General features: G+C 45.5%; 4 protein-coding genes and 1 long non-coding RNA gene across 9 annotated transcripts in view; 4 read left to right on the top strand and 1 right to left on the bottom strand.

The window, feature by feature from the left end:
- Nucleotides 1-16,480: 16,480 nt before the first annotated feature.
- On the top strand, nucleotides 16,481-18,598 carry ttc36 (tetratricopeptide repeat domain 36). Its single transcript, XM_056611895.1, has 3 exons — nucleotides 16,481-16,717; nucleotides 16,957-17,145; nucleotides 17,814-18,598. Exons 1-3 carry the CDS (start codon nucleotides 16,609-16,611, stop codon nucleotides 18,077-18,079), a joined length of 564 nt encoding a protein of 187 aa, XP_056467870.1. The 5' UTR covers nucleotides 16,481-16,608; the 3' UTR covers nucleotides 18,080-18,598.
- Nucleotides 18,599-18,901: 303 nt separating this feature from the next.
- Nucleotides 18,902-24,492, bottom strand: LOC130406364 (F-box only protein 40). The gene is made up of 3 exons (XM_056611894.1): nucleotides 24,127-24,492; nucleotides 21,983-23,893; nucleotides 18,902-20,008 (listed from the first exon to the last, which is right to left on the bottom strand). The coding sequence occupies exons 1-3, from the start codon at nucleotides 24,160-24,162 to the stop codon at nucleotides 19,817-19,819; spliced, it is 2,139 nt and encodes a 712-aa protein (XP_056467869.1). The 5' UTR covers nucleotides 24,163-24,492; the 3' UTR covers nucleotides 18,902-19,816.
- Nucleotides 24,493-63,431: 38,939 nt separating this feature from the next.
- Nucleotides 63,432-116,197, top strand: LOC130406297 (uncharacterized). Its single transcript, XR_008904436.1, has 3 exons — nucleotides 63,432-63,805; nucleotides 102,231-102,351; nucleotides 116,115-116,197. It is a non-coding gene; the product is annotated as an uncharacterized LOC130406297 (long non-coding RNA).
- A 56-nt stretch (nucleotides 116,198-116,253) lies between these two features.
- On the top strand, nucleotides 116,254-206,018 carry cntn5 (contactin 5). Its single transcript, XM_056610358.1, has 22 exons — nucleotides 116,254-116,336; nucleotides 121,811-121,934; nucleotides 122,442-122,617; nucleotides 132,000-132,095; nucleotides 139,403-139,606; nucleotides 145,159-145,261; nucleotides 152,050-152,231; nucleotides 158,397-158,533; nucleotides 160,255-160,384; nucleotides 164,936-165,083; nucleotides 170,791-170,918; nucleotides 172,459-172,646; nucleotides 175,012-175,141; nucleotides 176,824-176,982; nucleotides 179,857-180,006; nucleotides 181,832-181,902; nucleotides 199,802-200,036; nucleotides 201,203-201,312; nucleotides 202,116-202,305; nucleotides 203,270-203,382; nucleotides 203,794-203,962; nucleotides 205,906-206,018. The coding sequence occupies exons 2-22, from the start codon at nucleotides 121,894-121,896 to the stop codon at nucleotides 206,016-206,018; spliced, it is 2,973 nt and encodes a 990-aa protein (XP_056466333.1). The 5' UTR covers nucleotides 116,254-116,336; nucleotides 121,811-121,893.
- A 21,120-nt stretch (nucleotides 206,019-227,138) lies between these two features.
- The window catches only part of LOC130406671 (rho GTPase-activating protein 42), a 76,277-nt gene continuing 15,057 nt past the window's right edge, over nucleotides 227,139-288,358 (top strand). For 3 of the 5 annotated variants that reach the window (XM_056612350.1, XM_056612352.1, XM_056612351.1), the window contains exons 1-13: nucleotides 227,139-227,246; nucleotides 227,815-227,925; nucleotides 228,951-231,806; nucleotides 248,091-248,186; nucleotides 253,948-254,009; nucleotides 270,163-270,234; nucleotides 279,314-279,415; nucleotides 280,388-280,498; nucleotides 282,458-282,562; nucleotides 285,606-285,735; nucleotides 286,203-286,303; nucleotides 286,433-286,542; nucleotides 287,512-287,568. In XM_056612350.1, the coding sequence (XP_056468325.1) occupies nucleotides 231,653-231,806; nucleotides 248,091-248,186; nucleotides 253,948-254,009; nucleotides 270,163-270,234; nucleotides 279,314-279,415; nucleotides 280,388-280,498; nucleotides 282,458-282,562; nucleotides 285,606-285,735; nucleotides 286,203-286,303; nucleotides 286,433-286,542; nucleotides 287,512-287,568 (1,100 nt within the window). In that variant the 5' untranslated portion in view covers nucleotides 227,139-227,246; nucleotides 227,815-227,925; nucleotides 228,951-231,652. The remainder of the gene's footprint in view (nucleotides 227,247-227,814; nucleotides 227,926-228,950; nucleotides 231,807-248,090; nucleotides 248,187-253,947; nucleotides 254,010-270,162; nucleotides 270,235-279,313; nucleotides 279,416-280,387; nucleotides 280,499-282,457; nucleotides 282,563-285,605; nucleotides 285,736-286,202; nucleotides 286,304-286,432; nucleotides 286,543-287,511; nucleotides 287,569-288,358) is intronic. The other 2 variants (XM_056612355.1, XM_056612354.1) reach the window with 1 other exon arrangement.

Raw genomic sequence — 288,358 nt, 5'->3', positions numbered from 1 at the left:
CGCATCCCCATTGGTTACCACCGCCAACCCCTCCATTCCCTATTGGTTACCAACATCGAACCTGCATCCCCATTGGTTACCACCACCAAGCCCCCAATTCCCTATTGGCTACCAACACCAACTGTGGTGGTAAATCTAACTTTTGTGAGCTGTGCTTGTCTTAACTTGTAAATGGCCGATGCTGACCAAGACATGTTGTCTTGTTCAGCATCCCTATGAGATTCCATTTCTAAGTCACAGTGTATGTTATCGCATTGAACTTGAATTGATAGGCTTTCATGTTGATGGCATGCCGACACCATGTTCACAGGTTGACCCAATGTGATCGTTAAAAGACCAACCTCTGAGGAGTAGCCTGAGGAGTAGTTGATTACATCAACCACAATTGCCTGGCGAGAACAATAATTGTCAAATGTTATCCTCCCGCGAGATAATTTTTACAAACATTTGGCGACCAGGATGGGATGGCTGACCTTATCAACTGATGTTCTGAGGGCAACGAGGTCACCTGAGCATGAACAGAGTGTAGCACTCTAGAGGTACTCCTTCTATAGTCCGGGTTTTAGAGAATGAGACCACCTGGAAGCTGACAGAAGCCTCAGTGGATACAGACGCCATCTTGAATCAAATGTATTTTGTGGATGGCAAAGTAAAGAATATATCCTGGGCCTTAACTTTGTTATCGTAGACTTCTAAATCCAAGTCTGGGACTTGGTCTAAGTCCGGGACTTAGTAGGCCTAGCTAGTTAACATGGACGGGTATAGTGTATATTCCATATGCATCTCTGGAAAGCACCGGTTCTCTTCTCCTTATTTCCGTTGTTGAATTAATCAGCTGCCCTGAATAAGTAGGATATGAATAAAGTAAAACAGCATAGAAAAAGCTGATTTTGTGTAAAGGAAAAGGGATGTGATGTTGGGGAACTGAAAAGGGGCTAGAATGGTTCCTAATTTTAGAAAATCTGTGGTGAGTGATCAATTTTTCTAGCAGCTGGATTTGATCAGCTATAAGGCTTTGCTATAACAAGAAATATCAAATATTTCACTCCCACACGATCATTTCCTCTACACAACCCTCCAGCTTCATCGACTACACACCCCTCCCCACGTATTCAGTACTAGTTCATCATTCAGGGTGTGATGGACACCAGCGTAGCTGATTTGCTGTTGAGTGTACACAACACTGTGAAATGTTTATGGGCAGCTGAAAGGTGCTGGTTTCAACCTACCCTGGGGCGTCCAGTGAGCAAGCTGCCCTTACCTCTACCTGGTCCTCAATGTCCTGTCTTAATTCAAGCCTAACCCTCTTAAGATAAATAACACCTGCAAAATGACTGAATAGTTGATCGTTTACAATATATAAGTCAATGAAGCAAGCAAGGGTTGGGTCACTGTTTTTCTCGCTAGTCCTGAGGCCAACAAATAATAATTATTTGATGTGCAAGCATTTTTAACTATTCCTTTTTTATCGACACATGAAAGTATTTGCCTGGCTTTGAAGCATTTTGCTTGTATGCCTCTGCACCATCCAACACTAAAAGATGCAATAAAGTGTCTATCTATCTATCTATCTATCTATGCAGGTAGCTGGCAAAGGGGTTTAAGATATCAACACATGTACCCCCCCGCCCCCACACCCACTGCCATGGAGTATGCATGTGGGAGTCATGGAAAAAATGTATTCAAGCCTTTGCGGCGTACATGGGAGCCACAGTAATGGCTGTCACTGCCCGGGATGCTTCAGCAAACCGAGGACAACATTTTCTGTCTCACTTGCTGCGGTTATATAACGCTGCAGGAGTCCACACATGAGAGGGGATCACGTGGGACCGCTAATGTCGTGCTTTATTCAGAGGCCCGAACTGAGGAGCACAGACTCAGTGAGTTAGAAACCCTCATGTTGACGCTAATCCGACCTGGCTCCTCAGGAGATATTATAGTATATTATATTATAGATAGTCTTATATTTCTTGTGGCACCCTTTGGGAATGGCGAAAATAGGGTAGGGGTAAAACAAAAGAAGACACCTAACCAAAAACACCAAAGCACAGGAGGATAAACAAAATGAAAAAATGGAGGTTACCACGGCGATGTGGCGATGATGTCTCCTGCTCGGGGGCGTGGTCTGACCTTGATTTACTGTCCCTGAGATGCCGCTCAGGGGGTCTCATCTGTTGTCCCCACTGTGGCGTTGCATAATAACCGCCACTTTCAGTTCTGCGTTACTACATTGGTAAGCTCATCCCCCTCTCTCTTAAATGTCTTTCAATGATTGTCCTTTAAACGTCTTTAAAATGTGATTCATGCCTATGTAAAGCACACTGAATGGTCTTTCCATTTGAAGTGTGCTATATAAATAAATGTGCCGTCTTGCCTTAAAGAGATGCAGATGCTGTCGAAATTACATGGAAGGATTTATTTATAACCTTTCTGGTTGCATTAATCAGAGATAGAGAAAGTCAAGCAATGTCAATGGAAACTCTGGGAGACCCAAGAAAGATGTTAGCTGGAGCGTTTTCATTGGACCATTACTATAGCTTCTGCAGAAGGGGCACGTTGGCAGTGGGGCCAGAGGAAGCTCATGGCCCCAGAGATGTTTTTATTGGCCCTCCCTGTGCAACCTTACTAAATCTTCCATATAAATAAAATAGGCGGACAATCCCTAGTAGTGCAATTTATTTTAACGCTTTGTAAAGTCTGGGTGTCTGGTCTTTGGTCATTCTAGTGTCTCTTCTGTTCTGGGGGGGCGTCCTCGTGGAAATGTATCAATGGTTAACCAGGCCGAGGTACTAAACTGAAGTGTACTGCTGCTGCATGTAGACACGTTCTGGTTGGATGGTCACCTCCTGCCAGGAGTTAGTTTTCCAATTTACATCAAATCATTATTTAGACACTTATTTTCTAACTTGATTTACAGGTGAGGCTGAGAAAAAAAATCAAAGCTTCCAATCAATATTGGAGCAACAACTACGAAACATCCAATTTTATGTGCTGCATGAGCAAGTTTCTAAAGAAGAGAACGACTGGACAATAGGCCTTAGGTCATGAAAACTTAAACTGTAACTTATTATCAAGAAGCGCTCGGTAAGCCTATTAAAAAATGTCAATTCTAGTCACATACCATAAGAGGGGAAGAGGGGAATTTTTGTTCTCTTCAACCTAAAAGCAAAGGACTGGGTCGGATAAACAGGGCTAAATGTAAGAAAATTGAATGCAGAACATTGTTAGTGGAACCAATAATGCACAATATATTCCCTAAAATATTCATGAATGGATGATTAAATGTGTGCTGCTCCATGCAATACTGTCAACCACTTCTCTTGGTTATGCCTAAGTACACTACACACGCTATAGCAGAGATCAATTAGATTGTCTGATCAAAGCTTCACTTCCTCTACTGGAATCTGCTCATTATCCGACTTCCCCTCGTTATTCTGTTATAAAATATGAAAGTCTATGAACAAAACATTCAATAGAAAAGGGTTGGTCGCTGTGCATTTCCCAACATTTTGATTTGTTATAGGGGAATGTGAAAACACAAAATATTGAATCAGTGCAGCAATTCAAAACAAACAAATCTACAACAATAAACTATGTTCTGCTTGGCTGCCATTTTAAAAAAAACTACAAAACATACACAGCATTTCTACTTTGTTCGACAGCTCACAGCTCAGCATTTGGAAGCACTGTAGTGCTGAAATGTGCAAAGAATCACAGCAATACCATTCGGAAATGGTTGGGGCATATGTTTGGTGAAGTTACAGAAGGGATATGTCCAGGGGCCCTAACAATATTACGGAATATATTAACTGTTATTCTTGTGATTTTTACCTATCACCAACTCAAATATGCTTTGACAGCCCATTGTATCTCAGATGGCATCGCTATACAAGATAAAACCCGGGATAACGTTCTCTGATCCAAGCCTCAGTACCGGCTCACATTATACTCTTTTGGGACAGCGAGATGCTTCACTGTAGAGCACTAGATAGGTTTGTTCCGACATTCTTCCGTCCATTCGTCCTTAAATTGACGGATAACGTTTCTTATTGTCATGGTAGTCAGACAGCGACATTTTGCACAGCTAGAAACTGTCTCCTTTGGCCAGTGTAGGAGCATCAGGTCACGTGTCAAACTTGTGAACTCATAGCCACAACACTATCCTGCCTCCACCTGTCTCTGTTGTCACTGTTTTCTTCATAAAAGTCATTATGTTACCTCAATGTTAGCCTGGAGCAAAGACAAGGAGATTAAACAGTGATGTGGTCAGTGTGTGTGTGTGTTTTTGTGTGTGTGTGTGGGCGCCCGGGGCTGGATCTAATGATCACCAGAGAAGGCCATTAGAAGAGATGGTTGAGGGGCTGTAGAGGCTGTCTTCTTCTAAAGGTTAGCCTCAATCCTACGCCTGACAGCAACAGAAAAACCTTCTCGGGGAAAGGGAGTGTGAGCACTCCGAACTTACGGAACGCTACACCACACACAACTTTCAGTGGTTGAATACGGAGTAGTATCAAAAGGTGACGGAGGGTCAGAGCAAATCTCTTGGTCTTCCGCCTCATTAAGCCTTATCTGTTGGAAAAACATGTGTGCAGATTTGCAAAATAGATTGATTTGGGTTCTATTCAAAGTTCTGCTGTAGAAATCTGTCGGTTTGGGGTTTAAGGAAAGTTCCACTACCCGGTTGGTTTCTGGTTCCATGGACAGTTCTTCTGTAGATTCAGAGGGCTCTGGGATCTTCAGCTCATCTTCCTAACTTGTCTCAATGTTTAATTAGGCAAGGTGGTCGTGCGGACATATTGCGGCTGACTTGTGCAACCTGTTACCGTGACTACCAGTGTTTAACGGCGGCTTACAGTGGAAGATACATCCTCCATGGGGGATGGGGAGAATGCGATTACTAATCACTCACAATTTGCGTGTCAGGTGTACACACATGTACATATGCATACGTGTGTGTGTGTGCGTGCGTGCGTGCGTGCGTGCGTGCGTGCGTGCGTGCGTGCGTGCGTGCGTGCGTGCGTGCGTGCGTGCGTGCGTGCGTGCGTGGTGCATCACATGCCAACCCTGGGCGACTGCAGTATGAAAGCCTAAGAGAGTATAATACAGCCATAATGACCAGTCCCTGGTATCCATCCCTCACACCTGCCGACACCCTGTTGTTGTTTAGCATGCGCCGAGGCTGAGCCACATTATTGTCTGTTGTGCTGCCCCCCCCCCAGCGCCCTCCCCACCCTGGCCACGGTCTGACAACGCTCTCTCTGGATGGTAACTGTGTCACATTATACGGGGTTGGGTGGTTTGATGGGAGTTTACCAAACTGAGTGTTGATTTGACACAAAGAACATCTCCGCCCGATAAATGCACACAACCCCCCCCACCAACCCAGCACCACCACCTTCGGCTGAAATCCCCTCTGAGGCTTAATAAATGTCCCTGCCAACTTTCATAACTGCCGGATCAATTATAATTGATTTCATACTCGAGAGCATTTATTAAAGTGACATCCATTTATGCACGTGCTTACTTGTTTTGCCAACAGACAGTGGTCCCAGTGGTTGAGAGACAGAAGGAGAGAGAGAGACTAGGATGTATGTGTGTTATGTGTGTGTGTGTGGGCGTGTTTGGGCGTGTGTGTGCGTACGTGTCTTCGTGAATTAGAGAGAGAGAGAAAGACTGAGAAAGAGATAGAGCGAAGGAGAATGGGTTGACTCTAGGACACTTTGTTAAGAGGTATCACTTTCAGAATTTCATTCAATTTAAATTAAATTGCCAGACTGTCAAAGCAAATTTGACACAAGCAAAGAGCCAGCGCTGCCTTTTAGCATTCTCATTGGTCAGCCAAGAGATGCTACTCCATAATTTCCAAACAGCAGATGTGGGACACTTTGTTTTTGACAGGAAATGGATTTCCCTGAAGAGGAAAATTAATTATTTCCAGGGTGCCTTCTTAGCCCCTATTGGTTAACACCTGGCAAGCCGGCCTAAAATCAGCCAATCACGGCAGGAAAGGACGAGCATCGGCCAGCACATTCCCGAGGACGCCAACGTGCCGCAAGGCATGATGGGAGCTGATAGTTCCTATTGCATGCATGGGCATGTGTGTGTTGGTGTTTTTTATATGAGGTATTATGAGATTAATTTGGGATTATGTATGAACTGGTGCCACAACAGTGAAGTTTATTGTCATACATCATGCAGGTGGAGAACAATAATACTAATTGTCACAACCACTTTGGCATTAACGCTTGCATACTGATAGAGACACAACATCCAGGTTATTTGTGCCGTGTGGGGGAACTGCCATCTGGTGTCACAATGACGTGTGGTACTTGTTCAAACATTGCTATGATTGATTCCAAAGAACAGAATTGTGTTATGCAGAAGCAATTTAGCAGATACTCCCAAATCACATTAGAATAATCCTAGACCAAACTGCCACAGATATGGCAGAGTTTCAGTGACAAATACTGAGGCTTCAGTATTTGTACATACATCACCCAGAGGCGAACAAAGGACCGAATGACCTTCGCCTGATACTGGAATCAGAATCCGTCCTGAATATAAACAGGATTCATTCTTGCTGTTTTTGGAATGAAACTGGACCTATTCTCACACATAGTAACTATGAGCCTGGCTCATCTAAATAAATGATACACAGAAAGACAGAGACCGAGATACAGAAATAATCACCAGATGTGTATGCTATGTAAAGTATTAATAGAAAAGGTTCTGCTTATGTATTCATTAAATCATCATTTTGTTAATATTGCCTCCGAGTGAATATGAATTTCTGGGAGCTAAAGAATATGTGCCTGGCCCATTAAGGGCTCTCCTGGCGTGCTAAAGGCTCCTGTCGTTGGCTGATTCATTAGAGAAGTCCCGAGGTTGCTTCCTGTGACCTCCACTCAGAGTCCGGTGAAACAACAACGCATATTTATTTACATGTGGACCAGCGATCTGGAAAGCCACAGTTCCAGAGGGAGAAAGCGCCACACTGAAACCATCTGCCACAGAAGACAGAATGTGTAGCCTTTCAAATAAAATATACGTATATATATGCTTTTGTGTGATATATACATCACTATTAATACCATATACCTTGGCTCAGTACCCAACAGGACAAAGCGTGCATTTGGAAGCCTTGCTGCAAATTATTTAGCATGGAAAGAGAAAGAAAAATTGGAATCAACATCCAAGCAACGGCAGAGGTATAAATTGTTGATGTTTGTTGAGGTGCTCAGGGCTTGAGAAGAGTCATGTTTTATTTAGTCCTCACGAGGAAGACTAGCCCGTGGCGCCCCGCTTGCCACCAAAGCTCGGCTGTCTCTGAGCTCCATCCCTCGGTCGGCACGGCAACTGCATCAACAAACGAGACAGTTTTGATGTTTGTACTGCCAATGTGTTTTGGGCGGGGGAGGGAAACCGCGTTTAGGCGCTAAACTGTCATTCAGTCCTCGATTTGACGTTTATTTGTCACCATTTTCCCCCCTGTATGCCGTGCATGCCAGGGCCTGTTCCCCACCCTGTCATACGTGTGAGCAATTTGGAACGTTTGTCGCCCGTCAAAATACGTTTCTCTATGCAAAAAGGACACATCATAGATTGTGTGCGAAAACATTTAAAGGTGAGTATCACCGCGGCGGGCAGCACAGCCGGTGCGAGCGGCGGTGGTAATCTGCGAGCCTATTGGGTGATTAGATCCCGGCAACACACCGAGGGACTTTTCATTTTCCAAATGAGTTATCCCGCCTGCACAAACGATGTAGCCGCATGACGCCAAGTGTTAAATAAGCTCGGGAGCGGGGCCATCCATTCTACTTTGCAGGCTGCATTGTAATGCCCACTCTACCGTAGAGAGAGAGAGAGAAAATATATTGTATTTTACATCCGATGCAGGTAACCGTTCTCCGGGGGATATTCTTGTGTGCTCATTTAACTTTCTAATATAGGGGGTTTTAAAGACATGCAGATAGCTTCTCTCAAAGGCCAGATAGCACGCCCTCGAGGGTATCCTTGCGTGTGAACAGTGCACTCTGAAACATTCATGAGAGAGGCCACGCGCGGAGAGAGAGGCGGCGCGCGGAGAGCGACGCTCGGCTTCTGGGTATGAATGCGAGCGCAGCCGTCCTTTATATATTGTTGTTTTCTTATCGCAGCCAGTCAGGTAATGGCCATCTCATGTTTAAAATGCAGGTGTGCCTATACACACACACCGTCTCACACACGTGCATCCTTTATATAGAAATATCCTATTTATCTGACCCTCTACAGTAGGCCATATACATATACGTGTCTATCCATCTATATACACTGCACATTTATCTATCTAAATGAGTCTATCTGCCTGTCGCTCTACGTTTTATATATATATATTCTAAGCATGTGCATGCCATGTTCTATCTAAATCACTGTGGATTTATGATGAGGGTTATCAAGAAGAGCGCTTCATTTATAACCCCGTTCCCAAGTTACCGCGGCAACCTCTTTCAGGAAACTAGACAAAGGCCGTTTCTCAATTTGCGTTATTTTCTGTACTTGTGTACTTGCGTTCTTGTGAAACGTCATCAGTCGTAGCCCAAGTACTGTTCCAATTCAAAGTACGCATCAAGTCAAGTACTGTCGTAAAACCCGGAAGTGTTCTAGATGCGTTCTTAAATTGGCCGTTTCATCGAGGATGCATCGGAGGTGACTTGTGTGGACTTGCTGATGCAACATTACTGATTATTCTGATGGGTTCCCTGTAGGAGAAATGTATTTTTTAGAATAGATGTGTTTCAAATCTGCTCACCTGAACTGCTGAGTTTAACTAGTCTAACTTCATAATTAGCTAGCTGTCTGACTATCTCAACAATTAAACTGTTTAACTAATACTTACTCCGTTAAAAAATATCACACATAACACACATGTATTATCTGTCTGACTAACTCGCATTGTAGGCAAAATAACTATCTAGCAAATGAGCTAGAAAGCACTGAATCTGTCCAACTCACTTACCGGTACTTGCTGTCTTTGATTAACACCTTAGCTATCCTTTTCCTCTTGGAATCCGAATTATATAGCTACTGCTATCAATAATCCAGTAAAATTACTAGCTGCTGCAAGTAGTAATACAACCAACTATCAGTAATGCATGGGCCCAACTTCAGATGGTAAACTCAAAATTAAACACTGGCCTCTTCTAGTGCAGGCCCATAGTTTCATTAAAATACATAAACACATAAAGTTGTTGTTCTACGTTGTTACTTTGTTTTGTGCTAAAAATCCAAAATTGTCGAGACATTAACATAAACCTTCACTATTAAAAACTGGAAAATGAGTGCAAGCCTTTTGTAACTTGGTCAGGCGCCATACTATCTCAGCAATACGTTTTTCAAATGAGAATATAACTGAATAAATATTGAGAACAGTCAACGTTTATGTTTGCCTTGAGACATTTACAAGACTCGAGGCATAATCCATTTAAGGAATCTGAATTTTGCATAACATAAAATACTACTAACACATTTTAGGATTTGGCTGTATCATTTAACAGCAATGTAGGCTACATTCCAATATTGCATTATCTAAGCAAGCAGAGTGAACATTTGAATACAAAAGTCTAACAACTATCCATTCCTCCAAACAACTATCGTCATTCAATCAACCATCTCTTCATTCAAGGCCTAATCAATTAGCGGATTACACAAAGCTGCATGCCTTTGGTGGGAACTCTTTCAAATTACAATCTAACTGGAATATTCATTCATTGATTGTAAGGTGCTGCTACGAAGGTTGTTAGATCCTGTTTTCAACAAATTACTCAAGATATTGAGCCTCAAACAACGGCCACTTGCATTTGTTGATCATTTTGCGGTTGCCTGGGCAGTTTCTTCTTTTAAAGATGTGGTGTTGTGGTTGTTGAAGAACAAACCATTTTAATTCATCTTCCTTTGCTCAGGTGAGCCATAAATCATCCACGGTTCATTATGACAGTTCTGGCTACGCTCCGCTACATTACTTTAGGAAAACATTACGGCTTCTTAATGGACACTGCACACCGCTCCTCATGAAAACTTTCATTCTGACTGTCTTGTTTCTTCTCCGTGCATCGTTTGACACAATCATAGTGTATTTTCCGCAGCTTGAAAAGAAAGTTGTTACATTTCTTTGGGTGAATGCATTTTGGGGCTGGTGAGTGTGTGACTGATTGATGAGTGTGTGAGTGTGTGTGTGTGTTTGTGTTGTACAGGCAGCAGGTATGCCAACGCACACGCTACAAGGTTTTTAATAGGATTTCTATGCTCTGCGGGCTCTGTGCCGTGGCAGGATGAAGCTCCAGTCATTTAGCGCTTCTTCACAGAGCGTATTGTTTATCTGCTCCTTTGTTTGTTTAACCTCTGGCTGCCTCGGCCGACCGCCCCCCCGAAACCCTGCTACTGTCTCTCTCTCTCTGTCATCAGCCCGGAGCGGATTACCTCGTCCACTAATCCGGCTCCGAGTGAACCCACACGCAGCATGCGATAGTCCCACGCCATGGTAACGGCCCATGTATTGACACACGTACTATGTGTTTACCTCTGCGGGATTTGAAGGGGAGTTTAGGCTTTGATTGCGGCGGAACCAGCGACTGTAGAGGAGTACGTAAAAAAACCACGGATAGGACCTCGCCGACAAGTCCCCTTCCCTCCAACGGATGGGTTGGTGTTACAGAAAAAACGAAATGTTGTACGATTTTCACCCTATTTTTATGTTTGCTTTCTGATGTTGTATCATCTAGCCCAACTCTATGTTTTCCCATATGTCCTGGAGTAAACTGAATAAAAGTGGGGTAGGCTTAACCTCCGGTCCTAACTGCCAAACACTCAAGTTTGTGAGTTTTGGCAAGGATGCAGGGGCCTCTGGCCTTTAGGTAAACACCTCTCTCCTTTTATGCAAGGACAATTGCTTTGCATGATAAAAGGCTCTATTAAACTGTATAGAGGGCTCACACTGCTATAGGCTGGTGTATACGTACATTAAATAAGTTATTTTCTACAACTTTTGTATGCAAGTCCAAGATGCAATACCTCATAAAGGGATCCCCTCCAGAATCGTGGGTGCTTGTTCGGGAAATTCTACAATATCGTACTTCAAGACAGGTAAACCGTGCACAGCTGGAGACTGGGGCCTAGAGCTCTACCTCACCAGCAGGTTACTGTAACCAGCTTACTGGCTGAGAACAGTGTGCCTGCGGGCAGTAGATTTAGTTTTTTTCAGTACGCTTTCCTGAGGGTAAACTACTCGGAATAGATTGAGATCACCATTCTTTTTAGAATATAACAACTTTTCGGTATTAGTATAAGTTTGGTACTTGTTAAAGGCCTATGAAAAGTATTCGCTTAGGGCCAACAAAGTTGATAAATTGTACTTGTTATATTAATCTCATAAGCTAAATCCAAGTTAAGAACTTAGTCAATGTTTTGAAGTTAGTTAGATAAATTAATGTGGTGCTAAATTTAAAACAAAAAGTAATTAGGCAGTGATGAATTAAGAACACAAATTAGTGAGAGAAAATACATTCTGTGATTAATAGTGTGTACGGATCTAAAATAAGAAATAATTCCAGAAAAATAGAAGTGAGGGGGCCTGCAGTGGTAATGTTGGAGAAACGTGTGGGAAAGGCACTGGAGGGTTTTTACAACATTGGAATAAAATGGGTTTTACTAAAATGGGAAGTTTTGGTTTGAAAAAGTTGAATGTGTTAGGAGGAAAGATTGTAGAGTGCGGGGCTCTTTAATCTCAACGTAAACCAAGATATAGACGCGGACCTAGACTTTACCGGCGGGCCGCGTGCGCACGCTCCATCACCTCCACCGCATGACGACCGCTCCATCGATCAACCCAATAAACAGACTCGGAAAGCCAATAGGAAGACAAACCAAACCCAGGGCTGCAACGGGGGCCTCGCAATCTCAGTCAGGAATAGCTACACCAAGACGTTACCTCGCTGAACGGTCTGGATTAGGGTTTGTCAGGATTGGTAAAGAGACATTGCATCGGTTGGCGTACCGCCGGCAGCTGGCATACCGCTGGATTGTGAGTCGCGCCAGCCGTGCAGATCGATGACACTTTAACTCGCTCAATTAGAGGCCCAATCTCTCCTGTAGGGGACCAAGAGGAGGGGGTCCGTCAAGAGTGGAAGGCATGCGCCGTGGAGCTGACCCAAAGGGCAGGAACAACCAAAGAGCAGAGGTCGCGCACGCAGACAGGCTCGCATCCGTTGAGGTGCCGTGGATGATTGGCTCAAAGGTTGTCGCCGAATAGAGGCGAAAGACAATGTAACAATCGGCTGGCAGTTCACACGAACCCGCGGTGCGTCTTCCAAGAGCCAGAGGTGGATAGGGGCATCCGTAGGGACGATGGAGCTGGTCCAAGGAGAGGAGCGACAAAACACACACACACACGAAAAACGCTTCAAACACTTGAAAATGTAGGCTTTGCATCAAAATGTACATAAGTACCACACCAATGAGTGTTGCCTTACGCAACCGGCTCAGCTCCCAGAAACAAACCACATTGTGTGATGTCTTGGAATGTAAATGTATGTAAATGTAAATTGTAAACTGTGAGGAGACAACATTCCTAGTCGATTCAGGGGCAACACATTCAGTGTTGTCCTCCAAGGATTGGTAAAATGTGACGTAATTGAGGGGTTGTTATGCACATTGGTGGTTGGAGTGTGCAGACAACCCTGAATGGAAGATGCACTGTCCCGCTCCCCGTCCAATACGACGATAAACAACGTTAAACACTGTTAACTGACCCCGACTGACCATGTGACAGGATCAGGCCATGGCTGTGTGTGATGCCTTGGAGTGGCCGTGCTACATTTGAATGGCGGTTGGTTATTCAAAGAACCCTTGTGGAATCCCAATTTAACATATCGATTTTGCTTAACACTCCCCCCTTTGATGTAAGGAGAATTGCATCGTTGGGAGCGGGGCTGAAACTGTGCTAAAGGGCTAATAACCTGGGTTATTTTGGTTATTTTCTACAACTATTGTGTACATTTCTGCCTCTTGTCTCATCTATCTTAGACGCAATATCTCATAAAGGAATTTTCCCGACAAAGATGCTACAGAACAATAGCAAGGATGGAAAAGAGAGAGGAAGAGAACCAGAAAGAGAGAGACAGAGATCGATAGGGGTGAGAGAGAGAGAGGTAGGCGTGACAAAAAAAGATCCAGGGAGCAAGGGAGGAGAGGGAGAGAGATCAGGGGCGGCAAAGAGAGGGGGGAGGAAGGGAGATGGGGGAGAATAGAAAGAGAGAGAATCCCAGGAGACAGAGCCAGTGTGAGGGAAAAGAAAGCGAGCTCGCCGAACGGAAACCTACTCAGGAAATGATCATGCAAAAAAAGTCTTCCACACTAGGCAATATTTTATATTTATTACAATAATTATATTTCCTATCTTGGATTATTAAACTCATTCATGCATTCCAGAAAGTCTATGCCTGACTATTTATTCATCCTGTGGGTTATAAATGTATGGAAAGGGAAATATCATAAATCGTGGAATTCTCTTTGTGCTGGTATTGTATTGTATTTGTTTTAAGAATATTCCTAGGGAGGCCACGCAAGGAAGGACTTTCAAACTTCTTTACCCTCCGAAGGGACCATATCTATTGTGTGTCACCCCCATTCATTAACCCATTAAGGGGTCAGTAAATCTCTGTCAGGTTTAATGTAGAGCTATAGAAAACCCTGTGTACACTGTAACCGCTTAGCTGAAACACATTAAGGGTCTGCTCGGTATGTTTCAGCATCCAGTACATCAGTGCCACCAACACCAAGGTCGACCTGCTTGATTATCTGCTAATTTCCCTGTTGGTCAGCAGCGCCGCAAACTGCACACCCCCACCGCCCGCCATCCATTCTTCCCGATGATTTCCAGGCCTGCGCGCGCTGCCAATGTGTTTCCCCCATTGACATAATCAGGTCGAGTGCTGCAGCAGATTCACTGACATTTGCGGCAATAGGAGGCTGCTAATCCTCACACAATTGCTTATCCACTTTTCACTCCATAGGGGAGTCCGCCATGGCACCACCGGGGACACAGTGGGCTGCTGTCCGTCGACATGATGGACTGGACTGGACCCCACTCTTTACCTCTTCTTACCCTGTGGGACGTGAATAAGAGCCGCTGCCGCCGGGCGAGTGGGAGACGAGCCCAGGCTGACGGATGTTCCGGTGACGCGAGTGGAAGTGGTGTGAGCTCCCTCAAGTGGCCAACAGTAGAACTTTGCCCTATCTGGATTAAAGCTCTGTCTAGGATTGCTATGAGGGGACGGTATATGGACAAGATAAGGGAGGAATATGGACGGCTGAATATAAGAAATATTTTGGTTAACAAGGTAAAGGTTAATTAGTTTTACATTATTCATCCTGCGGCTTGAATTGGAGACGAAACTTAAACTGCATTTCTATCTAACCATTATCGCCCCCCATCTTCATTCCAAGACCTTTGACATTTCATTCCTTACACCATTACACCATTATGACAGTGCTGATTCACTTTACAGTCATAGATCCGATTGTTGGTGCATGATTGCTCAATGGTCCAATAAACAATTCTTGCATTTGGATTATGTCTGTGTGAGCTCCTCTCGCATTTTCTGTGCGAGAACCTCTTCTCACAGCCCAATGATGGGAACAATGTGATTTAAACATCAAGAGGAGGCTCATTGTGTTCATTGGTCATCGTGAAGCCTCTGAGACCCCTTCTGTTTGAGTGCGGGGTTTGAATCCCCAAAACACCTATAGTCCAATTTGATGAACTATGGATCTTCCCAGCAGCAGCCTGCCTCTCGCTTTAATCTGTTGTTGTATGAAAGGCCCATAGCGATTTCAGGACTTCCAGTGGAATGAACCGAAGACGAAGTATAGGGTTTTTCAAAAAAGCAAGGAAAAACGTTTTCATCTCCCTGACTGTCGCTGCACATTTATTTCCCAGCGTTGGACGTCTGTTGCCTGAGACAAGTGATAGACTCAACCGCCGCTGCGTACCCTTGTGAAACCTTTCCGAAGTGTTTCTTTTCTGTTTTTTTTCAATTCGTCACGCGTTGTCGGGCTTGCCGTCTTCCGAATGTCTGTTTCCCTCACTGCTTTCATAAAAACCCACCTCACCCTTTTACCTGTGCTCATGGAAGCGATACAAAGCGTTGAACACTGCCTTTGTCTGTATCGCACAACAGTAAACTAACCCATGATTTCCCATAGCACCACGGAATATACCACGATCACATCATTAACTTACTGCGATACTGTATTTCAAAAAAACGCTGCTATCATCATTCAACCTCTGTGCCCTTTACCTGACGTAAAACTGCTATCATTCCCCCCGTGTGATATGGATTTCCTGGCTATACATCAGCACATTGAGGGTTATTTATAGGATTACAGAGCCTAGTATGTAAAATACTCCAGGAAGACGACAACGCAGCAGCCTTCTCGCAGGTGCCATTGAGAGGCGACCTTGAATTGCAAATGCAAGTGAACAGTGCGGAATGACAGAGGTGTATGGTAATACCCCGCTGCAGATGCAGAACAGAGGACACCTCCAAAGGATAGAGCGAGAGATTACCATGAGACAGAGATTAACATGGCCTCTGCTCTCCTAATTCCCCACATTCAGCAAATTGTTGGAGAGAATGGGAATAGAAAATAATGAGGGGACGAAGCGGGACAAGCCTCTCTCTCTCTCTCTCTCTCTCTCTCTCTCTCTCTCTCTCTCTCTCTCTCTCTCTCTCTCTCTCTCTCTCTCTCTCTCTCTCTCTTTCTCTCTGTCTCTGTATGTCTCGCTCTGTATCTCTCTCTCTCTCTCTCTCTCTCTCTCTCTCTCTCTCTCTCTCTCCCTCTCCCTCTCTCTCTCTCTCTCTCTCTCTCTCTCTCTCTCTCTCTCTCTCTCTCTCTACCCCCTTGCCAGGTGCAACATGTTTCTCTTTCGTTGTTTAATTCTCCCTGGCTCCCCCTCTCTTTCCACTGTGACAGCTCTCCTCTAACTTTGCATCTCTCCCTTCTTTTTTCTCTTACCTCCTCCCCCTCTCCCTTGCTCCCAGGTCTCTTTTTCACTGTCACCCCGCCCCCATTCATCTCGTTATCTCTCGCCTTCTCTCCTTCTACACCCCCCTCTCCCTTCATCCACCTCTCCCTTGCTTCCTCTCTTTTTTATCATTACGGCATTCCTCTCTCTCTCTCTCTCTCTCTCTCTCTCTCTCTCTCTCTCTCTCTCTCTCTCTCTCTCTCTCTCTCTCTCTCTCTCTCTCTTTCTCTCTCTCTCTCTCTCTCTCTCTCTCATCTTTAGCTTGGGAAGATCTTTAGCCTAGCCTAGCCTTGTGCTGTGCTGTGCTGTGCTGTGTTGCTGAGTTAACCAAACACAGATGTCCTACTGCAGAAAGATCTCAAAGTTCACTGCAGTTTCCACCCCCAGCTCCCATTGGCCGGCTGGCAGGCTGGCTATATAGCAAAAAAAAGGAAAAACAGGAGAAAAAGGGAACCAGCCCGAGTAGTGAGAAGGAGCCTCCACATAGTTGTAAGAATCCCTTCCCTTTTATCCGCCTCTCCTCTCTGCTCCCCAGACGTTAGCGAGAGATGGCTTCAGAACATGACAGGGCGGTCCTCCAGGCTATCTTCCACCCGGGCAGCCCGCTCGGAGACACCGGCCCGGCTCTGAACTCCGAGGAGGAACTAACAGACGACGGTGAGACAGCGCTTCCCATTGGAAGGGCGCATTGGGCTATTAAACGTTACCCGGGCCGCCGTTAAAACCTTGTTATCATCCCGGCCCAGATTGGAACCGGGCCCAACTCTAAATTTCATCCCTGATTCGATTTTGATATAGAAAAAGGAATCCTAAAGTGTTAATGTTGCTGCCTGGCTTTACTTTGTGTGCGTTTTCTCATGCGTCTTACCGTCTGCCTGTTTATCTTGCTCCGGCAGACCGGGGCTTTGACGCGACGCGGCTCACTGAGGTGAAGGCGCTAGAGGCGCAGGGAGTCAAGTCGGCCGAGGAGGGGGACCTGCAGGCCGCTCTTCATCACTTCAGCGGGGCCATCCTCATCCTCCCGGAGCGACCCTCTGCCTACAACAACCGAGCCCAGGCCCTGCGTCTCCAGGGCGACACAGCAGGTAAAACAACCTCCCCCGTTATACGTGGATAGACAGACGGATAAACGGTCTGACAGGTAGACAGATAACCAGACGATCACAGAGGAACGGAGAGACATACCGTCACAGATAACCAGATGGCCGGCCAGACAAACGTTCAGACACAGACGCACCGGTACAGGAATTGGGAAATGCGTTCCTTTTCTCTACCCCCCTTTACCACATCTTGAGGACGTTCATCAATTGTAAACCATCTGGTTAACCGATAGTTGTATTGGGTGGCAGAGCTGTCCTCAGCATCCTGACAACACTGTATAAGTGGTCCTTGCTTTTGCAAATGCATTGGAACGCTCCTTGCGGAGCTCTTGGAGGGACACACAGGGCGAACTCCCATCTCGGATGATTGTATTGTTGTATGTTTGTTGTGTGATTGTTGTATGTTATTGTACTTTTATTAATACTCAGTTTAATACAGAAACGATTGACGTGGGCCAAATTCCCACCACAGTATCTAGATGCCTTGTTCTATCTCTCACACACACACACACACACACACGCACTCGCACACGCACACACACACACACACACACACACACACACACACACACACACACACACACACACACACTCAGACACACACACACCTGTTCCCGTGTGAACTTACCGTGCGTCTACTCTCTTTCCTACAGGTGCGTTGGCGGACCTGGACCGCGCCATCTCCCTGAGCGGAGGCGTGGGACGCACGGCGTGCCAGGCACTCGTTCAGCGGGGACTGCTGCTCAGATTAGCGCAGCGCGACGAGGACGCCAGGGGAGATTTTGAGAAGGCGGCCGCTCTCGGCAGCGAGTTCGCCAGACAGCAAGCCGTGGCGCTCAATCCGTACGCCGCCCTTTGCAACCGCATGCTAACAGAGGTGATCAACAAGCTCCGCCACCCAGAAGTGTCCCAGACATAATTTGTTTTCCTTAATGTGATGTGAATGAAAGTGTAAACGGTTGCGGCTGGTTACTTCAACGTTATTTTACCTGATGCCTGAATACGTTAACAATGGGCCAAAGATCAAATTGAGATAATAAGCAAACGTTACGTCTGTGAATGTTTACGTTGCAGCGTGGCACTCTGTCTCGCTTTGTTTCATTAAAAACCTGATTGTCTTTTCACTAATTCTTTATTTGCGTGTGGCTATAGTTGTTTTTTTTTCAATACTAGAATTTATTTTAATTATGGTAAATTAGGAGAGATAAAAAATTCCTGTCGCGAATTATTTTATTAATTAATATTATTAAATGTTACCTGATGGCTTCCCGTAGTGCATCTGTCAATCATGAGATGCTATGGATATTTAATGATGCATAGCAATCTTTAGCTCTAATGTTTAAAAGTGACATGCAGCCTGTCAACACAAATGTTGTGAGTGAGTTCTATTAAAAATAACAAATCACGAGCCTTCGTTTTAAGTTGAACACACTAAAAACACCTATAGAGACATGACTCATATTATCATCCGGATACAACACACGTGTGTGTGTGTGTGTGTGCGTGTGTGCGTGTGTGTGTGTGTGGGGGGGGGGGGGGGGTATAGGGGTTCAACGCTACTATGACACTTTGCTAAAGAAGACATTTTACATGATCTGTTTGAAATGTAAATGCAAACTCCAAACAGGAAATGCAAAAGTGTACAATAAGATCACCTTCAATCTTAAGCCTTTTCCTAAATTAAACATTGAAATACATTACTGAATAATGTGGTTAGACTAACACAGACTAAAAACACATTAAAGAGAGAGGAGGTGTCTGCGTATATCTTTCGTCACACTACGTTTTAAAGAGGAGGTTTGTGCGTATAACAATTCACGTCACACTACGTTTTAAATGTAGTAATAGTCTACCTTTTATCCACTAGATGTCGCTGCTGGTGTTTGATATCGGTACCACATGTAAACAATATGTTGGTCAAAAGTGTCTCTCTCATCCTTCATCCTTTTTGCTTGACCAAAAATATGAAAGTAGGTTAAAGTAAAAAAATAGAATAACAATTCTGTAGCAACCTATTCAACTACTCTGATAGAATGAAGATTGTTAGCAAAATATATTACATAAAGAAGTAATTCATATTGTGGGATTGTTGTTTTCTAATCAGCTTAGAAAAAGCCAACATAAAGGTCAAAATAATTTTATTCTGCACATTCCTTGCTAAAGACTTATACATCAAAATATATGTAATGCAGGGTTTCATATGATAAAACATAACCCTCTACCTAACCCCCCTCTTGGAAAACAAACTCTACAGCCAAAACGTAAAAAATAACTCGGGACTAAAAACACTACAATCACAAGAACACTCGTTTGTGGAACGATTCTGGCCTGTGATATTTGTCATACGACGGATATGATATTTGTTAATTCTGAATCAATTTCTTTGAGAATAAGTTTTTGTGATTCATACATTGTCTGCACCGCTCAGTAAGTGAAGGCCTTCCGTGTTGTGATGTGATTCTCTCCGTGTGAAACTCTGTGCCGCTCCCGGCCCAACACTACTAAGTTATTCAGGAGGACACACCGCTGATGATAGCGGTCAACAATCTTATTTTTAGCAGGCCGTGCATTTCAGTGTCAGTGTTTGTGTTCGCCTTCGACCTCCAGGTGAGACATCGCCAGCCCCGTGGGGCTTATCAGGCTGATCCGCCAAGCTTTAAGGTTTCGCCTGGTATTTTTTTCCCGCCGTATCTCTGTGCGTCGCCTCCTGCAGACAGGCTAGAGCCACCGGGTCCGACCGCTTCTCTGTCTCGTAGAAGCGGCAGGATCTCAGGTGTTCTGACATGTGCGGCCCGCCGTGGAAACGCCATCTGTCCACGGAGGAAAACCCGCTGCTGAACTCCCACGCCTGAGGAAAGAATTGAATCACGTTCAGAAATTGTTTTATTGCCAGGTACGTTTTCACCTACTAGGATATTCATGCAATGAAAGAAAACGCAAGTGAAATAAAAAATGTTAATTAAAGATATAAAATATGCACAATATTAGATCTAAAATATAAAGGCTGCAGGTATACAAATGGTTTATGAGTCTTCTCTTGTATTGATCCTCAAATCTTATCATACGCTATATTCAGACAACCAAACTGGGTATCAAATCCGTCAATATCTTTAGCTGCGGACAACAATACCACTTAAAGACAGGACAAGCCTGTTGAATTTTGACTCTGGTCCTAACCTTTCTAAATATACACCCTGGTATACACAGTATTTAGTACACAGGAGGGGGGGTGCTGATAAAGCCAGTGGAACTACAAGCATCTTGAGTGGACGTGGATGACCTCATATCTGGCTGGTGCCGGCTTTGTTCCACCTCGCTGCTATTACTCCTCTCTGGTTTAATGGGCTTGAGGGTTGTCTCGTGACAACACATGACAGTGGGTCATTCAACCAACAGTCGCTTCTATTCTCCATTACTCTTATTGTTCTTCTGTTGTTGTATCACCTAACCTTGTTTTGCTTTGATATTTACTGCAGCGGCATTTGTCTTGGGTCGTTGTTTCTTTGTTGTTGTATATCGCTTTATTTATATCAAGGTTTGTCGCGTTGAAGTCAAAGGTGTCTTTTCAAAAGGGGAAAATCATACTATTTTACAGACAACAAAGACTTAATAGTAGTTTTCAGATTTGTAAACAATGTATTTAAAACATCCTGCTAACATAAAAATAAGTCGCCCTTGGGGGTCATCAGATCGATTCAGTGTCAAGGGAACGCTAAGCAGTGGCACACTCCCGGCACCCATCTGGTGATGGCAGGGTGTCTGTCACCCTTTCTGCTGTGAGTGGGAGAGGCGTGGTGCTGCAGAGAGAGATTGTTTACACTTCACAGCTGTCATCTGGGATGCACTGCGATGCAGGCATCCATGCAGCGCTACTCGTGTTGTTGCCAGATACACTAAGTCGTTTTAATGTATCTGGCTGTAAGTCTTCTAGACGCCTGGCACTGTGTAAACTCTGTCCGACAAACACCTTTGATAATGTTGCTGTTCTAAAATAAACATCTACTGGTGTTACTGGGGTCATGTTTGTAAGGTAACATTGTGCTACAAATGGCCACTTTGGTGTAACTAAAGCAAAAGGTCGATTAATATTAAGGTTGTTGATATTAACGTGTAGTGAAGAATGAGGTAAGGTTTAGATTTTGTTAAGTGGAAAGGATTATAGGTTATGCTTTGGGCTTATATCCGGAGAAGATAAGGCCCCGTCCACACAAAGCCAATTTTTTGGTGAAACCACATAAGTCTTGTGCGTTTCGGTCGGACGTCCAGACGGAGCCGGCGAATCCGGTGCCCGAAGCCGCAAATTTCCGAAACCAACCTCGGAGTTGGTTTCAAATCTATCCGGACCTATGCGGTTTCGTGTTAGGATTCGTGTGGACGCCTGAAACTCCAACGATGACGTCATTAGCCCCCCACCAGTTGGGGGACGTCAGAGTTGCGTTGAATTTTTTATTTATTGTTTTATTTGTATTATTTTTGTAGCTTTAAATAAAGCCCCTTGATAAATGTAATAACTAACCGTACATTAAAAAGTATTTCTGCTCAATTTAAAAGGTTGAATCTCCTCGCGAATGAATGTTTGTATACAGCGCGCAGGCTGCGCGCATGCTTGATGGGCTCCACTTTTTTCTGTGGAGAACCAATGCCTTGAATATTTACTACAGCGTTTCTACAGCTCGATGCGGATTCGCAATGAGATATTCCTGAACCGCATAAAACGAAACCGGGTCGTTTTCGCCCCGTTTCGGCTGCGTGTGGACGGGGCCTAAGAGTGGACCCCTTAACTACTTAATTGATGAACCCCCACCCCCTGGCGAATACTTGCTTTCTTGTGGCACTTCCAGGAGGATCCCCCATGGGAGTAGGTCTTCTTCTCCCACTTGAGGACCACCATCCCCCGCTGGACGAGCATCGTCTCGCATACCCCCCTCATCAGCCGCGACACCCTTGACAGCTGGGCCAACGAGAAGCCGTCCAGGGAGCCCACCACCCGGACCAGGACCTCAAAGGGGAGCCTGCTCAGGGGGTCCAGGTTCCGCGCTCGCTTCCTCAAGGGACTTTCGCTCTTCCCTCCTTCCAGGTCAGAGGGCTGGCACATCGGCTGGAGGGAGAGCGAGCCCAGGTCCGGGTGATACCTGATCCTGGCGGGGCAGCGGCCAGAAGGCCGGAACCTTTCCTGGGTGAAAGTGCAGCCGAGGTAGGCGAGGGGGCAACGCTGTTCGAACCATCCGTTGATACAGGACTGCACGTCGGCGTGAACGTTCCTGAAGTGGGAGCGGTATTCATCGCGTCGGAAAAAGTGTCCACACATGAAATTGAACGTGGAGTTGGACTTGTTGTGTCTCCTGGTGACTGCTTCTGTTTGGAGGTGCATGTGGACTGCGGCGTTGGGCTGGTCGCAGACTACGTCTGCAAGCAATGCGTCCGTCTTAAATGGCGCAGATTCGAATTTGTACGTCTGCGTTCCGATATCCACATACAGGCCGTCTGCCCCAGCACTTTCAGAGATGAGGTGGCCCCGGAGTTCGCGTTCCAATGAGCACAACAACGTCGACGTCACCTCATCACTCCTGGGGAGGTCTTCCACCGGGACTCCTAAATCTGAGGTGTCCACTTGTTGGAAGCTCTTTGCCCTGCAGGACGAGTCCGTCAGATGGTGGCGCTTGGCCCTGTAGCTAGTCGGCACATTGAAGGAGCGAACTGTTTGAACTTCGATGGGCTCTAGCTTTCCGTAAACAAAATCCTTCTCCCTAGGGGTACAGGCGGCCATCTGTCCAAACTTGATGAGCATGGCGCCGTTGTGAACCATGTACATGTTGTACTCCGCGATGTTGTACTCCTGACTCAACTTCTCAAGGACACCATTTTGCCAAGGTGCAAGGCCAGTGGTGCCGTTGGCGTTCAGAGCGACCGCCTCCCTTTCACACGCCCGGGTCGACTCCGCTCCTCCTGATTGGCTGTTTCGGGAATCCTTGACTACCTTGCTGACATCAGAACTGCTTTGTTCTTCAAGGTTTTTGACGGTTTGACCACAGGCCTTCATCTCCTTGCTAAACATACTTTCCCAAGCGTCGTAGTTCTGAATCCCATCCAATTTCCTGTTCCTGGCGAAGGCCTCCCTTTCCTCCTGGCTGGGTTCTTCATCGCCCTCCGTCCTGCCGTCATTCACTCTCATTCCACCCAATTCCCCCACTTCCCCTGATCCAGCCGCGAGGCTGCTCGCCGCGACTGCAATATCTTCACGTCCTGCTTCTATCACCTCCATTAACTCAGGGAAAATGTTCTTCATCTTGATGGACCTGAAGAGCAAATCCTGGTCCCTGAGGGCCATAGCAACGTCCAGGGGTAGCTCTTTGTCATCCACACTGCCTTCGGGGCCCTGTGATAGCTGGCTGTAGAGGGGTGCATCGCTGTCCGTGATTGGCCAGCGGTTCCATTCCTGAGAACAAGCGACGACGCTAGCCGGGCAGACCTCGAGGTGAGGGGCCAGTCTGTGGCGAAACATGGTGACAGGGCAGCCGTAATGGGCATTGAGGCAGGGAACCTCCTGGTTTGGACAGAGGACGGTGTGCTCTTCTGCCTTGCACCCGTGCATGCGGGCCCCACACCCCCTGTTGCAGCTGAGCAGGCCGCAGCAGACGAAGGGCTCCAGGGGGACCCGGCAGTGGAGGTCGAAGCATTTGTCACAGTGTGGGTGCCCGGAGACGGGTGGCCCTGAGAACATTCTGTCCTTTACCTTCACAGAGAATAATAACGTCTCAACTGATTGTAGCCGCACAAGTGAATGATAACGTCTCCACTTAATGTACCGTCACAGTGAATATGTCTCAACAGAATAACAAGTATAAAAATAAACATCCCTTTCTTATCATATTCTAAAAATTATAAACAAATAAAAAATAACACTTCTGCTTAAACACGTCATTGTATTTCGCTAATGTTTAAATTAATACAAATAAAAAGGCTTACCTGCGTGACTTGAGATGAGCCGGAAGATGTGAACATCTGCAAAGAACTTAAATTAAAACGACAGTGTTACTTTGCCTTTTAACACTTTAATAACCTGTGGACTGTGACCTATATGTCACACTGAGTAAAGAAGCCAAATAAAAGGTTTTTTAAATAGAACTTCAATCGCCTACATTAATTACCAAACCACCAGTGTCACGCTGCAAAAAAAAGACATCACAAAAATCTAAGCAAACAATAACCCACAACAAACATCAACCGAAAAAATATAACAAGTTATGCTTTCGCCGCATGAGATCAGATATCTACAAATTCTCCCCCTTGGCTCTTTGTGCGGGCTTTGTCAGTTAGGTCCTGTTATCGCCTCCTACTCGACCCTCTAAGTAACCCCTGCCCTGCGTCTAGGGCTTATTAATAGGCGACAGAGAGAGAGAGAGAGAGAGAGAGAGAGAGAGAGAGAGAGAGAGAGAGAGAGAGAGAGAGAGAGAGAGAGAGAGAGAGAGAGAGAGAGAGAGAGAGAGAGAGAGAGAGAGTGTGGTTGGAGAGGAAGATAAGGACAGATAAAGGACAGTAACTGGAGAGAGAAAGAGCGACAGAGAGGCAGGCCGCCGGGGCCATGAGGGTCAGCCTCTTTTGTCACCAAGTCATTAGAGGACAGCTTCGAGTTACACCCCTCCAGACCACTGTACACACGCCAGGACTCATAACAATAGGACTACACCACAAGGGCTATTAATATATACCTGACTGTTTTTTTCCAACTATTGTGTGTGTGTGATTGTTTGTGTTTGGTGTTTGTGTTTTGTGTGTGTGTGTGTGTGTGTGTGTGTGTGTGTGTGTGTGTGTGTGTGTGTGTGTGTGTGTGTGTGTGTGTGTGTGTGTGTGTGTGTGTGTGTGTGTGTGTGTGTGTATCCATGGTATATTGGCCTATGTCTTAAACCCCTTATCGTTTTTGATAGGCATTTTTATACATTTTGCATCTTTCTGTTCACACCAGCCCGAAAATAAATATTCCACCACTTGATGTCAGCAGATGCATTTTAGTTTTTATACGATAAATGCGTTGTTAACCAACAGGGGGCAGTAAGTGACTTACTTAGGGGAGAATACCAGTTGTCGTTTTTGAGTGACTTTGCGGTTAGCTGTATTTACCTTATTATGGATGTATTATTTTTGCAGGATTGAATGTAAGTCAGTGTTGGTCGTTTGATCAATTAGTTGGTTTGGTAGTCGTTCGGTGAGCTAGGTAGTTAATAGCTAATTAGGCAGTTAGTTGGGTAGTTAGAAGTTCAATTAGTCAGATACTTGGTTGGTTAGTTAGTTAGTAAGGAAGTAAGTTAGTTGGTGTAACCTTGTTTTCATCTGCACAGTGTTTCTAGTGATTGGGTCTTTCATTGTGATCCGGACGATTTCATTTACGACCACTGCTGTGGTCTCTCTGTTTCCTTGTCTTGTTTTGGTGTGTTTCCCTGTGTTTCCTGTTTTACTTTGGTATCTCTGTGTTTCTTCCCATGTCCTGTCAAGTTTCCCTCCTGTGTGTGTGTGATTACTGCTCCCTCCCCTAATGTGTTTCAGCTGTTCCTCGTTGCGTGCCCTGTGTTTGGTATTTAAACCTGTGTCTTTCCTTTGTTCCTCATCGGATCATTGTGGTTTGTGGTGAGTTATGTCCTGCGTGTTACCGATGTCACCTGCGTTCTCGGTGTTCCTTGCCTGTCTGCTATTGAGTCCTACCTGCCTGCCTGCCACCCGTTAACCGTGACAACTGCACTACAGCCCATGCTACACTCCAGACGATACTCTTTTATTTAAATGAGCAGAGGAATAAATGCCAGTTCTCTTAATGTGGTGTTACCTTGCAAAGCTAACAGCTAGGTTTGAAACACAATCACACTCACAAGCAGGTGTAGTTATTGAAAGAGCACTTGGAGATAATATTATCCTATATCCCTCCTGCAAAATGTGCTGATGTATTTCCCGTGCACCGTAACGTAATGTCAATGGTCTTGTTGTTTTCCAATTGCGATGATGCACTTTATCATAGTACCCCTATAAAGGCATAGACTGCATCTTACATTGTGTATATATATATATATATATATATATATATATATATATTCAGAGTGAATAGCAGCAATAAATATACCTGCTATAGGCTTATACATCTTGTTTTATGTCGGGTGCCATTAGGACCGCCTTTATTTATCCAAGAAGCCAACTTGCTCTCTGAAGATAGAAGAGATCAGAAAAAAGAGACATTTATGAAGAAACTTTTGACAAAACAACCGAAGGCCTTAAACTCATGGTGTTATATCTTTCATCTCCCTGAAAACCTTGATCCTGCTCCCGCTATGCCAAAGTATCGTTGAGAAAGGTGACTAACCCATACCTTCTCCCTGTTACTCTGGAAAAGTGTCTTTCTGAAGTTCTATTGTTGAGATGTTCTGGCAGGAATTCCGATGACATCTATATTTATATATTTATTTTATGTTTGTGCGGGCAGCAGGCTTGATATCTCAGTCTATCATTAGTTCAAAGAGTTCAAAGTTTTCTTTCAAGATTTGTGTTTCAAAGTCTGATTGTAACGAATAACGTGTTGTTTTTGTGGTTTACCAAGAATGGCGGCATATATCAGACCGAGGCCTATAGCTCAAAATCAATCCAATTGTTTCTATGAATCACATTTTATGCACCCAAATGCAACCCAATGTGCTGTACATTAAAATAATGCCAAATAAAACCAAATGTATAAGACCAAAAGGGGTCGAAAGGGAAGTATGACATTAAGCTAAGAAAAGGCAATAAGGAAGACATAAGGCGATGACAGCTCTGTAGAGCTAATGTAGATCAAATGTATTGATCGACTATTGATCAGATGTATCGATTTACAGGAGTGATCTGTCTATTTGGGTGAGTCTATGTTTCGGGGCGGCAGTAGCTCAGGAGGTAGAGCGGGTTGGCTGGTAACCTGAAGGTTGTTGGTTCGATCCCCGGCTCCTCCTAGCTGAGTGTCGAGGTGTCCTTGAGCAAGGCACCTAACCCTGACTGTTAGCTCACGTCCTGTGAGGACTAGAGGCAGGTGGGATCACCCTCTCCTCGAAATCTACTACTGAAGATTAATGAATTTCATCGCTGGATCGACAATTGGGCCGGTCCAGCAACTCGCAACGGCTAACCGCATATAACTGTACTGTACTGTGTATGTTTGCGAAACACATGACTTTGCGTAAGGCATCTGAGCGTAACGTGTTCTTACTCCCTACCGATCCGGCCACTGGCCCACCCTCATTGGACGGTCGGGCCTGAGGAAAGACAGATTGAGAAAGTTTGCTTGAACCTTAAACTTAAAGGAAGCAACAAGCAGAAAACACAAGAAATGCAGGCGGGGAGGAAAGTTGACAGCCTTAAAAGCCAGTCGCTTGCGGCCCAGAGCTGTCACCGTAAACGATGGATTATTTAAAATTCATGAAAGTAATAAAAGAGCTTGTTGTAAAGCTGAAAGGAAAAAGGGTGCAGTTGACGGCCATTATGAGTTATGTGGCATGTGTTCCTGTGGTAGAAAATGTTAATGTGTATTTTTTGAGGGCTGTCTTTTTTTTGTGTGTTATGTGTTCGTCTAGGTGTGTGTGTTAGGTGTCTCGTGTTTGGATGGGTCCAGGTGTCTGTCTGTCTTTCTAACAAACACTTAGTTATCCTCTGGAAGACTTCACTGGCAAAGACATTTTTCTCAAGGATTAATGCTAGCTGACACTGGCTGATATTCTGGGCCTGATCCGACTAGTCATAACATGACTTGACCTGGCCCCAATCAGCCGCTCTCTGATTCGTCTAGGTCCATCCGTGTTTACCGGCAGACGTACCTGCAGCTGCTCGTGTTTGAACACGGACGCGGATGTTGGCTGACCGTCGTGGCGTGGGCCCCGCAGACTTCATCAGGCGTGGGCGAGTGTCGTGACATCGGGGGGCCTCTCGGTATCAGTTAGGTCTCGGCGTGGCAGGGCACAGATTGGCGCCGAGACGGACACACCGGGGAGGAAGTGGTTCTCGTATACGAAGCCCGTCGCCATCTCCCTGTGCTAATTACGCCCCCGCGCCACTGGGGATGTCTGATAGCGAGCCGGCACAATAGGGTGTATGCAGATGGGTTTATTTTCCCCACCAGGGACTGTAATAATATTACCTTTCAGAGTCCCAGTGGCTTCATTGTGTGGTGTTGGAGGAAGAAAGGAAGGCTGGCAGAACGCCACCACCACGCGGGAATGATGGAGATGATTTGGTCCGCAGCAGTAAGTCCTTGTATTTTTGTTTGTCACTGTGTGTGTGTGTGTGTGTGTGTGTGTGTGTGTGTGTGTGTGTGTGTGTGTGTGTGTGTGTGTGTGTGTGTGTGTGTGTGTGTGTGTGTGTGTGTGTGTCTTTGTATCGTTGAGTGCCATTGTGTTTTTGTGTCACTGCCATTGTCTCCTTTTGGGTATGTGTTTCTCCGAGTCTGTATACATTTGTTTATGCGTAAATTGTTTGTGTTTGTGTGTGTGTGTGTGAATGTTTGTGTGCGTGTATGTTTACAGTGTGTGTGCAGGGGCGTAGCCAAGATTTTACTACTGTGGTGGCCAGCCCAGGCCAGTCTTATCTTTGGGGTGGGGGGTATTTTTAGTGCAATATTTATTCATAACATCGGTTTATAACACTTTAAATAAGAATGATGAATCAAAGTTAGATCAAACTAATAGTGCATATATTTAAGCTTTCTTTAGACAGTTTCCGTTTTTGTTTTTTATACTCGAGGGGGCCAGCGGGGTGGCCAACCTCTGACCAGGGGGTACCATGGCCCCCCCTGGCCCCCACGTGGCTACGCCCCTGTGTGTGTGTATGTGTGTATCCGTATGTTTGTCGGTACATCTGTGTGTGCTTGGCTCCCCCAACCAGCATAGAAGTGCTGGAAATGCGTTCTTATGTATATGTGTGTCATTATGTATGCATATGTATGTTTCTGGGTCTTTATGGGTCGGTCTGTACGTTTGTCCATGCGCTCGTACACTTTTATAGTGCGACTAATATTAGCAGAATTGTCAGGTAGACAATGTTTATACAGTTTTAATACATTCCCATCACATGCTAAAGACAATAGCTTAATTAGAAATCCCCTGACAACCAGATCTGATTGTTGTGTGTGTTCGATGGGTGACTCGCTATGAGCCAGACAGGTAAATAATGTGACATTTAATAATTAAATCTAGACATTTAGTGCAACTTATAAAATGTAAACCGATGTGTGCCCTTATTACGGACTAATGATATTGATATTCTTCATTACCATGAGGCACGGATAGCACTCGAAAAGGAAAGAAATCTAGTTCAAACAGTGGATGGGTCCATGCCACCCCGATCTGTTTACATATTCCCTTCACAGAAATCAATCTTGATCTTTAAGGGCCCCTCGATCTCTCCCCCTTCCCTCGCCCCTATATTTTTCATGCGCGTGAAAGATCGCTCGCGGGATCAGATTATGAGCATAACCGAATGTATGACTCTGACCTATGACATCACAGGCATCACTCCTCTCCGCCTTCGCTCAAACACCCGAGCTCTGCAGAGTCACGATATTCAATGGCGCCGCTCTGGGGATCCAACATGGACGCCTAGCACGGCTCTCCAATTACGGGGCCGGCGCCGATGTTTACCCCTGAAGAGTCCCCAAGTTCACGCGGCATTACCCCGTGCTGATTTTCAGTCTGCTCTCGCGGAGCCGATTCTCCCAGCTACCCGGGCGTTTGCTTTTCGCTCTGCACTACCTCGGGACTCCTCGCCACGCACTGGTGGGGAGCAGTAAAGAGGGTGGGGGGGGGGGGGGGGGGGGGTTAGGATGGGCGTGGTTTTTGCTCTCCGTCTCCAGGGGGAACCGCCACTCTCACGCTCCATTACCTTTCTGCGTCCCCAAACGGAGGGAGAATAATGTATTCCGGGGGCCCCCGCCGCCACGCGTCTAAACAGAAGCGCTTCGTCCTCTGCGTCGGGCCCCGCCGCGCCGCCGATGACCTCACAGCTCACGGAGCGCGTGGCGGTTAAATGGACAGGAAGGGAAGAGCAGTTTATAAACACAGCACGCTATCATAGGGTGACATCCCCCCCCCCCCACAACGCTGTACTCTTTAAACATGAAATATGAACATGGCTGAGTCGCCACTAAAGAAGCTGAGGAAAATTGTGTTTACCTTTGCATGTCAAAATTGACAGGGGAGTTGTTTGCGTTCGGGTGTGTCTACCAGTCTACCGGTTCCTTAATGAGGTCTTCAAATCTGAAAAAGTGATTCACTGCAAGCCGTTTTTTTATATTTATGCATCTAGGTAAAAACAACACCAAGTACTTTATATTTATTGTGGAGGACGGTTGAATTTGTCGTTTGCGGTAACGAAGAAGGTGCGCTTGTGGCAGGACGGGATGCAAGGCGGGCGGCCGGGGCCATGTGGAGAGGCTGTGCCACTGCGTATCATTGAGCATGTAGATGTCACCGAGCACCAAGAGACCCGGGGGAAATCAGGGAGCTGTCTCCTTGGGACGGCCAGCCATGTCCTCCTAAATGGGACGAATCACGGAGCAAATGATCAGGTCAGTGCTGCACTATTGATTACCAATACGAGATGTCGGATTCCCCCTTCTGGAGGCGCAATCCGTCACTGCACGCACATATACTTTAACACGGATTGATATACACATACGCACACGCACAAACACACAGATATGAAAAATAACACAGACGCTAACATACAGATATGCACGCTAACGCACACACAAAAACACATAGATATGCACGCTGACACACACACACACATAAACACACAGATATGCACGCTGACACACATAACACAAACAAATATGCAAGCTAACACACACACAAAAACGTAGTTACACACAGATATGGGTGCACACGGAGACACACACACACACACATACACGTAGAAACAGGTGCACAGTCTGTCTAACAAACACTAAGTTATCCTCTGGAAGACTTCACTACCTCTGATGGAGGTAAAGTGAGCACGATTTGGTTAATATGCTGACATAACTGCATGTATCGAATATAATCTTTTATCATTAATGTTTTTGTATGCATACGTGCCTTAAACCCCAGATTGCCCAGATGATCAAATACTTTTTCCTCAGTCATCTATAGTTATTGAGACCCAATCCTTATCTGATCTCTCTCTTGGAGCTCCACAGGGAGATCTACGGTGGCCTGTGATTGACAGTTGGCAGTAATCTCAAATTTCCCTTGTATGGCATAATAGTGGAGATGAATGGTGTAGAAGTGGATATCAGGCTTGATTACCTACGGAGAGCTACTGAATTTGATCCCCAATCTCTGTAGCCTACCTGTAGGAAACCTTTAGCAAATTGCCCCAATCCCTACCTGCTCCCTACTGGTCTGTATCTGAACTCAGTCCCTTGGGCTAATCACATTTGCATTTAGGGCATTTAGCAGACGCTTTTATCCAAAGTGACTTACAATGGTTCATACCGTATTCACACACCAACGATGGAGGTAGCCATGCAAGGCTACCTCCAATGTGCTCTTCGGGAGCATTATCGACATCCAGCAATAAGGGATCGAACAAGCTTCTTTCTGGTTACAATTTAACCTGCTCTCCCTCCTGGGCTAAGCCAACCCACTCACATCTCCAAAGCTAATTTCCTCATGCAATTCAAACACGTTCACCCAAGACGGGTTTAAAGCGCGTAGCAGCGACACATGATGCATGTACTGCAGGGGCCTCATGGTCTTGGCAGTGTTTTATCCTCCAGCGCGCTTTACTGGCAGGCATTATGTCTGAAGGCCCGGTGGGGTGTTTATTGAAGTCCTGACCCCATCCTCTGCTCATTAAATTGATTCATGGGTACAATAAGTAGGGCACAGGCAGCAGGTGTGCGCGTGGGGGGGTGTGCGCGAGCGCGCACCGTGCACAGACATCCATCACCTTGATCAGGTGTCTTCTTCTTCCAACTTCATTTCCTACTCTCGCAAGACCCCTGCGGTGAATGCTGGCATGAGGCCCCCAGTACCGACACACACACACACACACACACACACACACACACACACACACACACACACACACACACACACACACACACACACACACACACACACACACACACACACACACACACACACACACACAGTTTCTCGTGAACTTTCACAGATGCGACACACACAAACACACACACTTTTCTCGGGAACACTCAGAGATTCAACACCCAAACGTACACTCACACCCACACACACTTAGGCAAGTTACAGATAACCCGCAAACACACACTTGAACATGCATTCATACACACACACAGGTGCACAAGCACACGCACCGCACATGCTCATGCATTTGCAAAAACAAGCACGCTCCCACGCACAGACAACATACAGTTAACATGCAATACACACACACACACACACACACACACTCTGTATCTAGCTTTATGATGATGAATTGAACAGAAGTCCAGGCCAAGTGCCAATTGGGGTTAAATTAAATTCCGTAATGCGATCATTCATGTTCAAGTAGACCGGCAGACGCCTCCTGCCTGGCAGCCCGCACGCAAACAGAACCAAGGTGTCGAGGAAATGTGGTCTGGTGCCTAACCCTTGCTTACCGAACAGGAGCTCAGACTGAGTGTAGGCTGAGCGGTACAGCTGTGAGGCGTGGGATTATTTAGGCGCAGGCTATGTCAGGATGGAGAACGCGTACAGGTGAGTCACAGTGCACCTCTATTAACAACCCCGGGGGAGAGAGTGCAAGACGAAACACTCGACAGTTAATTGAAAAGATGGAAAAGTGACCTTGACGGTAGTTTTATGAGTCGTAAGAGAAAGTGAACGAGAGGTCAGGTTGTAGACTCTCTAATGCCGACGGATTTCAAGAATTTGAAGAGTGCTGTAAGGAATTAAAAAGAGTTGAACTCAAGGTTAACGCATCACGCGCACCCACGCGTGCACACCACACTCACACACTCATACACATATTCTTTCATGATAATATGACATGAATGGGAGAGGACATCATTTTACAACTTTCGCACACATTCCAGGATAACGAAAAGTACGATTTTTTTTCTAAAACCTTGACATCTGTTCATGTGAAGTGTAATGTCTCATGTCAGTCCCTCTACGTTGCCATCCATTTGTCTGTCTATCTATTTATCTATCTATCTCTTTGTCTTGTTGTATGTATGACCTATCCATGCCTGACTGTATATGATATATATTGAAGAAAGATGCCTTTAAGGCTCTTGTATGATCTTGAAAAGAGAATGCCTATAGAAATAGTACTGATCAATTTCCTATTCAGCAGATAGGTGTCTTTCTAAAAGATGCCTCCAGCTAGACATTCTGGTGACTGACTCAAGGCCCACTGCAACATCTGAAGAGTTTGATGTATTTTATCTGAAGAAATACCACAAACATTGTTTTTATGAACCAAATGTAGAGATGGGGCCAGGTGCATTACCCTCGAACCACAGGTTAGCAATCAGGACCTAGATAGTTGCAAGGTCGACTGTGGTATCGTCAAAAGTAATCAAGTTGGACTCTAGTAATGTTAAAAGTAATTTAGTTTGACTCTGGTAAGGATAAAGTGATTGATGAAGTTTGACTGGTAATGTGAAAACGGATCAAATTTGAATGTGGTAACGTTTAAAGTGAAAGTTTGATTGGCCCGCCCACAGGGCCATTCAGAAGAGCCATTATTGACCAATGGGTGTGATGTGAGTTTGGCCCCTCAATCACATCACTGATTATAGGTTTTGGTTGAAGATCTGGCTTCCCCCACCCCTCCATGACACTGTCAAACTATACCAATAAAATGATGTGATCAGCTTGGTTGAGGAAATTTGCCTTTAATTAGTTTGACAAATGTTTTGCTTAACTTTTGATATTATTCTACTTTTCCACTTCAGACCTGCATTTTTTTTTTAATCAATAATCAATCATTTTATAAAGTCATTGAGAACCTTGCTCTCCTACCCACACCTTCGATATTGATTGTCTTTGTTGTAAGTGGGCGATGTTTCGGCAAACTTCAAAGACATTTAAAGATTTTTCAACAGAAAATGAAATGATTTCCTTTGACACGTCATAAGGACAAGCTGTGTGAGGGATGGTTTAAAGGACACAAAATCAATTCATCAGCTTATAAGGGGGATTTCTTCAAAAGAGAGCTTAAACTGCTGTAGAATAATGCTCATAGGCTCAAGGTGGCCTTTTATTTCACTGTTGGCCTTAAACTGAGGATGTTCGGTGGTTCCTACAATGTATGTTTCAGTAACAGGCAGGTAGCCAATGAGGGTCCAACTGTGAACATCTCACCACCTAGGCCGATTCATACCTCCGGATCCAGACGAAATTCGTCCGTCCGTACCGAACATTGTCTCCGGGACTACCCTTCATACCTCCGTCCGGTTTGAGCGTTGTTATGGATGTTACGCAATACATCCTAGAGGGCAGTGACAGTCGTGTCACAAATTAACGGCATCGACAATCGCAAACATAGCATCTGTAGAGGAGATGCCTTAGCTTTGTGTCATCCGAAATCGGCAAAAAAAAAAAAAAAAGGTGCAAAAGTGTAGGCCTAGGCGGCGGTTGAATGTGACATCCCTCACCGACCCGCAGATTATCTCCTCAAAATGTTGCGCCATTTTAAATTACCAGTTACCACTCATTTCCAAAGCAGGGGAACAGAAATAAAAAGGTCAGGTAGGCTACATAGTATAATATAAGTATAAAACGTTAAATACACTATATATACACATATCAGATATTATACTACTCTATCTATTTTTGAATGTTTTTGTATGTAACCACAATGTTTTGTAATGTATTTGACCACAGAGTTGTAGAACTGCTACCTTCATACATATAACGTTTCTCTTAGCTTTAAAGATATGTAAGAACAATTTGAGGATTCAAATGGATGATCACAGCCATTGTGAAGCTCTCACTGCCTTCTCAACTCATCCATTTCCCACAATTTCAATTCCTTTAAAACTTTCCGCTTTGTTGGGAGCCCAGATGAATTTTCACAGAGAAGGTTCTGGAATACACAATTTGATGTAAGGGGAGGAGTCATCTAAAGCCTATTTCTGTTTACGTGCTGCAATCGCTCGAAGCGTTGTGAAAAAAGAGCTGATGAAACTTCTATGTTATTTCCACTAAAGTACAAGGGGATTTACGATATATTTCCATTAAAGGCATAATCGTTAGATCATAACTACATAATACACAAAGAGTTGTGGTAATTGTGTTTCTTCCTACTATGTTTTACCGTGTTTAACAATGTCTTGTTCAAGGCCAAGGGGTGAGAATAAAGACTCGCATCCATAAATATGTGTGTACAATACAGATACAACGGAGGAGGAAACTGCAACTAATGACACGTTGTTACAGACAACATCTGTTGGAAATGTATATACAAACTCCAAACATGAAATGCAAAAAGCGAACCAAGTGCACAACCTTCAATCTTAAGCCTTGTCATAAATTAAACATTGAAATGCATTACTGAATCATGTGGTGAGAACTTCAACAGAGACGACACACACAAAAACACACTCACACAAAACTATAGATTTGGTGTTGAAAGAGTGTGTGTGTGGTCGTGTATGTCTGGAAAAAATAGGTGTGTGTGTGTGTGTGTGTGTGTGTGTGTGTGTGTGTGTGTGTGTGTGTGTGTGTGTGTGTGTGTGTGTGTGTGTGTGTGTGTGTGTGTGTGTGTGTGTGTGTGTGTGTGTGTGTGTGTGTGTGTGGGGTCGTCCACTTTTTCTGGCGGCTCGTTCCTCATGCCAGGAAGTGAGGCATAAACGTCAACGTGACTATTACAGTTATTGATAGCTATGATGGCGGCCATTATACACGCTGTTCGTGGCATATGCTCTAACATGCATGCTCCCACGTCTTTGACCCATTCAGAGGTCTCTGCCAAGGACAAACTTCCAAGACCTCAATCTTGTTCACACTGAGCCAATCAAATGGCTCAGTGTGAACAATTAAATATGCTGCCTTTAAAGTTGGTGTCAGAATTGGCCTTCATTGCGCCAGCTAGGATCATAAAAGAAAGATAGAATATCAATGTGGAGACGTCATCAGTTGGCTTATCAATATCTGTAGGAGAGAATGATAAAGCTATGTGGTACAAATGGGTTGAGAATACATAAATGCTCTGTAAAAGACTGATGGGAACATACACAAGCACAATGAATGAGCTCTCGGAGACCTCAGCAGCTGCTGGAGTTATCTTTTGAGGGGTTCACTTTAGCAGTGATGCTGGTGAAAGCTCCCACAAAGCTGTCATACTTATATTACACAATATTACAATATATTACTAATGTTACTGTACTTACAAACCCCTACCACAACTACTGCTTTTCCTGTTATATTATATAGTTATATAAACAACTGCAATGCTTGGTAAGGACTTTACCGGATTGCAATGAAGATAAATACGGAAAAAAAGATGGGTCCATTTACGGAAAACATTTTTCTATCCTATCCAGCCTTCCTAAATTAAGCAATGCAACCCTAATTTCAAGATGAACAACCAAGGAGCTGTGTTAAAACTGCAATGAATCTGGAACCAGGACTCTCCATATTGCCGACTTAAAAACAGAATGCTGCCACATTCTTGACAGACACTCTATGTTTGCCTCCATGAGAAGATGGCCATGTGCATGATGGAGCTTGATGATGATTTGCGACACCACAAATACATCAAGCCTATCATGATCCAGTATGTAAATGCATGCAAATGCATGCAAATGATCCAAACGTGTGCTGTTGGGGCAGGTTGGCTGATGTTTGTATAGTTTCAGTACAGCCTGGCGTTTTCAGCCAGAGTAAAGATGTACAGGTAGGACATGTATTTTAAACAGTTTGTCGAGGAAAACACCGTGTTTGGAGAGGAGCTTAAACGATACAGCTGCTACAGCACCCTGAGTATTCAATTTATTTTCTATTTGTTTGAACAAATTGAGTTCCTGTGACTGACGCTCTTGAGGTGAGGGAGGAATGAATACACGGTCCACCTGTGTTACCCGTCCCAGATGCATGCTCAACGGCTTCTCTACACAGTAAACAGTATTTTTACCAGCATTTGTTATTTAAAAAAAGCATGCATTTATAATACAAGTAACAAGTCCAAATGGCTTTGAAAGGGTTTCTGAAATAGGCCATCGACCCGCTTGGAACGTCCACTTGTGTTTGAAACCTGATCACAAAAAGACGGCTTATTTTTTTGGTAGCCACCTGGATGTATTTTCTCTTCCATGAAATGTATCTGTAAATAGCAGCTTTGAATCATTTCTTCCAGCAACAGCTAAGAAAGCATTCAACACACTCTGTGTGTATGCTGGATTGAATAGATAAGCAGAGAACTGGCTCAATGACATTGGCTTTAAAACATGTCTACAGCAAAAAGTTGTATATCACAGACAAAAGTAACACGCATACACGCACACACACGCACGCACGCACGCACGCGCGCGCGCATACAAACACGATACAGGATCTGATATGTGCACCTTCTGATAACAGCACATTCCTGTATATTCTCTGTATATTGTCTTCAAGTGGATTTTGTTTTGTCGATTGGTTCTAGCGGTCCGTGGCGATGATACAGTTTTGGTGCATTTTTTATCAGAGGCATAAACAGGGAGAGTTTTGTTTTTAACTGATCCTTGTTCTGTTGGTCCAGTTGCAGTGACACCAATTTGTATTAGCCTTGGTTTCCGCCTTTCCCCCGGATTCGTCCCTTTTTTACTTTTCTTGGTGTTTTTCAACCAGCCGGCCGCAATTAGCTCAGCCATGTATAGCCCTGTTCAGGGGCTTGTTTGAGGAGGCAAAGGAATACTTTGCAAGACTATGGAACCCTGGGAGGCGCTGTGGAAATAACAGACCCTCCCTTCATGGATCCCGAGACTTCTCTCGCTTGAGAACCCCCCCCCCTCCCCCACCAACAGGCAGCGGGGCGACGCCCAGTCAGCGGGAGGGGCGAGGAGGAAAAAGGGCATCAGCAGCCTGTCTGAGGGAGGGAGGGAGGGAGGGAGGGAGGTAGGGAGGGAGGGAGGGAGGGAGAGAGGGAGAGATGGTCGGAGATTGGCTGGGTATCGCGACAGGTTGTCCTCAGGATCCATGGGAGTTTAATTGGTATTTTAGCTGGCAGGGCCTGGGGTAAGGGGGACCAGGTGGAGTCATTATGAAGTCCATTCTTCTGCCGACACTCCTTCAGACAGACATTCAGCCCCCTTTTTCCCAGCGGCACGCCTGGGGAACAAAGGCTAGGCGAGGACGATGACAAAGCCATGCGTGGAAACCCTGTGCCACTCTGTTTTGGTGGGGAGGACGTTTTTCTAATGACTTCTCTCTGCACAGCCTCGGTGGCCTGATGGACCTGTCCATCGACGGGCCAAGTTTTAAGATGGGGCACCCTTTTGCCACCGAGTGTTTCCATGGTGATAGTGCAGCAGCATGGAGGAAGACTGAGCAGCAAACCTGCTCGGCCTTGGTCTAAGACCAAGGCCGAGCAGCAAACCTGCTCGGCCTTGGTCTAAGACCAACGGGTGACCCCCGTCTGGAGTAAAGTAAGGAATGTTTCCTCGGGTATCAGCTAGGCAACATTGCTCACTTTATTGATTATTTAGCGTTAATAAATCAATAAATGACCCAACCATATCATTCAGCCATTAAATCAATCAACCAATTAACCAATTAATTCATCATCGTTACGTCCTCATCCTCAAGAACAATGGCTGACATTAAGATATACCTATACACATTTGTGTTAACATCAATGCTTTTTAGACTGAGGTGGTTATCCTAACTGAAGGATTCATCCGATCAGAATGGAGTCAACCTTACCCGATTATATTGACACTTACATTTCACCACCACTTATTTGTAAAGCAAAACGTATCCGTACGGCACGTGGAATTACATTTAAATTTAAAACTTAAAACACAGTCACCCAATCGCACTACATTCAATTTGATGGAGATACGATTCTTGGCTCGCTGTAGGGAAGAGATATGGAGCGAAGGGGCTCAGTGCTAAGCTCTGGAGCACGGTGTAGAACGGATTAGCGGATCGGCTGTCGACGGCGGCGCCCGGGCCCTTTATACATCGCTTCTATTAATGGCTACAGTGTGATAGCTGAGGACAGTAAAGATTTATTCTTTTCAATAAGGGGGTCCTCACACAATAGAAGGTGTACGCAGAGACCTTACTACACCATGAATCAAACGCAACACAGACACAGGCACGTCCATTAAAGTCAAGCTGTAACATGGAATGATGCTGTGTTCGAGATCGCTCACCCCAGCAGGGCAGATCCCCAATCTGCTGTTTCTTCATTTAGGCTTTAATGACTGGTCACGTGTCATTGCTTATGGCTGCGCTTTCTGTTTGTAGAGGGGTTTACACCACATATGGGATCCTTTGATCTTTTCTTATTTAAACTTTAATATTATCATTATTTGGTTATGAGAGGAAACTCAAATAAATCATACCCCCCTTCATTAAAAGAAGTTTATTTTTATTATTTTTTATAAATTACTCGTTTAAGGCTTGAGTTTACAGTAATGAATCAATCTAGAGGTAGTATTTCATATGATATGCTTGTGGTACACATGATAAGTCGTATGATAAGTGGTTGTATTTTATCCAATATACTCGATATCTATTCGTACACTTTACCTTTTAGGATACTATATTCTAGTGGTGGTACTTGGTCTTATATGACTCACATACTTAGGATATGAGTTATATACTCAGTATAACGATAAGATCCTTGCGTGGTCACATTTGCAGTCCATTTGTGGTGTGATGCTCCTCATTTTATCTCTCCCTGCCAACAGAAGCTAACACTCTATTTTCTGGTTCAGTGGACTGAAAGCGAGTGCTTCAATGCTGTTTGCCAATGTAATACAGAGCCGATTCTTATGCAAACACAATTAAGAACTTATTTTTGGTTCAGTTCAGCATTCAATTTGAGTTTGGGTATCATGAATAAGAGCTTGGTGTAGTTCTGTTGGGTTTTAAACAAAGGTTTTGGTTTGGTTCTGTTGTGCGTTCAATAAGAGCTCTCTTCAGTTGTGGTGTCCATTAAATTAGAGCTGTTTATTTATTGTATAATTAAACACGCTCCTTTTTAGTTGTGTTGGTTTTGCTCTGTTGGTTTTGCTGTGTGTTATATTGACTCAGCCACACAGGGACGCCTCATTAATGTGTTCTGAAATTGTAGCGTCGTCACACTGCCCGATAGGATCCATCAGAGACGAGCCAAAGCTAAAAAACACATCATTTCAAACATGATTCATTAGCCTAGTGGCTAAAAGCGAGCAGGCCCGCTATCTCATTTATGCCAAACACCCACCACATTATCACACCTTACGAATCACAGTGAGGGAAGAAGACATAAATTGCACTAAAATACTAAAGAATTGAAACACATGGATTAACAGTGTTCTCTCTATCTCCCTCTGTTCATCTACCACGCACACATTCCCTCCCGACCACAGACACGCATCCCACTCATCTGCACACATGATACCATCTCTAGAATAATGGGAATTTGATTTGGCCCTGGTACTCATGCACTTCTCCTGCCCGGGCTCTCATGCGCGGTGAGATCTGCATGGCATGGCTCCTCCGGCCCCCCCGCGGGCCCCTGGCTTTGAAGCCCCCCGCAGTAGGAGGCAACATACAGATACATTTATCGATCGCTGTGCACCACAAGTATCCCTCCCGCTGGGTCGTCTTACCTTCCTCCCCTGCTCTCTCTTCCCCTCTGTGGCACTCTCTTCTTCGCTCTCTCGTCTACTTCCCCTTTTTCTCCTGCTCACTCTTTCGCCTCTATTGCACTCTTCTTCGCTCATCTACTTTCCTTTGTCTCCTACTCCTTTTCCTTCCCTGTCTTTCCGTCTTGCACTCCCCTTTATCTCACTAATTCTCTCTCCTCTTCCCTAACTCAGTTCGTAGCTCTCTTTTATATCTCTCCCATCCTCCTCTTAAAGTGTGATTTTGGCATAAATATTCAAGCTGAGCCGGGCTGAGAGCAACAAGTGAAAAATAAAGAGACATTTTCTGTCAGAGTAGAGAAATGATTGTCATGGCGATGAGCTGTGTGTCCCTTCCTTTGCCATCAACCATGTGATGTGTTTAGCTCCCTTGTCAGTGTGTTCATTGCTAGTTTGATATTGTAATGCATTATTTTTGTACACTATATATATATATACAATGCTATATCACATACTGAGAGAATTACACACACACAGGGGTTGTGCTCCTCATGATAAACCTCACGAGACCATCCAGATATTCATGTTTCTTGCTTCAATGGATATCAGTCAGGCCCTGGGCAGCAGTGTTACGTTGTTCAAAAAACTTAGGGCAATCATAGTGGTGCTCTTGCTCCCTTCACTCATGCCGAATCTGGTTTGAGGTAAAGCAAAATGATACTCTGCTCTGAGAAAAACCTTCTGTGCAGATTTATGTTAATAGTTTCAGTCTGATCCTTTCCTGACCCATTCCCTTCTGAACCAAGCAATTATTATGTCGAACAACTTCTACCCACTTGATAATTATCATTAGAAGCTGAAAATAAAGTTCCTCGATTACAGTTTTTCTCAGTCGCTTTGGTATACTTCTCAGATCAGAATATAATTCTCTAAACTACCTGTTCAATCTTCACATCATTGGGTCACTTGTTCACATCAAAAAAGCAGTTTCTCATTTCTTTGAGCAAGTTGCAAATGCATTGGTACATTCATGCAAATGATTATATACATTTCTCTGCTCCTTCCTTCATTATCAACTGCTTATGTCATGTTGATTAAAATGTATTGTAATGGGTCTCTATTGAATAGTCTCACCCCCAGGGCCGTAGGACTGCGGGGACAAAGGGGACAGTTGTGGGGGGGGCCAAGGCAGAGGGGGGGCCCATGACCAAAAAAAAAATATATATATATATACATTTGTGTAATGTGGATGACAATTTGTCGCCCAACCGACAGGAACGTCAGGAGGTGTAGGAAGACTGCACTGTAATTCCTACAGCACTGCATGTACAGTTTAGCCTAAGGAGATTGTCCTATGTTCATATTTTTTATTTTTCTTTGTGCTATGCAGTGCTGTCTGTTATTTTCTGTATCGCAATGACATGGTCTGTCAACAAATTACAGTACCAACAGTCAAAGCGTAAATGTGAATATTGTCCAGTCTCTTGCAATCAATCTCCCACATACACTAAGGTGTAACTTACAATTTACCATAATTGTCTTCCAAACTTTAGCCATAGTTTACATCAGAACATCCCTCCAGAATACACTGTTATATTGACAACATGACTAAGCAGTTTGACTGTCTTATCCGTGCACAATAACACAAGGACTTGTCATTCTGATGGCACTGACATGTTCATTGTCACAGATATTTGCTTTGAGAGATGAACTAAGGATTTTGAGCAAGAGACTGGCTGTTGCCGGTAATCCATGTTGTTTTGCTATTTGTAAGAATTGTTTTGAGAAATGCATTTACCGTTTTGCAAATGTTGAGGATGATTCGAGAAATGTCCCAAAGCGACTGAGAAAAACTGTAATACGTAAGTGGTTCAACGTAGTGCAGATCTATACATTTGTTGTTAAGTAATCCTTTTTTATTTCAATGTCATGTTTTGTTTCAATCACAAAAAATGTACTAAGGTAAACAGTGTATATACTACCTCTGAGATAGCCACCCCTAACCGTCGTATCCTAGGTGCTTGGGGTTGGCAAAACAACATAATCAGCCCCATTACCGTGAAGTCACACAACAGACCTTTTTAAGTGACAACCTAAACTCTGATGTAATGACTCAATATTCTGCTCCCAGTCGAGACGTGAGTTTGTTTGTCTTTGACATATGGCCAATCTCAAACCCAATGTTAGCATATAGATGCTTTCAAGGAGATGGGAAGTCACAGATGATTTGAGACAGGGGTAGGGTTCTCCGCCAGACCCCTCTGCTTCTGTTGGATCGAACCTGTAGAACTCGTCTTTTGGACTCACCTGGTAGTGGTGCTCACCTGTGGGTAGAACTCACCTGTCTGTTTAAATCACCTGTTGGTAGAACTCACCTGTTGGTAGAACTCACCAGTTGGTAGAACTGAACAGGTAATATAGCTTACCTGTAGAACTATGTTTTGCTTGTATGCATGTCAATTGTGGCATCCATCGGCCTCCTAACCATCCCTGGAAGAAGGGATCCCCCACTCTGCGTTCCTTCTCAATATTTCTTCCTGCTAATAAAGGGAGTTTTTTCTAGCAGCCAGGAAGGCGAGGGCCAGGGGGGTGTCATCAATATTTGGCCTGTAAGGCCCATTGAGACTGCACCTATGATTAAGGGCTATACAAATAAAATTGAACTCAACGTTATAACTCACCTGGTGGAGCTCACTGGTTGAACTCAGCTGACATTCCCCAACTCACACCAGTCACCATGTAAACCTCAAACCCCAGTTTGAACTCACCTGGTTAGAACTAACCTGGTATAACCCAGGTCTTGAGGACTCACCTGGTTGGCTGTCAATTGGTTCATTACAATTCTGGATGGTTACTACTGGCCATTATCGTTCCCACAATATGCTCAACCACATCCATGGATCTCAAACCACAACGTATAATAAGCAGAAATAAATGTGTCACTTCATAAAGAAAGTCAGGCCAGCTGCACCCGTGTGTGTGTGTGTGTGTGTGTGTGTGTGTGTGTGTGTGTGTGTGTGTGTGTGTGTGTGTGTGTGTGTGTGTGTGTGTGTGTGTGTGTGTGTGTGTGTGTGTGTGTGTGTGTGTGTGTGTGTGAGACAAACAATCAAGAGTACTCGAGATAGCGTTGTGCAGACGCTTTACTCATCCTTCTGTCACGTAATGGAGTACAGAGGAGGAGGGATTGGTCTGCTGCTTTCAAGTCCTGGCCACGAGAGACGGAGCAAGTGCTTGTGAAATGAACTCCCCGCCATTTGATAAATCATTCATGCAGACCGACCGATGCATTTAGCGGGAGAGCACTCTGTCTGTGGACCCCCTGCGGCTTCGCCCCGCTTGTTTAGTAGCCATTCTTGGAGAGCTTAATTATTTTTTTTTACAGTGGGTCCTACTTAGAGACGACGGAAAAGCAAACATCTGGCCCACAGGGTGAGGGTGTGTGTGGGTGTGCGGGGCCGGTCCTCGTTCATGTCTAAAGTAACGCTGGGGAACAGGGGAGGCGTGTGTGTACGAACACATCCGGCATTATAGAAGTAGGAAGGGAAGGAGGGAGATATTGATTCATGGCCTGCTGTCTCTTCTGTGCACTCATCTATCATCACTCCTTCCATGTGCGCCCAGCCGCCTCCCCCAGAGAGAGAGAGGTAGGTAGAGAGAGATGGGTTTACTCTGTGGGTAGCGATCCTCACACGCTCCGCACATCTGAGTAACAAGCTAGGATGCCCGGCTCGAGACAACAGCGCCGCTCCCCGAAACCAAGTCATGCGGCATGCGGGCTGTCGCAGCCCGAGACACGCCACGACAGGATATCAATAACCTCCGCAGTGCTCTCCAAAAGGTGTCCCAGGATGATAACTGCTGACGTGGCTTCACAACGGCGGCCACTTCGCATTAGCATGGTTACCATTGTCATAATGTGAAGGCTGGATTTTTTTGTGTTTTTCTGCTCGCACAGCAAAATGGTTGATTGACGTGATTGGATCGTGCGATCGCCTTGGCTTTTATTTTGAAAGCGTAGCCCGAAGCTGCGGGGAACAGAACAATGCCGCTTCCAAAGAACACGTTGACATTTTTCCCACACAGATTTCTTTATTAAAAGCCGATCGAGTCCTTGAAATAAGTACCAGCTACTCCATTATTCATAAAACCGAAGTGACAATTAGCTTATACCTGCGTGGTTTTGGCTCTTCCTACAATAGTTTGATGCTAATTAGCAACAGACACACTGTAGGTGGCCAATAATATAATTGCTCAACTTAATCACTACAGTGTGAGCTGATTTCTCTGAAAGGATTTGTTATTCTGTCAAATTCTAATAACCTCCTCCAAAGGCATACTGCTTTAACTGCTTGGTGCATTCATTAAAAAAAAACATATTGCGTTATTCTTTCACTCTGGTTACGAGAAATCAGAGAGATCTGAGATGACACGTTTACGAATATTCAAATCTTTGCTCTATGCCAATCAGTGTCCAAGAAGTTAGCAATGATTTTAGTGTCACTAAAACAATTTGACTTCCCTATTTAAGGGTAAGACTCTTTCCTTCGTTTCGAACTGAAAGTCGATTCCTCATTGTGACCACAAGGCTGTAAAAGTGGCGTAACATCTTATACATGCCTGTAGTCCCCTGGCGGTTACCGGGTACTTGAGGTGGAATTGCCCTAAAGCGAGTTATCGATCAGGGCTGGAATGGGAGCGCTCAACCAATGCCATCCTCCCCCTATTAAAGACCCCATCGGTGGGCCATGGGTCTCCTGACCTTCAGACTCTCAGGGTAACCCTCCAGAAAGTTCTGTCTCCTCTCCAACAGCTCTATCAGCGCTCATCGACCAGCAAGATAATCCTGGCTTCTTCCTCCCCTGCCAGCACCGCAGAAAGCCGGCACCAATTTATTCAAAGGGGGGGGGGGGGATAGGAGTGAGTGATTTTGGTTTAGAGGCGCCTCTCGTGTCTCTGCTGCTATACCAGAGTGATAGAGACGACGTGGACCCCCACTCTTCATCTGAATGTCCCTCTGGTGGAACAGCACGGGCCTCCATGCTCAGTCACAATCATCCGGTTGGAAATGAAGTCGAATATAAAACGAGGTGTATTCACACACAAGAATGCAATCACAGGCTGGCAGTGGAGTGAATAGAGGAGCTGCAATGCTTCCACCTCCTGGTTCCTTCAATGGGAGGGGAGGGGGGGGGGTTTAGATGCTATTAGGCAACAAAAAATTTAACAAGCAAACAAGCGTCGGGTTAAAACTAAAATTCATGTTCTCAAAATTGGCTGAACAACATTGCATCTGTCTGTAGCACGGTTGTGCATGGAGCAATATTAACACAGTAAGACTTTCAGAGACTGGAGCATTTTTTCACATTACAATGCTATCAAAGGAAATGCACTATGGCTAATCTTTCTGACTTCTCCTCCGAGAGACGAGTGTGGAATGTGAATGAATGCTATGGATGATGATTCTCTGACACTATTCTTTACACTATCCGTCCTTCCTTCCTTCCTTCCTTACCTACCAACCTACCTTGCTTAAATCCCACACCTAATTACCAGAATCTGTTTACCCATGTGAGCTACTCAGACCCCCCACTCTCCTATTTCCTAAAGCCTTGGAAGTGCTTGTGCCTTCAACACATATTTCACTCCCTAGTGAGTAGGAATAGGAATAGTAGTAGGAATTCCTCTTCTGCGTTTCTCCCTTAAGGTTTCTTACCTCTTGTTTTTGGTGAGTACTTTTCTGTGCCCTTCAGAGGGCTTCGGGTTAGCAGGTGTCACAAACACTTATTATTACTTGAATTGACTTGACCTTCCAAGCAAGTGAGCGGTTTCTGGTCCCATCTGCGTTCTGCTAGTCTTAGCCCTGGGCCCTAAGAAGTCTACTATGTGATGTATATACTGAATAACCCCTAATATTAGCCCAGTCGGTACACTTAACCTAGCCTAACCAAGGGCGACATATCTTGAGAACTAGCTTGAAATACACTAGATGGAAATACTTTAAAATATACTTTCAACTTCCAGACAGCTCTTTGTCTGTGAAGTAAGAGCTAGGAGGGTACGTGGCTCTTGGGACATGATTAGAAGGCAGCTGAGTTTGCAGCAGGTGTCAATTTACTAATCACTGATCACTTGTCACTGGTCTCCCATGAAGAATCAGTCAGAGTGAGTTAAAAATGGGTTGATTGTATTCGAACTGCAGCACCTCAGGCTGTCAACTCCGGCATCAGTCTCGTTCTTCACAATAAATAAAAGCCAGGGATTTAGATGACTACACATGATATACATTGAATATATGTCTGAGGTTTTATTCACTTGCATAGACTCACAATGCAAGTGTTATTTCACGGCGAGTGCGTCACTATGTCTGAAAAAGAAATACCTTGTTACGTTTGTTGGCTGGTTTTCCCCAACGAAACCCCAGGCAGCAACACCCCTATTGTCTAGCAGGACGCAGTGTGCAGCTCTATCAGCCGATATATTTGTATGTTGTGTGTGTGTGTGTGTTTGTGCTTGTGTGTCTGTCGGTGAGAGGTATTCCCATTGGATTACATCATGTAATATAAAGGGTAAGCTAACTCTATTTTTTTTATTTAACAGCCACACATAGAAATACACACACACACACACACACACACACACGTTGTTTCTCAGCATGCATACTCTCCTTTTGGTGTGTGTGTGTGTGTGTGTGTGTGTGTGTGTGTGTGTGTGTGTGTGTGTGTGTGTGTGTGTGTGTGTGTGTGTGTGTGTGTGTGTGTCTCATGTACAATTTTGGCCAGTCTCTGTAATGAAGCCGGTTTTCACACACGTTGAGCGCTGAACCATTTCCTCCCCTCCTACAGTACGGGAGCGCTGTGGAACGTTTGTTAAAGCGTGTGTTGAGGGTTCCTTTGTGAGTTAATCTGCTGTCTGCAGGCTGGCTCCCAATGGGAGCCCATGCAGAAACATGGGAACGTGTTAGTATGTTAGCGCTCCTATAGGAACGCCTCCACGGCGCTCGAATAATGTCATCCCTTTGTTAACTATTTGTCTACCAAGGGCCATGGCGATTAGAAAGATGTGGGTAAAAGAATGCAGTTTTTCCATGTTTGATTTAGAACTATTATTATTATTAATAACTTACGGTGCTGACAATTGCAATGATGTTTAATGTAATGTTGTTCATGTAAACAAATGTATTAACTTATACGTTATTTAATACCCAGATCCCTTTAAAAAACGCAAAATAATAATGGTTATTACTTCATTAACACATTTTAATTAATTGAAGTTTAATATTCCATATATTGGTGTGTGTGTGTGTGTGTGTGTGTGTGTGTGTGTGTGTGTGTGTGTGTGTGTGTGTGTGTGTGTGTGTGTGTGTGTGTGTGTGTGTGTGTGTGTGTGTGTGTGTGTGTGTGTGTGTAGGCGTTATTCGATAGCCTGGTAATGTGTATAGGCCTACGTACGGTAGGAATATTCATACTAATAAATGTTATAGTATTTCCCATCTTTGCTGAGCAAGAGTTTTGTTTGAAAGTTCAGTGATTGAAACAAATAAAAGCCTGGGCTATTGAAGTTTTAAGGTAGACCTACCACTGTTAGACCTACCCGATGTCAAGTGGACTGGGTTGAATTCACTGCGGGTCTCTTCTAATATCCATCTTACCAAATACATTTTATTACTGTCCTTCTCAACACTCTCTGATCTCACTAAAAGGCTAGCAGCACGAAATCAAGGGATATTTAGAATAGAAGAAAATGCGAGTTTACTATGACATTAATGCGATTAATCACAATTAAAGATTTTAATCGCTTGGCAGCACTAATATATATATATATATATATATGTATATATATATATATATATATATATAGATCAATGGTTGTTGACCTATCCTAGCACAAAGCCTCCTAAGTGCAGTGCATCCTGCCTCGTAGCTCACACTCATCTCCTCTAACCTTGCTCATCGTGTCTCCCAGGCGCTGTCTCCTACCTCCTCGCTCACGCCGCCTCCTGCCTCCTAGCTCATCCCGCGCACGGCGTCTCCTAGCTCCTAGGTGACGGAGGGCATGTGTCTGCAGCCCGCGCGCTCAAAATCTCCCGCCGCCGGCGCGACCTTCCCTCTCGTTTGCTGCTTAACCCAATCAATTACTGTTCAGGGCAGACGGCGAGGGGCCCGGGCGCCGGCCGCCGGCCGCCGTGACCTTGTCAGCGACCCCCGAGGAGGCGCTGAGTAATTCCCTCTGAGACCCTCGAACATGCCCGTCCGCGCGGTGGCGGAGGTGTTAACGCCGCGGATGGGCCGCAGAGCGCCGTCGTCTCTACAGCGGCGTGTGTGATGGGGGTTATAATTCTATTAGTTGTATTTTCACCGCGGCCGGAAGACGGCTTGCGCGTGGGGGAAGTGGGGGGGGGGGGGGGGGGGGGGGAGCCAACCTGGACAAAACGGCAATCAGCATTGTTTATAATCTTATTTGAATATGTTTTTTTGACTTCCATCAATGGAATGCCGTTTAAATTCATAAACATGTTAGGGATAGGAAAACCTTGATGATCAGAATGAAGCTGTCATTTATACCAGGGCGATGAGTACTGAGAGCTAACTACAGCCCCCCCCCCCCCCCCCCCCCCCCGGACTGCCTTGGGGTGCAAAAATGCACAACACAAAAATTGTCCATTTCCACCTCCTCAGCTGTCAAGTGCTTTAATCCCCAAGGAAAATGCGTAGAAAGGACCATCAATTTACTAACATTAAACCCAACTACCTCAAATCCCAGCAGTAAACCAAGACCTGCGTCTTGTGTGCTGAGATGGGCGTGGCCACTGTGCCAACTGGTCCACTCTCACCACCCCTTGATTTACCCCAGCTGCGGACACATTCAACAAACACACACACACACACACACACACACACACACACACACACACACACACACACACACACATCCGATAACAAATCTTCCAATTAATCCTCACAGAAAGAAACACAGGCGTCAGGCTAACCAGGAAAAGGACAGAACAGAGGGAATAACTCAAACTGGTACACAAAACACAAGCCCACAAACTGTCTTGGCTGGTGACCGCAAACTGTGAAAAAGAGATGGACGTAGCATCTGTGACATCAACCATTGGCTAACAAGTGACAGTGTTGAGGTTCTGGATTTGACTTCTATGGAGTGTGCCCATTTTTGGGGATCTTTGCCGCCAGCTGCGGGACTGATCCATATTTGTCACATTGAGGACAGGACTTGAATGCTCGCCCCCGCACCGCTCTATGGCCAAAAGTCATTAATATTCAACCCTTAATATCTTTTTAATTAAATGTAACTGCAACCATGGGGAGCTTGGAAAATGCATGATATGAGAAGATGGACTAGCGACGGAGATCCTAACTGAACGCTGAAAAAAATGTATTAGCTTTTTGTTACGAGAATGAATTACATTTGTCACCGCTGACTTAGAATGATGACTGTTCCTTCTGCATCTAACCACTGCAAGCCCCCTAAAGGCCGTTAGCGGTACTCCATGCTAGTCTCTTCCACATGAGCATCACAAACAGACTGTAATGTCTGCCGCTCGGTTGTGAAATATATAAAACCGTACCCACCTACAAAGAGCAGATTAGGAGTTTTAACTGCGATGTGTCTCAAACCTTACCAAAGAGAGGAGAAAGGCAGAGGGAAGCAGTACCTACTATTGTTGCAGAGAGACTCTTCTCTGTTACTCCGCAATTGGAGATCCAAACGTTTCAAAGCGCAGACAGCACGCTGTGCTGTCCCTACCTGTTCTTGTGAACACAAAAGCTGCCCCGTACAATCTGCAGTCACATGTCGCGGGCATGGACTTCTGAAAGCCTGACGCGAGCGTTTAACGCAACAGGAATCCGGCCCGACTGTTGTTTCATTCACACATAGCACAATATGTTTCCTCAAAGCCTTTGAAAGTGGAATATTTTTCAGCCCACTGAGTAAGAGAGAAATGCTGGCAAGTGGAGTTGATTTGATGTCTGCTTCTTTAGGAGAAGGGAGGGAAAATAAAAAAAACTTAAACCAGATGGTTGGAAGAGGGCTGGACTGGTACCACTTCATCACTGTCAGAACCAATTCTTGCGCTTGGAACTTTAAACACGATGTGAAGCAGCGTTAGGAGACGATCTGTATTCCGTTTGTGGATCCTCATTATGGCGGCAGAACGAAATAAGACGTGATTTGATCACGCAGGACTTTCAGTAGTAAAAAAGTACCCACCGCTGTATGCTTTCAAATGTATCCGTCCTGATCTGTGTTGTGATTGGTTTGATGTCGGGCCCCCGCCGCCACACTCAGAATCATTGATTCAAACTCCGGGAAGTGGGTTTGAGGAAATGCAACTTTGATTGGATTCTGATTGGATGTCAAACACTGATATGTGTTGACTGAACATTTCAAGTAGCCTTATTCATTTCTTTAAAAAGCGCAATTATGAGTTTAGCCAAAATAGAAATTTTCTCCTCAAAATGCCTGTCAACAAAAACTACAAGAATGGTTGACCCGGTGTAGGTTTATGAACATTTGTGTGCATCTTGGATAACTTTTCGCAGATTGTTCACATTACGAGCAAACACCATGTCCACGGGACATGCTGCTGCCCCAAAAACGACGTACATTTCATTACATCTGCCCTGGTTTATAATGTCAGCTCCTGGGGGAAAGGAGACATCCAGGATGTTGATGGTTTGATTGGGTTATACCTTAGAAAATCCATTGGCTTTACGTAGGAGAATCCACCGATCGGTCCTTCAACTCCTTACAGACAACGTTTTAATCCAAACCATTAGTGACAGTTTGGATGACGCCTAAATAAAAGCATAACCCAATTTCAGAAAAAAAAAGAATCAAAAATAAATAGGGCCTGAAATCCCCTCTGACCAAGTCCAATATAGCTGTCTCTTTCTCATTTGTGAATATTGGAGCTCTGCCATCGTATCTTCAGTATAGGCTACACATTTCATAAATCTACGACACAATTATATTACTGTACACTTGCTATCTCAGCAGTATACTCTTCCCACTGAGCACTGTGTTGACGTACAAATCACACTAGAGGTCACCTTTGGTTTCATTAATGCGTTGACAGATGAGTGAAAGTTTTGCCCGTTGAGTTTGAGCAGGTGTTGCCTGAGTGAGACTAATTGGTGATTAGAGTTTGCTATTTGAAGGCCACTGTTTTCCATGTGAACAAACAAGGCTTGATTATGAAAGTTGTGCTAAATCATGAGACAGCCTTTCTAGAGTTGTGCAAAAAGGGCATTTAGAAGGGCTGTTTCTGTGAATAGTTTTGCAGAGCAATTTTTTGTTGTTGACACATTAGCTGCAGGTTTCCACCGATGTGGGCACAGTGCCAGTATTAGCGTGTAAGCAATTGAGAAAAACTGTAATACCCCTGAAGTTTCTACAATGCTCAGACGGCTCAGGGAATGGAATCCCCTTGGATACCTGTAGCACATCATAGCCTAGCTTAACCTAGCTTAGCCTAGCTTAGCCGCGGCGCTATCCTAGCGCGATGCGGTCAGCTCGAGACCTGCCAGCATGCGACGATAATGCTGATGCAGCTATCAGACGCGAGTCGGGGGTCCCGAAGTTGATCTGGGGGGGGGCTGTGGCCTGAAAGTCACCCTGGATGAGTGTCGCCGGGGGAGGGAGGGGTGGGGGGGGGGGGGGGGGGAGAACCGTGGCGACAAGGCTGTAATTAAAGTGTCTGAGAGTTCAGCAGAGTATTAATGTGGAGGCATCGAGAAGACGAGAGAGAGAGAGAGAGAGAGGGAGAGAGAGAGAGAGAGAGAGAGAGAGAGAGAGAGAGAGAGAGAGAGGCAGAGAGAGAGAGAGAGAGAGAGAGAGATAGAGAGAGAGAGGCAGAGGCAGAGGGAGAGGGAGAGGGAGAGATGGAGAAACAAGAGAGGGATGGAGAAACAAGAGATAGATGGAGAAAGAGCCATAGTTAACGGAGGAGGGAGACAGACAGAGAGAGAGAGACAATAAAAAAACCCACTATATAATACCATGATATATTTTTCTACATTATACTCTACTATATACCAAAGTATTCCATATCATACTGGTAGTCTGCAAGTGTGCTGGTATTATTAATTGATATTGTATTATACAGGTAATAGTATTAGCAGAGGGAATGGTAGCATTTGTATTTCACATTATAGTTTACAACTGCTGACCAGTTGTAGACCAGTATAACCAGTAGTAGTAATAGTAGCGGTAGTATTAATGTGTTTTATGCAGCGTGCGGCTCGCTCTGTGCTGACCTGCTTTAGACTAGTAGTAGTAGTAGTAGTGGTAGTACTGATATTAGGACTGATGTAAGTTCCTCAGCTCGCTCTGTGATGACCTGCTTTAGACTAGTAGTAGTAGTAGTAGTAGTAGTACTGATATTAGGACTGATGTAAGTTCCTCAGCTCGCTCTGTGATGACCTGCTTTAGATTCATGCGGCTGTGCAGCCTGTCCTCTGGGGGCTGGCCTGTACACATCTAACATCTGGCTGCGCTGGGAGCCGGGGTGCTCAAGGGCACCTCTAAAGAGTATGTCTCAGGGTGGAGGGAATTTCAACTCGCAACTCTGCCAGTCTCCTAGTTGGGCTGTCGGTATTCCCTGTCAGACATAATGGTGTGAGGCAGCTTTTTAAACCCACTTTTTTTGGCACTCCTGGCATATAGGCTATAACTATTAGAGTATAATTACATTCACAAAAGACTCCATTTTAAACGGGGGCCCCGTGTGTGAATATGGTGTGTGTGTGTGTGTGTGTGTGTGTGTGTGTGTGTGTGTGTGTATGTCTGTGTGTGTGTGTGTGTGTGTGTGAGTGTGAGTGTGTGTGAGTGGGACTCAGACGGCTGCTTGTGTATGCATGAAATCCTGCCTCCAGAGCAGCCTATTACCTCTCTGTGTCCTGCTTAAGCGCTGCGAGGGTGAAGTGTTGGCGTCTATCAGATTATACGTTTCCAAAAGCCTCCGTACACTGCCCTGCCTGAGGGGAACTCTCATACGGAATTGACTGGATGTTTCAATTGAGTCACTTTCCGATGTAAAATTGGCAAATGGCAAATAGATTCTCAGCAAGAGAGAATGTTGAAAATCATGGTGTATGGCTACCGGGTGCAAGGATTTTTGTTTAACATGTTCCTGGTCAAATAAAGAGCTACCAATGTTGCTTGTTTGTGTATGACAATGCTACAATACATGTATATGACATGCAGTGTCTGAACTGCTGTGTCCTTATTAACTGCCGTCCGCTGACTGCAAACTGATCTTTAGTGGACGGTAGGCCATTAAACAGTTGAGCCACAAGACATCTGTATAGATTTGCAACTCTGTAAGAAATGTCCATGCTTTTCCCATCTCTTCAATGAATGTCTGCACACACACGCACACATACACACACAAATATGCACACACACACACACACACACACACACACACACACACACACACACACACACACACACACACACACACACACACACACACACACACACACACACACACAAAGATACTGAAACACGAAAGCACAAGCTACCGTGGATGTAGCCTCAAGCATATTGTGTCGCTGTGCCAGAACCTGGCATCCCCCCAACTCCTCCTCATTATTGCCAAATCAATGTTTATCTTAATAGCTTCAAGAGTACCTCGGTGTGACAATTAAACCAAACTTAATCAAGTCCTCCAAATTAAACATCGAATTGAATAAAGAAAATATTTGAGTGTTTCATTACCGTCACTGCTTGCCACAGTGAATGAAGTTTTCTTGTTGTTGTCTGAAGAATTACCAATTGTGAGCATATGTAGAGGTAAAATGTTGAGGCAAAATTATTATTTTACACAGAATAGTCGCTATAGGTACGCCATGACCCTCGAGGTCACTCGAGACTTCAGCCCTTTCTTACATCTCTCAAAACATGTATTTCCTGCTATGTGTTGGTTTATAACATACTAGTGGCATTTACGTTTAAGAAGGGTCCTTATTAGCAAAGCTTGAATCACAGACGGAGAACCATTGAAGGAAACGTAAACCCTAAACCAACCTATTGATGATCAAAAGTGACATAGTGGTCGGCCTTATAGTGAGATGGTCCAAATCTCAACCTAAATGCAGAACCTTTTGAAAACGTAAGATTGCATGTATACAGGTTACATGTTGTTTTTGGTTGCTAAACTTGCTATGTAACATGTACTAGAAGTTGGACATGCAGTTCTTAAACGTTGAAAGTAGGCACGGACATAGAGCTCAACAGTGTGCCTACGGGGAGACTTCAACGCAGAAGCATAACATGGCCTTCAGTCTAGAGAACATAACCTGACCAAAAATGGCTCTGGTCACCTTCTACTGTCTCCAGGTGCGAATGAGGACGAAACAACTACACAGTGCTGACCCACCCTGCACGAATAGTTCCTGGTCTTTACACACGCCCACGCACACACACACATGCACGCGCATGTGCACGTGCACGCAATACTAACGCTCTAACTTCCCTTCTTCCTGTGAAGTTTGGACGCGCACATGGTTTGTTTCATACACATCCGTCACTGTCACCTCCTAATGACTTCTTCATTAGCCTCCTCAAAACACACATCCCATAATAAGACTGGATGAAAGAGGTTTCGGACACACACGCACACACATACACGTACGATCTGCAGTTCTGCAGAAATTATAGACATTATTAATCAATTTAAATCAATTTTAGCCAGAGTGGAACGGATCCCAGATGCAAGATAAGTTAATGGATGTGGTGTGTGTGTGTGTCTCTGTTTGTGTGTGTCCGGGACTGTAAGTGTGTGTGTGCGTTTGCATGTGCGTGTGTGTTTGTGCGTGCATGTGTGTGTGTGTGTGTGTGTGTGGTGTGTGTTCATGCTAGCATAGTGTTTTTCTGCCTACCTGTTGTGTGTGGGCGAGGGGGGTTAGCGAGTTGCTAATTTAATGCTAATGATTACAGGCAGACAGATATGGGAGATGGATGGCTTCGCTAATAGAAAGCTAACTGGATATTGAATAGCTAGTTTGAAAGCTATTAGCACAGTAGCTATTTAGCTTGGCAGATAGCAAGATAGAAGAATAAGCAACATAAGGGAGGAGAGATACAGTAGATGTACAGGCAGATAGATTGATCAATCCATCATTGATATAGACAGATGATGTTAGATAGCATTAGCGATGTAGCCGGACAGATAGATAGTAAGACAGCTAGAGATACAAATAGACAGAGAGACATATAAATAGATATATAAAGATGGCTAGACAGAAAGATTCATTGTTCATAGGGATACAGACAGACAGATGGGTAGACGACTAGACGGATAAATAGATTGTTCCTAGACAGACAGACAGAAAGATAGGTGAATAAACAGATAAATAGATCATTCCTCGATAACAGACAGACAGATAGGTAGATGAATAGACAAATAGATTATTCCTACGTGGGCAGGCAGGTATATAGTTAGAATAGACAGGGAGACAGAGGCAGACTCATATTTCTGACGCTAAGTGGATCTTCACAGGAAGTTAAACATGTAGTGATGGACGCCACAGGAAGCCATCGCCAGGCGCTGTTTGATGTTGGGTGAGATCTAAGCAGCGATATTTCTGTGATCAAGGGGTCCGAACCCCCCCACGGCTCCCCGGGGCTAGCGAGTGAGAACATGTGTCCAGCTGTTGGCCCCCATGTCGTCAGTCTCTGAAGTCATGCCCAGAGTGGGCTTGGCCAAGATGCCCGCCGCCCCTCCTTTCCTGGGTTACTGGCTGTCGGGAGAAGGAGACGGAGCACCCTGCAGCACCCATGGGTGTTGGAAAATGACTCATCTCAGATCTCACACGCTTTCACATCCCTTTCTCATCCTTCCGTTTTCCCATTTCTAATTTATTTTATTCATTTTTTGCTGGTATTGACACCATGTATTGCTTTTATGCCATAATGTTCCTGTACTTTCTGCTGTGACACCCTTTCTGTCTGGGATTGGTAAAATAACATTTATTTCATTTTGTTAAACCAATTTGAGCAGATTATGATTAGATGATGGCCCATTCAGCATGAATTATACTCCATGTGGCAAGGACGGATGACTCCATCCTCTTAATAATGGCCCAAAGGTATACAAATACACATAATTAAACGGTTTCTGCAGTGACCCAGCAATGGTACCGGGCTGGCAACCAAACAATCTCATCCAACAACCCGGTGCATGAATAACCCGGCTACGAGATGAAACAAACAAAATGGGATTTCAGAAGCCTGTCGATTTCAGTGTACTTTATAAATGTCCAAGACTTGCCAGCCATCAAGGATAGAAATCAGGATGGAGTGAGAGTAATTGTTTTGCTCCAGCCTCTTCAGTGTGTGTGTGTGTGTAACACTGAAATATAGATATCTACTTTCCTCGTGGGGTTCAGGTCCCCGGCACGCCGACACTTAGAACAAAAGCAATCTTGCAAAAAGAAAGGGAACCGGGCCAGTCGGACTGATGCACTCCCGGCCTTGGGAAACAAGCAAACAAAAAAAGACAATAACAAGTGAAATGACTTTTGCATCTCACATTCACTACGGACTTGTGTCCTCGTCCGTTGCTCTCTTGTTAGTACATTTCAGTTGCTCTCGAGTGAGTAATGTATGTGTGTGGCTCTTGGTGTATTGTTGTCACTGTTGTGTAAGTATGGATGTAGCTGTTTAAGCAGAAAGCCGCGAGAGGCCGTGGTTCATGGTTATTTTAGAACAGCTAGGGGGCGTTGTAAGGCTCGACAAGAAGCACAGTGCCTAGAAAAAGTTTAATGTAGGCCTAACGGTGACTAAAATGGTTACTTTAGACTTGATTGATTTCGCGGAATAAATACACAAAAACACAAAATGCGATCATATCTTGAAAACAAATTCCAGCAATGTAGTTAATCAAGACTATGAAAGATGCTTGCAAAGTAACCCATTCTAGCATACTTTATGATTCTATGTTTTCTCATAATACATCTGCTACACAAAAATATCCCTACCAAAATACCCCAAAAATGAAAACAACAAAAGAACAAGGACTTCAGTCTGCTATACTTTTTCGCCGCCCTCACAACCCTGGTTCCAACCATGTGCCGTTCATCACTTCAGCGTAACCATACGGGTCGCGGTGGGAGCAGGAGAATACCCCCTCTTTAGCGACACAGTGATTACACCACATGTGGTTAATCCTGCGCTGAATCAATCACCGTGCGGGTGATCAAGGTGGAGGGTGGTCAGACGCATTGCACGCCCGTCCTTATTATGCTGAAGCAGAGAGCAGAGCCCCCTGGGGGAGCGGGGACCAGATGGAGATAAGGTGCCTGTCACCACCGACGGTACCGCTAATGAATTACTTCGGCAACAAATTGGGAGACCACATGTGGGGGGGGGGGGGGGGGGGGGGGAAGAGTCACCCCCACACACACAGACGGAAGGGTAGTGCAAGGAAGAGGGAGTGCTTTGCTAGCACCCCCCCCCCCCCCCCCCCCCCCCCACACACACACACACAGAATGGGAGGAATTTAATTTTTTAGCATCGTCACGACATGTGTTGGGAACACATGCGTACATTCAACTTGAATATCTCCATCAATCGCTATGTAATATGTGTAATATACTGTGATAAATATGTAATATACCTACAAACTTGATAGTATATAGGTGGACATGGTAACACGGTTCGGTGTACTTATTTAGAGTGAGATGAACAAAGAACATGAGTGAGTGAGTGAGTGAGTGAGTGAGTGAGTGAGAGAGTGAGAGAGAGAGAGAGAGAGAGAGAGAGAGAGAGAGAGAGAGAGAGAGAGAGAGAGAGAGAGAGAGAGAGAGAGAGAGAGAGAGAGAGAGAGAGAGAGAGAGAGAGAGAGAGAGAGACCATATCTGGCTGCACTCGTGGTGTCCACTAAGCGGGATGACGTTGTCGGGTGAATGTCCTGTTCCTGCCAATGACAGCCCGTCCCCGGGTCATTAGGGGAGGAAGGCCGGGAGGACTGCTCGGAAATACTTAATCCAAAACAGAAGGCCACACAAAATGACTACCAAAGGGTATCTGAATGAGACGCCCGACTCTGTATTAAATGGGATATAATAAAACACGAAACATAAAACACGGACCTTTCCAATTACAGAGCCATGCCCCTGTCCTCCCACCCCCACCCCTTTTGCTACGACCGCACCGGCTATTCCTGTATCCTACTGATTTGTTATGACATTACTCTAATGGTATTTCTCTGGTGACAGTCATTGCTGGGGGATGTGATTACGTGTGATAATTATGATTGTTACTTCCAATCGTCGTGTGGCGATGGTGGGCAGTAGCGTGTTGTTTGAGCTCGGCCGAGCAGCAGCCGCAGCAGCATTGCGGGGCCACGGTAGATTCCGGTCGGCGCAGCGGGCAGAGCTGTTGGTTGTTTTCTTCCACACCTGGAGCCCTGTGCCGGGTCTTTCAGCAGGAGCAGCAGGGACTCATGAGGTTGGTTCTCCCGGCAACAGAGGCAAACCACTTCCTGTGGTGGTCGCCAGGACAACACTGACATAAAGAGCAGCAAGGAGAAAAACAAACAAAACCGAATGGGTTTTTCGCACTTTGGGTTTGGTTGTGACGTTGTTCTGAGCAGTCGCTCAAGCGCAACACGCTTCCACTATCACACACATGGAGTTCCCACCAAAATGTGTTTTGCAGCTTGTGTGTTGTGACGTTGTAGGGCGGCGCGAGACGTCTACAGGCCGGGCTGACCTTTGCTTGTAGAAGTATGCCTAGATGTTGTTTTCCGATTTATTTGTTCTCTGAGATAATTTAAGATAAAATCTAGCGCAAAGTAGGGCAAAGATAATCTATTCAGTTGTCTATTCCCATCGAATCCCCAGAGTTTGACTTTAAAATCTTGAAAGGGATATTTTTTTCTACGTTGAGCTTTAACTTTACCTTGAACACATCCATAAAAGATGCTCAAATTAGAGATTTCTTTAGTATTTACCCAACACAATCCCAACTACGCTTTTATAAAAGGTTTTTGTGTTTGAGTTTTGTACCTGGAATACATTGAAATTAGAGTCAAAAGCTTTACCGAAATAGAAGTTGGAGCAGGACGTGTGTGAAGTCTTGTTAGTCGATTGGAAAGCAGCGTAGCAAAGAGTGACTCTTGAAGCATGTAATGAAGATAAATTAAGAGTTATTTTCCTATTGGACAGAACCTCGTTCCACTGCCATTTTCTTTGGCTATTCTGGGAAGACGGTATTCAGTCGAGTGGATCTGAGACACATGCCCTCAGATGTCAGAAAGATGGTGGTGACACTAGTTACACACGCCAACCCGACATAACACTCTCAAACACACACACACACACCCACACTCCCCCGCACACGCACGCACACATGCACGCACAAAAAAATACACACACCCACCCACGCATGCATGCACGCACACACACACACAAACACTCGCACACACTCTTACTCACACACACACACACACACACACACACACACACACACACACACACACACACACACACACACACACACACACACACACACACACACACACACACACACACTCTCCCACACATACACACACACACACACACACACTACACGACACAATCTCACGAACACAGCACCCACGAAACCCATCTCACATTGGAAGACTTCTGAATGGTGTGATTGTTCAGAGATGGTTGAATGCCATGCTGGTAATAATGATTTGGCCCGTACCTCAGCCTCAATGCCAACTGTTGTGTAAGAACTCCGAGCGGTAGCTGTCTTTCTTGGGTTTGCTGTTGATTAAGCATCACCCCTTTGGAAAAGTGACTCAATTTGCATCAATATCACCCCCTAGAAGAACGAGGCGAACAACCTGTTTACACTGTTCCGCATGGTTAAGGGCTTTGCTGTTTTCAAGAGGCTAAATGCAAATGTTCCTATAAACTCAGAAAAAATAAAAAGAGGCTGAAAAGGGTTGTAGAATGCTAGCGACAGGTGGTGGGCTGGTGACAACCTCATGGCTGTGCACCGTGCAGCTTACGAGACCTAGACTGCACCATCACCAAGTCTAGTGGAGGGCTTGTGTTCTGTCGTTTTAATTAGGTACATTAGAATGTAATGTGTCTGGCTGTAAGTGAGGCTTCAACTTGAATTACACTGTTGTGCGGCCGCCGTTGGTCTTGACACCGGGGACTCATTTAAAGTTCTGCTTCTGATTCCGGTCTGCAATATAAAGTGCCAAAAGTGACAATAAGTGATTTTTATAAGGTGAGGCTACGATTGCATAAAAAAATTAACATATATGCAAGTCTCCTTCGCAAGTCCATCATTCAGGGACCTGTGGATGCAGCAGGGGAGACGATACCAGCCGTGACATGTCGTTTCTTTACATTTCTGTAGAGGCGGATAGCGGCCTCTGTGGGCCGGGGGCGAAGACCCCTATAGGCCCATATAGGGTGTCTACCAAACAAGCATTCAGCCTCAGGGGCCTGAAGCCACGGGGAACAGAAGGTCAGAACGAGCCAATGTATCCTTGTAGCCCTGACCTAACCTTCATGTCATGTCTTCCCTAGGTGAATGCTTTGGCAGTGACCAGGCTCGGATCCTAATATAATAAACTTCATCAGGGTCTCTCTTAATGCTCCTCTGCGTAGCGCTGCTCTGAGTAGCACTGCTCTATGTAGCACTGCTTTGCTTAGCGCTGTGCGTGTAGCGTTCTGCGTGTAGCGCTCTGCCTTCTTCCACGTCACACTTACACCTCACACGAAAAGGTTCTCTAACAGCCTCCTGATGCGGATATTAGGATCAGCCCCCCCCCGTTAGATAGGCCACTGCACTGCCATCATTTAATAAATATACAGGGGCTGTGTCATGTGCGTGGGTGTGTGCGTGAACAGAACTGGAGTATCGCGGCCTGCCGCTGAGGCTTGAGTTCAAAACACACCCTTGAACTACAAAGATAATTGAAGCCGAAACTCATCTGAAACCAAAGCCATGACATGTGGAGGGGGGGGGACTCTCCTCCCCCCTCCACATCCCTTTCACTTTGGGAAGTTAACCACATCTCCCCACTCCACTCCACCCAAGGTGCGGCGGGGGGGGGGGGGGGGGGGCAGGAGTGCTGGGCCACACAGCAGCAGCAGCCAGCAGCACAGCGTTTGGGATGACATCAACCGTCCTTCCCTCGTCTCTCTACTCCATTATACCGTTTTTACAACGCAAATCACAACATGGTTCTCAAAATTCGATCGATTCCCACCGGGGCCGGATTAGAAAGGGGAGCTTTGAAGGCTGCTCCATGCAGGACGCTGGACGTCTGAGCGGAGATAAGGACCAGCAGTCTGCCTGCGGATCAATGGGAGTGGAGGAGCCCTCAGACATGGGCTACTGTTTAATTAATGATGGGGGGTTGGAGATAAGCTGTTAGCCCCCATATTGCTGTTCAAACACTCGAAGCAGAGGGTGGGAATATGAGCTATGTAATTGATATGTGGAACAAGGGGGCAACTAAGCGATATTCCCTAGACCAGTGCCATTACAGTCGAGTGAAATTGGACCGCTGTGCCACTGCATGACCCAGGCGGGGGTGCTTTCTCATTTCACCTTAAAGAGGCATGATGTAACTCTGCACAATAGCGGCCTCACATGGCCAGAGTTAGCAGCACATGAGAGAACTTGATCCACAATAGAAACGATATCTTCCGGACATTTTATAGTAGTTCCTTTTTGTTTGTCATGTTACTGATAAAACAAGAAGTTGTCCGCTTCACTCAATATTAGTTTTGAAGTGACCTCCTCAAATTGGATTTTCTTGCCATTGGTCGGCTCACACAACATTTAATAAGAGCATTTTCCCTGGGTCCATTGAGTCTTGGATTGAATGCTTATATCCTGGAGAGATTGATTAAGCTTTTTGAACAAAGACAAAAATGTTCAGTAAAAGGTAAGAGAGCGTTGCTTTAAAATGAAAAGAGATTTATTTTCTATTTTAAAGAGTTCCTACCAGAGTGTATCTGATCAACTGATCAGATAACTGGTGCAAGAGCGCCCTTATTGGTTTGGACAGGAAGATAGTTTCCCATATGTTCTACAACTAAAGCATAAACGCATGCAAACTCGTTGAAGCGTTGGTGACAGAAAAGCTATGTCTAAAGAAAACAACCAAGCATAAAAATGCTATTAAATACATTGTAAGTAGTCGACAATAAATGGAAATAGTTAAGTGTAATTCACCTATTTGAGATGGCCACTCATTTAATGTTATAGTAGAGAGTAGCTACATAACTAGACTTTTTTACGAAAGACAAAAGAAAAAGCCCGACCAAGTAAACTATGCGAGCCCCAACTATCTGTCCTACATTTTTTCGTTGCCGGGGACCGAGAGAACCTGTCCCGATTAGTTGACGCTTCGCCGTCACCCTGCACTAAAAGAACTTCGAACGTTCCTACTTGCGCCACGCCCCTCTTATCGTCGTAGTCCTCTCCTCTGCCACGCCCACCGCTGCCTCCCGCCACAGAGAGCGCATTGAGTCGCGTCGCCTATCCAGTCAGGGGAGAGAAACGTGGTGTGAATGCACCTTCACCGCCGATGCATTCGGCTTCCTCGACGGCGCACGGCACCGACACAAACAAGCCATTGAAGTGTGATTGATTCTTACGAGGAAAGAGCTGGAGACTTCCACCGGCAAGACATCTTGGTCGAAGCTTGACTTTTTCTTTTTTTTCTTTTCTTAGGATGTACTGTTGTCCACTCGCGTTTCCCATCTAGAGAGACTGGATCCTGGGTAGGATTAACATTAAATTCCGCTGTGGTAGCCGACTCCGAGAACATTTGGCCAATCGGTCACCGAAGGGCTGGAAAGAGAGCAGAGTGAACCAAAACTACTTCGCTTTTCATCTCACAGATTTTTCTTCTACCAGTAAGTACAATGATCTTTACTTTCCTGGAGTGAGTCGTAGTGTGTGTGTGTGTGTGTGTGTGTGTGTGTGTGTGTGTGTGTGTGTGTGTGTGTGTGTGTGTGTGTGTGTGTGTGTGTGTGTGTGTGTGTGTGTGTGTGTGTGTGTGTGTGTGTGTACTAGGGATGTGTCGGTCGCGACTGATTCGTTACAAAGAACGAATCCCGAACGTGAACGACAAGAACTGGTTCCCCAAAACAAGAAGAACTGGTTCTTTGATTCTTTTTTTTTAACATCAACCAAACATATGGTCACGTAAATAAAATATACAAACGAACAGAGCTCCGTCTCCCCGCGACTCATATTGATTGAGTCTACAACTTCCTCAAAGATTCAGCCAATGAGAGGTAACAATGGTGTTGGAATGGCACCTGGGTAAACCAATGACAAGGCGGTACCGTCGAATATGCGCGCTTTCTCTCTCTGACGTATCTTGGGTCATACCATTCGACTCATATATCCCCCTACATTTTTTCGAAAATAGACTTGACCTCCATCTGTTTATTGGATAAACACATTTCCCAATCCCAGGAGTCTTTGCTCCATTCTACGTCAATTTAAGAACAAACAAAGAAATTAAACTGCAGTTCGTATTTTTTATTTATGACCATGCAAGTTCTGTAATGCCTGAACAATGAAGAATTAAATGTAAAGTAAAATAAAATTATAAATGTAAAACCATGAATGAAATATAGAGAGTAAGCAAGTGGTATAAATATTGGTGGGACGATCGACATACTATATAGCAGGCATCTCCAAACGGCGGACTGCGGATTTGACGGTCCTATCCGGACCCACGACATATTAAAAAAAAAAAAATTATAAAAAAAAAGTTTTTTTATTTTTAATTTTTTTTAAGATGTAATCTGACGTAACGAACGAATCAAAACGAACGAATCAAATAAACGAATCGTTATAGTGAACTGAACTGAAAGAACTAGTTCCCGGAAAAGAATCATTTTGCCCATCCCTAGTGTGTACGCGTGCGTTTGTGTATTGTTTGAGGATAAGCGAGCAGCTCAATAAAGGGATGCTGTGGGATGCTCAGGGAATGAAATAATCAGAGAAATCCGAAGTTATTTCAGCTCAAAATAGACATCGAGATAACCTATTCGATACGGCAGGATTAGCTTTCATGGTTAGATATTGTCCAGAAGCACGTTGGACCGCGCGCGCGTGTGTGTGTGTGTGTGTGTGTGTGTGTGTGTGTGTGTGTGTGTGTGTGTGTGTGTGTGTGTGTGTGTGTGTGTGTGTGTGTGTGTGTGTGTGTGTGTGTGTGTGTGTGTGTGTGTGCTGGCGTGCGTTCGTATTTTGGGTTCGTTCTAGGCGTGTGAGGGAGCATGCTGTGCTGCGTTCCCACTGACAGCGTCTCCATGCGTCTGGATGCGCCGCGCGTCTGGCCGCCTCGTTGCTTCTCAACAGCGTTTCAGAGTAGCCTACTTGGCAGGTGCTTCTCAAAGAGGGACTCTTCCCGTCCCGTTGAGTCCACCCCCAATATCGAGGCAGACCGAAAAAATACAGTTTTCTGAAATATGTATTTGGGATGGGAAAAAATGGAACAAGGTTCAATGTGCCAAAGTATTTCCCGGGCAAATATTACAGGCCCATATATCATAGACAATAAAAATAAAAATAAACACAAGTCTACGCAACCTGTGGTTAAATTAACGCTTTGAATTAAGGGCTACCTTCAGGCATTCTGTCCGTTAAAGTAGCATCTTGTTGCGATGAGTTTTATCACCTTCACAGTATTTTAACTTCGGAGCTCAACAACTCAAACGGTTGCTCTGATCGAATAAACCTGAAGGAAAACAATCAGAAGTCATTATTTTGCTCCTTGTTTGGTCTGTTAGTGTTGAACTGATTGTGCTTACGTGGCAGGCATACTTCGTTTGTTTTCAGCAGTGTTTATTAAGGGCATGGGTTGGACAGCAGCACTGGGATGATATATTACATTTGATGAATAACTGCCTTAGGCAGTGTTTCTTCAAATTAATCTTTAACATGGTTAGAAGAGCTTCCCAAACCACTATATAGTAATTCTAATTGATACAATGTCTTTGTTGACACCAGCTGTCCATTTAAAAGGGCATTTGGATAGTTCACCACTTCTCTGATTAATCGTGTTGAATACAGATGGCTGAGTATTTCACCCACACAGTATACACTGCACGTGTGCGCTTTCTAAAGAAACAAAGACAACATCTGAGTACAGATGCCTAGATTTAAGACAATTTAGGCCATTATCTTTGTGTGTGTGTGTGTGTGTGTGTGTGTGTGTGTGTGTGTGTGTGTGTGTGTGTGTGTGTGTGTGTGTGTGTGTGTGTGTGTGTGTGTGTGTGTGTGTGTGTGTGTGTCGGCGTCGGCAGACCCTTTTCACCGGGGCACGTGCCCCATTGTGGATCTGCGGTGCCTGGGTATGCCTGGGGCACTGATTTTTTAATTTATTTATTTATTTATACCTTTAATTTTTTTTTATTTAAGTCTGACTCATCTGGCAATCTACAGAATGCATGCTTGCATTTTTTTTTTCTTAAAATAGGCCTATAGACTACCACTTTCGTTAGAATTTAAGTCCGACATACGGACAGAGTAATTAGAATCCACTTGCGTCCACTCGGAGCATGTTGCAGCCGGAGAGTTGCCTGTAACACAGAGCCAGGAGTTCGTCATATCTTAGGCTATCTTTAAGAAACACGGTACTAGTCCTCCTAGTAAAGACACACTAAAACATTGATTGTACAAAATTTGACACCCTGAAGAAATGTACTATTTGAATTAGCCTACGTCAATAGAATGCATGGTGCCCCCCTCATTGGCCGGCCGCTGCAATACGTGACGAATGCACACACAGAGAATCATTCTCCTTGATATCGACTTTTTGAACCTGTCCAGCACAGCGTCAGCGACCATTCACTCCGGCCGGCGTGAAGTGAAGTAAACAGTAAGCGTTACATTTTTATCCTCTGGAAGCATAGAATGTCTAACAAATGTGTATGCCTTTCATCAAATAAGGTGAAGGGGCGTCTCTGAAGTGGTGTTATTAGCTAATGTGGTCACGTCTGTCGTTATGCTATAGTAGCCAGACAGTTCGCTAATATATTAAACTGTAGCGATAACTGTTTAAGCTGGACCTGTTGATCGAAAAAAAAAAATGTGGCTCGCGCGCTCGCATTGATTTTAAGTGCCCTTTTGTGCCCCTGTATGGTATTGGGTGAGCTGACGCCCGTGTGTGTGTGTGTGTGTGTGTGTGTGTGTGTGTGTGTTTGTGTGTGTGTGTGTGTGTGTGTGTGTGCGCGCGTGCGCGTCCCCTCTGTATTGTTACCGAGGTCGTGCTGGTAGCCTACAGTCTGTACTCTCTGAATGCCCGCTTTTCCGTTGCGTGTATCACAAACGGTGGTTATTAAAGAGCTACAGCGGTAATCTCTAGTCCGCGACCAGCTTGGGATTCTGGTGTCTCATTAATATGTAGAAGCTGAATCAGCAGAAACCCAAACTGCTCATCCGTGCTCCGCGTGTTTTAGGGGACATGTCGTTTTTTTTTCCCATGCAGTCGCTCTAGCGACGGGCCTGCTGTAAAACATCAAGAACATAGTGGATGAAGCAGCATAGCGTGCCGCCAAGGAACATCCAAGTCTTCCAAACAGACGGATGGTTTGGTGCAGGGAGAGCGGTTCTTTCTCGGTTTTCTCAATCGTTGCTGGTCCAGCACTTTCCCTACACAGGCAGGTCTGCCTGGCCTCCCACCTAAAGACCTTGTCACTCACCGGATCTATAGGCGGTTTTATACACGTGTTCGATCGTGTGGCAGGATTGATGTGAAGGTCAGCGTGCCGCTCAGCAGTGGCGTAAGCACCATAGGGTGTTCCATACTCATTTAAACGCAGAATGAGACATGTTAACGTGGAGCAGTGTGTTCCATTCAAAATCAAACCCTATAACTAACATCGTCTTGATTGACTTCAGAAAAAAAAATAAATCTAAACACGAATTCTGCATTCTCTTTTCCATTGACCTAAAACGTGTTTTTAAGTGACTTCATTTGGTTGCGTTTTTTGCATCACGACGAACCCCCAGCACAAATTCCCTGGGCTGGGCCTAATTGAAACGAGCCACACCTGCACATCGAGGGACTAGAGGGAAACAGAATGACCAGCTGGGCGTGTTTCAGCTGGAATGGTGATTGTGGTGATGCTGGTGGTGAATTCTTATCCTTGCCCTGTGTGTGCTGTAAACCCATTATAAGCTCCCAGAACACCGCTCCTATTGTTTGGTTTGGTTGGGGCGCAGGTGTGGGATGAAATGCAAATAAGTGAATTAATCTGCAGCAGGAATGATGGAGCAATGAGATGTTTCTCGAAGCGACCGGCCACCATCCCTTTGCGGTTGGATATTTTTATTGACATGGTGTGAGAGAGAGAGAGAGAGAGAGAGAGAGAGAGAGAGAGAGAGAGAGAGAGAGAGAGAGAGAGAGAGAGAGAGAGAGAGAGAGAGAGAGAGAGAGAGAGAGAGAGAGAGAGAGAGAGAGAGAGAGAGAGAGAGAGAGAGAGAGAGAGAGAGAGAGAGAGAGAGAGAATCTTGCCAGGAATCAGACCTGGACCTCTATGTGTAGGCACACGTGCAGGTCAAGCCTGTCGGGGCCGTCAACGGTCTTTTAAGGTTTTCCAGATTAAACGCTGAGCTCTACGCTCGCCTCAGTCTGTATAAAACACCTCTCCGTGTCTCTCTCCAGCTCCATCTGCCTCCCCCGGCTCCCTGCCTGTAGTGGTGGTTGTAGCTGCTGCCGCCCAGGGCAGACACCCACGCATGTTAAATCTCCCAGCAGCCGTCAGTCGCCCTGCACCCTGGTCCTCTGCACTCCGAGGTCCGCTAATGACCGGCGTCTCCCGCTTTGGACTACCGCGCCAAGCTCTTGCGCTGACCCAGACCTGCGCTGTGCGTGTTAACTCGATGGGGGGAGGAGGTTGCGTGGTCTGCTAAGAGTCTCGGGACCTTCACAAATCGCCGAAGGCTTAACTCGTCCAGGAATTCCTCCGTGCTCGGCTCGCCTGTAGCTGGCTGTGTCTGTGATGTTTACACACGACTTGTTGACTTGCGCTGGCTGATGAGCATTTGATATGGAATAAAAATAAGTCTGAATATGTGCGTTCCCACAGCTTCTCGCCGGCACTGCCTTAAGAAAGAGAGTCGTGCCGCATTTGAATTTGTGGTTGGTCCGAATATCGATTGTGTTCTGTGATTATCTTCTTCCTTACTGAGTCAATTGGGATGCTGAATAAATGCCTAAATATAAATCAAGTCAGGGATTAAAAACTGTAACTGCCTTTTTTTCTTTTTGATTTTCACCCTTGAGACGCCCGTACCAACAGGCAGGGACCGGCCATCTGTGAGTTCTGGAGATATACAGAGCGACTGGTTGTTCCAGGGCGGCCTAGGTCTGGCTCAGTCCCCGGCAATTTGAATTTAGTTTTTAATTAATTTGAATTAATGAATTCATATTGAAAACTAATTTGGAGGCACGGACACTGAGTCCCCACACAGGGCCCGGTTCGTTTGGGTCCCAGTTTGTCCATCGCTGTCAATGTGTGGCCCGGTCGAGGCCAGCTGGCTTACTTTTACCTCATTCAGCGCATCAACTGACGAAAGCACTGGTTACACCCTTCCCCTTCCCACTGCCCCTTCTGCTGTGTGTCCGTTAGCCAGCAAGACGTAATTCCTTCGGAAGCCTTTCAGTTGTGTACGGTTTATTTCATTCATCAGTTATAGAAAAATTGGATTTCTTCCTTTTGTGAAGCACTGAATGGCCTTGTGTTTCAAGGGTGCTATATAAATAAACTTGCCTCGCCTTGCTTTACCCCTTTCCCCTAGCTGCCAGCCCTCTGCTGCCTCATTTGGGGGGGGGGGGGGGGGGGGGGGGGGGGGGGGGGGCAAACGCGGCTCTCGCTGTGTGGCGCGAGGAGAGGGTGTCCCTCAGGAGCCATCTGACAACTTCATTTATATAATTGCTCGGAAGCATCTGCCCAAGAAGGACGTACTTTTCATCGCATCCCCTCCTCCCCCATCCCTTCCTCCCCCCATCCCCTCCTCCCCCATCCCTTCCTCCCCCCATCCCCTCCTTCCCTATCCCCTCGCCTCACTTGTCACTGTAACCAACGGCCCGGGTTTCAAGTCCTGTGAGTCAGAAGACGCTTTCAGGCCAATTTGACGTTGTCATATTAGAGGATATGCAAACGCAAACAAGATGCACGCCATGGTTGTTTGCTTCTCTGCATACGTCCAGAGATGGATGACATCTATGTGTGGTAACCGCAGATTAAAATGTTTTTTCGTAGCCGGCGCAAAACCAATCGAGCACTCGCTCACTCTTGAGAATAGTTAATACCGTTGGCTTTACAAGTTGGCAGGAGTAGGTGGTACTTGTAGTTTATCCTTGCTTACGACTGGGCGACAGGCCCAAAACATGTCATGATATATTTTGCAGGGATGCCTGGATTACGACGGCTGATTTTTCGTTTTACAACACAATGGACTAGACAAGCACATAAAGTACACAGCTAGTGAAGGCTGAGAAATCCTATTAGACTTTGGATTTGGTCGTTCTGAAATGGACATTCTTTTCAATTGACAACAATGGGCTAGTTAATACACAATTTATGAATATGATTGCTTTTTGTGAAAATATTTCTGAAATGATACACATATTTACAACAATAGTTCAGCATTGCAAACTAATATATGTAGAGATAATACAACCATGAATACTAATACATTCACTGAAAACATTTTTGGAATGATCCACAACAAAAGACATTGCAAGCTATTATGCATGTGACTTTGAACAATCATTTAGCACAGTATGGTGGATTGATACATAGAAGCCTTAGCCTATGTAGTGTCTTTATCATCTGGGCTGCTGTCGTCATTGTGTTAGCTTGTGCTAGCGTGACGCTAATCATATAGATACACCCCTCGGCTGTTTTCACTGGACTGCACCAGTGTTTGCATGCCTGGCAGGCTCTGTTAGAGACTGTTAATAAGATCACTGAATTGAAATATGTGCGCGTGTATGTCGGTGTGCCTGGAATGAGGAAATAATTTGGATTGGCTTCAAAGCAGCACCCTGATAAGAGTTGCGTTAAATATGATTAATGAATTACCAGGAACGCCAACCTCTCGATCATATATTTTCCCAAGTTGTGCATTTTCTTTTCTTCCGATTTTGCCCATATTCAGCCTTCTCCATTAATTGATTATAAGCAAAAGATTATTCACCACAATTCATCAAATATATGTATGTATGCACTATACTTTGATACAGTAGTAGTGCTGTTACACAATAGTAATTGATTTGAATAGCTGTGTCTTTGAAAAAGGTCTAGGTCCGGATTGACCAGCAGAGGGGTTGTGTTAGCAGGGATGCTGGTGGTGTTGCGTTAGTAGCGATGATGTAAGTGCTGTGTGAATGGGAATGGTGATGCTGGGGGTGGTGGTGCAGCCGGGAGGTGGAGGGTGCACGTCAGCTGGTGGAGGTCTGCTAATGGTGGTCACACAATGTTGTGTGAGGGCAGGGGAGACGATGACGCTGCCCGGTGGTGCCAGTGGTGATGGTGCCTTATCTAGGGAGAGCCGTGACTGGGCACCACACTTTTTCTGATTTCCTTTGTGTGTGTATGTGTGTGTGTGTGTGTGTGTGTGTGTGTGTGTGTGTGTGTGTGTGTGTGTGTGTGTGTGTGTGTGTGTGTGTGTGTGTGTGTGTGTGTGTGTGTGTGTGTGTGTGTGTGTGTGTGTCGTAATCTTCTCACACGTGGAGCAAGCCGGTGCCCTAGAAAGATTAGAAAGATGAAGGTGTTCTAATGGGGCACCGTGGCAACAGCGGGAGCCACATGGAGCCAGCCTCCCAGTCTGCATCTGCATCACACTGATAAACCCATAGAGCAGAAGACAAAGGATTATCTTCCACCACAGAGCAGTGCTATGCAGGTCAAACAGGTCGTTGTCCTCTTTGATGAAGTTATACCAAATCATTTTGTCAAACCCTTCAGTTTTTCGGTCGATGTCACCGTTGTTCGGATCTTCCCAAGTTGGTAGATAACGACAGATAAACTGCACGTCCTTTTAATACGATTATGGTTTTTGGTTTCCTCTTTGTTTGCGATAACTAATAGCAGCGTCACAGAGTTATCAGGGAGATGAAAGCAGAAGGTGTATGACCTAAAAATGAATCTCTGCGCCATAATTCAGGGCACCATTTTGGGACATTTTTGGGAAGTTATTTGAGTAACAATTATTATTAACATAATTCATATTGACAATAATATTTACAAGAAGTTTAGTGAAACTAGGCGTTAGGTATAGTTTACTGTTTCGTAGCTATACCTACTAAAGAAAAACATGTTTGTGTGAATAGATTAAGCTTTCATAAGGAGATTTTAATAAGTGTATTCCTACAGTGGCCACTGGCCAGTCTACACTGTGTTAAATAATGCTGGCTGAGTTTATGTCAATTATACTCTCTGCCTCCTGCCACGCCATTGGTTGAAACAAATATGAGGCAAAATAAAGTGAAACTCTGTTAACACAAACACTGCCATCACAATTTAGAAAGATTGCAAGAAAGTAAAGTCAGTTTTCGTCAGTTTTAGCTCAGCTAGTATCACTTTATTGGTTAGAGTTCATCGCCCTAGAGTGTGAACTAGTGGTCAGTGTTGTTCTGGTGCAGTTGCTTTGTTCTGCATCTGAGATAACCAAATCCTTTCATTGGAACAATACAGATGGAAATAAAAAGAATAGTAGACTGAATAAAATAAATGTAGTCCTGTGAATTATTATTTTTAGATATTTATTGAACTGTATTGAGTCCTTTATATATTTTAATTATTCCTTTGTATATATCTAATTACCTAATTTATTGATTTCATAGGCATATTTATTTATGTATTTATTTTATTTATTTAATATCTTATGCATTTTTTATTAATTCTGCCTTCAATTTATGTTAATTTTGATGTTTTTGAGCTGCAGCATAATTTGTTACAGTTTTTCTTACAGGCCAGTTACAAAATTGGGTCTGTTAGACATACAATAACACTTTAATTAACAGTCTTATATTCTCATTAAAATTAACATCATAAATTAACTGTAGACAAGATGGTTACATCCTAATCATAGGATAAATGTAGGGAATAAGTTCTGTTTCATATAATGGACACTTCCAGCCATCGTATTTTTAGTCTTTGGTTGTCCCTTTTTTGCTCATGCAACTTCATCTTATTTAGTTGAATCCACTCACATAACATACTCATTATTCTCACACATTTTTCTATAATATTCTCTATAATATTCTTCTATAATAATCTGACTTTAATTAAAAAGCCGTTGTTGCCCTTTTCATCAGTGTTGTACTATCTACATATCTTTAAAATATACTTGACTACACCTAAGTGTGAGAAGGATGTGTGCATATTCTTGTCCAAACCACCTTTCAGTCATTTTCCGTCATTATCTTTTATCGTTCCTCATTACTCTTGCTCTCTCCTACTTGCAGTAGACTTGCAGTCCAATCATCTTATTTGCCTTCCTCTGACCTAAGGAGACTCTACTTTACCACTTAACAATGTGGCAAATGAAGCCTTGCAAAAGAGAGCTTTACAACTTCCCCGGATAATTTTGGATTCAGCTTGCTAGCCGCGGCAGTAAAGATGCACTCTCCCCCTGAAGTCCACGCTTCCGTTTAGATTAGTATTACTGCCGACGCCGTCAGGAAGACGGAAACAATGTTCAAACGGCCAATAAGGAACCCTGCTGATGTCCGAACGCGGTGGAAAAGCTCTGAGCTCTGTGGGGGGGGGGGTTGCTTTATGGTGTGCACCAGCATCCCACACAGGGGCGGGTATGGGCTGCTGCTAGCAAGGGAAAAAACAGGGGAACCGCTCTTAACTGAAAGCCCAAGGTGGGTGTTCTTAGTTTGGGGTCACCTCCTCCTCCTGCTGAGGGAGGGTCATACGTCGTCCATTACCCTGGCGATGATGTGTTTGTACGTTCCGCTCTGTGCGTCCGCCCTCCCCGGAGATGAAATGTGCGCGTGGAGGAGGTAACTGTCAAATGGTGGTTGTCGTTTTGCGGGGGGAGGGAGGGGGGTGGCTATGCGGCGGTGTACACAGCTGTAGCCTGGCCTTTGCACCATGTGACAAACACTGGATCCAGTCCAGGCAAACATGGTGCTGCGTTTGGTCTGTTGCTTTTATCCCCAACTTACTGAGTTGTAGCTGTTGTGCCGTGTGATGGGGTTGATGGCAGATAATAGCGGTTGTCCTAATGGGTATTGATTATTGAGGATCCAGTTGAGTGGGTTAATGGCACCAATCCTCGCAATCCGTGTCTGTGCCACCCCTGGGACTTGAACCTGGGACATTGAGATTTTCCATTCGGCCACGCTGTGCTCGTTTCAAGACGGTAGGACGTCACGCTAGGCCGACGTTCACAAACCTCCAGAGAAATCTTTTATGATAGAATGTTATAAATGTAACAAAGTAAAGAAACAGTCCTCCATTGTAGGATAATAATTCTGGGTCGTGTTAAGTTCAGTTGGCCTTGTCAGTGGATATCCTTGTCGTCAGTGTAGAAGATGCGATGATCGTCTCAGGCACATAGCAATCCAACTCACCTGCGGGCTTTCTTTATGCCTTTGATCGATCTACACCTTCACATTTATCCTTCAGTCATACAAGTCATTTTGAGAATGCAGTGTTTGACGATGACGTTGCCTATATCTTTTTGATCATCTGCAAACAACTATAAACTGACAGGAGGCTCCCGTCCCTTCTCTTTTCTCTGAAGCCTCTCGCTCTCTCTCTTCATCACCCTCTCTGTATCTCTGTCAGTCTCTCTCTCTGAGTCACTGTCTATCTCTGTCTCTTCTTTCTCGCTCTCTCTCCCCCTTTATCACTCTCTCTCCATCCCTATCTCTCGCTCTCTCTGTGTGTCTGTGGATGGTGGGGAGAATCATGCCAAACCTGGACAAGCCCAAATCCTAAACAACACCAATGGTATAATATGCCAGGAAGCTCCCCCCTTTTTTATCTAACCCCCTCACAATATGGTTACCATAGCAACACATGCCCTTTAGATATTTCGTTTTGTTGGAGTGAGACGGTAATGCCGTGTGGGATGAGAACGTCTCTCTGTGACAGAGCTAATAGTCGGCTTTATGGTGTCCAACTGTCACTCATCCTGTCAGTCAGCCTCCTCCTCACCTGTTGTTGTTGTGGTGGTGGTTTTGTTGTCCTTGTTGTTGCCTCGTTTCAACTCATTGATATTCCTTGAGACCACGCAGCAGTTCCACCTTGTTATCCTCCTCCACTCCTGCTCTAATGGCGAGGTCCCTGGTGTAAGGATCAGAGAGCACAATGTTTTTTTTATCCTGTGCTCTCTGAACTCTATCCTCTGGCCAGCAAATCAGAAAATGGACGGTCACCTTTTGTGCCGTAGACCGCCTTTATTGTTAAGAAAATGCGACATATTCTGCTGCTTTCACTGTAAGTCACTGTTTCGAATCCAGTGCATGAATTGCAATAGTTTAGATTCTTGAAATTGTATGAAATAAAATACATGTTAAATCGATATGATTTACACAAATGAGCATAGGATAATGCGCAGTCATCACAGTAGTGCCAACTGGTTGCTTGTCTTCCTCGCGGCGAAAGTCGCATGGCAGCCGATTGGATGTTACTCATGTCTGCCTTTTTGTTCTCGGAGTACGTTCAAAGGACTCTTCAATCACAAAGGCAATTATAGCTCAGATATTGTTGTGGTTTGTGTTAAGAGGCAAATTTCCACCATTGTTTGCGATCAGTTACAATGATGCACTCACAAACCATTCAGTGCTAGCAAACCGGCTGCCATCGTAGCCATGCAATCAAACGCTGTAATCATAAAAGGCTGATTCATCAAGAACTGAGATAATGAATGGATATTGAGTAGGCCACTTCGTCGCATCAGACAGACCAGTTCTTTACATTTTATTCTAAAGGACACAAATGGCGCAGCCTCACCACACATGTTCACCACCGCCTATTGTCTGCGGGAGAAAACCTCTTCCTGCTTGAGTGGATGCCTTAATTACGTTGAGCGTGGCTCCGGAGATCTATGAGAGAAGGTCTTGAGGCGGTCACTTCATACTGTGGAGTCGATCATTATATCTCGTGCAGCTCGAGCGCTTTCGTCCGCAGTACACCAGTACTGCATTGCATTGTTTTGCATGAATAGCGCACGGATTGAGTCCTGGCTAAAGCGCTGACCTGTGTGAATCACGTGTTGATGGAGTTGACAAGCTAACGGGTGTGAATGGTGCGCAGATTGAGTCCATGCTAAAACACTAACCTGTGGGATGGCTCGAGCTATTGCGCTAATCTGCCCCAGCTGGAGGATGTGGGGAGCATAAGAATGGACGATTTAGCATTCGCTTAAACTGGTGTCTCTCAGTTCATGCATGAAAAATACATGCGTCTGACACAAATCCGAATGAATGCATGTGCAGGGCTCACGCAGCAGCTGTGAATATATTTTGGAATAACAACCCGGACCCAAGCTCCTCACCTGTCCCTAACCCTGGCCTTTACAGGTCAAAGGTGAAAGAGGCTCTTTTTTATAAATAACTGAATCACTTCACGGCTTTGTGCTGCGCATAGTATTTTTAATTGAAATAATTAAAATCCATAAACCCTAAATGTATGTATGTATGTATGTATGTATGTATGTATGTATGTATGTATGTATGTATAAATAGATATAAGATGGATCCACAAACTAAACAAATAAGATAAAGAAACAATACGACTAAAGACATGTCATGTGGGTTGTGTATTTTTCCCAGGGCATGTGCCTCAATGCGTTGCGTAACTCTTATTAAGGGTTATACTAATTGAGTTGAGTTGATGTGCAGGGGGGTTACACGGCCCCGTGCCACAGCTAGCAGGTTACGGAGGGTGTTTCAGGGCTCTGCGTGTTCACATTGTTCACACATTATTCACATTTAGCCCAGAGAAAAACATTACTAATAGGGTACAGTTGCATCGCCCCCTGAGGGCACCTCGGCTCGGGAAACCAGCATATGCACTATTTCCGACGTATTTATTTAATACTGCTACTACTGTTATTAATAATCACATTTATTTCTTTATTCTAGTACCACGACTGTTATTATAAGAGTCGTGGTACCATCACCGTCTCAACCACCACCGTCACACCTCCAACTCCACAACACCACCACCGCCATCACTGGCTCAACCACCACCACCACAACACCACCCACACCATCACTGCCTCAACCACCACCACCACAACACCACCCACACCATCACTGTCTCAACCACCACCACCACCACACCACCCACACCATCACTGTCTCAACCACCACCACCACAACACCACCCACACCATCACTGCCTCAACCACCACCACCACAACACCACCCACACCATCACTGTCTCAACCACCACCACCACAACACCACCCACACCATCACTGTCTCAACCACCACCACCACAACACCACCCACACCATCACTGTCTCAACCACCACCACCACCACAACACCACCCACACCATCACTGTCTCAACCACCACCACCACCACAACACCACCCACACCATCACTGTCTCAACCACCACCACCACAACACCACCCGCACCCTTACTGCCTCAACCACCACCACCACAACACCACCCACACCATCACTGTCTCAACCACCACCACCACAACACCACCCACACCATATCTGCCTCAACCACCACCACCACCACAACACCACCCGCACCCTTACTGCCTCAACCACCACCACCACCACAACACCACCCACACCATATCTGCCTCAACCACCACCATCACAACACCACCCGCACCCTTACTGCCTCAACCACCACCACCACCACAACACCACCCACACCATTACTGCCTCAACCACCACCACCACAACAACACCACCCGCACCATTACTGCCTCAACCACCACCACCACCACACCACCCGCACCATTACTGCCTCAACCACCACCACCACCACAACACCACCCGCACCATTACTGCCTCAACCACCACCACCACCACAACACCACCCGCACCATTACTGCCTCAACCACCACCACCACCACAACACCACCCACACCATTACTGCCTCAACCACCACCACCACCACAACACCACCCACACCATTACTGTCTCAACCACCACCACCACAACACCACCCACACCATATCTGCCTCAACCACCACCACCACAACACCACCCACACCATTACTGCCTCAACCACCACCACCACAACACCACCCGCACCATTACTGCCTCAACCACCACCACCACAACACCACCCGCACCATTACTGCCTCAACCACCACCACAACAACAACACCACCCACACCATTACTGCCTGCACCACAACACCACCCACACCATTACTGCCTCAACCACCACCACCACAACACCACCCACACCATTACTGCCTGCACCACAACACCACCCACACCATTACTGCCTCAACCACCACCACCACACCTCCACCAGCACCATCCCCAACACCACCAACATCACTTCAGAAACCACCGCACCACAACCACCATCCCTTCCTCGACCACCACACCCCCACCGCCGACACCATGCCGCCACCATGCCGCCACCACCACCACCACCCGCACCATTACTGCCTCAACCACCACCACCACCACAACACCACCCGCACCATTACTGCCTCAACCACCACCACCACCACAACACCACCCACACCATTACTGCCTCAACCACCACCACCACCACAACACCACCCACACCATTACTGTCTCAACCACCACCACCACAACACCACCCACACCATATCTGCCTCAACCACCACCACCACAACACCACCCACACCATTACTGCCTCAACCACCACCACCACAACACCACCCGCACCATTACTGCCTCAACCACCACCACCACAACACCACCCGCACCATTACTGCCTCAACCACCACCACAACAACAACACCACCCACACCATTACTGCCTGCACCACAACACCACCCACACCATTACTGCCTCAACCACCACCACCACAACACCACCCACACCATTACTGCCTGCACCACAACACCACCCACACCATTACTGCCTCAACCACCACCACCACACCTCCACCAGCACCATCCCCAACACCACCAACATCACTTCAGAAACCACCGCACCACAACCACCATCCCTTCCTCGACCACCACACCCCCACCGCCGACACCATGCCGCCACCACCACCACCCATCTCCACAGCAACCACCACACCCCGAGCACCACCGACTACACCAGGCTACCACTGTGAGGCCCGAATGTCCTCCCTTCCTGGTAGAGAGGAGGACTGCAGCAGGCTCCAGCAGAACTCTGTCAGCATTGAGGGATTACTGTGGGATTTTTGTGGAGGTGACATTACCAAATGGGTATGCGCTCCACACTTTCACACTTTTTTTGGGGAAGGGATTTACAATGACCTTCGTCAGATAATGACGGCGGACGGCTGGAGGCCCAGGCCACCGGTTGGATTGATTTATTGGCGTCTCGGATTGAATAGCTCGGCGTTATGGAATGACAGCATTCTGGCCGAGAAACAGACACTCGAGCTGATCAATGTTTGAGGATATTACTGCGGTTTTTGAGATGAGAGCTGAGATATTGTTTGTGTTATTGTAGTACTGTGATCAATCTTAGGTTTGCTTTGAGGGAAAATGCCAGTGAAGTGGGTGCAAAGTATTCCTATGTGTGAATGGCCATCCGATGTGCTGTCGGTCGCACTGCTCATTGCCTTAACAAATGAACGTCCTCGGTCGTTGGATCACCCTCACTAATTAGGATTGTTTCGACGTGAATGGTTATTACTGCATATAATATATTGACATTTAAAGTTTGGAGGGAGCGATGAGGTGATAGTAAGCTAGTACTTAAGCTAACCTAAGAAAGACTATTTAGTCATTCATCCGAAACTTTTAGACAGGATGACAGGGCATTAAGGAGCAGGTAGAGGTTAGGAAACCTTGCCCCTAGGATTGTTTAGGAAACTGAAGGTTTCAGACACACTTAACCAACCACTCCTCTACGCTGCAACCCTACTTTTATCTAAAGCGAATTAAAGTGAGTTCAGATGCATTGGGAAAAGTGAGGCATCTTGCTGAAGGAAGCCTCCAGCTTTGCTGCAATCACAGTGGAATCTACTCTTAGTACCTTTACACATGAGCCTCTACATTATCATAGTGCACATCACATGTGCATATATAAGACAGTTATTCTGATACAACGCCAGCGCAAGGGACAGACCTATCTTTGACTGAGGGATCCAGCAGCAACACGCGTCCATTCGCCAGCGCTGCTCTCATCTCAGGTGTCGTTGATGACACAGGTTTGACGGCACAAGGTATCGGTTCTCCACTGTAGTCGCTGCGACTGCTTGCTACCCGACGTGGAGGAGGGAGGAAGTGAAACAGGACACTCCGAGGCATAGTGGTGCCTAAGAAATATGATAGAAGCAAGAAAAGCTCCCTTCAACCTGGGCTTCATGCCTCTCTTTTTCTCTCTCTCTCTCTCTCTCTCTCTCTCTCTCTCTCTCTCTCTCTCTCTCTCTCTCTCTCTCTCTCTCTCTCTCTCATATCGCTCTCCACCTTTCTCCCCAATCAAACAGTTGTGAATGACAGCTCAGACTGCAGTATTTGCTTGTTCACCTGTCCCAGAAATGTCTTCCCTCTTCAAATTCTCCCCCCCCCCCCCGCCTTAGCTCCCTGTTAGGATGACAGGGTGATTGAGCAGTTGTTCTCTGTCCTCTTTTTGTTGCCCTGGAAAAATATCGGATGCTAAAAGAGCGAGAAAAAGATAAGACTCCAGTTCTGGGTTCCACTTAATTCATGCATTATGTTAATAGGGGTTGCCGTTGCATTAATGCAGGGACTGTCTTTTTCCTCAGAAAACATATGTTCTTCAAACAGGATGTACAACAAAGCTGCACTGTTCATAAGAACATCAAGTAGCCCATTAACTATGGATGACCCATGTAAGCTCAGGCCTTTGTAGAAAGTCAAAGACATGAAGAATTGGACATGGTAATTCAACCTTTAATGTCTGCAACATGTAGGAATACGTGAGGAAAAAGCCTTAAACACCTTAATTCTCTTGGATAAGAGCAGCTCTGCAAAAAAGCAGCTCTGCAAAATATCTGTTGCTCTGCAACAGATATTTTGCAGAGCATGGATATTTTCACATCAGTCGACGTGACAGCGGTGACAGAAAAAATGACCCAGCTGCAAAAGACAAAAGGTTGCATTAACTACAGGTGCATCCTGAAGACAAACTGGAACCTGTAGACACCTGAAGACAAGTGAGGGTGATTTATTACATCCCCTGCAGTCCCCGCAGAAACACCCACACAGGTGAGACGTGGTCGATCCCCGTGCTATCACAAGAGAGGCACATAGACAGATGGAAAGTGGAGGAGGGACATGTTGCAGAGTCTCCTCAACAGGCAGATATACCTTGATCTCTGACCACTGCAAGGCAGAAAGCCACAATGTGCTGAGGGAGGGAAGAAATTACTCTGGTGATATCTATCAATGATGGATCAGCAGGTCCAGTGAAACCCTTGTAATGGCTCCATGGAGACCAGGACTGGGGGGATGAGCTGGTATAACTGGAGCTAAACTTGGATTAGGGGCCCTAAAACTGGATTAAAGGAGCCGAGACCAGGATTTGGAATTCTTACCCGGAATTAGTGGCTGCAACCAGATTTAGGGGCCGGAAACAGAATGAAGGGAAGCCTGAACAAGGATCACAGTAAAATGGGGGGACTAGGGGGCCTGGACCAGGACTAAGACTCGAGCAAGGTTTCCTTCCCTGGAGTAATAAGCAATGCCACTCATTTAGCAAGTGACACCTTGCTGCTAATCATGGCCCCCAGAGACAGCACTGTATTGGTATTAAATATAGATGTAAAGATCTGAACACTAGTATTTAATGATGTATATTCATAACTGTCAGTTGTTAATCCACTTGTCATGGTGCTGCATGACATGATTTAATCATCCAAAAATAATGAATGATTGATGAAATTGTTTATTTCAATTGGACAGACAGCAGTCTATTTTTACCCACAGTATGTTAATGAGAATGAGGACAAGAAAGAGGAGGTTAGAAGCTGGTTGTTGTTATGCAGTGAGCTTGCTTCTCACATACACATACCGTATAATTATCCGTTTGTCTTTCATGTCTCGCTGACATCTGGGACATTCTCTGAACAAGGCAGATGTACAGAGTTGTACACCTGTGAGTCGTAAACCTGCAGGGAATCAGCTCTGCCTCATTTCTCTTTTCGAAGCTGATGAGGGAGAATATGTTGCTGTTTGGGGCAGTATACTATAGCTTGTTTTAGTTTGACTCAACACTAAGTAATTTTTGGATGAAGGAAAACACTGTAAATCTCACTGTAACGCTCTGTTGTAAAAATGGTTTTCAGCACAATCAAAATGAAACACGTCTGTGTTCTCAGCAATCACAACAATGTTTTATTCTCAAAGCTCAAATAATCACTAAGATCGAGCTGGCCAGAAACCACAACACTCACCATGTATTTTTACCCACTTTTATGTCAGCTTGAACTAAAATCAATAACTCCATCCCTATAATAACACTGGTAGGTCCTGGGGTGTGGGACTGCAGTATCTCTATCTGTGGACTGTGTCTGGTTTGCAGGCATCAGCCGAATGTCCGGTGTGCATTCCCTGCCATAAAATCGTAACCCTGGTGAACGGCCCACTAAGCACTTTCCCTCTCCCCAGCAGCATGTCGTATCGGATAAATAATATATGAAAGAAAGAGATTGCACATAATGTGCTTGTGGATACATATACAATTTTCAATTTCTTTCAAATAGTAGAATTCTGTATTTCTTCCATGTTTCCTGCTATTACTACTACCACTACTATTACTACTTCTACTACTACTACTAATATTATTACTGCTTGCTTCTCCTATTCACAGCCCTGCCACTTCTGCTCCAAAATAACGATAATCATAATCACACACTAATAAAACCGTGTAGTCGTGAGCAACGACACACACCCTAGCCGGTAATGTGGCGGCGGATTACATTGGTTCCATTTATTCCAGGCGGCGCTTGGTTGGGATGACACAGTAGGGGGCCTCTGTACTGTCCGTGAACCCCCCCCGGCTGAGACGCCATGCACAGCGCCAGGAGCCAGTGGTTCGGTTTTGCCCCCAAGCCTTTTCGGTTTGATGTCCTAAGATTGCTGAATACATGGTAATGTTTCGGCGGCGGCCACATCAGCCCATGAGCGTAACGCCATCAAGTGATCACCATAAAAGAACGGGGAGAGGGAGAGAGACGGAGGAATTTGGGTCGCTACGCCGTCTGATTCGCCGTCACTTTCATCTCCCCATCTTTTTTTATTATTCTAATGTGTTTTGTATATTTTTTTCAACCCCAGTGATGGGCCATATTGTTCCTCCGTTTGAATTTTAAACGTTTCAACGAGAGGCGTCGTCGGGAATCGGCGGTGACAGGAGGCAATCGAATCAGGACCATGTGCATGATAGATTCCCCAGTCTACCTGGGAAGCAGGACGGCAGGTCAAAGGTGGACGGATGTTATGTAGCAGTTCATAACATTCATCCCTAGAACGGATCAGAGGATGAGTATGGCATGAACAGAGCAGGTAATGGTAAGAGAATGTGTGTAATATATATTACATATATATTTATTGTAGCGGGCCAGTGGGTGTGGGGCTACCAAGTCGAACAGATAAAACGACACAACACACAGAGAGCAGTTCAAATGCCGAATGGTTTATTCACCTTGTAAACAAAACCAGGGTGGGAAAAGGGTCATCCACCTCTTTCTTGCTCCAGTCCAATGTCCGTCCAACACTTTCCACCTATCTCTTCCCCTTAGGCCGTTCCGTGCTTCCAGGCGATCACACAGATCCTGCCTGTCCTTTGCTAGCCCTAGCGCCAGCTCTAGCTCCAGTTCCAACTTCCTCCCCACATGTCTGTTTGCTAGCCCTCTTAAAGGATAAATCCGGTGTAAAATGGTTCTGGGATATGTTCAATATGATAACGAGATGGGTTGTTCGTTTGGGAGCACAAAAGCGCATGTTGACGCATTCTTAAATTGGCTGTTTTTAGCCGAGTCTACCAAAATGCTATAAACTGGGAACCATGGGGGCATCTTGTCATGATAAAAACTAAATCGCTATTTTAAACCACTTAAAAGGCTAGGCTGTGCCCTGCGCAGCACACACCCCCAGTTCTCGTTCAGGTGTACAGCCATACACGTGACACATCGATCATCATACGGAAGCTCTTTGTTCGCCATTCTACCAATCGAGCCTTAAAGACAAGATGGCGTCCACGGGTGAACTGATGGTATTGTGTGTATAAAATGTAATTTTTAATAAACTGTACACTTTGTAAGTGTAAATCTGTACACGTACAAAGTTATCAATGCCTCGTTTTATATTTTAAGACATAAGATATTATACTACCAAAGAAGTGTCGGTCTACTTCTAGCCTTTTAAGTGGTTTAAAATAACGATTTCGTTTTTACCATGACAAGATGCCCCCATGGTTCCCAGTTTATAGCGTTTTGGTAGAATCGGCTAAAAACAGCCTATTTAAGAATGCGTCGTCATGCGCTTTTGTGCTCCCAAACAAACATCCCATCTCGTTATCATATTAAACATATCCCAGATCCATTTTACACCGGAGTTATCCTTTAAGCCCCAGCACCCCTACTTAACGATCCCCAGGCTTGCCTCGTTAAAAGGAGGAAGTCCATGTATGGCCTTGGGGTGGAGCCAGCAGGTTGCCAGACCTACCACTCCCCTCACTCCTCCCTGCGGTCTGCCACAATATACATATATGTGTTTATATATATGTGTATATATATATATGTATTATATGGAATGCAGTATGCAATAATCATTGCGCATTTCCAATGTAAATCGTCAATATCAAAACATTTGCGATATGAAATATTCCATGCACAATGCGATACCCTTGAGCCACTTTATATTCATGTAGATATAATTGTCTTCCTATATTTTTGTGCTTTATATTTTCACACATATTTTTACCGTAATCGTCCTTTCGTTCTTGAGCTGGGCAATATCCGACCGAAAAGCATTTCCCCTCCGGCATTCAGAGTATTCTGGGAACGCACTACTTGTACACATACTTCAGCAGGTGAGCATAATACAAACGGCCTCAGCAGGCGCTGGGCTTCCTCTGTCCCATTGTTTTCAATTTCCAATTAGCGCGTGTTGTCAACAAAAGCAAACAATTTAAACCTTTTACCAGGAGCCTTCGCCTGCTCGAACAAGGGGCCGTTTGAACTAAGGCGGTTGTTTTCCGCATGTACATGTCTTCTCGCTCGTACCACACAGAACAGGGCCGTGTCTGTAATTCCCCTTGTACATGTTGTGATGTATTTCTTCTGTCAGTTCACAAGGTCTCCTGCTGAGATGGGGAATGGAAGAGTTTACATCCGTGGCTTCCTTCGTCTATAGAAAGTCTGTGCTTAACAAAGACGCTATGTTAAAGTTAAAAGGTGTGTTTGAGGACAGTAATTTTTCTGGTTTTCAAGTTTCGTTCAATCAAAACATTACATAGAACCCAGTTCAGTGGATCGACGGCTGACATTACTTCTGCAGAATAGCTGAGCAGTACCAAATGCACTCCATTTTATCTGTTATCAATACCCCTGTCTGTACAGTAAATATTTTATAAAGGGACTTGCTGAAGGAGTTTGGAGGTTTGCTTTAGTAAGGATGCGATCCTGTGGTTCTCATTATCTTTCTCCCAGACAGTCATCAGCTTCAGCTCTTTGTCTCAATTCTCTTGCTGTCTCTCTGCAGTTCATCACACCCAGCTGCCGAGCAAAGCAGGTGACAGAGGACAACACAGAGTTGAGAAGAGACTGGGAATCGTTTCCAATTAAAGCTGATCTCTGATTCCCAGCTAGAGTCACAGCTCACACTCTTGCTGGTGTCCACCGTGACTGCGGCAGTGTTTTTACTCCCCCTTTAACAATTTCTCTCTCTCTCTCTCTCTCTCTCTCTCTCTCTCTCTCTCTCTCTCTCTCTCTCTCTCTCTCTCTCTGGGATATTCTGGAAATAGTGTGGAAGGGTACGATTGTGGAATTAAATCTTGATTGAAATGTCCTTCATCCTGCACAGCAATTCCCTTTTTAAAAAATGCACTGTCATCTACAGCTCGGCTCTTTGCAGTGTGATTTATTACGGTTCACTGTCTGAGTTGTGTCAGGGACTAAATGTGGGCCAATCTTGCCTGTTTGGATATTAAGTCCAACTTAACTCCCTTATTCAACAGGGAAACATCTGTAGTTTCCAAGTGGAGTTCGGTTATTAATGTGGCATAGAAATGTGGTGCATTGTACATTTAAAAAAGGACCTTCCTCAAAGTTCAGTCACTGCGGCAGGTTATGTGCTATGCAGGTCAAAAATACATTAATAAGTTACTTTTATTTCATCACTATTAGCAGATGCTTTGATCCATCTTGCTGAAAGATGCCTACACTAGAGGCAGCAGATTTTGTGGGTGAGAACCCAGTTCCTTTGGGCTGGGATTTACACACCAATCCACTATACTTACTATACTGGCGCAATTTCATTTTCATTGAACATATTCATCTCAAAATCATGTATTTAATTTTTTATGTTTGTGTCTAATTCATTTTACAATACCTTTTGTTTCGAGTCGAATAAGTCTATTCTATTTCTACCGCTCTTCCCTCCCATGTGTTCTTTCTCAAGGATTCCTCCTGTTACCACTTGGTTTTTTCTTGGGGATCGGATTAGACACCGTCAGCTAGGGGCCATGGGAAGCCCTTTGAAACAGTGAACGGAACAAAGGGGCTGTGCGAAAACACAACAGCAAGTAGAGCTTCCCCTATGGCCCACTGTCGAAGATCATAGCAAAAAAACGTGATCACCAAAACAAAAGTCCACTCATGTCACGCGTGGATATGTGTGTGAACGGTGTTGAACGCAGGGCAGCGGAAGAGGCTCTGAGGATTATCCCAGCTAGCGGTGATGAACCACTGTTATCCAATCATCTCCCTCCACAAGATGACTGTCATTCCCCCACCTCCATGACTCCAAACACACAGCGGTCGCATGCCTGGCCACTGGTACACACACACACTACTCTTATTCCTATGCAGTGTAATTATGATTATCACCATCCAACACAGTCTGATCATACGTCATGTGATGCAGCGGCCTATGAAAACTATGTTATAGTCGCGCTAAAAGAGCAGTGAATGTATTCCTTGTAAGCAGAAACCCACTGGTTCTTAATATGTCATATTCCCATTGATTATCGATTAACATTTTAATGAGAACAGTGTTTATGTTGAAATAACTGTGATGTAATGCTACGGGGATGGCTTTCTGGAGATTTCATTTTTTAGAACAATCATTCTAAATAAATAGGACGGTGAATTAGTTGTCAACGTTTGCACATATTGTCTCGCTCGAGCTCCTTATAATAACATAATAGGATTAGCATAGGGCCAGGCGTGCCAATGCCCTAACCTCCAGGCAGCTAGCTTATTTAGGAACTCCATTTTTTCTCCTCCTCACAGTGACAGTGTTCCTCTGTCTACACGGCTGCCTCGGCCTCACTCTGTCCGGCGCCCTAATGGGATGCTGCCCCCCTCGCCGTCGTAATTGTCTTCTGATTGAGGTCATCAGGAAAATTACAGCATTGAAGAGGGGAGTCGCCAGCTTATGGCCAGACACAACATAATCACCCTCACCATGAATGGATGAGGGGGGGGGGGGGGAAGAGAGAGAGAGAGAGAGAGAGAGAGAGAGAGAGAGAGAGAGAGAGAGAGAGAGAGAGAGAGAGAGAGAGAGAGAGAGAGAGAGAGAGAGAGAGAGAGAGAGAGAGAGAGAGAGAGAGAGAGAGAGAGAGAGAGAGAGAGAGAGCAACAACACAACAAAAATCAATCCCCATCACAGGAGGAAGAGAGGGAAGGAGAGTCCAACCACCCCTAAGGAAGAAATGGGGAGGGAGACCGAGCAAGAGAGACGGCTGGAATGGGAAAGAGGATCGAGAATAAGACAACTAGAGAGAGGACAGCCAGAGACATAACAATGACATGAACATTCAAGAGAGAGAGAGGGAGAGAGAGAGAGAGACAGAGACAGAGAGAGAGAGAGAGAGAGAGAGAGAGAGAGAGAGAGAGAGAGAGAGAGAGACAGAGACAGAGACAGAGACAGAGACAGAGAGCGAGAGAGCGAGAGAGAGAAAAACAGCAAGACGTATGGAGGGCAGCGGTTAACCACGCAGCAGCAGGAGTAGAATGAAGATGGATCTGTGATCTTCCTTGCTTCTCCAAGCGAGATGATGAGCCTGCAGGGGGGCCCCCCTCCAGTGTGCGGAGGGTGGCGTGACCCTTTGTTCCCCCCATCACAGCTGCAGTCTCGACGGGCTTCACAGGTCCGCGTTCCCAACACCTGAGCCCCAGCGGTACGGGGGCCCCAGCGGTAAGGGGGCCCCAGAGGCTCGCGGGGCCCCAGAGGGAGGAGATGAAGATCCGTAGAGACGGGGAGAGAGGTGTTGAGGAATCCCTAACCCCCCTTCCCTCCCTCTCTGGATGGGGGAACCGTCGTAGTGTGGGCACTGCCAAGAGCACGACGGGAGCCTGTGGTTCTGCAGAGAGGGAAGAGAGAGAGAGAGAGAGAGAGAGAGAGAGAGAGAGAGAGAGAGAGAGAGAGACAGAGACAGAGACAGAGAGGGAGAAACAGCAAGGCCAGCTCCTTTTTGGAAGCGCCTCATGAGAGATGTAAATGGGAGTCGTAAAATAGAGCTGCTTTCTTAGCAGCTCCTGTCTACAGTGTCCCTCGTGCGGGGGGGGACAGCGGTGCACGGCATTTTGGGCACAAACCCGTCAAAGCCTGCGTCAGTGATGGTAACTGCCGACTGCACGATTAACATCCCTTTCTGTTAGGGAACCTCCAACAACGGGCCTTATCACGGAGTCGCTTTTACAAAAAAAGGAAAGTGCGAGAGCCGCGTGATTTGCAATGTACCGAATAACATGCGTGTACCGTGTGGAACAAGAACGAATGAACATGACCAAGGAAACACCGAGATTTAAAAGGTCAAAAGTGGGTTTTGTGGAGGATGCTGGTAAGCGAACATGCGTTAACAGAGGCTTATCCATTCACATAACAGGGGCACACGGAGGCGATTTTCTTCTGATTAATAATAGATAAGTTGCCGGTGGATTCGGGCAACGGGGAAACATACACTGCACACACTGCAGTGTGTGTGCCACAGCCAATAGAATCACAGCATTGGGCTCGTTGGCTTCCATTGCGGTCCTCTGAAAGCTGGGGGTGGGGGTGGGGGTGGAGGGGTGGATCTGGATTCAGTAAGACGATCGCAGGCACGTTTTCGAAGTGGAACAGTGTGTCAGACAACAGCCGGAGTCAGCGAGAGGCTTAATGAACGCACCGCGTGAAAAACAGCAAACCGTGCTCACGCATAAATGCTGATGCTTGATGCCGAACATTTCTTAAAGACCAAATCATTAACAAAGTGTTTACCCGGGGGTTAATTATATAATCATTATCCACTAGAATAACCAGCCAATGAGCGCTTTTCTTTTACTTAGACCTTTATTTTTTTAACGGGCTGCATCGCCATGGTGGTGCTACTGGGGAGGGAGCCAGCAGCTGTATCAGGGAGTGGGGGATGCATGATCACAAGGAATCATTAACAACAATCACATTGAAGGGCTGATGAATAATATGTGTATTTAACAAAGGACAGACATGATCACACCTGAAGGCACTTCACCCCGTATGGAGAGTGCACTGATTAGCTGCCATACCTTCATGACCTTCCTTGACATTTGCGGCAAATTCATCAGAAATCCTCTTTCATTTGTTCTACTCGTGGTATTTTCCGAAAGCTGCATTGCTTTATTTTGACATTGCCGTCAAAACTTTGAAATGAGTTCCTAAAAAAAGACAACCTTTATATAGGGCGATACATGTTCTCACTGATACATTTGTCAGTGGCAGTATATGTTAACATCTAGTTATAAGTCGAGTTCGAACGGTTCATGGGTATTTCTACTTCACTGTAGGTACAGCTATGCTAACAGATAAAAATCGATATCATCGGCCAACCATGACTAATTACGTTTGATTTGTTTACTGCCCAGCAAGGAAATTGTAGTGGAAACAATTCCTTATTTTCCACCAGAAATATAATTGTATCATTCCACTGAGGACGAAGAACTGCCACTGACACTCAGATTTCCCCTCCAGTCTTATCTCCACTTCTTATATTTTATGTTTTTGGGTAAATAAGGTGCCAGAGTTTCTCAAAACTGCACTTACCATGACCTCCGTCGGCTTTGGTTGAAAAGAGCTGAGTCAACACTTGATAAATTTGCTCCCGAGCGATAAGCATGAGGTATGGTTGTCGGGGACAAAACCATCTGTTTGCTAAATGTATAGAGATAAAGTAATGCATTAGTGATCGCAGCTCTGTGGCAGAGCCTTTTTCCCCTTCCTTAATTGCACCATCAGAAATCGCAGGGAAAGAAAGAGAAGGGTTTAGGGTAATTATGATAATTACGTTGATAATTGCCTATTTTTTTCGTTGCTTGCGTTAAGATGCAACACAACTAAATAGACGCAGGGTTGCAGCCCTTACTCGGGATTCAAGGTGCGGATAAAGCACAAGCACGTGATGGAAATACATAGTGTGTGATTGTTTGTAGTGCTTGTAGTCATTCACATCCCTCCTCATATAGCTGTCGCAATGACATTTACAGCCGGCTCAGTGTTTCCTACTCTGCCAGTCTGTTTTGTAAAAATAACTTTTCTTAAGTTCTATTTCTATTCAGTCATTAAGAAGATGCTCATATCTGAAGCAACTTGCAGTGAATTTGTTCAAGAACAGATGGAGTAAGTGTGTGTGTTGGGGGGGGCAGGGGGGTTTAGTCATTTTACAAGCTCAAGGATGTCTACATTGGGGATCGAACCCACAACCTTACAGCTAGCGGTCAACATCCTAACCACTTAACGATCCTGCGCATTCAGAGCAGTCGGATAATAACAATTAGGCCTGCACGATTGGGGGAAAAATATGAATCACGACTTTTTAGCTTGGAATTGCCCGTTTCTCTGACACGATTTTTTCTCACGGAATGTAATGTTTATTGAACACAATTCTTCCATAACAAAAAAATAAAAATGGCAGTACCAAACATAGTTTTTGGCACCTCTAGCACGTTGCGTTTCTTATGGCCCTTTATAACTGATTAAAGTGCAGTATCAAAAACAGAATGATTTATTTTGTACATATAGCAGAACATTGTCTTTAATTGCTGGCCTTTTATAACTACTGAACCAATTCTACACACCTGTAAATTATGGCTTAAAAATGAAATAAAAAGATTTTTGAAATCCACTGAGGTGTGAATTGAGATCACGATTTTATAACGATTTATCGTGCAGGCCTAATAACAAATCAAACAGAACACAGTTGTTCAACACAACATTGAGTACCGTGACATACATACGCATTACCTCTGCCATACCATACCCAGTCAGTCTGATTGAGCAGACATAATTAGTATAGAATGACATTTGTCAAGTTCTTCTATAATCAAGCCGAGACTAAGTGGCGGACGACATATAAATGTCACCAGGGACAGTTTGACAACATTTCCTTAACCTTTGCTCTTCATTTGAGTACGGTTGTTCATCTTCCAAAGTTGTGCTAGACAAGCGCACACATACCCCCTCTTGCTCACAGCTCTTGTTGAACGGTGAAGATATGTTAAAGAATTAAATGAAAGGCTGTGGTTGGGTTTGTAGCCTGCTCCACTTGAGCAAATGGCAGTTTAGCATTGACGCTGGAGGCCAGGTCGACAATACGGTTCAAAATGACTCTTGTTATCACGGCTAGGTCAAGGGTTTTAATAAGTGGGGTGTCACAAAAGCTGAATTAAATAGACTTCAAAATACACACACAAAGGTGAAAATGCTAGAAATATAAACAGCATTCATAGTTCCAGTTGATCTAATTCGGTTCCCATCTGATTTTCCTTTGTTGTTTGTTTGTTTGTTTGTGACCTAAAAAGAAGCTCACTTCCTTTAAACAGCTCTTCTTTAGAAGGCTACCTCACCCCACCGTAAGAAGGTGTGTGAGTCATGATCTCTCCTCATGGCCCCTTGGCAGTTAGGATAATCTGAACAGACAGATCTCAATTTTGATAAACTAGGTAATCTCAGTGTGCTGGTGTTTCAGATGAAATCCTGGAGAACTGGGAATAGTTTCTATATGCTTGTTTGTCTGTGAGTTTGAATTACCCTACGGCTCGATAACAGGATAATCGGATCTGGCTTGAACTTATTCCTTTTTCGGATATACATTTTAGTCGGCACGTTGGTGATAATGCTCTGCTTTGAAATAGAAACAGGATTTATGGTAATGAAGAATCCACTAACCCCTATAGATGAAGATAGACTTTAAATGTTATGCTGGATCATGGGTTCTCTGCCTTTCTAGTTAAATTATCTCAGGAGTGAAATCTTCTTTACATTCATTCACCTTGAGAGAGAGAGAGAGAGAGAGAGAGGGAGAGGGAGAGGGAGAGAGGAGACAGATCAATTTAATTATTATTTGATTAATTTTCTTCTGATTATACAGACGAGATCTGTGTGCTGAAAGTAGGCCAGTGTCAACAAAACCTGCTGTTATTTTCCCAATCTGAGACTGGAGACAGGGGTGATGATTATCACTGGGACTGGTGGAGTGTCATTTCTTGCCTGTCTCTCATATGAAATCATCCCAGTTTCGCTGGATGACTGCTCTCATATGAACAGGTGGGAACCCACTATCTTGTCTGCTCCCTCTTGCCCTAACCATACCAATGGCCTTCATAGAGCAATATAGGGCATTAATAATAAAAAGTAATAGGCCAGTGGTTCCCAACCTCTTGCAGTCCCTTGATTTGCATACGGGGTCGCGGAAGGTGGCTGATTTATGAGAGACGTAGATATATGAAGATGGTTCCTTTATTTATTGTTTAACATTCGATTTTGATAGATTCTTCATTGACAAACAGACTACTCCTTCTATTGCTAATACTGATACTGCTATTGCTTCTGTCGCTGTTACAACAGCTAGTAGGGTTCAATCTATGTGTGGTGAACCAGATGCAGGTTGGGGTCGCAAGTTGGGGTTGGAAAGTTGGGGTGGAAAACAATGTCAGGCCTAAAGTGGGGCCAAAGAAAGGCTAAGAAACTGTATCTGTAGGAATGGGAGAAGCCTGACATTTACCACAACCAATTCCCAATTTTGAATTAGTCTAAGGCCACTCAGTTCCTTAAACATTTCCATGGGGTGTTATCAACAGGAATAGACCAAAATTACCCTGGAGACAATTGGATAGACCCCCAACCAATCAGAGCAACATGTTTACGGCATCCATCTTTGTTGTAAATGAAAATGTCTAAACAGCGCTCCCATAGGGCCCTCTGTGCAGTCGTCGTATTAATCCTGCCCTACATTAGTAAAACAGTTTGTGATTGGCCTTTCCCGGGCGTGGTCTGCTGGAAATCTGTCTGAACGTATGCCAGACTCTAAAACATGAGCTAACAGCTTCTTCCGGTAACCAGGCTACAATAGGACACTTGTAACCAAAGGTAACAGGCCTCACAATTCACTTTTAATGCCTTTCAAATAAAATATTATAGTTTCCAAAGGTTTCCTTCGCACAAAGGAAGTAAAAGCTAATTTATGTTTAAACAAAAGAAAAAGCCATCTGAATGTTTTTACTAGTTCAATGTATCAACAACACCAATACAGTTTACTACCATTGTAATGGGCTTTGTCCCAAAGGTTGTGCACACTGGGATGAGAGACATTGCCTCCATGCTAATTGTCCACAGCCTGTTTAATAATGGAACCCACAATGACGGGCCACACCTTCACCACCATAAAGAACCTTATCCCCGGTCGCTTGTGCCTGCAAACTTAACTTCTATATCCTATCTGTATTAGGTAAACTTGCTTGTGACTCCTTTGTGCTGTAACTAGGTCCTGCATAACTCATCTTGTCCTTATAGATATCTTTTCAGTATTTGTACTTTTGTAATACTTCTTATTGCATCTCTTTTAATTGCTTCTGTGACACTATTTGGGAGTCATAAAGTATCTCTCGTCTTACGTTATGGTATCTTCTAAAGTCTGCCAGACTTTACACTCCAGCTAGACCGATATAGTCAGACTCCCAACCCCTTCAAACTCTGGTTATTAAGGCCAAGACAGAGGCATACATCAGGCCTAAGACCTCCTTTTAGGCTTGTCTGCGAGGCTTGGCTTTTATGATCCAGCTGATTAAAAAGCCCTGCTCTCTTTCTTTTAGAGATGCATTTCTTCTTTCCTCCCTGGGTTGCAACCAGAGTAGCTAACTAATTGGACTGGGTGACAGGGCGAGATGAGAAGTAGTTTTTTTTTTCGGAGACTGTAATGCAATTAAGTTCTTGATTCCTCCCCCTGTCTGTTTTCTCATGTCCTCCTTTTATTTTGATCTACTTTGAGAGTGAAATGTGTTTTTGTAGGATTGTAATTATCACAGTGATGCATCAAAATGGCAGCATCTGTATCAGGAGACGGACCATATATTTGCTCAAGTTATGCTCTCAAACACGATACGCTAAGAATGAGAGACTCAACTTCATTCCTTGTGTACAATGTCTGTGCAGAAACACAATTCCTAGTTTTACATTTAATTAATGGGGCATTGCATTATGGAAGTAAATTTAAATGCTATGTTTTAATTCAATGTATTTTAACACAGAATCACAATTGTACAATTTATAGAAAAATGCAAATGCTAAATAATAAATAGATATAAAGAACATCTTTGATCACTAAAAGTAAAGAAAACAAATTGTGTGTATGTGTGCGTAAAACAACTTTTACATTAATGAGAAAGCTATTGGCTTTAAACAATTGTGTGTGTGTGTGTGTGTGTGTGTGTTTCGTGTTCACATATTGTTAATATAACCTCATTTATAAGCTGTCCCCTCTGAATCTTTAACTCCTCTGCTCTTTCTTATCCTTAGTTGGTTCCTTCACAAACTTTCTCTTGAAGCCCTTCCTTTCCTTTATGGTTAAGTGCCTCCAATACTGCTCGCAATCTGTGAATCTTCACACCCAAGTATACATCTCTATAAACGTGTGTATGCCAGTGTGAATGTGATAATGATGCTTCTTTATTTAAAGAAACATACATTTTAATAAATACCTATGCCTATTATCCGGTGTGGGTGTTGAAGTCATCCAACATTTTTTTTGCTGCACGCTTTGACTACCATTTTGTCTTTCATGTGTTTCTGAAATGAAACAAAGACATCTTAAGTGGCAGAATATCAATATAACAAACAAAACAACGCTTGAACAAACCCAATAAAGGAAGCAACATCATTCTGAGATCCTAATCTGAGGAGGAATGCTCCCATTGTGTGTTATTAAATTAATATTCAGGTGGACTTATGAAGTGTGCAGAAAGCCCAAAATATCTCCATTATGCGTTTCAATTCCCACAGTCCAGCACGTTCTATTTTCTGCATGCTATGGTTTTTTGTTTGTTACTCTCCTTGTTATTAATAAAGGTTGTCTTCCACAGGCTTTCTAGCCCAGTTTATTTTTGGAAATATTTCCTCATAGCTTCTTTCTAAGTGCGGAGTGGGACATTGTTTTTATGATTATGTTCATTTCAAGAAAAACAAAAGAACATTGTACAGGCTCTTTTGAAGCATCGTTTGCTTTGTTTGTGAGAAAATCTGACTAGTTTTCAGGGCCAGTAGTCTGGTTGTAATCGACCGATATTGTTGCTTCCGCAATCATGTTTTGATTTATTATTATATATCTAGAATAGCATGTTTGAGGGCCTGAAGACTATCGGTTTTTTAGGATGTTTTACTGGACGTACATAAAGAGACATTTCACTGTATAGGACAAAGTCAGTTCCTGCCAGCCAACGTTAAATTTAGGTCTGAATAAATACTCTAATCATCTCAGCTGTGTTGTGACAGAGAAAAACGGCATTGATTCGAATGACATACTTTCTTTAATATTTTGTCTTCTTAGCTGCCGATACGCCTAACTGTTCAATCGAGAGCTAATGATCCACGACAGCTATCAGTTCCAACAAAATTGTAAAATACCTGAGCACTAAGAGAAAAGAAGAGAGAGATGGACATGGTTGCACAATGCACATAGTGTTACACTGCGTGCCTTATTAGCAATGCCCACGGAAAGAAAGCCTAGTCATGTCTGACTGGGTTCCAACCCCATGTCCAAGGCCTTCCTGAAGGCACTGGTGAGCCGGATGCCCACTGTCTGTTCCTTAAGGACATGTTTCGAAAATAAATACAAAAGAAATGTCACTGTAAGTCTCTTTCGACCAACCTCAGGCCCATGCAGGGTGGCTTGTTATAGAGAGCCTGCTTCACCCCTTCCTCTGTCCCACAAGACACAATCATGGACTATGCACTTCATTTGTGTAATTAATGGCACAATGAAAACTGGATCCATTTATTATTACTCGTTGTTGACCAGTGTACATACTTTTGCGAAAAGAAGGTCCCATGGTGATATTGTCCAGCCTTTAGGAGGCCATGTCTAGGTGTGGGGCTTCTTATCTGCTGTAGAGAGCTTTTGGATATCTGGAAACGCTGGTGGAATGTGACGAAGGTATCACTCATCCTCCTTATGTTAGTAAATTGGGTTGTGATTTATTTATTTATTTTACCAATCTTTATCACCGGTAACCCCAAAATGATTGGCAGCCACTATGAAAACAAGCTGTGTCTGCCTCACTGTGACAGTGTTTCTTTTTCAGTTGACCGCACTCAGTTTTCAGTTGACATCCAGACACTGACAGTTTCATCGCTACGGAAACATGGAATTAACAGGACGCGCTCATAGAAGTAACACTCGCAACCGGGGGATAATAGAGTGCGACACAGGGAAGGGTGATGAGGGAAACACAAGCAAACACCAATCAGGTCATATTTCAGTAGCAGTAACAAGTTCCTCTGTATATCCAGCGGTAGGCTCGCTCGCTCAAACTGCCACTTAAGGTTCATCCAGGGCAGAGAACGCGTCCGTTTTTCTGTTTGATTGATGTCGGTGGCGGCTGCGGCACTAATCCGCGGACGAGCTTGCGAAACCGAGTCAAAGATACACCTCAAGAGTCGGGTGGTGGGCGGGTGGGTGGGTGGTTGGGGCGCAGCGGGTAGTTCACACGTACATGCAAATCATACGTACACCTTGTCTGGGTGAAGACGATTTCAACGTTTTCAAAGCGTTTCCCGTTCCTTGTTTTATTTTTTTCCGTCACCTTCTATATCCACGCCTTGCTTACTCCGGTGCCACGGTGTTTAATGACTTGTGATATGCACACATAAACACTTCCCTTGGTGAAGATCAACTCTATATACGGCTCTCGGAAATACAGGGACTAGTTCACCACACACGCTAACACTTTGATGCCATACTTTAAGTCTGTCACAACCCCAGCCCTGTGTGGATGTATGTATGTGTGTGTGTGTGTGTGTGTGTGTGTGTGTGTGTGTGTGTGTGTGTGTGTGTGTGTGTGTGTGTGTGTGTGTGTGTGTGTGTGTGTGTGTGTGTGTGTGTGTGTGTGTGTGTGTGTGTGTGTGTGTACGTGTGTGTGTGTGTGTGTATGGGGGGGGGGGGGGGGCGATCGTGCAACACACCCAGACACCCACATCAATGTACATCCACATATCAAGGCTATGTGTATGCACATTGTTTTGAATCAATGTTGTATATTGTGGCCATTGCCGTATATGACTTTCCTGAATACAAATTATTCCAGCGTCTGGTTGGGAGTCCAGCAACGCTGTGTTCTTTTAATAAGCAGGGACATAGAGAGTAAAGGTGGAAGAGAGACATACAGTTTAGAGGCACAATATATATGCAGAGAGAGAGAGAGAGAGAGAGAGAGAGAGAGAGAGAGAGAGAGAGAGAGAGAGAGAGAGAGAGAGAGAGAGAGAGAGAGAGAGAGAGAGAGAGAGAGAGAGAGAGAGAGAGAGAGAGAGAGAGAGAGAGAGAGAGAGAGAGAGAGAGTAGTAGTAGTATCCTATCTTCTATCGTTAAAACAGATGGATAGGAGAAATTGTTGGGGGTGGGGGGGGAGACTCTGGTAGCTGGTTTGGGGTGGGAATGAAATCTATACTGTAGAAGGTGTCAAAGGCCCAATCTGTACACGTCGTAACTGTAACATGTTCATCTTTGGAAAAAATAATAATGTTAAGGGGGGGGGGGGGGGGGGGGTGGGAGAGAAAGAGAGTAGGGAGAGTAGAGACTGAAGAGGGGAGGAGAGAGGGAGAGAGAGAGAAAAGGCAGAGAAAGATTGAGAGGAACAATACAGGTAAAAAGGAGAGAGAGAGAGAGGGAGAGAGAGAGGGGGAGAGAGAGAGAGAGGGAGTATGGGAGAGGGGGAGAGGGAGAGAGAGGGGGAGAGAGAGAGAGAGGGGGAGAGAGAGAGAGAGAGAGAGAGAGAGAGAGAGAGAGAGAGAGATGGCGAATCGTAGAGGCGTATAAAAAAGAGAGGGAACGAGGGAGCGAGCGGCTGAAGCGTGCGGTTGACTGGGGAGGATGGCAGTGTGAAGCCTACAGACAGAGCGGTGTTTGATGTGGGGCAGTCAGCTGGGAGGACCCCTGTCCGCCTCACTGCAAGCCCACTCTATTTGATCTCCACGGCGGACCGTAGACGCCTCGCAAAAATGATAAAACACTTACTGGAAGCACACAATAGATTTACCTCGACCCCCACCTGACAGACACGAAGCGAGACACACCTTCTGTATGATATCATGTTCAAGATTGAACGGCTTGTTTCATTTTCGTCTTTTCCTTTCTTTGAACCCTATTTTTTCCTGTTTCAAGGGGTTAAACGCAAAATGATTGTTTGGCACATTCGGTCAATCAGGCGACCATGCTTTCACCCACCGGTCTGTCCGTCAAATAACGGGGTTAACCAATCAAGCAGGCCTGGCGTCCACCTGCCAGCCAGCCAGTCAGTCAGACCAACCACCTACTTATCAGTCAAGACAGGCAGACTTTCCGCCTACACATCAGTCCGTCCCTCAACCCCTCAATCCACCATCCACCAACTTATCAGCCGGTCGCACATATCCACCTCCCTGTCAGTGTGTAAGTCCACCCGTCCACCCCCGCAGCCTGTCACTCATCTGGTCGGTCTAAACCCTGGGCCAACACAGGAGATGAAGGCAGAATAAGTGGAGGTGGCTCTAGGGTGAACTAATACTACAGCTGGATGATCGAAGTTCTGTGCATGTGTCAGCCCACCTCAGTGGGGCCGATGGCTCGGCCGCCGTGCACAAGTGTCCATGTAAGTGGCCGGAGAAAGACAATGCTAGAGCGCTTGAACGGCTAAAACCTAGTCCTGCGTGGGCCTCGTCGATATTGGCATGTGGGCAATAAGCGTGAGCAGAATAGAGCATGCATGTGCTCTCGCGGGCTATCTGTGCTATAAGTACGACAGCGGCGTACAGTAGCCCTTGAGCCTCCAACGCTGTTTTATGATACAAAGCCCCGCGGATGTATTTTAAGCTCTGAAGAGCAGAGTAAGCATGTTAGCTTTTAGCGGCGGCGGCGGCTCTTCAATACTGTAGGCGTTTACTGCAGCGAGGCTAATCAGATATCTGAAGCAAAAATAAACATTTACCCCTGAATGTGGAGACAAATCGTATTGCATGTCGGTGAACCTACGGGGAGCGGAGCCTCATTTAGCCTAATAGTCCAGTAAGCTGAGATTTTAGTGCATTTAAGAGGATAGAAAGGCAGCATTCGGAGCTGAATTTAGTGAGTCTAGTGTGGGGCAGCACCCTTTCAAAAGCAGCGTGATCCTGCCTGCTCCCTGCAAATCTTTTCTGCCACAGATCCACCTTGATGTTCAGCTGGGCCGTCAGTCTTCTGGCCTCGCAACGGGTCTAAATCAAGCTGCACATGGTTCAGCTTGGGGTTTATTTCTCGTTGCAAAAGGTCTGCTTTTGAGCAATTGAATGATCATGATCATTTGAACAGATACCCAAAAGCGGCTTGCAGTGAATTTTAGTTTTGTGGATAAATGTCAGTAAAGGTCCTTGTATTGCATGCTTTATATACTAAATAATATTCATAATATCTTGCTTAACATGAGTGCACAATATAAACCCTCTATACATTAATAATGTGGATATTTTCTCTCATCTGTTAATGTGAGGCAGGTTGTGCCAGTTTTACATTTAACCCCTCAGTAGCGGCTATTGTGTGTGTTGCTGGCTTGTGCCTGGGGATTAACATGGCTGAATGGACCATGTTATTCGCCAATGCCATGTATGCTAAAGGTTATTAATTGAGGTATCATCAATTGGATCTCAAGCCGATATCTAAGGCTAAAAAAAGAATCTCTCAATCTGGACAGCTTTCACTGCCAATTGTTTACTGGTTTAATATCCGTTCAAACAGCAGTGTTGGCCACAACTTGACAAAACCTCACTAATAACCCTCCTGTTTTAGAGGCTTGTAAGTCACACCTCTTTGCAATCTGGTAGACAGCAGGACGCACAATTGTCGCGTTTCCAATGTTTTTTGGATGGTACCAAACTTCTAAACGTATTAGTGTAGTAGAAAACCTGTATTTATATGGATGGCAGATTTAAAGAGCAGGTTGGCGTTAGGGTTATCCTTGAGCAATCATGCTCAAGGATGCCTAGCGCTGAACTACATACTGTATATAGGGTTTTGAACCCAGATCCTTTAAGTTGGGAGTCAACCACCCTTACTCTCTTGCCTACCTGATCATTCATAATCGTATTTCATACATAAGCAGGCGTGTCACCTAATCAAATATGTGTTGTGGTACTTAATGAATAAATACATAAGGAATGAATGAATACATGTATTGTCATTAGCATGATGAGGACAGCGGTAGACACGATGTTGATCTTTAAACCTCCAACCCCCAATGCACCACTGCATCATTGCAGCCATTTCGCACGTCAGAGGGATTAAATCCAGTAGACTACTTTAAAACAAGTTTAGCAAGTAAATAATACAGAGTGAGGGGGGAAGCCACACTCGTGGTGTGGTGGGGAGCAGTGTGGTTCGGGTCCCCCTTGTACCTCTGCTGAGTCACTCCATAGCCCCGGGGTTGTCTTCGGGGGGGAACCTGGGGTCAGAGTCTCTGAACTTCTAACCGAACGTAGAGGCTTAACCTGGGGTTCAGACGTGTCCTGCATGTTACCGGAGTGCAGAAGCAGTAGAGAGGGTGTAGAAAATACGGATGAATAAACACACCTCGAGCAGAGCACACTTGTAACAGTCTGACATTGATACTAGCAAGCTAGCTCATGTTCAGCCTAAATTGACCTGGGACTAATATGAGACCTGCATTTCGAATGGTTAATATTGTTGAGAATATTGGGATCAGGGGAATAGCTTAACAGAATACGGGGGAACAACATAACACGCTGGTAGCATAACTATGTTTTTTGGGGTCGACACACAAATCTTGTTCACCTGGGAAAAATGTGTCCCCTTCATGTGGGCTGCTTCAGAGTATATTGGTATTTGTGAGAATTTAGTATACTGATTGAATGTTGAAAATATTGATAACACATTTGTAGTGGAACAGTCTTCTGGGGACCAACATAACACACTGATAACATATCAGTCTCTTGGGGATTAACTTTGCTGATGCTGCCAATGTGACCAGCTTGTCGGATGGTTTAAATTGTCAGTGAGGTTTGGGGTGTGAAAATCTTGGTAACACACTTAAAAATAAAAAAATTGTTAGGACTGATATTTAAGTTTACATGGATACTTATCATTTCAAGATTTTAAAATATGGCATCTGTCTGTCATTGTTTTACACAGTGCAAAGCTGATTACGTTCTGAATGTTCAGAACAATTAAAAATGACATTGATTCATGACATTTTTAATGGTTCCAAACACCAGTGGTCAAATTCGATGGTAAAACTGATCATAGAACAATGAACATCATTATCATTTTACCCCTCATGTGGAATGAGGGTGGTTGAAGGTCCTTTATCCTCATGCAAGTGTGTGTGTGTGTGTGTGTGTGTGTGTGTGTGTGTGTGTGTGTGTGTGTGTGTGTGTGTGTGTGTGTGTGTGTGTGTGTGTGTGTGTGTGTGTGTGTGTGTGTGTGTGTGTGTGTGTCTGTGTGTGTGTGTCTTCCTCTTATCGTTAAATCCCAGGATCAGTTTTAATGAAGACCCAGATCCTCCACTGACCGTCTGGCTGAAGGGACTCCAAGAAGAAGCATGGGGTCGTCATGGAAACCTCTTCTCCTGCTTTCCTTAATCAGCTGCCTTTCAGGTAGGATGCTGCTTCAGATTTCAGGAGTGGTGGTGGTGGTGGTGGTTGTGGTGCAGGAGAAGTCACGGGGTAACCACAGTGTCTGCGATATGACACAGTGATATTGTACATTGTCACTAACGTAGCCTAACAAAGTTTAACCGCTGTGTCGGCTTTCCGACCGAACTTCAACAAAAACAGACGTGAAGAAAAGTTTAAAACAGTAACCTGACAGGTTGTCAGGTTACATTGTTAAAGCTACGGTAGCCAATTTAGAAACGCCGTCCAGTGTAACGCCAGCTAGCTTTAGAAATAGGTCTTCTTGTGGAAGACTCCTGTCATGCTCAATGAATGCACGGGCAGAGACACGCGCAGCTAGTAGAGACAGCCATCCAATCATATAATTCGGGCTGAATTAAAAGATTGGTTGGGTTTATTTCATGGCTGTATTCATATGCCTGTGACAGCCAAGAATACCAGATTTCTTATTTTTTCCAAGCACTTGAATTATTGGTTATATTGCCTACCCTAGGTTTAATTGGGTTACCATAGAGACACAATGGGTGCTTTTTTATTGCAGTTTGTGTTTTTTGGGCATTGAACCAGATAAAGGAGGACATATTTGTGTAGGACGTAATATATTGGGGATAATTCAGGTAGCTTTGGCATTTGCCTTCGGCTTTGACTGATTGCAGCGAAAAATTATAATGAACCGAACCACAAAGTATTTGTGTGAGTTCCGTGAGTAATATTTTTTTTTATGTTTTGTCAAAATGAACCAAAGCACAATGAACCAAGGTATCAACACTTTTAAGTGAACTGCAAACTTAGTGCTCAGTTTGAATGATCTAAGGACGAACACACAAGTAACAATCCTGTCTTTCAACCAGAAAGCCTTCAAGAGTACCAAGATCCCCTGTTCAGCTTAATGTTTGGTTCATAGTTCCCCGGTTTCCCCTTGAATCGGGATTAGGTTTGGTTTGTTAACAAGAACGTATCAAGTGGAAGGCTGCTCTTTCTGTTAGACTAGTCTGGGTTAAAATCAATCACTTAATCCTTAATTTCGTGTTATGGTGAATCAGGCTGGGTTGTCTAAACACTACATGCATGAAATTGCATGGGCACTAGCCCTGGCCACATGGTGTATGTTGCCTTTGAGCTTGGCCAATGCTCCATCCATGCACTTGTTACGGTTTAAACCAGCGTATGGAGCAATTTTGGCTGGTTTCTGTGGCCCGCAGCTATGGCTGAACCTCCAGTGAGTCAGAAACACACATTTGAATAAGAACACCTAAGGTTATTCCTTATTTTCTCCAAACCACTTTAATCTCTCTCCCGTCTTCTTAAAAGCACACAAAAATAGAAGCATAGACAAACAGACACATTAGTACATACATACCCTATTATGGGTGGTGTTAAGGTCCAGTCAGTGTTGAAAGGGATTGTGGATCCAACATATTGGTCAGCCTTTCGGCCTCTCTCCTGCAGCGTGGACGTCGTGTCCAATAGGGCTTTATTCATGCATTGTGACCACAAAACACAGTGATTATTCTGGGGCGCCTCTCAGATGCACGTCCCTCAAAAGTGAGGGAATAATATGGCGGAGAAGAGTCTGTTCAGGAGAGAGGGAGACAGCGTGGGCTGTGGAAAAGGGCTGTTCATTTCTGCATCTCACACAGTAATGGGAATGTATATATGGTGTATGTATGTGTCCAGATGAATAGAAAAGGCTGTGCTCAGCTGTGATGTTCTAGAGAAGGGGGCTGGCCAGATCTGAGGGTCATATGGGCGGTGCTCTGCCAGTGGATGAACACTCTCCATCTGTCACTTGGTCTGGATGACGGTTACGAGAACGAGAGAAAAAATACGCAAGATGTATGCGTCTTATGGTATTATTTCAGGGTATTATACAGCCTGTTCAAATCCCCCTACATATAAGTAATTCATGTAATGTGGTAGGACCAGATGTATGGACACCTTTATCCAAAGTTTCATGCAATACCACGTTCCAATACATTCAGTGGGAATCAAACCCTTCACCCTGTCGGCGCTGATGCCTCGCTCCTCCAGTCGAATGACAAACAAGTGCCTTTTTTTGAGTGTGAAACTGTTAAGATGCTTCAAAGTGTAATTATGAAAACGATCTACTCTGTCACATTTTAAATTAGATATCTTAATTACTGTTATCCTTGTTATTATTATAATCGCTTCCTGTTTGTCTTTCGTGACCTCCCTATTTTTTATATACTATGTTGGCAAGAAGAGCCTAGAGAACGTAGCTAAAGACACATTCTAAGGGCTTGTACTAGAAAGGGTGCTTAAGTGTTTGCGAGAGTGTTTTATGTCCCTTTAAGTCGTTGTGTGAGTTCCGTGAGTAAGTGGCTAATTTTAAAGCAGGGAATGCCTCATGTTGAAACTGGTTAGAATCTGAACAATGGGCAGATTGTGATTATCCTGAAGAAGAAAGCATTAGCACGAGCCTGTCTACCGTTTGCTATGCGGGCTCTAAATGTTATCTGATGTTTAAGTCAATTTAACTGGACTGAAAACAATTACCAAGCATTCTCTTTATTTATTTCATGACATCTTTCAAAACGTTAAACATTACTTCAATATGTCAGAATTCATGAAGCAATAGATAAGTTCCCACTTGGTTTGTCTGTTTTTATGAGATGGTTCATCTTAACATTAAATTACATCAGGGTTGTTTATGGCTGACATCATTTGTTTACCCTCTACAGTAATTTACCAACCCTCTACCGGATTTGAAACCCCCCTACTGCAATCCATCACAACTTGCATACAATATAAGGCTTTTCTGAGCAGCCATATAGAATTTTATGGGGATTGATTTTTCCTCTATTTATTATCTGCCCATTTTTCTATGAAGATGAATCCAGATAATTATCCTGTGACCTTGAATGTGTGGTCGTTCATTGGACTCGACTGAATTCACAGTGCAACCCCCCCCCCCCCCCCCCCCTCTCCCCGCCTAACAACACTTCGCCTTGAAATTATTTAATCTGAGTGCTTTTATTCAACTTTTTTTTATCACATCAAACATTACCATTATTTCTGTGTAAAATGACAAAAACAACACCAAATTAGGAATACTTAAAATAGTGACTCTTTATATACTGACACAGCGTCAGTTTATCCAGAGGTAATGCTATAGGAAATTGTGGGATAAGGTGTCGCACTCACTGTCACTGACACTATATCTCGGTATAAGCAATAATATTTGCGGTTTACTCAGATTTGATTGTAGGGGAATAGGCCAGGCAGTGTTTCAATGATGATGCAAACTTTGTTTTCTGACTTGTGTGTTGAAATTAAATAATGCATATTTAATGTCTTCAAAGATGATTTCCATCCAGTTCTTTTTTTTCCTAAAATGCTGTAAACTTTCACTCTTTTATTTTCTATACACATGAATATTGAGGGTAAAATGATAAAACCCATTGCCACATTATGCAGTCCACACACATGCATCCATGCAGTCATGTGTTTGAGTTCAAGGCATCAGTTACAAGCAATTCAACAGCTAACAAACGCATTTGCGCAGGATTCACATTCATCCATGAAATAAAATGCACCCTATATATCTGCTCTGCCCTGCAGGCAAACTAAAATCACGATATTATGCATGCGTCATCGCTTGGGATGCTCTTCACATATCTTGTTCTTCCTCAAAAAAGAGATCCCCCACTCTCCTCATTCATGGACGCTCTGCGAAGAACTGTTTTCCACATCAGCTTAATCTGAATGGAACCAGACGTGTCTCTGTGAATCTTCTGCCAAAACCCATTTTCTTGCTCTTTTGGTCAAACTAAGGCTGAAATTACTGCATCCTGTCAGCCTGCAGATGGAGCTTGCAATGGTGCTTCTGAGCAGAGAGCTCCTTTGGTCTGACCCTGTTAACAGAAGAAATAAAACATGTACAAGAAGAAGATTCTTACAAAGGTTTTTTTGTCTTTTGATTGGGTTTTTTGACACTGGTTGAAAAGGTTTCTGGGTTCAAACCTCAATGCAGGCTTGAAAAAGACATATCTGATTTCCCTGAAAGGTACTATGGACAAAGTGTAAAGTTAATAGAAAAATAACCTGAAGCAAGATAAGAGAATGGAGAATATCCCCCTATAGTGAAGCTTTGATGTGCAGATGATTACTGGCCTTTGTCACAGGTCACCTGGTTGATCCGTGTACTTCTGAGATTGGGTTCCCCCAGGTCAGACGTGGCTTGGCTCCACTCTATCCGTCCTGGTACTTAAACAAGGTCCAGGTAGTCGAGTGGTTCTTCTATTTGACTCCCTGCTGAAAGGTTCTGGGTTACAAACCGAAATGTCTGCATTGGATCGGAAATCAACTGGAAGTCCCTTTGGCTAAAGAAGAAGGGTGCAGTACTAGCATTCAAACACTTTGATTGGCGGTGCAGTATACCTTGTTCGAATATTTGTCTGGCCTCATGTCAAACATCTATGGGATGCTCTTCAGTCTCAGCTCTCATCATTATTCTCCGGTGCGATGATCTGATCAGAGGTCCCTCGTGGAGATTCAGTCGGTGAGATCATTAGACGACCCATTCAATTGATAGTACCTCTCTAAGAGGAGTAAGGAATAGGCATACTTCTTTTATTCTCACTTAACGCTTCCTAGAGGATTGGTAGACCCACAGAATGCAATTAAATTATCGTTATTTAAGTTAGTGTTCCCCCCCCCTTCCCGTAATATTAACATTATTACCTAGAAATTCAATCTTGAGTCCCGGTGATATAACGTAAGCCATCATGGAATGTTTCAGCGGGCCAATTGAAATTCAGTGGAATGGGTGAGTTTGTCAAGAGGTCTGAATGTCTGAATGCAAAAAACTGTCTTACATCAGTGATTCATGAAGTCGGTTTGGCCAAGGGCATAAGAGTCTTTACATACCGGGCACGGCCACTCACACACACACACACAGAAACACACACACACACACGCACACGCATGCGCACACGCATGCACAGGCCAAATAAATACTATAGAATAAATGTTTCCAACAAAAGATGCTTTGCACACCTTCTAGGAAATGTAAACAAAACGGAGTGGTCTTAGGGGCCCTTGTCAACAGCTGTAGGCTACTACTTGTGGATCTACTTCTACAGGTGGCAGATGTGAATAGCACACTTGCAACCTTCCTGTTAGTCACAGTACATGAGTTTCAACATAAGAGCTCAAACGTCGCTTTACATTTTGATACCTCTATTTCATTCTCATTGCTTATACGGTCCAGCACTTCTGCTGGGACCCATTTTTCTCACCCGCGATGAGTTATGATGAGTAAAATACATCGCACCTTATCTCAGATAAACTAACCAGAGCGGGAATTCTTTTTAATAAGCGCTGACACGCTTTAAACCGGGCTGTATCTCAAATTCCGACCCAGGTGTAATCGTCAGTCGAGACCCCCTCTCTCTGAGAAACCCCCCTCCGTCGTCGGAGCCCCTGACCTGGATCTGGCAGGCGCGGCCACGGAGAGATGATGAAACACTTTGTTACACCGCTGTGTTCACCCGAACAAAATACAACACAAAGTGGTGTGCGAGGCGCCTTCTGCAGCCGCCGCCGCCGCCGCAGCAGCAGCAGCCCGTTAAACGCATGTCTGCTCCTGTTGCAGTCTGGGTAAACAACGGCAACATCGAGGCCACTTCCCTCCTCTTCTTCCAAAGAAAACAAACCCCAGCCACCATCTGCTCTACTACCGACAGGCAGGCCTATATTTAGACAGGTTCACTTCTGTGATGATACAAACAAACAAACAAACAGACGTGTGTTGATGGGGTGCGGGCGTCAGTGCCGGGGCGATCCCGGCCCTCATCGCACGTGCCATCAGCGGGCTGCCATGGAGAGTGCGGGGCTCCACGGCGGGCCTAGGGCCAAGTTTATAATAGCACAGGGTTTCCCAACCCCTTTTTTTGCCTCGTTTCGAACGAGTGGTGCTGTGCGGTGCGTTACGGCGGAGCTCGGAGCGGGACCGATCGGTTGAGCTAAATCTGGCTCGCGTTTCCGCCTCCGACAGTTCCCTTGTGGTAGGGCGGGGTTTAGGCCGGATGGCGATTGTTTTTTTTATCCCCCTGTCGCACGGAAGTGACGATTCCAAACAGCGGACAGCCTGTGTAGCTCCAACTTTTCGGCACCCTTTCATACTGCTTGGTACCCGAAAGGAGGAGTAACGAAAAAAATATAGGATAGACTCAGCGCGCTTATTTTAGGACCCTGCCCGACTATTGGCAGTGGAAACGCCAATGTAAGCAGACTGAGCCGCACAGAACCGAACCAAACCGAACCAAACCGAACCAAACCGAACCATACTGCACATCTTGGTGAAATTAGGCAATAATCTCATGATGTAGCCCATTGCAGCCCGCTGAGCACAGCTGAGGAACCCCTTCATCACCGACAAAACGCGAATGTTTACTGTGAACTTTTATCTTGTATCTTTCTTATCTTTCATTATACTATTACTTCGGGAATCCTAATTATTTATAAACTGGCCTAGGTGTTTAATATGGAAGAAGCTGAGGCATATTACTTCATCTGGTTTCCAACTGTGTTGATCGCAAACAATCAACATAATTAATAATCAACCAAAAATATCCATTTAACGTCCACATTTTAGTTTAGTGATAAAAGCAAAATCCAGATCTGTACAGGTACCTCTGGAACCTGCTCACGTAAGCTTATCCTGCCCACCCTGGTAAACTGTAATCACTGTAATCAATGTAATCACTGGAGTCACTGTAGTAGAAGACTGGTTGGTTCCATTGTTGGTATGTTGTAGGTGACGCAGACGGTTTTCAGGCAATCCAACCAGGACCCCCTGTTACCTGTTGAGATGGTGCATGCATGCATATGTGCGTGTATCTATGTATATATATCTACGTATACATGTGTATCCTTGAGTACGTGTTCATGTGTTGGTGGGTGTCCATTAGGGATGGGTCGGTCGCGAACGATTCGTTCACAACGAATAAATCCCGAGAACGAGAACTGATTCCCAAAACGAAGAGAACTGATTTTTTTATTCTTTTTTTTTTTTAACATGAAACAAAAATATGGTCAAGTAAATTAAATATACAAACGAACAGAGCTCCGTCTCCCCGCAACCTTATATTGATTGAGTCTAAAACGTTATCAAAGATTCAGCCATCGAGAGTACTACATCAGGTAGCAATCACGTTGCCATGGCACATGTGTAAACAAATGACAAGGCACCTCACAAGTTAACTAACGATCGCTGTAGGCTTCAATATCATACAAGCACTTTATACGTTTTCCTTTTATTTTGTTCACAATTTTGAACACAATTGCATGCTTTAATAAAGTATTGTTTTAGCATCGTATAGGCCGATGCTACAGAAATTCACTTTTTTGTTTTCCGAGCGCACCGTGAGCGTTTTTTTTCGTTTCTGTTTTATTCCCCCTCGTTTCCACCTCGCAGTGTGGTTTGATTTGGTGTGGCTTGGCGCAGATCAATTACTGCTGGCGTTTCGACCACCGAGTGTACCCTCATGGTGGGACAGGCTGTGAAAAAAACTTAATTGGCGGGTTTACCCAATACTTATAAGCAAGGGGCGGGGGGGGGGGGACAGACACCTGTGAGATTCCCTGTCAATGACGTAATCTGACTTAACGGACAAATCAAACGTATGAATCAAACAAACGAATCGTGATAGTGAAAGGAACTGAAAGAACTGATTCCCGGAAAATAATCGTTTTGCCCATCCCTACTGTCCATGCAATAATGTGTGTCTAAATCATAATTTCAGTGTGTGTGTCTGTGTGCGTGCATGCATGCATGCGTGTGTGAGTCCCTCAGCAGGTTATTTGTACTTACTTAGCATAACAGCGATGGATCCCGGCACTGAATGGGCCAGATGCCCTCCAGCTGAGGCAGAGCTCCTCCCTGGGCTTGGCCAGTCGATCGGGGCAAGGTCGCCACACCCTCACTGCCCACGCTGCACCAATGCAACCTCGCAACCCATAGGACATAGAAAGACTCTGGTCTTTCACACCTGAAGCCCGGGCTGATAGGACAGGTGGCTGGAGGGGGGGGGGGGGGGGGGGGGGTTCTCATGATATATGAATGGGCTGGTCGGTAATGATATTCTGCTGAGTAAATGGTATGGGGCATAATCAGCCTCAGTCAATATCATCTGGCTGTGAAGGTCTTCATTAATCTCGCAGGCTAATGCTAATCAGGCCCATCTACCTAAGCCCCCCCTTCCCTCGTTCACCTACTTGTGTTATTCTAATTAATTTCTCCCTGCCGCGTCCGTTGAGGCTGGGGTCCTAGGCTGCTCACACACATGTGGTCATCTCAAGTCTCCACCAGCCCAGCCATGGATTACTGGGAGATGACATTTGCAGCACATTCAGTCTCTCTCTCTCTCTCTCTCTCTCTCTCTCTCTCTCTCTCTCTCTCTCTCTCTCTCTCTCTCTCTCTCTTTCTCTTTCTCTTTCTCTTTCTCTCTCTCTCTCTTTCTCTATCTTTCTTTCTCTCTCTCTCTCACTGTCTCTCTCTCTCTCTCTCTCTCTCTCTCTCTCTCTCTCTCTCTCTCTCTCTCTCTCTCTCTCTCTCTCTCTCTCTCTCTCGTTTTTTTTCTGTTCCCCCCCATCTCTCTCCCTCTATATATACATAAATATATCTATCTATCAATCTCTGGCGCACTTTATCCCTCTTATCTCGCCCACCAGACACACCTTGTTGTCCCCGGTGTTTACCGACACCCCCTTCTACCTCCATATCTGTCGTGTGACTGAAGCTGGCGTGGGGGGAAGGAGGCTTCTCGCACAGCAATTTCATTTCCACTCACCTCCTCGGAGCATCCGCATCCATTCTGTGTGATGAATTCAACCCCTAATTAATTACCGGTTTATTTAAATGTGATCGGGGCAGTGTGTGCTGCAGCACACGGCGTCTAGACGGCACAATCCAGGGGGTGTCCGAGGCGGAGACGAGGATCAGTTTATGTATTAGACGACGGAAATGGCCACGCGGGCATGCGGGCGTCTTTGGATCGAAATTTGATTTGGAAAAAAATATTAAACGGTTCGCCCTCTCCTCGGATTCCATCTTGTGCTTGGGATTCCGCCATTTTGACTCCCATCACAAGAGCTGTGTTCGAAATCGTTCCCTATCACGGATATAGTGCACTATATAGGGTGCTCGCCATTTTGTAGTGGTGTTTGAATTCTCAGTGGTTATTTTCACGCAGTATATAGTGCACTTAAAATACCTAATATTTGAGTGTACATACAATGTTCCCTACATGTTACTCCCGTATACCACATTGCAATGTGGTCGTGTTTTTCCGGAGGAAAAGCTGAAAAACCGCGAAAACGAATACATTTAATGATGGAGTCTCCGGCTTTCGTTTAGAAACGCTAGCAATTTATTTGGGATTTAACATAGAAAATGTACCATTCAAAATTGATTTAAAAAAAATGTAGCGAGGAAATGTAACATTCAACATCAATACAACCTCCAGCTTTCCTCGTGAGTGCCTGGTTTGTTTACATGAGGTGGGCTCATCTGCCTGCGTCACACAAATACCCGGCGCATTTACTGACGCAAATGACGTTCAGAAAGTTCAGCGTAGTGTCCGAATTCTCATTTGTTCGTTCCCTATAGTGCACATGAACACTATATAGGGAATAGTGAGTGAGTGAATAGGGAACGATTTCAAACACAGCTAAGGTGTGCTAACAGTCTAAGTTTTTAAATGTGACATAACACCACAAGGTGTGAGTGTGATTTGCCGTTACAAGCTGTTCCAGCTGTATGTACTCAGATGTGAAAACCAATGCACAGATGTGAATGGATGTCAGGCAAAAACGTCACAATCAATACACGTATGTATTTGTTGTATATAATATAGTATTTAATTGTTTAACACTATGCTACACATTGTCTCATTAACGCACTATGTATAATACTACTCAATGAAGAAACTGCTTTATGTGAGGAACAATTGTAATACCTATTGCCAGGTTTGGTTGTATTGTGGAAATGTTTTGTTAAAAAAACAAAATAGACTCAACCACCAAGGAATCGCCTTGGCAGAGGAAGTGGCTACAACAACGGTGGCTACAACATTTTCTTTCAAGCAATTAAAAAAAGGCAGAGTCCTTTGTGGTTCTTTCTGTGGCCTGATGCTATCGGGAGGTGGAGGGCAGGTAGTGATCCGTCACGCATTGTTCCATAGCACGCTGGTAATGTGGCCCAATGCAGCGGGCCCCTTTCAACAAGTCGCCTTCTCCCGTTCCCGCGGAGACAAGGATCAGTGCTATCTGCTGGGGTCATTTCCTCTATCTGATGAAGGAGACAGCTGACAGGAGGGAGGGAGAGAGATAGCAAGAGAGAAAGGGGGTGAGCAGGTGGTGGAGGGAGGGAGAGCAAGGGGAAGAAAGAGGCAGAGAGAGAGAGAGAGAGAGAGAGAGAGAGAGAGAGAGAGAGAGAGAGAGAGAGAGAGAGAGAGAGAGAGAGAGAGAGAGAGAGAGAGAGAGAGAGAGAGAGAGAGAGAGAGAGGTGTTGAGCTTGAGAGAGGGAGAGAGAGAGAGGTGTTGAGCTTGAGAGAGGGAGAGGGCAAGGGAGAGAGAGACAGAGAAAGAGAGAGAGAAACTGTTGGCTTCTCCACTCAGACCCACAAAAGACCCCTTCTGTGTGTAATGCGCTGCATTCATCAGGACTCAGCCCCTTTCTGAACCTGTAATGGGACTTTTCTCCAGCCGCTTCCACCTCGTGACATCATGCTCTTTTAGCATAGCAATCTGGCAAAAAGGAATACTTTTTTCTCTTTTTCCTTGATATCACATAATAGGGAACGGATGAAATAGCACAAGGTAGATAAAGGTGTTGAATTAAATTATTCGGGGGGTTCATAATCCTTTCCAGAATTCATCCAAAAGGAGCCCCATCAAGAATTGAGTTGGAGGAAGATATGTCATATGTTCTCACAGAGGTATTAATTGCAATTTGTTATCTTCATTTAGACTCACCTGAATGAATATTAGGCAATAATATATGTAGAGTATAGTGATACAAAAAAGAGAGAGAGATGTTGTGATATAAATCCAATGAGAGGGATTATGAGTTCTCCTCTCGTTCCCTTGTCTCCAGCAGAATGTTAGGTGTCTGATTTAAAGGTATGTTTGATAATGAAACTGATGCCTATATGTTAGGGTTGCAGGCGATTAGGGCATAGCAGCTCTCTAAATCTCCTGTAAAGCTCTCCCTAGCTGATTCTTAGCAGGGTAACATATTCAGCCCATTCCTGGTAACTAATGGTTTCGTTTTTCAATTGAAAAACTCCCAGTGCCTTTAATTCAAAAATGGATTCCCTGTCCCCGGTATTCCCCGGGGAGAGGGTGAAATACTGTAATTGCCCACTCACCCAATTGCAGAAAAACAATATTTTTGCTGCTGACGAGTCCCCCAAGACGCATAATTATTTGTTCAGCTTTATTTAGTTTCTTCATGGCTCTTCATCATGTAATTGAAGATAACCCACTCCTCCTGCCACCAGCTCCCATTGCTCTGTGGTCCTGGGGGTCTGTTGTTAGCCCCGACCCGTCCCGCCCTATTCATCACTGTCTCCGCTTCCATTTTATTCATCTGGAATGTTTGCATTAAGCAGCCAATCCCGTGAGGACGGCGTTGTCTTTGGTGGCTCCTTAATACACTTCTTTGGGAATGAACCAGGCGACCGTCAGGGGAAACATGAGCGCTTCGCAATCGCACACAATCCACAAGTTATTATATTTTCAGGCGGTATCAAAACAAAAACAATTTTCTCCGCTGACAGGCTACCACAGCACAGCACGTCGGAGGAGCCGGGAGAGAGAGATGGCTTTGGACAGGCTCTGGGATAGTTCCAGCGTCTTTCCGGGGGTTGTTTTTATGGACCTCGATGGACCTTTTCTGTCTCTATCTCTCTCTCTTGTTCCCTCTCCTTCTCCTCTGTCACCGCCCGGGTTTGCTGGGTCTGCGCGGACAGTGATTCGCGGGCGCCGACCTCTGTGTGTCTGAAGGGGCTGAGGATAGGAACTAATGTGATCTGGTGGTTCACTCAAAGGTGTCTGTGGGCCACTCCACCAGGGCTGAGGGTGTTCCATTCGCGAGATGAAAGGTTCTGGATCCGATCCCCAATGACTGCAGTCTACCACAATGAAATCCTTAAGAAATAGATCCGGAAATAACACCTGATACACTCCCGTAGAACTCGTATCTCGCTTTGGATTCAAATGCTAAATGTGTCTGAATCTTGACAGACACCACCCAATCACTGAATCTGGGTTTTGTTTTGTTTTAGCAGCATGATGTCTGCATGTGGAAGCCTTGTCCTAAACATCGGCGCCGAATGTTTATTTCATGCAAATTCCCATTTAAATCTTTTTGACTCTAGCATAAAACAAACAATGGGCTTCTGCATTTGAGGACGCACGCCCAGTGATAATAAACACCATGCATCATGTGTACACTTTCGATTTGAGTGAAGCTCCACACAGTTTAATAAACATAACAGGTCCCATTCATCCTCATTTGTGATCTATCTCGGACTCAGACTTATTTGTCACCTTTCATTTTCATTGTATCAACACTAAATTATCCCCGTGTATATCGTACTCCATTTGGCCTACCACACCGTGCTAAATTCATCTATATGGAATACGATCCGGGCAGAATCTCTCTCTATATATATACACATTATTTGGATGTCATTGGAAGGTATTGAGATGTATATCCAGTTAGAGTTTGAAAGTGCCCATGATAACGATGGCGGTGGTAAATTGTTCCATATCCCCACAGTCTCGTAATAGTCCTTTGGCACTCGCCTTTAGAAAGCTATTAGGACTAATACGACATCCTAATAAATTCTGCAGCTTCCTCTCCTTCATGAAGCAGTTTTGCGCTGTTTGTGTTTCTATCTTCCCCTTGTGTTCCCCTCAAGTGTGACCACAGTAGGTCACTCGTCGGTCAACAGAGGAACGTTTTGGACCTATTATACCACCAGGTGTGATTAGCCGTTACAAGCCATTTTGAAAATCGGCCTCTTCTGATATCACTAATGGACGTGTCCAGCTAGATGTATGTCGGATAGATGAGCAACGTTTGCTACAGTCCACTGTGTAGGCTGGTAGACTGATCTATCCAGCATACATCTAGGTGGACACGCCCAATTGTGATATCAGAAGAGGCAGATTTTCAAAATGGTTTGTAACGGCTAATAACACTCACACCTGGTGGTATAATATGTCACCTTTAAGCGTGTGTTAATACACTGTCCATGAAGTGCAAGAATATGATTCAACTTTGTTCATGGTATGGATTGGTTCCTTTTCCTACCCAAATTGTTTGGTCAGAAAAATATTCTTGCATCTTCAATAGTTGTCTATCTGCTTCCAAAAGCAATGTTTGAACCCAATCCACATCTGCCCATACTATCATCGTCCCGATGAAGTAGTCTGTATTAGTTTGAGAATGATTAGGCATCTGTTCATATATAAGGCCCATTAACCTTTCAAAATGTTTAATCGAAATGGACCATCAGAGTTGTCAGCCCCTGTGACCACTCAGGACATAGGTGGTGACGACCGTTGCTTTGACCTTTAACCGACCACAGGAACAACTTCCTCACAACGCTTTATTCCCAAGTAAACACAGAAAGACAAAATAAGAACAAAAGTGAGAATCAGTGCAGAGTAAATTAAAGATCTACTCTACTCTACTCTCTCTGTTCCAGACGCGGGCCGGGCCTTCGGCTGGTCCTCTTCGTCATCGCCATCGTCGCCATCACTCCACTCACGGACCAGACGTAGACAGGACTACAGAGGAGGAGGAGGAGGAGGAGGAGGAGGAGGGGGGGGGGGAGACGACTGGTCCTCCTTCACCTCCAGTCACCATCCCCGCCACCCCCTCCAGCTGTCAGCACCCAGCTCGCTGGAGGAGGACTCCCTCAGCCAAGGTGAGACCGACTCCCCCCAAACACGCGCTCGCTCACGTCGGGCTGCCACACCCCCATCTGTTGGCGTCTGGCTAGTCGGGGGAAGAATGAATGGGTCTCACCAATCCATCATCACCGCTCCCTCTCCAGAGTGACCAGGGTGCTGGCCTCTGTGAAATTGAAGTGGGATTGCTGCGATCTCCGTCTGTCTCTCTCTCTCTCTCTCTCTCTCTCTCTCTCTCTCTCTCTCTCTCTCTCTCTCTCTCTCTCTCTCTCTCTCTCTCTCTCTCTCTCTCTCTCTCTCTCTCTCTCTCTCTCTCTCTCTCTCTCTCTCTCTCTCTCTCTCTCTCTGTGTCTCTCTCTCTCTCTCTCTCATTGCTTCTCTCTCTCTCATTGCTTCTCTCTCATTGCTTCTCTCTCTCTCTGTCTCTCTCTCTCTCTCTCTCTCTCTCTCTCTCTCTCTCTCTCTCTCTCTCTCTCTCATTGCTTCTCTCTCTCTCTCATTGCTTCTCTCTCTCTCATTGCTTCTCTCTCATTGCTTCTCTCTCTCTCTGTCTCTCTCTCTCTCTCTCTGTCTCTCTCTGTCTCTCTCTCTCACTCTGGCTCTCTCTCCGCCTTTTTCTCACTCTCTCTCTCTCTCTCTCAGACTCTCCGCCTCTCTCTCGCCGTATCGCTCTCTCTCGCATCTCTCTCGCTGTCTCTTTCTCCCGCGCTGTCTCCCTCTCTCTCCCTCTCCCTCTCTCCCTCTCGCCGTATCTCAGTCTCTCACGCTCTCTCCCTCTCTCTCACCGTCTTTCTCTTGCAGTCTCTCTTGCCGTCTCTTTCTCCTGCGCTGTCTCTCTCTCTCTCACCCTCTTGCTCTCTCTCTCTCCCTGTCTTGGCTGCTGTCATGGCTCTACAATGATGGATATGTTTGTCAGGAGTTAAAGATGTAATACCCTGCAACACAACGGGGAGACGGACATACATTTATCTACATTGCTTACTAGATGGCTTGGCAGATAGGATGTGTAGAATATATTAAGACATCAGGGAAACTCTTAATTGATCCCCACAATGAGTTTTCTGTCATTTTTCTTTCTTTCTGTTTTGCTCTTGTTTTGTGTGGATTTCTCCCATCTGGGTTTCGACTGAAATAATTCATGCTTCCTTTATTTATTTCATAAAGTCTATCTTTAATTGACTCAGCAGTGAATCTTACTTTTGTTCTCATTTTGTCTTTCTGTGTTTACCCTTATCATGTATCTTTCTGTATCATTTCTTTGTTTCTCTCTTCATTTTTCTCTTTTTTTCTTTTTCACGGTCTCCGTCTCCCAAGAGTAGCTGTTTGCGGCCACACATACAATGGATGAATAAGTAGGCCTTTCATTCATCCTTTTTTCAATCCGTTCTTGCTTTTTGTCTTACAATCTTCGTTCAATTGGTCAGTTTGTAGCTGAGTTACTTTTCTCTATTTTTCTTCCATTGTTGAATTCATTATTTCTATCTCTCATGTCTGTATTTACTTTCTGTTTCTTTCTTCCATTGTTTAATTATTTCTTTCATTCTCTCATGTTGTGTGTCTGTCTGTCCGTATTTACTTTCTATATCTTTCTTCCATTCTTCACCCATTCTTTCTCTCTGTCATTCAGTATGTCTCTCTCTCTCTCAGTCTGTCTGTATTTACATTCTGTATCTTTCTGTCGTCCATTGCTCCCTGACCTTCAACACAAAAGTCATTCCCAAGCGATTGCTCTGTGAGTGTATTGACGGACGGTGAAAACAGACTGTGAAATCACAGCACGTTGTTGTGTCACAGAGGACATGTTGTTGTGGGCATGTCTGCACATGTATTGTATGAAAGGAAGATAGCGATTCCCTGACTGAGGACACAAGGCCAAATTCAGTTTCTTGCCTTTTCCGAAAAAGTGTGTTTGCGCGTGTATGTTTTTCACAATAAATCATTGGAGGATCAACGGTAGAGAACATTATAATGTACTTAAAAAGAGTATATGATCTTATAATGGGGTGGTCATTAATTGTATAGAATAATGAGCTAGGGTTTGCCCGTCTGTGTTTTGCTTTTATTTGGGAGAGAGAGAGAGAGAGAGAGAGAGAGAGAGAGAGAGAGAGAGAGAGAGAGAGAGAGAGAGAGAGAGAGAGAGAGAGAGAGAGAGAGAGAGAGAGAGAGAGAGAGCGCGCGAAGAGAGAGAGAGAGAGAGAGAGCGCGCGAAAGAGCGAGCGAGAGAGAGAGCGAGCGCGAAAGAGCGAGCGAGAGAGAGAGCGAGCGCGAAAGAGCGAGCGAGCTCAGGCCCTCTGAGCCGAACCGCGTCCCGGGGCAGGCCTGAGCGTCGGGTGTGGGTTGTCAGCCTCCTCCCCGCCCTCCCACTCGGACGCGGCAGGTGGGGGGAGATACTGCTGATGTGTCTCACTGTGCCCGCTGTGAGGCTCCTCCGCCATAGTGATAAAACACCTCATAAAGAGTTATAAATACAACCCCGCATGTAGTGATGGACAAAAGAAATCCGTCAGTTGCCTCTCGATATGTTTTTTAAGGGTTAACGAGGTGTGCGTTAGGCGTCGTAAAATGACGCTCGGTGAAACGCGTTGCGAGACGCTGTTATTTCAGCTGATCCGTTCCCTTCTATTTTTGCGAGCCGGTTTAATGGTCGGAGCGTGTTATTCCTCCTGGCTACAGAGTCAAGTGGGGGACCAATTACCGCACATTGACGTGGGCAAAGCCAGTCACATTACTGCGGCAGGGCGGCTGAATAGAGCGATGGCATTTACCAATCTTGAGTTCATTAGCTGACTTTGAGATATGTATTAATAATGTGCGTCCGGACAATTTCAAGAGAAGGTATTCAGTAGGTGTCGTGGATACATCCCTCTGTGATATCGTATGGTTATTAGGCTATACATTTTAAGATCCTGTTGTCCATCACTTGAAATTAAATAATAGGAGTTGCTGAAGCAATATTATGCATAACAAAATATATATATGAATCCTAATGGTTTATGATATACTAATAATATACTAATAATATCCTAGTAAGTTTCCTCACTTTTGTATTACTGTTTGTTTAAAATAGTTTAATGGGAGAAAATCTTTTTGATACTTATATATCATATAATAGTGATACTCCATATTAAACATAAATAATTAATATAATACAGTTACAAAACTTCCTACAATTTATGGACAAAGGAAACATCTATCTCCAGATAAAGTGTCCTTGGTCTCCAATTTATCCTGCAGCTCTGTTAGCTATAGGCTACTCTCTGTCTCTTCTGTCTTGGTTAGCAGGAGGAGACACTGGAATAGGCTGCTAGACCAGTGTTTAGTCTCATGTACCCCCACGGCCCATCAGTATGGCCACAGGGCCCCATCATCCACACCCAACCACAAGACTATAATAATTTAGCATCATTATTGTAGACTCCTAGGAACAACAATTATACTGTTATCATCTAGCATCATAATTAATAATGTTGCTAACTAGGAACTAAAATTGTGCCAAAATGATTTAGCAGTAGTATTCATATTGTTGTGGTATCTGTGTTTACTATGGTAGAAGTTGAATCGTACGTTGATTTCAGGGCTTAAATCTTGGCTTGAGATTTAAGCCCTGGTTGGGAACTACTGGGCTGTTGGATGCCAAAGATGTAGCACTTTTTAACAACATGCTAGGAATAGCAGAGCTAGCCATCATGAAATATGTATCGTATACATACCGATGGCTTCAAGATTAAATATGTAAAATATAGGGTTCTGCAGTGAAAAGAGAATAACTGAATACTAATTGAAAGGGAAGGCAAGTCAATATATTTTAAACTAACCTTTGATGGTTATTAAAACCGTAGAAACCTAGTCGAGCAATCTGTTATTTATCAAAGTGCTTGTTCCTTCCATTAAAAAATATATTTCATCATTAATGACACAACAATACACAATGGCAAATAACAATCGCTTTGGTAAAACCCCTGCTCAAGGACCAAGTTAATTTCATACTTCTATTTCTCTTTGATAATAGCCCCAACAGTGAAATATAGGGAGTTGCCTATGCCTATGGTACATAAATGGTAATGGCAGAGTCTGTAAATGGATGAAACATCTCATGCTTGACCTTGGCTCTGTGGAATTAAAGATTGGCCCCCAAAGGCCCTAGAGATCTCTGAACAGAGACCTCAGGGCAGCACCACGGTAGGGGTCACGGTGGTGGGATATTATCCACTCTATAATTGAATGATGTAATGTCTCGGTGGCCACCTACATGCAATTACACAGGACACGCGCATGCTAACAAGAAGACTGTTCATACGCTCGGATGCAGCGCTTAACAATACGCCGTGTGTGTGTGTGTGTGTGTGTGTGTGTGTGTGTGTGTGTGTGTGTGTGTGTGTGTGTGTGTGTGTGTGTGTGTGTGTGTGTGTGTGTGTGTGTGTGTGTGTGTGTGTGTGCCCGAGATAGTGCATGTGTGCATGTGTGTATGCGTGTGTGTGTGTTGCAAATATGTATACGTCCAAAACCTCTTAGTTCTTTGTTTGATTTTCAAGGGGCGTTATCAATCAGCATAGCCCAATATAGGACAGGATAGGATAGACCTCCAACCAATCAGAGCAATGAAACGGGTGCCACATCCTGGTTATTCATGAAAGTGCTTCAACAGCCATCCCATAGGGCACTTCTCTGTAAAGTCATTGTATCAAACCGCATATCAGATAGATGGCTGTGATTGAGCCAAACCGGCCAGGGCTGCTGGAAAACTGTCTGAACAGGAGGGGGGTCAGACGCATATGCCAGAGCAATTAAAAGCGTGCAGATTCGTCTGGTTCCCAGGCTACCCAGGTTAGCATACCCAGCGCGAACCCATGCGAACAGCTGGGTGGGATCAAGCAGCTGCGATCTCAGCCAATCTGATAGCTTTAATTGAGTAGCTGCTGGGTGAGATGTATGAAACGCCTCTTATTCAAATCAAGGGTTCAAATGCAACGTGTGAGAATTGGATGCGAGCGGGCCATGAATCTGCTTAAGTTGGCCATGAAAGGGAATTATTTGTGAACCTCAAAACCGTATCATTTCTCATACAAACGGTGGGAAATACTAGAATATGGATCTTTTTTTTCTCTCCCAAAGAATTTGAAACCGGAGACAGTTATGCGAAGGGATATCAATGTACACCATTGGCACTTCCTCGATTATTATTTATGGAACACCGATTTTTGGAAGATTTTTTAATGAAATCACGGTCTCTGAAATATAAATGTATTTGGCTGAGCTGGATTTTACCAAAGCCTTCCCCTCACCAACAAACAGAAATATATTCATCATCAAGATCAAATGTAATATATGAAGTATGTCTATTCCTACATCTGTACATGTTCCTGTCTTCACTTCTCATGTCTGATCCGACCATAAAGGCTCCAGAATGCTCCTTAATGCAGGCTGGTTATACAACCTTCGATTATCCCTATGACTCAAACTTCTTCTTCTACTATCCTCTCTTTTGCGGTAGAGAGCGACGTGTACGGGCCCGTGTTCGTCCAGGAGCCCGATGATGTCATCTACCCCTTGAACTCCGAAGACAAGAAAGTGTTGATGAGCTGCGAAGCGAGAGGAAACCCCCCACCCATACTCAGGTAAGGCTGTATACCTGTCTGTCTGATACTGGCAGGCTATATACCCGTCTGTCTGTTTCACTCAGGTAGACTTTATAACCGTCTGTCTGATACACTCAGGTAGGCTGTATACCTGTCTGTCTGATACTGGTAGGCTATATACCCATCTGTCTGGTACACTCAGGTAGGCTATAGCCCTGTCTGTCTGATACAGGAAGCCTTTATAACCTTTGATCGGATACACACAGATATACTCCTGTCTAACAAAACCTCAACTGCACTCCAATCAAAAAGAGACTGTGTTTTACATTTAGTACTCCCCAAACACGAGGGAACCATAGCTGCCTCTTCGTTATTAATTGTATTGTTGCATTATGCCTATTGACACCGTGTTACAATTCTGCCGCTTGATACGTCCGCTACGCACACACAAGACTTCGGCACGATTCAATGTATCCCCCCCCCCCCCCCCCTTTTAACGAGCCCGGGGGTCTGAATCCCTCTGGCCCTCGCCTCCTCTCCTCCCAGCTGGTTCATCAACGGCACGGAGGTGGACCCCGAGGACGACGACCGCTACAGCCTCGTCGACGGGAACCTGATCATCAGCAACGCCAGCGAGACCGCCGACTACGGGAAGTACCAGTGCCGCGCGACCAACGGCCTGGGGACCGCCGTGAGCCGCGACGCCCTGCTGCAGTTTGCCTGTGAGTACGGCCTGCTCCGTCCAGCCAGTCTCTGCTATGGAGTCCCTACGTTGACACGACTGCCAAGCCACAATGACGGAGGGAGATGTGTTTCCAGGTGCCTCCAGCGCACAACACAAATTATACGATAAAAAGGAAAAACAGAGCCGGCCTTGATGAACTTTTAGTATTTGGCTTCGGGGCTCTTCAACCCATTTGACTTGAAACAGTCGTGTTTGGTTTCAGGGGGGCAGTGTGTGTGTGGTGGTGGGGGGGGTGGGTTGGGGTACATAAATATGTACCCTCTGAAGTGGTGCCACGCCCGCTGCCTTTGCTCTGCTCCTCCCCGGGCTGCTGCTGCCTGGTGTAGCTGTTGAATCCTCTCAGGCTAGCCGCGCCGCGAGCTCTCCGACTCCTGCTCTCGGTGGTAATTGAGAGGTAAAAAAAAAGCACAGTCGTCCCTGATTACCCATTCGGCGTTGCTCCCGGTATACCGTCGACGGAAGCGGACACGGGCAGACCCCCGGACCAGGGCGCTTGAAGGGGAATGTCCGGTTGCCGCCTCCTCTCTTGTTTCCCTGGGAGCGAGGGCCGTAATAGCCTGATTGGTATGCTTGAGAGAGGCTATCTGGTTGGTATGCTAACTCGGTGGAAGGCTACCAGTGTAGAGGATGCTTCATGGTATGGTGTTGTTATTGGAACAAACGCATTTGATTTTTTTGGTGAATGGTGGACTGGCCAGGGAGAAGGAATTAAAGATGTATTGTATTTTCACAGATCCATGATTGGAATTCATGGCTGTTTTTGGCTCTTGTTGTTTGTTGTGTGTTGAATGGGATAGGCTAGCATAATATGGTGATTTTGAGTCACAAACGTGTATTTCAGTGGCTTAGATTATGCATGAAACAATTCCCCTACCTCTTACGCTTTCACAGCTAAAGGCTCAGGCTCAGTGTGTGCGTGTGTGTGTGCGTGTGTGTGTGTGTGTGTGTGTGTGATTTCCCTTTAGGTCTGTGTCTGCTAAATGAATTAATAGTAGTCCTGCAAAATATAAGATAAAGTTATTAAGATAAAATATTTTAATACATGCCATGTCTCTCTGGGTATAGCCTCTGTCTTCCTAATCATGGGGTCCGGTGAATGTTAGAGTAACACGGTCTGTAAAGTAATCCCATACACCCAGACTGCTCTACCAACCACTCACGCAGGATCTTAAACTCCTGTCAAACCTTCCCAGGGAGAACCAGGCCTCAGAAACTCGCGGGCACACATCGATTTCTTTTTTCAGAACAAAAATGCTTCATGCTTGGTTCTCCCTGAAGTGATTTGATTGGTTGTAAGTATGGAGACGGCTTACTTTCTGGCCTTGGCAGCCTGTCAGGAGAGAACAAGATGGAAATCCATGGCCACACCGAGGGGACCAGAATCTCGCTCTCGAACGGTAGTTCAGATTTAAGGGCAGGATGCTGTTGTAAGTGACCAGCCTAATAGTGGCAGGTGCGATTCCCAATGCCCACAGCCTGTTTGATGGCCTCCTCAGGCAAGATGTCAATTCCCTAATGAACAGCCAAACATATCCTTTTCTGGATCACAGTGTAGTGCTACTATGTTGCAGAGCTTGATGCAACTGGGACTGGTGCTGGTGCTGTCCTGCTGCAGGAAGATTCTTCTGGTATCGATCATCCTGTTTGCTACTTTTCCAAAAAGTTCAATGCAGCCCAAGGTAGATATAGCAGTATCGAGAAAGAGGCTTAAGCCATGCTTTGGGCCCTCCAACATTTTGAAGCTTATGTTGGCTCAACGCCACAGACGGTGTTGGTTTTCACCGATCACAACCCTCTAGTCTTCCTAAACCGCATGTATAACAATAACCAACGGCTCATGCGGTGTGCTCTAATGGCGCAGAACTTCAATATCGAGATTCGGCATAAGAAGGGGTGTGATAATGCTGTGGCCGATGGCCTCTCACGTGTGCCCTAGAATGTTAATGCTGACAGCATGGCAGTCATCTTAAGGGAGGGGGTGTTACGTGTCAATATTTATTTGTCTGTCCCGTTGTACGTATCTGCCATGTCTCTTTAAGTTGCAGCCTCCTGAGTGGTGGTTGCGGACACCTGCATGAAGCTGTGGGTGCAGCCTATTTAAGTGGATCCTCCCTCCGGCTCTCTCGCTCAACTTCCTGACAGGATCCCAGCTTTTGTTTGTGTTGTACTTCTTCTTGGTTGTAAATAAACACCTTTTTGCATCATACTTAGTATGGTGTCCTCCTATGTGTTGTGGCCTTGAGCCGGTCGTAACAGTAACATGTTGGTTTTGCAATTGAAGTCACCCTATTACTACATATTTTTCTCTTATACAGAACTCTTCGACTGAAAAGGACACAAATATAGCTTGATGTCTTAACTTTCCACAGCCAGTAACAAAGCAGCATAACTTCCAGCACAACTTTTACAGAAAGAGAGTTTAACGTTACTTATAACATCTAAACAGTAACCGTCCCCGACACTGGTAGATAAGGTTAACTGCTGTGACTGAACTGTTATTCACAAGATAAAGACTACAGACTAAAGATTACAATCAATATTTTGTTTTCATCCAAAGGGATTTACTGTGGCTAAAGTTCCTGTCAATAAGGTGCAAGGAGAGGTGAGGGCATCCTGCCCAATGACGCCTATGGGGATCGAACCCTGAACCTTCAGGGTGGCAGTCAGACCCTCTAGCCAATATGCCAACCACTCCTCCCACCTCCCGTCATGGTAGTTATTGAGACGGCACAGAGCCCTGGTGTGTGTGTGTGTGTGTGTGTGATGACGGTGGGCTGTTAGTGGTGGATGATGCCCTGATCACTGCTCCAGCGGCCCCCTCACCCAGATCAATAGACGGGGCTCCCCGCTGAGCCCTTTTAAGCCCTGACTAGAGCGCCCGTCTGGTCCTGCCCGCCTCTCTTGTCTCCCCGGGTCTCTCTTTGATCCGCACCGTGTGTTTAGTAGCTGCTACGCGCTACGCCGTCACAGTCCTCTCATCCGCCCAACACTGAAATCTTTATCTTTTTGTTGTGCTGTTTAGCTTTTTTGGAGGTAATCGTTGTCAACCCTGTTTAGTCTCGTGAACCGCCGTTGCCCCATCCGTACGGCTGAAGGTAGCACTGTGTTGAGTCTAATGGAGACGTGTTTTTCACTTGAATTAATATTTTACAGTGAACGTTTAGAAATCATTGCTAATATTGTCGTCATTTAAAATGGAAGAAGCTGAGGCGCACTTGTTTTTCTGGTTCTTTATTGTTCAGCAACAACAACATGATATTCAGCTAATTGTAATTGTAGGTAGAAATTGTTGTTGTTATAACAAAGCACCTAAAGTACCTCCTGGAACCTGCTCACAAACTCCTGGTTGGAATCACAGAGTTTGGAGCCACTTTTATCCAAAGCGACTTGACAGTGAATTCATTTTCCTGAATGAGGAGGCAGGGATTTGGGCGTCCTGCCTGATAATATCTACAGGATAGGCTGGCTTTTGGCTGGCCGTCAAACAGTCAAACTCACCTCAATACTCTCTCTATACTAGAACTAAACAGTACTCCGTACTTTTTTAAACTGTTCTTTAATGGCCCCACCGCGGGCTACACAATATGTTGATGGTATGTCCATTAATTTCCATAGATATATTTATATTGGGAGAGCAAACGTAGGCATTAAGTTTCCATGCGCCCAATAAATGGAAATGTATTGTTTCCAAAAGTGCATGTCGATAATACTCGACATTCCCTGAAGTAAACTACCCCGTATTGCTCACCAGCGACATGGCAGCGGTACAGATACTGCAATATCTATCAACATAATCTTAATTATTTAAACGCTGCTGCATATTGAACAGCAGCAGTGGTTTAATAGTCTCCCTACATATCCTTCAAATGCCCCCTTGGGAGATGTAGTTGCAGAGTTAAGGAGACTCATCCTGCAGCCACGCTTTTAACATGCAGGAGTGCATCTCCTCTCCCGACTCGTTCTCCCGTTCCTCTCTCTCTCTTTCAGCATGACGAATGGAGGGTATTTATCACCCGGTGTGAAGCTAGACGGGTCGGTTCTGTCAGTTTCCCCGCTCATTGTCTGCCGTCAGACCCTGCCCTCATTCCCAGGCTCTCCGACCTAGGCCAATGAGTACGCTGATCCAAGCCGTCCCCGTCTTGTTTGGATTCACTTTCAACAGCTTCCGTTGACCGCCTTGCTTGACACGAAGTTGAGAAGCGTAACCTTAATTCTCTGCGTTTTCTCTCGGGGTTTCGCAGTGGAAGTGAGCTATTGAAGATTGTCGCCCTGTTGTTTATGATTTCAGCGAGCGATGCGGACAGAATCAGCCGTGGTTTTGGTTCTCAGAAAAGATGCGCCTTTCAGAAAACGATGTCAAGCTGACTTACATACTTATTAATAAGAATGTGCTTTCAACAATAGTTCATATTAATCTGTAGGGCTGTACAAAAATGAGAACTGTAGTCGTAGACATTATGAGAATATCCTTTGTGGTTTACACTTTGTAACTCTTGGCGAATAGTCTACTTTTCAAAGCGCTTCCACCAGTGGAGGTTTGACCACACCGAAAATGAGATATTCCTGCCCATTTAAACTGTGCCGTGACCTGTGAAAAAGCTCAGCATCATTTGTCCAGACTATTTTGTGCTATTGTGACATGGCTGCCGATTCTGCCCCCGCTGCACACTTAACGGTCCAAGGAAGGGAGACCCCACGTCTGTGTTCCTCCTCAAGGGTTCCTTCTTCACCGGGATCTGGGGGAAGTTGTACTAGCCCTTCAGGGTGCTTATGGGTTGGGGTGTATAATACGCACCATAAGTCGATGGTGATGAAGGGCTATCCAAACACGTTTAAGAACTTTAATAAGCAACTCCGGACAGGCTTTTACCGACGTGGTGAGTACTTTAACCCTGAAGTTGTCCTGAGCAGTCAAGGTTTCAAGGATTCATGGCAACTGCGACTGCTGGAATCCATGCATGTCATTCGGTTTCATCAGTTTTTATTAATTCATTATTCTGTTTATTTGTTTGTTCATATTTGCAAAGTTTACATTATCCAAGAACGACTATCGACCACAAACACGAAACGCATGGGCCTTCTGCTACATCGAAAGCAAAGTATACAATGCTATTGACGTAGCATCTCACAGGAGAGAGTGCATTCTGTTGTCACGTGGACCCCCTGGCTACTAGGCCTGGACTTCTGATGACCGACTGTTCCTTCGTTTTATTTACCCTGTGTGACAGCATCCCAGAAAACCACTGGTTTATGCCTCAGACTGCTCTTCATAGAAGCTCTGCTTGGCAACTCACAACGCTGTCATGGCTCGCAGGTAAAACATGAAAAGGGGAGAGAGAGAGAGAGAGAGAGAGGCGGGGAGAGCGGGAGCTAGAAATGATCGAAAGATACGGGGAGAGAGAGGGAGATAAAAAAGGGGAGAGTGAAGGAGAGAGACTAATAGGAATAGAGAGAGAGCGCTGGAGGGAGAGGGAGGAAGGGAGGGAGATGAGAGGGGAAAGGAGAGAGGTGGGAAAGAAACGTAGAAAGCCAGAAGGTGAGAGAGAGAGAGAGAGAGAGAGAGAGAGAGCACTAGAGAGAGAGAGAGAGAGAGAGAGAGAGAGAGAGAGAGAGAGAGAGAGAGAGAGAGAGAGAGAGAGAGAGAGAGAGAGAGAGAGAGAGAGAGAGAGAGAGAGAGAGAGGGGAGACTAAGCAGAGTTCATCAGCAAGCAAGGCACACACATTTTTTTCATCTGGTTCTTTTTCTATATTCATCCCGCCGGTCATGTTCTCTGGCTCCAAACATGTTCCTTCGGGACCTTCTCTCCCTCCCTGTTGGTCTCTCCAGCTCTCTCTGTACGTCTACCCCTCTCTCTCGCGCGCGCTCTCCCTCTCTTTGTTTTGAAATTCAGAGTCTCTGAACTCCTACTTGAGCGCCTTTTTTCAGTCAAGACTTTGAAGGCAGCATGCGGAAGTAGCTCTCTGATCTTACTCCCTCGAGAATTCTCTCCTCACCTCGCCCGGGTCTCCTCCTCTCGCCCTCTCCTCCTTTTCTCCACTGCACCCCCGTGTTTGCCTTTCTCACTCCGTTTCTCCTCCTTTTCCCTTCACCTCCCCTCACCCTCGTATCCATCTCATATACTACCCTCCTCTTCCTCGCCATCATATAATCCTCCCCATCTCTTCGCTGCTCCTCCTCCTGACCTCCCCTCCTCTCTCTCTCCCCCCCCCATCATAATATCTTCCCAGTTTCTTCTCTGCTCCTCCTCTTCTTCTCCCTTCCTCTCCTCTTCCCCTCGCCTCCTCTCCTTCCTCGTCTCCTCCTTCCCTCGCCAGCCTGACTACGGCTCAGGTAGAGCGCTGCTCGCCGTGCACAGAGCGCTCCACCGTGAAGCTATTTCTGTGCTTCCTTCATCCTATTTTAACTGCTCAAATTGACCTCCCATCCTGGCCCTGGCTAGAGCTCTGAAGGGAGCTTTTAAAGCATAAACACTGCGGCGTGGGAGCCCTCGAGTGCACGCCCAGTTTGGCGAGGTAGGCCGCGGCAGTTGTCCTTTCCAACCGTGTGGGACGATCTGCTTTGCTCAGGGTCCGCCGTAGCGATTGAAGATCGTCCCTCCTTCCCGCCTCGTCCACGCGTTTTATCGAACCGTCACTTTTTGAAGCAGATTTATGTTTAGCCGTTTGCGGATTACGTAAGTCGCAGTCACCGGCGGTCGGCCTGTCTATTCGCTTCCTCTATTCATCTCTCCAGGCACTGGAGTAACTATCTCCCCTCATTCGCCGTGGCTTTAAAGTCTGTGAGCAGCCATTTATTGTGTTCGGTCGTTAGGTGGACAGGCAGCATATTGATTCGCTTTAACTCATGTGTCTCCGAATGAGGGGAGGGGTGGAAGGTCAGCAGGGAGTGGAGAAAAGAACCAGGTGATGACCATGGGCGGACAGTCGATAGGAAAAACCCAGGAAAAACATGTTTTTTTTCTTAATAACTTAATAATAAACAGTGAGCAGTTTATCTACAGGAAATGGTACATGATTTCCTGGCCAACAAATCAAAAGATTGGAAGGTGATCAAATCTTGTCAACACTATTTAATCGTCCGATGCGTCTGGATGTGTTAATCAATCAATTTAAAGCAGAGCGAGGACTTGGCTGTGAATTACGTCTGGGAACATGCCGCTGTGCCTCTCCGTCTCCCTGCACATTTGTATGCAAGGGGAAACGGTTCATTTGATGAGCGCTGTCAGAAATCAGAGCAACCGTATGTTCAAAATTGAGTTTTAACGGTGTGCTAATGTTTATATTTTTAATTTCTGCTCAGATCCACTGGAAGATCTTCCTCATTCAAGTTCCATTTCTGAACACTGACGCACTAAGAAAATAACAACATGGTTTGGACTTGACCAAATAAATATTTGTTCTGAAACGAACCCTTTGCAAATCCAACGGCCAGGAGGGGCCCTGAGCCTGGGGCCGCATCCCCGCGCCAAAGCAACGCGCTGCTCAATGAAATATTCAGCATCGTTCTCTCCGCGTGGTCTGGAGTGAGGTTTTGTGCTACTGCCGTCGCTATCGATTGTGCAAGTCAATATCAAACATGCTGAGGTGGACAGCGTGCATCACATTGTGGCACCCGGGACTCAGACCGGCTGAAGTGGCATTTCGCAATCGTTTTGTGAGGGTCGGGCGGCTCAGTTTCCCTCAACATCATCACATCTCATAACTGCTATTTACTTATTTTATTACCTTGCTAGAACCGTAAAGGGTGGCGTGTTCATTCTGCTGTGTTATTTATGTGCCCCTATGCCAAGCGATCACAGCATATGAGCATGTAATTATCAAGCATTTAATGCGTATGCTGTTTATTATCAGTTCACCCCAAATGTTACCTGACATTTTCCCGTGGTTTCCCCACAGTAGGGCTGCCAGAGACCTTTTGAGCTTTGGTATTTCAAGAAAGAAACCCAAATTGACTGCATGCCCCGTTTTGAGATGCAGCCCTTGAACTATGATCCGTTTTCATTGTGGCAGAAAATCGACAGCGGTTCAGGTTTTTTCCAAATAGCTGTCAGATCGAATTACCCGCCGATTCCCCAAAAAACACGGCCCTGGAGCCTGGAGGTCTACAACCTTCCCCCAGTTCCTGGCCTGATGCTGGGCTTTGTGATTCAAGGCAGTGCACTAACAAACAAACACAAGACAGGCAACACGAAGCCCACTCTCAGAAGGCCCATCCACAATCACTGCTCCCCAAAAAGTTATTATTTTCTTTCTGCAGACTTATGTTCGACCATCTGTGCACTTACACTTACCGAGTAAATTTTCCACAAAGCCTCATGATAAATATACATTATGTTGTTCTCTGCTCATAATGCCAAAGACATTACGAGCAGGGACTTAATATTCATGCAAATTTCGAGTAAGAATTCGGACACAAATTAAATGGCTCAAAATGGTAATATTCTGAGTTTTCGGTGTCTATCCTTTATGAACACACCAAGGCAAGCTACCCACCGTCTGTTACACTAGATAATCATTGAGACCAGAAGGATAAATGCTATGTATTAGCATGTTAATATTCATGCTGCTGTTTCTGCATGGTCGATCCAGTGAATTTAGATTGAAAAAGAGAGAAATCACATCTCAGACGTCATGGGCATGTCTTCTAATTTGGGGAGCTGCAGTACTGTGAGAGTGTTTCCAGTGGGATTAACCTACTCTGGACCCATCAGAAGGATCCTAAATGAACAGATGATTGTCCTGTATTAGAGGAAATCACCTCAGCCATCCATGAGTCTAGTTATTAACAACTTCTATGTTTGAGTGTTATGTGTCTCTCTAAGAAGTGAAGCTTATCAGCTTATCTTTAAGAAGTACTGTGTTTGGTTTATTCACACAGGACTGTTTTATTTCAAGAATAACTGTGCTGTGTGTTACGTTCTCTCATCAGGAAGAACTCTCTTAGTAGAACTGTTTTAAGAACGATCTAAGTAGCACCCTGTTGACTAGCACTTTGTTAAATAGTACTGTGTTAACTAGCACTGTGTTAAATAGTACTGTTTGTTGTTGTGTTAGCACTAGTTCTGTGCAGCATGTTAACTAGTGCTGTGTGTTAACTGGTACTGTGCTGTGTGTTAACTAGTACTGTGCGGTTTGTTAACTAGTACTGTGCGGCGTGTTAACTAGTACTATGCGGTGTGTTAACTAGTACTAAGCAGTGTGTTAACTAGTACTGAGCGGTGTGTTAACTAGTACTGTGCGATGTTTACTAGCACTGTGCAGTGTGTTAATTAGTACTGTGTGTTGTGTTAACTAGTACCGTGCGTTGTGTTAACTAGCACCGTGCAGTGTGTTAACTAGCACTGTGTGTTGTGTTACAGACCTCGGAGCCTTCAGTCCTAAGACCAGAGGGGGCGTGTCCGTACGGGGAGGCCAAGGGGTGGTGCTCATGTGCACCCCACCGCCACACTCTCCAGGTGAGAACGCACACCTTTACTTTGTCACACAAACTTTGTCTTAACCTCTTTCTGTTCCGTCACAATACCTTTTTATATCTACCTTTACCTTTACATAACCTTCCCATTTACCTTAACCTTCTACTTTACGCTTAAACTCTACATTTTTCTTTACTTAATACTCTACCACTCCATTACACTATCCCTAACCTTTACCTCTCCCTTTATCCTTACTTATTTCCCATCTGGGATGAATAAATAAGCTTCTTATCTTACCTTAACCTCGACAACGACCTCCATCTTCTCCTGGACCTAAACTTCCCCTTATACCACTACCTTCATTTTAACTTCTACCTTAAAGGTGCAGTGTGTATCATTTTGTGGCATCTGGCCGAACATACTTGGCAGTAATGGAATATGATATTAATAGCTATGTTTTAATAGTGTATATTCCAATGCAAACATGAATCGTTGTGTTTTTGCTACCTTAGAATGAGCTTGTACCTACAGTAGCCCATAATGGACAAACTGCTCTAGCGAGGACGCAGTTTATTTTTTTCCACGCATTTCAGGTTTGTAATATTGGAGGGTTGCGCCAACGCTCACAAAGACAAACGGGAACAAATTAGAGAAAGTGGTTTCTGGTGGGCTGGCTAACTATTTAGTAGTGAGAAGAAGTGTTTGCCAAATAGGGGCGATCATAGTCATTATATAGCATTGTTATTTAGCACTGGCACCTTACTGACTTTTGTGGCATTTTGTGTTATTTTGTGGTATTTTCCTACTACTGTCTGCTTTCCCGGGGAGCCGCAGATGCTGATTAACTCCTAATCATTCATCACCATTACTATGGCAACAAGACAATTCCATTATTATTATTATCATCATCATCATTCCATCTGTACGGCTCATTGACGATGATCTATCTATTTTTCTGTCTGTCTATCTGTCAAACCAGCCATAAGTCTGTCTGCCCGTCTATCGGTTTGTCTCTGTCTCTCTGCCCACCCTCCATCTGTCTGCTGTCAGTCTGTCCGTCTCATCAGTCTGTCTGCCTGCCTGTCTTTTCGTCTGTCCGTCTTCTTTTCCGTCCATCCATCTCTCCTACTCCGGCATACACTCTGGACCAGCTGTCCGTTGGTCTCTCCGTTGTTGTTGATGTTGTTGTTGTTGTTGTTGTTGTTTTTGTTGTCGTCCTGGGAGAGTGTGGAGCGACACGGGGAGCCCAGCCGCTCTGCGCGTGTAGATTTACCGGATCGTTAGAAATGAAAAGAAACCCCTCCACAGCCAATTAAATATCTCCCCCACCCCCATCCCCAGCAGGGCTGTCCCTCTCGCTCCTTCTCTAATGACGCATCTGTAATCCCCCCTCTCTGCGGCCCGCCCCGCCGCCATAGTGCCAGCCATGAATCATCCCCCGCTTTGTGTTTACATCAGCGCTGTGCTAGCATCGCACCCTCCCCCCCCCCCCTTGGGAAGGCATCGCCAAGCGCTGCTCATCACCGCCGCCTTCCCCTCCGCGCCCACAGCATCATGAGCTAGCGTTAGCATTAGCTCCCCACTGGTCGGACGAGCCCAGCCTGCACACGGGACGTACCGCTGTTGTTGGCAGTGTGGCGCGGAAGACACTGTGTGTGTGTGTGTGTGTGTGTGTGTGTGTGTGTGTGTGTGTGTGTGTGTGTGTGTGTGTGTGTGTGTGTGTGTGTGTGTGTGTGTGTGTGTGTGTGTGTGTGTGTGTGTGTCTATTTGTTTACCTTAGGGATACCCATTAGCTGACGACCAGTTGGACTTCCTTAGGTCCAAGACTAAATTACATACAACACATTTATTCAACAATTACAACAGACATTCAACATTTATATTAAAAATGATAGATTAGATACAAAAGCTGACAAATTATTAATGAATACAGATGGTATCTTGACAACACAAAGCTACACATAGCAAACATTTGGCTACTAATTCAAGCCACTACACTACCTTGTCCCTTAGGGCGGTGTGCGTTATTATTCGCACACACACATGCACGAGCACGCACGCAGACGCACGCATGCATAGACCCACACATACACACGCGCGCACACGCACACGTGCATAGACCTACACACACACACACAATCATAGACATACACTCACACACACACGCATAGACCTACAAACACACACACGCATAGACTTAAACACTCACACTGACACGCATAGACCTGCACACACACACACACACACACACACACATAGACCTACACACACACACACGCATAGACCTAATGGCAGAGACCTATAAACACACACGCGTATAGACCTACACACAGACACACAAACACATGCACTCATAGACCTACACGCACACGCACACAGACACACACACACACACACTCATCACACACTCATTCACGCATGCACGCATGCACACAAACATGCATGGACCTGCAGGCACGGACATAAACACCCACAAATACCCACACACGTCCACACATAAACACACACGCGTATAGACCTACACACAGACACACAAACACATGCACTCATAGACCTACACGCACACACAAACACACACACACACACACACACACACACACACACACACACACACACACACACACACACACACACACACACACACACACACACACACACACACACACACACACACACACACATTAACAAATGCATCGACGTAAACACATCCACACAATTTGACATAAACACACACACACACACACACACACACACACACACACACACACACACACACACACACACACACACACACACACACACACACACACACACACACATATACTCACAGTGTCCTGGTGTGTGTTTGTGTGGAGTTGTTACCTGTGTGACTGATTCAGCTGCAGAGGGAAGGAGAGGGTAAAGGGACACCATCAGCAGAATGCCGATACTGATATTTTAAGCTTGCGCTGTGTTGTATGTGATGGTTTGAACCAGAGCGATGCACATCGATAACTGGCTAATCTGTTCTCCTTGCTTTCATTAGGAAGAGCGGTAGGAACATTTTTATAGGTTAAAGTGGTGAACTTTAATGGTCGACTCAGCAGGATCCAATGGAAAATCGAACTAATACTGCTGCTGCTCTGAATACTTAGTGTACTGTCATTAATTAACTAATCAATCCATGCATGTCGTTATTTGTATTAAAAACAAGTTTATTTTCATGTTGTTGGGCAGTGCAGTGATTAGGCTGTTTGACTACCAGCTGAAAGGTACTTGGTTCAATTCCCCAAGATCCCAGCCTCCCCACCAGGCCGCCTTGAGCTAAGCGCCCGCTAAATGAAAAAATATATAAAGAGGTGTTGTTTCTTTGCTGAGCCAGTTCCCACATCTATCAATCTTCCACACTGTTTCTCTTTCTATCCTTCCTGCTCTTTCTCTTTTCTTTTGCTCTCTCAGCGTCCCCTGCATGATCAACTGAGTGCTCAACTCATGTTTATAAATGGCGTCGCAACCTGTGCTCGAGCCAAGTGGATAGTTTAAATCTCCAGGGAATCTGAGCAAAAGACGAAGAATGACCTTTAAAGGCTAAACCACGACAATGGAAAAATAAAGCAAAGCTTTCAAAATAGTTTAATGTGATGAATGCTCGATGCTTTGGCAGTCAGAGCGCGACAGCTGAATAGATGAAGTGAGAGATATCGTTGAAAATATAATTATTCACTTGGAATATTAAACAATGGTACATTTACATAAATGATATGAATCACTACATTTAAATACAAAATTATCTTAATGGAACACGGGTTATGTCAGTCGGTTAATCAATCAATCAAAATGTATTCAAATAGCGCTATTCCCCCCAGACACTAAATGCAAGAAGAACAAGAAAAAACGGATTTATACAAATCAGAGTGACAAAGGTACATTTCAGGAGAAGAAAAGATTATTCACCACTTGATTAATGCCACGAATTGTTCCATTCATGTTACTTGCGGAACAAAAGTAGTAGTCTCTGCCCTTTAATATGTTGTTAAAGGCTTAGGTTAACCAATAGTTCAAAGAGGATTCTGAGATGAGGTGGGGTGTAGTTGGCTGTAGTCAGGTCTTGACTATTGTGGTGTGTTCCTTGAGAATTCTGTTCTAGTCCAGTCTGGTGTATGCTGAGGTGGTCCAATCTAAGTAGGGTGTGATATGCTATGGTCCAGTTTGGTCTGGTCTGGTCTCCTCTTGTTGAGACTAGCCTGATACTGATCTGGCGTTTTCGATCTCTCAACACAACCCCTAGGCACTGTTCTTCAGCTTGCCTCTACCCCGTGCTCCAACATTTTCTCCTAGCCCTCACCAGAGAAGGCATCCCCACTAATTATTCTCCTAGTTCACAGTCCATTTGAAGGAATAATAGCCCAACTCTACTCAATTTTCCCCATGACTGCAGATTCTGGCTTTGAGTTCAGCAAAATCATGACCTCAAGTTCAGATATACTTTTAGATTGGTAAGTAAATAATAAATTACTCTCTTAATAATTATTTGTCATATTATTGTACTTTAATATGTTTTTGGTTTTGACAGGGACTAATTCTTATCTAGAAGTACGTTATTATATTAAGTACTATGCTTATCTAAGAACAACACAATCGGGCATAGTCACGTTATGAATTAGCATGCTATTGGCAATTATTTATGTGCAATCAACAAAATATTAACTAATTTCTCCGAACCAATTCAGTTCTGTATGAGGATTACCAAGCAGTGCTATTTAATTAGCGCAGGGACATCAATGACCTGACACATACGCACACGCACACGTGCTATTAAATTCCTTCTGCTGTATTTTGTGCCATTTGTGAGTTGTTGTTTATTTTTAGGGCGCACTCGCGCATTTACTTTCTGCAGGCGGCGGCGGTGCGATAGTTTGGCCTCCCACCATTTGATTTGATTGTACCCAGAATGCAGCGTTTTGTTTACGTGCATATCTGCGCTCAGAATCTCATGCCACAAACAGTGGGCTCGTGGCCTGCACTTAGCAGCATAGTTGTTCATGAATAAACAATCAGCAGAGACATCCCAGACGCAGACAGCTTTGCGATATCCCCGCACCCTTAACATCCACAAGTCCCTAGCTCTGTGGGCTCGTCTGGCTACGCTTTGTTTCAAGCCTAGAACCACCTGTTCCCCATCCCATGTCCTGTTAATTTAACCCTCTCGATTACGCACGAGCCGAGCTATGACCGCCATCGACAGCCCTTCTCCTTCACCACACTTGAATGTACAAACTGCTACTCTTACTGTTTTGATTTGAAATGCATATGGATGGGTATTATGCATCTGTATATTGTTCTTCATAATTCTTTATTTTTTCTCTTCTTTGATCTTAGTAGTAGTTGAAGATGTAGTACTAGGTGTAGTGGTAGATTGTAGCACAAGTAGTAGCAGTTGTAGTTACTGTGAGAGTTATAACGATAGAAGCAGGTGTAGTACGTAGTTGGTGTGCTAGTCGTGTCGGGTATATATATATATCTAGGAATCACTTCCAACGATGACGTAACTTATGCTATCAGTTACCGTTGACCGTGCTTTTTTGCACCAGGGAAAAATGTGTGCATTGCGCAATTCCAATCAGTCTGAGTTCCTCAGTGAAAATGGACTGGAGTGCTTACAATTCTAAGACATTAAATAGTGATGGCCTCACTGTCGTACACAGCTCATAACAGAACGCACCCGTCTCCTCGGATCCCTAATATCTCTGGGTGGCGGCGGTGGTGTGTCGGTGTGGATCTTCCGCGGGCCTTATCAGCGAGCAGGGCTATCTGGGATGTTTTCCTGGTTCTCCCCAGGTCTGTTCTGAGCAGATTGCTATGTAAATCGTGTAAATCCCATCGACAAAGCATGTCGCTCCCTCTCAGATGAAAAGGCTTTTTTCTCGTCTCAACTCTATTTCACAGATTTGCGGTTTTCCCTCCAAAGCCCACCTTTATATCTGATTGTGTGTGTGTGTGTGTGTGTGTGTGTGTGTGTGTGTGTGTGTGTGGGGGGGGGGGGGGGGGGGGGGGGGGGGAAGCGCTCAGTGCATGCCCCCCAGAAGCCTATAGGTTGGAGGAGCAGAGCGAGACGCGTTACATCTACTTCTTGTTGAGTCCACGTCTGGTTGCATCCATTCCCATCAACATGTGCTCCCTGAGCTGCCACGTCCATGAGCCATCCCTTTAGCCCCTAAAGCCACTTAAATCGCACATGTTGCAGCCTGAATGCGACGTATTAAGCCGCTCGACGCCTGTATCCTACCGCTCAACACAGACATATGTAATGTGAAACGCCGTGTATGCAGCGCCTTCAAATAATCCACAACATGAGACGTCGCCCCCCTCCACCAAGACAACCGATACATGTATGGTTGACCACACAGCGTGGAGTCGCCTTTATTTATCCGGAGCGAGCAATCTCAACTGTGCTCCATCGTGGCCTGTCCCGCTCACACTACGTCCCCCCTCACGCGTGGAGCGGGTGACGTGTGTGAAATGTTAACATGGGAGGTCTCTTCTCGCGGCTGAGCGCCTTCATGGACCGGCGATTAATTAGGACGCTTGATTGCTCTTCAAGCGTTCACTTTGATAAGCAGTTGCCTTTAGAACATTTCCTTTTTTTTTTTCCTTTTTTTTCCAGAGCTGCCCTAACCTTGATTAATGAGCGCATATGCATGCAGCTAATTCCCCCCCACCCCACCTCGTCCTCGCCTCCCTCGTACACAGCAGTGATAGGCCGCTACATCCCCAACACTCTCCTGTTTCCCACTGTGCAATTAAAACCTAAATATAGCGAAACAAATTCTGTCAATTTTGGCCAATTATGCTGTTGGTTTCAGTTTATGTATGTATGTATGTGTGTCTGTGTGTGTGTGGGGGTGGGAGTGTGTGTTGCTGTGTCATTTATGTTAGTATTTGTGATTCCTGATTCAGTTTTTTGTTTTTTTAATTGTAACTATTTATTGATATTGTAGTTTCTCTTTTAGAGTTTTAGCTGTTTTCAAATGCGTGTGTCTGATCTTTCTAACTTTAGTTTCTATGGTATGTGTTTTTCTTTCCGACTGTTTCTCTATAATATGTACATTTCTTCAGGTCGTTCCTTTCTATCACGTACGTTACTTTCTTGTTTGTTCTTATGATGTACCTGTTGTAAGACAGTGGTTGTTCTTATGATCTACTTGTCTTACAACAGGAAGACTCGTATCTTCCTTTTGTACTTCATAAGAATAACCACAGGAAGTAATGTTCCTCTCTGATACGAATGTTTCTTCCTTAAGTTGTGCCTTTCCTTCCCATCTCTAACAACCTCCTCCGCTTGTTTCCTCCTTTCCGTCTGGTCCTTCCAGAGATCATCTACAGCTGGGTGTTCAACAAGTTCCCGTCGTTCGTGGCCGAGGACAGCCGGCGCTTCATCTCCCAGCAGACGGGGAACCTGTACATCTCCAAGGCCCAGCCATCCGACGTGGGCAGCTACATCTGCCTGGTGAAGAACAGCGTAACCAACGCCCGGGTCCTCAGCCCCCCCACGCCCCTCACGCTCAAGACAGATGGTGAGTCGCCGCGCCGCCGATACCTCTGATGGCTCAACCCTTGTTAGTGTGTGGGTGTTAACCAGGTCTGCACTCTGACCGGTGGTCAGAGGCTAAATGGCATGCCCTCTTTTCCCCGCTCCCTCTGTGGAGAGACTTTACAGACCCAGTGAATATAGATATAGAAGGTGTGTGTGTGTGTGTGTGTGTGTGTGTGTGTGTGTGTGTGTGTGTGTGTGTGTGTGTGTGTGTGTGTGTGTGTGTGTGTGTGTGTGTGTGTGTGTGTGTGTGTGTGTGTGTAAATTGAGCTGACACTCTCTTGTTAACACTAAAATAACTTAAGATAAACTTTATTAATGTGGTTTTCATGGCAACAGAATTACAGGACTGGAAAGGGTTATATTTATTTTTTATAAGAAATAGCAACAAGTATATCATTTGGATTTAGAGTATAATCTAAATGTAAAAAATATTCCAGGTCTAATTAGTTATTATAGGTGAATGGAGCATAGCTGTATCTTGTACCACTACTTAAGAACAAGTTGTGGTCAACCTTTACGGTATCACAAATTTGTACCATTGTAAGTTTTAATGTACTTTTAAATTATAGGTGAAAATGCTCTCGCAAAGGTCTGTGTGTTATGCTGGCCGGCTTTTGACTTGATGAAACAGCGAAGACAATGGGGTATTCTTAGCAATCATGTTGAAGCCAAAAGTAATGAATAGAATTAATAAGTTCAAGGACTCCTTCTTGAAAGGATCTCTCCTGCTCACAGTGCTGTGCTCTCTAAACCAAACAGATACCAGAGAGATTTGTCACACTCAGTGTGGGCAGCCATTTTGTTTGCACCCGTGGCGTACTTCAGGAAAATAACTAGCCATCAGGGAAATCATTTTCCAGCATACAATTAACTGAATCAATGGCCCTTGCTGTGGATAGGTTTCCCGCCCTTTTTTCCTTTGTTAGCCCCTTTGGAGCCTCGCCGGAGAACGGATTGTCCGATCGGCCGCAGAGTTTCACTTAGAAAACCCTTTCATCACGCAGAGACACGTTCATCACCCCACACTGCCTATCATCCCCGACGTCGTAACCAACCAATGACAGGGCTCCCTTGCTGGGAGGGTTGTGAACGGCCCGGGGTTACCCTAAATATTGCAACAAGCAAAAGCAAACCTTCGCGGAATTGCCTGTTCAAGAATCAAATCTCTTCCGGACCGGATCCTCCTCTCGCCGCCAGACATTTGCATAACCTTGTTGTGCAAAGCAGTCCTCAGAGGGACGCTCGTAATGTGAAGGCATTATTCTGCCCGATCAGTTTTCTCTGCTGATTAGCCCTGACGGCTGATGAGACTTTTGATAATTGCGGTCACTCCCGACGTAAACGCTTCACAATCATTCTCAAAAGGCCCCTCTTCGGGAAAAACCCCAGGTAGCATGAAAATAAGTCAATTTGTGCTTTGGGATCGTGACATGCGGTTACGAGTATTGCATTAACATAGATGGAACTGAAACAGGTTTCTCTCTCCCAAGCCCCCGAGCCAAACAGCAGCATAATGAAATGCTCACAGCTGTGTGCCCGTCACAGAGGACGGGGGGATTGGCAGCTCTTTGTCCTCCAAAGCTCACGGACGCCAAGCTACATTTAACACTGGGGGATTTGCGTGGGGTTGTAAAGTGTTTGGGGTCGAAAATTGCGCCGGCACATCTCACCAATAGACAGCACAATGGCTTTTTCGACGTGCGTCCCACTCAGAGTTACTGGAGTCAGAGCCATCAGACCCAGTAATCTCTGGCCCAGTAAAAGTGACTGATGGGGATCACACGAGAGGCAGCTAGAGCGAGCCGGCACGTTCGGAGCTCGCTCGCCCGGCTTCTCCTAATCAAAGCAAGCATCTGGCCGCCATTATGAGCTGCTTGAAGCCATTGATCTTTACTTAGCGGCCTAGATGGCATTGAACTGGGAAGGTTCACAGGCCCACTCTGGCCCGGTGGTACACTCACGATACGTAGATGCACTTCCCCGAGTTGATACACTAATTATTGAGATGACAGACTGGGCATTTGCGGCTTTAATCAGCAGTAAAGGAAGTTGAATGATACGTACCATCATACTGATTGTCTCCATGTGAGACACTCCGTATTGATCGACTGCTGTGTTTGTTCAGATACTCATCAACCTTTCTGTGTTTTGCTCTGTGGAAGAACAAAACCAAACAAAACTTTCAACTTAAAACTTTGAGCCTCATCCCATCTTTCTGCTTCTGTCACCACAGCTGTTGTGTATAACATAGTATTACTTTTGTCTCAGGGCAGTGTAGCATAATGTTTAGAAAATCCTTGAATGCGAGTTCGCTCCCTTATCGCTGGTTTCCATGTCTTACATTAGCAAAGAAATCAATTATGAATATGTACATAGTTGGAGGTAATATCCATAATTGTATAGGGCTGAACGATTTGGGGAAATAATCGAATTGCGATTATTTTGACCAATATTGCGATTGCGATTTAATGTGGGATTTTTACAATTTATTAAGTTCCTTATGTTGTGTATTATTCACTAAAAAAATAAATAAATCATTCTTTAGTATGACCAACACAATATTGGAAGCAGTCAACATTAAAACCGCTCTTTCCTCCAGGCCAGGCCGATGTGTTGAGATTAATTTATATTCTAAAATTCTTTATTTAACAAAACTTCTTTATTTTAAAAATAAAAATGAATCGTATTGATTTCCAGTCAGTAGCGGAAACAAACAACTTTTTTTTCTTTTCTTTTTTTTATCGCAACCTTTGCGATTTGCATACCGCGTTCTATTACATCGCGATTTCGATTTGAATTTGATTAATCGTTCAGCCCTAATTATATTAAAAATAATGTTACATCTCATGCAATGATCTTATATCATGTATATAATCTTATCCGACATATATCACATGATATGTTTGTATAGATGGATGGATACATGGATACGTGTAGGCACTTGTTAGAGAATGCTTTGCTGTAGCGCTGTTTGTATTGCTCACGCAGACATGCGATCGGTTCCAATCCCGTGTTCCTCAGAAACACGGCAGATCTTTAGTTCCATCCCCGAGGTATCGTTCAGGAGCAAAACATTGGCAAGGAAGTGAGTGATCTCCATTCTCTCTGGGCGCCCATTACACACCATCGTTTGATTGCCAGTTAGTGCGTGAGAGTTTTGTGCCCCTTTCTTCCTTCTAATTTGAAATTAATTTACAGTGATTAAGCAAGTCTTTACTCTGCCACGGGGTGAAATGCATGATGGGTAGTTTCCCCAACCCCCTCTTCCCCACAGCTCTCTGATGTTAAAGTGACTGCCTGCCAGATTATTTAGCGTGCGGTGCGGGAAAGACGGACATGTGTCTGCGTCGACGAATGTTATCCACCATGCCGATGGATAACATAGTCCCCCGCCCTTCGCCAACGTATTGACTTCTGAAACTTCAAATCAAACTCTTTATCCAATAACTCCTACTTTTGTTAAATGTTTTTCTTCAGCTCGTGAGTCTTGTTATTTTGGGCACAGACCCGTGCCGAGGTAAACGTGTGAAAGGAAGACTTGAGCTTGTCACAGCGATGTCAGCGGGGGTGGTGGAACGCGACGAGATGCTTTGATGTTCGTTAAAGTGCTGCCGGTGTGGAGAGGCACTGGATCACACCTTCGGAAAAAGCCGTCCGCTTGGAGATTATTCTAGTGGCTAACAATTTTTAATGTATGTATTTTATGGGTTAAAATCTTCATATTATTATGATCGGATGCCCCCCCACCCCGAATGCATCTATAAAGAAGCGAATCACGGGAATTGTAAAAAAAAAACAATACTAATACTAATATAAAACTGTCGAACTGAACAATTGATCATTTTTATGCGATAAATAATCGAATTGAGAACATAAAGCCGGCAGCAGCAGCAGGCAGGACGGTGGGCCGTCTCTTAGCGTTAACGGAGGGCGGACGGCCCATCCGTTACACCGACTGAACAGCGTATTGAATATACCATGAGGCCAATGAAATACCGCAGATTCCTTCCATCCGAGAGCTGCGTTGGACCCATAAATAGTAAAACAAGTATAGGACTTTGAAATTGAAAAGTTCTCGCGACAAATATCATAAAAACTCTTTTTTCTTCCTCCATATATTGTGGCCCCGCAATTTGAAAAAATCTATTATTTCCCCAGTGATCTGAATGCATCACGTGAGACACGGCCGAGGTATGCAGGATGTGGAATTATGTTTCCCTGGAATGGCACGGCCGTAATTTATCTCAATGTACAGGAACAGCTCACGGAGTACGACGTGTGAGAAAGCGCGCTGATGGGGAAGTCCGTAGCGCGTTGAGCCGTGTGCCACGAGCATGCGTCTTTTAAAAGCTCTGCGTTTAGAGAGACGCACACACACACACACACACACTCATGCAATATTCATGGCTCCGTTTCCCATTCAATAAGACAGATAATGGTAATTAGAGGCCGGATGAGAGTGTTTTTCCTTTGTTATTGCAACTCTGCCCAATGCCATCTGACATATCTTCCAAGTAAATGGATACAGATGGGACCTGTACCGCAGTGATCGACCCTCGGACGAACGGGAGGTCGTCCATCGATATTTCAAGCGGGAGAGCGCGGTGCTCCTAGCGCCCGTTCACCGCGGCGATGGCAGCTTGTCCCTCTCACGTCCTAGTGGAGAGGGGATGTTCAGTAGCACAAGCATTCTCTCTCTCTCTCTCTCTCTCTCTCTCTCTCTCTCTCTCTCTCTCTCTCTCTCTCTCTCTCTCTCTCTCTCTCTCTCTGAGGACGTGTGCGTCCAACTCTCTGGACGACCGGGCGTGTTTCACCACGCCAGCTTGTCCTGGGGAAGTGCATGAGCTCCAGGCGTTCTCAATCGATGAAAAGCATTTTCTTTTTATGGCCTCACGTAAAGATTAGCTCTGACGATGGTTGCCTCCGTTGGTAGAACATATTTCTGCTTACTTTTAAATATTTTAATCAAAACATGTGACAATGCCGTGACCCTTTTTCATTCATCAATAGTTAATTCCTCAATGGTGTATTGTGTTTCCTTTAAAGGCTTTTAACAAATAACGCTGCGGATGAAATCGGAACTCAACGGGGACAAAGTGGTGACCAGCACGATGCAATTAGACGTCACCAAATGTTCTCAGAAACCTGGTTGTCCATGGCAACTGTTTCCGTCCAGCCATGGGAGGCCATTATGAATTCTATGTGTGTCTGAAAGTTAACATGTCTTCCTTTTTTCCCCCATCTCTCTCACTCTCGTGCTCTCGCACTTTCTCTGCCGCTCTCTCTCTCTCTCTCTCTCTCTCCTCTCTCTCTCGAGCCATCTCATCTCTCTCGTCATCTCGCTCAAAACGCTCTCTGCTCGCTCTCTTTCTCTCTCCTCACTCGCACTTTCTTTCTCTCGCTCGTCTCCCTCACCTCTCTCTCTCTGTCTCGCTCTCTCTCTCGCTCGGCGCGCGGGCCGCCGCTTTCTCCTCTTTATCTCTCTCTCTCTCTCTCTCTCTCTCTCTCTATCTATGCCTCTCTCTCTCCCAGGGGTCATGGGCGAGTACGAGCCTAAGATTGAGGTGCACTTCCCCCCGTCCGTCCTAGCTGCCAAGGGGCTCACCGTCAGGCTTGAGTGCTTCGCTCTGGGGAAGTAAGTCGGCCGGGAATTCAACCATTTCACATTGGGGCCTGGGGCGAGAGGTTGGAGCATTTTATTTTTTTTTGCATTCACAAAGAAAGCAAAATAAAAAAGGAGCTACATATTGAGAGTAGTACCGTCGCGGTGAACGCGGGAGAGGGACTACTTCCTCTATTACCTGACGGGGAGGAAACGACGGGCCCTTTAGATGGTGGCTCAGGGCAAGAAGCTAAGTGGCCGCTGAGAGTGAAGCATCATCGCGTCTCTCGTCCGTCTGACATGTTATTGCGTAGAGAACAGCACCAAAGAAAGGAATCCGGGCCCCCCCGGGCGGGCAGAGTGCTGCTATAATTGTGGGGCCTCTCTAACGTTCCAGTGTTTTCCCCCTGCCTCTGACTATCTGTTATGGCAGCGGAGAGAGCCAAGGTTATGTCTACGAAGAGAGAGCGGCTGGTAGCCAAGGGACTGCGAGGAGCTGGGGGAACGGTTGCTCTTTAGCGTCCGTGCAGCTCAAAGTCCTGGCTAGCTCGTTCTGCTAGCCGCGACTGGTTCGTACCATGGGGACCTTCAGTCAAGATAAATTAATGTAAGATGGGGGCTGAATGGTTTTAATTGCAGATTTTGAAGTAGAAAGTCGCAGTAGAAAGTGGAGGACAGTAATATAATTTGAAAAGAGATTCAAAGATTTTTTAAATAATAATAAAACACAACCAAATATACTGTATGCGCAAATTTCTTTGAACAATTGTAACAATGAAAAAATGATTGTAAGACATCATTAACAGCATATGCTACATTATTGACACTGCATTATTATCATTCCAAAAACTAAGCAAAGCACAGCTGAATATGAAAATAATTTCATATTTAGAATTGAGATAATAATTAAATGTAGACGTACAACATTTTTTAAGAAGTGCCTCAAACGGCAAATAATTAAGAAACGAACAATATCTACTTCAGTGCTCAAATAGCGAAAGGAAATACATGGCGGCGGTGAAGCCCCGATAACACACATTGTGTTTGTTTTGCTGCAAAGCCCACTGTTGTTTTGCGTCTCAAGGAATGATTTTGTTTATAATTATTAGTGCTGAATTATGCATTAGTGATGAAGCGCAAACACTAATCTGTTTAGCGCGTACTCATGGGCTAGACCAGCCGCCGAGCAAAAACACAATTCATTATCTTTATAATGCCCATTAGCCACTCGCTTTCTTAAACGCACAGACGTAGCTCTGGGCATGTGTGTTGCCTCGCTGTCAATCCACGACACTGTCGATGGAATGGATTGGATTAAGTGGCTGACGGTTTGAAACCCACCCCCGGTGGGGTTCTCAGTGGGCTCGTGGGCTATGCGTCAGGCTGTGATGGCCTGATATCGCCTCAGGCGGTTCTCCGGTTCCAATGAAAGATTCATCCTCGCGGTCCATTATGAAATGCCAGTCTTTATCCAGCAAAGGAGATGAAGTCAGAATTAGCTTTTGTCCCGCCGTCACTCCCAGCGCTCGGCCGACCGTGGCTCGGTACCACACGTGGGCGTGTGTGTCTGCATGCCAAGTCCCTCTAATGTGATTGGTGGCAGTGTTTACCAGCCGACGGTGTTTCCAGGAGCAGGTAGAGGACACAGAGGTCTGCCTGATGAGTGAAGGCTGCCCTCCACTCCCACTGCCCCCGAATAAACTCACATTATCACAGAGAGATGGAAAGACTGATGGATAGATAGACGGACGGACGGACGGACGGACGGACGGACGGACGGACGGACGGACGGACGGACGGATAGATAGACGGATAGACGGATAGACAGACAGATAGACGGATAGACGGATGGATGGATGGATGGATGGATGGATGGATGGATGGATGGATGGATGGATGGATGGAGGGAGAGAGAGAGAGAGAGAGAGAGAGAGAGAGAGAGAGAGAGAGAGAGAGAGAGAGAGAGAGAGAGAGAGAGAGAGAGAGAGAGAGAGAGAGAGAGAGAGAGAGAGAGAGAGAGAGAGAGAGAGAGAGAGAGAGAGAGTGAGAGTTTGGGAGGCCAGGCACAGAGACTAAAGAAGAAGAGTGAGAGATAGGAGGGTGTTAAAGAGGACAGAGGGTGTAAATAGAGATTGAGGTAGTAAAATGGAGATAAAGGGAGAGAGAGAGAGAGAGAGAGAGAGAGAGAGAGAGAGAGAGAGAGAGAGTGACGGATAGAGAGAGAGAGAGAGAGAGAGAGAGAGAGAGAGAGAGAGAGAGAGAGAGAGAGAGTGACGGATAGAGAGAGAGATAGATAGATATAGATAGACGGATAGATAGATAGACGGATGGATAGATAGACGGATAGATAGACGGATGGATAGATAGACGGATAGATAGATGGATAGATAGACGGATAGACGGATAGATAGACGGATAGACGGATATATAGACGGATAGATAGACAGATCGATGGTGGTAGGGAGAGTTTGGTATGTAAAGATGGAGGTATTCATGGATGGATTGATAAATGGATGGGTAGATAAAAAAACAGAGAGGGAGAGGGAGAGCGATGGTGAGAGGGATACATGGATAAAGGATAGATCAACATTTATACATTTGAGAGCGATGAGATGGATGCATGTATGGGTAGATAATTTACGATAAAAGCCTGAATTTGCTGAATAATAGGTGTGCTAAACCTTGCTATTTCTTTCTTATTTTCTGAATAGCTTACTTACATATACCTACCTACTAACTTAGCTGTACCAACTTATATCTATTTATTCCCCCCCTCTCTCTCTCTCTCTCTCTCTCTCTCTCTCTCTCTCTCTCTTTCTCTCTCTCTCTCTCTCTTTCTCTCTCTATCTTTCTGTCTCTCTCTCTCTCTCTCTCTCTCTCTCTGTCTCTCTCTCTCACTGTCTTTCTGTCTTTCTGTCTCTCTCTCTCTCTGTCTCTCTGTCTCTCTCTCTCTCTCTCTGTCTCTCTATCTCTCTGCGCGCGCTATTCTTCCACTGCCAGAAAAGCAATTATCTCCTCTAATTATGGACAACAACGCTCCTCTTTACACCTGCAATTAAAACGCGTCCTTGATGTTCAGAGGGAGCGGAGAACGAATCCCGTCCAGCTGAAAAGGCTCTCCCATGAGGTGTTTCTGGGCCCCCCTTCCCCCATGTCCTTCAGCTGTACTCCACGGCCCGCTCTGTCTAATATAGAAGTATATAAATAAATAGTTACCTTAATGGAGCATATGCCGTCCCTAATGTCTTCCTCCGACCTCTGTAATGTATTATTTATTTTCATTATTTTATGCTACTTTATGTATATGTTTTATGCTCTTTTTTTTAATCGCTTATTAATTCTATGATCGGCTTGTAGGTTCTGCTGTGATCACCCTAATTTCACGTCTGGGATTCATTAGGAATATCTTGTCTTATATGGTGCAGGCCTTTAGTCAAACATGAAATGAGATATGAGGAGAAATGCGAAGTAACAATGCATGTTAAAACTAAATAACAACAGCGACACTAAAATTATGATTTATATCATAGTGCATCGTGTGTATTGTATCTTCAGTGTAACTATGGGTGTATATTGCATTATGTCTTTAGTGTCGCTCTCGGTATCTATTGTATTGTGTCTTTGGTATAACTATCGGTATCTATTGTATGATGTCTTTAGTGTGACTATCCGTGTAAATGGGATTGTGTCTTTAGTATAACCAGCTGTATCCATTGTACGATGTCTAAAGCGCACCTTTCTGTATCCGTCGTATGAAGAGGCTGTAACCTCAGAGTTCAGTCACGTTGAACCGAGACCGTCTGCTTAAAGCGCGGCGTGTGAATATGCAATGAACGCGTACACGCATGAAAATGTTACATAAGCAAAAGTACAAAGTAAAAGCGTACCTGTTGAACCCGACGCACAGAAACGAGAAACATCTTTTGAACGGGGATGGAGTCGGGAGCCGGCAGCTCTCGTCTGCCGAGGCGAGAAGTGCTTTCTGAGGCATAAAGGTTGTGTTTAATTCACAATCGTGATCAGAATACAACGGGGTGGGGGCCTCGACGCGGCGGCCGCGGTGCCCGTCGACGTCCTTGTGAATTCTGAGCAGCTGAAGGCGGGAGATGTGGCGCCTCCATTCATCCGGGCCGCTGTGATTGATGGCCGCCGCGGACGGTGTTTCTACGGCCTCACGTTCTCATCTCTCACAGACCTGTCAGAAGTGGCTATGATACAAGAGCTGTCCTGATAAACCACAGAGAGACACGCTCCTTCATGGCACGCAAGGGCCATCTATCAGCCCCCCCCCACACTTTGGAAAACTGACGGATGACATTCCTCAGACCCTAATCATGACGGATCTCCCCGGGATCCCGTAGTCACACGGGGATCTGAATATTGAATATTTTCTCTAAAAACCCTCCGGATCTCATTCGGTTGAAGTATCAGGAGCACCTTTTGTGTTTAAGGACCCTGCTCTACCCCCCGGAGTGTGACTATTGATTGGCCCTTTCAAAATCTGCCCATTTCTGTCATCACCCGCGGGAGAGTCCACCCTGATGTAGGAGGGATGGATCAATCTACCGGCCGACACAATGGACCGTACCAACTGATTGGCTGATCTATCCATCATGCACCTGGGTGGACACTCCCTGTTGTGATGTCATTATCGTGGCGTATTTTTACATGGCTTATGATTGTCAATCAACATCACACCTGGTGGTCCAGACATGGTCTGGACTTGGTTCTAGGTCTGGATTTCATGCAAGAGAATTACCCTTCGTTTTTAGTGGCTTTCTACTCGGTATTCAGCATGAGGATTGAGGATAAACCGTTACAGAAAGAATATGCTTTTTCTCTGGGTCAGATAAATTGAGTCGGTTGGATTTTAAAACACTCCCTCTCTGGGTAGAATGTTCTAGAGCAGGGGTCCTCAACGTTTTCCAGGCCAAGGACCCCCAAACTGATGGAGAGATGGGGTGGGGACCCCCTACTTTTATATTTATAAAATTGTGTTTTATATTAAACTGGTCCTATAGTGCCATGTATACATTTATAAATGTATAAATGTTATTTTGCATTCAATGCTAAGATATTCAAATAATACCCAGGTTCATATATTCATGTTTTTATCTAAAATGTGCAAGGTACAGTGAGTAGGGTGACCATGCCACTGCCATTCATAAACATAACATAATAAACTGATACCTGCCAAGATCAACAATGTCTGTCAATTGCATGCAATCATGCATAAAAGCTATTCAAATGGACAGTTTTAAAACATTAATGTGGAAACGAAAAATAATTATGTTTGTTAGTGACTTTCTTAGCACTCCGCAAGTAGTCCGGCAATTTATTAACCCCCAGCGTGTGCGGTTGCTAAGCGACGTCAACGTCTTTGGCAGACTATTTCTCTGCTGATCGCTTATTTTCCCAATAATGACCGGCGTTCTGTACATTATCCCTTACATTACAGCACTCTCTCTCTCTCTCTCTCTCTCTCTCTCTCTCTCTCTCTCTCTCTCTCTCTCTCTCTCTCTCTCTCTCTCTCTCTCTCCCAACAGTCTTGGGTGCGCACTCTCATCCAAATACGTATTGTTTTCGGCAGAGGAGGGGGTAGATATAAAGACCGGACGAGAAACTGACGTCGCTGTGCTGTCGTTCTTCTTATTTGGAGGAGCAGGCAGGGAAAAGTTCTCTGCTGGGCTTTCATTAAAATCAAATACATAAAAGTGTCGCAGCCAGTCCAGATGTGTCAGGTGTGCGACCTCCATTTTTCTTTTATTCAACACTATTGTCTAGCACCTGTGGATTACCTTTGGATGTGCACAGCACCCCTCTTTTTAGTTGTGCGCGAGAGATGTACAAACGTATCCTTACCACTTTTGTAAATGCCATATATATAGTACATTCGCATGATAGGAATAGATATATTCCAACTAGAAATCGGATCAAAAGCGTCCATGTAAACGCGGCTAGTGTGTTGGATTCATGTTAATGTGTATTTAAAGCCATTTCAACTTGTGGAAAAAATTGCGGGGGGAATATAAAAAAAAAAAGTAGCATTAACGCCAAGTAATCATCAGTATTCCTCCCATCTTCGAGCGAATACGTGAACTTCCAAGCGACCGACAGTGTGAGACACACTCCACAGTAGTACAGTAACACAAAGCAGAGAACGACTACAATTCAAACTGTGTGAAGGTACGCATTAGCTTTGACCATATCTGTGTAATCATGCTGTCCTCTCCATCGATTTTTCCTCTATTCTCCCTCCGCCCCTTCCCTTCACTCCCTCTCCAACCTTCTCACCTCTACCCTTTCCTCCATCCCCTACCTCCCATTCCCTTCATCTCCTCCCCCCCCCCCCCCCCCCCGAAACGTCTCCTCCACTCGCTCCCCAACCATGACACCCTCTCCTCCCACCTCTCCCCATCCAACTCCACCTGCTCTCCAACTCTCACCTCCACCCTCCTATCGACTCTGCCCCACTTTCTCCCTTCACTCCCTCTCCCTTCACCCTCTCTCCCCACTCTCCCCTCTGCTTCCCCCCTCTACCCTCCCTTGCTCTCTCCCTCCCCAACCCAACCTACTATTCTCCCCCCCTACCCTCCCCTCCCCTCCACCCCTCTCCTCCACCTCTCTCCCCCCCCCCCACCCTACTATCCTCTCCCCCACCCTCTCCTGCCTCCCTCCTCCACCTCTCTCCTCTTACCCCCCCCCCCCCCCCCCCCCAAACCCTCCGTCGCTCTCTCCCTCCCCACCCACCCTACTATTTCTCCTCCGCCTCTCTCCTCCACCTCTCTCCTCCTCCGCCCCCTCCCCTCCCCTCCGCCCAGCCCCGTGCCCACCATCACCTGGAGGAAGATCAACGGCAACATCCCCAAGAAGGCGCGCCTGCGGAAGTCCCAGGCGGTCCTGGAGATCCCCAGCGCCCAGCTGGACGACTCGGGGACCTACGAGTGCAAAGCGGAGAACCCCCGCGGGGGAACGGCCTTCAAGGGCCACCTCCAGGTCTACAGTAAGTCTGGGAGTGAACGGAGAGCGCCCTCGTGACCCGCACACCACCGTGTACCATCAAGCCAACACCATAAGATTCCGATTCCGGTTTTATTTGTCACATACGTACAATGCAGTGAATTGTTAACAGTCGGCTCCATGCTGAGTAAACTCACAGCAAAGAATGACACAAAACAACCGACAAAAACAGTAACAGACAAGAAACAATACATCTAAGATGTCAGGGGGTTATTGCAGATAGGGAATAAATGTTTTTTTAAATAGTATAAATTTGAGCTGTCAGTTAAACGCGTTATTAACGACGTTAACGCAAACCAATTTTAACGGCGTTAAAAAAAAAAATCTTTGGCTCAAAAAAAAGAAGCAGTAGCCTGACTGCTATGTTCAAATGACATTTGTTCAAAGCAGTCGTTTAATTGCACTATAGGCTCTTTTTTTGTATCGTCCTGTTTTGATCAGTATATGCCAGTGTTGTTATCAATAAAAAAACATTTGCACAAGGCAAGCAGATGCACTTCACCATGTTGATAAGAGAATTAAAATGAGAAGAATTATGGGACAAAAAAATCAAGGGATATTTAGCATAGAAAAATAATTTGCGATTAATCGTGAGTTAACTATGACATTAATGCGATTAATCACGATTAAATAATTTAATCGCTTGACAGCTCTAGTATAATGTAAGTGCTTTAGCTCAAAAAGTGTCTGATCTGTGCCATTGAAGTGTTAGGTTTTTAAACATGTGAATTGAGAGGTGTACGTTTAGCTGAGCATTGTGTAGTAGTCTGAGGACATTAGGTTGGATGAGAAGTATATACAGGTGGTGTAAGGGATTATGTGTCAAAGTGAACATCGGCAAGCTCAAATGTTTTTTTCCTTTGAATTTGGATGAGCTGACCACAGACAAGAGCACGGTGTCATTATAGCGTTTGTGTTGGCCTACTCTTGATATCGCGTCATCTCCGGTGATTTCATACGGTGATGATTTGGGAAGTTTTGCCATATCTTTTCGAATCATGTCTTTTCGAATCACTTGACCGCACAACCTCTGTAGGCCAAACCTAATGAGCAGAAGGGGGGTCAATGGATGATAACACGCTGTTGTTTATGCAACCTCCCTGTAAGTAGGCAACAAGGAGTGCTTGTGCGGACGTACCCAAGCAGTGAGGGTGCACTGTGTATGTAGCTGCCAGTGGTGGAACACGAGTGGTCATTACAGGGCAGCTGCAATGACCAAACATGGTACTGTTGACTAGCTTTTTGTTATACCATTTTTTTCTTTTTGGGAAATGAGTCCCTTGCGATAACATCTCTTTTTCAACATTCGAATAGGCCTTGTTCAGGGTGGTTCTGAGCAATAGTTGAGATTAAAGGGGCTCAACAAGTCTGTCCATTGTTTTATATGTTTGTTGTATTCAATTGATAGTTCTCGTTCCTAACCCTCTTTTTTATACAATTTTTGTGGATGTTTCCTTTATTGTCAGCTTTGTTTGAACTCAGCCATCAAAGGAATCAGTGTTGGTTGTTTTGAAGTCACTTAAGCACAGTTTGAAAAATAATCACGCTAAAAACAAACATAAAAGTGGAAAAACTGGACCCAGACGGGTCAATCCAAACCGTTCCTTCTCTGATGCTCGACTGCATTACAGTCACATGTACAATATATGTAACAAATTTTTGTGTAAGTGTCCCCACAGAAGCACTTACAGGCAGAGGATCCCCGGTGTGCTTTGATATCCCTTTAGAACGATCTTGTTAAAGCTCCACGCTCTGGAAACCCCGCCGACGGACACGGCTCCGTCTAGACAGGACGCAGGGCGTGGTGAGGTGCGCTGAGCGTCTGAAGTCTAGCGCCAACTTTATCCGACATTGATGTACAAATTGCCTCTCTCCTCGCCTCGCAACGCACCCTTTTGGTGTCATTGTGTGAGTATGCAAATGACGGCGGAGTGTTTGGCTCTCACCTGCGGTGTCAAATCAGCAAACAAGCACCGTGAACTCCTCATTACCATTCAGATCGCGAGCGCTCTGATGTTATGCCAGATGATCTGTAAGGAAAGCTATCTACATGAATGTTCTTATGCTGAAGTATTGGGTGAGGGCTGGGGAGGTGAAATGTGGTGAGATGAGATAAGGTGAGGGGTGATGAGGGGAGTTGAGATGTCTACCTGTTGGTGTTGTCACGATAGTAACTTTGATACAATACCTTTAATAAATATCGATATCCCAAACAATTTTTCAATACCACAGGGGAAAAATTCATTCAACATTGAGGGCATACAATTTTAGATGAATATAACATTTCTGCCATGGTACGATGACGAGGTACAACAACAGAATGAGGTAGTGATTACTGGAGAGGGACAGCACTCTTAAGTGAGTGCGAGGAGGGCTATGTGTGCACTGTAGCACTGAGTCTGTCAACTCGCTGTCGGAGGGAAGAGAGAGCGACTGCTGGTACTGGTGCATTGATACTGGGGAGAATAAGTATTTTAACCGTGTCAAATATTCAGTATCGACGCGTATCGAAAAACGAATCTATATTTAATTTCTTTACTACTGCCCTTCAGCAACGTCCTAACCCCTTCTGCTCAGTGTTTAAGTAGAAACCCCATAAGGCACTTGAAGCTATTTGTAGCAAAAATACACAGGATGTTACCAACGTGTCCGTGTGTGTGTGTGCCCTGGTATAATCATCTGCAAAATACACAAGTAGACGATAAATGAATATGCATATAAGGCAGAAGCGTAGGCAGCAGTAAGCACAGCCTCGGTGCAGATGTGAAGTTCTGTGTGAGTTCAACACGAAAAACCAGAGAGCGAAAGTTGTGTTTGCGTCTCAGGCGGATAGGAAGGGCAGTCCGTGGGGCTCAGGGCTGACCCCGAGGCCGACCACTTTACCGAGCCCTCCGGATGCTGCCTGCGTATGGGCTCCTACACTCCGGGTCCCCAGAGCCCCCGTTGGCTAGGGGCCGTGCGGCTCCGTCATTATGGTCGGCGTGGTCCCCCCTTCGCCCGCGTGACGGCGGGTCAAACTGCCCGGCGACCTGGCCAAATGAGATCCAGCGGGGGGGGGGGGGGGGGGGGGGGGCTGCGGGTCAGGCTAGGTGTGACGCGGAGGGGGGTGATGGAGAAGCAATGGGAAACGCGAGGCAGCAGGGGCCTGGGGACATTGTCCTACAGGGGGGTAGGGCCACTTAATTATCTCCCACACCTGGACATGCTGCACAGTGGCCCCGGAGTCACACGCAGGGGGTTAGGGTGTGTGTGTGCGCGCGTGTTTGTGTGTGTTGGTGTGTGTGTGTGTGTGTGTGTGTGTGTGTGTGTGTGTGTGTGTGTGTGTGTGTGTGTGTGTGTGTGTGTGTGTGTGTGTGTGTGTGTGTGTGTGTGTGTGTGTGTGTGTGTGTGCGTGTGTGTGTGCACCTGTGTTCATGAATGTGTGTGTCATGAGTTTTTGGGGTGTGCTTGTTTGTGTGTCCATGTTTGCATCCATGCACAAAATATTGTGTGTGTGTGTGTGTGTGTGTGTGTGTGTGTGTGTGTGTGTGTGTGTGTGTGTGTGTGTGTGTGTGTGTGTGTGTGTGTGTGTGTGTGTGTGTGTGTGTGTGTGTGTGTGTGCACCTGTGAGCATGGTTTAGTGTGTGTGTTAATATATTTGTATGCGTCATGTGTTTGACGCAGACTGTTCATTTGTGAAAATCTGCAGAGGTTGTGTGTCTGTGTGGTAGTGTGGGTCAGTGTGTCCTTTCATGCATTGTTATGTGTGTATGTTCATGTGTGTCTTGTGTCTGAGTGTGTATATGTGTGTGCATGTGTTTTTCTGTATGTGCGTGTGTGGTTGGTGGCATGCAAGGCACCGCAACAACCAAGGTAGTTTATGACCACGGGCAAAGACAGTGGAGCGTGGTGTGGAATAGAGGTTACTCATATCACCCATGTATTAGGGGATAGCCATCGCCATGGTTAACACACACACACACACACACACACACACACACACACACACACACACACACACACACACACACACACACACACACACACACACACAGCGCCATGGTAACACACACACACACACACACACACACACTTGATGTTCTCAGCTATCTCTTGTTATTCTCCACCATCTTCGAAAAATCTTCCATGAACACACACTTTATTTTTGTACTTTGGTTTTGCGATTTCAACGTAGATCTGGATTTAACCGGAAATTTCTCTACACTGCAGCAGAGTGGGTGCAATTAACCTACATCCATGTAAGCTGACAGTTCGCGTCTGCATGACAGAATGCATTTCTGAGCATACTTCAAACACAAACACGTGGCATATTGATAACTGAACCGTTCCAAACACAATGGTCTATTCAATTAATGAGGCTGCACTCGACTAAACACAAAACATAAGTGAACTGGGGCCGTATTCACAAAGGATCTTAGGGCTAAAAGTAGGTCCTAACTGGCGAATTTAGGAGTAACTCCTAAAAATAATGGGCGTGTCACTCTTAAATTTAGGACTCCTAACTTTTTTCACTAAGAGCAATTCACAAAGTATTTAGGACTAAAAGTAGCACCTAAGTCTAGGAGAGCTTAAAAGTCCTCAAGAGGACTCCTAACTCAGTAAGACCTATTCACAAAGAATCTTAAAATGCCTACGAGACGAAATGTTAGGGTTAATTCAATTTATTGTGGAGTTAATGCGCGATGCAATAACATCCCCGACTAACAGGAATAATCCGATTAGTCCCGAAATAAAATGTTATAAAAATTATAAGTTATAAAAAAATATGTATAACTTATAAAAAATAAAATAATTGCGCCATCAAAAGACGAGGACGTGTTCGTCAATAGTGGGAAAGAAAGTGCATTCCATCAACACGCAGGTTGTTTTTGATGCAAATTTTAACATAGCCTACTGGATGTTGTTGCAAAGTGGCCTGGATCTTCAGCTACCCATGATTCGCGCATTTTAATGGTGAGCGGTCTGAGGCAGCTTTTTGAGATGTACCAGTTGGGTGTCACTTGCTGGGTGACAGTGACTATCCATGCAAGACGTGGCTCTAGACACCCTACCTTAATCCACAACCGGGAGCACAGTTAAAGTGTAACATGTAAGTGATTACGCAGATTACGCTTAGTCCTATGCGTAAAACACATCGTATTGGCTCTTTGCGAGCACACAAACATACACGAAATGTTGTGGAGAGAGGAATTGGGCAGATGAAACCTCGGTTTCATGTCCTCCACGGCGAAATACGCCTCACCCCAGAGAGGGCAAGCACAGTAATCACTGTATGTGCCATTCTACACAACCTTTGCAAGCGGAGGAACATTCCACTGCCAGACGATGATGATGATGATGATGATGATGGCGATCAACATTACAAGGAATTTGGCCGTGTGGAACCGAGTGGACAGGCATTTAGGGATCACTTTGAAAACACATTTTAGGTAAACACCTTGGCACAAATCAGTCAACACTTGGGTAGTTCGTAACATTTATTTTCTTTTAGATTTTACGTATTTTTATTCTCTCTCTCTTGAACGTGCAGGCTACAACGTCATTATCGTGGTCTGCACAAAATTGTCATCATGCGTGTATTCTGCTAACTGCACTATAACTACTTAATTCATTTCTAGCCTAGGCTATTTCCTTGTTTTTCGGTGATTCAGTGGGCTCGTCTGAACAACCAAATCACCGAACTGACCACTTCTAAACTCGTGCACGAGAATTGACGTAATCCATAGCAACGGCGCGTCACTCTTAGTTCACTCTTTGTGATTTATCCTTAGTAAGAGTAGGTCTCAGCGGCTTTGTGAATAACTTTTAAGAAAAAACTCCTACGTAAAATGTTTTAGCGCGAGTTAGGAGCACTCCTAGCGGTAAGATAAAATGCTTTGTGAATACGGCCCCTGGTGTACAGACAACACTAGGAGCTAGGTTCCTTAACTCCCATACAAACATAACTGAACTGTAGCGCGCAGATGGAGAATCCCCAACATACTACTACTCAAAGCACTGGCCTCTGTCTCTGCGGGACAGTGGGTCTGAGGCCGCCTAATTCTTCCACGTCCCTGTGACTCGTGTGTTCGTTCTGTATTCTCAAGGATATCTCTCTTTCCTCTCTCCCCCTCTGCCCCTCCCCCCCTCCCCCCCCCCCCCCCCCCAGCCATCCCGCAGTGGACCCGGCTGATTAATGACACCCAGTTGGACAGTGGGGAGACGCTCCACTGGGAGTGCAAGGCGGCAGGCCGGCCCAGACCCACCTACCACTGGCTGCTCAATGGATCACCCCTGATGATCCAGGTACCCACCCTCCATCTCTCTGTCTCCGTCGCTCTGCTCCCCCCACTCCCCCCCCCCCCCCCCCAACTCTCTCCCCCGCCCAAACCCGCCATACCGGATGCTCCTCCACTCTCACCCCGTCCTTGGCTCCAACCTGCTCCACGCTCTGCTCCACCCTCCTCCCATCCCCTCCTCTCCTCCCTTCCTCCCGTCGTGTACTCTCTCCTCCCGTCTCCTCCCCTCTCTGCTCCACTCTCTTCTCTCCTCCCATCCTCGTCCTCAGTCCCCTCTCCTCTCCCCCCACTCTCTCCCCTCTCTCCTCTCCCCCCAATCTCTCCTCTCCCCCCACTCTCTCCCCACCCTCTCCCCCCACTCTCTCCCCTCTCCCCTCTCCCCCCACTCTCTCCCCTCTCCCCTCTCCCCCCCACTCTCTCCTCTCCCCCCCACTCTCTCCCCTCTCTCCTCTCCCCCCACTCTCTCCCCTCTCTCCCCACTCTCTCCCCTCTCTCCCCTCTCTCCTTTCCCCCCACTCTCTCCCCTCTCTCCCCAATCTCTCCTCTCCCCCAACTCTCTCCCCCCACTCTCTCCCTCTCTCCTCTCTCCCCACTCCCTCCCTTCTCTCCTCTCCCCCACTCTCTCATCCCCTTCTCTGCTCCACTCACTCTGCCTCCTCTCCTGCACCCTCTCCCCCACTCTCTCCTCCCTCTCTCCTCTCTCCCCACTCCCTCCCTTCTCTCATCTCCCCCACTCTCTCTTCCCGACCTCTCCTCCAGTCCTTCCTCCCCTCCTCTCCTACCACCCCCTCCTCCTTCTCTCCACACCGTCCACCCTCTCCCCCATCCACGTCCACTCTTTCCCCCACTATATCCACATCCATGTCCACTCTTTCCCCCACTATATCCACATCCACGTCCACTCTTTCCCCCACTATATCCACATCCACGTCCACTCTTTCCCCCCACTTTCCCCCACTATATCCACATCCACGTCCACTCTTTCCCCCACTATATCCACATCCACGTCCACTCTTTCCCCCCACTTTCCCCCACTATATCCACATCCAGTACTCTCGTCTCCCACTCTTCCCCATTCTCTTCCACCCTAAGCTCCACCATCCCTCCTACTCACCCTCCCCGCTTCCCCCAACTCTATCCTCCACTCTCCTCCACTTCTCCCCTCTCTCTTTGCCCCACCCTCTACTCCACCCTTCCCCCCCACCCCTTCTCCCTTGTGTATACTTGTGAGTTACTATCGCCAACGCTTGGAAGCACGGATCTGATGGCTGCCGGCGATTCATGTCTTCTGCTTCATGTGTGTCCACACGTGGGCTGGCTTCGGGCTTGGACGCGGATCTTTCAAAGATTTCAATCGTTACTTTATTCATGAAAATAGACCCGCAAATGCTATTATGGTAATGTGTTATTATAGTTGGGGGGGTACATTTTGTACACTCAGGATTCAATTTGGATTTTGATTTCCACATCTGATTGATCGGAGTCCGAATCATAGTAGTACAAATTTAATATTCCTGTTCCACCACCTGCTTTTTTGCTTGTTATTTCCACAAAATATCAAGCCCACCATTAACACCAAGTAGGGTGAAGCTAAAGGCTATTTATGGTCAAGCTTAATGCCAGATGCTATACATGGTCATGCTAGCACGCAAGTATGGTAACGCTACATAATAAGAGTGGTCTCGCTAAATGCTACATTTGAGGTGGTAACGATAAACATTCTTGCAGGACCGAGTGGAAGTGGTCAACGGGGAGCTGAGCATTCGCAACGTGATGCAGTCAGACTCCGGGATGTACAGCTGCGTCGCCGAAAACAAGTATGGCACCGTCTACTCCAACGCAGAGCTCAGGGTTTTAGGTAAATATCCCCTCAGTGTTGTTCCTTTGTTGTTATCCGATGCCAGATCCCTACTTTGGGAAGGTTTCTTTGTGGCTCGTACCAAAGCGTGCGACGCGGTGCGGTGCGGATGAAGGAGGCAGACAATGGGTTATGTTTTCCCAAACAAATTAGCCTTTGTCTCCGTACTGCAACTCTTCGCTTTGTCTCCCGATGGGAGAGAATGAACAGAGGAGCAAGGGCGGGGCCCAGCGCCCGACGTGCAAGGAGAGAGGAATTGAAGTGGGAGCGGAGCGCACTCTCAACGGCGGAGATTCGCTGATTGCCAATCAGCGCTTCTCACATTCCCATCAGGCCGCTGCGGCCGTGGCGGGCATGAATAAAAGAAGGGCCCTTGTGGTGGCGCTGAGCAGGGCGGGTTGGTGGCGCCGCGCTTCGGGGGGGAGCAGGGCCCAGAGAATGAGCACTTCTGACGGAGGGGAGGGAAAGGAAAGGAGAGCATTGCGATTGAGGAGACGTGTTGGCTACTATCATTGCTTTGGAGAAGGACAATAACGGTTGGCCTCGGGTTTACCATTCTCCAAACAGAGAATATGTAAAATATGTATATTTTTAAGTGTAATTTAAAGAGGAATACCGACGCTGAATGCTGAAGGGCTTGCTTACAACGGTTATTATGCGTGACGACCTTAGAGTCGGTGTCCTGGATTTGAACATCGATTATAATAAACGTATTGGACCAATTGGAACAGAACCACACCCCAATAAATGACCTTGCTTAAATGTGTGCTTTGTGAAATCGTCTTTGTATGCGTGTGCGTGTGCGTGTGCCTGTGTAGAAGAGTCCATCTGCGTTCCGAAAGAAGGCACAACGAGTCCCATATTTTCTTGTTCGGTGCCAACGCGATGTTCAGCCTCAAGGCTCTTCTGAAGAGCATGCACTCGGGCCCTGGCCGGCCCCATCGTGGGGCCCTTATGGTTGACGGTCTATTTTCTCCCTGTCACCTTCGATACGGGGCCGCGTGGCGTGACAAGCGGCCCCGTGTCCGTCCCCCCCCCACCTGCAGCCAGGCCAGATGACCTGTCACTCTGCGCTGGCCTTTCATGCGGCGGCAACCCCCCCATCGCATTGGAAGGTCACCAACAACATCACTTAAAGGTCAAATACTCTTTTTTCGGTGCGGGGGAAACACGTTAATGCTACAAAAACACAGTGATTTGAATTTTAAATATAGTTGTAATGACTTGTAAAAAACCACGGGAAAACTGAACCCTTTACAACCACGAATCCTCCCTCCGCCGGAACAAAGGGTTCTGTAAACGGCGTTAATGGGACCTGATGATCGTGCTTCACGCAGTCCCGATTTCAACTCCAGATTTAAACCCGCTGTCTAGGTTTTACTGTTTCCTCAGGAAGGAAGGACACTCCTCGTTCACCGTGCAAACTTCCACGTGATACAACTGAGAGTTGGTCCACGTTGTGCCTTGACAGGTTAACAAGGTGTGAGTAGCACCTCAGCAGTACAGTCTGTCCACCCGCTGTCTACGGAAAGTACTTACTGTCCTCTGGCGGTTCGAAATTAATGACGAACTGTGAATTTACGTGGGGAAATCCTTGAGGTTAAAACGCCGTTCACAACATTTTGATCGCCAAAACATTTCTCGATTTACTGTGGATGCTAGTAGGCTTATAGTAGCTTATTTTTTGAATAAAATATGTTTACCATCGCTAAGGCTCGACTTAACTTCACTTCAATGAGAGAAGCGGTTGAGACGGACTCTTTATTTATAATACGTGTATATATTTTTTAGCATTTTTATCACACTTCCTTGAGAGGTGAGAAGAGGGTTCGACTCCCTGCCAGAAGCTGCTGGCTTCGGTCCCCATTGTCCACTGTCAACCTGTAGGCATACTTGAGCCCTCATCCCTCCTGTAGCATTAGCATGTAGCGTTAGCACCCTTAGCGGAGCAGTCGAGAAATAGCCTTAGTCCCTCCTGTATGATTAGAATGTAGCATTAGCACCGTTAGCGGAGAATTAGCCTTAGTCCCTTTCTGTAGCATTAGAATGTAGCATAAGCACCGTTAGCGGAGTAGTAGCCTTAGTCCCTCGTGTAACATAAACTCTGTGAGTGCACGGAAGGCAGCCCTAGTCTCCTCCCGTTGCATTAGCATGTAGCATGTTTCACCATTGGCGGTCGGAAGCAGGGAGGGAATAAGAGCATGCTGATGAGCATCCTTGAGCCCCCTTGTCCCTCCTGTAGCATCAGTATGTAGCATTAGCGCCGTTAGCGAGGAGGTAGCCTTAGCCCCTCCTGCGGCATTAGCGCTGTGACTGCACGGGAGGCAGCCCTCGTCCCCTTCCTGTAGTTTTAGCGTGTAGCAAAAAAAAAAAAAATTTTGCCCCACCAGTGGAGGTCGGGCCCGTCAGGGAAGTAATCAGAGCAGTGCTAATTGAGGTTAATCTAAGGCGAACATGAGGCGGGTGAGTCTGCGGCCCCGCCTGGGACAACAGTCAGGCTGGTGATATCTGGTCGCTGTGATGAACGCTCCACTAACAGCAGGCTCCCCCCCCTCCCCCCTACCCCCTACCCCCAGGCCTCCTCTCTTCTTCCCACTGACCTGGCTCCCCTTTGAGTTGTCCACAAGCAAACACTATCAGCACAGATCACACAGCTAATACCACCCCGCACGCGAGCGAGCACTCAAAGCTATGACGGGCTGCCAGTGCTCGCCACCCCACCCTCCCACCTCTTCCCCACCCCATTCTCCACCCCACCCTCTCTACGGCTGCGGTCTGGCCTCAGAAGTGGTGCCTCTCGTCTGGGGACAGGCAGGAGAGGCAATAAGGGGGCCGCTCTGTCACTGCGCTGCAGGCAGGGGCTTACTATTCTGATTAAAACAAACACACACTGGTGGCTGTGCGGTACCGCGGGGACGTTTGTGCGTCTGGGGGGGGGGGGGGGGGGCAGTCGCTTTGCTCAGAGGCACGCGGGTCACTGGGAGGAGGGTTTCAGCCCGTAGTAACACGCAGTTGTCATTGTGGGTAATGTCACCTACACAGCGTCAGTCATGATTTGAATAACCCCTTGTGACAGGGTCTCAGAGCCAAGGGAGGGCCTCCATGTCAGCCCGGCTGCAGCAGCTGTACTGCAGAGAGCCGCGCAGAGCGTATTCTGCCAGCGAAACGGATGTATCAGAGGGTTTTATTGCCGCGCAACCTGCGGCCGTGTCAGCCCGGATTAGAAGTTATACACAACGGAAAAGTAATCCTCCCTCGTGAACGTGTATATCGTAGCATTTTCGAACGCTTGTTAGCGTAACGACTGCCTCGTCTGAAACACCATTGAGGGCTTTTTCTCTGGAAAGTCACACTTTCGTTACCGACGTGATGAACGAAATGTAGGTAGGTTGGCGTTTTTCACGGCCGACTACTTAAGACACAGAAGAAAATGTGTGTGGATATGTATGTGGTTTTATTTCAAACAAGGCGACATATGCTAGCACTTTAATCATGGGCAACACCATTCCTTTCAGTAATCATTAGCATACAGAACCAACCACTCTTGCTTAATTTGGTAAAACGAATAGTTTAGGAAGAAAGATGCCGTTAAAACAAGGCACTGGGTTTCACACCTCCTTTGTTTTTATGAAAGATCATGTAATTACAGGCAAGCCAATTAATCTGCCAATGGTGGTTGAGTCATTAAACGTGTCACTATCCTCCCTGTGGCGCTTGTTAATAATAATTATTTTCCACCAGATCAACCAGTTGAAGTGGCTTTCCCTTCCCTGCAAACCACTAACATGCAGCAGGAGCCCTGCAGAGACATAAATCTCAGTAGCGAATGCCAGCGTGGCCTGTTAGCGACCTTCAAGGACATCTGGCACTTCCTGGGCTGCAGCAGCGACGTCAGCCTCCGCCGTGACCTTTTAGCTCCTCTGTCACATCCACTGTTTTCATTTTATTCATACAGTGTTGTTCGGCGCGGCCTCTAAAGGTTGCTAATGCCCCCCCTCTTGGTGAGGCACTTTGGTGGTGATTGGCCCTGGGTCTCTAAGTGCCACAGCTGATTTGATCTGGTTTGTTTTTTAAATCGGCGGAGGGGCATAAGAGCACAGCCATGGCCTGAGTTCGTGAATTTTGTGTGGTTATGCGCTTCTGCTATGTAACGCGCATTGTGATGCGGAACCAATTCATAGTTTGAATAGTTTCAAGGGCACACTCGTAGGTCAAGGGTCGTGCGTGGAGGAAGAGCGGGGTGGTAGGCGCGGTCGCCAGATGGAGGTACGCCAAACACATCTGGCCGCGGAGAGCAGGTTGTTGACACCGGTGTCACAGATACACCCTGTTAACCATCCCTCCGGTGTTTACAACCGTGTTTGGCGCGGAAGAACAAAGATATTTCCATAATTAGTGAATAAAATATGAACGCTGGCTTATTCATGCGGTCATGTGGTTACGAGGGAGCAAGTGCCCGAACGGCAGGATAGAAATGAAGTCGTTAAAAAATGTTTTAGAGTTTGTTTTAAAGGGCGTACTAAAGCGAATTTATGGCTTTTTGTCTCCCAGCGTCGCCGCCTGTTTTCATCCCCAACCCCGTGCGGGTCATCGCCACCCTCGGTAAGGACGTGTCCCTCGCCTGCAAGCCCCGGGCCTCGCCCAAGCCCCGGGTCACCTGGAGGAGAGCGGACAGCCGACGGCTGCAGCAGAGCAACCGGTACCTCCTCCCCCCTGAATACCCTGCGTCTCCCTCCCCCTCAGATCCAGCATTCCTACTGTGTTTTGGTACAACGTTCAGGGGGGGAGACGGCGCAGAGCCTGGGCCGGAAAAACCAAAGACCCAAAGAGGTGGGGTTAGGACTTGTTTTCTTGTTTCATTACGGAGATATGCTACCAATGAGAAGTTGATTCTCATTCGGCACTCCGCGCAATTATATTTCTACAGGGACCAGTCAACATGGCGTTGATGTTAAACCTTTAAAGACACGATTTCGTCTGTAGGACCGGGAAGACGTGTGTGTTTGCTGATAACCAATCACACGCTTGCGGATCCCAGCCTCCAGTGTCATGATTGGTAAATAAATATGAAGTGAATGAATCCCCCCGTGGGCGTGTTTGCTACCAGAGCTAACATCATTAAGCTAAGGTAGTTTGGAAAACGACAATCATAGACTCCGCTCCAGTGTAGGGAATGTGGACAAGATAGATGGTTGGTAAATCACAGCAGGGAAGGTAATGGTTTTCTTACATTGATAAACAGGCTTATTTGTCGATACCTGGAGTCCTATATTGGTCTATCTTGGCAATAAGGATGACTAGCAACTGTGATTAATTGCTGTAAATATTGGGTGTCTATTAGGATATTTCCTTCTATTATCATTACCATTATCATTTTGACAGGTGTTGTACAGGGTTTGGAAGTCACATTGAAAATGTATCATACAAATTTAACCCAAGTGAAACAATCAATCAAACTTCAATCAGCCAATCAAATATTCTTTTCTTTTCATGCAAAAATGCAGCACAATGAAGGTCAAGATACTGAATCAACGCCATGCATTTCAGAGGACCTGTCAATAAACCTTCTCAAGTCATTCTGCAAAAACGATACAGAGTGAACAATGACCGCCAAGGAAACTGAGGCTCATTTCGCCGGATAGATTCGGGGATATTGTTCAGCTTCCCACTAACGAGAGAAGGTTCATTACCCCAGTGGAATAAAGACATGAAACTACGCCCGCACATGAAACAGTTTCAGTAATGAAACCAGCAATGTAAGATATATAGGCTTCCTTGCTACTATTCATGCATTAAAGTCTGGAAAGCAGAGTTTCCACCGTGCCATCGAGCCGTCGAGCCGTCACAAACGTGGACCTCCGCACGAGAATAATCCAGCGTCCCTTCCCCGGCATCGGGTGTGACAACTCGTACACTTTGACGCATCATCCGTTTTTTTGCGGGGCGGGAAACAACTCAATGCGCCGCCACCCACCCCCCCGTTGGGGTGCTAGCCTCGCCCCGTGACATCAATCAAGCCGAGCGCAGGAGCCAAGTTCACCCGTCAGCACCCGGGCCTCCCGGGCGCCGCGGGCCGAGCCAAGGTGGCTGGACCTTGGCAGCCCCGCCGAGCCCCGCCCCGCTGAGCCCGGGCTCCGGAGCGCTCTCTCTCTCTCTTCGCAAGGGCAGGACGCTGGTAATCCAATCACGCAGTCTCCCTCACAGCCCCCCCCTCCCCCCCCCCCCCCCCCCCCCAGCTCTCCCCCCCCTGGTACACACGCCTACAGCCAGCCACAGCAGTCCGCTCGCTCACTGGCAGACGGACGGACGGACGGACGGACGGACGGACACCGAGGTTCATTACAATGTGGTTGAAATACATTACATCTGCTTTTACATTGAGTGATTTATTTAGCTGCTTTTATCCCGAGCGTCGTTCAGGCGAGGCGTAGAATGATCAAAGCAGCTCGATCGATATGGGAGGAGGAACTATTGAAAATTCAAGTGCTGCATGAATCCACCTTTGTAAAAAATGAAGCAGTAGTGCAGTGGAGAGGGAGGGCGTAAGTGGCGAGTCCCTGAAAGAATCAGAGACACAATGTTTTTACATTTTTATTATTGATGCCACTGGAGTGCATAGTTGGAGTTAGTTTATTAAAGCAAAGTTGGTGTGCGCTAAATCAAAGGCCCATTTTTTCGAAACTGCCAACACAGAGATTGCTGTGTGTGTTTTCTCAGCAGCTGGGGGGAGAGATAGTGCAAGAGATGGATGGAGGACACGTGGTGATCCTTTAAGGTGAAAGGGGCCGATGAACGCCCAGAGATTGGATCTCTGTGTATCTGATACACTGTGGGAGACATTCGTCAAACCCTGGTTCTTCTCTGTGGTGTCACATCAGACCTACGATTTTGCCGAATCGTACCGTTACGTCTCACTTTGGATAAAGTTTTATCTTAAAAGATAAACCTCGGGACCATTTTTTCAATACAGGTTATGTTTGTTCGAGATTACAGTTCTTGTATTTTACGTTCAACTTGCATTTCTCTTGTTACTATTTTCTTTGTTTAATATCGTGGTAGTTAAGGGGCAGCGTCTTTGATTCGTAGGTAAAATAGGGCACTTTAGGAATGTTAAAAAAACATTCCTTCCATTTTGTATTGAATGTAGGGCTTTTTGTAATACTCAACAATATCACATAATGGAGCAGTTACTGGATGTGGAAACACCACACAAGTTTGCCTGCAGCAGACTTTTCACCAGACACATACATATTCTCGATTGAAGGTGAAGTGTTGTCCTTAGAATAACTCACTTTATATTTTTTCAATGCTTTATTTGGTCATCTTCTAGAACTTTTTTCCTCTGCTCTGAAAATAGAAGAAGGAATTCAGTTAAAGTCTTAATATTGCGTTAGCTTGTATTGTTTGCTTCCATGGCCGGTTCCCATGTATTTGCTAGTCTGCACTCTGCACTGTCTTTAAGAAGGCCAGTGATTTCCATTCTGACCTTGTGGATGTCGAGTCTTAGCCAGGCTGATCAGGGCTAAGACCGACGGTGGTGGGGGACGGTGGGGGGGGGGGTCGGTCGTCCATTGTCAGGTCTCAAATCCTGGAAGCATTTTCCCGACCTTATCCATGGAGCTGCGGTGCTTTTCGCCACTTGCAGAGACGGCGTCAGAATCTGGAAGGAGCAGGTCGCGGGATCGACGCGGCGCCGCCTTTATCTGGCACTGGCAGCTGTGCTGATTTAACGAAGGGCCTGTAATTAACATGGATTTCCTCTAATGTTTCGGGGGCCTTTGTCTTTTCAACAGAAAGTATTAATCCCATTAGTTTCTGCTTTACGTTGCCCACACCAATACCAACGGTTGAATTTGTCAATACAATAAAACCATTAAGACTTCAGTCGCCCCCTGTTGTTAGCATTCCCTGTTCCTTCCCTCCGCCGTCGTTCCATCATTCGGCTATACCGCTGTGGCCTCCTCATATTTATCGAGTTAGACTCGTCTGGCCCGGGCTAATTTGCATGTGTTGTGTGCCGGCGCTCCCTGGAAGGTGTCCTCTCTGCGGCAGCGTCCTTGTCCTATGCAGATTCTCTCCTTAATTTGAGGAACGTCGCGTGGCGACGGGTGGCGGAATTTTTGTCACACCTTGCCGAGTCTACCTCCGCAAATGTCGATCACCCCCTAGCCGTAATAACCAATGGGGCTCAGCACGGTAAATACGGACGCCGACACAGTGGGAATGAAATGAACGGACGAAAGAAACAAACTTTTGTGTTGTTCCTATTGTTTGGTTTGGGCAGAAATTGCTTTTTTTTTCTTTTTTAAAGATTAGATCGGGAATATTCCAACCAAACAGAGTGGCTATAAATATTTAATTTGGCTGGCAATTCAATTCAATTAAACGTGTCCGCATAAGCCACTAGAAACACAACAAGATCTGGCATCAAAATGATCACGATCCAAAGACATCTTCTCCTAGAAATCGGGTCCAGTTTTTTTCCACTAACAACAAAACCTCCATTTGATTCTGCCTCTGCTAGCCACAGACTAGAAGGTAACCTGAACATGAGATCACCATGAAATCCAATATAGCATAAGAAGATATATATATGTATATACTGTATATATATCCACATTATAATGCCATTGTTATACAGATCTTTCTAACATATAGGCAACGTAAATGTGCTGATTTATCAGAAAATGATACAGAGAAATTATCTAAATAGATAATACATTAGATTATTCGAAATAATTGATGCATGCTTTATTAAGTGCAATGCAAATACAACAATTGAACTAAGGCAAAATTGGTATCCGACTAGTGCTGGTCTCTGTTGGGCCATACACTGATGGATTGGCCTGAAATGCGCTCTGACTGATCAGCGGGGTGCCCAGTGAGCTCATACTGTCCTAATCCTTCAATTACAAGCTGAATATTCATCTAAATGTCACAGGCTCACCACAAGCACGCTGGAGCAAATTTGGTATTTCGAATAATACTTGGCCCCATATGAAACCAATTTCCAGAGTTGGTGCATCCAATTAGGTATTTTTAAAGTTATTAATGTGGAAATCGAAAGAAAATGCCTTTGACTCATTCCGCGTTTTGCCATAGCAGTAGGAGTTATCTTCCTATTTTGATTTTCTAGTTTTGTTTTGGAAATCTTCAGAATGGAAAGTGAGAACCACCCAGGCACCCGGAGATAACTTAATCCCTTGCCCGTGGCCAGAAGTGTTGGTAATTGGACAGAAATGTGGAGTTTGTCCACAACATTTTGCAAGCCGAGATAATGAATGTAATTGGCAAACTTGAAGAAAGTGTAGCGTAGTGTTTTTGGCCTCAGAATAGTTTAATTGCAGGACAACTTTCAAAGATTAATCGTTGCACCACTGCTTTGCAGGCAGAGCAAGAAGTGTGCTTTTTCGGGCTGTTTTTTCATTGCCGTGTTTTTATTTTCTTTGTTGTTGCCTTTGTTTGCTTCCTCCGCAAATAGACTGCACCGGGCCGAACCGAAACCAGGCACGTACCAATCGTGTAACCACGGCCATTTGGGTGGAGCGATTGGCTGGTCAATCGCAATCATTAGAAGCCTCTGTTTGTGTCGAACACAATCATTGTTTTAAATGCCCTGACCTTGTTGAGTACAACACCAGTTCCCATTAGAGAACACGAGAAGGAAGAGAAAGAATCCAAATAAAAAAATAACTCCCCAATAGAAACAAAATGAAGCTTAAGCGCCTTAAAACCTAATGACATCCTAATGAGCCTTTATGGGGTGTTTCTGTAAGTGACTTCCTTATCCCCGTGCCACCAATCCATATTTAAAATGAATTAATTTAGTCTTCTATCTTAATTGAACTCTCTTTCCCCTCCCCTTTCCGCCTTATCGTTACCCTTAGCACCTGTGTTTTAATCCAATTTGAGATAGCGTTGCTCGATGCTATCGGGAAATCACTTTCATTAATGGGCTTAAATTGGTGATGGATTTTGTGGAGTTTAGCATTGCTTTTGTCATCTCTCCCTGCTAGTTTAAATTGATGGAGCTTTACCCGGCTCAGCTAAAGACTGCTGTTGACTTTCTATTTAAAAGACGTCTGAGCCTTTTCTAGCTCTTAAACAACTTTGTGCATCCCATGCCTTTTAGCGTCCTTCAAAACCCTCCGGGCGGCACAGACTTCAAATGTACTTTTCCACTCCCCGGTGGAATCAGCATCTTTTCCTCCGGAATCGGATCCCTCTCCTCTTATGGCGCAGCGACGTCCCGAGGACGGGGGGGGGAATGTTGAAGTGGCGCTGCTGTGCGGCAGGCATCCCCAAATATTTAACCAGTGCGCCTGAGCCTCAGAGTCCCCAGCCGGTCAGGCGTGAATCTCCTCCCCAAACCGTCATCGAACCGCGTCCGTCTCTCCCCCCTGCAGGATCATGCTGCTGCGGGACAACACGCTGAGGATCGTGAACTCCAGCCGCGCTGACGAGGGCCACTACGTGTGCCTGGCGGTGAACACCTTCGGCTCGGCCGAGATGACGGCCATGCTCTGGGTGAAAGGTAAGCAAGGCCCACAGGGGGCTTCATTTCCTGCCAAATTAGCGCCAGCCAACCACGGGTTAACAGCACCCAACTGTGGCTGTCTCTCCCCACCCCCCACCCCCTATCCCCACCCTGCCGGGAGCGAGGGCACCGGAGACCGTACCCTGTGCTTGGTGATCCGTGAAGCAGCTATCACATCCCAGATTCATCATAGAACGACTCCCATAGCGGCCGCCTGTCTCCGGGTAGCCACACTGCGGAGGATAGTCCAGTGCTCGGGTGACATGTTAGGGTCCTGGGGTTTCAGCTGGTGGGTTTCTAGGCAGCAGCCCCTGCAACATGATTGGTCGGATACAAACTGAGGCGAAGGGGAGTGAAACACCCAGATTAGGGCTGTCTATCAGATCAGACATTGAATATTGATTTCGACTGATTTGTAGGACAACCAAGACAGAGGTGGGGAGTGATAATGTCGTGACTTAGCTAAATTCTCATTCCAAAGATTCCTGGTTTGAACCGCGCAGTTCAGACGCCCTGAAGCGTGCCTTTGGGCATCCTTGAGGAAGTTCCACTACCTGCTCTGAATGAAATATCTACAACTCACAGTAAGGCGCTTTGGTTAAAGCACATCACTATGGCTACCCTGCTTTGGTTCCCCAGGTGATTAGTGGCTCTCTATTTTATTGAAGCTACAGCGGCAGTGGCTGTTTGTCCATACCCAGTGTGAATTAATAATTGTATATTATACAGTGGCTACAGTGGGTGCTAGTTATAATCTAACACACGGATCATATTGTATCTCACAGTGGATATGATCGCGGTTATATTAAATGAATGTTATATTCGTATTACATTATACTGTGGCTCCACTGGCGGGGGTCTCTCCTGGGACGAAAGGGCAGTAGTGGTAGTGGTCTACCCCAGGTGATGGAGCTCTCTCCTGGACTGACAGGGCCGTAGTGGTAGTGGTCTACCCCAGGTGATGGAGCTCTCTCCTGGACTGACAGGGCCGTAGTGGTTGTGGTCTACCCCAGGTGATGGAGCTCTCTCCTGGACTGACGGGGCAGTAGTGGTAGTGGTCTACCCCAGGTGATGGAGCTCTCTCCTGGGACAAAAGGGCAGGAGTGGTAGTGGTCTACCCCAGGTGATGGAGCTCTCTCCTGGACTAACAGGGCAGTAGTGGTAGTGGTCTACCCCAGGTGATGGAGCTCTCTCCTGAACTGACGGGGCAGTAGTGGTAGTGGTCAACCCCAGGTGATGGCGCTCTCTCCTGGACTGACGGGGCAGTAGTGGTAGTGGTCTACCCCAGGTGATGGAGCTCTCTCCTGGACTGACGGGGCAGTAGTGGTAGTGGTCTACCCCAGGTGATGGAGCTCTCTCCTGGACTAACAGGGCAGTAGTGTTAATGGTCCCCAACAGCTTGACAGGGGTGTCTCCTGGTCTGACAGGGCAGTAGTGGTAGTGGTCCCCCCCCCAGCTTGTGGGGGTCTTTCCTGCCCCCCCCCCAGCTGGAGGTGCTCTCTCCTGGGATGACAGGGCAGTAGCTCTGTGTCTCCAGAGCCCATGCGCGTGGACCTGAGCCCCGGGCGGCTGGAGGTGACGGTGGGGGAGAGCGTGGTGCTGAGCTGCAAGGCGACCCACGACACGTCGCTGGACGTCGGCTTCCAGTGGTCCTTCAATCAGCGGCCAATCAACTTCCAGAAGGACGGCGGCCACTTGGAGTACATCCAGACCGTCAGAGCACAGGTAACGAGCAGGGCTGCGTCCGCCAAAGGGTCTCTCATGCCCCTGTCTGTTGTTCTGTCTGTACGTCCGTGTGTGTGTATCTATGCAAAATGTGCATTTATTTGACCTCAACCTTTATTTATTCCTTATTGTACTATTCAGACATGTATGGTGATTAAATCACCGTTTTCAATTAGTGGTCAGAGTAGAAGTCAGAGCAGGGGTCGCGGACAAACGATAAATCCCCTATCTGTCTAATTACCGATTTGAAGTGCGAGTCGTGTTGGAGAGACGGGGTGAATCCCCTGAAAGGTCATCCAGCTGGGGCTGTCACGGTGATAAAGGACCTGCCACCAGCCCACGATCATGTCTATCAGCGGCTGTAGGAGCGTTGCCGATGCAGGCCCCTACACATGTTAGGACTGCTCCCAGATGGCCTCTGGAATGGCAGTGGTGTACAACAGGTCTGCCAGCTTAGTCCTGGGCAAGGCTTCGCACTTCATGGCTCCAGGCTTATTTACATTCCTGACCTCACTGCCAAGAGATTGAATTAAAGGAGCACTTTTTTAAAGAGAGGAAAATAAACCAGTGGGGACACATATCCAATAAGTGGATAGATAGTCTTTGGATTTATTTGAGCGTTTACTTGTTCTTTGAGGACAAAGGCAACCTGTGTCTCTGCCGTAATGGCATGCTAAAATATATTCATTTGTTTAAAATGGTTGACTGGCTAATACGAGATTGGCTTGGTGGTGGGGGAAGGGTTAGCATAAAGGTTTGACTAACAGAGCGCCCACGTCTTCCTCTGCATTTTCTGTAAGCCGATATTTACCTGTGTAGGTCCCAGATGCCGTGGTGCATCTGCCTCGTCTCCGATTGGCTGATCTTCCAACAAGAAATGAGTAAACGATCTGACAGACGTTCCATAGGGGACGCGCATTCATGTGTGACTTTCTCGGTAAATGAATCACATTGTGGTGCAACAGGTGACTTTGAGAATGACTGTCGCTGCTGCTTCCTTTGAATACGGATCCCTCTTAAGAGAAGATAAGAGGATGATTTATTTATCCCCGACGGGATATTCCGATGTTACAGCAAAAAGGACAGAACAGCAGTAGAAAAGAAAAGTGTATGTTTATGTAACAAAAGTGTAACAAATACCACTAAAAATACGCAATGCACGTATTAATACACAATGTATGAGTCGTAGAAATGTAAAAGAAAAGGTCTTAACAGGCAGTTGAGACAGTTGAGGTAGACATTCTTAACGGTATATGCTGCTTTATTGAAAGTAAACATAATGGACCAAGAGGCGGTATTTACATATGGGCATGATATTGAAGTGGTTAGGGTGCTTTACAGTAGGCTTGGGGTTCGACCCCCACAAAGTCTAGGTGCGGGCGTCCCTGAGCAAGAGGCCTAACCCCTACCTGCTCCTTAAGGATAAAAGTCCATGTAACTTGCTCTGTGAACAAAAGTGTCAGCTAAATGAATAATAGTAAGTATTTAAAATAGAAAAACGGTTAGGATTTGCCTCCCAAGGCAAGATACCTCGAAGAGATCGTTTTTTACCGAGATCATTAATATGATAATGGTAATCACTAGGGAACACCAGGAACCTTTTATAGAGGCATCTTAAGAGAGCAGGCTATACGTTAATGATGGCTGAACCTCCAGCCATCAATTCTGAAGCCTTCAAGTGCAGCCCAAGGCTGTTTTTCTACAAACAAAGTATGATACTTAATAAATAGCGCAGGGGGGGGAATACAATTTGTATGTAATATTCATTGAGTGTCGTATATGATTTCAGTTTTGCGCTAATATCCAATATCAGTTAATAATAGTTCTGTTACAACCCCCCGCCTCCGTAAAATCCAGAACACAAACTTTAGCCTCAACTCATCCATATTCATTGACCCAACGAACGAAAGGGTTGACATTCGGAGGGGCACGGTATGTTTAAATCTAACCCTGGAAGTAAAGGCTACAGCCATTCCTAACGAATGGTGAACATTCGGAGGATCACATTGAAGATACATCTCATGCATAGCTCCAGCCGCAGCGGCAGCGGCCGGGTCCTCTGGAGAGAGGGTATTTTCCTTGACAGTCCGCTGTGGGCTCGACAGCATCGTGACTGATGTCTGTCTTGTATTTTTAATCAGGCGCCGTCCTAAACAGCTGTCGGCAGACCTTGAATTATTCCCCGTCCCGCCTCGGGCGTCTCTCATCTGAACAGATATAACAGTGGCAGCCACGCACCTTGTTTTTACCCTGGCTCCGTGTAGACAGCCTCTGACACACTCCCACACGCTCACACTCACACGCTCACAAACACAGAGCCGTCCAACCCTGCCACTCTTACAGGTGTTCTGTATGCTCTTTGCAGCAGTCTTCTACAGTGGACTTGATGATCAGGAGCATCCTCCTGAAGCATGCTGGGAAATCGGATGACGGGCCCACACTCAGCGCGACGTCGTCTGTTCGCGAGGCTGGAACTCTGGTCGTGGTAGGCGGAGGTCCTCTCTCTCTCTCTCTATCTCTCTCTCTCCTCCTCTGGTCTCTTCTCTCTCTCTCCTCCTCTGGTCTCTCTCTCTCTTCTACTTCTCTCTCTCTCTTCTCTCTCTCTCTCTCTCTCTCTCTCTCTCTCTCTATTTACCTATATATATTTAAGTTAATATTTATTAATCTGGATCAAAGTTGGACTTCAAGACACACAAGGGGAATGTTTGGACCTTAGAATAGATTGTTAACATATTTTATTTTAAGAAATGAGCTGGTTTAGCTGCCATCTGTAGTCAACTCTTAATTACTACTGCTGTATCTATATATATTTATTTATTTGTGCTGTTGCGCCCACCTCATGAACAAAGCAGCATCTTTCACCTGAAAGGCGCCTTTTAGAAAACACCAGAACATTCTCATTAAATTGGTTCATTGGTTTGAATAAGAAATAACGAGGAAAATCATTTCGGGTTTTTCATCAAATCGACTACAATTGAATATGAAGAACACTGAAGGATCTTTATTAACATCGGTCCTGCGACGTGAACGGAGCTTCCACTGGACACTTGATGTGTGGACCAGGCACACTGCTTTCCCCCTGATCCCGGGCAGCTGCCACAGACTTTACTTACAGCTGCTCCCCCTCAAGTCCTCAGACGACCACTGCCCTGGCAGATTTCACGTGTGACTGAAGGCTGGGGGTAAACACATGTTTGGCTGAGTTAAAACAGAGCAGGGTTGCTCACCACGCCTCTCCTCCACAGCCCAGCTGGCTCGCCGCTGCCTCCAGGGAAAGCCAAATAAATAAATGTGTGCATAAATAAGGCAATGGATAAATAAGGCATTTTATATTCCTTATTCAGCAGGAAACGTCTGACGGTTGCCCCACCCCGATGTGGGTTCGGTGGAGTCCCTCTCTGTGTTCTAACTCAGCTTGACCGGTGGAATTTCCTGCTTGCAGCCATGTCGATTTTCGAATGCACAGGAGTGCGCAGTGGTTTCACTACACTGCAGCCGAAAGCTACTCTGTTTGATTCCCGATGTTCGCAGCCCAACGTGTAGCCATCGTAGAGCGAGATGAATCACACCGACCAGCTCATTAATGACCTGTGTCTGTGTGTGTTTCTGTGTCCTATCTTCTCCACGCGTTTGTGTCTGTGTGTCTCTTCTTTCCTCTATCTGTATGCGGCCTCTCTCCTCTATTCGTCTGTGTCTTCCCTCTCCTGTGTGTGTGTGTTTTTCCTCATGCCTTTATCTGTGTGTGTCTGTGTGTCCTCTCTCCTACGTGTGTGTGTCTCCTCTGTGTGTGTTTTTGTGTCCTCTCTCCTATGTGTGTGTGTCCTCTCTCATCTATGTGTATGTGTGTGTGTGTGTGTGTGTGTCCTCTCTCCTATGTGTGTGTGTGTGTCCTCTCTCATCTATGTGGATGTGTGTGTGTGTGTGTGTGTCCTCTCTCCTATGTGTGTGTGTGTGTCCTCTCTCATCTATGTGGATGTGTGTGTGTGTGTCCTCTCTCATCTATGTGTGTGTTTGTCCGTCTGTGTATGTCCTCGCTCCATTATGTGGGTGTGTGTCTCCTCTCTCCTCTATGTGTGTGTGTGTGTGTGTGTGTGTGTGTGTGTGTGTGTGTGTGTGTGTGTGTGTGTGTGTGTGTGTGTGTGTGTGTGTGTGTGTGTGTGTCCTCTCTCTCCTGCAGGGCCTCCCGGACCCCCCGGGGTGGTGATTGTGGAGGAGATCACCGACAGCACAGCCACCCTCTCGTGGAGCCGTGGGCTGGACAACCACAGCCCCATTAGCACCTACAACCTCCAGGCCCGGAGCCCATTCTCCCTGGGCTGGCAGACCGTCAGAACAGGTACACCCCCCCCCCCCCCCCCAGTCTGCTTATCAAGCTCTGGGAGTACACTGATATCAGCGGCTGGTGCCGCTGGTGCATGTTATTGTATTAAAGGTGTGGTTTGGTCCTTTAAAATGCAATTATGCTGGAAAATAGCCTTGAGCTAATCATCCGATTTCTCCGGTTGGATATTTTTAGTTTTTTTTTACCTGCATATATAATGCATTTTATAATTGTGCCTTATTTTTCACTTTTTTTATTAACTTTTTATACACATTTTTGCCATGTTTAACTTTTTTGGAATTTATATTCAGCACTGTGTTACAATAAATAGATGGCCCTGCCATAAGAATGTCACTCTACCAAGGGGCGATGTTATACTGCATCAGAAGATGGACGTTCTTTTGTGAATTTAAAGGTCTATTAAACATTGAAATACAAAAGTTGTGAAGTACTTATTAAAACTGTTAATCAAGCATGTTCATTTCAGAGTTGAGTCTTTAGTTTAGCTTCATTTACCTTTTCTTTTGGCTTGGGATACTGGGATGCTTTCATTTTCGCTGAAAATAGATAATCTATGTCTGACGAAAACTGTACAATATTATGGTTCGGAGGGAAATCATTAAAAGTGAACGTTGAAGGAATGACGGTTGCTAAGCAGAGGGCAATCCATCCTGATGGACTAAGCTAAAAATATTAGCCGGGTTTATGATGCGGTATTAATCCATCGGCACGGATTGATAAATCATACTTAGCAAACACTCTTTTCACACGGAGGAGTCTGTTAAACAATATTTAATTTGATAAAGGACAATTAAGCCTCCTGTGATGCATTGCAAGTGGTGAACTTGTAAAGATTAGCATACTGCGGATGGGCTTTTTTCCGCTCGGCTCCTATCAGCGCTTGTTTAAAGAGCAGCGTGGCACCGCTGTGTCTCGAATGATAAGGACCGGCTTTCCACTCGCATACATTTGTTGTGCTCTCGTCGTGGATATGTTTTCCTTTCAAACGATTGTCTTCGGTCGCTAAGGCTAATGTTGACGGAACTTCATTACAGAAGGCCCGGGGTTAGCGGATTAGCCGACACCTGCTTGAACCGCTGTGCGTGTAGCACTCGTAGCCCATAGCACGGAGCACGGCACAGCAACTATCTTTCTTGTTTGAAAAGGAAAAAAAATTCATCCCGGCAATTTCAATGGAAGAGGGAGAGGCAGATGGCTCCTTAGTTCGCTGCCGCATTTGTTTGGTTAGCTCGTGGCTCCCGGATCAAAATAAACACCAAGGAAATAACATTTGTAGTCAGCTATACAGGCCAGCCCGCGCCAGCAATTTTCTAAAAGCGCTGTAATGGCTTGAAGAAAATAGCATCTAATGACTTCATATTATAGAATAAAGTGGTGTAATAGCTACATTTGATAACAGGCCAACACAATATACAGAGCTGCCACGTTTCAAGAAGAGTTTGGAGTAAGATTACGTGTTTGGGGAGGAGGGACCGACAATTTTGCCAAACGAGGTGAATTTTCACCCCACACAATAATTATTGCAATTTCCAGCTATTTTATAATTCATTAGTGCAAATGTTAAAGATTGAAATATTGGGTTAAACAAGACAAATTCAGACAAATACAATAATTGTTTATTTGTTCTTTATTTATGCAAATACAAATGGCTATGAACTTCAACCTCAGTATAGTCTTCAGGAACAGGGGCCCCCATTAATAGGGCATGGGCTTAAGGAATGATTCAAATCAGCCTTTTTCAGCATGTGTGTGCGTGTGCGTGTGTGTGTGTGTTTACGTGTGTGTGTGTGTGGGTGGGGGATGATTGACCACTTCGTTGACCACTCACTTTTAAAGGTACACCTATAGGCGACTGCTCCACTAAAAGCTTTCTGCTCTCTCCCTTTTCTACTATTCCCTGCTCTGCCTCTTCCACTATCTTCTCTATTGCCTCCTCCACGGCCTCCTCCACTGTCTTCTCTACACTCTTCTTTACTGTTTCCTTCACTTGTCTTCTCCACCGCAACCTCCCCTGTCTTCTCCACTGCCTCATTCCCTGTCTTTTCCACTGGCCTCCTCAACTGCCAATCAGATTGCTCGAAAAACCCGAGCCAATCAGATCGCTCCAAAAACCCCAGTCGGTCCGTTCCCTCGAGAACCCCATCTGGTCCGATACTAGTGTGTGTTTTGAATTGGAAATAGAAGGTGCTGCGTGAAAGTGTGTGAAGAGGGTCATTTACGTGAGTCACGCTCAAGGCGAGAGAGTTGGCGCTCTGTGTACCGTTAACGATAAAAACATGTTTCCCTTTGCCTCTCAGAAAAGTATCACATTGCGCAAAAAACACTAACATTGTATAAAAAGTATGAATTCATCGATGTGTGTAATTTGCTCCTGGCCGTTCATTAATGCGTTCCCTTCAAACCCATTTTTAACATGACAAGAATGCTAGCATTGGCCTACGTTAAAAACACCTACATTTAAACAGACCAGCTTAAATGAAGCCAACACCTCAGGTATTAATATTCATTAACCAGGTCATGGTTCTCCTGTCTGTATTGATCCACGTTGCCAGGCTGATTTAGAAAGCGTTCATTCATAGCTAGCATGTCATTCAGTTACCATTGTGTCAGAGTTGATTTGTGGCCTCTTGAAAGATTGACTGCCACTGAGACTCTGCATCTTCAACATTGTTAGGCATAGTGTGTTTGTTATATTTATATTATTAATTAATACAAACTTATATACATGAACATGAACACCAAGAACCTTCCAAACCCCATTCTCCCATATCCAACATGACAAGAACTCAGCATCAGTAAGTTTTAAGTATTCTGATGATTGAAGAGTGTAACCAGCATGAATCCTGTTGGTTTCCCCTCCTCCCCAAGACCCCGAGCCCGTTACGGGCACCATGGAGTCTGCCATGGCCGTGGACCTGAACCCCTGGGTGGAGTACGAGTTCAGGGTGGTGGCGAGCAACGCCATCGGCACGGGGGACCCCAGCGCCCCCTCCAGGGGAGTGCGCACCAAAGAAGCAGGTAAATTTAGGGAGGGTTGGTGGGTAGTCTGTAGGGGGACTGGGCATTCTATGGGGGGCTAGATAGCCTTTAGGGCAGGGGTCTCAAACTCATCTTACCTGGGGGCCGCTGGAGGTAGAGTCTGGGTCAGGCTGGGCCACATCAAGTATTCCACATAAAAAAGTAGCACAACTGACTCAACCGAAGTTAATGATCGGGCTATAATTAGATCATGTTGGCTATATAATCGCTTACAACAGGGGACATTTCATAGTGATTGGTGGAAATCTGAACATTTTAGCGTCCTTTGGATTTTGTCGGGACTCAGGACACGCAACTCAGAATTGGGACTGTCCCGGCAAAACCGGGACATCTGGTGACCGTATCACAAGTGATAAAAAAGCGTGGCAAGCGACTTTGATGTCAAGTAGGGGGCCACAAAAATATCATCCCGTGGGCCTCAATTGGCCCCCGGGCCGCGAGTTTGAGACCCCTGCTTTAGGGGGATGGGTTTTCCAGGGGGGCTTGGTAGTTTAATGCTTAGGATGTTTAGTGTCCCGAAGCCAAAAGGTTCTGGGTTCGAAACCCAACGTCCACAGTTTGTCAGTGGGCACCCCTGAGCAACCCCTTAGCCGCTGCTTGATGATCTTTTAACGACCTCACTGTAAGGCAATTGGATAACAGGGTCTGCTAAATCAGTGAAATAGTGGCAGGAAGGAACGCCCTGCAGCTGGAAACGTGCGTTAATAAGATATATACATCGGATAAAACAGAAGATAGTACTCGGGGTAATGAAATACTTATCACCCTATTGATTGTGTGGAATCAATAGGGTGAATAAGTGTTTCCCCTCGAGGGGAAATGATGCGCGTGTCGCCGAGATAAACCGCAGGAAAGAAAAATCATTGTAAATATGGAATACATGCATACATTAAAACGATAACGCATACACCGGCACGAGCATTCCCTCGGGCGTTTGCATGCGTTATTATGTTAAGCACCTCTGACTCCCGTTACCTCTGGAGGCATGTCAACAGAACACATCCCCGCTGATCGGCAGGGATGCAGCTACACACTATACACACAGTAGTTGTGTTGAGGAGGGCTGGGAGTCGGGGTGGGGGGGGTGTGTGTGTTCCCTTCACGCCCCACCACGTGAGCCCCGCTCTATCCCCTGTTCCATTGTTAACCTAGCTGCATTTAAAGTTTGCACGATAATCGGCTTACGCGAATTTAGCCGCGGCGAGGCCCCGGAGTCAGCGGCCCGAGCGCCATGCACGCTGTTCACCACGCGCTGCGGACTGCGGCTCCCGGGGTCCAGGGTGTTTTCCCCCCCCGCCGCCGTACCTCCATACCACCGTACACTGTTCGCCGTGCCATGCAGACGGAGGCTCCCTGGGTCCAGGGTGTTTTCCCCCCCGCCGCCGTACCTCCATACCACCGTACACTGTTCGCCGTGCCCTGCAGACGGAGGCTCCCTGGGTCCAGGGTGTCTCCGCTGCCACAGACCCCACCGCCCACTGGTTTCTCATCCATAAAAACATAATAATTACAAAGGTCAGGGGTGGCCTGGAAGAGGCTTATTTAATTCTTCCTATCTCCTCTGCGTAATTAACTCGCTAATCGCTGTATCTCGTCACGGATATGGTAATCAATCCTGGAAGGCGCCAACAAGGCTCTGGTTCTAGGTCGTTTTTGATCACGCCTGGGTTTTACGGGCTAATATTCTATTTTGTTTTGACGTTGTAAATCGGAGAGGTTATTAATTGGATTTGTCACCGCAGCGGGTGACGATGCGGAGATACGCTCTAATTGTGTTGCCTGTGTTTTTTGTCTTTGACTCTAGTCCCGGCGGTGGCGCCGGCTAACGTGAGCGGAGGAAACGGGCGCAGGCACGAACTGGTCATCTCCTGGGAGGTACGACACTCACCGGGCTTCACTCAAGATGGCTTACTGTGTTGCTCCTAATGCGCTCACTCTAAAGTAACTCAGTTGCTCTGAAGATGCAACATTACCCTAAATATATGATGTTACGGTTAATATAGTCGGTTACTGTGTGGATATGACGTTGCTGTAAAGATACTCTGTTACTGTGAATATACTCACTTACTCTAAAGATCTACTCAGAAGATCTAACATTACTCTAAAGATTCGATGTGAATGTGAGGTTACTCAGTTGCTCTCAGGATACGACGTGACAGTAAAGTTCCCTAGTAACTCAAAAGATATAACAATACTCTAAAGATACTAGCAGTGTACTAGCGGATAGCGCAGTTGGTGCTGCTATTTTGGCAGCACCAACAAAGTAGCAAAAGTAGGCTATATCCCAGCCTTCCGAAACAAAATCTCGTTTTAGGGTAAATGATAACATTGGTTATTATTATTTGTGAAAGAACAGCTGATACAGCGGTAATAAGTTGTATTTAAATCAATGCATCTGCAAAAACCATACAGCAAACACATATTTTCTTGACACAGACATCGTGTACATGCTCATAACTTCTAGGATTGATGAGTATTTGATTGTGAGAAAACATTGTTTACCGCTAGTGAGTGTTAAAAAGAATGAATGAATGCAGGTGCACGTGTGTGCATCCATCTGTTTAAACAAACGCAAACTAAACACGTGACGCATAATACAGTCCATTGCAATGAACATTAACGGGGGGACACATGAATCTTAGGAACACACGTCTAAAACGATAATGTTTACAATTATGATAAGAAACTATGTGTGTTCATGTATTGACGGCATATCATTAAATAGACCCACAGTTCCGGCCACAAGTTTTCTTTGCCGCAATTTACATGACGACTCAGTATTTCGGAAGTTGTAGAATCAAAAACGCTGTTCCATGTGGGAATTAGGGCCTATTATTTGGCGATAAACTGAATATAAAAAACAAGGGTCATTTATCCGCCGGTATAATAGCAACAGCGGCAGAGCCCCACCCATAAAGCTACTTCTGTTTTGCGCTTCTCACTTTCAGACCGTTAAAATAGGGCCCACGATGTGATTGTTAAGTTACTCATTTACTCTGAACAGTGTAATCAGTAACTGATCAGTTACTATGAAGTCTAAGTTACTGTAAAGTTACTCTGTCACTATAAAGTCTTGGTGTCGGCAGAGATACTAAGTTACTGTGAAGATACTACTACGATATATATAATGATACTCTTTTACTCTAAAGATTGAGGGTGCTGCAGTTATGATAAATGCATTAATATTTTTGGAGATAAACAGTCTATAAAATAAGGCTGATCTTTGCTTTAAAATGATCTAATTTCCTTTTGGAACAATGTGTTCTCTGGGTCTCTGATGCGTCACCTCAGTACGTATCCCGGCTCAAACGCGAGGCGTAACGGTGGTTTAGGTACTTCTCGAAATAGTACGTCTGGTTTGTTTAATAATTGCCCTAGAGCCAAAAAAGAAAAAACCCACAGTGGAAGCCTTGTGGGCTGTAGTGTTTTGTTTCTTTTGCCGATGGGGATAAATCTCGTGCTGAGAGGTTTCCAAAGTGTTCTGCTTCTCATTTGCACTTGGGGCCCTCACCGCATACTGCCAGTGTGTCCGTGTGATAGAGTTCAAGTGCCTTGCTCTATTACCCGTATACGTGGCTGTGGTTCAGTCCACAATAAATTGCCTTCTGATGAGAGACAAACTTGCGAGTGCGTTGTGCGTTGGAACTGCTTCACAGCGGCATCAGTGTCCCCGTCTGTTGTCTTGCGAAACGGTTCTACAGCTGGTGTGAGATGTGGTTGGCCGTTCAAATGTACACAACTATGATTGTGGCTCTGCATTTAATATGACGTCATTGCGTCGACTTTCTCTCAGCACCCCCTGCTCTGACTGACTTCCCCCCGTCTCGGTATGCTGTAAAGATATTCAATTATTGTGAAGATACTTACTCTTAAGATACTCAACCCACCACTTTCACTAATTTACGAGCGAGTGTTGATGAATGTGCCAACATGCCCCTCGGAGCACCTGTCACACCGTGTTTTTTCAGTGGATCCAGGGTGTGAAGACACTCAGTATAACACTTATCCTGAAGACACTCAGAACTCTGCCAAGGGAAGTTATTTGTTGTTCAAAGCAACCTTTTATTAATGGGAGGTTTTTTTAATCATCACGTGTTGAACTTCTAGTTTAAAATGCATAAACATGTCCTTAATAGGCTATTTGTGTATCATGGAAAGTGCTTTTTCTACCTCTTAGAACGTACCAATGCTAGAATTAACACAGTGGGCAGCACTCAAGCTGTGGTTGACATGCTTTGAAATTACCAGGCGTCAACACACTCTTCACCATCATGGCTCCAAGCTTCTGCCGTTCTTGCGTGAATCGTTCCCGACCATGTGTTATGCTGAACTTTTACATTGATCAGAAAAAAAAAATGAAAAATCACTTCATATATTACTCAGCCGCAAAGTAAGTAAGTTTCCTATTTTATGGCAGTGGAAATATATTAGATTTCCTTTTAATCAACTCTGCTGACTGAAGCTCGATAAATCTCTGTACTTTTTGTTCGTTGCGATGCATCATCCGATGACAGAGCAAACATTTAATATCGCGCTAATTGCTGTACACTGCTGTCTTATTGGATCTGGTGTTCACAAGCTATTATTGGTGTCTGTGTAGGACCGGGGAGAAAGAGAGAGAGAGAGAGAGAGAGAGAGAGAGAGAGAGAGAGAGAGAGAGAGAGAGAGAGAGAGAGAGAGAGAGAGAGAGAGAGAGAGAGAGAGAGAGAGAGAGAGAGAGAGAGAGAGAGAGAGAGAGAGAGAGAGAGAGAGAGAGAGAGAGAGAGAGAGAGATACAGAGAGAGAGGGTGGGAGGCGAGGGGGCGGGCGAGGGGTAGGAAGTGGTGGAGCTCGGTGTGTTCGTTTTGGATTTAATATAGGCATTATGCATGTGTTCCAATCTGTAAGGATATTAGCATATTGCAGATATTCCAAAGAGGTCACGGCCCTGTGCTCTTCTCCCTGTGCCAGGAGGGATTTAACACATTTGGACCATCAGACAGTCAGCCTAAATATCTCTGTGGTCCTGGTTCATCAGTTCACCTAGGAGATGGGGGGGGGGGTGGACGCTGAATTTAGGAGGCTGAATTTATTCATGGTAATCTTTCACATTTTGTTAGGAGGCTTGTATCGGAGAAATAGAGTCCTGGCTTGTCTGACTGACTGACTTAACTGAGTATTAACGATGAGAGGATCCTGCGTGTAATGAATCCTTTCCTCGTCAGCCAGAATGAAGCGAAGCAGGAGCCGGGACCGACGCAGGCTGAGCGCTGCGTACGCCGCGAGGCGAACGACGTACTGCGGCGTGCTGCCTAAACAGCCCCCCCTAATCACGCACCCCAGCGGACGCTCGCTTGGCTGGGAGCAGGAACAGCGATCCAATCCGCACAAATCCTAGTTTGACCTCCCTTGGTGTGAGGGGGCTTGTCTTATGACGGGATATCATGGCAGCTGAGGGGGTCCAGTGTGTTTACGTATCAGACGGGACGTCCTGCGATCCTGTGCGTCCGTGTCATGTGATGATGACGTCGAGAGAACACTTTCATCGATAAATGCGGTTACTATGACTTAACTCGTTACGTTTTCCGTATTCTTTGGTGCGGTTTGAATGGCCGATGCTGAAGTCGTTCAGGATAAAACATATCTTAAAGAAACCCGCTATTAGAAACGGCTGTTATTGGAAGCCTTGTGGTCTCCCAGACCGGGGGCATGATACTGTAGAGGCTGTACGTCGCTTTGGATAAAAGCTTCTGAAAAATGACTCAAATACAAAGTAGTCTCCGGCCTTGCCTCAGTCCTTAATATCTCATTCACCCGTCAGCCATGGCAACAGACAGCTGTCTGCATTGTGGCCCGTGGGCCCACTCGGTCAGTGGGAAGCACTCTGTGGACTATGACAGATACAGATAGTTAAGTGTCCTGTATGAATTTAAAGTCGCAGGACAGAGGAGCCACAGTCCGCGAGCAACAGCTCTCGGCCGTGGTGTCAGGTGGGCTACTACGGCATTCAAGTCAGGTTTTAAATAACATTGTACGATAACCTCAATGCCTGAATGGCTCTGGAATAATACCATGAATTCTTGTCTAAACTTTCTTTCTTTCTTTCTTTCTTTCTTTTCTTAACCTTTGGATGAAACTCCCAAGCAAAACAAGCTCCCCCCCCCTCCCCCTCATCTTATCTCACAACCCAGCAATCTGAGCAATTCAAGCATTCTTTTCTTTCTTTAAGGCTGTGCTTCTGCATTAATTATTGATGCAAACCAAGGTCCCAGGCTCCGGCTAATGTTTACCTTTCAGTGTGAACATTATTACAATATACACACACCTTGCCTGTGTGTGTATCTCTAGGTGCTCCATGTGTGGATCTAAAGACGCAGGACTCTTTCCTCTAAACCTAAAGGAGGCCTAACCTCCCTCATTGCAGTGAGAGCGGGAATATCAGGGCCACCCTGCTCCCCAGAGCTCTGGCTAAAACGTCCTCCTCACTGCAGTCTTCCCCCCCCCCCAGGGGGACTGTACCTGTTGCCCCACCGCTCATAAATCCTGCAGGCGAATGCGACTTAATGGTCACGTCGAGGTGCCTACGTGCCATTCATTCGATTCTTTTTTTTTTGCTTTCAAATTATTTCTTTCCACCCGGCGACCCGGGAAAAAATCCTGCCAGAGGCGGTTCAGGTGATGAACCCCCGGCTGATGGACGGCCCTCGTCCTGACGGCTCTGCGAGCGTGAAGGCAACGCTCTGACGACTTTAAGGTCTGCGGACGACGGGGCGTCGCTTGCCGGTACGCCAGGCCTGCCTCACGCGGGAGACGTTGTGGGTCCGTCCGTCCGTCCCCCCCCCCCCCCCCACCCCCCACCGCCGCCTCTTAGATGATGTGAGGAGGGGAGTGGAGAGGGGGGGGTCTTGCGGTGATGTCATCCTATCCTCGCCATCATCAAAGCAGCACCTAATTAAAACGCAGATGGTCGGGATGAAGTTTCAAACGCGGGCGGAGTGGAGGTGGCGGGAGGAGGAGGAGGAGGAGCCGGGAGTGCGAGGCAGGCTCGGAGACGGAGGCTGAAGCGGTGGTTTGATGTTTTGAAAGGTAGGGGGGGAAGGATGGGATGCTTGGTTGGCTTAATGTTCAAACGGTAGGCCAGGGAGGATGTTATAGGTCTATGACATAGATAGAAATGTGTAATGGGTCTCAGAGTGTCTCAGGATGCTATACATAGATTGGCACGACGTTTAAAAGGCAGTATGGAAAGGGTGTGGTTTGACTGTCTAAGGATGTTACTGGTTTATTCGAACAGTAAGACATTTATAATATAGATAGGTTGGTTTAATGTTTAACACTAAAATAGAGATATGATAGACAGGTTGGTTTAATGCCACATTAAGATAGAGAGGATATAGATAGGTTGGTTTAATGTTCAACAGTCTAGAGATGATAAAGATAGGTTGGTTTAATGTTCAACAGTCTAGAGATGATATAGCTAGGTTGGTTTAATGTTGATTAGTCTAGAGATGATATAGATAGATAGATCGGTTTAATGTTGGAACAGTCTAGAGATGATATAGATAGATGGGTCGATTTAATTTTGGAACAGTCTAGAGACTATATAGATAGATAGGTTTGATATTTCTCAGTAGTCCAGGGTGAAGGGACCAACAGATGTGGCCCCACAATGCTGCTGTGTTAGCGTCCACAGAGGAGACATAACGCTGCTGTACAAGTGGCCCAAATCCCTTCTACTGTGGCTTTGGGATCGTTCCCCAACTGATGGCAACTTTCTGTCGTTTGACAGCTTCGTTTTATGGGGGAGACGCACGAGGGCGGCCATTAATGAAATCCATAAAGTTTCTGAATATCCCGGCTAAATCAAGGGCGTTTGTTTTCTATCTGCGTCCGCTTTAGAGCCAAATAAAGAGGGCTTAAGGCTGCTACACACTGGCCCAACCGTTTGGGGAGACTTTGACCCGTTCTGGAACAAATCTTTTCAGTGTGTTCCGCTGTGTTGGAAGCTTTTGGAACCGCGCCGACGGTGTCTGCTCCGATTCAACACGCAAAATATGAGAGCGTTGGGGTCTGAGGTTGAAAGCCTCTGATTGGTTGTAGCACACAACCAGCGAATCCGTGTTCAATCTTCGCAGTTTGTTTCAATGCAACGAGATGCTACGAAGTGGTCAGATGAAGGCAGTTGGCCGTTGGTTTGAGTCTGGTCTGTGTGCAACCATCAGCCTCCAGACAAATGGGGTGTTGATGGATGGAATACGAGTTGGGCTGGAATGTCTAGTGGTTATAGACAAGTAGGTCAGGGTCTCAGTCGAAAAGGTTCAGGGTTCGATCCCAGAGGTCTGCCTGAAGGCACCCTCGAGCAAGATGCCCTTATCCCTACCTGCTCATTGATGGATCTGAATTCCCTGTATCTTCCTTTGGGTAAATCAGAATGAATAACTGTCAAAAATAATCATATATATAATAATAAATCAATTATATTTTACATATTTTATGCATGAATGTCAAACCTTTTAAGTGAGATTAGCGTTGAACCTTGAAGGTTTGTGTCTTGCATTATACAGTTTTACACTAGCTGCACTGTTTTTTTTCTTTCTTGGAGACATGGGAAAAAAACACTGTTTTTTTACACACGGTAAAGCAGATGTTTTTTGTTAAGTTAACGAAAAGGGCACAGAGGGATGGCAGAATCACTGTCGTACCAGCTATAAAGGCATTGAGGTAGACAAAAAAGACAAAGCAGGGGGAAGGCATTAGGGTGTGTACTACAATGTACTATGTCTCAGACATGACTCCACGGCAACACAACTGGCTTTAACACAAAGTGAGCCAGCTTGCTTCTGTTATGTGAAACCTTCCCCAGTAAAAAAATGATATAGGAAAAAAGGCGAAACGTGAGTAAAGAATCTAAAGGTATAAATGTGCTAAAAGAATGAACTTTCTGAAGGAATGTACATCCGAAGGAATAACAATCTTACACAATTAACATTCTAAAGGAATAAACATTCTAAAGGAATAGGCAATCTAGAGCAGCCTTTCTCAAAGTGGGTGCCGCGGCACCCTGGGGTGCCCCGTGACTGTGTCAGGGGTGCCGCCAAAAAATTACGTATTCTGACATTTAATTAAAAAAATAATAATAATTAAAAAAAAAATCGGACATTTCATATATGACATATATATGAATATATTGAATACATAAATACATTCTTTCTTACATATGAATGGATTAATAAAATTGTAAAGTCATTTTAGTCAAACAAATATATAAAATTAACCATAAAAATCTGTCTCACGTAACGTGACGTCCCCACCGGTGTCAGTGTGACAGCGCAGCACACAGCACATTGTTTTATAATTTAACCGCGAAAATACATTTCACAAAGAGCAAGGAAGGAACAAGCATCATGGATCGTTTTTTAAAAAGAAAAGCCCCACAAGAACCAGACATGATTGACTGTGAAATGGAGCCTCAGCCTACTACTTCATGCGAGCCTTCGTCCACCAGCTCTGAGTCTGCACCAAGGTCGCAAAGGTAGATAATGCTAAAAAGAGAACATACAACGAAAACAAGCACTATAATGGAAAAACATTCCTGCTATCTCTGCACTTCATTTGAGTTCTCCTGGTCTCAATTTGTTGGGTTCTTGTATTGCCTGTGTTGCTGTATAGCTTGGGCGGTCCACCTCTTATGGTTTTATGGCATTTGTGTCTCTGATTTATTGTTTTGTGAAGCACTTTGTAAACCTGTGTTTTTAAAGGTGCTATAAAGTTGCTATGAAGTTGTTATTATTATTAATATTTACAGTTGTATTATGCTCTGTTCATTACTGTCCTGTCTAAATAAACAGGACATTTGCATTTACGTTTAGGCTATGCAGTGTCGTTTTTAATCATATTTTACACTGGGGTGCCTTGAGATTTTATGCACTTTTGAAAGGTGCCCTGGCTGAAAAAAGTTTGAGAAAGGCTGATCTAGAGGAATAAACATTATATTGGAATAACAGTCTTATGGAATAAAAAAAATGTATGCAATTAACATTCTAAAGAATAATCGTTTTATATTTACATTCAAGGAATAAATGGTCAAAATAAATTTACGTTCCAAAGGAAAGTAAATAAGTGGAATAAACCTAAAGATATAAACATGGGAAGAAACCTTCAAAATAATTGAAGGTTGAAATGAACCTTCTAAGGGAATCGACTTTAGAATTAAACTTCTAAAGGAATACACTTCAAAAAAAAAATCTTGAAATAAACCCTTAAGGAATAAACGTTGAAGGTATTTGTATTGATCTTACAGGATATGATTTGTAGTAGTGCAGGCAATATATGATTCAAAATGTTATTCGATGTACATTTTATTATATGATTTAATGTTATTTGATCGCATGTGGTGACATAACCACAAAAACGATTGTCTTTGAGCAAGCATGTGTGTGTGTTTGTGTGTGTGTGCATGCGTGCAAGCTTGTGTGGACGTGTGCGTCCAGCTACAGTGATCACCTGCGAACCACCAGTGTACCCCCAGCCCTTAACACAAACCAACACGTAAACATGTTCAACAGATTTGAAAAGGACTGTATGCTAATAATAGAATGGAGAAGCACGCGCTGTAATGTTAAGCTAATCTACGTGTCCTGTGCATGTGTGTTAAACTGTTTTTGTTTGTATTTATTTGGACGGATTTGTTAGACAAGTAAGAGAGACCAATGTGTGTGTGTGCGTGTGTGTATGCGTGTTCTGCACCCTATAGTTTCATATAGGTTATACTTTAGACAATGTGAACAGATGTAAACGGAAGTGTGCCCAAAGTACAACTATGAGTATGGGTGAGGGTGATAAGAATGAAGATGGATAAAGAACTGTAAAGAAGACAGAGGAACGTAGGCTGGCTATATAAACACTATGGAATGATTGCTTGGTTTTTATTATGGAATTGTTAACTACTTTTGAATGAGTGGCTCACTATTTTATATCTCAGTTATTTTAGAATATATGGTGTCAGACATTCTAGATATTCATATAAGGAAATTATATATAACATGAGTAAATTATATTAAAATTACATAGAAAGTAAAATATAGTATTGTTAACGGTCCTGTAGGTAAAACGTAAGTGCTATTATTTGAGTGTCATTTGTTAGAAGTGCCATTGCCATCCCTCAGCCATCAGTGAGTGAAGTGCTCCGTGAGAATATTTGTATCAAGTTGACCTCCCTATGAGCCAATTTAGATTTTGGACCGCCCCCGGCACATTGTGACAGACAGACAGCAGAGAGGCCCTGAATGATTTGGAATATCCGCCCGGCCTGTCAATCACATGCACCCAAACACAGTGTTATCATTGTCCAAACACAGACGCGTGAAATGCAACACTTTAATGTTTGAGAGGTAGGGAATGTTGCTCTGTTCATCTCTCTGTCCGTCTCTTTGAAACTCTCACATCTCGCCAACAGCAGCTCTAATATAACCGCTATATGTAATGTTATATAATACCAAGTTCGAATCATTTCTGGTGAAATTCTTCTGTTTTATGTGCAGAATGATAATCCTTCTCTTATCTGGATGGGCCTCTGCCATTAAACATTCATATCCATCAAATTACCCTTAGCACAATTTAACAAGATAGAAGTGGCGTTTTAAAAGAGTGATTTTGAGACAGGAGAGGGATTGTCACATGCTCCAATAATCCCCATGTCCAGTTCAGTGCTCTAATGCGACCAATAAAGTTTAAATTGACTGCATTTAAAAAGCTCTTCTTTAACCACCGTGGCGGTTCATTTCCTGACATTCTCTCACACACCCACGCAGACATACACTCTCACACACATGCTGACAACACACAGACATCCGCTCTCTCTCACAAACACACACTCTCACACAAAAATATACACGGACAGTCACACACACACACACACACACACACACACACACACACACACACACACACACACACACACACACACACACACACACACACAGTGTCAACTACAGTGTAACCAACTTTTCGGGAACAAACATTCACACAAGCGAACACACACTTGCTCGCTCTCCCACTCACTAACTCAAACAAATTTGAGATATAGTATTATTATTATTATTATTATTATTATTATTATTATTATTATTATTTTTATTATTATGTGTTGGATGAGAATAAGAAAAACTGATTATTGCGTTCTGTCCACTCTCACTAGTTAGTTGTGTTACGTGAACGAGAGTAGCTTGGCTGGGTAGTACGAATCTGAGAATCAAATGGAGAGATTTTTTGTTGCTGCTGATATCATTAATAGGATGTGTTTTTATTAAACAATTTTGAGATCACCATCGATCAGCATTGACTTCAGACACGTCTACGTTATATAAAGCGAGGAGCTAGAGAAAATGTTACACATTGCGACTAACAGACGATATTCCCCTCGCCCTGCTGGGCGGTCGATGTGGTTTGAGAGCCAAGAGCCTCGGTCCTATCTCTCACCGGCAGCACCCTGCTCAACGCCCTCAGGAACACTCGGCTATCAATTATTAAAATGTGATTCTTGATATGAAAGGTCACGGAAAACGAGCCCCAACCGGCCGGAAGAAGCTGGCGCTATTTAAACCAGTGGCTCCTCAGTTGTACTATTTGTGTCTGGACATATTAACACTGTTTCAACACGTTTGCTGCATATGCAGCACGTTTACCCGGTAATGCATGTCTTGCCTGGTATAATTTGTGTTTTATTAAGTGTTGATTAATCAATTGTCTCGTAGTGTCCTATTGACACTAACTAACCACTAACTAACCAGCCTAAACCTAACCTTAACCCAAAACCAACTTAAACCTAACCTACCCTGAACCAAACCTAGACCTAAATGTTACCTCAAACACACCCTGATCTTAACCGAGCCTAGGCCAAGGCATATCCTAAACCTGAAAGACCCTCAATTAGACCTTAACCGGTCTATTAAATCAGAACTCGGTTGAGATTGTGAGCGTGAGAGAGAGTTAGAGAGAGAGTTAGAGAGCGAGAGAGCGAGAGAGGGAGAGAGAGAGAGAGAGAGAGAGAGAATCTTTAAACCTTACCTGCTGTAGAATCCAATCCTGGAACTGCAATGCAATGCATGCCATGCCATGGATTTAAATTAGAAAGGCACCAGAAGCGAGATATTCAGGCTGTCAGAATCCAGCTGGTTTGTTGTTGTTCTTGCCTAGTGAAAACAAAGGCTGTCGAACTGAACAAGTTTTCTTTCTTGCATTTGCCAGGAACATTTATTAAAACATACTGCCATCGTCGAAAATGCAACTTATTGTCTGAGAAATGGTCACATACACGCAGGTCGACGGGTTCGACGACAGGTCGACCAAGTCACTTTAGGCTCTATGTAGAGCGATCGGCGGAAAAAAAAAAATCGGGTAAAAAAAACGCACACACACACAGGAGGGGTACATTGGACGCAAGACTCACGATAAAAAAAACAAAAACACAAAACACATCCGGCGACCGGATGTGTTTTGTGTTTTTGTTTTTTTTATCGTGAGTCTTGCGTCTTCTCGATGCTAATACAGCTAACGTGCTCACATGACACGAGACACCGGCAGCGTCGCCGTCGCTGTGCTGTCATTTCCAGTGGTTGGTGTTTTGAGCGGGAATTTAGCTCCACGGACGCAGCTGTTGACCCACTTCAATCTCCCCGGTAGAACAGGCCCGTCGGTCCCATCCCGTCCGTCTGTCTGTTGCCTTTTTGAGGACCGGCGCCACGGTGCCCACGCACAGACAACGGGCACGTGGCGGTGCGTGATCACAGCCTGTCAGCGGCTGTGTGGGCACGCTGCGCGGTGGATGGCGTCAAGGTATGAGGGTCTCAACTCCCACAAGTGGGAAACACACACAAAGCATTGGACGTCATGGTCGGGAGAGACTGTGAGAGAGAAAGAGAGAGAGAGAGAGAGAGAGAGAGAGAGAGAGAGAGAGAGAGAGAGAGAGAGAGAGAGAGAGAGAGAGAGAGAGAGAGAGAGAGAGAGAGAGAGAGAGAGAGAGAGAGAGAGAGAGAGAGAGAGAGAGCTGGAACTTTCCAGTCGGTCAAAGGGAAGAGGGCATGGCGGTAGTTTTGTGTGGGTGTGTGTGTGTGTGTGTGTTCTCTTATGATTTGCCTTGACTCTCTCAGTCTGGGGGGGCAGCTGGGGGGTGGGGGGAGGTCAAGCCCAGAGGAGAGGCCAGCTGTTTCATGCTACGGCGAGCATAGTGCTAAGTAGGGCTGCTTCCTTTTTAACCGAGTTACTTCCTCTGTGGATTTGGGGGCGTTGATACGTGTGTGTGTGTGTGTGTGTGTGTGTGTGTGTGTGTGTGTGTGTGTGTGTGTGTGTGTGTGTGTGTGTGTGTGTGTGTGTGTGTGTGTGTGTGTGTGTGTGTGTGGCGCGTATCGGCACTTTATGGGTTGAGGGAGGGGTCATTGAGAGGAGTAATTGAAATTACACTTTGGTTATTGGTAAAAAATAAAAATAGCACAATAGTTTACAAATGTTTCTTATTGGGAGCTAATTGTTCTGGAAGGTCTGTGGCTAGTGGGTATTGTTGTTGACTGACTGCTCCAGAGACGTGTCTTCAATTCCCAAATCATGTCCTGTTGGTTGTTGGTTGTGTGTTTGTTTGTTTTGAAACTGTGTGTGTGTGCGTGTGCGTGCGTGCGTGCGTGCGTGCGTGCGTGCGTGCGTGCGTGCGTGCGTGCGTGTGTGTGCCAGTATCACAGTCATGGTTCCTCTCTATCAAATGGTGAAGGGAGTGGGTGAGCCTGAGCTGATATTAGCCTTTATGTTTGCATGGATGTTAGCATGGACGCTGGTGTATTCACAGCTACGGGATGGTTAAAGACATAAGGGCAAGGACGGGCCCATATGTAGGGCGTGCACGCCTGTAGATACACAAGGCACTTCTGCATGGCTGCACTCTTGGCAACTGAGACGCGATTTGCCAGAAATGAAGTCCCTCTTGGTAGAACATAAAAGTAGTCCAATGTACCCCTCGTTCAGAGCCTACAGCTCAGGCAACAGGTGGCCGGTTCATTGGCTCGCGAATGTGTTTCACTTCAGCGTCTTCGAGAAGTAGATGCCGATCTGTTCATAACCACTGGGAACATGCTGACACAGCTTTAGAGGACGTCCTCCAACATCGCCACCACCACCACCACCACCCCCACCTGTGTGGCGCCCAGGACTGCCTCCAACTCTGCTAGGGATTAGGCAGCCCTTGGTTTATGCACCACCGCTTTGATGGGTGTAGATTAGCATTTTACAGAGCGTCGCTGATGCCCAAAACACATTCCTATTAAAATCCTTGATAATTTCTCCATGAATAGAATTGTCAACCAGGACCATGTGTAATATGAGGATGCAGATGCCACTGGGATCCTAACCGAACAATCAACGTTTTTGTTTTTTTCATATTATTGATGGCTGATGCTACTCTGAAAAACACACTATTATCTTGTGTAGAATCATGAGCTTACACTGCAGTGTAAACCGTTAGAATGTGTTCACAGCTCACGTTTCCCAATCTATGTAATCAAAAATACATGAATAAAAAGACAGGGCGGTATTCAACGTTTTAAAGCGCATCTATAATATATAATATCAGTCTTACATCAGACATTGCATATATATATTGCGACTGTCCGAAGAGGATTCATAAGAAATCTTAAACCAGTAAATGTAAAACTTTTCTGTATTTAATGTGAAATAAACACTTATGTTCCTCCCACTGCATGCACTAGCTGTGTTGACCTCTCTACTACTTTGCTCTTTCTTTACTTTGCTGGTCAGTACTCTTGACAAAAACCGGTCGGAGCAACAAACAAATTATGATACACACAAACGTGTATACTTATAAAACCATTCCAGGTTGTCATTTACCCATTTGTCTCCGGGCCGTGAAATCTGTATTTAACTGTGTTGTGAGTGGTATTAAAAAGGTGCCGATAAGCCAGATGGACCAGATGACACATGATTATTGCGATATAAAATATTTGCCGGCTTACCTAAAAGAAGATGGTACCAATGTTGAACGGGAGAACTGAATGCGCCCACACATTAATCTGAAGGGAAGTTCCAAGGATTTCTATTTTATATTAACAAATAGAGTCGACCTGCTGCCAACTTTAAATTAATGTCTGCTAAAGTGCGCCACATTGTACAGAAGACCTCTGAACACTCATGTCGCCCACTTTTTGTTCAAATCCTCTTTTCTAAACATCTACAATAAACAACATCACGACAAAGTCATCCTGCAGAGAGCAGCGTCTTCCATGACACGAGCTCAGCCAATGAGGCCCCATCGCTTCCACCCCCTCCGTGATTACCCCATCAGCCAGTTGGACGGTTTTCGCAGCTGGACACGCGTGACACGACCGGACTCTGGCGTGCGGCCCGCCCGGGTTCATCCAGTTTGGCCCGCGTCGCATTCCCCCCCCCCCCACTTCCCATTTCATCTCCGACCGCGCTTCTTCGCGCTCCAGCTGAGGCGCCCGTGGAGATAAATCAGCGCTCTGTCGCCGGCGATCAATGGACATGAATATTGAAGGAGACGGAGCGGGAATGTTCCTCCTTCTCCCGGCGGCCCGGGTCTTGGGCAGCAGGCGAGGCATTCTCTCCGCCTGTCCAGTCATCCGTAGGGGCGGTCGTCAGAGTCCCCCTGCGGCCGTGAAGGGGTAGCTGGGTTATTAGGCGGCATGAATGACTAAATAGGCTCCCCCACATGGTTCAACCATCTCGTTAGGGAGGGAGACGCGGGGGGGGATGGGGGCGGCAGTAGAGACAGACATTAGTGATGCCCCCCTGGTCGCACTCACTACGGCCGCCAGGCCCACACACTACAGTCCAGGACCATTATGGTATCACATTATGGTATGTCTCTCCCTCTCTGCCTCCCAGAACAATTGCCTCTCTCGCTCTTCCCGCTCTCATTCTCGCTCTCTCTCACACTCTCTTGCTCTTTTTCCTCACCATCTCTTCGATTCTCTCTCCCCCATTCAGTATAATTACCCCCTAGTTATACTATCTCTATATGTCTGTCACTCACCCTCAATTCCCTCCCCCTTGCTCTCTCTCTCTGTCTCTCTCTCTCACTCACTTTTTGTGTGTGTGTGTGTGTGTGTGTCTCTCTCTCGCAATTATAGGTATTTCTCTCACTCACTCTGACTCGGCCCTCTCTCTCTCTCTCTCTCTCTCTCTCTCTCTCTCTCTCTCTCTCTCTCTCTCTCTCTCTCTCTCTCTCTCTCTCTCTCTCTCTCTCTCTCTGTCTCTCTCTCTCTCTCCTCAGTGGTCTTAAATGGTTTGCTAATATGAGCATGCTAATGATGCCTATGGTAATACAGGGCGGATTCTGCAGACTCTGGGACTTTAATTATGCAGCAACTTTTTGTCTTTCGATCGTCTCCCTTGTTTAACTGATCCCCAGTTTATTGTCAAACCGAGTCGCTTAATGTCACAGCGGGTATAGCGGGCGCGTGCGGCCACATCACCTTTTCTCGTTACATCCTTCACATTCACCCACGCGCCTCGGACTGACTCAAATGCCGACGGCGCTGCCACCTCTTCTCAGAGACCAGCTGGAGTCAGAGAGGTTAGGTGTTGGGCAAACACATGGAAACGTATAGCCTGGGGCAGCATAGGGGCCCAGAGCTGCTGAACAACGCGTTGTTCCTCCTGAATCCCTGGCTTCCATCCCTGATGACCTTGCTTGTATCCGTAGTGGTTTACATTTACATTGAGTCATTGAGTTGAGCACAAACACACTTAAAGCCAGAGCGACTAAGAAGCAAGGCTAAGAACAAAGAAAGCATAGCCACTTAAAGTTGGAGGAGCTACAAAGCAAAATTGCAGCGCAACCACGCTTTTTTCAACCGGACACAGATTGCAGAGAAGCTTTGTGTCTGAGGTGGATTCTTATTAGTACAAAAGGTTCCATTCAACCAGAACATTGCTATCTACACCCAGAGATGAAACTAAGTGTTAAAGTGCTTTCTGAATGCAACGCTGAAGCTTAGTTGACACAAATCAACAGTTTTGCGTCACACTTTTGTATTGCGTTACACCGTGTCACACTGTGTGTGTGTGTGTGTGTGTGTGTGTGTGTGTGTGTGTGTGTGTGTGTGTGTGTGTGTGTGTGTGTGTGTGTGTGTGTGTGTGTGTGTGTGTGGGTGTGTGGTACCCGTGATGGAGAGCTCTTCTCCATGGCAGGGGGCTCCTGTAATCTGTTTCCTCCGGTGTTTCCTGGCGGTGAGCAGTGATTAATTGATAAACTAATGATCGTTTTCGTGGACGCCGTGTTTTGTGTGAAAGCCCGGCCAGCTCGGGTAATGCGCCTGATGGGCCCTAATTCATTCCGCCGATCGCTCTCATAAACCGAGCCGTCACGGTGATTGGTCATTGTTGAACGAAACGTGAGGATCCCCTCCACAGACCATCCGACGGGGCTGAGCCTTCCCCCGTTCTGGGGATGTCTTCGGGGGGGCGGGGGGGGGGCGGAGGACGGTTCTACTTTTGAACAGACAGAACACACACGGGAACCGATACACTGCAGCAGCGGCGCCCACTCGCTGCCAAAATTAGTAGCGGCAGGTGGTTGTGATTGATCACATTTAGTGGAAGATGTAATTCCTGCAGCCCATCGTTTAATTGGAGCCCATCTCCTTAATAAATTGCATTTGATTTGATTAAGAGTACAGCAGGTGCGGGGGGACCCCAATCCCGGTGTCGCCGCTCCCTAGCAACACCTACATCCTCCTGCCGGCGTCCCTGCCAGCCAACCACACGCCCCCCACTCCGCAACCCCTCTCCAGCCAAGTCAAACGTGTCCCCTTAAAACCCGTCCCCGCGAAACAGGCTGTGGCGTGCGACCGGGCGCCAGATCAGATTTGTTTCCATTAGCGGAGGATCCACCGTGTCGTGATTAACTTTGGCGGACAGCGACCGTCACCAGGAAAGAAGGATTAAATAAATGACAAGCCCCGCCTCCAGGGCAGAACGTAGCACCACAATTACTCCTTTGTTTCGTGTTGTTTCCCCCGCTCGTATTATAATGTGGTATTTTAACATTCCAAAATGGCGGGCCATTGTCTCGCGGTGTGACAACCCCATTACATGGTGGCAGTGTGGCGGCACCTCGTCCATCTGTCCGGGCTCATTCACACGCCGGGGTCCGTCCCCACGGTGATCCCAATTTTAAGTCTTGTTTGTGGTCACTGATCCCAATTAACGGAAGCGCTCATGCCTGCCGTTGGAAAAAAACGTGTGGCATTTACAAGTCATTTTAAACAGAACCCATTTCCCCCCGTTGCTCTGGAAGCCTTCCAGGGGAACGGAGGTGTCTCTCTGCGGCTCTCTCGATTAAATACAAACATTGAAGACATTATTGTATCTTCATTAAGAACATTTTCCTTTTAGGTTTGGTAACACTTTTCTGAAATATTACCTGACTTATTGACTCACTTGGCTTGCTCACTCTCTAATACGACACTGGAGACACGGCTACGTTAGCAGATGAGAGGAAGGGGTGACCGATGGTTTGATCTGACATGGTACATGCCATGCAGGAAGACATATGACGTACACTATTTATGGTAAAGAAAATAGCCCCGTAGATAGTGGCTTTCAGTGGAAGTAAGGCAGTTTTAAACGTCCTTGTTTTGTCTCTGTCTCCTCCCTCTCCTCTGTCTCCTCCTCTGTCTCCATCTCCTCCTCCTTTGTCTCCTCCTCCCTCGCCTCCTGTCCGCCTCCTTCTCCTCCTTTGTCTCCTCCTCCCCCGTCTCCCCCCCTCCAGCCGGTGTCAGAGGAGTTCCAGAACGGCGAGGGCTTCGGCTACATCGTGGCGTTCCGCGCCAACGGCACACGCGGCTGGAAGGAGAAGATGGTGACCTCGGCCGACTCCACCACGTACAAGTACCGCGACGAGACCTTCCCGCCGCTCACGCCCTTCGAGGTCAAGGTCGGCGTCTACAACAACAAGGGGGACGGGCCCTTCAGCGCCGTGGTCACCGTGTACTCGGCCGAGGGCGGTGAGTTCAGCGACACCACCCCGGAGAGGGCGCTTGGTCCTCTCCTTTAAGGGTGACATATTATACCACCAGGTGTGAGTGTGATTAGCCGTTAGCAGCAGTTTGGAAAATCGGCCTCTTCTGACGTCCCAAGTGGGCGTGGTCACCTGGATGTATGACGGATAGATGAGTAACGTTTGCTACAGTCCACTGGGTACGCTGGTGGGCTGATCTATCCAGAACACATCTAGGCGGCCGCGCCCACTTGTGAGGCGGATTTTCAAATCGGCTTGTAACGAACGGCTAATCACGCTCCCGCCTGGTGGTATAATATGTCACCTTTTAAGGACAGCTAGGGGGCGATGTTTTAGGAACCGTTAACTTATCACCCTTTTAATCACGATTTCCTCATTTTAAAACGGTTGCTAAAATTGGTTACTTCAGACTACCTGGTAAGATTGAAGGAAAAGAAACAGCGATAATTGATTGGAAACAAATCATCTTTTGTTCCGCCAAGCAATTCGATTGCTCAAGAAGGCAAAATAGTTGCCAAGCAACACAGGCTAGCATGTAGGGGGTACATAAGTACTACAAATGAATTGTCATGCAGTCACAGGTGCAATGTATTTAACTGCTGCGGAGAGAAAATGCATGTTAACAATCCTGCCCTGCCCCAGCACAGCTGGAGTTGGTTTCTGGGCGAATCCAAAAAATCTGATTAAGCATTGCAAACCATCCATTTTATAATCAGGGTTTGGCCCTAACATCCGCACTCCTGCACTTTGTGGCAACGCTACAGGGACCAGGCTGGCAGCATGGCTGCTCATTGCCGCTCATTCCACTCCAAAAACATGAAAAATAAAGTGTCGATTTTTATTTTTTAATGTAATCATTTTTTTAACCCTTTTATATAATTACCTATGTTCAGTGTAGCCTATAACTTAATAAACAATTGGTTTGATTTGATAGAATGCCTTTATGGCGTCGGATCGCTGTGATGCTACAGCTATGCTACATGCTACATGCTAACGTCCCGCAGCTACATGCTAACATCCCCCAGCTCAGAATTGGTAAAATCCACTTGTACCTCTTGCTCTCTACTATTTTACTACTTAATGAGATTAGCCGCACACCGCGCGTACCTCCACTGCCACCGGTCTGAAGCCGTGCTGTGTTGTGTTGTCCAGAGCCCAGGGAGGCCCCCTCGGACGTCAAGGCGTCCGGAATATCTGCCTCCGAGGTCAGGGTCACGTGGAGACCCCCCATCCCCGGTCCTGGAAGACCCGAGCGCTACGAGGTCTGTGTGATGTGCCACCACCGCGAGACACACTCACGCACAGCCTCCTCTGTGTCACATGTTTGACTGTGCACTTAACCTCTTAGTTATTAATGGTTTGCAACCCTTTTCTGGAGCTGTGATCCCATTTGTAGTTCAACTCAACATTTTTGTGATGTCAACTTATGCTATTTTTGTGCATCTGCTTCACAAAATAAATTGGTCATCTACACGCACGGGCAATATCTGCTAGTAATATCAATGAATGTATGCACGTTGCACCAATACTTGGTGATAAGTACTTTGCCCATGAAAACAAATCATTAGGGGTTCTTTTCGTATACGAGACCTACGGTACAATATTTGTTTTATCATACCTGCACCATCAAATATGCTTAAGAAACTCCCTTCAGCTTGACATGGGTTTGACTTCGACCTTAACAGACTTTCACTACCTATCCTAGCGCCTCTTTGTCCTCTCAGTTGAGACTATAGCAGACCTTTTGTCCCTATCCTAGCGCCTTCTGTCATCTCGGGTGAGACTGTAGCAATCCTATTGTGCCTATCCTTGCGTTTCTCTGTGTATTCTCAGGTGAGACTGGAGCAAAACCTTACCCCCTATCCTAGCCCCTCTCTGTGTATTCTCAGATTAGACTGTAGCAGACCTTTAGTTCAGATCCCCGTGCCTCTCTCTGTGCTCTGGAGTGAGACTGTTGCAACCCTTTAGTCCCCAACCCAGCGCCACGGTCTGTGTGTTCTCAGGTGAGACAGCGCCAACGCTTTACGCCCTGTCCCAGCCCTTCTCTCTCGCTCTGCGTTCTCAGGTGAGCTTCTGGAAGGACGTGGAGCAGCAGGAGCAGTCCGGATCAAAGCGTCAGACTGTGAGGAACGAGACCTCGGTGGTCCTGAGCGGTCTGGACGGGAACAGTCTGTACCACGTAACGGTGAGGGGCTTCAACACCATAGGGCAGGGTCCGCCCTCCGCTGCCACCACCGCAAGGACCCGCAAGACCCGTGAGTACACCGCCCCGTCAGACTCATTCGTTCTTGTTAGACACTCCCTCAAAGTCAATTATTTTCAAGGCATTTTCTCATACCTTGATGGACAGGACAGTGGAGACCGACAGGAAACAGAGAGTGAGAGGGAACGACATGTAGCATAGAGAACAGCAGGTGGGAATTGAACCTGGATCACAGCAAGGCGTATGGCCCACGCGGTGAGCACGTTAGTAGTTTGCCGATATCCAAGGCAAAGTTCTCGGTTGAATGGAGCTGAATGTTATGGGAAGACACACAGACACGATTCACCAAGCATCGTCAGAGATGCAATGCAGTGGACATGCTGTCATGGGGAAACCTTCATTTGTAAGCACGAACATTAAAGATTTAGGTGTGATATTCATCAAACAAAGGTAAAGGGAAGTGACCTTCATGGAGGTCAGTATAAGGCTGGAGAGGCAACATTTATTTGCATTTGACATTCAATTAACTTGTCACCATACACACACAAACTTGTCACCATACCAATATTAATATCAGGACCCATTTTCCCATGACACAACCCCACCCCAAGACAACCCAGAGGCTATTAATATGTATCCGTACATATGGAGTCTAGTGGGGTGTGCTTGTTAAGGTTTGCTCCACATCTGCCTGAGTAGCTGAGACATTGACCCAGTTGCTTAAGAAGCCGTCTCTCTGGATGCCTCCGCGGTAAGTAACCGCAGCCCTCTCTCCGAGATCGCGTTACCACGGGGGGAAAACACTGGGAATAAATCACATTCTCCACTGACGCCTCTGCCCTAAAAAGGTGTCATGGTGTGGAAGTGATGTGTCAGAGATGTGCTAGATGCCACAGAGCATGCTGTTGTGTGATTGGTTTATTTTCGGTGGGTCTTTGAGCCTTTTTGTATCGGGACTAGACGGCCTGTCAGAACTGTCGTGGATTTGTCTGTGTCCCCCCCCCCCCCCCCCAAAGCTCCGGAGCAGCCCCCCATGAACTTGAGGTGGATCCAGGAAGGCAACAACGTGTCCCTGTCTTGGGACCCGGTCCGGGCCCAAGACAACGAGTCTGATGTCGTGGGTTACATGGTAAAGATCTGCCATCATTTCTCAATTTAGATTTTTTTACATCCGATTTATATCTGTTAACAGATTAGATTGGATTACAGATTAGGTTAGAGTTCAGATTAGTTAAAAGTAATGATTTGATTTCACATTAGTTTTGATTACATATATGACATATCCGATTAGGTCAGATTGCAGATCCGATTAGGTTACATTAAAGCTAGGTTAGAATACAAGTCGGATGAGGTTATATTACATCAGATTCGTTAAGATTACATTAAGGGACATCACAGTAGGTTGGAACACGCATACAGTTAGATTACAGATACAGTTAGATAACCTTCCAGGTTATGTTAGATTACAGATTAGGAACGATTAGGGATTCCATCGGCAATGAGGTTGGACTAAACGCGTTCCTCCGCGCTTCCCCTGCAGGTGTTCCTGCGCCAGGAGGGACGAGGACACAACCAGGTGACCCGGACCATCAACCCCTCAACAGTGCTCTCTCTGCCCGAGGGGGGCACCTACATCATGGAGGTCCGGGCGCTGAGTGACGGAGGCGAGGGGGCGGTCAGCACCCAGGTCCGGGTCGTGACCTCCTCCGGTGGGTGAATGCTGCTTCACCAAAGTGGTCGCAAACGCTTTGGACCGGCGACCCGTGTATTAGGCCTCCGCCTTCATCCTGACATGTAATACCACCAGGTGTGAGTGTGAATAGCCGTTAGAAGCCGTTTTGAGAAGCTGCCTCTTCTGACATCACAAGATGGCGTGTCAACCTAGATGTGGGACGGATACATGAGCAACGTTTGCTACAGTCCACTGGGCAGGCTGGGGGTCTGATCTATCTAGCACACATCTAGGTGGACATGCCCCCTTGTGATGTCAGAAGAGGCAGATTTTCAAAATGGCTTGTAACGGCGAATCCCACTCACACTCACACCTAATATTTCACCCTTAACCGGAAATAGTAGCAGCGGACTTTAATAGCAGTTATTGCAAGAATGCTCCATCACCATCAGGTGGGGTCACGACCCCGAGTTGGGTTGTGAAATGAGGTTGGTTTATCCTCCGCCCCCTCCCCGCTTGAGGTCCATTACTATGCAGATACTGTTGCTACACCGATAGCACTCGTAATTGAGACGCCCCAGCTGGAGAGAAAGCCGAGTTTTCTTTGGCTAATACAGTTTTAATTACCTCCCTTACACGGCTACCTTCGCCGGCACAGCCAATTAACTTACAGGAAACAAGGCGCTGGGTTTATAGGCCATCTCAATACAAGACTCCGCCTGGGCAAGGAGGGAAAATAATAAAGGTTTACGTTTACTTGAATTAATGAAACATTATCCACATGGACTGCGGTATTAGCAAGCCTTTTCCTTTATTTATGGGTGGCAAATTGCCCCTATTTCCAGAGGATAGTCTTAAAAACTTGGGAAAAGTCTTCAATCTGTTTTGAAAATTCAACAACCCTGACTGTGTTATGTGATACCCAGAATTCCCCACCTGGGATCAATGAAGCATTATCTTATCTAATCTTATGAAATGGGGTGCTGAATCTACAATGCATTTAACTACTTATCATTCTAAACGTTTGTCCTGGAGAGCTACCCTTCATTATCATGTTTTCATGACTGCAATCGCCCCCAAAACGATTGAAGCTCCGGGAACCAAGAAATACCAGGAACAAATACTAACAATAAACTTTGGTGCAGTCAAAACGAGTAAAGTTTACAGCCCCCGCCCCTCAGTTTTGCTGTGTCTAGCAGATTCCCTCCTCGGGTTCAATCGGTCGCCTTTGGGCTAATTTAAAGGGTAGAGTATGTGTGTGAAACCCTGGGCGTGTGGCCCGCCATCCTCACTCCCACAAACGCCTTATTATGCCCCAGCAGATGTTTAGCAGAAAAAGGGTGACAGTGAAATTAATCATAGGGATGAGATTCTGCTGACCAAAGAGAGCGGACGGGTTCAGGATTGGGTACTGCAGTTCTTTTTTCCGAAACCGGTGGAAGTTCCCCTCGAGCATCTGTTTGCCGACCGCTTTCTGAAACGTAGGAAGAGTCGGAAAAAGGGAAACACGTACAGGACTCATCCATTCACCCGGCAAAGCTGAATGGATACGGATATAGGGCAGGTCAGGAGCGGCGTAGTCTAGTGTTGAGGGGGGTAGATGCCCCCGGCGAAATGTTATTGGTTCGAACCCCAATGTCTGAAGTCTTGTTTTGTTGTCCTTGAAGCGATGCAACGTTCCAATGTCCTTACCTGCTGCTTAAATCAATGTATCTTAAAAAAAAAATCGCTGCAAGCTACTTTGGATAAAAGCATCTGAATAAATCGGAATAAGTCAAATATAATAATAACTTCAAGTTCAAGCTTATTTATCCCATACAAAAGTAAAACTAGCTGTGTAAAAGACCAGGCAAAAGGGCTGGCGTACTTTGCCTCCTCAATCCACTGTGCTCAAGAAATCGACCCTCCCTTCGTCTCCTGTAAGCGATTAATTAAAGGATCGATGATTGAACTAATGATGATGATGTCCTCCTCCGTCAGGTGTGAGAGCCAAGAGCTCCCAGGGCTCGGTGCATCGCCCCGCCAGCAGCCCCGTATGGACCTCCATCCTCCTGCTACTGCTCCTCCTCCCGGTGCCTTTCTCTTCCTGGTGAGGAACCCCCCCCCCCCCCCCCCCCTCCCCCCCGACCCTCTCCACCAGCCCCCCCCCCCCCACCCCGCTAGTGCCACCTCCCCCTGGGGGGCCTCCAGTCGACCGCCGGCTCCCTCGTCCCCCACCTCCGACCGACTGCTTGCTCCAGCCTTACCCCTCCACCACCACCACCACCACCACCAAGACCCCCCTCTGATACCCAAACTGGGACCCCAACGCAGGCACCAACCGAGGGGGGGGGAGTCTGACATTCCTCTCCCGACTCCCCCTCCGTGCCACCGCTCCGCAGACCCTCTGACTCGGCGGCGCTCTTTCCACTGTCACTGTATTGTTGTGTACCGTAGCGTACGTCGCGTGGAAAGGTTCAGCTGCCGGTCGTACTTTTTTCCGACATTAAGCCTTTTTTTTTTAAGTCCCGCCCAGACTGACACCTCATCCCCCCCCAACCCTCCAGTCGCCCACATCAACCACCAAGCCCACCCTCCCCTACAGGCTCTCTGCGGGGGGGATCGGGGGGGGACCTAGAGGGGTGCCAGGGGGTGCCCCCCACACAGATGCCGAACGTCTCCCGGAACTCTGTGGGGGCTGCGGCGACGACACGGGGGGCAGCGGCATCGTTCCCCCCTGTGTGTCTTGACGGGCGGTGCGGTGGCAGTGACTACGTAGAGATAAGTGCATTGTTTTTTCTTATTCAAACATCCCAAGACGAGACGGAAGTAGACAAAGACAAAGAAGAAGAAGAAGAAGAACGCAAAATTAAAAAAAAAAGGACCTTTTCTATGGCTCAGAGATTCTTGCTATTTCCAGCGTTGCTTTTTTGTACATTGTGTTACCTTTTAGAGACGCTAAAAAGCAGCCCAGTGGTGTGTGTCAGATACAGTACAAAGTCAAAGTTTCAGTTGTTTTGGGGTAGTGAAAGCCTGCCGGGTGATTTACTGGCTGTTGGTTTAGCGGCCGTAGGGGGGGGCGGGCGGGCGTGTCCGCCTCTAGGGCCGAAGCGTATCGTTAGACAGGTTAGGACTGAGACTCTGTACACGGTGGTGGTGGTGGTGTCAGTACTAATAAATGTGATGTATATTTTTAAGCCGTTTCGCTTTCTTAATTGCGCTGGAACTCCGACGAGATGGTAAATTCTGGGACCGAAACCCATGATGCATTTCACTCCCCCCTGGAATGAGCACATCCATCAGAATGAAGGCCCGGTCAGCTTGATTTAAAATCAGTCGCTCAGACACCCATCCAGGCACTTCCTCCTCATGACCAGTGTGTGTGTCCAGCGTGTGTGTGTGTGTGGGTGTGTGTGGGTGTGTGTGTGTGTTTGTGTGTGTTTGTGTGTGTGTGTATGTGGTGTGTGGGGGTGTGTGTGTTTGTGTGTGTGTGTGTGTGTGTGTGTGTGTGTGTATGTGGTGTGTGGGTGTGTGTGTGTGTGTGTGTGTGGTGTGTGTGTGTGTGTGTGTGTGTGTGTGTGTGTGTGTGTGTGTGTGTGTGTGTGTGTGTGTGTGTGTGTGTGTGTGTGTGTGTGTGTGTGTGTGTGTGTGTGTGTGTGTGTGTGTGTGTGGCGCTGGGCAGGCTGTGAGGGGAGATTGGATTCTCTACCTGTGACACCCGAGCCAATAAAACTCAACGATAAGAGAGGCAGCGGAAGGAGTATTGCCCTGGCTCTCTCGCTCACACTCTCTCTCTCTATCTCACTCCCCTTTTCCTTCCTTAGTCTCCACACCTCTGCTTCTTTCATGCTGTCTCTCTTTTTGTCCTCTATCTCTTCCTTCCAGACGCTCTCCCCTTTATCTCCATTTTACTACCTCAATCTCTATTTACACCCTCTGTCCTCTTTAACACCCTCCTGTCTCTCACTCTTTTTCTTTAGTCTCTGTGCCCGGCCTCCCAAACTCTCTCTCTCTCTCTCTCTCTCTCTCTCTCTCTCTCTCTCTCTCTCTCTCTCTCTCTCTCCTCTGTCTGTCTGTCTGTCTGTCTGTCTGTCTGTCTGTCTCTTCTGTCTGTCTGTCTGTCTGTCTGTCTGTCTGTCTGTCTGTCTGTCTGTCTGTCTGTCTGTCTGTCTGTCTGTCTGTCTGTCTGTCTGTCTGTCTGTCTGTCTGTCTGTCTGTCTGTCTGTCTGTCTGTCTGTCTGTCTGTCTGTCTCTCTGTCTGTCTCTCTCTCTCTCTCTCTCTCTCTCTCTCTCTCTCTCTCTCTCTCTCTCTCTCTCTCTCTCTCTCTCTCTCTCTCTCTCTCTCTCTCTCTCTCTCTCTCCCTCTCCCTCTCGCTCTCTTTATGTCTGTCTGTCTGTCTCTCTCTCTCTATGTCATCTCTATATGAAGCTGAACAGACAGGAATCACACTGCGTTCGCCTGGCGGTTTACTTCCTGTAAAGGAGACGACAGTCCACGGCCAAGAGGAGCTGGGGCCCAGACTCTAGGTCTCCCTGGACTCTAGGTCTCCCTGGACTCTAGGTCTCCCTGGACCCATGCGTTGTGAGTTCCAGACCCCCCCCCCGCCCCCCCCCCGCTCCGGATGTTTTCATCCCTTTCCTTTCATTACCCAACACCTCTCCCCTCCTCTCCTCACCCCTCTACTCACCCCGCATGCTCTCTCCTCACCCCTCTCCTCACCCTTTCTCACTCCTCTCCTCTTCCTCTCCTCACCCTCTCTCCCTCCCCTCTCTCCTCCCCCCTCTCCCTCGCCTCACCCCTCCCCTCTCCCCATCCCTCTCCTTACCCCTCTACTCACCCCACACCCACTCTATACACCCCTCTCCTCACCCTTTCTCACTCCTCACTCTCTCCCCTCCCCTCGCCCCTCTCCTCACCCTCTCTCCACCCCCTCTCCTCTCCCTCTCCTCACCCCTCTCCCTCCCCTCTCCCCTCTCCTCACCCTCTATCCACCCCCTCTCCTCTCCCTCTCCTCACCCCTCTCCCTCCCCTCGCCCCTCTCCTCACCCTCTCTCCACCCCCTCTCCTCTCCCTCCCCTCACGCTCTTCTCACCCTTTCTCACTCCTCTCCCTCTCCTCACCCTTTCTCACTCCTCTTTCCCTCCTCCCCCCTCTCCCTCCCCTCACCGCTCTCCTCAGCCTTTCTCACTCCTCTCTCTCTCTCCTCCCCCCTCTTCCTCTCCTCACCCCTCTTCCTCTCCTCACTCCTCTCTCTCTCTCCTCACCCCTCTTCCTCTCCTCACCCCTCTATCCTCTCCAGATCTCTCTGCTGACGGCTGAGAGTGCTCGGTCTCCACTCTCCTCTCAGTTTTTTTTCACCCTGTGTATGACTTCCGTCCGTGAAGCACAACACTAAGCTGTTTAATGTAGGTGGAGGGGATTTTGAGTTGTTGTTTTTTTCCCCTGCAGTGCTTTTAGACATTGTTCGATGGCGTGAGCCCGTGGCGCTCTAGCTCCACAAAAGCGCTAATGCAGCGACCTTTCATTATTCATGCTACACCTGTCTGTGGTGCTATGTCTGATTTATGATAATGGATTATGTTCCCTGCAAGCCGAAGGTCTGCTGCTACAGTGGCGGCAATTAATACACAAACTCCCTCTTTGTTAATGTCGGCGGTAAGCCCCTCTCTCTCTATACGCACACGCTCTGTGTGTGTGTGTGTGTGTGTGTGTGGTTGTGTGTGTGTGTGTGTGTGTGTGTGTGTGTGTGTGTGTGTGTGTGTGTGTGTGTGTGTGTGTGTGTGTGTGTGTGTGTGTGTGTGTGTGTGTGTGTGTGTGTGTGTGTCTGTGTGTTTGCGTGTGTGTGTCCAAGGTATTAGCCAAACGTTAGCATTATTGCTAATATCACAATTTTATTGAATAATAAAATAAAAATAATAATAATTCAACATATCGCTGTGATGAAGCACTCTCTTGTCAGAAGACCTGGGAGGATACTACGCTAGAAGCTAACATTAGCGTCAGCCTGTTGATGGCAACAATACATCAAACGATCAGTAGCTTCAGCGCTAGTTCCGTGTGATCAAAGTGAATGCTACGCTAGTCATCTCTAAATGCGTGGACACACTAGTGGTTGCCATGCCGACCTGCGCCAGCCAGTAAGCTAATGGTTTGTCCTCATTTATTTTGCCCCATCTGTTTGTTTTCGGTGGTGCTTATTTTCTTTAAAGTTGAGGCTACTGATTCCGTTGCAACTGGGGTCTGAAAACAACTCAATATTACAAGGACAGAATTTCATTCAATCATTCACATTTGCACTTAGTGTGTGTGGGTGCGTGTGCGTGTGCGTGTGCGTGTGTGTGTGTGTTTCAATCTAGAAAGAACACAACTAAGATAGCAGATGTATGATTTTTCCTTTACCTTAGCTGTTAAATTAAATGTGCATGTGTTAGTGTTGCTAAGTGTATTTTTATGACTCAATATGTTTATCTCTGCTATACTTTCCCTGTCCCTGTATCTATCACTCTCCCTGTCTCGGTCGCGAGCTCTCTCACCCTGTATATATCACTCTCAACCAGATCTCTTCTCTTCTACTACTTCTACCTACCATATCTCAAGTCTTCTGCTCAAGAATTGATTTTATAAGTAAAATTGTTGTTATTATATATACACAATATTCAACCTTCCTTCTTAAAAGGATGGTCGATTTTTATTTATTTATTATTCTCTCTCTCTCTCTCTCTCTCTCTCTCTCTCTCTCTCTCTCTCTCTCTCTCTCTCTCTCTCTCTCTCTCTCCATCTCCCTCCCTCCAGATATCCTGGGTTCCAGACATATCTCTGTGGTGGTGGTGGTGGTGGTGGTGGTGGTGGTGGTGGTGGTGGTGTGTGTGTGTGTGTGTGTGTGTGTGTGTGTGTGTGTGTGTGTGTGTGTGTGTGTGTGTGTGTGTGTGTGTGTGTGTGTGTGTGTGTGTGTGTGTGTGTGTGTGTGTGTGTGTGTGTGTGTGTGTGTGTGTGTGTGTGTGTTTGTCTTGTAAAGGGTGGTGCCGCACGTGCATCGGAGATACACTGTTTGCTCCTTCAGGTGATCCTGCTTGTTCAACCTCTTCCAGTCCTCGGTCGCCCAGCTTTCACCTTAACATCTTACACACATTGTGATTCAACAAGGGCAGAGACTCCTCCACAAGGTGAGCTCCTCTGAGCACTCTCTGTCTGCCTTGACCTCCGACCCCGCCCCTGCTAATGTGTTATAATAGAGAGAGAGAGAGAGAGAGAGAGAGAGAGCGCTTAGTGTGTGTGTGTGTGTGTGTGTGTGTGTGTGTGTGTGTGTGTGTGTGTGTGTGTGTGTGTGTGTGTGTGTGTGTGTGTGTGTGTGTGTGTGTGTGTGTGTGAATGGATGTGAAATCCCCTGTTATAATGTGCTATTATTCAGTAAAGAATTATCGCCCTCTTACCCCTAATTTAATTTTGGTTTTCCTCAGTATGCTTTAATGAATTGTTCATTCTTTCCAGCTGATATAACCATGGTTGATGGTGACTCCAGGAAGCTGAACCCTTACTTGTGATGATGTACAGCCTTGAAAAATTCACAGTTTCCATTACTGACGATTCAATTCACAGTTTTCATTTCTAATTATTAAATACGCATTTTCCATGACATGTAAGGCATTTTATCAACCAACTGCAAGGGTCAGAATTTGACACTTTCCGACAGACAATCCAATTTTCTATGATGTTCCAACAATTATGTTTGCGCGCACGCATGTGCGCGCGCAAACATAATGTGTGTGTGCCAGGGGCAGACTGAAACAATAATTCAGGCCAGGAATTTACAATCTCCGTCCCAGGCTGCCCTGTTCAGTCAAACCACCAGACGGATGGTTCTGTAAACTAACCCTATTTGTTGATGCAACGGTTGCCAGATTGGTTGTCATGGAAAATTATGACAAATTTGTAGACATTACAAATTAACTGTAATATCTAATTAACTGACTTTTTCAGTGCATCTCAGAAACAAGTACATTTAATCTCACAACATTCAGATTGTGGTCCATTTGAAACATGGAATGATAACTGGACACACTAGAAATTTGAAATAACTTCATAGTGACCATTTCAAATTACAAATGTATTTCTGACGAATTTTTTTTAAGAGGTGGGCTGTCAGTGTTCTACGGTTTTGAGTAGAAGCCCCCTGACTAGCGTAGCATTCAGAGATGACTAGCATAGTATTCAGTTTTTTCTTCAATTTGCCTATTTCGTTTTTTCTAGTTTCAACTATTGTCTGGTTGACAATCCAGGCCAAACCAGCGGTCAGTCCAACCCAGCGCTCAGTCCAAGCCAGGGGTCAGTCCAACCAGGCGCTCAGTCCCCCCAGCGGTCAGTCCAAACCACCACTAAGGCCAACTGTAAATGTCTGGGTGGCCCAATGTTCTGTCCGCAACTGGAGTGTGCGTCAAAGTGTATGTGTATATTTGTGTGTGTGCCTTGGCCTGGGTGTTTCTTGATCATCACTTCAAGTGAAGCATATAACCCTAAGTGCTCACATGGAAATGGATTCGCTGTATTATTTACCAATATAGATTTATATATTTAATGTATTGCTCTGTTGTCGTGCGGAGGTGCGGTAATGCATTCGATGAGGAAGTGCACCTCTTACACTGTGATGGCTCAATCGGGATCTGTTATTGATCGCCTGTATTTCTGATCGTGGCTCATAGTGGTTTATTGGCCGGCTGTCAGACCCTTAGAGCACCCACTCACCACCTTAATGAAAATATTTTAAACAGCATCTGATGCCCCAGACTCTCGTCCGACCGTCTGCGTCGATAGGATAAAATAATGCATGAACCGTTACGATTCACTCACAGACCAGACGGGTGTTGACAGTTGGCTCCATAAAACCCGAGTAGTGTACTACTTCAGTTGTACATTTTGTCAAATGTCGAGCATTTGAGTTTTTGAGCTAAACAACAAACAAGCCATTTGGATGTTGGGTACATCACGCGTGTACTTTCCGGAACAAACACCATCTTGATACCACAGATGTCCATACTTCATACTTCGCCACGCATCGTTTTCATATTTCAGCTATTATCCTCAAAAGTCTGCGAGTGTCAATGAACGCAGGAAGCATCATTGTGTGAGTAACATTCGCAACGTCGGGATTAAACTAGGGCGTTATTGTCCTCTGCCCTGTTAGGAATTGTGTTTGAATCTGTTTGGCTAATGATGCTGCCCAGCAGTGTAGCTTAGCCTTAATTTCCTGAGCGTGAACGATCACAGCGAACCATATTAATTGGTGTGTTCTTCCCCGACGACGAGACGGTAGCCTCCTAGTCTGCGCGCCAACACCATCTGTTTAGCAACAGCCATTTTGGTTTGTTTGTTTCTAGGAATATTTCTCTGTTTTGTAAATATTAGCTTGCTGTTGGAGCTGAAAATGTCATGTGTGAATGATGTGTGGGAGGGCATTTAAGGTTGTGCTTCTGCACGCACTCTGAGCACTCTGCGCCTAATATGGCCACAGAAGATAGGGTCATGATAGTAGATGATGATGTTGACAGAGGAATTGTATGGCGATGTATAAAATATGACGATATATTATATGAATGTACATCACAGGAATGTGAGTTGTTAATCCTGAAGGGTATATGTTTGAACACTCAAACAACACACAAATAAAACATCTCACCAAGCGTAGTAGCAACACACAGCCTGGGCATAAATGAAAGCCTGGGATCTCTCACACTTTTAGCCAATCAGAATGGTCCATGGCAATACACCGCAATATCTCGCCAGAGGGGGCGCTGTTTTTTTTTAATATATTGAATATGCTACAGTGGAACTTTCACCGGCTGTTTTTCACCGGCAATCACGTCTCCGTCTCCATTTCATTGCGATCTCCTACAGTCCCCTCAATGCAACTTAGAATATCCATCTGGACGAAATCAGATGGACCGAGCGTGTTATTTTACGACACTAGATTTAACCTCGAGCCATTGGCAGATCCTCCAGCTCCGGAGATGAAACCTCCTTCTCTGCTCCGGCTGGGGTTTACCGCTCCATCACGCTTCCCTTGTGGTGAGTAGCGACCCGGGCCACGTTCCAACGCCTCCTGGACAGACAGGATGCTACCTCAGCATGCTGCAATGGCTGCTGCTGCTGCCTACTTGGATGATGTCACCGTCCACAGTGGAGGAGGAAGAGGGGGAAGGAGGGGAGGAGAGGAGGGGAGGAGGCTGATGAGGACAGGTAGGCCGGTGAGTGTGAGGAGGAGGAGGAGGAGGAGGAGGAGGAGGAGGAGGAGGAGGAGGAGGAGGAGGAGGAGGAGGAGGAGGAGGAGGAGGAGGAGGAGGCGAGGGGAGGGGAAGTGAGGCTGTATGCAGGAGGATAGAGAGGAGGGGAAAGAGGAGGAAGAGGAGACGGGGGGTGGAAGGGAAGGTGAGGAGAGGGGGAGGGGGTGAGGAGTGAGGAGGTGAGGAGAGGAAAGGAGGAGAAGAGACGAGGACGACGAGGGGAAGCGGGGAGAGCAGGGAAGGGAGGTGAGGGGTGTGAGGAGGGGAGGGTGCAGAGGATGTGAGGAGGGGAGGTGAGTTGAATGCGGGTGGGGGGGGTTATCCACAGTCTGTGTGTGTGAGAGAAGGCGCATGCAGCTCATTGCTTGGCCTTTTGCTGCTCCATTGGTCCGCTTCACGACAGGGAACCAACCTGTCGACACAATGTCACGCTGGCTGATTTTAAAGACTACTGGATGGGTGGGGGGGCACAGTGCGGGTAAACCTAGACTAGAGGGGGAAGTGAAATGAAGAATTAAATACATTAGAGATGGCTTTTTTAATTGACTAAACGTGTAAAAGAGGTGGGTTAGTGTCCGGGTCTTCACCAAGTGGAATCATGTTCTGAGTGACTGCTTTGAAATGTTGTGGTTTGGGATCAATGTGATAATAGTTTCCTCTTTATTTCAAGTGTACTCATTGGACCACCTCAGACCCCTGCACTTTCTCCCACGCACGCACGCACGCGCACACGCACATATACAAACACACACATACACACACATACACATGCACACTAACATGACAGTGAGTGACAAGACCAGACCCTTCATGATGACAATTGAGTCAATTCTGGCCAATCGGTAGTGAAATGCGCTCACAGCAGTTCTGATCATTTACTCATTTCAGCAAATCAATTCCTCCACTTTTGTAGGACTGCTGTCGTCCAATATATTGTAATGTTTCATATTGTAGAGAATGCATCCAGTTTAACCCGGTGGGAAGCTGTGAATTTGTCTCTGGTTCACACACCATTGGCTCTGATTCGGGTTTTGACAAAAAAAATAAAAACAGTTATGCAGAATAACACATTGTCCTCTTTTGAATTTAAGTCATTCAGCCATGACCAAAACTTCCAAAGTGTGTCGTTGTAGACCGAGTGATGAAATTAAAATGGGAATAAGTGACTGAGAAGAGCTGCAGGATAATTAATGAGTGAATTAATTCAGAGCAGCTGCGCTGATTGCATGAGGAAAGTCTGAGTGGTGGAAGTAGGTTTGAATCCGGTGTTGTGTTTGATCAGCCACTGCATGGAAAAAAAACTGTTCCACTCTACATGTTTGTGTTCAGGTACTTTGAAAACAGTGTTTATCAAACCTGGGGGTTCCTTATTGGACATGGCGGGAGATGGCTGAAAAGAGATATTTAATGATATTTTGTCATAATTTCTGATAACAAAAAAATATATATTTTTAAAGGTCTTATTCAGTGGACAATTGAAATTGAGGATCGATGTGGTATAATATGATGTGTGTGCGGTCATGTCTTGATTCTCTCCAACTGGGTGATGGTCAGCTCTCACAACCAGGATCTATGATCTCAGTGGGATATATCTGGCTCAAATGTGCATGGAATTAACTGTTATATATATATATATATCATCTTAAAAACGCACAAAATGGTAAACACAGCAATCGTGAGAGGTGCCCGATTGAGAGAGCGATTATTCTGAGGATGTATATTGAAGAAACTATTACGGGGTGTCTTCTCACAGCCAGGTTGTCAAATATGGAGCCTTTGCTTTAGCATCACATTTCTAATTGATTCGACAAGCGAAGGCATGACTAATCTATTGGGGAGAAAGATCGATCGCTGCTGCGCTCCATTGTTACAATTCATAGTCGATAGACTACATCCATCGTCTTTACTTAAACACCTGCCACATTAATGACCCATTTAATTACCTCCTCCTCTTATCTTCAGCCAATCAGATGGGACTCAGGCTACATTTTGATCCCTCTGGATAACCCCAGTGTGGCTGCGTGCGTGCCCACGCCCCTTTTTTAATGAATCCATTCAGGATCCTCCTGGGATCGAAGCTGGTGGTCAATACGGTAGAGCCGGTCAACGCCTTCCAGACTCGGGGCATTTGAATCGGAGGTGAGCTGCTACGGAGCTATTTCCCTACTGGGTAACCCAGGTGCAGCCGTAGCGCCTCTGGCTAGCACTTAGCACAGGTGTGGATTACCAGTTCCACTGATAGTGATACTGATGTCCCAATACCAGACCTTTGTTTAACCTCAATGAGACCGACCTGGTTTAATGAAGGTTGGAAAAACATAAATATAGGGCTATATGTGTGGGCCATGTCTGTTATCTGCCCACAACAGCAATGACTCAAACGTTCCCGACGCATGGCTGCACCGGACGGATCGATATTGGAGGTGGATTGCAGATTGAAGTCAGAGTGGTGGGATTGTGATGAATTAAACCGAATCGGGTTTGATTGACCATGTCTGCTTTGATGGTGTTGCATTAAAATTGCAGCGCACCCGTGAATGGATTTCCTTAATTGGAAGCCAGAAGAGGTTTATCACCAGAGGTGAATACAGATTTGCAGCGCGCGCGCACCTGGAGAGAAACTCGATATGGATTTAATGAGCTGTACGCAGGAAATCTAACATTATGCTCATAGGCCCAGCAGAGAGCCAGCTCTGGCTGTGTGTTGTGTTTTCTTAGGCCTGGTGATTAATGGCCCTTGTGTGGCCCCATCGGCCCAAGGACCAGGCCGGGGATTTGCTAAAAAGAGCCATGGAGGACTTCTGTATTCCCTCCAGGAGGAGTGGTATGGTGTTTACACAACACAAAGCCAAATTAAGGTAGAAAACATGTAATATTAAGAACGACCTTGGGCAAAAAATAATGGAAGTCGTCGCGCTTGTCGCTGATTGGAGAGCTTTCAGACAATCGCTGCCATGGTGATGGATGAGGCTCTGCTGCGTGGCTTCCTATTGGTCGTCGCCACGTATGGCATCACCAGGACAAGAATCTGGTTCAGGAGGTTAAAGTCAACCCCCGTACTTTACAGTCAGTTAACCGTCACTGCAAGGCGGCACTGTGCATCTTACCAAACCAAATAGGAGTTATAGCCTGGGGAGGAGAAGTCTGGAACAGGGTGGTTAAATTAGCTAAATTACTTTAAATTACCAGTAAATTACAACAGAGTGTGTCTGAGCTTTCTCACAGCAGGCATACCCATCACAGCTAACTAGATGAGTCACTTACGCAACACTAATGGCCTGGCGCAGTCACTTCACTGCCATGTCGGAAACGCCGGCCACTGTGTTGAGAGGACGCCGTTAACTAGCAGCACCTGAGCTATCCTCACTAGAGAGCTTCTGCATATCTAGGGAAGGAGGACAAAAAAAATATCCAAGAGAACAAGGAGAATGTGATTAATGAAGGCCTTCTGAAGTCTGATGATGTGGGAAATGAAAATAATCACAAAAGCATTTCTTCAAGGCTGCCCCAGACTACAAATGGGCAGCGGTGATAGAGTGTGGCTCATTTAAGAATGTATTCCGAGCTCTTTCACAAGGCAGCAAGGACTCTCTGCATGGAGTTGTTTCACGTCAAAGCGGTCATTTATCCCGCTGAGATCAATAAAGCCATTGCTTATGTTTACTGTTTTATGAACTGGCACAAAATCGATATAATGCCGGACTCTAACCGGGGTTCCTCCAGAAGTCTTAACTCTGATCTTCTGTGATTTCCTCTGGGTTTCCTTTAGAAAGCGCCGCTCTAACCAATGTTTTTGAATCAGCGGCCCGCGCACAACCCACAAAGCTCATAGCAGCCAAGCGACATTGGCTCAGAGCAGATGAGAGGGGAGCCTCCTCGCGGCGGCTAATCTCAGTTTAGCATTTCCGCACAAAGGGTGTCTTTGTGGACGGACAAACAATGGTACAAGACGACAGCGGCACTTCTGTCGGAAGGCAAACAACTCTGCAGAGTCCCCCTGGGGGTTTCAATCTCTCTGGAAAGTGGCAGTCGAGCGTTTATGTCAGCGCTTGAGAAACTCTGCCGACGAACCCGGGCACGAGGATCTCTTCCTCACTGGGTAGAAAATACAGACTGATGGAACATAATGACTGCTGTTGATGGAAGATACTTAGAACATAATGATAGAAGATAGTGATGGAGATAATGATACTGGTAGAATATACTTCTTATTTGAAGATAGAATATAGTATATCAGAAAGAAGAAACCGAGAGGAAATAATGATGTTGTTATGTAGATAATGATAGAAAATACTGACTTGATGAGGACAAAGCATTTGTTTCTAAGAGATCTGTATGTACTACATAATCATGTGCATAACACAATTCCTAGAGTTTATGTATGCTTTCTGTTCTCTTTTCTTCTCCTTAAAGCCCAGTTCTGAGTCACCATTTCACCAATTACATGCTCTTATTATATTACCCGCGAGGCAATTAAATGTAGCCTACAGTAGAAAAACAATGAACAAATGAGAATGACCTCCATGAGGTCGACACATTGTGAGAATACCGCATAGGATTTGGTTTGTTCTTAACACGCAGTAAAACATAATACAACCAGTGTTGGGGAGTAACGGAATACATGTAAGCCTGCCGGCGTTACGTATTCAGAATACAAATTATAACTAACTGTATTCCGTTACAGTTACAATGTAAATTGTCGGTATTTAGAATACAGTTGCATTGTTGAAATCAATGGATTACATGACGATACTTCTGCTTCACGAGTTTATTCGTGCTTTCACACCAATAGCATTTAGTGCGCACTAAACGAGTTTGGTCCCTTGGTTCAGTACGTTTGCGTTGGTGTGAATGCAACCACCTCCCTTCGATGCGAACCAAATCAGCCGACCGAGACCACCCTGAACAGCTGGTGTCGGTTCGCTTGAGATGTGAAGGCGAACGCACCTCGGTCCGATCCAGTTCTAAAAAGCATACGCTCCTTTGGACATAACAGGCACCAGCTCAGCCGCGCGCATTATGGGAATTATTGTATGATTAGCGGTAACTCCAAAACAGCACATTGTTGGACCATCCGGTGAAAATGATTCGTGGCTCATCATGGAGTCAAGAGGAGGCAGAATGTCTATTGGATATTTGGACACCCACAAAAAACGTATGCTAGAAAACACACATAAAAAAGTGTCTCTCTCTCTCTCTCTTTTAAGGTGATTTTATAGGCAACACATCCTTCCAAACACTGAATTCAACTAAATACAACTTCCTCCGACCTTCCATAAACTTTGAATCCGAGCAGAAACTAGCAAGACCCTGGGTTTGGTTGGGAAGAGGCACTACAAGCATATGGAAAACCCAACTATGAGAGCCGTCAGCACCAATGATCTTCAATTGCTAGTGAGCTTCAGAGGCAGAACTCTGGGGCTGTGAGCTGGCCTTTGGAGAACTTCCAGAGTATACAGTACACCTCGTTGGGATGTTTACTACCTGCAGGCTACTCATTGAACTCCATTACTGCTAGTGCCTCTGCTGTAATGCCATCTTCCACTTGTATCCTCTGCTATTATCTGACACTTAAGGGGCCCACAATTATCTTGGGGTAGGTGGGAACCACAGGAGTATTACATGCAAGTTTTTATGGTCCATTTTTTAAGATGAAAACGATAGCTGACATATTCTGTTTGATTTGCTGGAGCTATGGTTTCTTTGATCCTTCTTGAAAAACGAGATGGTAGGTTCTCTAGTCTCTTGCTGTTTACTGAGAAAACAACTGAGTACACATGCTTGAGTACGCAGAGTACAAACTGTTGAGTACACGGTACACACCATTGATTACACAAAGTACACACTCTTGAATACCCGAGTCCACTTTTCCGTTGACTGCAATTTAGGCATAAGTACAGATTCCAACAGTCAAACATTCAATTTAATAATGCCATTAGAAGTAACGACTGACTACGAAAGGGCCTTTAACATACAGGTACATTAACTACTATCATACAGGACAAAAGGACAAAAAAATTGCCATTGCTAAATAATCATCATCCTTATTATCTTCATCGTCATGCAATATAATATCATATATATATAATGATAATATACATTCACCTCTGATGTGATTTCAGGCGTCTGCTAGTGTACGCACTCTGTCGGCCGATCAGGGCAGGTCTGGGTCAACCGTAGCCGCGGCTGTCATTAGCATAAATCTTTAAATGGATGCTGCCACTCACCGGGCCAGACCGACATGGCTGCTGATGGGACGCAAGAGAAAAGTGTTTAGATAAGCCTTTTGTCTTTGTCTGTTAAATGCCCTGACCTTGGATTATCGAGCCGTTGTCTAGAGAGCTCTTCATGTGCGGCCGCGGCTACGCGCTACGACGGGTGTGCGCGCTGCTCGTGTCAGGGGCAATCTGCTGGCTGGGCGTTGCTCAGGTTTGTCTTCAGGAACAATCAGAGTGGTTAGTGGGTAGTTGTGATGTAGCTCCCCACTGTATGGTGTCCAGGATCCTGTGTCACAAAATACCCCCTTTATACCTGCCGTTGACATGCATGTTGGGCAGTTGGATATCACGAAAATAACCCAATAACAGAATTAATTAACGGCTGAATTTTTTGGTATTTTTTGGCCGATTAACAATTCATAGCTGATTGCTCATAACACACATTTATACCAGGGGTAAAGAAGAACCCTAATTTGCAGAAAGTAAAGACTATTCAGACATGCTTGCTGGGAAAAAAAATTCTTGGTCTAACAGAATTTATAATGAAAACATGTAATACCTGAAACATGCAGGACGCATTTCGTAAGCTCAAATGTATTTATTTTTTCACATATAAGTTAAGCTTGTTGCCATTATTGTTGTAGTTCACTCCTTTGGTCTTGTTCTGGTTGTTTTTGAATTGGTTGTTTGTGGGTGTTGCTTCTAGGTAATTGTGTGATGGTGTGATGTTGTATTGTGTGGACCGCTGTGTGCTGTTTTGGTGGTGGTCTGGTTTTGTTGTGGTTGTTGTAAGGGTTAGTGGTAGTGGAAGATTGTGTTGTTGTGGATTTGTGGTGTTGTTCCAGGGGATTTCCGACTTTGGGCTCCGAAGGGATACAAAAGCCACGAGGTGACAACTAAATACCAAGTATAATCAGCCTAGACACGCTGTCAGGCTTCAATTGCCTCCAATTTTACACCATAATGATTTTGGATTATGGCCCCATATTCCTGTGTTCATTTCTTCCCCCAGACCAGATAATTTTTGTTTCTTCTCATAATTTTCATATTGTGTTTCCTTTTGTTCTCACCTCACAAATACTTTCTATAAAACCTTGGGTTGTTTTGACAGCAGTACAAGCTATTTCCACGTCTGAAAGACTGCACACACACTCAAAGAAGTGCACATTCTCCCTTGCAAGCACACATTGAGGCGTAATTTAAGTATTTTTTTCTTATTTCTAAAGAACATAAATACTTTATTTTCTTAATTAGTTCTTTCAACAGTTTGAGAGCTAAACAAAGTGTGAACAAAGATTTTATCAGTCAGCCCGATGAAGGCATGTAATCCACATCCTTTCAAATTAAAAGTTGGATATTGGCGCTGTTGTTTTGTAATAGTAATCATGTTGTTTTTTTGTGGGGCGAAACGCAACAGCAGTCTGACATGGTCTTGGATTAATGAAAGTCACCGATCGTTGAATAGAGAGACATTTATATGTTGTAGTAATAATCAGACATTTGTTTGTAAAGAAACTTCCAAGATTCGATGACAATTATAATGAACCAATTAAACTTTTTTTTGCCATAATATATGTTATATATTTTCGGACCTGGTGTTCATTGGCTGGTGTGCTTCAGATAAGGTTGTTTGATGGTCAGAGCAACATACTACCTGAAAAACAAAGTACATTACTACAAGAAATACTAGGCCTATGTGTAAGCAGAACTGCAAGTACGAATTAATACCCATTAGAAATACCCCAAGTAAGAAGTCCTGCAAGTAAGAACTACTGCAAGTAAGTAAAATAATGTTCTCGCTCACACACACACACACACACACACACACACACACACACACACACACACACACACACACACACACACACACACACACACACACACACACACACACACACACACACACACACACACACACACACACACACACACGTAAGCATGCATAGAACGTACACACATACACGCACACACACCAAGAGAAGGAAAACCAGAAGGAGATTTCACAGCAATCTAAGTTAGCAATGTGGTGACCGTGAGGAAAGGTAATGATGGAGAACGTTATGAAAACCGAAATGGATGCCCTTCTCCTTTTTCAAATGGACACGGCCCAGCGGTCGGGGAATGGCGGCGAGGTTGATAAAGAGACGGCAAAGGTAACAAAAACACATTTATCTTCCTTAACAATGGAAAGACTAAAGGTTTGAGGTGAAAAACACCTTTCGACATTGTATGTGGGTTTTTTTATTTTCCTATGCTGTGTTTGAAGTAATTATTTGAAGGCAAAATATAAAATAGATTTAGCATATCTGCGGTCAAATGTTTTATTTATTAGAAAATACAGTGCTTGGATGAATGAAAGTTGATGAAAGTTTTGAGCCCCAACAGGAGGCATGTTTGGGCGGTTTCTGCAATATTTTCCCTTTTGATATTCCGAACGTGAACCTTGTCCAAAATCTCAATCGTTATGAAAATAAAACACAAAATGCTTGGCTTGGAACCAGCGGAACGCTAAATCTGTTCCAAGCTTCAGAGTGGAAACTGGCGGAGCCGTGAAACGAGACAGGTTCAAAGTTGGAACGATAAAGTGTGAGCGGCTCTTTTTGGTGCAGTGATGAAGACGCAGGCTGAAGGCCGTGAAGTCGGAGGGTGGAACCACCGCGTAGACACACTCCGGGAATGAATCCCTGCCGGCTGGTGTCTTCTGGGAGAAGGCGGAGTCTCCGAGTCCCCAGATGGCGTTCCTATGAAACGTTCTAATAAATTATCTACGGCGCTTCGTTACCTGCGCCTCTCCGTCATCTTTCAGGATATTATCTACCGTCCAGATGATGATAAATTGGTCGCTTTGGTTGGTTGGGCTGGAAAATAGCAAATACCAGCTGAATAGCACGTTTCTTTACCGCCGTTTGTAATGAAGAACAAACTTCCCCTGAGGGGGCATTAAAGCGATTATCAGTAAAATGGGCCCTTGGAGAAGACCCCGATTACTTGGCCTGGGATTTGAAGTAACCGTTGATTTATTATACCGCATACTTCATGTGATGAATATGTAGTGAGTTATTTACATACGTAACATACCTTAGCTGCAGGTTTTAAAACACACAGCCCAGGTTTTGAGATGCTAAGAAAACAGATGGCTGAATAGGGATTGAATTACACAAATTACATTTATGTATTCAGAGTCCGCTCTGATCATATTTGACGTGAAATAAAAAAAACTAGAGGGTTTATTTACTTACAGTCATGAAGGCGATGGCCATTATCATACTGTGTTATTAGTTGGCTTGTAGACGCAGAGTCCAACATTCAAGGGGTATTCGACTTTTAATTCCAGATTTCAGTCTCTTGTCTTCTTTTTTGTTGGTCCTTCACCCTTTCCGCCTGAGAGGGCAACACTGTGAAGACTACAAGTATTACCCATCAAATGTGATGCCCTTTGAAACGGTAGCCTACTATAATCTGGGATGTTCCGGAGCAGTATGTGTTGCTACAGGGAGGACGTTCACTTGTGATGCCCTGTCAGTCACATGTTAAGGCAGGCCATCGACAACAAGGGGCCCGTCGAACAAAAATGGTGTTTCTACAACATGGGCATAAGTGGTCTGTTGCATGCCGAAGATAACACGCTACACAACCTTAATCATGTCAGCGAGTGTCCTGATTGCTGGAGGAGGCGCGGAGGGCGAAACGGGGAGGACTACGGCTTTCTTTGCCTTAAGAGATAGCGAACACACAGAGCGTGAAAGGCAATGGGTGGTTTTCAGTCGTCTGCCCATTAGTGGTGAAACATCCACTTGTAGTCGAAGTCGAATCAAAGACTTCTCTTCAATTCCTGAGGAATTCAGGATCAAAAGAGAGATCGCACTTAAATGTCAGAAGAGAAGCCCCAAGTAGAGAGCTTTAGATGGTCTCCAGCATATTATCTCTTCTAGCTATTCTTTCCTTTTTCTCTCTTTGACATGTTCTATCTATCTGAATCTTTTCTTTCAGATTCCATCATCATTATCTTTCTTGTTCATTCTTTCCTTTATTTCTTTCTTTCTATTTTTTCTTTCTTTCTATCTTTATTCCCATTGTTCTATTTTCATCTCTCTCCCTTATATATTTCGATGTGTCTTTACTTTCATTCTTTCCTTTTTGTTTTATTTAGACTCCTGAATTCAGACCTAGACTCTCTCTCTCTCTCTCTCTCTCTCTCTCTCTCTCTCTCTCTCTCTCTCTCTCTCTCTCTCTCTCTCTCTCTCTCTCTCTCTCTCTCTCTCTCTCTCTCTCTTTTTCTCTCTCTCTCTCTCTCTCTCGGACTAAAACACTGCCCCGGTCCCCTCCTTCAGCCCGCCCTAATTCATCACCTTGACTTCATGTACCTGGGGTCCTTCAGAATCAAGTATGGCCTCACAGAGGTCAACAAGGTCAGAGAGAGAGAGAGAGAGAGAGAGAGAGAGAGAGAGAGAGAGAGAGAGAGAGAGAGAGAGAGAGAGAGAGAGAGAGAGAGAGAGAGAGAGAGAGAGAGAGCCCTTGTTCGGCTCTTCTGAGCAGATCTAAGGTGTTGGGCTGCGCTGGAGTGTTAGTGGATAAAATGTGGCAGCCCTTCAAGGTCCAGAGTTATATAAGGTGTGTGAAGATAATGTCTCGGTATCTCAATTGCAGTTCTAGTGTCGAGTTAAGTTTAGCTGTAGAGCCATTTATCACAGCTATCTCTCAAGGGCTCCAAGGCCTTGTATAAGAAACCCCCTCCCCAACCACCACCACCACCACCCAACCCACCGCCTTTGGGGGCTAGAGACTCACCTAAACCTCCCAGTGGGAGCAGGAGGAAACGTTGAGAAGGGAACACATCGACACACGATTCCTTCCTTCCAAAGATTGGGGGGGTGGATTTTGTTGTAGTGGCTAGGCTGTTCCAACGATCCAGCCGAAGTCCACTTGGTTTGATCTCTGTTGTCCTCAGGCCTGCAGGCATCGTGGAGCAAGAGGCCTTAACCCCTACCTAATCCTTACGGACGTGTATTGGGAATTCACTGAAAGTTACTCTGGATAGAGCATCTGCTAATTAGTAATTGGATGAATGTGCCAGATTGACAGTTCATGGATTTGTAACAATAGCAAAAAAACAAAGTGCGCTAGCCTGAGCTGGACCTCAAGTAGCCTCACCCACAACCAGGGCCGTCGGACTGCGGGGACAAAGGGGACAGTTGTGGGGGGGCCCAAGGCAGAGGGGGGGCCCATGACCAAAAAATAAAAATATATATATATATATATTTTTACCTCTCGGCCAGTAGTCGTCGTTCCGGAACCCCCCCCCCCCCCCCCGTCAACAAACTGGCACAGGGGGGCCCATCAGTAGCTATAGTATAGGGGCCCAGGATTTGGTGCTACGGCCCTGCCCACAACCACAGTGAACGCACACGTAGCAGCAGCAGCTAACCAGCAGGCGAACACACACCAGGACACATCTAAGCCCGAACCGGACCATGAAGTCACCAAGAGAGAGAGAGAGAGGCGTCTGTCACTCGCATTGCAGGGGACGGACATGTCGCCAGCGCTGGGGATGGTTGCGAGTTTGATGGGGGATGTCTTGGTCTGATTGGAGGGGAGGGGAATTAAACCCACAACCACCTGCTAAATGAGGGTCGTTCATCCTTATCCAGGAGAGCAGACCTCATCAGGCTAACTACACGGTACCGACCGGCCGCTGTAACGCCTGCCGCCGGAAATTGTGCAATTACCATCAGCGGTGGATGCAAATAAAGATGAGCGAGCACGGCTTGGGCACGGCTCGTGCGCGGCTCGTGCACGGCTCGTGGGCGGCGCTGCGCAATGAGCAATTAGTAGCACACTAATTTGCGGTAAGGGCTCCTGTCACTTACAACCAATTGGCATAACAAGGAAAAAGCACGTTATCTACAGCCCCGGACTGATGGGGCTAGACGACCTCATTTAAAGTCGGCCTTGGTGGAAAAAAAAGACTTAATCACTTGATACGCCGTAGGAACCGGCCCAAAAATTACATCATCACGAGGGTCTCTATTGTGCCATTTTCTGTTTACGCAGTACTCATATGACGATTGTAAATTACATTTAAGTGGCTATCTCTTCACATTAGGAAATTCAGTCGCGCACCCTAGGTACCCCCTACAAACATGACAGCCTCCTCCACTGAAAAGAAAACAACTTTTTGACAGAAATATCTGAATTAAGAATGAAAGCTATTTCTTTGGTTTCCATGACAACATAGAGGGTTGTTGAGTGTAGACACAGTTAAAGTGGTTTCCTTGATTGATTTGCTTTATAATTTAGGTCAATGCGATGAGTATTTTTAGTTTGCTAATTGCCTGCAAAGCGAGCGACTCTGTGTAATTTGTAGTATTAAATAGGCCAAGTAAGGACCTATCGATCAAATGATCACGTGAATAATGATATACCTGTATTCTTTCCACGTGCAGACAAATGCGCTGTGCAATTGTAACACGACTGACACTTGGAATGTAGCCTTTCTACCGTTGATCGATATACATCCTGCTATATTTCCCAGAGGAATTGCTGCGGCCAACGCGGTACAGACACTGGTTGCTGAAAGCTGGCACCAGTCTCAGGCTAGAGCAGTTATTACAAATGTCAACGGTAACGATTGTCAACCCCCGACACCTTCACTCACCATATGAGGGTGGCGTGTCGGCCATCTTGCTGCCCTTTTAGCTCGGAGGACTTCGTTATCGTCTGATCGCGTCTGCGCTCAGCTGCTTCCACTCTGCAGAGAGTTAGCCAATGAGGAGTGTGGCAGCAGCCGCTAATGTGTCCACTACAGCATTCTAGCATCGGGCTTACAGGTCAACAGGGCACATTGTAACGGTAAGGACCAGGAGGAGAGCAGGAGAGCACCAATACACACATACAACACACCCCTCTCCGATACACACACAAATACAAGCACAAATGCACGTTGATACGCACACCTCTCTGATACACGCACAAATACAAACTGACCCACCTCTCTGACACACAACCTAATACACACCTCTCTAATGCACACATTAAGACAAACACAAATACACATTGGTACATTACACCCACACTAATACACGCTCCTCTCTGATACACAAACCTCACCTCTTACACAACGCACACAATAATACATAGCTCTCTAGCACACCACCACACACACATAAACACTGATGCATGCCCATACAGATTAAAACACACTTAAAACCTTATCATCACTGACATAAAAGAAACACAGACTGCAGAGCTATTCCGTATTTACTGATATCCAACCGCTCATCGATCTATATATATATATATATATATGTATATATATATATATACATGCACACATTAGGCAGCTTGTCAATATCTATGAGATCCAGCTGTGGAACCTGAGCCCTGTTTGCCAGTTGAACCAGTGCTCCGGTTCCTCCAGAGCCGAGCAGGTCTGTGTGTCCCAGTCAGGAGCAGCCGTGGACTGGGGAGTAGAGAGAGGAGGAGCGCAGCGATGGGAGCTCCAGGTCTCCCCGCTCTTCCAACACCCTCAGTAAGTGAAAGATGTCTCACTCACTTAGCCTCTGTGCAGTCAGTCATCTGTAAGTGTATAACTTGTTTTTTTTTGTCGTTGCACATGTGTGTACAATAGACGCACGCTTGTTTTAGTGTGTGGGAATGTGTTTCTCTGATATGAGTGTATGTGAATATGTGTGTATGTGTATGTGTGTGAATATGAAGGTGGAATGTGTATGGATTGTGTGTGTGTGTGTGTGTGTGTGGATATGTGTGTATGTGTATGCGTGTGATCGCACACTCATGTATTTCTTCAAGTTTATTTGATTGAGTTCAGTTGTTTGTGTGCATATGACCATGTTTGAATATCTGTTTACGGACGTCTGTGTTCTTCCCTCCCGCTGCGTGCGCGGTATTTAACAGGCGGGTGCTTTTGCGCGACAACCCGGGTGCTTCCATGACTAACACGACAACGTCCAACGTTCAAGCTGTACAAGCTGAAAGGACACCTCTGAACACGGACTTGTTGTTGTGCCCCAGAATCACTCTCCCTTACATGACGCAGCCCAAACCACAGTTGTCCCACTCAGAGCTGTGTTTGTGTTCGGATGCCACGGGTTGGCTTGAGATCACCTGTCGACTCTATCCAGCCTCCCTGCTTCACACACTGAGCTTAAATTAGGTCCAGCAGTGCATTCTGGGTCAGTGTTGCAGGGCTCCAACCATGTACCCCAGAGGGGGGAAGTACGTGAGCCTGTTCCAGAGAGTACTGGTAGAGTTAGATTACGCATTATTATCCACTCAAAACAAAGATGACATCAACGTAAAATACATACACTAGCTAGCTTTAGCTCCGTCTGGAAGAAGACACTCGGACACAGCGAGCTATGTCCGGGTTCGTAATTCCAACGCTGTCGTCTCAGGCCCCTCTCCTTCATCTCTCATCCAATCTCGGCCTCATGCATTAAACAGGAGTAGGATTTCGCGCCAACGAGCAGTGTGTCTATTCATCTCTCATTCACGCTTGTCTCTGTTGTTTTCATTCCCCTCCATCCCCTACAGCCCTGAGATTAAGCTCCGCCTCTCTACGGAGGAGGAGATGGCGTCCTCCGGGGCCAGGGAATTCCACCCATAGTCACCGGCGCCAGTGTCTAGACAGCGGAGGGGGATTCATCTTCAGGCAGCCCGGGATCTACCGTCCCCATGAAGAATAATGTGATGGTGTCTAATCCCCAAATGTGTTGTCAAGAAATGTTTGGTTTTTCATTTTTGTTACTCGTCTCTGCTGATTTGAATATGAGTTGAATTTGTTGAACTTGTAGATTGTTTATTGTGGCTGGTCGATAATGTTAAGTAATGTCGATAATGTACAATTTCTTGCATTTTAAATGCCTAAGCCACCAGAGCATTAAGAAATTATGCTACATGATAAAAAGGCCTATAAAGATTGTTTTAAGGAAAGAAATGTAGTGGTTGGCTGTGGATGAAGGGGTAAACAACGTGACTTTGATATAGATGTTGCTTTGGCATACTTACAAAACAAAAATAATTACAACTCAATTTGTTTCATATTATAATATAAATATATATGTCTATGTATTCATGCTCAACGTTAACTGTCTACACTGCTTCACAAAGGCAACCCTTTCAGCTCAGCCTCACCCCATATCATACTTAAAGCTAAAAGTCTATAGTCTCCCTCAGCAAACAGAGGAGATGTTCCTCTCCATTACGACGAAGACAGATTGATGACTCCCCAGATGCCTGAGGGGCTCACTAGGTGCAGAAACATAAAAACAAACTAGATCCTCCATTTCCATAAAGCACAGAGAATGTAAATTATTGAAATTAACATCATTTAAATTGCTCTAAATATCTAAATAAGTTATTAAAGTTATTTAGATGTTAACTGCTCGGCTAATGGGCTGAATATTGCTTCCTCTTGAGCATGAAACAGAGGAAGTTTTCCCCTGTAAAACTTTATTTGACGATGGTCTTATTCCAGTAGGGATGACCCTGCTCGTAATAATTAATTTCTGTTATTTGTTCGGACCCGTGCACGGCCTCACGTTGAGGCGTATAAAAACCACAAATCCAATATATCTGGAGCTCCCTGGGCAGCCAACGTTAAAACACACTTTAAAGCCAACATAACACATTGTCCAGCAAAATATAAACAGCTAAGAGATGTAGACAATTAAAATATGTTCTTACAAAAACCATAAGACAAAGTCACGTGTGAAAAAGGCTGAGGATATACAGTTTGTTCCTCCTTAGCAGTGTACTAGTCGTGTATCCCCTACTGAATATGCGTTATTCATAATAAACACATAATGCTGCGTTACTATTGGCCCTAAAAAATGATGCTCTAATCTGATTGGATACTGAGTCTGTGAGAAACTGGATGTAAGGGTCAGTTGATGCTTGCACTGCTTAAGTAGAGCCGCGAAGAAACCATGGTATGAGTCTGTAATAAACCAGATGAATTTATTCAAACACCTCGTTGACCTGAATATTATCGTCATAGGCACACTGTGTGCAAGACCTGAAAAATAGTTGAGTCGGGCATCTAGCAGGCCTAGCATTATTACATTTGCAGCATAATTGCTGGTTGTTTATGTTCAAGCAGCCCCTTCTCGTACCCACCGGATCGTCATTAATTCACGTGTTGGCATGCCGCACCTTCATCCTCTGTCACAAGCTTCAACCTAACGACCTATTTAGCAAGGTATTAATTAAGATGCATGGTTCCTCCTCTGCTGGGACAATGTAATGCAAAACATATTTAACATGCAACATATGTGTCATGACTTTTTAAATGGTATCATCACTTGTTGTGATTAGGCCTATCATAAAAGACAAGTGCGGATGATAATCATAATCAGAAGCAGCAGCTGTAAAACGGGTTATAAATAACTCAATACACAAGAGCACTCCTGGAATCCTCGTGTGTCAATTGCTTCAAACAAAGATGTGTTTAATTCCAGAACTAACCCATAGTCAACAGTTTCATCCCATGGCCAGGTTTCTGAATGAGGTTGCATACAAATGAACATTGAGTGATGGACTAACACACATTGGATGAGGATGCGGAGATAATGAGCTTGGGAGTTAAAGATGAAACTTCATTGTCGTCAGGTGGGCACAGAGAGAAGAAAGAGCAGCAGTCAGTAGGAATGGCGATGCAATGCTTACATTTCTATAATTTCTTTTATATAAAATTGGAATATCTTATTTTTCCCTAACCTCTTACTTGTATTTGTTATCTTGTTTTTCTTGTGTATTCCTTTTTTAAGTTTGAATACTTAACCCATAGGCCTACTCAGGCATTCTAGCGGTAGGCCTTATAGTAGCCTAAGTAATAGAGATTTTTTTATTATTATCAGGAAACAATTTAATAATTGAAAAGCCTACGAGGTTTTTAAACCCAAACAAAAAACAAACATCTAACAAACAAAAACCCATGGAGGTTTGCAGATCAACTTTGAAAGTAGTCTTTGGGGGTTGTGAGTCCTTTTTTAAACTGATCCAACAATTAAACTGAACAGCATCTAACCAGCAGGAGTCACACGGGGTCCGCTGCTGCAGAGGGAGATGAACGCAAAGCGGAAGTCAGAGGAAAAAGGACTGTTTCACAAAAGTAAACCAAACTTTGACAAAGCTTTTTGGGGGGCCGATATCGCACCGGCAGTCCGTGATGAGAGCAGACACGGTTCACACACAGACCCGCCGTGTTTAACCCTCGTCTAAACCGACTCAGTGAGATGGGACTCCCTACTCTGGAATTCAGTGATTCTTTCCTGGATAGTCCGGATTTCAGAGAGCGCCTGAAATGCCATGAATTCGAGTTGGAGAGGACGAATAAATTCATCAAAGATCTGATCAAAGATGGGAATATGCTGATCACGGCGTTTAAGAGTGAGTAGCTGATCTCAGACCTGTTCTACCAGAAACAGCAATGCCATTAATGAAAAGTTTGGTTAAGTTGATAAACTTTTTATTATTGTAATGAATTGACAGCAGAGCATACAAATCATGCAGCCTAACACACAAAATACACACAACGGTGCATTGTTTGCGGTCAAAAAGCCACCTAATTGTGCTAAACAATAGAAGAGTTTTAGGTTTTTAGCATTTTCTGAAGGATCCGTGAAATCAGTCACATCTTTTTGAAGTGGAGATAGAACAAACACCCTGCAGGCATGACGATCCCCAGCCGATAGGATCAGTGGGCTGTACCTGATCCGACCGCTATCACGTCTCCTCGATCAGTCTCCGAAACACACGGACACTACTAGCTAGAACGGATGAATCCCTTCTACTTTCTCCCAGCATGACGTCTCTGCGTTCTATATTTCTCTGTTATTAAGTCCTGCATCATTCAGAGTAAACATGCACACTCGCACCACAACTTGAGGTTTCTGGCCAAATGCTAGGAATGAGTGAACTTTAGGATGGATAACGTGGTTCAGCCTTTCTTTAGGCCTACATTCCTATAGACCTAATAAGTAATCGGGAGTTAATATTTATCTTCATGTGTTTTTATACTAGTCAATACCAGGAAGGATTTCACCTAAAAACCTTAGTTATTTAAGGATATATATATACTATGCCTAATTTATTATGTAATGTCACCAGAACAATAATAATCTTACGATTATGATTATTAAATGCAGTCTTTTCTTGATTTCTTAAAGTTTCAAATCATTCTGCAGAATAATTACATTTCCTTGTTTTTCAAGACTCCTATGCAAACATTCAGGAATGGGGTCAAATTATTCGAGAGTGGTACAGATGTATCCACAGTTCAGTAGCTCCTCAGATTTTTCTGTCTCAGATGTTTGTCAGCAGTGTGTCGTGGAGTTATTAAGGAGATGGTTTGTGACGCTTCGCTGGGCCTTTGTCTCCAGCGTTGACAACTGCTTCAGTAACACCACCACACTCCACCTATCGCATGTCAATCAAAAACTCACACTCACTGGCCGACCAGGGCCCTTTTAAATGAATCACCAGACACAGTAAGGATGAAATCCATCCATTAATTTAGTAATATGTTCATTGATACATCCTTCTTCTATCTACCTATCCATGTATCATTCATCCATTTATCCAATAATTGCTCCATCTGTCCACCATTTCTGTTCATCCATTCACCATCAATTGATTTACTAAATTAACGTGTTCATTCAAAATGAGGGAAGTGTTGAAGCAAACTACTTGAGATTGGGCGCCACTTCGTACCAAATCCACTAATCCCCAGTGGGTGTCTGGGTTACCCAGCGCAGACTCCATGCTTAGCGATTGGTTAGCTAAACAGTGTGCGGTGCTAAACGCAACATTAGCATAAGTAAATATTCACACAAACTCATCACAGTGTGATTTCACGGTTACATTCTGTAGCACAAATTGTGTTTATTTATTTCCTTTCAAGAAGGCAATTTCAGGCCTTTAAACGCCATTAGAATGAAGAGGTGTTTTTTTTTTTTCTTCCAAAGCGTAACCTCATTCTGTCAGGGAATCATAATGTGCAAATTAACATGACTTATAATAACTTGGCATTATTGTGTTGTCTTTGGTTCAGCCTGTGGAAATGGGGACACGGGACAGTATAGCCTGATAGAGTTTGCCTCCCAGCTCATAGTCTCTGGGTTTGACCCCCCTCGTCCACTACCGGTGTAGGCAATCTTGACCTGTGGGCTATACTACGAACCTCGGCTGAACATACCCAGGCTTTCTTGGGAAAACCTGGATCGACAGGGACGCAACTCGCGATCAGAGTCAAATGGTACTATGACGCTCACTTGGGATTCGATTAGTCAAGCCAGGTTTTCCGCTTTAGGTTCAATGCGCGTTCACGTGAAAGGGGTGTTTATCGCGTCATTTTACTCACCTTTACAAACTGGATCAAGGGCAGTCTATTTCACTCAAGAGGAACAGATAGTCTTAATGACCTCATGGGAGGAGTTCAAAAATCAGATAACAGCTAGGGGCAACACAGTTGCACATAATAAGCCAAGGGGGGGGGGGGGGGGTGCTGGCAAAAAAAAGTGTAGATGTGAAAGTGAAAAGATTCTCCATATTGTCTACAAAATAACTGCCAAATGCAGAATTGTTCACCATTAATCCTAATAGAGTGTTGATTTCAAAAGGCATAAGCAACATCCAACCTGCCTTATTCTATAATTTAGGGAATTCTCTTTAAATACACCCTATGTAAGAAATGTATGGCATATGTTTTCAACCTCTGAGAGTTAGCGGCGGTGGCGAGAGAATACCCTCTGATGAGAGCCTGTATCTCTCATACAGAATATTCTCAGGCAATGCCAAGGAAACGTTCCCAGGAGAGCCTTTGTCGGAGAGACCCCTGTACGATACCGGCTCCGGGGTCCACGGGAACAGCCACAAATGGTGACACCATTGTGAAAGGAGGGGCTAGGAAGCTGCGCACGCCGATCTGACCCGATAAACTTAGCTGAAAACCTGCTCCTGACCAGGTTTGGTTGAGCGCATGAGTCACCATGGTGATACAGCGAGGAGCTCTAAAAGAGAGCGACTTTCTGTCCCAGCTAACCCAGGCTTTGAGCGCAACATACCTTGCTAACCCACTAATCGAGGTTCGTAGTACAGGGCACTGGATACCAAATTGAAAACTGCTCCTTGAAGTTCAATTGAGTAGAATTTGTATCAGGTGATGAAGTTCCTTAATAGATGTATACATTGTATAAAAACGTTATTTTAACTTTTTTAACTTTAAAATGATAGGTCATAGTTTAAAGCTAAAGGTCCTATTACATTGAACACGGTTGTTCACAGATGTATTGTCTAAACCCTATCTGCTTATTAATGCCTCCGTGTCTCTGTGCTTTCTAAACCCAACCGGCTCCTAAAAACATGTCTCTGTACTGCCTAACCCCTACCTGCTCCTAAAAACATGTCTCTTATCCCTACCTGTACCTTAATTTCATGTCCAGCACAGTACAGCTAACTTCCAGGTCCTTTATGTTCGTTCAACATATTCCCTTGCCATACGCAAACCACTGCCAGACCAACAACCCAATGCTTTTTATTTTCGGAACCAATACGTCTGACTCCTTCTTCCGTTTCTGAGCTGAACTCCACACGTATAAACTCGCTTTGGCGATTCAGGGTTTTATTTTGCTCTCTTTCCGGCTCCCTGCCTCCTTCAAGATACAAAAACACACAGCTCATCATACGTCACACACACTCACCACGAGAATGGTCAGCCTGGAAGAGGAAGCGTGTGACGTATGTTTTTAAAAATATATATTTCTTGTCTTCTTGTGTATTTTTTGTGTTTCTGTGCGAGGGAGAGCGCCAGAAGAGAGGGAGTGAAGCAAAGCACCAGAGCCAGTCTCCTGCCGGCATGCCAAATATTAACAATAACATTTCGAAGCACAAGCATCCTGCCACCATATCAAGTTAATTATTTGTATAACCCTTAATAACAGTCCGAAAGAAGAGGGATTCCTCCTTCCAAGGATGGTTAGGACTGCTGTAGGTTCCGAACAGGCAGACAGGAAAAACACAAAGCTTATGTAGGAAAATAGAACATGAGCTCAGTGATAGAATTAGAAACCTTGAGATAGACAGTGTGTGAACAGAATCACATTAGCGTATCTTCGTCCCATTAACATATTTCCGCCCCTCCCTCGATCCCTTGTCGTGCCAGTGTGCCACGGGATCTGGTGTTTGATAAGATCCAATCCCCCGGTGCTGAGTGTGCCCAAGTGGCACTGTTCTGAATAGGATTGTAGGTTCACCTGCAGGCCACACCTGGTGTACATATCTACGCCTGATACGAGTGCCGTGCTGCTTATTATTCCAACCACAACACTCTAATCAACTTGTTTGTGATGAAAGCTCAAAAGAACCAAGACACCGGCCCAATGAGCCGCTATTTATTCATTTGTTTGGCTTTGTCTTTCTTTTATTTGTTCCTTGCCCATGATTATTCTTCTGGGCGCATAGCCATGACACCCAACGATATTTGATATTGCATATTCTATTCTGGTATATGTTTTAATAAGTTATGTCATCACCGTTATTTGAGATTCGATTTGATTTATATTCTGCGTTTTTATTACAAACATCAATACTTTTATTGACTATTCTATGCTACTCTATGATGTCATTCAAATTATATGATACCTTGTCCAAAGTCACCAACATTATTTAAGAGTGCATCTGCCTCTGGATTTCTTCTTTTCTTCTCCATAGGCATTGGGTCTGTTCTAGTCATAGAAGAGGAAAGTGTAGAATGTGAGATTGGTGAAGTGATTCAGAATACCAGAGCCAACATTGGCTCAGGGCTATATGCGTGTGTGTGTGTGTGTGTGTGTGTTTACACTCTGTGTGCACACTGTGTACTTGCTGCAGAGTTTCCGCTGTTTACAGAGACCACCGTCGACTGGAGACACACCGAGATGAGATATAAAAACCATGCTGGGACTCAGGCTTACGTTTTGAACACACACACACACACACACACACACACACACACACACACACACACACACACACACACACACACACACACACACACACACACACACACACACACACACACACACACAGGCATGCAGTGCTCACACATGGATTCAGAGAAGACCTGTTTCACATCCCTGGTTGCCCTTGAGCAAAGCTCTTATCTGTTGGTTCACTCAGTGGTGGTTCTGCAGTCCCCATGCATACTGTATATACGGATGTACACTGCACTTGTACTGTAGATTGTGCCTATGCACTAGACTATACCAGCTGTTACCGTAAGTTGATTTATCCATAATACATCTTCAAAAATTTTAATTGGTCTGTAATTGGACACTCAACCTTTATAAATGTATTTTAGCAGACTCGTATCCACAGCAACCTACAAGTGAGGCAGTGAACAACAAAGACATACCTTCGCCTGGTCGTACAACAGAGGCCTTTCCAAGGTGTGTGTGTGTGTGTGTGTGTGTGTGTGTGTGTGTGTGTGTGTGTGTGTGTGTGTGTGTGTGTGTGTGTGTGTGTGTGTGTGTGTGTGTGTGTGTGTGTGTGTGTGTGTGTGTGTGTGTGTGTGTGTGTGTTAGGAGGGTAGTGTGACGGGGGTAGGCCAGAGGTGTCCGTGGAGAACACCACTTATTCAGACGGCCCCCTGGGGCCACCTGGCTAACGCTGGGTGACAAAGTGATAAGGCAGGCACCAACATCTTACCCTGCCTCTCACCGCGAGTGTAGCAAGAAGTAGGCCAGGGGAGGAACCCAGGTTCATAGGAGCAGACAGGGCTTATAAATATCCTGGACTAATATCTCTGCTCCCATGCACACCCCTGAAGCTACAAGGTGCATGGACGGAATATATAGAAGCTGCTGGGATATTATGGGATGATTCAGTGTTCCTGGTCTTGAAGGCAGGATAAGTCAGAGTGGTAAAAGGGTGTGGTTTTATTGGACCCGCTTCCCGTTGAGTGAATTATAGCAGTTCATTTCTCAAAACAAGACGATGGATCAATCTCAAACTTTTTTTATAGAGCGCTTTTCGTTCAAAACATCTTTACAAAGGACTTGTCAAAGTGAAACAAGCCACCAAGAACAAGAAATTAGTAAAAATAACTGGGAAGAGAGAGACATTTGAGAGGTGGAATTAATCAGAAAAGTGCTGCAAATTAAGTGATTAAAGGAAAGCTAAACCGAAAAACAAACGTTCATGATTCACTGTCAACATTTTCTATACTAAGATTCTTGATAATTTGTAAACAATGTAAATAGCGTTGGATACCGCGTGAAAACATCATCAATATTGTTGTTGACAGAATGCTCTGCACGCCAACCTACTCAGACACCGGCAATTCGGAGGCGCGGTGTGCGTTCTGCTATAGCGCACTTCGTAATAAAGCTAGGCTATTAGCGATGAGGAAAATCACTGTCACTGCGTAGCATCGCCAACCGCCCTACCCCCCCACCCACCCCTAGCTAAAGATATCTGTTTGAATTCTCTTTACGCCTGTCATAATGAAGGCACCCTGTGTTTAAAGAGGTGTTTGCGCGTGTTTATGCTCATCAATGTGAAGATTTAAGGCACTTAAATGCCCCCGCTAATGAGTATTGCGTGGTACTGTAATGAGGGCGGAGGGCTGGGTGCTGGGGGGGCTCTCGATGTAGCTAAGAGGGTTAGCCGTTTGTTTGTTTGTTTGTTCGTCTGAGTACACATGATGTTGAGAAAGGCTCAGCCACAGGAAGTGTGCTGTAAACACACTCTCGTACACACTCTCCCCCCGGCCTGACATCATTTAGGCTGTTTGGTCCGACCATGTAGAGGTTTCTTTGTACTTGTGTGTATGTGTGAGTGAGTGTGCGTTTGTGTGTGTGTGTGTTTGCGCGTGATTGTGTTTATCTGTAATTCTGTTTTTGAAACAGCTTTGTGTGTGTCTGTGTTTGTATCTGTATGTTTGTGCGATTGTTTAGCGACTGAATTTTGTGTATGTGCGGGTGTGCTCGCGAGATTGTGTCTACTTCGTTTGTGAGTGCGTGTGTGTGTGTGTATGTGTGTGTGTGTGTCTGATTGTGTTCATGATTGTGTGTGTGTGTGTTTCTCTCTTATGTTTACCCCCCTCCATTCTAAGGAAGGGGAATATTCTTGGGTCTCTGGGGTCCCCACAGACAACAGATCACCATGTACGTCTCTTCTCCTCCTCCCTCCCTCTCTTCTCATCTCAGCCCTCGGTGAATCACACTCTGGGTGTAGGAGAGAGAGCTGGAAGGTTCTACTACCCCTGCGGGACATCGCCTATTCAGGGTTTTGTGTGTGTTGCTCTCTGTGTGTGTGACTGTGTGCGGACGGACGTTTTGATAAAGGGATTAGCCAGCTAGTTTTATCTCTGAAACCTTGGACAGCGCTCGCGGACAAATGTTTCGGGAATTCAAATGGGGGCGATGTGTTGCCGTAGTAACCTGGAATTCAATCTGTCACTCACACACAGAGGCAGACATTTTGTCCCCTCATTCCCTGTATCAACCGAACCTTGCGTCAGCTTCGCATCGGCTTCGGCTGATAGATATGTTTTTATTGTTATGCAATAAGGGGTAAATATTGTGACCGTGTTGCTGTTTTTCCTTATTCCTTCCTTTTTGCTTTATTTTGATTGACCTCTCTCCCTGACTTGAATCTGTCTGGTATATATATGTCTGCTGAGCAAATCATAATCCTCACCGCCCAAAATACATTTCCTCGATAGACAGACTCAGTCTTTTTGCTAGTGTGTGTGTGTGTGTGTGTGTGTGTGTGTGTGTGTGTGTGTGTGTGTGTGTGTGTGTGTGTGTGTGTGTGTGTGTGTGTGTGTGTGTGTGTGTGTGTGTGTGTGTGTGTGTGTGTGTGTGTTGGCGGTACATTTCTCTAATAAATCAAGAGGTGTTTGTGTGGAGATCCAGGTGTCTTTCTGTGGAGATCCAGGTGTCTTTCTGTGGGCTACACATTGGAAAAACCTTAAGTAACCGACTGAGTTATTATTATTATAATAACTCACTACGCCTGCCAATGTTGTATTAGTAAAGTGGGAAAGATATTTGTTCTATCTATGTGCGTGTGTTAAATCTTGTCAAATACAAAGAGAAAACACGGGTAAAGTTGTGTATTTCCCCAAATTATTTATCTTTCAACACTTTGAAAAGCAGGGGATCATTATCACAAAGATTTATTTAGGAGGGTTGTTTTTAGGTGTGTTTTTGTTTCTAGGAAAGGGATAAGTGAGCCCTTGCTTTTCGTGTGTGTAGTGACGTAAAACATTTGATGCAGTTTATTTAAAATTATTTATCATCACTGACCCTGCGGACTCATTCCACAAAAACCAACCGAATCAATGGCTGAAAAAAAGTGCCGTGCTTTCATAGCTCGGTAGGAACACTGTGTCTCTGACGGAAATCTTTCACCCGTCACATATTTGAAACCAAAAAAAAAAGATTCTCTGGAGAAACAACTAGTAAGAAAAACCACACACACACACACACACACACACACACACACACACACACACACACACACACACACACACACACACACACACACACACACACACACAGATATGCCCTGGTCGTAATTGTTTTTTCCTTTCCTGCATTTTAGCATTTCTTGAGCCATTTATATATTTCAAACCAATCATTTAGAATCTAAAAGTTATTCGTTTACGCCCTTTAAAACTCAGACGTTGTAAGTTTTAAATATAAAGAAACACAATGTGAAAAATTGCGATTAAAAAATTCTCTTATTAAGCCTACACCAGATTTACCAACGATGATTAGATATACAGTAAGTTACGACGTTCTGCGGTGCCATGAACATATTGTTTGTGCGTTGAAACCTCCAGTCTATTAACATAAATAGTTTTATAAATATATATATATATAGATATATATATAGTTGTATCTTTCCGTTTTTATAGTGGATTTCTAGCGTATTTTTTCGGAACTGTCAAAAGGCACCCTTGACCATCAGGCTAGAGTTTTCAACAACTCTTAAAATTCTCTTACAATTGGGAATTCAAACCATTTAGTGTGTCGCACACTCTTCCTTCCAGTCCTACCACTGCAGCGATGCTAAGGGGTGCTAACCCGTAGCCCTACAGGCTAACGGATGTTCCAAAGCTGTAAGCGCAGCCCGCTCAGCCTAGAATCAAGCGATTGGCTCTGGGTCCCTGGGGGGGGGGGGGGGGGGGGGGGGGCGGGGGGGGGGGGGGAAGAGTTTTCCCTCCCCCAGCCTTGGGAGACGGGTTCAGGTTCAGGGTTCTTGGATGGGGGTCCAGGGCCCCCCCCCCCCCCCACTGTATGACCCAGCGGACCCAGCGTAATCATTAGCAGGTGAGTCGGGAACTAATCTGGAGTGCTGCTCTGCTATCAGGTTTCGTAGCAAATGGAATCAAAGTGACACATAAAGCACCTCTCCTACCTCCTCTCTCCTCTCCTTCACCACCCCCCCCCCCCCCCCCTCGCCACACAGCCTGCATCAAAGACCCCCCCCCTTCCCTGTGAGGCCAGGAGAGTGTACGAGGTACATTGTTTATTTTGAAGGCAGACATCTCAACTTGAATAACGGAGTGTCTAGAGTGGCAAGGAGACAAGATGGGGGTGTCACGAGTGTACACTGTTCACCGCCCTCCATTAAATTCCAGCATGTAAATGCGTCGCAGACTTATTTACATCACGCCTCTCAAACACAAAGGCCGTACAGAGGCACGGATCGCCTTTTAAGCACCTCAAGGTAACTGCCATTAAAAGAGGATAAAAGACGAGATTTAAAAATGAAATGAAAGAAGGAACCCGACATAAAGAATGTAGGCAGAAAGGTAGAGACAAGAGAAAAGCTGTGTGCATGTGCTTATGTGTGTGGATGTAGACAAAGATGTAAAAAGTTCACCGCTGAATATAATGAGGAGCTTTGACGGAGAGTTTTGAAAAATTGTTGTTGGTTTTATTTAGAAAATATTTATTGCACACGTAGAATCGAGATTCACTAACCTGCACATGTACTCATTTGTGTTAGGCGAGATTTAAACTTGGTAGAGATTCGGGCATTGAGGACACAAGCGACAGGACAGGGGAGCAGTACCTGCATAACAAACACAAGTCATCTCCTGCTACAAACAAATCAGGTCTCGCAATATAGGAAAAAAGACAGACATGGTCCAACTAGATGAATAGCGGTTTGATGATTAACACCTTTCTCTCTCTCTCAACCTACTCTTTCACACACACGCACGCACACGCGCTCACACACACGCACACAGTCTCAAATTCTTCAATGATAATTACTGTTATTTGTGGCCTGCATTGCCGTTGTTATTTGATATCTGTCTTTCTGCATAGCTATCCGTCTGTCTGATTCTGTCTATGTCCGTAAATCTATTGGTCTTGTCTGCCTGTCCACGTGTCTCTGTCTACAGCCAACTAAATAATAGACTACATGTACCTGATAACCTACCTTTTGCAACATTCATTTGCTACTTAAACTTACATTTGAAGCAGTGACTGGTTACATATTCTCATGGCTTATTAGCCTTAGCTGCCAGCATCTGTGTGTGTGTGTGTGTGTGTGTGTGTGTGTGTGTGTGTGTGTGTGTGTGTGTGTGTGTGTGTGTGTGTGTGTGTGTGTGTGTGTGTGTGTGTGTGTGTGTGTGTGTGTGTGTGTGTGTGTGTGTGTGTGTGTGTGTGTGTGTGTGTGTGTCTGTTTAGCGAGCGATGGAATGTGGTAGTGTGCCGTTGCCCTGGAGACCATAAAGGTTCTAGCCTAGGGTCTGTCAGGGCTCTTCTCTTTCTCTCCCGTTTCCTTTTCTCAATCTCGATCTCCCTCTCTCTGTCTCTCCCACGCTCTGATTCATAGGGTTTGATTTGCATAGGAAATGTACATTTACATTGCCCAAGCAAAATAAAATATTAGGATACAAAAAATAGTCAAAACAGGATATATTTTACAGTCAAAAAAATAGAATTCAATCGAAGTAACAAAATGTGTGTGCTGTGAAAAGTGCTTAAGTAAGACTATAATAAAAAATAAAAAAGTCTGCCCAGTATATAGACCCTGGCCTGCCTTTCTGCTCTCAAGGCTCATTGTGTGGGGTTGAGAAGGCTGGAGTCAGGGGGGGGGGGGGGGGGGGGGGGGGGCATTGGCCATTGTCTCTTCAGCCTGGTTTGTGAGGTCTAATTATGGTCTGAGGAATGATACAGTACCAGAGCACTGACACGTCACGTGAGAAAGAGATCCCGCTCTGCAATATTGAGAACCAAAGGGTATTTTGGGAAAAATCTTATTTGGTCTTGCTAGGTTTTATACAATTAGCCTTCCAACAGGATAATAGCAGTATGTGTGTGTGTGTGTGTGTGTGATTACTTGATAGTATCTGTTGATTTTCGAACAGAATTGTGGTCATTGTATTGTATGCCCCTGATGTGGTAAATGCTATCGGCCATTCATGTTAAAGTGTGTTATAATGTCCAACCACATGATGAATACCAGACCCACTTGATGTATGTCATATTGCCTTCCTGTTCGGCAGCCAATGAGAGCAACTGTAACCATTCAATCATTTAACAGATGCTTTTAAACAAAGGAACTGACGGCAAATTCAGTCACATGTCAATAAGGAGCGGGAAGGGATTTAAGGCATCTCGTAGACAACGCGTTAGGGATCGAACCCAGTACCTTCTAGCTGAGGGATGGAAACCCTAACGACTAGACTATCCTATCCCCTCACATAAACATAGACATTCGAGAAACAGACGAACCATTAGAGTGACCTCACACTAATACCAGATACAAGCTAACAATGTTTCCTCACAAAAGTGGCCTTGACTAAAGTATTGTTATTATAATGAAAATTGTTATTTAATAGGATGGTCAAGGATGGTAGATTATTATGTCTCTCGCAGCCTTCCTCTGTCTCTCTCTCCCTCTCTCTCTCTCTCTGTCTATCTGTGTCTCTCTCTCTGTCTCTGTGTGTGTCTCTATCTGTGCGGTAATTTAAAGTTGAGCGGTAGAAAGCATCAAGGGTCAAAGGTATGATCGTGAAGGTTCTTAATATAAGTAAAACCTGCTGATCTGGTTAGATGTTAGACGTCAGGAACACCTTTCAGCTTTCCCTCTACAATGTCGTAAACAAATCAATGTTTGTTCGTGCTTTGTTGTTTTTTCTGATTGCCCCTGCGATAATGTTCAGAAGCGGGGCAGATGTTTCTACTGCCGTCATTGGGACAGTGTTTAGAACATGGCAGCAGAAAGACGTGGTAGTGCATGAGTTGGTTCAGACGAGCGAGAGAAATGGTATCTCACTTTAAAAAAAAAAGATGAAAGCAGACGACGGCAAATCTAAAACATCAGGCTCTATGTGTTATTGTGTTATTATGATCAACACTATAATGGTCTGTTATTTAATTCATTGCGGGCAGAATATGATGTGGATGTTGAGGACTCTGAGAGAGAGAAAGAGAGCATGTAATGGACTACCTAATGCTTTCTCTCAGGTAGTAAAATCAGGTGGTGATTTCAGTCGATGGCGTCTGTGCGCCACTGTCTTTTATTTTGGTGTCACTAAGGTGCTATGTAGAGATTGGTGTAAGCCAGGAGGTCAGGCTCTGTCTGGGTGTCCAGGGCTAGAGGTTCATCCATTATTGATGATACCCTGTGTGAGCCAGGCCACCAAGCTTCATATTGATCCGAAGCAAGCCGCTGCAGAACGAAAGAAGGGGCAGAGTGATCGCTGGCACAATTAATCTTCCAAAGAGTCCTCCATTTTGGATGAGACACTGTTTTAGGATTTTCACAAATGTTATTTATATTATTTGAGATTGCATTCCCCTGTAAGATATTGATTAAAAAATGCCCCTTTTTAAAAAAGTGTAAAAAGCGTAGCATCATGTACTTTGCAGCGAGTGAACTTCAGTCTAGCGGAACACAGAGAAAAAGAGGGCCTGCAGTCAGAAATAGCAATGCCCCCCTATTTCTTTATCAAGCTTTTAAAAACAATTCCTTTTTTCCCTTGGGAAGCGGCAAGATTGATTTTTCAGGGCTTTTATGGTCAGTTCACACTTTGGGGTGCCTCGACTTTGATGAAATATGATGGTCACAGTAAGTGGCCAGCTTTATCTCAGACCATCTAATGGACAACTGCCCAAGCAGCCACCAGGTTTCTCTCAAGGATTCTACATTTGGCGGTTAAAAAAATAATATATATATATACTGTATACATTTTCTTTGGACATGAATGTTTTTTGAAAGGATGTACCCGTTTGGACCTTTTTCAAACTTTTTTTTAATGCCAATATGTGGAAGCTCAGATAGTATTGCATTGTATTGTTTCCAGAATGGACATTTTGGTCACATTCAATGGTTCTAAATCTATTATTAATAACCTGTAATTAAACCATCTTGTGGGAATCTTTTTTGAATTAAACTAGAACAAAGGAGGGTAGCATTTTATTTAGTTGTTATTATGTTTGCTGAAAAATAAAAAATTGTTTTGAGGAATGTTTCACGTCAACGTTAGATTCCACTCTCATGAGGATTTTCACTCTTAAAGTCGGAATTTACAGTTTACAATATCCCGAAATCCACAAATCCATTTCCCTGTTCTGCTTCTCTTTCTAGCAAACACCTTCGCTGTAGAGCGATAGCTAGGGCTTTTAAAAAGAAATACTGTCAGAATGGAACATGAGGAGAAGCATGGCTTTTCCCCAAACTGTGCAGGCTTGGAACGAAAATATAGCTAGTTATTTCATCATCCCACTCTTGTTTTTGTTTTTTTGTGCCTCTTAAACTAACTTCTGTTCTGCTAGAAGCTATCGCTGTGCTGAAGCACCAAGGCCTAGCTAGTGTAAACATAGGTTAGCTTAGTAAGATAATATACGCCTGTACTCTGCTCCATATTCTCTCCTTGATGTGCTGAATGGAGGGTTCACAACTGTGTTGTATCATGCAAGGATAGCGATCATGTTTTCTAGAATGACCTTTTGGGTTGGCCTGACATGATAAATATCATGTTTATTCATAATTTCGGTTAGAGCTTATGATATATGCATATCAGTTTTTATAAAATAAAACTAACTCTTATAGAAATGTACAGATCATCTGAACATAATTCTGACCTATAAAAATCTTTTTATATAGATTGTATGCGTTACATTTTTTATTTTAAAGACCAAACTGGTTCAATGTTTTACATTGTGCAGGGGTTCAAGATATAATGGGACGAGCAGACCATTTATCTTCCGACAAAATGTACACTTGTGGACCTACTGAGGGCCGTATAGATGGCCAGGAATAGAAAAAGAGATTGTTTTTCTACCTTCTACCTAGTTGTCCCCCCACCCCAGGCTTCTTTTGTTACGATGGATTCTGCTTCAGGAAAATAAGCTAAAATAGATATGTTTATTTGTTGAGCTTGTTGTCTAGTTACCTCTTGTGCACTTTTTGGTAATTCAGTCACTAAAGTGCTGTTATTATATTTCAACCACCCAGTAAAAATATTGATAACATATTATGGTCATCCTCCAAAGATTCCCACTATTCGAAATCAATAATGATCCTTCCCCGATCCCACCCTGGTGTCCTGTTTTCTAATTTCATGTCTAGGGATCCTTTGTTCAGAATTCCCAGAGTTGTCGTATAAATGCATATGCAATTGTTAACAGCCTTTAGCAATCATTTCATTTTCTGTGACAAGCACTCATATTTCCTGTATTTTATAGTTGAACATGTCATGTAAACAGAAAATTGTTAACGATCCTGTGGGATGCTGTGATGAGTTCTTCATGTTTAGAATGTAATTCTCCTTTATAGATACATTTACGGCAACGCCTTTTATTTCCAATGCGTTTCAATGGAGTATTTGGTTATCCTTTGTGAGTCCCTTACTGTGGGCTGGAACGCCCCAAATGTTCCTGCTTTATGCCCTGATTATTATAAAAGAGAACAGACATCTTGATCTTACTCCAAAGTCATTCTAGACTTTGGATTTAGATAAATTGTGTATTTTTCTTTTCTTCGGATGACCAGTCAAGGAGGGATAACGTTTATTCCATTCGTGCTAGAACCACCAATTGTATAATCTTGTATTTCCGTTAGGTCCTCTTTCATATAAAAACGACCAAAGGTCTCTAGCTCATTTCCAAGTGTGCTAGACCCCTAGGTCAACCATACATTGCATCACTTCCTGTCAGGCTAGAGCCCTCAAATGTATTGTTTTACTAGAGTTTAATGCCCTCATTCATATAACAGGGACCAGACGTCTCAATCATGCTCCCAGTTCATTCTATGCCCCCATAAATGGTGTGTTGCTCTTGTTTCGTCTGATGACGTCTAAGTGAGGAATTGCATCACTTTCTGTCGGGCTACAAACCCCAAATTTTTACTCGCGTTTCCTCAAGGCCCTCATTCATATAAGAGACCAGACGTTGAAGGGGGGGTGGGGGGGGGGGGGGGGGGGGTCACAGGGCCCCAGGGTCCCCAAGGGTCCTGGCTGTCACCGTTGGGCAGCTGTAATGAAGCCTAGGAGAACAGACGAATATTCAGCTGACACCCTAACCAAATCTGTCGGGGCTATCAAATACCAAACTAGCACTGAAACAATGATACAATTATTTTATAACAACGTTGACTGCAGTACTTAACGAAAGTTATTGATTAATTAAAACTAAACGCTGTTAATTGCGGGACCAAGTTCACACTTCCAGCGTGTAACGTCGTTATGGCAACGAGTGCGCTGGGAGATTTCAAGCCAAAATAGTCTTGAAATTAAGTCAATGACCCAAAGTGCACTAATAAGGTCATCTGGGGGTTGTGTGAAGAAACGCGGAGAGAGGTGGACGTGGGTTTGGGATGTCTTCACAGGGCCGGTCCTCTCGCGGTGTTCCGTAGAAGCACTGCTGGTCGCACTCTCGCACGTTTCAGCCGTTGCATTGTCGGGTGCACACACACACATAGTAGAATGTTCATTATACATATCTCAAATGCTACCCCCCCCCCCCCCCCCCCCCCCCCCCCCCCCCCCCCCCAAGACTTCCCCCAGGCGTAACTGTAATTACACGAGTCCACGATAAACATGTCAATCCATCGACTGACACTCTGTAGTCTGTACATGTCTGCTGCCCTGCCCTTGTGTCTAAAGACACCTCCGCCCCAGCCACGATATTGAGAGACGTCCTGCAAATCAAACGCTCCCCTCCCCCACTGCCTGCGCCTCTCAGGGGATTGTCACTCCCAGAAGACTGCCATTTTTTGAGACTTAATAACTCTGACATGGTGGCAAACAGAGTATTCAGTCAGACGGCAGTGTACGGTGGCGTGCGGGGACTGACACCCCGGCATGAAGCATGGCTGGGGACGGAATTGCTTCCTGTTTGAACGGAGAGTTGGCCCATTTGCGCACTGCAAACTCTTTGACTGTACCAAATAACCCTCTGAGGTAAAGAATAGATTTTTTTTGGAGAACGATGTATTCCCGGAGGCAGGAAAGGCTGGGGGTTATAATTTCAGTTTAAGGAACCATTCCATCTAGTCAAATCAAAAAAAGGTGTTTGTTTCTGATGATAAAGGGATGCTCCAGAAGGCTTTATGTCAAGATAGGATATTGCATATCAGAAACAAATGCATCTTAAAACAATGGCTATTCTATAATAAGTGTTCTTCATTCTCCATTCTTCTATCTCCCCCCCCCCCTGACAGACCTCTCCGCCGCGGTCCAGAAGTTCTCCCAGTCTCTGCAGGAGTTCCAGTTCGAGTGCATAGGTGACGCCGAAACTGATGACGAGGTGAACATCGGTAAGTCCGGGATGCCAAGGAGGGAACGGGGGGATTAGAGGACAGAGGGTGGGGGGTGTGTGTGTGTGTGGGGGGGGGGGGTCACTTCTTTCTCCCAATTAGTTCCACTGTCACCCCAGTTATGACCTTTCAGCTGTATTTCCCTAGGCCCCTCGCCTTCAGTGATGGGGGGCTTCTTCCCCAAAGCTACCGCTGTAAGCTCATTAGGCTTAAGCCAGGAGCGGATATCGACTCCTGCTCCTGGAACAAATGACGGTCGCCCTCCAATGTGGCCCCTACTTTTTTTTTTCTTTTTATCCGTGTGTTTTTCTTTTGGGGCCGTCGACCGGCCGGTGTCCACAGGGGGAAACGGTAGGACAAGAAGCCCGGCTGATTGGGAGAAGGTATCGAGAGATAAGTCCAGCATACTAATTCCAGGAAGGAGGATTGTGCCCTCGTGACTATAGATCTGCATGTATAATTAATGCTATTGATTTGCTTATGATGCTTCTCCTCGTGCCTTTTAGAAAAGATCAGAGGCACTAATTGTGATCCGTGTCAGAGATTAATGGAGGTGTGGACCTCTCCGGGGTGGAATGTGAAAGCAGATGTTCGGAGAGCTTCCCAGGGCCTCTAATGGGCAGGTGTCTCCATCTGGCTCACTCAGCTGCTGCTTCAGGTTCCTCCCTATTCCCCGCCGCTCCGTGCTGCCAGGCTGTGCTGCTGCAACACTGTCCATCTGCGGTCTTCCTTTACACCTGACAGCACCACATCCAACATGGTGCTTAGACGCAGAGTTTCCCACACCAAAGGTGCACTTATACCCTTGGGGGATACCCAGGCAGGTTAAGCAGGCTACTCCTAAAGATTTGGGGAAGATTATGATAAAGTCCCATCGATTCACATTTTGTTGAATTTGTCAAATATAATATTTGTTGATTGTTGCGATGCATTAAATGGAGGACCAGAAGTGGGAGTATAGATGTGGCCTTTCCGTCTCAAACGTGTCTCGATCAATACAGTGTCTATGATATGCATTGTGATGCATAATGCTCGACTGCATCATTAGTTTGAAGGGGTAAATGTTTATGGTTTGGTGTGGGAGTAGGGGTGAGTGAGCCAATGCCATACTGAGGGGGGCCTCTGGGGGTATGGGAGGCCTAGCAGGTTTGGAAACACTTAATTGCCCCGATACGCAGGGTTGAAGATGACCGCTTATGACCCGGAGGCCGGACAAGGTTCAGCGTACTTTAATTTCATAGAGAGCCACCTCTTTCTGGGAGGTCGGTCAAGAGGAGCGCTGGAGCTCTGAGTGAGGGCTGCTTATTAAGCTGACTGTCCTTCTCGCCAGCGGTTACCGTGCCGACCGCGGCCTCCTACGCTGCGTGTCTCCGACCAGCCCCCGAACGGCCACGGGCATCTGCCGGCTGGAGCTTTATTGACTGTGTAATGCTGGCGCTAAGCAATTCATTTGGGAGGTTGTTTAATCAGGGCTTGTGGATGCAGCGTAGTACAGAGTACACAGCTCAGCAGGTTCACTTTCCAGAGTCAACAACTTGATGTAATCTCTGCTGCTCCTTTTTGTATAGGGGCTTGTTAATTCCAGATAATATGTTTTTACAGTTCGACAAAACGGAAGCGCGTGCACACAGGGGTTGGTATTTAAATGTGCCCAGTGACACCCGGAGCGTATTGTTCTGCGTCTCTGTACTGTGAGGTACTGTACTGTACTCTGTTCTGTGCTAAAAAATAAGAGGCTTATTGTGACTAGAAGGAATCCAATTAAAGTAGGTCATTTTGATCAATGCGATGCAAAAATGAAAAATCAACGTTCATCAACCTTGTTGTTTTTTATCCGTGTACGTGACCGAACGACGACAGCGTTCTCCAGCCAACGCGTCGTACTCTGAGACGGTGTGATTCCACACCTCATTTGGAAACCACTAAACGGCAGCCGCCCGTAATCACCAGCGCTGTTGTGTCGTGTGCCAGATCCACGGGGGAACCTGTGTTCCCACACTGACTACAATTATCTCCCGTCTCTCCGCGACTCGGAGCGCCACGTGGCGGGCCGTGCATACAATCCACGACTGTTCCGCCGGCGGCCCTGCTGTCCGTCTTCACACTGTGTGACTTTAAAGACTGTGATGCTGAAGTGTGTGTGTGTGTGTGTGTGTGTGTGTGTGGGTGATATGTAAACCAAATCTGTCCCCGTGTAGCACGATATATAGCACGTGCTGTTGGCACTAACTTCAAGTTCATCAAGTATATCTGTCAACTTCTCAAACCACGGGTATGGTGTGAGTTGAGTGGTATGACTAATTGAAATGTCAGCGATTAAGAGGTTATGTTTAGCAAAAAACGATTTATTGAACTTCTTTTCAAGAGCTGTTCACTCTGAAACATTTTCTACTTGTATAGATGCCCTTTCATGTAGGTAGTATTCTCGTCTACTATGGTTGCATATTGACATAAGTCCAGCTCATTAGACATGAATATATTTGTCACATGTCTTCTTCTTATGTATATTTTTTATCATCTTCAGTTAATTATTTCCTAATTCATTGTTGATTTAAGGTTGAACTCTTTTGCAACCCTGACATGCTCGGTCTAAATTCAAAAAGTGCCGTAGGTTGTTTTTTGATGACTAAATGTTAAATGCTAAAATGATTAGGCTTTTTTTTAAAGGGTGGGTAAACATTTTTGTAATCCTGTCGGATTATGCTTTTCCTGAGGCCAAGAGTGTTCCAAAACATCATTACAGAACATCTTTGAAGGCCAAAACTCTGCTATCTCTCTGGTATCTGCATCACCTGCCTCTGCCGTCCCTCGGGGGGGGGGGGGGGGGAAATCAGATCATGATTACACCAACAAAAAAGGCAGGATGAAAACCAACCTATTGCAATCAACATTGTCATCAACAAAGCTGATGCTTTCTTAGTGACACGACCGCGCCCACGTACAGCGAACAACCCGTCGGAGGAGGTGTGGGAGGGGGGCGGTTGGGGGTCCAACCTACGGTTCTCTTTGATGCTCCTCGACCTCCCGCAAGGCATCAGAATCCTGTACGCCGTGAGACTTGTTCGCCTGACCTTTTATCGATTTTACCTCCATGGCTTCCTACGATGACATTCTCATTCCAGGGCCGCTATCCAGAGAAATCGATGGGGGTCGTAAGATTGATGTGGCTATTGAAATTTTAATTTTTTAGAAATGTTACAGAGCCCTGATCTTGGAAGGTCACTCATCCAGTCTGTTGGGCTCACTGTCCACTGCCCCGGAACCATCCCGGGATGAGGTTTAAGTTGGGCTGAAATCCTGCGGGTCACCGCAAAAAAGACATGACCCATTCAATCTTATTTTTGACGCGGAACGAAATATCATCCCCGATGAAACGTGACTGAAAGGTTTCCTTCTCCCCTGACACACACACACACACACACACACACACACACACACACACACACACACACACACACACACACACACACACACACACACACACACACACACACACACACACACACACACACACACACACACACACACACACACACACACACACACACACACACACACAAAGAAAGAAAAGGAGAAAGGAGAAAAACACACAGTGACAAACAAATGAAACCATGAATGAAATTCCTTCCAGCTCCTGTCTTTTCAGTCAGTTTTCTCGTTCCGGTAAAGCGCGTCAGAAACTCATTCCGTCCCGTGATTCATCAGCTCTTTTACGACCCCGTCTCCTCCTCCCCATTTAGTGGTGAGTAATATGCAGGTGGTCACCCCACTCTGACACCAATTCCCGTCCTTCCGAGTCTAATCCCGTCCTCACATCAGCAGCACCAGCTGTGGCCTTTAGCCCCCCCCGCTAGGTTAGCCGTTAGCTGACAAAGGACCCGGCGCCGTTAGCAGGAGGCCTCCTCCGTCGCCGGGACGACGGCGTTGGTAAGGGGGGAGGATGACCCACATGGGCAGGCTGGTCTAGTGGTTGGACAAAATGGGTCGCTAGGTTATTAATCCCAGACGGGACATTTTGGTGCTTCAGCAGAAAGTACAGAACAGTATGACGAAAGTTGAAGTTAGAAAATGTAAAAAGGGGTAAAACCAAAAAACGCTGGATTCCAAGCTAAAGGGTAATGCGTTCCAACCACGATGTTTGCACTTTGCAGTCTACCTGAAGGCGTCCTCTAGCCAGGCGCCCTAACCTTAACCCCTACCTGGTCCGACAGTTAGCGTCCAGTAGGGATTGACCGATACAGATTTTTTAGGGCCGATACGATACCGATATTTTTTCATCAGCCTTAGCCGATACGCCGATATCGATTTTCTTGAGCCGATATTTAGAGCCGATATTTAGAGCCGATACTGCTTTTGCTCCCTCAATCAAAAAATTACACTGATAACAAATGTTACAAGTCTCAATTAAAAAAAAGGAACATTTATTGAACTTCAATATAAAAAACAAAATTTAACCAATAGTAAAAACAGGTGAGGTAGAACAAGTAATACACGTAAAAAACGTGAATATCGGCCGATAATATCGGCCGATCGATATATCGGTCGATCCCTAGTGTCCAGGAATTACAAGGGTTTCCGAGTAGTGAATAAGAAACCACAGACACAGGAACAGCAATTTTTTGATTTATTTATGTACCGAGAGAAGTGTGTTCAGCTAAACGTTCTTTGCGGTGATCAGAGAGAAGGAGAGGTGAGTAGAGGCAAAGCATATTGAGCAGGGAGGGCATGAGACCATTAAATGTTGTGCTTATGTTTTAACTGTCTGTGAGATCAGAACTAAGTGTAGACAAAGAGAGAGAGAGGGTTGTCTGCTAACCAGCGGTCTGGGAGATCTGTGCTTACATTAAATGTAGACGTTGGAGTACTAGCTATGATGATCATGTGTTTTATCGGAGTAGGGCTGCGCAGTAATTTCATATTCATTTCAATCCCGACTTGGCTTCTTCAATAAGTTCATCTTGAAAGGCAGCAGTCAATTAATAATCAAGAAAATGCTACGTTTTATGAAATCATTCTAAATCTGATGCCCATAACATTAAAATCAAACTGAGCATTTTCTTTATTCTCATTCTTCTTTATTAACAGTTGGCACCACAGAATATGATTGAATAATTTTCTGTTAATCACAATGATTAGTTGCGATAACGCATCATACGTTGTTTTATAAAGGCAGACTAAACAATGCACTATGTATATGACGCTGTCAGCTTTGTAAGCTAATATAATGTAGAATATAATATAGTTATGTAGGATCAGGTTATAGGCTGTGGACATGGGGATCGAACCCAGTATTATTTGGGATTCAAACACCCTTGCCACATTAGTCCCCCAGAAGGCTGTATTCATTATAGGCTGAAGAGTAAAGCGTATCGTGACATGTGTTGTTTGGTTTGACACTTTTATCAACCCAGAGCGTCTTAGGATACCTTGAGTGCATACATTTCTAGCATGTATAGCATTACAATCTGGCACTGTTATGGCCCTGCTATAAAAAGGAATGCAACACATCTGTCAACGCTGAATGAGATCTGGGTTACCGTGGCGATGCGGATATCGGGGCCTCTCTGGGGTATCAAGAGCAGCCAAGGCGGCACAAGGAGATGGAAGAAAGCCATCTTCTCGATCGATGGAAACGATCGTGAAGTACCGTATCTTTGTGCCACTTTTTGATTGTGTTGTTTTTTTTGCCCAAATCCATCTGGGTTGTTACCGACCGATCCAAACGTGATATTAATCCTGTTGGTGTTTTTGTTTGTTTCAGCCCAGTCGTTCAAGGAGTTCTCCCAGCTCTTGAACACAGTGGAAGAGGAGCGAAGACGACTGGTAAGAGTTGCCTTTTATTTCCGGGGTTACTCTGACCAACTGCTGTTTGTAGCTGTTGCCATTTCCACCTCCTATTTATGTATATATACTTTGTGCTTCATTTTCCTCTACCTCCTATTAATAATCAATTATTCTTTGACATAAAATTAAAAAAACGGACCAATTAAACCAGGTTTTCTTTGATGTTTTTCCACTTATTTTCCTACTCTTAGTTTAGAGTAGAGAATGCTGCTTTGGTGTTTGACCCATTGCACTGGACGTAACAGCCTTTTTAATGAGATCCGTTTAGAGAAACGTCCGTACCGTCAGTGACGATGTACTTGACTCTCACAGTCAGGGGTTACCAGGAGTGATCACGTGACCATGTAACCAGCGCTCGCTGTGAGGAGCATACAGCAGAGTGCATGTGGACTTCACTGCAGGGGATCGCAAAACGCTAACTGATAGACACGGCAGAGCTCTCTCTCACCCTCTCTCTCTCTCCCCCCTCCTTTCCATATCCCACTTTGTCCTCCTTCCTCTCTCTCCCTCTCTCTCTGCATCTTCCTGTTTCTCTAAGGATCCTTAGGATTTAAGTAGCAGTAGGGCTGGGCGATATGGACAAAATCTTATATCACGATATGAGTAATTTTATATCACGATATGGATATATATCACAATATGGTATTTTTGAAGTAAATTAAAATAATAAATGGCTTAAAATAACCATACTTCACATTTGATCAGTTTTTTATTTTATTTTGAACTTCAATTTCCATGCTTACAAGGGAGTAAGTAGCGAACAATCTGTCATTAACTGCAGTGTCATATAGTGCAAACATCTTGTAAACATTGAACTGTTTTTTCAATACAAATAACATTTTTTTTTAAAGGTGTGCTTCACACCTGCCTGGCTGTCAGTCAGTGCAGTGTAATATAAAATAAAAATCACAGCATCACACAAATATTTTAAATACTAATTATACACTTATAAAATAAAGTTATGTGCTGGGCAAAAGCTGGTGGTAAAAATAGAACTGTTTCTTCAATACAAATGAGATTTTTTTTCGAGTTAACAGGTGAGTCTCACACCTGCCTTGCTTCAGTCAGTGCAGTGCAATATAATAATTATTATTATTATTATTTTTTTTTTCTCTCTCGGTATAAACGATATGGCCAAATCTCTCCCGGTAGACACTTTCATATCGTCCACGGTATGATATCGTCATATCGCCCAGCCCTAAGTAGCAGTATGAATAGCCACAAACGCATGCAATATGATTTTTTTACTTTCCTACCTCAAAATAAAGTTATTATTAGCTGACCCTTTTTTTTTTATTAATCCTAATATAGGAATTACTTGATAAACGTTACTTTCCCTTAAACGACAGTTTCCTTGTGATCATGTTGGCCATTCATACAATAAAGAGATGTGGAATACGAGATCTATTTGACTGATGGTTCTGACATGTTAGCGATAGAGGGTCCTGAAGGAAAAAGAGAAAGAGAAAGATGTCAGGTCGAACTCAATTCATATAAATTCAGAAAACTCCTGACCATGAACAAGGGCACTAACGACTAGAATTGGTTTCTGGGCGCTACACTGTGTGGCAGGCTGTCAGCCCTTCTTTTTCAGCGTGTTTTGAGGGGTCAAATGCACGGAGCAAATCCATAGAACATGAATGGAGAAAGTATTCTTTCTCTTTCTCCTCCTCTTGTATGAGTTTATGAACACTTTGATGAATTACATTTTTATTTAGTGTTTTTATGCACAAACAAAAATGAATAACCAAGGAGGAAATGTGCATTTCGGTAAGATTAAACTAAAAGCCTGTGCTCTTTGCGGTAATGCAATAAAAATATCTGAAACAAGCCAAAGAACATCAACATAATAACAATTTTGGACAGGTGAGCGTTCATACAGGAGCTACACAGCGTGTAGTTTCACAAATTCTCCAACCAGGAGCAAGGGTCAGGTCAAAGTACCCTGTTTCTCATTTTACTCTATTTTTTTTACTGGGATATATTCAATAAATGCCTCCACAAGGAATCACATTATATACAGTTTGAACTGTAAGATAGTATTATACTGAATTGCACAAACATTCATGCAAGTCTGATAAAACTATAAAGTCGGGTTTCTTTTCTTTTTTTTTCTTGTTTTTCTTGGATGGAAACTGATGAAACTGCCCCAGTGTCGTAAGGTTAAAGGTGTTGTTGTGAACACCCGGGCAGCTCTTAATGAGAGCCCCAGCGTGGGAGACGCTTGGGCTTTAGGGATCCAAAGCTCCAAGCGGAGGGAGTTCACAGTTCAGCCATTAGCTGGCGTTTACCGTTTCCTGAGCGGCCCGCATGCCACCGTCTCCCGGTTGACTCTGTAATTAGTGGCGACGCACAGCAAAGTCATCTCAGTTTTATAATTAGCTTTTCGATTTTAGCCGTGATAACTATTAACTATATTTGTGATGATTAAGGTGTGTGTGTGTGTGTGTGTGTGTGTGTGTGTGTGTGTGTGTGTGTGTGTGTGTGTGTGCGTGTGCGTGTGCGCGTGCGTGCGTGCGTGCGTGCGTGTACAGAATTTGAAAATGATAACTATTAACTATATTTGTGATGATTAAGGTGTGGTGTGTTTGTGTGTGTGTGCACACGTGTACAGAATTTGAAAATGAAACAATTAAATACTTGAACTTCAAATCCCCAACGAATAGGCGATTTGTAAACGACTTGCTTTGACTTGGTGCTCACTGAGTTTAACCATTCAGTTGGCTACCATTGCTCCTGAAGTTAATGATGGGAGGTTCAGTTGTATTCAAGCCAAGATTGCCATACCAGCAGATGAACCAAAAAGGGAACCCATTTTTGTATTAAATCAAATACTCTCTCTCCCAGTTTTTCACTCTATGGCTCTCTGCTGCCCGGTACGATTCAGATGTCTCTCCCTCGTGAATACGGTCTCCCTGTGACTCCCACCTTCACACTTGCTGGGTAGATAGGTCAATTTATGCGTCTCTCTCTCTCGCTCAGCGTCTGTCTGTCTGTCTGTCACATCAGTCACACTCTGTGGTGGAGAGAGGTTTGAATTTTGAATTCTTAAGTCCAACGTACTTAAGAAACAGGACAGTGAGTTGAGAGGGGGGGACTCGTTGAGCTTCGGACCAGAGTCAAACCAGGGTCACTGTAAGGCATTTCGCCCACGTGGTTAGCCTGTTGGTGGGGTTGAGCCAGCAGAAACAAAAGACCTTCTGTCGTGGCTCCGCGTGTTGTGTCTTCGCTCTCGTGACGGTGATTTGTTACGCCTTGTGTGATGTGTTTATCAGCGGGGGGGGTGCTCGGCACAGTAGCAGCTTTTCAGTTTTCACAACGAAGAAAAAGGGTAGCGGTCCGTCTGGACGTCAAATAACAGCAACAATAGCAGCACATGTTGGTCCCCGGCCTTTCATCTGCAACGAGGTTGTACGATGGAGAAGCAACACAATCATCGCTTTTGGGGTGAATGTGAACAGACCCTGGGGGTGTTTCGTTGGGTATCCCGATCAACATGCAGGGGACGGCAGGGACGGCCTGTTTAACATGCGGGATGAGATATGGCGGGACTTCATAAGTGGAATGATGGGGATGCAAAGAGGAGGGGAGGTGTGCCTAATTGGCAAGAAGCAGGATTTACAAAGCATGTGCACTAGTGCATATTTATCAGCCTATTATCACAAATGATATGAAAGAGCGAGGCCCTTGATTTAACAAGCGAGGGGTCGAGGTGAAGTGCATCACAACGCTGACGCGGCAAAGTACCTTAACTCAGTTTGGCGAGATACCTTTTTATCACACAGCGATGCCAGGAGAACAATGCAAATTGTTCAAAGTAAATCCTCAGTGTTTACCGGGAATCGTCTGTATCCAACTATATTCCTCCAGGGTCTCATTATTTATGGCCGGGGCGAAAAAAAAAAAAACTGAGGTATTCATGCGTCTCGGAACGACATTGCATGAAAGACATTCTGGGCAAGCCACCCGTTGAGTTATTCATAACTAACACATTCGCGACAAAGTGTGAGGTGGGGTTTTAACAATACAATAGCGGAGCATCTTTGAATCATGCCCGATAATCACATGAGAATTTACACCCCCAGCAGCCGCTTATACCGAAATAGTCGGCAGATGGCAGGTCTATTTGTAAGTTGGAACGGTAGTGGTTAAACGAGCACAGATGCGCCAGCGGTAGCCAGACGCAGGGAAGAGAGGAGAAAGTGAAGAAAAGAAAGCATGGCGTTTTGTTAAATGTTGATCTTAATTTATGGGCTGTGACTTACAGCGGCACCTTCTGATCTGAAGCCCCCGCACCCCTCCCCCGCCAGCCCTCCATTCTCACATCTGGACCACATCTTTGGGCTAAAAATAGTCTTGCTTCAGACTGAGGACGCACGCACGCACGCACGCACGCACGCACGCACGCACGCGCGCACGCACGCGCGCGCGCGCGCACGCACGCACGCACGCACGCACGCACGCACGCACGCACGCACGCACGCACGCACGCACGCACGCACGCACGCACGCACGCACGCACGCACGCACGCACGCACGCGCGCACACACGCACGCGCCATACCCTGTGAACCCTGTGAAGAGAGAGTGAGCGGGAAGGATTTTTGTCTCAAATTACATCCACTCCCCCCCGCGTCTCTTTAACTAGCTTATATCCAAGGCGGTAGCATCGCTGGTGGCAGGTTCTGGCTGGTTCTGGCCAATGTTTCTGCAGGCCTCGTCCACCTCCAAGCCTTTGATTGTGTGTGTGCTTGGGCGAGAAGCCAGGGGCCCGAGAACCTCTCTTGCTTGTACACCGGCTGATTGCTCGTGTTATTCCTCGGGATGACTTATTGGATTCTTTCTTTTTCCAGAGGATCCTGCTCTAATTCCCCTGGCGCTGCGCCTTTCAGCAGAGGAAACAGAGGTAGAGAGAGAGAGAGAGAGAGGTAGAGAGAGAGAGAGAGAGAGAGAGAGAGAGAGAGAGAGAGAGAGAGAGAGAGAGAGAGAGGGTGCTGAAGAGGGAGAGAGAGAGAGAGAGGGTGCTGAAGAGAGAGGGGAGAGAGCGATAGGGCGAGAGTGTGGGGAGAGTGGTCGGGCGAGAGAAAGGGGTTGAGGTGAGGGAAACGGGTGAGGTGTTGGAGAGGGAGAGATGGATGAGAGAGATAGGGAGAGAAAGAGATAGGGCAGTGGAAAAGATGAAAACTGGGGCAGAAAGCAGGAAAGAGAGAGAGTGAGAGAGAGAGAGAGACGAAGATGGGGAGAGGGAGGAAGAGGAGTGTTGGGTGAGGGGGAGAGATGGACAGAGAGATATTGGTTCTGGTTGGTTTCAGACGGGGCTCAGCCTGTAGTTGGCGTGTGAGTGGAGGTGATGACGGGTTGCCCCCCCCCCCCCCCCTCCCTCCCTCATGGGAGGAAACCTTTAGTGATTCTCTCTCTCTGGCCAGGATGAAAATAGGCCTTTTTCTCTTGCTCTCTCCCACTTCTCCCTTTGTTCCCGTCATTATAACGGGCCAGAGTAAAGGTCACTGTGTTTTGGCTCGTGCTTGAATGCCCATATTTTATAGCCCGCAAATGAATAGGATACAAATAAACAACATGGCAGCACTATTTAAATATCATATCGTACCTATGTTCTGAATATGTGTTCTAAATATAATACAAATGACAATTCAATGCAAACCGAGAAGATGCAATGCTGAAGAAACGATTTTGAATAAATATGCATGAATATTCATATTTGTGAATATGCATGAATATGCATATTCCTGAATATGAATATGAAGCTGCTTGCGGTCAGTGGTATAGAGCCTGGAAGCTGGATGCCTGGAAACTGGATGCCCATCATCTGTTGCCATGGCTACTAATTACCAACGCCAGCTCATATCCTTTGGTACATGATTGGTACAGGTTTGATACGTGTTTTCGAAACCACCGTAATCATGACCCCTGACCCTTTACCGGAACAACGCATGGTAAGTCCTTTCAGTAACCGGTGTTTCAGAACAATTTGACATTTACTTGTTTCCGCGCTGTCAGTTAACCCATTTTAGAAATCACAGGGTAGCTGTCATAACAATATCTGGAGAATCTACAGTTGGCGGAATAGAAAATGTTTCATATTTTCTATGTGACTAGAGTCTGCGCAGCAGTGGTTGGAGCTGTTATTTAAAGGTACGCTCATGTTGCAAGCGTTCACTGTTCTTTCATCTTCCTCCCGACAAAACAAATCACAGCTCTGTTAGATCCCGTTCTGGTGTTTTTCGGAGGAACGTCAAAGACCCCGCCACGGTTCCCAGGGGGCCGCCGCTTCACTTCCTGTCCTGTCATCCCCTCTTTATTTCCCATGGCGAGCGAGAATTTTCATTAAGCACTGTTTACGTCTTTCTTCCCGAACCGACGGCAAAAACACAGGGATGAGCTGATTAATCTGCGGCCCGACGATTTCCACCCATTTCCACGGAATATGTCTGTTGGGTTGTGTGTTTCTTTTTAGTTTTTGTTTGTTGGCTCTCCTGCCTCAGTCGTTCCTACAGCATCGTTCTGACGGCCCGAGAACAAGCCAAGCTCCCTGGGCCGTAAAATGGAGAATCCCCCGCTGACCCTGGCATACCTTAGCAAAACAAAGGCAGCCATTCTTCCCACAAGCCTCCAGCCGGTTGCGTGAAGATAAAATAAAGTAAAATGAAAGGAGAAAAAGAATGGGGGGGAAAAAAGGGAGAAAAACGACAGTCCTAAGGCTCATGTGCTACTGTGAAGCTCGGCTAGTTGCCTTTCAATTGATACTTACTCGACCTCCATCACGTGCTGACTAGCTACAGGCTACGTGCTACATGCTACGTGTTGGGTAGCATCTCGTGCCCATGTCGACCTCGGCCGTGTGGTTGTTTCAGTTGCTGATGACAAGGTACTCATTGCTCAAGTTGTGTGAATGGCGTAATGTGCTTCCTGCAATAAGATATAAGATACATAAATACACACACACAACCCACCTACACGATCAATTAAACACACATACACAGAGTAAACACACACACACACACACATTGCACAGACATAACACAAATAACAAACATAACACACACACATACACAGTACACACATACATGCACACACCCACACATAGCGTACACACACATGCAACACACACACAAAAAGAGCCTAACCACTTTGTGTTTAGACAGCTAGGTAATCCTCCTGCCAAATGGCGGAGTATTATAGGGAACAGTACAGATTATGTGTTTTGTCTTCAGTCTCGGATTCTCTGTCTTGCCGGTACAACAACATTCATTTTTAACGCATAATTAGTTTGGATTTTTTTTCGTTTTCTGTCTCGATTTCCACCGAAAACTCTTGGTGGCTAACATTAAACTTAGTTTAGTGTTGCCCACAATCATTACACACACATATACCTTGCACACATCGTCATCGCCATCACCGTCGTCATCATCATTCCTCCAGATTCCCGCCAAAACGCAGACGCATCAAACGCACTCCCTCGCACACCTCGCTTTGTCTTCGCCTGCGAAAGACCCACTCGGGTCATCTCCAGCGCGCTCCGAGGTGCACGGAGTGTGTCTGGTAAAGGTGAGCCCTGCCAGGGGACAGGGGGATCCATCCTGATAAACAAGCTCTGTTACTCTCACACACACACACACACACACACACACACACACACACACACACACACACACACACACACACACACACACACACACACACACACACACACCATCCCTCCTCCTTAGGGACAACAGTATCTGGCCCAGCTATATCATCACAGAGCGCCTGACCCATTTCTCTAGCTGTGTGTGTGTGTGTGTGTGTGTGTGTGTGTGTGTGTGTGTGTGTGTGTGTGTGTGTGTGTGTGTGTGTGTGTGTGTGTGTGTGTGTGTGTGTGTGTGTGTGTGTGTGTGTGTGTGTGTGTGTGTGTGTGTGTGGTCACATCCGTCCTTAGGTCACATATTTCAGGGGCGGAAGGCTTTTTCTTTTTTTTTTTTGAGTTTACTGGTTGAGACAGACTGGTTGTGTGTGTGCGAGGACTGGTTGCTTAAGGGGGGTTTTGAATATCTTTCGAATGACATAAGTCGGAACTGGATCCCACGGTGTGACACACACACACACACACACACACACACACACACACACACACACACACACACACACACACACACACACACACACACACACACACACACACACACACACACACACACACACACACACACACACACACACACACACACAATGTTTATGTTCAACATATAAATAGTAATTTATAGTCAGATCAAGGTTCACTATATACTCATCCACAGTTTTATAAAACTGGCTGCCTGTCAGCCATGGTTGCTAGGATCTGTTTGGATCATTATTTTGCTGGTGGCGTTAAAATGAGGGCTGTATAGTTTGAGACCGGAGGGGTCCCTTGTTCTTGGGGAAAGCTCCGTCTCTGTAGCTGCTAATCAGAAGTTAAGATGCAAAATCTTAGCCTCCGAGATAGTTACTGACGGAATAGAAAGGAAAGGGAAATAAATGGTGTCGTTTATCGGATTAGATGTTTTTGGATTAAATGTCATGGAAGTCTTTGACTTGTTTCTCTGAGGCTTGCTCCTTTGTTGGTTGTTATTTATTAACTGGTGTATGGGTCTTGTTCCGGGACTGAACTCTAAAGTCAGATATACAACGCCTAGCCTTCTTAGAGCCTGTCTGAGAGAATGAAAGGGGCTGCTTCCAAACAAACCCGTCCCTTGTCACAAAGAAGGCTGTTAAAAATGTCAGTTTAAACGTTCAATGTCAACCTTCATAGATTTGGAAGCATTTGTGTTGAAAACAACAATATTTCATGTCCCTGAGGAAGTGAGACATAGCCAGTGTCCAAATACTTTCCTGGCTTTCATTTAGTCATTTTGCAGACGCTTTTTTCCCAAGCAACACAGTGAATTTAGAAAAAAAATGACATTTATTTTCAGTTAATGTTGCCATATATTTTGGCCTGAATAGCTCCTTTATTGTGTGCTGATAAAAGTTGTACCAATAATCAATAAGAAGTTTGAAATTATATTAGATGCTGTGGCTGCACCGTGTAATGATTTGTACTGCTGCAAAGCTGCAGTCAACTGCTTTCCCCGTGCAGACTCACTCCACATAAACTTGCACGCGTGCAAATCCACACATGCCTGGGCATGCACACATACAAATGCCTACTATGCACACAAAAGCACTCACACACAATATGTGGACACACACACACACACACACACACACACACACACACACACACACACACACACACACACACACACACACACACACACACACACACACACACACACACACACACACACACACACGTAATGTGATTGGGTTTTCAGTTGCAGCAAGTTAGTAGTATGTGTTTGTTTTTATATTAGTGTGATGTTAAGCTTGCATCTGGATGTTTTCGGACTCATTCACTCACTCACTCACTCACTCACTCACTCACACACACACTCGGGCCATCATCGTAGGTCTGTATTTTTAAAGGTCACATTGCGAAGTTGATGAGCAACGGGAGCTTTTGATCCATCACAATGAGGCCGTTATGTTTACAATGCATTTTACAGGTTCATTACATTCATGAATCACAGCACACATCTTACAGCAGCTGCCCTTTAATGGGCAATACTCATTCAGATTTTGGTTTTTAAATGTGTAAATGCTGATGATATTATAATTGGGTGCTGCTGTATATTTGCAGCCGTGATGAATTTCAGGACAATGAAGGTCAGGTTACATACGCTGATCCTTTTTGTAATGAGGTTACTGCAGATTAAAATAAATGTAAAATGTATGTTTGAGCATGTATCACACCTTTGGTAGCCCTGCCAGAATGAGGTGCTTAGAAGGATTTCTTGAAATGTATTTTCAAGGTGAAGAGGCACGCAGAGCATATCTTCCATGAAAGAAACTCGTCCCCAAATACAACTAGCTGAGCTTCAACGTGAGCTTCAAATAACTTGTCAGATAATGTTTCAAAAGTTCAACTGAGCTTCAAATGACTAATAAATGTGTTTATATTGCGTTACACAAGCAAGAGTGGGAAGGAAGATATGTTGTAATATTACTGGTTGAATTGTTCGAATATCATCAGACATATCGTCTCGAAAGTTATGTTTATTCGATTCGGATGTAAATATGATGAAACGATGTGATGATATATAAATACGAAAATATGATATGTTGGGAGGTGCAAAATAACATTTCATTTCATGGTGTCTAATAGAAATTTGGAAGACCGTCTGGCTAGCTCTGAGACGAGGCAACGTCGCAATCCCAAGCCAACGGACTGGCCCAAAACCTCCAACCGTCCACAAAGTGTTGCAACATGAGTTGAGACATGCACTGTTAGCCAATACTGGCGATTCCGACATAATTGTTCAATATTGCGAGAATAGGACAATTAATATGTTGTCATTGGTCAACCGTCATTTGATCGTGACCAGGTATTTTCAATAGAGGACCTCCACAGCATGGAGTTTGTTACTCGAAGAAATGTATCTAACCAATTACAATAATGCAAAACACTGCTTGCTACCTCCACTAGTTCTCAGCCTGGAGGAATTTTAACCTTGAGTGTTTAGGCAGGTCATGGGCATTTGAAAGGGACAATTTTCTGGTTGTTGTTTATACTCTTCTCTTCCTCTGAATTTTAAGAAGGTTTACTGCAATGTGTTTTCCACAGTCTGGAGCCTCATCTTATTTAGGCAATCTACAAGGCAATCGAGCCTTCTGCTAACACACACACGCACACGCACACGCACACACCTGCAAGCCTGCCAATTAGCATCGGGGCTAAGACATGGCTACATTAGAATATACTCTGGGTCTCTTAAGAACCGTAAACATTTACATTACTGCGGCCAAACTACACAACAGAGGCATACTGGACTGGACAGATGGCTATGCCAACTATTTGACCGGACTGGCTGTATCGTAACGATGCTAGATCTCTTGTTATTTTGGGATAATAAAAAATCCATAATTGTATCAAGCCTGTAAGCAACGTGCAGTGACACGGTTTACAGCCACGCACTGGATTCATAACAACCGCTTGTTGTATTTTGACGTATTGATCGGAAGACGGGTTACGCCCTCGGTATGTCTGAGTGTAGAGGTGTATTACGGGATGTATTTGACGCAGGTGTAATTCGTTTTTCTGTTGTCTGAGGACTGCTGTCTGGCATAATCCAAGCACGGGGCAATAGTTCAATATTATGGGTCTTACAGTCTGAGTGGTATTGAATGGCCATATAAAGATATTGACTTATCGTCCTGTTTTGTAGACCGAATTGATTATGAGCCGGGGAGATGACATTTAAAGACCAAATACGAGGTTAAAATGTCTGAGAGAAAGGGAACACTGTCTGATACGCCGCTATTAAATTACCATCAACTTCAATATAATGACCCCCAGTTGTGCTATTTTCAATAGCATTATGAAGTTAGAACCATCTTGTGATGAAATTATACATATTTCATTGGGTGGATGTTTTTTGAGTACACCATTATACTTGGACTTCATAACAATATTGTAATGATGATAATAATTCTAATATTGTTATTATTATCATTATTATTATTAATAAATAAATACAAATTTACAATCCATTCGGTTGATGCTTTTTCCATAGCATTTGTTTTTTTTCAGGAGAAAATTGTACTAATAATAGTAATCATTTATAGATGAATACCTTATAAATATATTCAATTTGGTGGACACTTTTATCCTCTTGGCACAGGTGAAAGTATAGGAGATATATCAATATTTTGTCAACATTAGCGTAATAAGGCCATAAGTGTGGTGCTTTTCTTGAATCATGACTAGCTGAGTTGTAGCAGAAGCGGTTCCAACTGTATTTTAATAAACTAGAAGTGAAATGTTTAGTTGTGACAGCCCGGATCCTCTTCCTCCCCAGTGACCTTCTGGGACTTTTAAGATTGATCTTTGCTTGAGGAATTGAAATGACCGAATTTAACCGTCTCTAGGATTCACACGAAAAGTTCTGAATAGATTTAAGTGAAACGCCATAAAAGTCTCACAGTAAACACTGTTATAATATTAGAAACCTTAAGCTTAGTCTCCAAGACAACTTCAAAGCTCAGTCTTTAGGAAGCATTGCCTATCTCTTGACAGTTTCACTAAACAATTCCCTAGTAACAAGAGTCAAAATGTTTAGAAAGTGGACTGAAGGAAGCTTCAGCCTGATATGTTTTCACTTTCCCCTCATAGAGTTCTGTGTAACTCCTTAAAGCAGGGGACATGGCTCTGTTGTGAAAGGTGAACTGGAACTGGGAATAGTACATTCTGTTGAACTGAAACCTGATCTCACTCACACGGTTCTGGGAACCATGTCTTCTCCTTCTTTGATCCATTTAGTTATGGATATTTTTAAGACCATGATAATTGTACATGAAAAGTATTCAAGACACATTGACATTATAACATTAAACTCTCTCAGATAGAAGCTGTACTATCTAACTTTTATAAAACCATCATATATAGAAAAAATACTTTTAAAAACTACTTTTTTTAAATGAATCCCTCCAAATGGAATGGACAAAATACTAGGGATCTACTATCAAATCTAGACAATTGATGTTCCCCTAATCTACCCCATAGTAACAAGGCCTCTCCACAGAACAATGAACCCCTTAAGAAATGAAGTAAAGAGATGGTGTCAGGGGTAACCCCCACTGCGTGCCCATCGCCGTGTGTGTGTGTGTGTGTGGGTGTGGGTGTGGGTGTGTATGGGTGTGGGTGTGTGTGAACCCTCCATGTCCTTCTGATCTGATGATATTCTGACCGGGGGAGGAAGTGGCTGCAGTGAGTGGGAGTGCGAGGAGGAGGAGAGCCAGCGGTGCGTTGGCGTTCCTCCTGTGAAGACGGGTAATGAAACCCACTTTGTGGTTCCTCGTCCGCCCGGCTGCCCCGTTACGCTCGCTCGCACGCATGGATTTAATCCTGGCCAGCACGCCGCAGCCACGTCGAGTTTAAATTCAACCCAAAATCCATTCCACCCTTCCCATGAAACACACCAACGTCTGACTCCCAGTCGGAATGTGAAGCTCCGGCAAAAAAAAAAACCCAGCTTATTGGAAATTAATTGGCAAGAACCGATGTGGGGGATCTTTGATCGTTGAAAGGACTCATTCTGGCCCGCCGCTTGCAATCGTACGCCTGCAGGCGGGAGAATGAAGTGGACAATTATAGGCGGACAAGTTAATGTCACTCACAATGTGCACCTGTGTTCCGTTGCGCCTCACATGCTGAACTTGGTTGTACTTTACCTGGCAGTTAAAGTTGAACTTTTGAAACATTATCTGACAACAATCATGGTGCCTATAGAGCTCCATATCCTACAAAGCCTATTGAATACTAATCTGAGATATCATCCTTTTTAATTCAAAAACGTTTCATAAACGAGACATAGACATGAACTGAGTTTAATGGGTTAAATGCAGCTATAAAGTTGCGCTGACAAGTGAAAAACATGTCAAGGTAGTGTTCTTTTGTCATGCTATGTGTCACAAAAGAATGGTTTGACAAAGGAAATGTAAGGGGTCGTTACTTGTATGTGTCTATGCTTATTTGTACTTGTGAGTACACCCTTTATGTCTGCTGGTTTACAACTATGTTCAACTATTGATTCTATGGCCCTTTCCTCCTAGTTTCAGTTCAGTTTATAAACGGTGTGTACGATCACACTCCAACAGCCTCATAAACATAATGAATTCTAGAGAACTAATTCCTCAGTGATTAAAGATGGAAGAAATGAAAGCGCTCTGTGATTATGCTCCAGTATTGGGTGTGGAGGGAAGAGGAGATGTTTGGTGTGTTGACAGACCCTGGCTCTACTCTGTTTTGAAGATGGACAGATTTATGTACCAGAACCAAAACTCCTGCCTGATCCTCCTTTTGGATCGTAAAAGCGAGCGGGAGCTTTATAGAAGAAGAGAGGGACAGCGTTCAAGCAAGCAGGCGAAAGAGAGAGGGAGGGTAATGGATAAAGAGAGCGAGAGGCAAGGGAAATGGGGAGAGAGGGATATGATGCTGTCCAGGAAGTTACTAGTCCGTCTCAGTGACAGCTGAGATAGTACAGGTATTTTATTCTTGTGATATAGCCCAGGTACTTTAGGTGGGTGATAGAGATCAGACTTTAGTTTATCACACATACTCAGCCTACAGAATAACACCCTAAATCATGCTAAGGGCCATGCCCGTGATGACTTCCCTCTTCTCTCTCCCCCCCCCCCACTTCTCCCTCAACTCTTTATCTTGCTCTATCGGCCCTCCCTCTTTATCTCTCTCTTACCTCTTCTCCCCCTCCCTAGCACACACACACACACACCGAACATCAAAGCCAAACCCAGCCACCAGTGGGGATGTCACCTGTGTGTCTGATTGATTATGGTGATACCGGCCAGTCTAGTCTAGTCAGTGACTCCCAGGCTGAAAGGTTGTCCGTTCGATTCCCAAAGTCTGCGGTCGACACGTCTGCATCCTTGAGCCGGATGCCCCCCCCCCCCCCCCCCCCCCTCCACCTACCGGCTCCGTAATGACACCTATCTCAAATAATTCCCTCCCAGTCACTTTGGCTAAACGTGGATGAACTACTTGTTCAAGGCCCGTTTAGGAAACGGGTCTGAGCAGGGGCTGTAATTGGCCTCATATATCAGCTGTTATCTATGTGAGGGAGGCCTGGGTGGAAACTCTTACCTCCCCCAGCCCCCACCCCCCACCCCCCCCCCACCCGCTCCGCTTTATGAGCCACCCAGGTGGGGGTGTGCAGGGATTGTGCCGACAGAACCGTTAAAATGGAAACATTTCGGGGATTCTGCCGGCGTGGAACTCGTAGTCATTTACTGTTTACCGTTACAGTTAGCCATTTAGCTGCAAAGCGTCTTACGGTTCATTTAAATGCATGTAATTAAGGAAGAGCTAGGGGTTAGGGAATCTTGCGTCAAGATAACTACAGGTTAGACTAAAATTGGGGTTGGACGCTAGAATCTCTCGGCTGCGGGTCAAATACCCCGGCCACTACAGCCTCCCCCCCCCACCAGCCCCCATTTCCTGCTCTTTGTCGTATTTCACCTCAGATTTATGCTTTAATAAAAGGGGTTTTGTTGAGTACATCTATCCGGGCTACCCACTGTATTTGGTTCAAAGGTTGCTTGCACACTGCCCCGACAAAAAACAGAAAAACACTTCGGGCATCGGGCCCGGGCCAGGATATGGTTTGGAGGTTGCTGTGAAGCTTTTTGTTTTTTGTCTGTGACCATGATGAACCAGCGTTGGCCAACATTGACCAACATCATCCAGTAGGGCGTATGTGTTTGTTGGGTCGTTGTGTCAGCAGCGCCTTACCGCACTGCAGAGAAACCCAGACAGAATAATGACCGCGGTCAGAAGACATGAACGAATGAATATGGTCCTTTTCCGCTGGAAGATTCCACCGATCGATTTGCCGTTATGGCCGACCCTGTGTGATGAAAGAAATGTGAGGGTATTACACAGACAGTAGACCAGACAGAGTGGTAGACGGACCGACAGAACCACAGACCAGACCAATCAATAGCTAATGAATTATTCAATAATCTTATTTTACCCCAGGTAATAGAGGGTAGGGTAATGAAGTTGTGATCTAGGGCTGGCCCCGTGGTCCACAGTCTACCTGCAGGCTTCCTAGGGTACCCCTAGGGGCCATGATCCTCAGGGGCCTGCTCCTTAAAGACCTCTATCTGGATTCTAAGTTGCTTTGGATAAAAGCGCCTGTAAAATTTTGAATAGTCAATCGTCTTTGTCTGTCCTCAATCTTGTTTGCGCATCTGTTGTCTAGCTTTCCTTTGTGCTATGTTTTCTTTGGTAACACTATCATTTAGGGTACATTCATTTACCGCTCATAAACATTAGTGAATGCAATAATTGGCATTATTATTACATTAGTGTTGGCTAATGCCGTATATATCCTTAGTTGGCATGAACCATTAGATAAGACCATTAGTTAACTTTGAATGACCTATGGTAATGCTTATTACGGCATTTACTAACGTTAATCCATGTACCTTATGTAAAGTGTTCCCTATTTTATTTGATTGAGTTTTTATTTGCTCTTCAGATCCAGAACGCGGACGACGTCCTCATCACGCCGTTGGAGAAGTTCCGAAAGGAGCAGATTGGAGCTGCAAAGGCAAGACCCCGCCCACTCACGTACACATCCAACCCCGCGCCCCTATGTTGACTCCACCCCCACCCATGGTGCAGGATGCGGATGCTGTAGATGTAACTACCAAACGCGTGGAACCACCACCGTACTGACCTCTTTAAATGGGACCACGTTGGACATAGATTTGGTCGTACTAGACTTATGGTGCGTTCCAGAGCCCATCCAAAGCAATGGGATGTGGGACCTATCCTACCTGAACTGTACTAGCTCCTACTTGGTGAAGTGGGGGTAGGTCGATCACCCCCCAGTTCGCTAGTAGGAGGTTCCACTTCGACGGTGGGGTGTTCCACTTCGACAGACGTTCCAGTGCACTCTTCTTAGTTGGAGGTTGGATAAGTCCCACGTCCAACTGGTTTGGATGGGCTCTGGAGCGCACCATTAGTTGTTTTGGTTTCTCCTGGTTGTAAAGTAAAGCCAAAGGTCCAAAGACTAAATGTAAAATGTTGGACTATGATGTTATATGAGCGGTGGACTAAAGACAACATTTCTCCTCTCGGCTGTGGAAGGGAAACATCAATCTCTTTCTTGTTACTTTTTTTTTTTTTTTCATTTGCCGTGTCTATTTCTTGTCGGGCTACTCAAGTTATCGCAAATCTCTCTCTCTCTCTCTCTCTCTCTCCCTCTCCCTCTCCCTCTCCCTCTCTTTCTCTCTTTCCATCACAGTCCCAGTGTTATTGCTCCCATTCACTCTGTTTACAAGATGGTTTCTTAAAAGCCAGAGCCAGTGTCACTCTCCGCCTCTCCTCTCCACTTCCCCTTCCCCTTAATGGCTTCCTCTTCCAACTCCTTCCCCCTCCGCCCCTCCCCCTGCTAGACATTAGCCCAGCTGGAGGGAGATAAATAGATCACGAGTGGCGCGGGCAACTTTTCAAACCATTTTTCCAAGAATCGGCAGCGCGGCCTGGGCAGCCGACAGCATGACCCGTCCAATTATCGTCCCCGTCGGAACACATCAGAGAGTCGGGGAGGCAGAGAGACGCTGTGCCCTTATTTGGGAATGCTCCCTGGTTCTCTCTCTCTCTCCCTCTACGTCTCTGTCTCTCTGTCTCTCTGTCTCTCTGTCTCTCTCTCTCTCTCTCTCTCTGAGGTCATACAGTGCGCCGGACCCAGTGCGCATGCCGCACCGCGTGGCGCGCTACGCTGACTCTCTGCACCACGTCCAGAACACATACCATCACATGCCCTTCCTCTGCTCAGCCGGTCCCTCTTCTCCTCTCCTCTCATCTGCTCAGCAACCCTCTCCTCTCCTCTCCTCTCCTCTGCTCTCCTCTCCTCTGCTCAGCTGCCTCCTCCTCTCCTCTCCTCTCCTCTCCTCTCCTCTCCTCTCCTCTCCTCTCCTCCTCTCCTCTCCTCTCCTCTCCTCTCCTCTCCTCTCCTCTCCTCTCCTCCTGTCTGCTTCAAGCTTCGTCCCATCTGTTGGGGTGGAGGGAGAACACCCGATCAGAGCACAACAGCTATTCTAAAGGCTGAATAATCGAAACTCCTTGGTCTTACTTGGTTACTTAGTCGGCCTTGGGAGGCTTTATTCCTTGGTTTGTATTCGTTTGTCTGTTTCCGTGTTTTTATTCTGAGGTTTTCATGTAGTCCTTGTTAATTTAGTGCTGGTTTCTTAGCCAGGTCACTCTTGTGAAACAGAAAGAGGAAAAAGGGTTCTCGACAAGACTTCTTCCGAGTGGGTCAGGGCTGAGAGTAAATAAACAGATTAATACAGAGCCGTGTCGGCTCTTGGTCGGTGTTCCAGGAACATCCTTTCGTTTGGAGATTCGCGACATCGGCTAGCATCAACCATCCAAGGAGGAGAGCACAGTACAGGCTGGGGGCTTGTTCTGCTCAGTTTTTTGTGAGGGGAAACCGTAGCGACCACTGGCTCCATCAGCATCAGCATCATCTGCTACTCTCAGCTCTTATAGTGTCAACACACACTCCTCCACCTCTACCTCGGACCCACACCTTGGGCCCTGGTTCCCCCACACAGAGCTGCTGCTCTCTGGGTTACCAAGCCGGAGCAAGCAGCCTGCCGACCAACTGGCTCCACAGAATGTCTGCAAGTAGCGTCTGCTGTTTGTGTGTGTGTACATGTGTGTCCATGTGTGTGCATGTTATATATTGTGAGAGTGGGAGCTGTAAACATGTCGATGTAGAGGTTGGTGTATCATGCCCGTACTCATGCACTTGTCAGTTCTTGTAAGGTCTTATAAAACAGCCTAGAGGAATCTTCTTCGGTCTGTACCTCGAAGCGACCGCAGGTTCGATTTCGTCAGTCGTCTCTTTCTTCAAAACACCTCGCCCGTCTTCCCTGTCCCGAGGCGTACCAGGGCTCCGCAAAAAATCTCTCTTTTGGCTCATTTTGTCAGGGAACAAGCTGAAACAGCTCCAGTCGGGAGCGAGATAGTCATGGATGATCTGAGATCAGAGATTGTAGTCGTTCCACCAAGAGTTCACTACCATCACATGATCCCTGGCCCCGGGAGGCCCCAGGGGATGGGGGGCCCCCAGCATTTTGCACTGACCGTCTGAGAGTATCAGGGCGTGTCAGAAAAGGATTTGCGTGCAGAAACCGAGACCCGCAACGCCTGCTTCCCTGTGATCCCGGGAAAAGTCATTTTGATTTGGTCTTTTCTATTATTTTGTATGTTCTCATGTTGTTGTGTTGTGTTTCTGTTGGGGTCTCTATCACAAGATCACCCCAGCTTCAAAGCCACAGGGCTTATCCTCCCCAATGCAGCTTTATTTTACATTCACGCCAGTTGTTTTGTTTATTATAATAAAGGAGCGTGCGATGATAAGGAGAGAATGTGACAAAATAAAAGCCCCAAGGAGCGGAGGAGAAGAGGGGAAAACCGCTAACAACAGAAAGACAAAGAGAAGAAAGAAACAAAGTAAAAAAAACGGAGAATGTCGCAGGGAAGAACCGAAGACGCAGAACTGAATCTGTTTGTCCCCGTGGTGCCCTGTGTTGTCAAACAACCACGGAACAGCGGAAGCCAGGGAAAGTTCCTGCTCGTTATCGTCCCGTTCAAAGTAAACAGGACATGACAAATTCAACAGTGAGCGAGATGATTACGGTGGAACCGAAACATTAAAAACGAGTTAAGTTCTCTGGGCTGGAATATAAACCGTCAACCATGTCAACAATGCATGGTTACTGTTCAAACTCCAGCCACCTCAAGGAACGGATACACATGAGCACTGGGCAACGGACCAATGGTCCGGTGCTGTTCTGCGCGGACCATTGTTTTTTGATTTCAATGTCTTCCTTCCACATCCAAGTTGCATAAATCATAAATTTCAAGTTTCGACTTGATCTCAATACTAATGCCTATAGAATCTCTGTTAGGAGCAAAACTGTAGCCCTGCTGCCTTGGTTTTCTCATACTCTGGTGTAAAGAAAATGAAAAGTGTGAATTGATGTCATGGAGATTTGGCGTCTCGCACTCTCCAGCTCTCCTGCTGTCTGTCTCTCTTCCTCATTTGTTTCTCTCTTTTTCTGCATCTCTCATTCTCCCTCCTTCCATCTTTTCCTTGCCCTCTCGCTTACTTCTTTAACCTCTCTCTCTCTCTCTCTCTCTCTCTCTCTCTCTCTCTCTCTCTCTCTCTCTCTCTCTCTCTCTCTCTCTCTCTCTCTCTCTCTCTCTCTCTCTCTCTCTCTCTCTCTCACGTATGATGCCTTAACTCAGTGTCAGCTACCACATGGAGAGTAATCCACACCGTCTTTAAAGGTTAGCTTTAGTGTGGTGCTGTTGTTCGCAGCGCCATCGAAACCCAGCACAGTGGAATACTTCAAACCGGGCAGCCATCCGGGGTTATAGTTTGATATTTCCTCGATGTTGCTTTTCATTTCATTTCCCACCATATACACCCGTGTTAGATTCTTAATGGCAGGGGGTGGGAAAGAGGCAGCCATGCAGTGTGCAGGAATATTGTTGGAATATAGTGTAATGGTGCATGGCACGTCGCTGTTACAGTGTAAATATTCTACCAGGTTCTATGTTAAGTTGTGGCAGTGAGACTGATTGATTGGTGGTCAACTTCCTGGGGCGGGGCTATATCTTGGGAGGTATAAGGCGGTTTTATCATCTATTGAGGACCTGATAAACGTACAATTAATTATAAAAAGAGTTGCAACGGCAATTCGTCGTAGGCCTATCATTTATTTCAGTGCACACACAACATCTGAAAGTACAAGCCGTATGTATATCTAAATGTACAAATATTATATGTCTTCACGTACATTGTGATATCTAGCTCAAGGTACATGATTATTCTGCGTATTATTTTCAACCTTCCCGGTCAGCTCCATCTCCACAGCGGATGAGTCATTTGATTGAAAGGTTTGATGAAAGAGACAAACCAGCAAGTCGCAGAATCAACAGGCTTCATATTTCAGCTGCAGGGTTTCAGTCTTGTTTGTCGGTTTGTGTTCAAACTGTCGCTCTCTGTGGAAAGCCAAACGCCAGCGTGTGTGTGTGTGTGTGTGTGTGTGTGTGTGTGTGTGTGTGTGTGTGTGTGTGTGTGTGTGTGTGTGTGTGTGTGTGTGTGTGTGTGTGTGTGTGTGTGTGTGTGTGTGTGTGTGTGCGATGTCGGAATAATCAAGCTCTTGGTTTGTAATCGCCACTGTGGACCCCGGCCCTAATTAGTGTCACCTTAACGAGCTTTTGGACAATGGAGATCGAGACGTTTAGTAACCTGCCTCTGGTGGTGCTGAGATTGGCTTGGCACCGAGGGCACTTAGTGACAACTAGTTTTGGCTAGTGAGGTCGTACATTTTAAGTATACGATCATTGTAGGGCCAACTTCCAATTTGAAGTGAGTCCAAGTTTCCATCACCAGAAAATAGTTTTCACAACAGAATTGATAAATGGAAGTAAACACTAATTTGTAAAAAAAAAACACAGAATATAATCGCTGTGATCCCTTAATGGACATACAAATTGCTAATAGTGCCACAATGAAATAAACAAGCACAACAAACAAAATTATACTGACACATGAGTAATATCTGGACAAGTTTAAAAGAATAAACAGAATGCATTTACGATACTAGGTGTGTGATAGCAATTTAGTCACTAGTTCTTAAGAGTAAGGGCTGGTTAAAAAACACGTCTATTGGCATAGTGCTACATTTAAAATACAGAACGATAGCAATATTCTTTCTTTTGATCTGTTCCATGTGAACGAATCAGGCTGATAATGTCAATTATGTTGTTCTCAGGACCCAGTGTCGCGTCATAATTCAGTATCACACTGTATCACAATTGGAAATAGATTCATGTTGTGTTAATAAGACGATAATGGAGAACTATAAAGAATATTATTGAATCTTCCCGACGCTTGCTGAAGCTGTAGAGACACGAAAACACACACACACACACACACACACACACACACACACACACACACACACACACACACACACACACACACACACACACACACACACACACACACACACACACACACACACACACACCCACCAACCCCTCCATGCGCAATCCATGTATGTCTATATATCTAGACATAAAATTGCGATAGCTGTTTCCATTGCACTGGGATGCTCTGATGTGATAACCGCGATGCTCATTAAGGCCTGTGTTGAAGCAGGGTGGTGGTGGTGTGTGTGTGTGTGTGGCAGTGTGTACGTGGCCGTGTGTGTCCGACATCAGAATATTACATGTCCCCACGCAGTCTCGCTCTCCTTCACTTCCTGTCAACGGATGGAGAGGAAGAGTGACACCATCTGTCACTCTACATCTGACTCTCGCTCTCGCTCCAAATTCCAAATAACTTTATTGGCATGGAACATTAACATTTCCTTGCCCTCTCGCTTACTTCTTTAACCTCTCTCTCTCTCTCTCTCTCTCTCTCTCTCTCTCTCTCTCTCTCTCTCTCTCTCTCTCTCTCTCTCTCTCTCTCTCTCTCTCTCTCTCTCTCTCTCTCTCTCTCTCTCTCTCTCTCTCTCTCTCTCTCTCTCTCTCTCTCTCTCTCTCTCTCTCTCTCTCTCTCTCTCTCTCTCTCTCTCTCTCTCCACCCAAAAGAAACCTCGATCACCACAATCCTCAATCGCTGTCAACCTCTTCTCGTCCGTTCAATGGGGCAAGAGGGGGAGCAGAACGCTTGACTTGCACATCAGTCAAATAGATTGAAATTAACATAACAATTTTGCCGGCTGGATTGACACATTCTTTGTGGCATGGGAACAATAATAATGAACTGGCAAATGTGCTTTTATGTCCTCAACATTTTGACGATTGAGTTGATTCAACTTGATTGGAACATATCAGATCAAAGCAGGTGAATGAGCACAGGATTGCTGGATTGTGGTTATAACAGTTTGCAAACACATGCTGTTTATAGGTACGCACGCACGCGCGCATACACTGACGCATGGATACGCACACGCACACGCACATGCACACACGCTCACACACACACCGCAACAGAGTCAAGAATATGGCCGCCTGTCGGGGAATCTCAAGCTTTGTGGGTGTGGTTGTGTGTCATCGCCTTGGAAACGGTTAACTCTGGATCAAAACAAACCCATCAGACATCCAGTGAAGCCAATCAGAGTGGACATGTCGGACACACACACACACACACACACACACACACACACACACACACACACACACACACACACACACACACACACACACACACACACACAGAGACACACACACACAGAGACACAGACACACACACACAGAGACACAGACACACACACACAGAGACACAGACACACACAGACACACACATCTTTGTTGTGCGAGAGAGCAGTTTCTCACTTCTGGCAGCCGTATTGTAACATCACATCTCGCCTGCCCAGAGAGAGCCCACCGGCTTCATATAAAGCTTTTAATTTGATCTGGTCCCCAGTGTGCAAAAGGGTGTGTGTGAGGTGTGTGTGTCTCTCTTTTGTTTGTGTTTTGTGAGCCTGCCTGCATGTGTGTGTTTGTGTGTTCATGAGTATGCGAGTGTGAGTTGTGGGTCCAGTTCTTGTCAGGTATGTCTATGTGTGTGCGTGTGTGTGTGTGTGTGTGTGTGTGTGTGGTTCCCCATTTGCCAGATTGTGCGTCCTCGTGTCAGCTCGATCGCAGACAATCGCTGTGTTCAACTTTATTTTGTCAGATATCAACAGAACAATTTCATCCTTATGGGAAATTTGTATTCTGTCAACATGATGACGTATTTATTTACCATTTCCAACTACCCTCGTCCCATTTTATCTCTCGCGAGAACGGGCGTGACACCTAATTGATTACCTTCACCCACTCCGGCCCTGGGGAGAACGCTAGGCCAAGCGGTGAGGTGGAGGGAGGAAGAGGGTGAGAGAGGGGAGGGGGGAGGGGGGAGTAAAGGGAGGGGTTGAGTCGGTAACAGTTGTGGTTTGAGGGGTTGTGCTTTGCAATGCAATTGTCTATGCGAGGACGTGCTGTGCGTAGGGCCTGGACTACTCAGAACCCAAGACAAGTTCTCCGCACCCTTCTCCAATTCAACCTCTGGCCCAATTAGAACCCTGGACCAACCAGAACCCTTAAGCATCAGAAGCCTTGGCTAATCACACCCCTGGGATTGGTCTTGGTGCTTTCAGTGTCTGGGGAGATTCCACAGAGTTCTATCTGAGGGCCATGGGAATGAAAACAAACAGACCAACTATTTCCTCCTCATGAAGACCCCCACACACACACACACACACACACACACACACACACACACACACACACACACACACACACACACACACACACACACACACACACACACACACACACACACACACACACACACACACACACACACACACACACACACACACACACAATTATTTACCAGCTTATTTACTGGTCTCTGCTTCCTCTAGTGTGTGTGTTTGTACTGTGTAGTGAGAATGTTCTTTACTAGGGGGGTGGGGTTAGTCTAGACATGCAAAGGACATGCTCAGACGCCGTATGGAAAAACACACACACACACACACACACACACCTACAGACTCCTACAGACACCTACACCGACAGACACCTACACCGACAGACACCTACACACACACACACACCTATATACACACACACACACACACACACACCTATATACGCACACGCACACCTACAAACAAACTTCTTACCCATCCCCCCATCTAAAATAACCTATGCCCCATTCACCCCCCACACACACCAACTCACTCACCAACTCACTCACTCACTCACTCACTCACTCACTCACTCACTCACTCACTCACTCACTCACTCACTCACTCACTCACTCACTCACTCACTCACTCACTCACTCACTCACTCACTCACTCACTCACTCACTCACTCACTCACTCACTCACTCACTCACTCACTCACAATACAAACATTGCCTTGATGACCCGAGGGTCCACTTTCTGAAAGGGTCCCGGTTCCATCTCCGTAGAACCCTCAGGCTGCCACCGTCTGCCTCTCCCTGACCGTGAGAATGTCCTCTCCCCCCTCCCCTCTCTGCTCAGAGTGCCCCCCCGCCGCCCCCCCCCCCCAAGCCGGGGCGTCCCGGCACCCTCGCCACTCTCTTATTTATCTCCCGTCGCTGGCATCTCCGGCGAGAGCGGTTTGATTCCAGAGTCATTGCATCCTTAACGTCACACCGCACCATGACTCAGGTGGTTCTGTCCCCCCCCACCCCCCCCTGCCGATGGCTCACTCTGACTGGGGTGGAGGGGGAGGGTGGAGGGGGAGGGTGGAGGGGGAGGAGCTGGAGAGAGTGGGCGGTGGAGGTGGTGGTGTGGGTGGAGGTGGGGGTCCATAGATCTGAAAGTCTGTCCGTAATGCATCGTTCCCATCGACCGTGCTGGCTTTGTCCTGACCTGCTGTAATGTATTTGAGAAGTTAGTGTTGTTGTTTTTTTTCTGAAGGGAAACGCAGCAGAAGCAAATGCAGTTTGACCGCCCCCTAGTGGCGGGTTTAGGATTAACGTGATGAGGAGGAACGCGCCGTAATAACCGGTCCTTTCCTTTTTTTCTTTTTTTCCTTCTTATCCCCTCTCCCCCGTGTCTTGTTGACATTTTCAGGAGGGGAAGAAGAAATTTGACAAGGAAACAGAAAAGTACTACTCAACGCTGGAAAGACACCTCAGCCTGTCGTCCAAAAAGAAAGACTCCTTTCTCCAAGAGGTGCGGTTAACTCTGCTTGAACCTCATCTCCACATGATCTCCAAATGATCATAAAAATGACGTTTTTAGTGCGTGTTGTTATTTTTTTATTCATTTTACCCTTTCACAATTTCGATGAAGAGCACTTCGATCCTGAACAACCAGCCTCAAATCAAAATAAGTGGAGGCTGGCAAACGCCTTGGGTGTGTTGATCAGGGTACCAGAGGCATACGCTTCTAGGAGCAGATCTTATAGCAGCTCAAGAGCCTTTACTTACTGTTATTATTACTGCATTCAGTCATATAGACGACACCACTGTATGCTGACGTGCCCAAGTGCTTTACAGTGAATACAGATAAGGGTCGTTAAGAAACGGCTAGGGGTGACATGGTGAATGAATACACAAGACGTATGATACCCACGTACACACAAACATCTGCAGGGAGATGTGTGTTTTCTATTATGCTGTATGTGTTTCTCTTTTGTGTTGCAAGTTGTGCATGTGCGTTTGTGTGTGTGTGTGTGTGTGTGTGGGTTGTTCTATTACGTGGTGTGTTGCATATGTTTTTCTATTATGTAACATCTGTTTGTGTGTGTCTGCTTCATCAATTACGTTATCTCATTACGTCTTGTGAGTCGTGTGTGGGAGTCTTCATTAACATAGACTATAGAAGTGGCCTGTATTATTAAACGCAGGATGATTAAGATTCTACTACAATGACATCCAAGGTGTAGATAAGAACCTGTGTTCCTATTGTGTGCTATTGACTGAACCTTGATTGTTCGGGAATTCAGTGAGCACTTCTGGAACAAGAAAGCCCTGATCATTTCATTGCCGCCTTTTCTAGCAAAAAGGCTAGCTAGAGTGTCCTCCCCTCCACAGTGAGGTCGGTCTGGGATGTTTTAATGTTCAGTCTTTCAGTGCGACCTCTGTGTGTGTCTCTCCCCCCCTTCTCCCCCATCTCCCCCATTCTTCCCCCCCCCCCCCCAAGGCCGACTCCCAGATCGATAAGGAGAGGCAGCTGTTTTACGATGCCTCGCTCGAATACGTCTTCAAGATACAAGAAGTCCAAGAGAAGAAGAAATTTGAGTTTGTGGAGCCGGTAAACGACAATTGCCTGACGGTGTTATTTTGACGTTATTTCAGTTGTCTCCTAAGTTATCCGTAAATGGTGTGTTTTCACGCGAAACACCCTAACTACACAGGCTGATGGAGATTCCAGGAGCTCATTTTCTACGTTTATAGGCGAGTCTACGGCGGGGGTAATTTTAAACACGCTTCAGAGTAAATTAGCTTGTTAAGGAAACTCTGTTTAAGCGTCTCCCAAATTAAGGTACAGAAATGTACAATCATGGAAGTCTGTCCCTTGTGCGCCGGCATTATCGTCGCTCGGAATGAAACATTATCCGGCCCGATCCCTTTAGGCCAGGCTCACGGATAAAATACGATTTAAAAAAAAAAAAAAAAAAAAACAGTTCCCCCCCCCCATCACATAAAACAACATAAAAAACAATTTTAACCAAGAGGGCCTGCGTTGGCACTCTCTCCTTGTCCGTTGCCGGGAAAAGATTGCAGCCACGGCTGAAATACTTAGCGGAGAAGTTAGCATAAATCGTGCGGTTCTCCAGGTATTAAATGGGGAGCGGACGTGAGCTGGGAGCTAACAAGCTCTCCTGAACCCCCCCCTGCTTCCCATCTGTTTACCTCCCCTGGCAGCTCAGCCTCAGCCCGGGCCACAAATGTAAATCTCCCAGCTGCAGAGAGCAGGCCGGTGAATATGACACGGCTCTGCCTGGCTCTGTGATGAATCTGGGCTGTGATTCTGCTGCTGATACTCCACCACCACCACCACCACCACCACCCGCCTCAATACCCCCAGAACGTCCCTCCCCTGCCTACCGGATCACATCAGCGTTTGTTCTGTCAGTGTTCCACTGTGGGTGGAAAAGAGCTTCTTCTCACCCAGCGCCTTCTCTTTGCTGGTTTTTTTATCCATGCGGGAGCTTCATTTCCCAAGCCTTACACTCAATACATACCCCAACCGATTATACACTGCCGTCAACTATGCCGCCGCCGTTTAGACAGCAGGTGATATAGAATCCCTTTCTGTCGGCCCAACTCCACAACGTATTACTTGTGGGGATTCGATTGTTGTGTGCCATCTTGTGTCCTACAAATGCAGCTACACGTGATTTGTTCCAGCAGAGTAGCATGGTGTTATCATAGTTTATATAAGAGATATGAACGGTTTAATGAGCTGTCCATGAGACGGACATTACAATGTCCTGTGAAGACCCTTCACAGACTTCCACTGGCAATCACAGGATCATTGTCTTCAAGGGTGGGCAGTGTCATTCTCTCCAGTCCAGACATTAAATACACAGTGGCCGTTTTGTGGTAAAGGACCTAACTCTTATCCCCTCTCTCGCATTTCCTCTCTCCTCTCCAAACTCCTCTCCTCTCAACTCCACTCACCTCTCCCCTCTCCTCTCCCATCTCCTCTCCCCTCTCATCTCCCATCTTCCTTTATTCTCTCACCTCGTCATTTTACGAACATTCCCTCCTCTCCTCCTCCCCTCCTCTCCTCTCCTCTCCCCTCCTCTCCTCTCCTCTCCTCTCCTCTCCTCTCCTCTCCTCTTCACCTCCTCTGATCCTCTCTCCTCTCCCCTCCTCCCCTCCACTCCTCTCCTCCCCTCCTTCCCTCCTCTCCTCTCCTCTCCTCTCCTCTCCTCTCCTCTCCTCTCCTCTCCTCTCCTCTCCTCTCCTCTCCTCTCCTCTTCACCTCCTCTGATCCTCTCTCCTCTCCCCTCCTCCCCTCCACTCCTCTCCTCCCCTCCTTCCCTCCTCTCCTCTCCTCTCCTCTCCTCTCCTCTCCTCTCCTCTCCTCTCCTCTCCCCTCCTCTCCTCTCCTCCTCTCCTCTCCTCTCCTCTCCCCTCCTCTCCTCTCCCCTCCTCCTCTCCTCTCCTCTCCTCTCCTCTCCTCTCCTCTCCCCTCCCCTCCCCTCCCCTCCCCTCCCCTCCTCTCCTCCCCTCCTCCCCTCCTCCCCCTCTCCTCCCCCAGCTCCTGGCGTTCCTCCAGGGTCTCTTCACCTTCTACCACGAGGGATACGAGCTGGCTCACGAGCTGGAGCCCTACAAGCAGCAGCTGCAGTTTAACCTGCAGAATGTAAGGAGACCACACACACACATGCATGCCCACACACACACACACACACACACACACACACACACGCATACCCACACACACACACACGCATACCCACACACACACACACACGCATACCCACACACACACACATGCATACCCACACACACACACACGCATACCCACACACACACACACACGCATACCCACACACACACACATGCATACCCACACACACACACACGCATACCCACACACACACACATGCATGCCCACACACACACACACACACACACACACGTCTTGGCTCCTCTCCTCCTTGGCCTCTGGGGATGAGTTGAACACACACGCATACGTACACAGTCTCACACAATCACACACGATGAATGTGTGCACCCACACTGTTATTCGTTACGCGCTACTCTAACTCGTGATTTTACTCGCTCACTCATACACGACACACAAGTCACAAACACACATAAACACGCACACACACATACAGTACATATACACACACACATATATATATATATATATATGTATACACGCACACACACGCGTCACATATTTACGCATACACACACACACGATACACACACACACATTTATACACACACAAGTCACAAACACACACACACACAGACACACATAAGTCACACACACCGAACGGACAGCCCACATAATCAGATGGGGGGGGGGGCTTATCGTTTCAGGTGCGGCTAGGCGTAGCGTAGCTTCAGCGGCAGGCGATCTGCGGGTGATTGACTGATATTCCGCCGCCTCCTACTGGAAATCGATAGTTCCAGAGTGTAGCATTTCATGTGGAGACCACGGGGATGTTTAATGGTGTCTTCTGATAAAATGGGTACTCGCTGTGACGGCAGAGGGAGAGGACGGCAGAGGGGGAGTGCGGCCGCGCCCCGTTTCTCAGACGTGTTGGCTTGACATGTCGGTGTTGTGTCCACAGAGCACCTCCTCAGGGTTTTTGGGTCACACATCTTTCATGAAAGAAAGGCGGTCCGGTAGCACGCAGCCTGTTTCATACTGTAGATTAATGACGCAATGTCCTCGTATTCCATCATCTTTTAGTATTTACGAGTGAACAGCTTTTATAAAATATGTATGTATATATATATATATATATCATCAATATATTATGAATATATATATATATAATAAATATACACATACATCTAATAAATATGAATCGGTTATGAATCCTTGACATTGTGATTCTACCCTGTCTGTTGAATGATGAAAACATGATTTGATGCGTCAGGAAATATAAATTTCATTAACATTTGACTTGATGATCCATCTTCATCCACACACCTACACACACACACACACACACACACACACACACACACACACACACACACACACACACACACACACACACACACACACACACACACACACACACACACACACACACACACACACACACCTAGACACACCTAGACACACACACACACACACACCTAGACACACACACACACACACACACACACACACACACACACACACACACACCTAGACACACACACACACACACACACACACACACACCTAGACACACACACACACACACACACACACACACACACACACACACACACACACACACACACACACACACACACACACACACACACTGTGTCACATGACCTTTATCACTAATCTCTTCATAAACCCCGGCCCCTCCCCATCGCCCCCCCGCCACCCAGATTGTAGCATCGACCGGACAGGTTTTTTACGTCCTACCTTCAACGTTGAGCCTTAATTGATGAGTCCCGGTTAACTCCCGTCTGTTGAGATGTCGTAAACTCTTGAAAGCGGGACGCATCGCACGGCGGGGCACACTCTGAGCTGTCAGCCGCCCTGTTTTATTACGCACGACGCATTCCTTCAGAGGTGAGGCGTCTGCGCCGACCGACTGTATATCAAGAGGTCGGGGGGAAATTATGAAGGCCTGTTTGAGTATCACGAGCCAGACCGGGGAGCAGTCCTCTCAGGAACACATTCCTTTGCGAGATGCGTCGCTCGGCACATCCGAGATGGGAGAGGAGAGAGATTAAGTCAAATGAAGAGTGAGGAGAGGAGACATGAGAGGAGGTGAGGAGACATGAGAGGAGTTGAGGAGATATGAGAAGAGTTTAGGAGATATGAGAGGAGTTGAGGAGACATGAGAGGAGATGAGGAGATATGAGAGGAGTTGAGGAGATATGAGAGGAGTTTAGGAGACATGAGAGGAGATGAGGGGACATGAGAGGAGTTGAGGAGATATGAGAGGAGTTGAGGAGACATGAGAAGAGTTTAGGAGATATGAGAGGAGTTGAGGAGATATGAGAGGAGTTTAGGAGATATGAGAGGAGATGAGGAGACATGAGAGGAGTTGAGGAGACATGAGAAGAGGTGAGGAGACATGAGAGGAGATGAGGAGACATGAGAGGAGATGAGGAGACATGAGAGGCATTGAGGAGATATGAGAGGAGTTGAGGAGATATGAGAGGAGTTGAGGAGACATGAGAAGAGTTTAGGAGATATGAGAGGAGATGAGGAGACATGAGAGGAGATGAGGAGACATGAGAGGAGAGGAGATGAGAAGCGAGGAGATGACGAGACATGAGGGGAGCTGAGGAGACATGGGAGGAGGAGACATGAGAGGAGGTGAGGAGACATGAGAGGAGAGAAGGAGACATAAGAGGAGGAGACATGAGAGGAGGTGAGGAGACATGAGAGGAGAGAAGGAGACATAAGAGGAGGAGACATGAGAGGAGGTGAGGAGACATGAGAGGAGTTGAGGAGACATGAGAGGAGATGAGGAGACATGAGAGGAGAGAAGGAGACATGAGAGGCGGCAAGCGAGGGAATCGTCATTTGAAACGGACTGACAGCTCTCCGTGGCAAAGGGCAGGGAGATACAGACACCTCATCCAGGGGGACCCCCCCCCCCCCCCCCATCACGACATCACTGGACACTCTGGATTACGGGATAATCCCGAGGACATTTTGGGATTTATCGGATAACGTTCCGGTGGGATCACCTGTCGTTGTTCAGGCGCGGAACAACTTTGTGAGCACCAAGCAGGAGGTGGAGAAGCTGATGAAGAGGATGAGGTCGGCAGACCAGGACTACAAACCCCCGGGCCAGTGGACGATGGAGGGCTTCCTCTACGTCCAGGAGAAACGTGAGTCCCTCCAGCGTGGCCCCTCCCGATCAAACTTGACCGGAACACAGCTCTGTTCAACGGCCCAAAGTATCTGACAGTATAAACGAGGAGACGGAAACACGTGAATAAATCGCAAAAATGAAATAGCTCAATGATAATGAGATACCGTGCACTCACTCATTTACTTGAATAACATCGGCTTTGGTCACTTTTGAATATCCGATAGATACAAGGCCTTGTGTGGGTTGTTGTTGACTGTTAATGTTGTTGTTTTTCCCCTTCATGAGGTTTGTTGTGGGTTGCTGTATTCCACCCATGTTGAGAATTGTTTTTGTCTTTTACTGGTGGTTAATTATTTCTTTCACCATTGTAGTTTATTGTTTTTGGGTGTTTCACTGTTGATTTTGGTTTTCACCGTTGTTGTTGTTTATCACCGTTGTTGTTGTTGACGATGGTTGTGTATTTTCCCTGTTGTTGTGGTGCAGGTCCTCTGGGTTGCACCTGGACCCGTCACTACTGCACCTTCGAGAAGGGCAGTAAGACCTTTACCATGAGCAGCACTGAGCACAAGTCAGCCGGCAAACAGGTAGTCACAGACAGACAGACAGAGTTGTAGCTACCTAGTAGTAGTGTTTGTTTTTATATTATCTGGATCTTAAGCTTGCGTCTGAATACATTTGTTCGTTTTGATGATAGTTGTGTTCCTATGTTCCAGAACGGTCTCGTTCTGAGCCCGGCGGAGATGTTCAAGCTCAAGTCTTGCATCCGCAGGAAGACGGACTCCATCGACAAGCGCTTCTGCTTCGACGTGGAGGTGGTGGAGAGGTGTGTGGCTGTACTCAATCTTCCAGGTGTTCCCTAACCATGCTCCTTAACATGTTCCCTAACATGTCCCTAACATGTTCCCTTGCACGTTATGGAACTTGCTAACCACATAACACGTTCCTTAAGGTGTTCCTCCTTACCTTAGAGTGTTGCCTAACTATTTAAGTTGCATGTTCCTTGACTTATGACTTTATTGTACTTGGTGTTTTACAATACAAATCAACTTTTTAAAGTAGTTTGCGTTGTAGATTCACTATTTATATTGATGTTGCACTTCTCATATCTCATGTGAATTGAAAAAAATATTCTTCACATACAGTTTGGAATGGCTATTCCCCAATTGACGATAGCTGTTCTGCTCTATAATATCCCTGTCTAGGGGGGGTGATCTATCCGCAGGGACCCACTGTAACCTTCCTCCCCAGGATAAATTAAGGCTGCGCTGGAATAGCACTGCAAATAGGATCCTTGTCCGACGCAGGACATTAAAGTGTTTGTTCCAACGGTCAAATCTTTCTGATCTATTCCCTTTTCCTTCTTCTCCGAAATGTTACAACAACCAACTCCCTAAACTCACTTTGCCTTACAAGTTTACTCTAAGACATAAGAGACGGAGATCTTCATCTCCAGTCTGTTTTGTTCTTTGGTTTTGATCATAAGCAGCAATAACGTAAGCGAAAATATAATTTGCATAAGTCACGGCGAACTAATCGGATAAGAATACCAGTATTTAATGAGCTGTTATTACAAATTAGTCTACTGTTCTGTTAGTATAAATTTCCTATCCCAATGTTCTCTGTTCTGTTCCTCCTTGCATGCCTTCCTCTGCCTCTCCCCCCCTCCCCCCCCCCCCCCCCCCCCCCCCTCCCATCCACTGTATGTACTTCCTGCTTCCTGTGACGGTAGACGGTATCCACCGCCTGCCTGAACCCTGTTCATGTTCTCTCTCCTGTGTCTGTGTCGATGCAGTCAGGCCCTCTGTCGAGGAACTCTTTTAAGACCCCTACTGTTATTCGGTAAAGTCCGGTACGTGAGCTGACCAGTGCTTCCCGAAACCCCCCCCCCCCCCAGCAGGTGCATGCGCTGCTGCATGTCTGCTGCTGCTAGTAAACCCCGAAGTAGCCAATCGCTAAAACTCTGCGTCGACCAATCTTCCCTCCTCCTCCTCCGCCACCACAGCAGCAACTCCAATCACTGCTCAGAATCACCTGCCACACAATCACCAGCCACGGCTGAAGGGCCTCCCCCCGCGATTTGCTATTGATTCGTGATATTAACCAGAATGATGCCATGATTATTCGTTGTTATAGTTATCCCGAGAATCAAATGAATAATAAATTGTTAATCTTTCTGTTTGCTGATTGGAAGAGGGGGGGAAAAAAATCAGCAGACCTTCCAGGCCTTCAGGGAACATTCATTTTTAATTTCTGCCTGATTGTTTCCCACCGGGGGGAAACGGTCACAGTGAGATTCCTCCAGACGCCGTTTAGAATGGGATGGGGAGGGTACATGAGGTGATGACAGACTTTGGATGAGTTGTTTACTCTCTCCATGCGACGATGCTAGCTGTAACGCCCCCCTCCCCCCAGCGTGTGTGTGTGTGTGTGTGTGTGTGTGTGTGTGGGGGGGGGGGTCCTGATGCTGATTATGCGAGCGATGCTACCCGAGGAGAAACCGGTAGGAGACGAGGCGCGGCGTGCAGTGACTGGTGTCAATCAGTCGGAAGCAGACCAGACACCTGATGTTTCGTGTGCGATGCTGCGACGAGACGATGACAGGAGGCTGTTTGTTGTTTGTGTCAGATGCACGCCAGGGT

Source organism: Gadus chalcogrammus, chromosome 16, assembly GCF_026213295.1.
Source record: "Gadus chalcogrammus isolate NIFS_2021 chromosome 16, NIFS_Gcha_1.0, whole genome shotgun sequence".
In the NCBI taxonomy this organism is placed as follows: Eukaryota; Metazoa; Chordata; class Actinopteri; order Gadiformes; family Gadidae; genus Gadus; species Gadus chalcogrammus.
This window is presented reverse-complemented; position numbering and strand designations above follow the sequence as displayed.

Excerpts from the sequence above, each read along its gene's own strand:
- ttc36 (XM_056611895.1), top strand. The coding sequence starts at position 16,609 with ATGGCTTCAGAACATGACAGGGCGGTCCTCCAGGCTATCTTCCACCCG. Across the intron at positions 16,718-16,956 it reads GGAGGAACTAACAGACGACG|ACCGGGGCTTTGACGCGACG; the intron begins GTGAGACAGCGC and ends TTGCTCCGGCAG. Across the intron at positions 17,146-17,813 it reads TCTCCAGGGCGACACAGCAG|GTGCGTTGGCGGACCTGGAC; the intron begins GTAAAACAACCT and ends TCTTTCCTACAG.
- cntn5 (XM_056610358.1), top strand. The coding sequence starts at position 121,894 with ATGAGCTGCGAAGCGAGAGGAAACCCCCCACCCATACTCAG. Across the intron at positions 172,647-175,011 it reads TCCAGACCGTCAGAGCACAG|CAGTCTTCTACAGTGGACTT; the intron begins GTAACGAGCAGG and ends TGCTCTTTGCAG. Across the intron at positions 202,306-203,269 it reads CGCAAGGACCCGCAAGACCC|CTCCGGAGCAGCCCCCCATG; the intron begins GTGAGTACACCG and ends CCCCCCCCAAAG.
- LOC130406364 (XM_056611894.1), bottom strand. The coding sequence starts at position 24,162 with ATGTTCACATCTTCCGGCTCATCTCAAGTCACGCAG. Across the intron at positions 23,894-24,126 it reads GCTCATCTCAAGTCACGCAG|GTAAAGGACAGAATGTTCTC; the intron begins GTAAGCCTTTTT and ends TTCTCTGTGAAG. Across the intron at positions 20,009-21,982 it reads CCTGGAAGTGCCACAAGAAA|GCGTGGGAGTTCAGCAGCGG; the intron begins GCAAGTATTCGC and ends TTCTTTCCTCAG.